Source organism: Anopheles stephensi, chromosome 2 (genome assembly GCF_013141755.1).
Source record: "Anopheles stephensi strain Indian chromosome 2, UCI_ANSTEP_V1.0, whole genome shotgun sequence".
NCBI lineage: Eukaryota > Metazoa > Arthropoda > Insecta > Diptera > Culicidae > Anopheles > Anopheles stephensi.
Window position 1 is genome coordinate 24,353,114 of NC_050202.1, and position 288,358 is coordinate 24,641,471.

Below are 288,358 nucleotides of genomic sequence, written 5' to 3' on the forward strand. Positions count from 1 at the left end.
TTGCTGGACCTACTGGTCGACCAGAACTCGTTGCGTCTACGGTTCGAATTCGATTCCAATAGTTACTAACTCGACCTCGGTTCGAACCATGATACGAACCGTATGACCCATCGCTAATCCTTAGCAGTTTGACCCTGATCCACCTTCACCTGGCATGTGATGTTGGCCATTGTCATTCTTACAAGCCCGGTAAGCTTGGCCGGGATTCCAAAAGAGCTCATTGCGTCGTACAGTTTTACCCTGGCTATGCTGTCATAGGCAGCTTTAAAATCAATCAAGAGATGGTAGGAGTGGAGCTGCTGCTCCGCCATCTTCTCCAAGATTTGCCCCGCATCGTGAAGATCTCTTTAGGGTCCGTGTGTTGATTTTCCGTTTCGGAATACTCTCCTTTTAGCTTCCGACTATCTCTTCAACGAGTGGGACAAGTCGATCTTGTAGGATTAGGGAGAAGATCGGTAAAAGACTCGAGAAGACCCCCCCCTGACAAAATTTGTTAGGCACTGTAGGATTTACGCTTGAATGTATGCAATCCGCAGTACACGTTGCGAAAGCTACACAGTGTGCTTTCAGTGTGGTCAAAAACGGTTGAAAAAGTCGAATGAAATATTGCTTATTATTCGATTAAATCCCGCTCCCTGTATCCTGACCATTTATATTGGCTTACAGGAGCAACTTAATAATTTTTGGTCACGCTGGGAGGGACCAATCAGTACTTACAACATACACGGTGTTCCCGGACTGTAACGGAACATTGGTTCGATGGATTCTTGTTAACGGGCATAGATATTCAGAAAAGGAGGGAAAATAAGAATATCAACATTTCAAATCACTTCTGACAATGTATATTATCATGCTCTACTCGCTGTCCAGTAACAGTATGAAGGAACAATGCACAATGTTTATACCAAACGAGTTATGACCATACAAAAATCCCACTGTGCAATAAAAATGACAGGCCACAGTGCTGCACACAAAAGATTCTAGGGGGGGCCTTCTCGAGTCTTTTACCAGAAGATCTAGTAGGCGGTATTCAACACTGTTACACCACTGTAATTGCTGCACTCTTCCCTATCTCGCTTCTTGTATAAGGGATAGATGATACCAAGATTCCAATCACAAGGCAATCGATACACTATCCCATACCTCAGTAATAATTTGATGAATTTCCTGTTCGAGTGCTACTATTCCGTCGGTGCCTCTGGTGCCTTGTTGTTCTTGAGGCGATGTGACGTGCTATTCGAGTTATTAGGTAGGATGATAGGATGATATCATCTGCCAGTGGAGCCTCTAGCTGTTCGGTGAACTGATCATTTAGCAATTCATCAAAGTACTGAGCCCATCGCGAGAGTTACCTCTGGCTGGTAACTGACCAGATCCCCATCCTTATTCCGACAGCAGGTCACCATAGTTAGGTCTGAAGTAACTTCGGCGACCTGCTACCGCACTCTGATTTCTTGAAAATCCCGCACCCGCTGCTCTTCCCAACTCCGTTCCGTTCCGCTCGGGCAAGAATGTCTTCATTACGCTCATTCAGCCATAGCTAGAGCTTGCCGCATGTATGGGAGCTCTATAGGCTAGCCGATCGATTATGGGAGCAGCAGATATGTGCTTCTGTCTGAAGTGTTCCATAGTCCATAGCTACATAGTTTTACCCAAAAAAAACCCAAACCTCCACTCCCCCCCCCCCCCTTGCAGGCTTCCTCCCCTCCGCCAGATAACTTCCGATAACATCAAGTAGGTACCTGAAATGCAAACAGGTTCACGTTCCGTTCCTTCTGGAAAATGAACCAGTTCCGTTGCGTTCCATTCCTTTTCTTTCAGCAATATTCCAAAGGATTAACAATTTTTTTCATCCATCCGAGGAAAGCGTCCCGCAATCTTATCAAACCAGTATGTACTCTCTGTGAAGATTAAACATCACGGCAGAATGTGTACGTCTTACCTCATTGGAAATTGCTTATTCAAATAGCGGGACCGCGAAGTCCTGGTGCTGAGCAAACCTTGCCGGAACTCTAGATGGACCCCATATGATGCCAAGAGGTATGGTTTCGGATGCATATGTCGCTGTGCCCGGTTAAAAATGACTTCATTTTCGATTCATTTATTTGACTTTTTTTTTTTGCATCGATTTTATATTCTCCAGAGAACAATTGGGGGTTTGCTTTGTTTGTGCAGTGTCATTGCTAGAAAAAAAGCAAACAAATTCATGTAAAACTTGAATCGCGGAGGTGTGTGTGTATGTGTGTGTGCACAGGGCCGTAACGGTCGTATAGCCACAAGAAGGGATTGACAGCCACAAAAACAACAGCGTCCACGAATGATGATCACCCTCCCATCACACGTGGACTGTGGAGAACTGTAAGTTTCACCAAGAACAATGAGACGAAGTTTTCTACTAGAGAGAGAGAGAAAATGCATCTATGGGTGTGTGTGTGTGTGATGGAAAGCCCGGGGCTTGGAGATACGAATCGTCCTAGGTAATATTTCCTGAGGTAATATTGCGCCTTGGAAAAGCTTGAAGCACTCGCATACGCTAGCGTATAGGAAACTGGCTGCTTTACATGACACGACTTGATTGCTTGTAGGTTGTTGTAGTAGTAGTGGTGGTAGTCGCAGTTTTACATATATTGCTTTGTATTATAGTGCAAGAGAGAGAGAGAGAGAGAGAGAGAGAACACAGCTGTAAGCTTCATAATTTACATTCAAATTATCCATTAATTACCGCTCTTTATTCCTCCCCCCCCCCCCCCCCCCCCCCCCCCTGCACTATTCCTGCTGCTGCCGCTCTATCACACGGTGACCTCGGGTCCGCAAAAATTATACACAAATACAAGCGCAACAAAAGGAAAAACCCCCAACAAACATAATATACGTTAAAATACCCCCATCGTTCGCCGTGTGCTGCCGCTGCTGCTGCTGCTGTGAGGTGAGAAGCACAGTTTAAAAAATGCGCCTTCCTTCATTTGACTAATTACGCTTTCTTCTTCCTTTGCTTTCGGTTCTCTTTTTTTTGCACAATTTTTACCTTTTCACTGTTTTGTTATTTGTATGCTACTATTTGCTTACTCTCTCCTCTCTATTGCTAAGTTGTCCTCTGGAGTTTTCTTTTCCTTCTTCTTCTTCTTCTTCTTCTTCTTATTTGCTTTTCGCTTTATGCTTTTTTGTTGTTTTTGTTTTTGTTTGCTAATGTGGTTTCATCGTTTTTTTAAGTTTTCTTCTTCTCCTTCTTCTTCATTTGTTTTCACCACTTCTATGCTATCGACAAGTTTGAATGTATAAGTGTAGGAGGTTTGTATATAGCTGGATAGCAAACACCTTCCCTTACTGTGCTACTACTACTGCACGTTTTCTCTTCTTGTCCTTCCGTTTGCTTTTCTTTTTTGTTTGTTTGTTTGTTTGTTTGTTTTGGTGATGAACCGGAACCGAAATCAAGCACGACCACAGGGTGAGACTGTGTATAAGAACCGCGGGAGAAGTAAACAAAAGTTTCTTCCCGTTTTTACACGTTTGGCCGGTGCTGTTGCTGCTGCTGCTGATTTTGGCCACAGCTCTGGATGAAGTCCTCGTACGCTTCCTGTAGCTCCAGATCTTCGTTCGGATCGACCAGCCCGCACTCATCATCATCGCTATTAGGGATTATAATTATAGATTAGCAGAGTCTTCCTTTTTTGTTTGCTTTGAGCTCCCCCCGGTGGCCACTTACTCGTAATCAAAGTACGCATTCGAGGGCTGTTTGGATGTTACGTTGGTCAACAGGAACGAGTGTTCCTCCTCCGTCAGCACCTTACCGTCGGGCCCATAGAAGACGGGATTGTTTTGGGCCAAGCCCGAACCAACACCACCACCGCCGCCCATCAGCATGGCGTCGGCCGGGTTCGGCATCGCTGAACCGGAGGACGGTTCCTCGGTGCGGCCCCAGGCATTCTTGCGCAGCGCAGACACCGAACGGATCATCGCCTCCGTTGACGACTGGACGTCGGTCTGGTTTTCGAGCTTCGACAGGATTGCATCCACCTTCTCCGGACAGTCTTGTTCCAGTTCGTACCCGCAGAGCTAGCGATTGGAGTGAGTGAGTGAGTGAGTAAATAACTAGTAACTGCTACATTTGCTATGTTCATGTGGATCGTCGTGTGCGAGCAGTTGTTGGGTTGTGCTTTTGACCTGCGCTAACGTTACACAATCGTATACATAGCGCATAGTTGCAAACGCCAAATGAGGCACTAAGACACTGATGGATCATCCTCTGGGAGAGGATAGATAGCCTTGAAGCACTAAGATCCCCGAAGGCTGTTAAGAGTCCGGATTTCCTTACCATCCAAATCCTTGAATTGCTTTTGGCTCAATGTTCGACATGGTGGTGTTCAGGATTTTGCTAATTTGGGTCCTTGGAGCGGTCCGGTGGCCAAGGCGACAGCGGCGCCGGTCTTCACACGGCAGGACCTGGGGCTCAAACCCCATCAGACCGTCTCCCCGTACGTAGGGCGGACTACTACTACGGGTAAAATTAAGTCACAGAAAGCCCCAGAAATGGAAGGCCGAGACCTCTCGAGGTTTGTAGTGCCAAGGAGGTAGAAGAAGAAGAAGGGTCCCTTCTTATTGGGGAATCCCCCGACAATGAGAAAGCCATTGACATTGACTCACTGACCCAAAACAGGCGTCCAACGTCACCACAAGTGTCTCTGAGCGGCCAAATTTCTTGGAGGGCTCTCTGTAGACCGGGCATTCATACGCATGACGTCTCGACTTACACCTGTTTACAGTTACAGTCGAATCGTTCACCGTTTGCTTCGACTCACGAGCTGCCTGCTTCGATTTGCGTGCCATTATCATCGAAAGAGCGACCCTGTGGTCGAATCGCATGCCGTTACTATGGAATCACGTGCCGGTATCTATGGATTTGTGAATGTTAGCACATTTCAAATTCGCCTCTTCTCTCGAAGCAATAGTTTTTTTTTCTTATCGCTTAAACTTACGGATCTTACGCAATGTTACGGAAACTAATAGCTTGATGAACTTTTCTAAATTTTCTTCGCCGTTCGAACCCGTTCATTTCCGCTAGTTTAATGTATCCACTAAACCCGTAATCCACTAAACTCTGAAGAGCTAGTCTTGTGTATCGGCACGTGCTTCCATAGTAACGGCACGCATGGAAACGGCACGCAAATCGAAGCAAGCAGCACATGAGTCGCAGCAAGCGGTGAGCGATTCGACTGTAGCTGTAAACAGGTGACTGCGGTGACGCATTTCACAATGTGGATCATCTTCTATAACCCTGCTGCGTGGTGTTTGAAACCGCCCTCCCTGTTGAGCGCAGTCGAGAGCATCGGCAGATTCGATTATCCTTTGATTCCGCATCGCCATTATCCTTCCAATCCATATACACCATTCTTGTTTTGTGACACGGGTTGGATCCGTTGACGGTGCAATGGCATTCGAGGACCATTTCCATATTGCCGTTAAAAGAAGAGGCAGTGTGCTCCAAGCCAGTCTAGCTTTGCTTCGGGAGTGGTTGGCGAGTTGCTGTGGCGAGATGGAATTCGCCGAACACTTTTGGATTCGTTGATGACGTGGTCAATCATGGACTGCTGGGCTATTCGGAGAACACTGTACTTGCTTTTGTGTTTCAGTCCAGATAGACAACCGGAACGAACTGGGGTTGCCCCACCATCGCCATAGCCACAACAATAGCACCGGAACCGGGGGAAAAAAAACTTCCAAACCCACCATACAACGACAATAGAAACTGGGCAACAACCATCAATTCTCCGTCCAAAACCGAGCTTGCCCGGGATACGGCCAATAGATAAATAAATAGCTAGGTTGCAACCGTGTTCGTATCATACCTTCAAGCATTGGCAGACACATTTCGTGTTTTCCGGTCCTTTCTTGACGAGCAGTATTTCGATCGCGTTTATGATGTGCTCCGAGATCGTTTTGCCGAACGGTTCCTGCAAACAAACAAACAAAATTTAAGAGAAGAATATCCATTAAGCACCTTTGAAATTTGCCACGTAAGCTGCTAGAAGCGTTCGTACCTGCGGATCGCGCAGCTGCATGTACAGCTCGGCCAGGAAGAGTGTAGCGCCCCGCACCTTCACCTGCTCGTTCTTCATGAACTGCGGCAGCTCACCGCTCTGGTCCTGCATCTTGAGCAGCAACAGCTCCCGCAGCACCAGGTTCGGCCCATTGCTCAAACTGTCCAGCAGTTTACACAGACGCGCTCCCATGTAGCGGAAGTTGGATTCCTTGATTGACTGCATTTTGTTTTGTTTTTTTTTTGGAGGACAATTTTAAAACACCTGGTTAGAGATCGGTGCACACCCGCACAGTAGTCATAACAGTGTTCCATGCTAACCTGCTCGAAAATCATCTCGATTGTGCTGCTCAGCACGTAGTGATCCTGGCTCAGATCGCCCAACTTTTTCGGCAGCTTCACCTTCACCGAATCATCAAACAGCCCTGGATTGTCGAACAGTTCCGCAATCACGCTGGTCACGTAGTCCATCGCTTGCGTTTGTCTGTACGATAGCTGTTGGGGAGAAAAAGGGAAACAAACAGAAAAAAGGCGGTGACAAAACACACTCCCAGCGATAGAAAAGGGTTTGCTACAATGAGGACAACAATCGATGTTAGGCTTCGAGAAGCGGCGAAAGCAGTACAGTGTAGAGGATAAAGCAAGAGCGATGAATAGATGGGAAAGAGATCAAAACTGAAAACAAACAAAACGGGGGAAAAACGGAAAAACAATGTGCAAAAAAGGAGGAAACATGCAAACACCAAGTGGCAAGCAAGACGTTAGCTTCACCAAACACAAACTAAATCGTGCATCTATAGGGTTAGTAACATTAAGATTAAGTGTAACAGAAAGGAGTACAAAACATCAAACCGATATGCGCGCTTCAGTATTATATTAATCTCTACCCAAAGTCTACACACTCTGAGTCCAACTGCCATAGACGTCACCGCTTCTTCGGAAATAGTTGACAGGAAGGATTTGGTTTTCGTCGTTTTGCTCCTTAACCCTTCATTTATATTTCCTAAACACGGAAACCATCATTCATCGTTGGTTTGAGGCTCTCCTATGTAGCAGAAGCTTGCCAAAGGATCGAGCGTGCGGCACAAAACCTGATTTACACAAAGGTGATGTACAGATAGGTGACCGTACCTTCGAAGTCGTCCAAAACTTCACTTCTCTGGGATCAAAAGTCATCATCAACTACAACAGTGATGTAGAGTTAGGCGCAACGGTGCTGGCTGCCAACCGGTCCTGCTACAGCCGGAGGGAACTTCTCCACTCAAAGTACCTGAGGCGACAGACGAAGCTGGCATTGTATAGAATATTGATAGTCCCAGTACTCACATACGCCCCTGAGACATGGATTCTGTCCAAAACTGACGAAGGAGGATTGTTGGCCTTCCCCGTATGTGTGGAAGGACAATGGAGGAGCCGCTACAATGACGAGCACTACGAGCTGTACGATGATCTCACCATCCTGCAGCGCATTAGACTCGCCAGGCTCCGGTGGACTGGTCATGTCATGAGAATGACACCGGACGACCCAGCCTGTAAAGTCCATTTAGGCCGTCCAGATTTAACGGATAACGGATTGACAGAGGACGGCGCTAAACCGTGAGCGGTATCAAGGATTGTTGCAGCAGACCAAGACCGCAAAGCGGTTGTAGCGCCTGATAAGTAAGTCAGTAAGTAAACACTGAAGCCATTTGCAGTTTCAGTAATCTAGCAATAAGGCCACGCCGTTCCCCGTGAATTTAAAAAAAAAAATACTATCCATGGTATGCCAACTACACGCACTCTGGAACTCGTCCAGAGTCATCCCAACTCATGATCCCCGATGATGATTATCCTTAGCACATCCGAATTTCCAACCACAGCGCTACTTCTGTTGCCCAAACCCAGAGGCCGGGGGGTGGGTTTGGTTCTCATTTGACCATCTTCGAAATGATCTTTTGAACTGTTTTTCTTCTCGGTCCGGAGAAACGATCACCAAAGATCAGCTAGAAACGAAAAGCAAATTATTAATCGATGGAGAACTAAATATGAACGAAAAAGCTTACACGAAAGTTTCGCGCAACTTCCATTAAGTGTGGTCAATTTTTGCCGACTTAGAGCAGTACACGATTTGAGATGATTTGGCCTGGCTTACTAGACTTCTCCGTACCGCATAGTTGGATAGGCAATCCTCACACTATGGGGGAACCGGTCCGGATGGGATCTGAACCCCAGGCATGTGAAGATCGGCGCCGCTCTCTCAACTACTATCGGCCGCCCCGCCACTACGCCCGATTCACACATTCCTTGAATATGTTTTCCCTTAGGGGTCCACTTCAAAGTACCCGTTGTATAAACGGTAGACACCTCTAATCCAAGCATAATTACCTGCTAGCAGTTACTTTTCCTGGCGCTAACAGTTCGAAATGGCTCTATACAAATTGGACCCAGCGTGTGTTTAGTATGCTTAATATAGGGACATGTGGACATGTTAGTGTACAGCATCAAACATTAACCAAAAAAGAAACAAATGCAGGGGAAAAGGGGGAAGCGAGCAGAAACGACAAGCACATAATTCCAACACGCCAGTCCTTCCTTCCTTAGGGTAAGGAGCTCATCGAGATGAAGGATTCTGCTTAGGTGTTAGCTTGAACGACGCAACAACAACAGCAACATTCATGAAGATGTGGTGGTGGTGATGGTGGTGGTAGGTTGTGAGAAGGTTGGGGGCTGTTGGGTGATGCTTCTTTGCTTTGTTTCGTGGTGGTAGCGTCATCCTACCTGTTCATTGTCTTCCTGAAAGTTGGAATCCCAGTTCGCAGCCATCATACTGTTGTAACCACCGGCCGCCGCCGCAGGCCCTCCACCATCCATATAATCGTGGTGATGATTTCCACCATACGGATGATGCTGCTGCTGCTGCTGTTGCTGGTGATGGTGTTGCTGATGATGGTGCTGCTGCCGGGAGCGATGGTGGTGGTTTTGCTGGTGCTGGTGCTGCCCACCATTGTTGTACTTTCGGTGATCACCTCCGCCCATGCCGCCCTGCTGCGGCCCATGATGGTTGTTCTGGTAGCCGCCGTACGGACCACCACCGTAACCTTGATGCTGCTGCTGATGGTGATGGTGGTAGCCATGATGTTGCTGACCACGGTGCTGCTGATGATGGTGATGGTGCATTGGCTGCTGCTGCTGCTGCTGGTGGTGATGGTGATTGAACTGTTTGCGCACATTCCCGGGTTAAGAGCATTACCAGTCAGTACATATGTACAGCAAGAACGGGTTAAAGAAGAGCCGTGCGAAGGGTGTTGGTTGGGGACAGGTTGTGTATTTCAGACGTGGGTACGTGGGTCGGGAAAGGTAGCGAGGCGGGTCCAGCATTGTGGGGAGGGTGCGCAATTGTACAATGATTGAAAAGAATTTCATATTAGTACAACGTGTATCAATTTTGTACATTCAATAGAAATGTATACAAATATATATAAATAAGGTAAGACAGCAGAGCAGACACACACAAGAGAGAGAGAGAGAGATAGAAATTGCCATTCGACAAGTGCGAATGTGTGTTTGTGTGTGTAGAATTAAATGGTATAAATCCCGTAAATAAATGTGTTAGTAAAAGAACATTAAATAGCACATAAGAAGGAATGAAATCAATAGACACAAAAAGATAGAAAGAAAGGAGAAAGACAGAAAAAAAGATTTAAAAAAAATATAAACAATATAAGATAAAAATGGAGCAATACGGCCAGGCCGTTCTTTATGAAAAAAAAAACAAAAAATAAGATAAAAATGGAAAAGACCAACAGAAACTACAAGAAGAAGAGGAGCAAAAGAAAAGAAAAGAAAAAAGTACAAAACGAAGAAAAAAGTTCCGACGATGGGGGGGAGGAACACATTTACAAACGATGTAAACAATAAAAAAAACACTACAAATACATAAAACAACCAAATGCTAAACCGGATAACCGGACTGCGATAATAATCGCACCCTTTATCTAAACTATTTCGAAGATAACGTTTTGATTTGATTAAAAGACTTAAAAGACCCATGTGGAAAAGGGTTTCCGGGTTCGAATAGCACGTACGACGTCGTTTTGACCTAGAACATAGAATTCGATTGAGCCGAATTTCGAGCCTCCCCACGCTGCAGAGCGCTCCAGCTATGTTTACAGTTCCCCGTTCAGCACTTCAGCACCAAGACCCTCTCCCTCCTGTGACAAACACCGGCTACAACGGAGAGCAAAACCCCTTCCAATGGTGGCACACGGTCAGACACTCACCTCCTTCCCATTATCACCACCGTCCACAAGCTGCATATTGCTTAACCGGTTCTGCAACGACATCCCGGGCCCAGCGGTTCCGTTGGCCATCATTGCCGGTCCGTTACTACTGCTGCCGGCAAGATGATGCGTGGCGTAATCGTATCCGCCGCCGCCGCCGCCGCCGCCGCCACCACCACCACCACTGCCATCACCACCGCCCTGTGCCATTGCAAACCGTTGATGGACGTGTGATGCCGCCGGCGGTTGATGCATTCCCATCTGGGGCTGATACTGTCCACCATCCTGGGGTTGAGTTGGCTGGTACGCCCCGTGCTTAGCCTTCGGTATGAACTCCTCTGCGTCGACAGATAGTATGTGCGCTAAAAAAAAACACAATAAAAGCAATACATAAATCAGTAACGAAACACATTGCCGCTATATACATACTGTGCAAAGGATCGTTCGGATTTGTGGTGGTGGATCTGATATCTAAGGAGGGCACATCCTGTGGGGGGGGGGGGGGGGGGTGCCAGGCAGAGCACCGAACTCATCCCCCCCATGTTTTGGTGATCGTTATTCTTATTTTGGTGTGCGTGGGCACCAAACCAATGGCCAATGACCGTCAAACCCCATTTTCCCGTATCGAACAGGGGGTGTTTGGGGGGGGGGGGGGGGGGGGTGGGGGGGGGGATTGTGAAAAGTGCAATTTCAAGTAGGGCACACATTCACAAACTTCGCTTGCGATAGCGGTAAAATATTGAGGTTTTGAGGAACCGCAAATTGATCAAAACACAATCCAGCAGCAGCAGCAGCAAGTGATCGCCAAAACCACAAAGCATGACTTTCTCCCCGAGCTAATATATACCGGCGTTGCCACCATAAGCGGGGCATAAACAAATCTCTCTTTCTCTCTCTTACTCTGTTTTTCTGATGTCTTCTATTTCAAGCAAATTTTGGCACAGTTGGCGTGTGATGGTGCAGAGTTCTGTTTATGGGCCGGATGACGGCACATCGAGGAAGTACGCGGCTCATTCGTGGCGATGCCGATGAATCACACACCAACTTGCCAACGGTTGAATGAGCGATTAAACAGAACATTCCGTGCACGCTGCACCCCACCACCACACATGCCAGGTAGTTTTAAATGCAAAATTATAAGCATACGAAACGGTGAGTTGGCTTCGTTCTTAGCGGTTATGTTTTCGATGGTAATGAATGGGTCGCCGGCGACGGCGCTAGCTTTGGAATGGTAGTCCTCTATTTCCTAATCGATTAGCGGAAGAGAAAGCTTATTGTTCTGTTTAGAGAAGTGTAGACATTCTCTGCTTACATGCTGATCTAGTTCCATACTGCTAAGTTGACGTGATTAATAACTTGTTTGCATCCATCTGAAAAGGGGTTTTATCATTTAAATTTGGGACTGTATCCATAAAAAAAATATACACATGAACGGCAACAGAGCTATCATCATCTCTAGTACCCAATGGCATAATTGTCGCTGTAGAAGCATTGTATGTATGACCACAACTTGCCGGAACCTTAGCACATGCGAACCCTTAGCGATCAGCTGATCATTCCGTCTTGGACAGTTGTTCGCGATCAGTTGAGATGACAGCATGATGCAGAAAAACTCTCTGATTCAGGTGCGGGTTTATAGTGTAACCATGCGCAGGGCTATGGTTGTAGCACCAAGGAAGAAGAAACGGATGCTTCGAGCTTTCAAGGGGCACCGGTTCATATCGACGGTGGCGTACCTTCCTTTAAGCTGGTGGTGGCAGCGGACATTTACTTTGGTCACAGAATCTGAATCTGCTGCCTGATTTCACGTCGAATCAGATATCGCATAAGATCAGTTTTGTACGCGAGTCCATGTCTCAGAAGCGTAAGAGAATACTGGGTGCTAAGTCATTTTTCTTCCGCTTCTTCCTCTTTGCTTAACAATCTGTTGGGGCATAATCCCGATGGGATGCCCAATCCTATCATTTGAAAGATTGGTTCAGCTTCCGTTTCGGCTACAGAGTTCCTCCGTGGAGCCAGATCGGTTTAAATATTTTGAGAGAAGTAATATCCTCAAACTGTTGCTATTACTGGGTAATAACCGCCAGTTTTTGGAATTTTTTGAAAGATTCAAAATTGAATGCGCACGCGGTGATTCGTATTTGGTGATCTTATCGTAATAGTCGTTTTAATCAACGATCGAGACCGCTCAAACTGGGGGACCGTTTCCTGTTTCAGTGCTGCCCTCCTGTAAACATATAATGCAACGTAATATTTCTTAGCTGCAAGGAGACCAAAAAAATGCATTAGGCTTCTGCTATCGATTAAAGCACATCCTGTTTAAATCCTGCACTACGCCAGCCAACGCAATCTGGAAAGCACATAAGACAGGCAACATTCGGCAGGTAGCCCACGGAAAAAAGGACCTTTCTCTTCTGATTTCACAGTAAGCTTACACACGCTGTTGCCTTGGTATCGCGGGTTCGGGCAGCAAACACACCTGCAACTCCTCTCGACCGAGAAATTCTTCTTTGCGTGGTGTTGTGTATTGTCAACATGGGATTCAGGTTCGACACACACTCTCACACGCACACGCAACATTACCGTACCCAATCTTCATCACATCGCGTTGCACGTATGCAATCCTCCATTTTTCCTGTGGCGACCATCTTTCTTTTCGACGTTCAATGTTTAATGCTCTTTATGCCAGTTTTCTTAGAAGAATGCAGCATTTTCACTACTCACAACAAAAAAACAAGAAACACCACAAAACGTACGAAACGTTTCCTTTTTCGGTGAGACAACGAAAACAAAAAGGAACAATTTTACTCACTTTTCGGGGCACGCATCTCAGGATACTTGTTCTGTTGCGCCATGGCTGTGGCTGAGGATATTTGGTGATGATATTATTCCTTCAGCTTTGCACCACCAACACACTATGAAGCACTTTGCTGCGGAAGCTATTTTTCACCCTTTCACAGCACCACACTTTTTTCACTGTGTAGTTCTGCTTTTACGTCGTTGCTCGCAGGTCATACAGCTTCCGCCTCACACACCGAGGGGGTCAATGGCGTTTGATGAATGCAACGCAAAAACAACAAGACAATCGTGCAGGAACACCGCGAAGATGAGGAAGAAGCGCCGCTCTCACCACCCAACTTGAAGAGCAATTGCTATCACAGCACACATTGGAATTATTCCACTTTTGCAGCAGGAATCTATGATGCACACGCATAAGCCCCTATGTTCTGCAGTAGAGAAAAGGATGTTATTTCGCAAGATTAATTCACACTTTTACGTATTTTTCACTTCAACGCACGGGGGGGGAATGAGCCGTGTGTATGTGCGTGTGTGTGTGCGTTCGAGTATATGCGCTTGTGTGTTGGAACGAGGTGAGTGTTATTTATTCAACCGATCGAATATATTCTCACTTCCGCGTGGACACACTGGCGTATATATTTTTTGATGATTCGTGTGATTCGTTTGCACGCCACCAACGTCACCACCTTCACCTATCTACCCCGCCGATTCACCAACCGTTCGCACGAGCAACGCGAACACCTTTCTAACTACCGCGTGGCGACGAACGCGTGTCGCACCTCGACCGCTCGCTTGGACAAATAATAGACGAGGCAAATCACTGTTTTCTGTGCACGCCGCTCTTTCTGCACCGCACTGCCGTCAAGTATTATTCGTACCGAGCTTCTTTCGCCACACAATTGCACAATTCGGCTTTGCTACCCGTACTGCAGCCGCCTGACGTGCGTGATTGGTATTTTTTTCTTACTTCTCGCCTTCCTCGATAATTTTCTTCGAACCGTTTCCTTCGCTCACGCACACGCCAGTACACACGCAAGCACGCACACGGCCTAAATGTCAAAGGGTGCGGTTTGACAGCTGCCGGTACTGTCAAATGGCGTAGGCGATGTGGGTGCGTTTATAAGGGTGGGTAGAAGACTCTGTTCAAGCGAAATTTATGCCTTCTCGTAGTTTTAAAAAAAAAATACGACCCGAGAAAAGTTAGTAAATTTCAGTGGTGTTACTAGAATTAGTCCTTTCTTTGATGGTATGTGGAGTAATTTATAATTTTCTTGCATTTTTATTTCAGGTTTTTGTAATAAAACCAATTCTTCGCACAAATTTTTCATTCTAAATATAGCCCAACAACCTTGTTTTCACATAATCGACTAATATCCCAAATGCCCTACTAGCGAGAATCGCACTAATTCGGAAGCAGCAAAAGAAAAACGATGGCGCTACAGTTATCAGCTAATAAATAATCTTGCTTTTCGGTTCCATTTTATTCGCCTTTGTATTTTGTTATACTGCACTGTTTGCAACAGCGAAAAAGATACTAATCCAATGTGGTTTCCAGATTCAAAAAAACGCTAGCGGCCCATTTTCATGCCTCTGCCCGTTAGCAATCAAGGAAGCTGATCGCACGCGGAACGGAGACGTGAGAATGGCCTATTCATCAAGTTATGATTTATCTATATCTCTCTCCCTCTCTCTCTCTGGCGCGTTTCACAACTTACAAGGGATTGTAAGGATTTCCCCCGTGGAGGTTAAAAAATTGCTTCGTATCGCTGCTTCTTCTATCATCCCCCATCGCTCAATCTCTCTCGTGTCCATTGCCGGCTTTCAGTCGGCATCAGCAACGGTGCATGTGTGTTTCGTCGGTTGTTTGCTATTCTCACCTGTCCCTTTTGCTAAGCGGTGTAGCTTATCGAAAAAAGAGCCGGGCAGGCAGACAGTACGGAGACATCCTGGGGATGTGTATTTCGCACACATACACGCTTTGCTGATTTGCTTCATCAAACTGGTCTTGATGGTGGTGCTGGTTGGTTGGTAGTGGTTGTGTTATGCTTTCTTTTTTTTACAAATTAAAAGTTAATCGGCTTGCCGAAGCTGGCGGCCGTATGTGCCTCTCGGAGGGCTTCCGCACAGGTCGGGTGAGCGTGGCAAACGCGAGCAACATCCTCCGCCGACGCACCGTATTCCATGGCGAGGACAGACTCGTTGATCAGTTCACCAGCGGCCTGAAGTGAGATTTTAATTAAGCGATCAGTACACAATACACATCACTTGCTTGTTTCAAAGCAACAGCTTACCGGTCCAATGATATGCACACCAAGCACACGATCCGTCTGCTTATCGGCCAACACTTTCACGAACCCATCGGTATCGTTGTTCGTCTTGGCACGCGAGTTTGCCGCGAACGGGAACTTGCCGACGTTATACGCGACACCTTCCGCCTTCAGTTCCTCCTCGTTCTTGCCCACCCAGGCCACCTCCGGATGCGTGTACACCACGCTCGGCACACAGTTGTAGTCGATGTGCAAGTGTCCACCGAGCATACCTTCCACCGCCACAATACCCTCGTCTTCTGCCTTATGCGCCAACATCGGACCATGGATACAATCACCGATCGCGTACACGCTCGGCACGATCGTCTGGAACTGGCTGTTAACCGGCACCCGGCCTCGGTCATCCTTCACAATACCAACGTTCTCCAGCCCAAGTCCCTCCGTGTACGGCCGACGGCCAACACACACCAGCAGCACATCAAACTCCAGATTCTGCTGCGAACCATCCTTTACGTTCTCGACCGTCACGGTAACACCGCTGCCAGCCTTCGACGCACTGATCACCTTCGTGCCGAGCATAAACTTCATGCCCTGCTTGGTGAGAATCTTCTGGAAGTTCTTCGACACCTCCTGATCGATGCCGACACCGCCGATCGTGGTGAGAAATTCGATTGCGGTCACTTCCGCACCGAGCCGGCCCCAAACCGAACCCAGCTCCAGCCCAATGACGCCGGCACCGATGAGGCCCAGTCGTCGTGGCACTTCCTTCAGCTTCAGCGCACCCGTCGAGGACACGATCGTTTCCTCGTCCACTTCAATGCCCGGGAATGGGGTCACTTCCGAGCCGGTTGCGATCAGAATGTTCTTCGTGTTGACGGTTTCCTCACCACCGTCAGCCTTCTTAGCGACCACCGTGTTCGGGCCGGTGATCGTTCCGAAACCGTTGATGTGTGTCACCTTGTTCTTCTTGAAGAGCTGCGCAATGCCGCCGGTAAGCGATTTGACCGCTTTCGACTTCTGGTCCATCAGTTTGCTCAGATCGAGACGCACATTTTCGACGAGAATACCGCGCGAGGCAAGATCGCCCGAGTGGGCCATGTGGTAGTAGTGCGAATTGTTTAGCAGGGCTTTCGAGGGGATGCAGCCCACGTTCAGGCAGGTTCCGCCGAGTGTGTCATTCTTTTCGATGCACACGGTCTAAATGGGGGCAAAGGAAAACAGAGGATCATGTTAAATGTTAATCGCAGTAGGCGGGTCTTTCATTGCTAGTCAATACTATCCGGGAGAGCTTGGCATGCTAGAACCTTCCCTAAAAAACTCGACTTTAGTTCCTAATACGTATCGATCTATCACGCACATTACGTAAATCCTAAACGCATTATTTCCAAAATACGGACCGAACCGGATCACAGCTGACCGTAGAACGGTCGTTTAATTATAGACGCACTATGGGACAATCGGCACCTCGTTCTACCATATGCTGTCCCGAAATCATAGCAACGCGTGTCAGTCCGGTAAGCGGTACTCCCTTCAGGGGACCTATTTATAACCAACCCAGTCATGTGGGCCACCCCACCGTTTGTGACCACTCCACTTTCACTTGTTTGTCCACCGTGCGTGCGTGCTTTCGTGCTTGCTTGCTCTGTGACCTTGGAATCCGCGATCCATGTATTACGCGCGTCATAAACACATCTGACGTTCGGCTCTCTGCAAACGTCCGCAAACAAGCACCGCAGGTCATGCCTCCACTTTATCACAAACGAATAATCACGCGTATCACGTCTTATCAGCTGTCCCTTTGCTGATGCTTCCAACTGCTCATCACCGTCAGCACATTCCGCGCCTCTTCGTACTCACCTTCATACCGAGCTGTGCGGCTTTGATGGAAGCAACATATCCACCCGGTCCGGAACCGATAACCACCAGGTCGGCATCGTGTGTCGTCGAGTAGTATCGGCCGTAGAGCGCTCCCAGCACTGCGCCATGATTTCGAAGGCTTGCGTTGCCCTACAAATAAAGAAAGGAAGCATACAGAGACCCTCCGTTACCGGGATGACGTACAGCACGATCCGAGAAACCGGCGATGCAAGAAGGTGTGATTGTGATGGCGTGTTAGGACGGATTTTCACAACATTGCGAACGGTTTCCCGTACCCGTTCAACCCCCGTCCTGCTGTTTTGACCGCATTTCCATCATCCAGCCACATAACGCCATCAATAATCGCACCCGCAATGATGAGGTGGGGATTGCATAATCGATCCCTTTTCTTCTACCATTTAGCGAGTGGTACGGTACGGGTCGAAGAAAAAAAATCCATCACACCACCCCGTACCCCTCGCTCGCAAGCACGCACGTACTAACCTTGACGGCAACGTTCACCAAAGAGCGAATGTTGGACTGCATGGTGTTGGTAGAATGCTGGTACGGGCAGCTCGCTAGTTAGATCCTTCCGTTTTCCCCACTAGGGTGGCGCACTGGTTGGCGGAATGCTTTTTCAGGTGGTCAGTGTCGCGCGACAATCCGGTTCCTTCGTTCGGCAGAGGTTTCGTGTGCCGCAAAACTGTCCACTTCTCGCTCGCGCAATAGAAACGGCAAGCACTTTTTTTTCAATTCGCGAATTCGCTGACAAACGTCAAACGGGTGACGTTTCGCACTTTTGACGGCACAATGTTTCGTTGAGTTTCGTTCAGTTTTGGGATTGGACAGTGGGAATGTCATTTAAATTGTCGACGAGTTTTTCGTTGTTTTACTCAGCTTTTCTTTAATTTTTCGTACATTTTCAGGCCATATTGTGTTTTTTTACAACATTAATTGACACGATCTGCGTATGAAGAGGTAAGTGAATGAGTTTTTGATCAAATTAACATAAAATAATCGGAATATTTAACGCCCAGGTTTTGTTTACTAATTGCGTACTAATGGTTTTTCAATTTCTTTCTAGAACGCCTGTTTCCTGTATTGTATTCTCATGGCTTGACCGTCAGACAGGGCCGGGTAAGTCTATTTCGCTGCTCAATAGCGAGGTGTTCATAGTATACAGTTCTTTGTGTTGGGCTCTCTTTTGTCCCTCCAAACATACAGGACCTAACATTGAGTCCATGACCTTTCTTGAGTCGATAGGAATCTATGGAGACGCTAGAAAATGCCACAGAAATCAGGTCCACATTTCAGAGGTTGCGATAGGTGTTTTTTGTCGAAGAAGTTTCCTCTGGCTGTAGTAGGCGCAATTCTTAACACCTGCTTTGTAGCCTGTGCTGACTTTTGACCACAGATAGGCGACGTTTAGGACGATCATCTAGCAGTTACGACCTTGTGCATTCGGATAGTTACACCCGAGCGAATCCAATAACCACCAAAGCTTATACGAACATTGTGCTTTATTCTTTATTTTTACATGTTTCTCATCCTTCAATTCTAGTTTTCTAGCCATTGCTTCCATCAGTTTGGCATCAGTTGGACGTGGGGAAGCTTTCTTAGGGAAGGAGAAAGACCGCAAAACAAAAATATGGAGCTGGATTGGGGATATTTAACCTACTCGCTATGGATGAGTATAGAAGCATAACGATGTATTTTTTTGTTGCTCCCCCTGCGGCTGTAATCTTGCTGTAATAATCGTAACTGGTTCATACAACGTGTGTTTTGTCTGCTGCCTATTAGCTAAGAGGAAAAGATAAAACAAAACTACAACTTGTAAAAAAAAAACTGGAGAAAGTATATTGCTTGGAGGGAGGGGGGAGTAGTAGATTCCCACCAAAAAGTGAAGATAAGGAAAAACAAACGAACGAAAAAGAACTTCTACAATCTGTACAACTACACAACTTCATACATTTACACTCTCTCGGCAAAAATGGTGGTACAATCCCACCACTATCGATATTGGAATTAAATTAAAATAGCGTTGAAAGGCAAACATTACATTAAATTAGCTAATCGAAGGGACAGTTGTAGAATATGCCGCGAGAGAGTGGTGCTATGTTTTTGCCAAAAACGCCCATACATCCTGCACTCGTCGGACGCAGGAACGCATGGCGCAGAAGGAGCGTCGTGTATCACGTGACTTACAAAAGAAGGGAAGGAAGGCATGAGTATTTTTCTTTGCATCGAGCTGCAAATGAGCTGGGACACAATATTTACAAGCGCGCGTCACCCCCAGATCCTCCAAAGGAACCTGCCCGTCTACATGAACCGAGGCACGAGCAGTATGTAGCGTTTTCGTCGACGCAATCGTACCCCGCCGGCCAACGATCGTCTGGTTCTGGCACGCTGGCGAGGTACGTCCAGATAGAACGGATCGCTCAGTACGTCACTCTCTTTGTACTCGTCGTACCCTCTGACTGTGGCGGCGGTCGCTTTGGGGCGCGCCGTCGTGCTGGTGACGGCTGGCGGCGTAGCTGTGCTCGAGCCGGAACCACCGCCATTACTTGTGATGGAGTAGTTGATCGTACGACCGTGATTATCGCGGATGGAGGTACTGGTGGTGACGATCACTTTCGGATAGCCGAGCGGTGCCGGCGACACACCAACCCGAGCGGAAGGTTGAACGCGCGGTGGCGAACTACTGCTGTGGCTCTTGTGATGCTCGTTGTTAATGATAAACCTACTAGTGTTGCTGGTGGTGGTGGTGATGGCGGTGCCACCTCCTCCATTCGGGAGTTTCTTAGAGCTACGATCGTTACTACTACTACTGCTGCTGCTGTTGCTACCATTATTACTACTAACTCTATTACTGCTAGAACTATTTGCGCTAGGTTTAGTATTAGTTCTGTCGCCTTCGCTTCTCGTCCCGCTGCTTCTGGCGGGCTCTTTCGGGAAGCGATCGTCTCCGGTCTTGCCGGGCGATGCATTCTTGGCGATAACAAATTCACTATTGGTGTTAGACTTAACGCTATCTAGGCTAGAATTTCCTGGGTCCGAATCGTCCCCCTCGGAACTGTAATCCTCATCGTACTCGTACTCGACCACCGGATCCTGCTGGTCCTGCTCACCACCGTCGGAGTGTGGCTGCTGTCCGCTATCTACCTTCCGCTCGCCGACTACTACCTGTTCCTTGGAACTCGCCTGTCCCGCCTTACCCTGATGGTGAAACGGAGGATCAGACCGCTTCAGCTCCTTGTGCTGTGGAATCTGTGTCAGATCTTCTACGTCCGGGTCGAACTGTAGCGAGATGTCCTTCTGGTTGCGCAGCTGCTGCTCGAAGGGTAGATGCAACGGTACCTGAAAACGAACCGGATACTGTCCGGGGTCAGAAACGGGACGTAAAGGTCGGGCGGATGGTGCAAGAGCGAAGGGTGCGATTAAGCGTTGTCAAAACTCACCTGAGGCGGTGGTTGTCTTCGGTAGCCTTCGAAGCGTTCCTCCTGCTGGTGATGATGATGGTGATGTTGCTGTTGTTGCTGCTGCTGCTGTTGCTGTAGCTGCTGCTGCTGCTGTTGGCGCAATATATCCTGCCGCTGTTGGGGTGACATTTGAGGAGCGACCGATTGCGGTAGCTTGAAACCCTGAGCCCTCAAGCGGAACGGTGTCAGTGGGGAGGCAGGCGAAGGCAATACTAGAGGCGCCGACGAGGCTAGCAGCGGTATTCTCTTTGGTGCTTGTGTTTGCTGTTGTTGCTGCTGCTGCTGCTGTTGCTGCTGTTGCTGACTGGAACCGAATCCACTTGCTCCTGTTCCGGTAGGGAACGGTGAGCGCTGGGTAGGCGTTAGAGCCGCAGACTGAGGTCCATTCTGTTGCTTCTGCTGCTGGCGATTGATCTTCTGCGTGTGGAGTAGTAGCAGTGCCTGATGGTTTTTGATTTCGGCTTCATGCTGCTGAACCTGCTTCTGCTGCTGCTGGAGCGCTTTCTGTTGCTGCTTGACGGCCGCTTCCTGTTGACGTTTCTGCAGCTCCTCGTGCTGCTTGGTGATGGCTTGCTGTTGGAGCAACTGTTCCTGCTGCTGACGACGCTGGTGCTCCAGCTGCTGCTTCTGTTTGTGCGTGAGCGGTGGCTGTGATGGTTGAGATTTGGACTTCGTACCTCCGGCGGGTGGTGTTGCGCCACCAGTACTACCACTACCAGTTGGTCCGCCACTAGCAGCGCCTGTGGTATGGGTGGTCACAGTGACGTGCGAGTTCGTTACAGCTAGCGTACCACCATTCTGGAAGTGTTGCTGCTGGAACGATACGGCTGGCTTCACGCCTCCACCGGCTTTCGTCGGTGGTTCCGTTTTTGGTTGATTGCCCTGCTGCTGCTGCTGCTGCTGCTGGAGTGTAAATTGCTGGGGCGAAAAGTTGCCACCTTCCTCCAGCGCTGGGACTACGACCGAGTCCTGATCGGCCGTCTTTTCGTCCGTGTACTCCTCATCCTCGTACTCGTAGTCTTCCTCCTCGGATGGTGGCTTGCGAGAAGTGCTCGAGAACGCGTGCATTGGGGTCGCGATCGTTGAGGATGAGATGGGCTGTGTGAAGCCCTTGTTACCGTTGTTAAATACGAACCGTCTCGATGGGGTCGTAGTGGCGGGAGGTTTCGGAGTCGTAGTGGTCGTCGTGGTAGTAGTCGTGGATGTCGTACTGGTTGTTGAAGACACTCCTTCACTACCTTCTTCTTCTGAGCTGCCATCTGTAAAGAGCAGGAATAGAAATGAGCGTCTCTTTTCCTCTTCCTCTAGCACAGGTGCAAGTGTTTACCGTCCGGCGAAGGAATGATCGTGTTGCCATAAAGCTCCAAGTTTAGGTAGTAGAACTTTTCCGACTTGGAACAATCAACCTCGTCCACGCGCTCGCACACACGCGTTTCCTGATCGAATACCGTCCCGTTCAGGCAGAGAAACTTAATGTCCATCGGTTCGTCCCCTTGGCCGATCGTGCACACGTGGAACATCTGGCAGGATGCCTCCAGATCGGCATAGTAGCCACCGATCACTTTGCCGGCGCAGGTGAAATTTGTCTCCGGAAGATTATCAAAGTCAAGGTACTGGAGCGTGGGATTGAAGAGGAAGGTAGATAATTAGTAAAACAAACCAAAAATGAGCAAATGTATCTCCAAAGCAACACACATACCCCGGGTTCACCCATACAATCCACGCCGAAGAAAAGCAGCAAAAACGCAATGAACGTCCCTGTGGAGAAGAGAACACACGTTAGCGTGGTTAGGCCTGCCAGAACTATTTCCCCTTGAAGTACACTTACCTTGCGAAAAGGACTGCAGTATCTTTAGAACCTTCATTCTGGATCGTCGCCGCATCTGAAAGACACCAAAAAAAGAGGAAAGGAAAAGCTGAGAATGGAGCAAGAATTTGGAGCAAGAATTAGAATTCCTTCCTTAATTAACATGAAGTGTGTCTTATGAGGAATTCGTACGTCGATTTGTGGTTAAGAAATCAATCCATCAATCGTAATGTGCCATGCAGGTGGCCAAGATTAGAAGGCATTCAGGGGTTTAGAAAGGGCCTGTGGTCTGTGCAGGAAGCGAAAAACTCCATTCAATCGTAGCCGTAGCCACAACGGATGCCAAATCGAATCTCGTTAGGCGTTCTCCTCAGCCCATTAAAAGTATTGCACCTGCTTCACTCGCAATGGGGAAGGTTAAATCCCCCCCACACATCTAGCAGCGAGTTGATGGAGAGTTTGCAAGTGACCGGGAGTCGTTATTTAATTGAAACTCTCGAAGCCTCTCCCCCCGGCCAGGAACGGAACAGAGTACGACTCCACATCGATGCAATTGGCTGCGGTCGGTGGTGTTTTTGGTTTCGCCCGTTTTTCCTTCTGTGGGTTCTCGCCCGGTCCGCTTTACCGTCTGAACCCCCCGCCGAGAACCACCGGCACCTGGGAAAACAAGGGCAAATTTGCGTTTCCCACTGGGTTTCGGTTCGGTCTGGCTTCCTGTTCTGCGGTGGTGGGCTACGATTGTTCAGAGCTGACGGTCGAGGGTTTTTTTCCCATCCGTCGCCGTCGGAGCGGCAACTCCCTCATTGATGACTCCGGACATTGCGGATCGGTCGGCTAAAATAAGTTGTCACTCTGGGAAAGGGACGGAGGTGCGGAGCACCATGGGGACAGCCACCGACCGCGTGAAGGTGTTTGGAGCGTTAATGCGACGGAAACAGCACCAGGTCTTTCGATCTGCATTCATAATCGATTGGATTCTGCGGTTTGTCAGCGCGTTGACTATGATCCGCTTAAGATGCCGGTGCAGATGCCCGGTTGGCTTTTTTTGTGCGTGTGTGCTTCTGTTACGTTTCCGACTCGGAATGTCTGCTTCATTCGGCGCTTCTTACGTGCAAGCTGTACCGGCCATGGTAAGTTCACCGTTTTTGTTTTGGTCCCTTTCCAGTTTCCCTTTTGAAGCTCGCTTCGTACAGACGATACAGGTGACGCTAACCTACCGTAACATCCTGCTGCACCTGACGGTGTGTCGGGGAAGCGCCACGGCCATGGTGTGGCGAAGGCGTGTGAGGGCTCACTGAAGTTCACAAATTCTATGGGACTGGGAAAGTGCGACTTCGTTCGCTGCGAAAGGAAAACCGCGAAAAATTCTGTCCCAACGTAATCGATACCTTGTGAAGCAAGAATGGAAGGCAGGGAAGCCGATCGCCTTTAATGTTCCTTTTGTGTGTGTGTGTGTGCATCGTTTCTTCCATTCCTTTTTGGAGGAGTTCCTTCGGTATCGTGTTTCTTCGCACCACCTTTACGGGTGTGTAGGGCAGAGATTATACTCGCACGATTCGAACCGAAGTTATGAATGAATCTCACCCTTCCTTCTCCGCTTCCTTCCTTCACCACGCAGGTGGAGCAAGTGCAACAGATGACCATGGTGCTGCAGCCGACCGAGGCACACGATCGTACTTTAAATCCTTGTACGCACGGCGGCTTTCTTTCACGCGCAAAAACACATGTTCCGAGCGGACGGGCACCGAGGGTTCTATTGTTCCGCCCAGGCACTGTCTTTATTTGTACTGCTTTCCGTTCCAGAAATATGCAAAGCTCGTGCCGCTATTGTGTCGCCTCGCGTTTGGTGTCCCATCGATGATAAACGATGCTTGGGAGCGGCTGCCTGCAAAAAGCGCAAGCTTTTTTGGTAGCACGTGCCTTGGAAGGCGCCTTTTGCAAACGCCTCGCAGTGCCGCGATCGTTCGGTGCGCTTTCGGTCGCACAATTTATTAACCTTGCGTTTTGGGATAATGGGAGGACACTTTGTGCTTGGGTCGCGCGGTCGCCTAGGTCGATTAGCGGCGGTATACATATAGGCTGTGGCTTAAAAATGCCTTTTTTTTCGTTCTTTTCTTTGCACCTGTTGGCCCAACCGGGGGACGCTATAATTTGTAAACAATTGAATAGGACTGCACATAGTCTGGTCCCCTGGATAGGTAGTCATGGCGCATGGACTACTTCAGAAGGAAAAAAGTGCTATTATACACGGAAGAAACATGTGCATAAGTACGATTGTTGTCGGGGGGTTTTTTTTTTTCTTCAGTTAAACTCCGTGGACCTGCGTCATATGCATAGGACGCGGTTTTTTGCTCAGCAGTAACGGCCTAGCCGTATTGATGCATAGGGCGCTCCTAGGGCGCAGAATTTGGAACTATGAAGTTAAAGTTGCTTTAATGGCTATATTACTGTTTAATTATATGTTTTATACTTCTTGATGCATTAAGAATTTAAATAGTACTGGACACAGGATTGGCTTTACAACTACATGAAAATAACAGGTCTATCTTACCAGAAATGGTAGAACAAGTCTTCCAGATCTAGAAGTGCCAAAGATGAGAAATTATTAGAACTATTTTGTATATAAGTATAGCATGATTATTCTTATTCCTAGGAGTCTATATAATGGAAGGATCTGTATCAAATCCTATCTTGTCCTCTTCTATCCTTTCCTGACAATGCCTTTCCCGCCGGCTAGCAACAACTGTCGAGACTGGCTGGTGTAGATAACCGTTGTGAGCCTTTATATGACCGTTATGATCTAGCAGATCGTTCAGCCATAAAGAATATACCCTAAAGTTTGCTATAATTGAAGATATAGATCTAGATTAGAATCAAATATCATCAAGTGGAAGTATATGGATATGTTTGATAGGTTAGACTAAGATGGCTATAGACAAATCCGTGACTCCATGCACCTAGAAAAGGAAGCTTAATAAGACAGTTTTGCATGCAGTAGAATTTACGTCGGATTCGTGCAATTCTTTCTCATTTTTATACTGTACTCACTACAAGTTGAAGTCGTCCAACAATACAACGTTCGGTTGAATGTGTTTTAGTGCAATTCCTCGTCCACCGGAATTAATCTAACTTCCCATCGAATACTCCCATTTTTTCCCTTGCTATTTATTCACCCGCCTGTTACCTTCAAACGAACTGATCGGCAAGGTCGATAACACGAACATGGTACCATACGGTGGGGGAAAAACGGATCCTGCGCCAGGATATTCTCCTGCAGGACACCAAGCCAACGCGTATATTCGTTACTGGCCTTCTGTTCCTTCTGAGCCATGCGGGAAAAAGGGTAAAAACCGGGCACCCTCCTCAAACGATCACCCCAACTTAGAGGGTGAACATTGAACGACCCTTTGTGCTTACACTTTCTCCCGATCACTTGGCGGGCGTTTGTAACGACAGGTTCTTATGTGCTATCAACCTGTCCCCTCATCAAGCACACAGCCAAAACCCGGCAGACACGGTGTCGCACGCTCGGACTACAATGAAAATGGATCGCGATCATCGTCAGCAAGCACTTTTCCAACTGTTGGACTCTTTCCACCGCTACCCACACAAAAAAAAAACCTACTAACTTCTCGCTCCGTTGCGCGATCAACGGACGGAAACGAGAGGGGTGCGTGTAAACCGTTGCACAAGAAAAAGAAAACCCCCGTCAAGTGGTGGGGGATCAACACGCTTAGCTAACGCTAGCAGAACGCGTCGCTCGGGTGTACAAGAGCTACCGGCGTTCGGCTGCGACCGGTTGCAATAGACAAAATGTAAGATCATTCCTTTCGATTTCGATCGGCTGCTCGTGCGGCCGATCGAATAGAACAATGGAACAAAAATTACATACCAATTTTTTATAAACCTTTCCCAACAGTGAATTAAATTTCCTCGGTGAAAGGGTACAATTGAACAAACAAACCATAAAAAAAACAAAAATCAATCCGAAAAATTAATTTAAAAAACGGTTACTAAAAAGCTGTTAGTGTTTGCAAGGGAAGTGATAACAAAAGTGGTGTAATACATAATGAAAACTAACGAAATGCTGTAATTAAATTCAAGAAGTGTTAATTAGAGTGAAAAGATTTTTAAATTCTCATGTGAGAGCCAATGAAGAAACAATGAATAGAATTTGAGGTTTTTCAAACAAAATCGAATGTTCAACACTAGATTCTTTAATATCGACAAAATTGTGATAGTTGTTGGTGTCGTAACATAAGCTCTTGATTTTTTCGTTCAACAAGATCGGCCCGTCCCTTATGCGGAAATGTTCTTAATAAAGTTTAGTAAATTTAATGCTTAAACTAGAGTTTTCATAAAATCAGGCTCAAAAATTTTTCTTGATTTTGTTCACTCAGTAATTAAATGAACTCTACATAGTTTTTAGAACAAAGATGTTAAACTGATTTCAAAGTAATAAAATGCTCTCTAGCAGGCTCTAGTTTTTAAGGGCTTAAAACAAGTGATTGAAAGGTGTCTATAAAAATGTGTGTCTATCTAGATACAACAATAATATGACTCTCAATGCGCAGATTGCTTTCATTGTTAAAATTGCTCATTGTTTTAATGATTTAATGACACTCTTGAGGACTGAAAGCGCTATAATGAAGCCATTTAATTTCTTTTTGGCAAAAAAACATATTAAACAAATTACGAAAAGGTAAAATGCGTCAAACAATCGAGGAAAATAAAAAAATATCATTATTCTTGATTTAAAAAAGCAAAAATTTCCCTTTAATTTTAATTCTAAAATAATTTGCTGTAACAGTCACTTTATACGATCTATACAAAAAAAAACTAAACTTCTTAGAACTAATAGCAGGAAATGTAAATTGAAAGAATTCGGAACATGATGCTCGTGTTTTGATTCTAGACAATAGAGAATGTACCATTTTTAACTTTGAACAGCTCAACACCAAAAAAAAAAGCAGCCTAATGACACTGGCCTTCATGGATCGCTGCGCTACGTAGCTGATAGCACTTTTTGGCCGGGTGGGAAAAACGCTTTTCAATTGTTTGCAAACCAAATCCAGCCGAGCCGGGCACAGTCGCTTGTCAAGCCTTGTTTGCTCTTTACAGCCGATGCGACAACCAGCCGATATGGTCGGTTTGCTTGGTTCGTGAATCGAAGCGCAACGACAGTTTCACTGCCATGGTTCACCGTTGGGGTCTGGGCTTTGCGTTGAATAAAGGGTGTGTGCTCTTCTTTTCGGTGGGTGGAATGACTGGACCGTGGCCTCCACTATGAATGAAGGGGGTACAACAGCAACAAAAAAGATTTGGTTCCGGTTCTCTGCCTGTCGGTGTACATAGCGTGCGGTCACGCGTGGCGGAAAACTGAATTCAAATTCAACGCTGAACCTCAACACACTCGTTGGCACACATTTGTAAGGTTCTGTCGCAAGTCGGATGGAGGAGGCAAGGCGAAAAAGAGAGGAAAGAATCGAAAAGCAACAGGAGGAGAGTTTTCCAACCGCACTGGGGCGGATGGTAGACACACGCATCGTCAACACTTGCTCGACGATGAGGGTTTGAGAAGGATGAGTGTGAAATGGAAGAAAACAGTCGATCCACCTAGAGGGATTTTAGTACATTTTCGATTAATATTAAATTTTGACCTTCATTCCTTCAAAGGTCGTTTGGACTCAGCAGGAGGATCTGAGAACCAGAAAGTCTCCGCACATCAAAATTTATTTGCCTTCATATATTACAATACTTTTCCCTACCGTAAGTCCTCCACCGAAATGGTAACGCTTCGTCTAGCCAAGCGTATAAACTATTTCCCGGCGTTATTAGTTTGACCTCGCAGCAGCAGGTCATCGGTGGCGCAGGCGGTAGCAGCAGGTGAAAGGCCCGGGACAATGCTGTTCGTCCTGAAAGGAAAGCCTCACCAGAAGCGAATCCTTTAATTGACGATCCCTTCGACCTAGGCGCACCGCTAGAGCGAAGGACTCCAACAAAAAAAAAGGACATTACATAGGACAGATACACGCACTCACATGCGATACGACAATCATCATTATCGCCGCGCTGTCGTTTGTGTGTTCTTTGGTCTCGCGATAGCGGGCTTGTCCTACATAGTACCTTCGGGTTCTATCTCCCCAACAAAACAGCTGCTGGTATGGTAGGTTTTTTTGGTTGCTTTAAGTTGAGACATTCCCTGTACGGTTACAGGCTTTCCGGAAGGAGGTTTATTGCGCCCGACCGTCCGAAGGGATGTTGTGCATCGACTTCCACCCGGAACTAACTTTGTCCGGTGCGATGAGAACCGAAGAAAGAGGGTCGAAAGTGCAACGTACGCACACTCATTAGGAGAAGTCCTGACCGGCCCGGCGGCTTCAGGACATTCGCTTCCCGCGCGAGTCATATGTTGTGCCTGGTCATAGTAACGGGCCGTGTCCCGAGTGTCGTTATTATCCTTGCGCTTGTTCCCGCAGCACAAGCGACTTCGTCGTCGACTGCATAAATTACCAACGTTTATGATCAACGGTATTTAACGTCGGTTTCGCCGTCATCGTCCTCCCTTCGAGCGGACATTCCATTTCGATGGCGGCTCTAGTCTGTTGTTTCTCCTCCTCCCTTTTTTCTTTTACTGACGGTTTTAAGGGTTGTTCCCTTGTTGAGACTTGAGCGCGTGCCGGTGCATTTCACCTGTTGCACACACTTGCTCGTGCAACAGCCGTGTACCGAAGGGTCGATTTAACTCCCGTCTTCGGAGGGAGGGTATTATTTATTTGTTTTTTTATTCATACAGTAAAAGCAGGATGGATAAGGTAGCAATCGAGGGATAAAACGCTCTAGAGCAGATAGTAAAAATTTATTCTATTATATGAGTCCAGTTTTATATGGTCTTATTATAAGAGTTGGTAGGAAATAAGTTTTTTCGTCTAGAATAAAGGACAAAAGACATAAAGGAAGGGGAAATATGCAGTGCGAGCTTTTGAAAACAAACCCCTCCCAAGAACCCAGCCCTCTGCAACATTTGTAAGGTTCCCTTTGTTCGGAAGGTGGAAGCTTTCAGAGGCAAAGCATTGCGGCGAGCTTTGGATAGAGCTTTTAAGCTGAAAGTTACTACTGAGCTAAGCTGATTTGCTCTAATTTACTGGAAGCCGTTTAACTATTATTTTAGTCTTAATAGTTTTTTTTATTGAGTGTAGTTAATTAAATTTTCTATTTGATGAGCGATCTTTTGCCAGGAATACTTTTGATTGTAGTTAGTGTTTCAAATGATCAAATAAGCTTTTTTCAATTCGATTAAAGAAGGTGGCAAATATTTATTTTAAAGAAAAAAAAAATCTAAATTAATAAATTAACTAGCACTATCATCATCACCATCATCCGCACCCGACAAAATAGATAACACGAGCAAAGAAGGAAGGCACGACCGCCCAAAAGCTCATCAACTTAATGAGATAATTCATTGCCGCCCCTGATCGTTAGTCTACAATCAACGGGTTTAGGCGGTCTGCCGCTACCGCTTCTGGAAATGCGCTGGCAGAAGATTAGCGGCCCATTACACGCTCGTACAGACACACACACACACACACACACATGCAGTAGCTTTCGCGTGCTATTACAACATCCCTGCGATCGGTGAAAAGTGGTGTTAATGGACTGACGTTGGAGAAGGTTGAGAAGATGGAAGTGGATATCTTAAATGAAGCAGTTGATGCGTGATGATAAACGAAAGGCAAAAAGGCAAGGTAAATAAAGGGTGTTTTATAAAGAGTTTTGTGAGGATTTTCTCTATTGGATTTGATAGATCCCTTTGAAGCTTTCGTTTCGCATTCGAGAGAGCTTACGTAAAGAGCCTGATCAGGTTACCGAGGTTACTTAGTGTAATGAGCGCAAATTTACGAGCAAGTCACTCTGCTTTAAGTACGTTCCAGTTTGGGCTGGGCATGATCTCCGGTATAAACACTTCCCCGGGCTCCTTGGAACAGTCCGCGTTCCATACCGGCTTATCGTTCTTCGCTTGGACAACTTTCGACCAGCTTGGATCCTTTTTTGGAAACGAGATCAACTATCCACTGCAACAAACAATTAATCCGTTGATCCTTGGACAATATTTTAGCCGCAAGTAAGGCAAGGACACGGATACAGGTTTCTAGTTTATTATTTTGATATTGCTCACACTTTTTGCTTGCAATAAAAAAAGGAATCGTCGTACTCCTCCGGGTAAGATTGAATACGCGTACGCCACTACACCCCAACAATCTCGTCGCAAACGTGCCAGAATAAATGTCTCGCCGCCATGCCGCCACATTCAACGGATGCCAGCGGGCATACATAAATACCTCGACAGAATCTTTAAACTGTTCGCGCACAAGTCCGTTTGGATTGCTATCAAAATAATTGCCCTCGGTACGAAGGGGTACCCGGTGGAAGAAGCTGTACAAGAATTTCCCAACTGCCAGTGGTCTTGCGGTTCCGCTTCTCGTGGACCTTCTAGCCCTTCACCTTCTCCATCTTGGAGGTGTAATCTGAACCCTTCTTGCTGCATGTCGGACATCTTCGTACATACCGTAACCGCACCGCCGTTTGGTGGGGGGGGGGGGGGGAGCCGGTGAAGAATTCTTCGCAAAACGACGTTGGTGTATGCCTTGCGGCGGCACCTTAACCTAGTGCGCGGTGAGGTCCCCGGTTTGAGCTCCTAACGCCGGTGTACGGCGGGAGGTACACACCGAAAACGAGCTTCGGTATTTCTGTAATGAATGCCTAATGATACTTTTCGTCTTTTCGCCCGGACTTACTGCTCTCCGACATACCCGACTTCTGCTTCGAGGTGTGCATTTTTGTGTTTAATTTCATGTTTTTTCTTCTTACGATCCAATGAGATGCTTTCCTCGTGTTGCCACAGGTCCAATCGAACGCGCTTCACTTCGATCGGTGCTGGTGTTGGTGGTGGGCCACCGGCGACGACAACACCAAGCACCGGCACTCTTCTGCCCAGTTTGTGTGGTGCTTGCTTGCGCTGGCAAAGATTTATGTGGGAAGCTGCAGTCGGACTCGAAGCCTGCCGCGGGTCGCGAGTTATCTAAGCCACAGCGCCGTTTGGTTGGTTGGTGACCATTGCGAAAGTACGCCAAACGCTCACCACCTACGACACGGGCTCGCGCTACGACACGGGCAGCAGGATATGGTCATAATGAGATATTCATTGGCCGTCCATCGTCTATTAGGGGGGGAGTTATGGTTTTTAGCGTTCTTAGCCGCACAAGAGCGCCGTGCCGGGGTCGGAGGGAAAGATATTAGTCTTACGGTCACCTTTAACCTTCCACGCGAGATTTTCGTTAGCTTCATCACTCATAATCAAGCGAGCCCGGGCCAGATCGGTACGTTCGTCACCGTGCTTGATCGTGCTAAATGTCAGATGACCCCGATGAGCTGTTTGCTGGGAGCTTCAAGTCCTCTTACAACCGATACCAATCAGGATCCAATCAGGATTTTTGGAAACGGTTTCCTTCGGTGCTCATTAGACCCCGTTACGGATGAGTTTATATGAGGGGGTGCAAACGCATCATTAGCATTTCCTTGAGGAGCGATCCCACGCGTTATCAGCGAATGGAAAAAGGTCAGAAGGGTATTTGTGTTCTTTCCGAAACGCTTACGCAACCCGACCCGTTTGATCCATCTAATGCTCATCAGACCCAAGCACAGCCACCAAATCTCGACATCCGTATCGAATCTTTCTGGCGCTACGCTTCGCTTAAGGGCAGCACAGATTTATGTTAGTCGCCGCGGTCGGGAAGAGCATTCAATTAAATTTATTATTATATCTGTGTTGGTTTCACAATCACTAAACATGCCCGAGTGCAACAATGATGTGCCTGTGGTGACCTTTCTTTTCTCCATTCCTCCAGCAGCGGCATAACTCGACGGAAACTTTAGCTTAGGGATTGCAGTGGATAGAAGCCAATTGACAGAGTAAAAAGGGATCGTGTGTGGGAGAGAGCAAATTCGTATTTTTAACAACCTCGAGGGCGGTACGGCAGGACCGGGATTCAAATCCCATCCACACCGTTCCCCCGTAGTGAGGACTGACTATCCAACTACGTGGTATCATTCTAGACTTAATGAGTCGGATATGAGTAAAAATAAGCCAGAAATGGCGGACATGACCTTAAAAAGTCATTCGGTCAATCCAGCTACAAATAAAATCAAACTAAGAAACTCTGAAATAGAAGGCCAACATCTCCTGAGGTTTTAGTGCAAATGAAGACTTAGACGAAGAAAGTATGTTAGTATCTTCACAGCGTCTTCAAACAAAGATTTAAGATTGACGAATCATTTCTACTTTCTCACATTCTAAGAGAATTTTATGTGGTTCCTGTCTTGGACTGTGCTAACAGGGAACGCTAAAACACTCGCCATTTTCGAGCTAAAGACTCTCTTAGGCAGTGTGTGCGAGCAGGGTTTGTGGAGAAGGAGTATGAACTACGAGCCGACTGAGCTGTTTGGCGGCGCTGATATCCGCACGATGGCCAAACCCGGAAGGATTCCATGGTTGGAGCATATGCTGACAATGCCGGACTCATGCTCCACCAAGAAGATGCTCGTCACAGTGAGCTAGTTGGGTGGATTAGGTGGAGGATAACTTGTCAGGTGGAGGCAAACGATGATCTCACTATCGTGTAGCGCATTAGACTCGCCAGGCTTCGGTGGGCTGGGCACGTCATGAGAATGACACCGGACGACCCAGCCCGTAAAGTCCTTTTAGGCCGTCCACACGGACAGAGGGTGGCGTGGTAGGCTCAAATTGAGATGGAGTGATGGCGTTGATTCGTCCGCCAGAACGGCCGGGATAAAGGATTGGCAGACGACGGCGCTGAACCGTGAGCGGTATCGAGGATTGTTGCAGCAGGCCAAGACCGCACAAAGCGGTTGTAGCGCCTGATAAGTAAGTAAGTAAATAACTTGTCAGAGATTAGAGAATGCCACGGATTGCCGACCTGGTCATATTTTATAGACGAGCTGTTCTACCTTCAGCAAGCCAAGAAGAAGTCTCAATCTACAGATGGGGAAGATTATTTAGTCCTTAGATTCCTTCTTTTTGGCCTGACGATCTCTAAGGTCATGGCCGGCTATTTCTGGCTTAATAGACTTATTGATACCATGACGTAGTTGGATACTAAGTGCTCACTAAGAGGGAACAGTTTGGACGGGATTTGAATACCGATCTTGGCGTGTGAAAACCCCAGTTGGGGCGCCGGGCGTCCCCCTAGGTATTAGCCTTGAACCAGTAGTATGCTGGCCACGTGCTAAGAAAGCCACTGAACAACACAGTAAGAACATATTTTTAAAAACTGCTGTCAATCTTCTAGTAATAGTAACTTAAAAGCTTTACGACCGCAGGATGTGATCGTCAAAAAGCTCGTGCTATATAGCGCCAAACCGTTTAAAACGTCTGCTGAGTGATTGATCATAAATCTATCAGACTTAGTGGTAGCCTTCTCGTCATCAATGTATACACACATGGTACCCTTGAAAATTCCGGTACGTTGTCTATATTTGTTTCCGCGTAACAAAAACGTTCCATGAATCATTGTTGATCGCGTTTCTGTATGCTTTCACCTCGAACATCTGGTACACCGTCGAACGCGCCCGGTGATCCACATTATCAGTAAACTGATCATCTCCCACGATAGCGTCCGCTATCTTTGTCATATCTCAAGCACAGAAAGTTCCGGCCAGAAGCGGATGATTCACGGGCACCGATCATTATCGCTGTCGTATCGAGGGTGGTGTAATGACACGATCACCTCCACCTAATGTAGTTCAAGATGCCAATCAATGTTTTATCGGCGTACAAAAGGACACCGGTGCGGTGATTTACCCGTGTGTTAAAACATGTGAGCTACCACCCTACACGCTCGCCCGACAAAAGCAAGCAAATACTTGTCACAGAAAGTGCAATTTTTTGTCCGCTTGCTCTACTCATCGCACGAGTGTGGGTGCGGGCGCGTGAGTGTGAGATGAATCGTCGCTGTTCAAACATGGTGTGGTTGGGAAATGTTTTCTACGCGAAGAAAACACAACCCGTCTTTTCCCCCAACGAACCCCGTTGGCGAAGATAAGATAAGCGAACGTTGGATATAAACAGTACGGCCCTACCGGTTCAGTACATTCAGTGCTGTGCTTTGCGTACTGTTCGATACGTTTCCATTCTGCTCTACGAGAAAGCTTCAGTTGGGCGAGATGAAATTCGCCACCGTATTTGTTGTGTTGGTAGCTGTGCTGGGAAGTTGCTATCTGGTCACGGCCCAGACGCACAACTATTTCTTCGGAGCACGCGTCCCGTACGATAGCCTCGTCAATCAGACCACCGTGATCCAGTCGAGCTCGTTCCTGCGCGTGAAGTCGCTCAATGTCGACTATCCGATGAAGGGACAGCGGGGCCGCAACATTACCGCCATCTACGTGTACGATCGGCTCGGTGGAGGCCGTGGTGGGTACGCTAGCATCACGAAAGGAGGAATCGGACAGAACTTTACCAGAATCAATCTGAAGACGCAGCGCGGCAATGGCATGAACTTCCAGGTGGAAATCTATGGCCGATAAACGGGAAGGACACTGGATCCGTTCGACAGTATTGTGTGCAAGATGATAAAAGGAAAAGAAATAGATGATATCCGTCGATGACGATTTTAACATCAGCTAACGTGTTGTTGTGTGTGATCAACCGTCTGCCAGTGCCAATCTACGATGGCGTGAGAAACACCTTCTCCGAAACAGAGTGCCTCGATAACAGTCGCCACTCTTATCAGCCACCCTCTTTGATGGGTGGGTGTTTTTCCGCCTCACCTCATAGTTTACCAGTTAATTAAAACAAAACGAAGACGGTCAGAGCTTCAAGCGGCGATGATTTACTTCACCAGATATATACACGGGGACGCCATCGCTCGACTTTGACCGTGACCGCCGACAGGAAGTTTGATAAACTTTACACATTCACTACCTAAGTAGCTGGAACAAATGGCTTTAAAAAAAAAAGAGACGTTGAATAAACATCCCGACGTGATGAATGGATGTGGCGTAAAATATGTCTGCCGGACTTTGCAATGGTTGAACATTTGTGATTTTAAAAGCCAGCGCGCCAGTAGTGGTGGCTACTGGAGAGGTCATCTTCAGTCGGTGGAATTGGATTGTACGCCATCCCAGGGCAAGAAGAGACGCCAGGGTGAGGTGGCTGTGCGCACTAGGAAAAGGTCGCGCGACGAGCTTCCTCGCCTAGCTTTAATTGCTTTTTATGGAAATCACAAACGGCTGCGAAACGATGCTTTGGCGCACGTACTGCCTGCCCGAAAGGATGCAATCAAATGTCAGATCTGCTCTGCTTTACACGTTCTACTGCTGCGCTTCTGCTCGCACCGAGCCACAGACAGATTGAGGCCATTTGTGGTTAGGTTTGGTAGTGTAGCTTGGCCGGGTGCTCTTTCCAGGCAGGAGCGTTCCTTGTAGATGAGATTAGGATCTTTCGATTCCAACGTTACCGAGAGTAATTATAGCGTGTCCATGTGGCTTAACCATATGGTAGTGGAGTACTGGTAATCGTAAGACAATCTGTCTGAAGTTCTCTTTATCTAAATCGACCAGAGACTAGAAGTGAAGAGTACAAGTCAATAGTGTAAAGTTTTCTACGAGGTAGAGTCTACTAAATTAGATCAGTTTTTAGGTGAAGCCAACACGGAACAGGTGTGTTCCCGTACAAACAACCTTAGCCAACCTTAACGACGGTGTGGTATGGTACGATTGCATCACTTTCCACACACGCAACATTGTCCACTGATTGGACGTTTTGGGTAATGTCTAAAACTGTCCGAACAACAAATAGAGAAACACATCGGAGGCCGGAGGATTAGAGTAACCACAGATCGGATTAATTATCCACCTGTCGTCCGATCGTAGGTTGGTTGACGGGCTGTGAAGCATGCTGACCACAACTTACATCCATGTGTGTATGTCTGTTTGTCTACTTTAACCATAAAACGCAAAACCAATCCTGCACGGAAGCACCGTCAAAGTTCCGCGCACCGACGTAAGGTAGCTTCGTGACGGTGAGACGATAATTGAGACGTTGCCGAGAGACGTCACCACCGTGGCTTTAGTACCTGTTTGCGCGTTTTGCGGTCAATTTGTTCAAGACCTTCCACCAGTAAACCACCGTGCGCGTCTGGTAGACATTGTAGCGCCAAAAACTCCGCTCCGCAGATCATTATTGGACGTGAAGTTTTGATTGCCCGTCCCGAAAGCCGTGCGTCGTACACAGGGCGTACAAGCATCAACCGGACATTAAAGGTCGTTCGTAACAGGGTGCTGGCTCTCGACACACACACACAGCTGGCCACAGCTGGTGGTTGGGTGCATCGTGGATCGTGTGGTAGAAAATTTATTAGGATCTTTATGTCCCGCAGAGTTGACCCATGCACGAAGCGAACGCCGCCGTTAGCGAAGGCTCATTTGCAATTCTTCGCGGCTGTTTGTGAGGGTTTTATTGTTGGTGGAAGCTCACTACGAGAGAAAGAGCTCTAAATATCAATTTAGCATGTTTAGGGGTTTTATTTTTGTTTTAAGATCCAATAGCGAGATCTTCAAATGTCAAGTGCCACCTGCACACACAAACACAAAAAAAAACCCAGATGCACATGCACATGGGTCAGTTGCATATGAAAACATGGCCGCGTATTTCGTCTAAGGTACCGTTAACACCCCTATTCCCTCCGCCTGCTGTGCTTCGTTTTAACCGCTGCAAACTTTTCCATCGCTCCGCTGCACCCTAACCCTCTCGTGCACCTTCGTACGCGCGGATACATTTTCGGTGGGTAATTATCATTCGTAACGCTCATTAGACACCTTGGTCGGATCGGTTGGGAATGTAATTGAAAACTAGCCCAGCGGTGTGCAGCAATTTTCAATTATGCGCTTAGCACCTTCGCTGAAGGGCTCAGCCGGTACAAACCAGGCAAATAACATAAATCATCACCTCATGACGGAAACGGGCAGCCGAGACATGGGACGCCGGGGTCGAATTTTCCATGCCCATCATCCCCATAACAGGCAGGGCGGTGCGCTGAAAGGACGCGCGAGGAACGGACCACCATTTCAATCAATCATCGTTAGGATCGCTGCTAGCACCTGATTTAGCGAAGAAGAATGCCTGCGCCACACATAGTTGCGGATTATTGTCATTAGGGTTTAGGGTTTCGTTGCATCATCGCTTCTACCTGGGGGCTGGGGGTGGGGGGGGTGGCCTGGGGGGTTTGAAGCACGCATGCATGCAGAAAGCCTTTAACAACCCGCAATTTGAATTGTATGCAATCGTCTTGATTGATTTATTTGCCGAATCGCTGCAGAAGGACCCCATTAGTCAGCGTTTGCCGAGCCGACCTCAAAATGCCATCAACGGGGACATCTTCCGAACAGACGCCAACCGAAACGTAGCAGCCTTTCAGAAAAAGGGGATCGGTCTGAACCTGACCCACTATTACGCGTCTGTGTGCGTTTCGAGTTCGATGGAAGAGAAAAAAAATCAACTCCATCATTCCTTCCCCGAAGTCGGCAAATGGGCAGGCACCGAAAGAAGGCCTGATAGTTTTGATCGTTCCGCACTCCACTCGCGGCTAGGTCCAAGGTCACACATCAGCCAATAGATTACTGCGGAGCAACACAAGAGAAGCAAAACAACATCCCCCCCCCCCCCCCCCATCAACACAGTGGTCAAAATCCTGATGATGCAAACGCTACCACGCCAACCATCCGACGATCGACAGCACTTTCACGATCAGGCAGAAGAAAAGTGGGTTTGGATGTTTGCTTGTGTAGTATGAGGGGGCCCGTAAAATATCTCACCAGCTGGTTGTAGCTGGGGGGGGGACGCACACTCCCGGGTCCATGACGCACACTTCGGGTCCAGCCTCATTATGTAAAAGTTGATCGAGAAACAGAAAGCTACTAGTCGGGTTAATCACGCGCGCGCTCACAAAGTCGTCCACGCTGCTAGCTAGTGGACGCGAGATGCGGGAGGTGGAGGGATACTTTTAAGGAGGAGAGCAGTCGAAGGCGTGCAACCACAAACCGCAAAATCCGTTTGTCAACCATTTTTTTCATTAAGCTTTATCTCTCCCTCTCTCTCTCTCTCGATCGTACCTTCTGGTTGACCATTTCCTACTCCCGCCTTAAAGAGTCTTCGCACACTTAGCTTGGCGGCGCTAATAGTAGTAGTAGTAGTAGTAGTAGTAGTAGTAGTAGCTGGTTAGCGGCTGCGGTCGCTGTACCGTTTTGTGTGTTTCTCAATTGTAATTACCAATCATTGAACTGGTGGCGTCGGTGTCGGCGTCTGTGACAACATTCCGCGCGGTGCTGTGTTCCTTCCTTTTACTTGCTTTGTTTCACTAGCCCTGACGCAAACCGGTTCAAGCTTTGCATCTGCCCATATAAACACGGGAATCCCGTTGTCAAACGTCAACGGTCAGTAACTGGTGCGCCTATAATGTGTAGCACATATTATCATCATCGTTACTTCATATCAACAACACACTAAACTATCAAATCAAGCTTGTTAGGTAGCGTGTATAAAGCCGCGTTGCGTAAAAAAAAGGTGGGATAATTAAATTGAGCCCAATAATCGTCGACTCCATAAGCCAGGTGCGTGTGGGCGGAACAAACAGATTGTTTGGTAATTTGGCTTCCCGCTTAATTTCTCCGCTTTTCCGAACCTGTCTCGAAACAGATCACTAGATCACTCACCAAATTCGATTGATTCGATGTACAAAAACTGTACGAAAAGCTTTGGAATGCGTGGGGCAACGCTATTAAATAAGTGTTACTAATGTGCTTACCCAGGCGCGTGTACAGCAACAGGTCCATTAGCTTCTCGCCTAATAGAAAGGCGGGAAACGACGAAACACTGGCATCGGGGGCACGTAAACAATCCTGCTACAAATTGTGCACACTACGTCAAATGGTGGCATTTGTTGCGCAACAGCCGCGGGCACAACAGGAATGCTCGCGCCTATGATGAGGTGTTTCAATTTGTAAATAAAATTATAACACATTTTTCAAAACAGCCAACTGTAGGGAAAAATTCCATTCCACTTCCCAAAGCATCCACACCTAACAAGGTCCGTCCCCACATTAGGCGCATGTGGTTCTACTGCTCCGCTTCAGCAGGGCAAACCCTTCGACCTCAATTGCATCGACGTTCTGGCACGATGCGGCAGCATCAGCCCGTGGCACAATTAATTTACCGCACCGGGGGCACTTAAAGGCGCGTCACGTTGACCTCCTCGGCGGTGTGCGAAGGAAGACCGCGCGACGTGCGCTTTGATCTGGTGCGATGATGATCGAGTGTAAGTTCCGCACCGATTCTCGATCGCATCTTGTTTCGATCCTGATGGGGTTGCACGTGACGTGTGGTTGGAGAACAGTTTGCGATGGCCTTTTCCATTCGTGTCAGTGTTTTGCAAAGCACTTAAGCACCACACACACTGTGACGTTTGGCGAAGGACGATCGGAGATAGTGTCATAGATACAGAGGAAGACATTGGCGATCAGATTCGCTCCTATTCGCTTGTTTATGGATCGTTAGATGCAAGAGCACTGGCTCGCGTCGTAGAATGGATCTGTATCAGCTGACAGGAAATGAGTAGGTTAATTCTTGAGGAGCTAATCGATCCAACATCTGATCATAACGTAAAGGAGTACTCAATTATTTGCCATTACTTAGATAATTGTGCTATAAGTTCGACTTTATGGCACCATATTCTAAAGAATTTTGCATGGAGGAATTTTGCACGTATAAAAGAGACTTGTTCAACGTATCCTCCTAATTGTGAAGGAAAATTATCTTGGCACATAAAAAGTGGTTTTAGGCTTGGTTTCTCTCTTCTTGGCCTGAAGACCTCTTACTCTTAGGTCATGCCTGCCATATCTAGCTTATTAGGCTTAAGTCTGCGTCTGATATTCAGTCCTCAACACGGGGAAACAGTCCGGAAAGGATTTTTTCGCCTGTCCTGCCGTGAGAAGATCGGCGCCGGACCTCTGCCACCGTCCCTTGGTTTATACAATTTAAAAATATGCCATAAAAGCCCATATGTTCTTCTTCTTCGATGGTACTACAACCTCGAGAGGTCTTCGGGCTGCCATTTCTGGGTTTCTGTGACTTGATTTTACCTATAGCTAGTTTGTCAGTCCTGCGTACGGTGAGGTGGTCTGGATGGGATTTGAACCCCAGCGCCGCTGTCACCTCGGCCACCGGACCACCTCAAAGCCCATATATATTGCCATACTCCAGATATCAGATCTACCTGACAGAAATTTGGAGAAATTCTATCGAGTTGTAGAATTATTATTTGAATGTTAATCAAGTAAAGAGCAGTGGGAAAGTTACCAAAATATAAATCCTTTCGTTATCCGTCAAACCAGCCTTAAAGTACCATAGAAAACCTCGTCAAACGTAGCCTTCATTCGACTTCAACTATCCCATTTCCTGCACCGACCAGCGGACACGATCGATGACGCACATGCAGATACGTAGTTTCATTCGATCAAAACCTTCCGGTTTCTTCTAATGCATGTTGTTTGCCCACCGTTCGACCGATGCCTCCAATGCTAATGCATCTCATCCATCTTCATCTTCCCGGCACGTGGTACGTACGTGATTGTGTCATATTTCATGCCTTCGAACGGATTAAATCCGTACCACCGTGAAGCCACGGACGCAAGGTGCAGCAGCAACGAGGTGGGGGAAAAAACATTGAACAGGCGGCCGGTTGCACAGCAGGGTGACAATTTCCCAATTTACCCAGGCGGTGTACGGGCGGCCTTCCCCCCCCCCCCCCCCCCCCCCCCGGTACTAATCAGCATCACACCGAACGAAACGAAAGTCGTGCGCGGCTGTTCAGTGAAACGGTGTGAAGCATATGCATCATTTCCGTTGATCGGACTCCCCGCGATCTGCATCCTTCTGGCACGGCGTGTAACGATCGCTTCTTCATACTGCGTACTGTCACGAAACGGAAGTATAGGCACAGGTCCGGTACATCGTGTACTGCACAGCATGACGCCGGGGGGGGGGGGGGCGCGCATCGGGAAAAACGGGTCGAGGACACAACCGAGGCTTTCGGTGTGAAGAATTTATAGCTACTTTCCACTGGAGCGGTTGGGAAAAACACCTCCAGCGCGTTGTGGGGAGGACTAATTGAGCATACAAAATACTGCCAGTGGGATGAAGCGGGGGTTTATGAATATGCGTCATTTGTCCACCCCGCACACATATGCGGAAGAGGAAAGTGGCCGGTTTAGCTTTTCATCTGGCCGTGCAAACAAACAGAGACAATTTATAGCGTTCGATTCATTCGGCCACTATTTTCAGGTTCATTTACACATTCGTTTACTATTATTCACGGTGCGTGACACGGAAATTGGTTGATTATTCAGCTTTCTAAATCTGCCTCTCGGAAAGAATTATAACTGTCAAACTTACATGTTAGATAGCTCTCTTCTTTATATGCTCCCTGTAACCGAGCTGTGTAAAGTGAGACATCAGGCTACCGTATCAGGTTTTCGGTTAATTTAAGCCTCATTTGTGTCAGTCGCTAAGGCGTCGTCATCTAGCGTCATCTTGTAGAGTAGTTACCTGCAACAGAGAGGAGAGAAAGCAGGACAAAATTAGCTTTATTAATCGGTCCATCAATTAGGTGAAGTATTTTATTGCCATTTAATTGATACGAAAAGCGGCTCGTCCATCATCGAAAACAGGGGGAAAAGATCAATGGCCGTAATGGTGCGCCACGTTTAATTACAGGTTGACGCTCATGTTAATAAAATGCAAATAAGGGTTTTCCAATCTCAAGGGGACGGTTTTGGTGTCACCAAAGGTCTTTAGAGTCGAAAAAAAAACAATAAGTCCTGTGGCATTTACCAGTACTTAAGCGGATGCTAATTTATGGATTACAAAGAGAATAAATAGCTGAAAGGATCATTCTGCCCTGCCCAAAAAGTAAAACTCTACCGGGAACCCAGGTGGCAACTAAACGATGTACTCCCTTTTTCCCCTATTGCATAATGTGATATTTCACATATTTCACACAGATAGTTAGTTGGGACATTTCTAGATTGTGTGCGCCAAAGTGCTGGCGCCATCGAGAGCACTTGAAGCGAATGGCATAAATTTGCCACCACTTGCTGACGGTGCAAACAGGAGTACAACGCTGGTTCGTAAAGGTGACCAGCAAACTACCGGGCCGGCGTATCAACAATCACGCGCCTCGTTGGACCATTTCTAGCAAGCACAATAAAACATGGAATATGGAGCTCCGGTTGGAAATACGACCACCACGACCGGAGAGTTCAGAGTTCATACCGAGTCCACCACCAACTGGTGGTGATGAAAGTTTATAGCAGGTAACCTAAAATGTGTATGTGATCGTGGAGTGAACGCTTCAACGCGTGGAAAGGTCGAGGTTATGTTGTGCCCGTCGGCTGACCTTTTTGGCGGCCCGCTGTGAGGGAATTAATTTTTCCATTTTTTTAATTCGAGCGTTTCGCAGCGCCACCACTGTTTATAGCGTAACGGATCGTTTTTAGCTCCAGCTTTAATCACCACCGAACTTTTAGCTTTTTGAACGATGGAAAGGTTTTTAACGGGAAGGATCTTAATCGTAAATAAATGTAAAATTGTGGTCGGTAGGTTATAATTATAGCACACTACATCAATATTATAGCAACACTCTTCACTAGCGTTTATAAGTACGAAACGAGGGGCTAGTTGACAGCTCGTAAATATTATCGGACAATTAAGCAGAATATTAGCTGCGTTTTTCGTTTGAGCTTAAACAAATCAATATCAATTAAAACTAAATTAATTAAAATCATAATTTTTAGCAGCTAAGGTTTAATTTGTGCTGCATTAGAATTCAATTTAATCGCTAGAAGCTATGCTTGGTCGCTTCCGGATATTCATTGCTACCGCAAAAAACGATCCTGACGTAATGTAATTTTTCTTAAATTTTACTGTTTAAATAAAAATGTTAAGTAAATTAAATTCAACCCTAAATTGATAAATTTCGTAAGTCGTTTTCGTTTTGATATTAAAGCTTTGAGGGATCTGTATTGCCATTACTGGCTTCTTGGACTTGATTAACTGGATAAGCTCTAACACGAGGAGCTTTGATAATCAGTCTTGAGAATGAAAACATTTTCATTCATGTTTTGTATTTACAGTAGAATTACAGATATGGACTACGGATCGATCGATTCCTAGTATAACTAACTTGCAATTGATTCCTCTCGCAACAACCTTGAGGATAGTCATTCCTAAAGACCCACGAAAGTTCTACACTCCGCCTGAGTGAACCAGGATGTCACTTGTCCGTGTGTCAAACGACGCAGAATCTTCTCGATCGGATTGACCTTAGTGTTTCAACAAAAAGCAACTACAGCCGCAGCGTCAGCCGTTAGCATAGTACGAGAACAAAGCGATGCATGTGGACTTCCCCAAGGCCAAGGGGAGGTTTGGCACGAACGTGAAAACTCCTTTCGCATCCGTCCGGCACCGGTTCGGGTTCTGCGGGTGGCGAAGCTGTGCCGTGCCGTGCTGCTTCGGCTGGCAGCCCAAGGTGAAATTCCTTCGCGCAATACCGTCCACCGTTCTGTTCGATTTCCAGCCGGCCAAGATCGATCGATCGATCGTGGCGCATCGGCGTTTGGTGATTCAATCGCGGCAGTAGGTCGCTTTGTGCGCGGTTTGGGTGGCGTACAACAACAGCCCAAGCCTCCCTCCCGAATACAATGGTGCTGCTGCGTGTACACGTCGTACACGCCACCAGGTACAACCGTAGGCACGTACCACCCAAATCCCCGGTTTTATCCACCCGGCTACGCCGTATTGGGGCGAGAGAATGCTTCAACCACAAAGTAAACATTCACCTGCAGCGTGCAAACGCGTGCCACCTTTAAGGGTCGTTATTTATTTTATTTCTGGGAGAGCGAAGGGGGAGAGAAGCGGGCGGGAGGGAGTGGTAAATGCGGAATTGGAATGGTAACAAACGCACCGCAAAGCACCAGACCAGCGGCTGAGTTTGGAGCCGTGATTTAGAGTGTGCCTCACCTTCGCACAGACCGATCTCGCACCATCATTAACAGTACGCCAGCAAGTACGCCATCGATTCGATGTCCATTGATGGCAAAACAAACCGTTTCATAATTAAAGTACCGGGCCCGCCAGGTCTAATTGAATCATAACAGGAGATTATTGGCCGAAGGAGGGCGCGGGCGGGGCGCAGGGCCGGCGTCTTGTTTGAGCGCTTGTGGTGCGCAGGTTGGTAGCCCTTCGGTGTCGACCATGCGCCGCATTGCGCCGAAGAATGGGTTGTAACACACAGGTTCAGCGTACTCTCACGCGACCATAGCTAATGAATTTAGTTCTACTCGATCAGGGCGAACGATGAGAAACAAGTGATGCTGTTTGCTTAACGCGGGGCCACTCGAGCACGAGGCTGGTGTGCAGAATAATGGATCGGGCACAATTTTTCGTACCACCGCGTAAGTGCATGTTTGAAATTAAATTAAATTTCAATTTAGCAACACGCAGCACGGCGGGGTACGCATTTGTTTATGCGGTTTTCAAACAATTTGTTACCTTGTCTTGTAATGCGTTCGGAGATGCGATAAATTCAATGCGTTCTCTTAGTACAATGTAGATGGTTAGTGGTTATAGCTTTTTAAAATTTAAACTGCCATAAATGCACGTTAGCATGCTATAAATATTAAGCATATGAATAAAACATACCAGATTGCCTGTCACTGATGTTTTTCTGCTAAATAGTGATGGGTATTACTTGCAAATTTTGTGGCAATTTTGAATAATCCTTTTGCTGCGCCATTAGGCTATTTATTATCAAAAAAAAAAAACGCTGGCTCTATCTTACTTGACTATAAGGACTTTGTTGTGACAGAATGTCAAAACAATTTTTGAGGAAATACTTTCATCTCTAGAGAAGAAAACTGGATTACTTATGGCCCGATACCTATGCTCAAATTTTTCTAAAAGCCAGATGATCTCTTCTAAGTTACAAGACCAAGACAACATGTTTTGGTTCTAGCTTGATTACATTCTATCCTAATATTCCATTTTCAGTATCTTCACGACACGAGCCATCCCCAGCCCAAACCATGAAAATAGTAGACTGTGAAGTCAAATTTGTCGCTTATACATTTTCAGTATCTTAGCCAAATTTTATTCAGAATCTAGCAGAACTCATCAGTTCTTTTTGAACATTAAGTGTTGTTTAGGCTCAACTATTCCTGGATGCTCAGGGAAATATCTGGTATAGTATAAGATGTCCTGTAATATCCGATTCCGATGATCCAGGATTCTCTTGACTAGAGATGAGGAATCCTAAGAAGCAGCACGCTGGAAATAACAATATCCAATATTGAAGATATATTCTTTTGGAATCCCGGCTTACCAGGCTTGTAAAAATGGCAATTTCTAACATCAAATGCCAGGTGAAGTTAGATAGAACACTCTTAGGGCCCTTTGCTATCACCAAGAGCCTGCGCCAGGGAGATGGGCTCGCCTGTCTCCTCTTCAACCTGGTGCTAGAGAGAGCCATCCGTGACTCAGAGGTGGAAACTTCGGGGATCATGACGTAGACATCATTGGTTTGAGGCTCTTCTATGTAGCAGAAGCTTACCAAAGGATCGAGCGTGCGGCACAGAACCTCGGGTTGGAGATTAACGAAGTAAAATCCAAAATGATGGTGGCAACACCAGCGACCCTGCTAAGAAACACTGAGTTACGCAGGGGTGATGTACATATAGGTGACCGCACCTACAAAGTCGTCCAAAACTTCACCTATCTGGGGTCAAAAGTCAGCACCGACAACAACATCGATGTTGAGTTACGCGCAAGGGTGCTGGCTGCCAACCGGTCATACTACAACCTGAGCAAACTTCTCCACTCTAACTACCTGTCGTGACGGACGATGCTGGAACTGTACAGAACATTTATACTCCCAGTACTCACATACGCCTCTGAAACATGGACTCTGTCCAAAACTGACGAAACCCTCTTAGCAGCGTTCGAGAGGAAGATGCTCAGAAGGATTTTTGGGTATGTCTGGAAGAACAATGGTGGAGCCGCTACAATGACGAGCTCTACGAGCTGTACGATGATCTCACCATCGTGCAGCGAATTAGACTCACCAGGCTGCGGTGGACTGGTCATATTACTGATAAAGTTCTTTTAGGTTGTCCACACGGACAGAGGAGGCGTGATAGGTCCAAACTGAGATGGAGTAATGGCGTTATCCCGGCCGTTTTGGCAGACGTATCAATGGCAGACGAAGGCGCTGGACCGTGAGCGGTATCGAGATTGTTGCAGCAAGCGAAGATCGCGATGCGGTTGTAGCGCCTGATAAGTAAGTAAGTAAGTAGTATTGAAGAACGATATGGATAACTGGATTTAGAGATGATAAGATCCGTGGTGCAATATGGTACAATGATAAAAGTACCAGTTTTTATCGTTCAGGACCTGTTTTTAATCCCATCCTGGAATTCTTCCTGTACACAGTATTGACTATCCAGGTATCAAGGCTTTGGTTCCAAAAATAAAGAAGAAATCCATCTCCATCTCCTTTCCAATAGAATTTCAACAGACTAGTAAGATTGTCCATTTTATTCTTCTACTTCCTTGGCACCATAATCTCAAAAGCACTCGGCCTGCCATTTCTGAACTTCCTTGACTTGATTTGAACCGTAGGTGGATAGTCAGTCCTGCGTACGGGGATGCGGTCTGGATGGGATTTGATCTGTGTGACGACCGGCCTCGCTATCGCTTCGTCCTCCAGACTACCGACCCATTGTCCATTTTAGCTCTGGCTATTTTATTTGTTTCCAACTCTTACGAATGCTTTTGAAATTTCTGCTCAAAAAGCCAAACTTATGGTAGATAATCTCATTTATCATCTACACACTGTCCTTGAAATTCCCCCCGTTCCAGCTGCTCCAAAACCAAACACTTACTTTAACTACACGCATTTACTGTAACAAAAAACCACCAACGGTGCTGTACGCAACACAGTTCAAACATTGCCTGCCTTTGCTGCTACTACTGCTGTCACCACACCCTATGACCGTTCGGACACACGTTCGTATCGTTTTAATGATCGGCTTACTTTCAGTTGCCCATATCGTATCACAACCAGCACCGCCAAACCATAATGTACACCTCCACAGCAGTAACGCTTCCAGCGTGCGCGCGCGCGCCCAGCGGAAAAGGTATCCTCGAGGACACCACCAGGCCGCACAACAGCCGATCCTCTGCACTATTTGACCACTCGGGGAGGTGTGTATGTTTGGCGCATGGTAGGCACGCGTAAATTATTGTCTCACAAATGATTATGTTTTGAGATCCGTATGAGTGTGAGTAGCAGGCTATCGGTGTGCAGGAAACACTCGCCCCGTCCGGATCATACGGTCAGTGGGTCATTGGCGCGGTGGTGGTGGAATTGGAATGCTTCTGGGAGCCAGACAAAGCAGAAAAAAGGAACGATTTCTGCAGTCACATTTCCGATGCTGACCTTCGGAATGGGTGGGTGGGTGGACCATTTGAATCTAATGGTCAAGATTGCGATCGCCACACGAATTGCAGATTTTATCTCCTGCTTTCAAGGTAAGTGAGTCAGTGCGATAGGCGATGTGATCTTAATGTTGCTCAAAATGGTGCTCCAGTAAGGGTGTTACCGATAAGAGCTTCCACGCAACGGCTCTAACCACCTCCGCACACAAAAGCCGACTAGCGGCCATCCATTAAATGTTTTTTCTACGCCCAACCGTGCACACGTCCCGGTTGGTCGAATGTCAAGATCTTCCGATTGCAAAAACCACCGCGAACCGTTTTTATTTCGTTTTCTTTACCGGTCTGCTCGCAAACTCCGGATCCGTGATCGCGCCGTAATGGTGACCGCACACCACGACCCGGCGCAACGGCCTCAGCAGAAGACACGCTCACCGAATGCGCGTGCCCAACAATAAGGAAGCCATCAAAAACTGACCGGGAGAGGGCGTCGTCGTTCAGTGTCGCAAAGTGGAGGCACGCGCTCGTCCGCTCGTTGAACCGAATCCGCCGACGAACCTGTCGGTCGAGTCCATCAACTTTTACCTTGACACTAAGCCACAGCCGTTCGAGGAAGAGGCTACCAGTTTTCGCTTACCTCGAGCTGGAGCGCGTTTTTAATTGCATGTTGTGGTGCGGTGCAGAGATGCATCCCGGCAGCGTGGTAGCCGCGTCCTCGGCGCATTATTTGCAGAGGCTCGGCTGTTGCTTCTGGTATTGGGCGGCCCCCAATGCCCTCACAAGTCATCGGTGAACTGTAATTTTTTCAGTCGAATCCGTACCCGGTTAGCTGCCCTGTACACCGGTAAATTGTACGGTTCATTACGCTTTCCTGTCTCGCGACGCAAGCCGGCCACTGTGTGTGTATGTGTGTGTGGTGTCGATGCGGAATTCCGTAATTGAGGCGAGTGCGGTCGCTACTGGACACAGGCAAAATGATCGTTCGTTTAGGTCCATTTAAGATGCAATTTTTGGACATACAAACCGCGGTGGAGCATTGGAGAGTGGTAAAGTTTAATGATTTCCTTTCGATTGCTGGTTAAGTGCTCTTTTAAAGTGGTTTAAATCGTGCTTTTAAATATTTGGACTGAGAACAAGCTACTCATTATCTGTTGAACTATACGACGATATTTGTTTCATGGATCTGACTCAAGCACTTTATTCTTAAATTAATTCCTAAAATTGAAAATAAGAATTCCTGAACACTCCTAGTTACCCAGGCAACGGTTCATCTGTGTAGCTTCAAAATGACAGTTTAACATCTGTCAGCTAAGTTCTGTGTCTAGCTTTAGAGGTAAAATTTCTAGCTCTCGCCCATAGCAATAGCCAAGAACGATTCTTTCAACATCACATCTCCACCGTAGTGATTCATCAAGACCGGCCACACACACACCCAACCCTTTTCACCAAGGTTAAACAAACACGCTGGCAGGCGTGCCTACTTTCGGGGACAACTTATTAGCTTCCATTAACTGTCATCCACCCAGCCGCACTACCGGCGGCCCCATTCGCGGGCTAATTAATATTCTTAATACGTTAAGCCATCGCCAGCTCACACTCCAACAGAACGCGGTTCCCGCGCGAGGCTTTTACGCGTCCAATTTCCGCCCTCGAATATTCAGCACCAGCCCCCGACACCCGACATCCGCCATTGCACAATGGCCACGCTGAACCGGAAAAAGGGCGCGCAGACATATACACATCAACAACTTCATTACGCGGCGGGAAAGGTTTGTGCGGCCACGCTGACAAATACGCGACGAGTTCTTCCGACTTCCGACTGCAAGTGCGGACGGCTTCGCAACATACGCCCGCCGTTGGGATTACAATGTTCGACATACTTTTCGCGCTCGTTCAGCGAACTTTGGCAACACGGGAATCAAGCGCACGGGCGTGCGGCTACGTGACGGCATTCGGTAAAATGGAGGGCGGTTCAGACAAGAGCGACGATATGGATCTGATGCGTGTAAGTTTACAAGGTAAAAGATTCAAGAAGGCCCCCCCTAGAATCTTTTGAGTGCAGCACTGTGGCCTGTCATTTTTATTGCACAGTGGGATTTTTTATGGTCATAACTCGTATTATATGAACATTGTGTATTGTTCCTTAATACTGTTACTGGACAGCGAGTAGAACATAAGTGAGAGATGAGTGAGTAGAACATAAGTAGCGATAATATACATTGTAAGATGTGATTTGAAATGTTATTATTCTTATTTTTCCTCCTTTTCTGAATATCTATGCCCGTTAACAAGTATCCATCGAACCAATGTTCCGTTACAGTCCGGGAACACCGTGTATGTTGTAAGCCTGATTGTTCCCTCCCAGCGTGACCAAAAATTATTACGTAGCTCCTGTAATCCAATATAAATGGTCAGGATAAAGGGAGGGGGATTTAATCGAATAATAAGCAATATTTCATTCGACTTTATTCAACCATTTTTGACCACACTGAAAGCACATGGTGAAGCTTTCGCAACGTGTACTGCGGATTGCATACATTTAGACGTAAAACGTATAGTGACGAACAAATTTTGTCAGGGGGGGCCTTCTCGAGTCTTTTACCGTTTACAAATTGGCATATTAGGTTGATTTAAGCGGTAGAAGTTGGTTCAGATATTTGAAGGTTCACGGGTAAATGTTCTATCTTAGAGGTAGGAATCTTAAATCCCGTAGATCACCCCGAACATCATACGCAAGAAACACACCTACTGTGTCAGTGATTCATTCACAGCTCGCCAAGTCATCGTTGTAGTCACCGGATCGGATCTTTACCTCCTTCACATTCACCCTTCACGTCACGTCATAAATAACACACGCATGCAGTAAAGACCCGACGGGAATGCTAATTGCTGCCACGCAATCCGCGCCAACACTCGCTTTACAAAACCCGCTACAAGTGCATCTCCTCCCAGTTCGATCGCACCGCACCACCTTTCAACGCCCGCTGTCTTTTACTGTTATTACGCGCGAATCCTCCGGGGGCTTCGTCGAGTCTCGAATTAGAATTCCACTCAGCTTAAACACACACACAGCACACTGGATCGATCACATCTCTTAGATATAGTCCGGTTCGTGCACCGGCCACGGTACAACTCACGCAACCGAAACCACCGTCGGGATTCGGGACCGCACGGTGACTGAAAACAGCTGATCTACAAGTGCGCACGTTAACCGCGCCCACCGAATCCTGTTCCGTTCCGTCGAAGATCGCCACCGTAGAAGTGAATGGTGCGAGCGCACTAAGCGTGGACTTAGTGGGAGGGATATCTGAATCGAAAGGATCACAGCAGGGTGGACAGTTAGCTGGGGGGGCGGGGTAGATTACAAATTTCCCTACAAAGAAGTTGGGGAGTCTAATCGAATCATGTTGGCTTAGATACGTCAAACGCCTAGAGCCGGAGAAGGGTGCTTAGAGATCTTGCAGTTCCTTAAACGGACGGGTCGTTTATGTGAGCGCGTCGTGTGGAAACCTTCACCCTTCAAAGGTGCGAATTAGGTGCGCAAAAATGAGAGTTCCGGAGTGTAACATGACCGTGGCATACCGATCGTTCCCTCAGATCGGTTTTTTGGTCCCTCGTACATTCTAAATGCATGCAGTTCGAAATCATGCTGTCTGTGTGTGAAGTGCGATCATGATGGTGATGATGGTGATTACCTTCATAATCGTATTAACACAATCGTCCAGTCGCAGCTGGACTTCGGAATGGGCTGTGAAGGAGTAAACGGGGTAGTCGTCTCGCTGGTATGCACTTCTAACAGTGACCACTCCCGGACTCCGGACATGAAGGTGAAAATTAGCTCTATTTACTGGGTGGCCCCTTGTTCGCTCCCTCTCGCATGACATGGCGTTATGTTACGAAAATGGAATCAATTCATCTTACCCCTCTAGGACACTCGTAGCGTCGTTGGATATCTAGAATATCCTTGAAGAATGCATGCGGCCCCCATCATTTCGGGGGTGGCCGCTCACTCTTCAACCAGAGTACCCCCCATATATTAGGTGGTTGCCGATTTCAGGGTTTTTCGAGTGTACTTCAACCAAGCTCGAAACGGTGGGCCGTGTGTGTATATCGTTAGCTCTTGAACAAATATGCATACCGCCACCACCACACGCGAATGCCTTCCCTTTAAGCGACCCTAGAGCGACATACAATCATTACCACCGCTTCGAAATGACACCGATCTCGCAGCAAAAGAAACAACGAGCCTGTTTAGCTTCCCTACCTCTCCCAAAGCGCTCGCCAGAAAATCTCGGGACAGCTAACAAGACAAATATTAAACTGACATTTTACATCTTAATTTCTCAGAAAGACCTTCTCGTCGGAAAGGGAATGCGTGTGCGTGCGTGAGCTGTGCGCGTGCGTTGATCGAGCCCGGTGATTGAACGGTGGCAAACGGACCAGTGACGGTGTGAAATATTGGAAACCTTTAAATCTGCAGCCGATGGAGAATGTCCTTCCATTCGTGGCAGGACTGATCGTATCGGAAAAAAGGGACAGCGGTCATAAATCCTTGACCCGCTCTCCAGCTGAGCGCGTTGACAGAACAATTTTATTTTTTGGGGTGGTGTCACTCCCACAAGAATGTCTCTATTTCAAGCGAGATCCTAATCTTGCGTTGTAATCGGCTCGTTAAAGAAAATCCATCAAATTTTAACACGAGTCTAGGAGCGAGTCTGGATTCAAAAGATCCGACGCGAAGATTAAGACTTATTCCGTCCGTGTAAAAGTGATTGAAGTAATGCGGTGCTCTCGAATTGCATCAATGACGTTCGATGACGATAGACCTCCATCGATGTTTCGCTAATAAAACCGCAGCACCAGGAACTGCCGCCTACCAGCTCAAGGACGGCCCATGACGACGATTATGAGACGTAAACGACAGTAATTCTGCATCGCTTGCACATGCACCTCAAATTGTGCAGCCAGGGCATTATCTGCCCACGCGCGTACAGCAAAAGGCCACCGAACCACCCGGCCTAAGGATTGAACCCGGGTGGTAGCCTCATTTGAAACATTGGCTAATGTAGCTGATCTCACCAGGTTCGGTTGGCTGGTGCAATGGTGCGGCCCCTATTTTTCCATAATGATGCTTAAACCGACAATTTCCGTCTTTTTGTGAGGTGGCGGCCCTCTTTTTTATGTACTGACATTTGGTTTAACAAAAAAAAAAAAACGAAACACTGAGCCCTGCGCTCAGGGGATGTTTCGCAAGAACAATGCACAAACTTCCTCGAACTTTGGTGCATATCGCGCTACATCTTGACGGTAGCAGCTCAGGCGTTTTTTTTTCTTTCGTTCCTCTGTTTCTAAACCCATCTAACTAACTCACCCATACACAGGGGGATGTAGCAGCGACCCATAACCTCGCGCAAAATCATCGACATTATCGATTCGATTTGCATGCTTACAGAACTAACTTCCAGTAGTGGCTTGGGCCAGGGAGGTCGGACTCGTTTGCGGGGCACGGAGGTTAATTCGAGGTGTCGGTATTTAGGTAACGAGGGTTGAAGGGTTGCTCCGAACCGAACCGAGCGGGTAAATGATAGCCGCGAGAGAATTGTTGCCACACATCCATCGAGTACGCGATCGGAAACAAGGAACGATGTGTCGCAATCGGGCGATGGCGCCGCATTGTTCGTTTGATTCGAACGGTTGGTTTGTGTTTTAATTCGATATGATTAAAGGTGGACCGGCTGGGTAGGAAGTATGTGTGTGGGCAAGGGCTCCGGGTGTGAAGGTTGCTAAATTGCTATCTAGACGAGGACATGGCAAGTGCCTTGCAGGAGAGCGATTGAAATGCGAAAGGAGGCTTACTATGATAGCATTTGTTATCAATAGTTTGTGAGGTGTTTAAACATGAAAGGAAGCAGGTCTTTGGTGTTCTAAGTTCTTATTCATTTTACAGGATGAATTGAAGAAAAACGTCGTAAATTAAAAATATTTTAATAGTTTTAAGTTTAGAATCTACAACTGTTCTACCAAATATTATACCAATATTATACTTCTTTGGACTCGAAAGGTCTAGTCCTGCCCGTTAACCTCGAGAAGACCAGCGCCATTATCGCCTCAGCCACCAGACCTCCCCTATTGCATTGTAGTTACTCTATTAAATTTAATGATGAATCACATTTATTGGCAAATCTTAGGACTGCTTTCATAATCTTAATCAGCTTTTAGCTTTAACGAGCTCAGGGTTATAGTCTCTCTGCGATTCTGGCTTTGCAGGACTTCCACCTTGAAAACAGAAAACTCTTCTCACTAGTTCTTACAGGAAGAACATGATGGTTCTTACAAGACTCTTTTCTTTGGCATTCCAACCTCGAAAGGTGTCGGCCAGCCATTTCTGTCTTTCTGGACTTGATTTTAGCTGAAGTAAGGTAGTCAGCCCTGCATACGGGACAAGACTTTCTAGCCCAGGTAAAATATAACGTCAAGGTATCTTCTTGTTTTTCTTCAGTTTCTTAGGTCATGCCCGCCATTTTTTGGCTTACTAGACTTTATGATACCACGTAGTTGGATAGTCAGTTCTCACTACGGGGAAACGGTCTGGGTGGGATTTGAACCCCGGCCCTGCCATATGAAGACCGGTGCCGTTGTCGCCTCTACCACCGGGTCAAAAACTTCAAGATATATAAAAATAGTAATCCACATCATCCACCAGGGTCTTGCTATTATAAATTGACAGTTTATAGCAAGGAGTAATAAAATTCCTCAGCCAAACCGGGCCAAAAACTGCTCGAGGCTGCCATAGGCACCATATACGAGGTACAAGATCGCGAACAAATATTTTTATAGCCCAATCTTACCAAACGCTATTACCAAGACTAACACCCTAACATGCTTAACTGTCACTCGGTTTATTAATCTGCCATTTAAAACCCCATTTCCTTTCGTGTCCAATTTAGTTTTCACTACCAATACAAGTACCACGGGCAGCAATGTAAAACAGCCCCGTTTCCTTTATCAGAGCACACTTTGGCTCTACTTTGTCAACCGGTGGGCTGTCATAACTGGCTGGCAACACCGTGCACTTCTAACGCAATCGTCTAATGCTAAACCGAACACGCTCCCGGGCACTCACACACCAGACCACCCGGTACCGGATCAGTGTCAGTTAATCTGACCGCACACAGGCGCGCTCACCGTGCGGATCTCGTTGCACTTTTCCCATCGTTTTGGGCAACGCAAGGGGCAATAACAATAATAAAACACATGTACCGTAATAGCGTATTTATGTAATGAGTGCTCTCACGTGTGTTCTCCCGGTTTTTTTTTTTTGCCGGGGAGTGGTCCCTTTTGCCGAGGGAGACCAAGTGAAGTTACATTTAAACGACTTTTTGTCTCTGACTGTTGTCAGCGTGGAGTTGAAGCTTTGCAACATATAAATAATACAAAACGTGATTATTCCCCATGATTCGATTGAGGCCGCGATGTTTGGAATGGTGCCCGTGGGGCTGCCTAGTGGTCACAGGTCCCTTAGGAGTATCCTGGTCGCAACGCTAGCCTTCTTACTTAGTATTCCTTAAATGTGGGATCTACCAAACCGATCCAATCATGTGTCTTTTCCTTCCATCAGGCACTACCTTTTTGTTACACATTTTACACGTTTCTTTTCTATTGCTCTGGTTTGCTGCTTTTCCCCATTGGCGATTGTACTGCAAACGGGCTCAGGACACACACACACACATAGGTTTGCCCTTTTTGCTTGATCCATTACCATGCGCACTTGGTGAGCACTATTTTTTGTTGTTGCCTTCTCTATTTTTATAGCAAGTCGGCGAAGTGGACCTAGAGGTAGTGGCGCCATCTGGCGGGTGGATACAGACGGGTATGTTGATTTTTTCGGTTTCCTTTACCAACTGGTGGTGGAATGGACAGTGAAGTGTGCACACATGATTTTCCACCCCTCAAACCCCCCCCCCCCCTCAGGTCCCTCCTTTCGTTTCATCTATCAACAGTGGTGAACGTGACAAACGGGGCCATACACGACGCTGAGCTATATCGTATCGATAGCGGAGAGGGGGCCGGGTAGGGAGGGGACTGGTGTGGTGGCCACCATTCGATCGGGCACGATATTTGCAATCGCGGACCAGTTTTGTCAGTGCGGTCGGTGTCCTGCTTTCAATACTTTTTCGACGCACCGAGCGACCATGGCCAGCCTCAATACGGGTGGAGTGAATGAAGCCCTCTACAGTGGCCACCTCCCTCGAGTCCATAGAGCGCGCAGAGGGAGGAGGAAGACAGCCATTTCGTTAGATAATAGCAGTGGCAAGGCTGCAAAAACCGACAAATCTGATCTCATTGTTCAAAAGTAAATTACTTCCTCGTTGGTCTCTATTTGTTTAAACAAGATTAGGTCAGTTTCGGTAATTGTAGACCCATTTATTTGCAGTAGTTGCGGAATAATAATTGAATTCTAGTTAATTTATAAACAGCATTTGGAGAAATATTTACTCTTGTGCTATTCAGAACAAAAAGGAATTGAGCGAAATTTAAAATTATAGTTAAGTGACCAATCACTACCTCAGCAGGCCTTATAACGTAAAATGAACCAATGAATGAACTTCAAACGAACACTCTTGTAAGTACAGTCGAATAAAACAGACAGATGAATAGGCCTGACAATTGGATAAATGAAATATTATACCCACTATTAGTCCTAGCTTTATATCCATATCATCATTATTCACCATGAAGAATTGATCTTTAAAAAGCGCAAACGACACACGACCGCTGAAATTAACTTCATCAGGGACACTAGGCATAATAAACAAATTCGCACATTCCCGAATCCACAAATCACTGCCAATAATTGTCTCCACTTCGCCAGAGGAGCTCGAAGGACGGTAGTTAACCTTTTTTGATCAATATCCGTGCTTCAGCGTGAGAGCAGCAGGTTGGTCAGATAGAACGATCGGCACCGACAAGGCATCGACCGAGAAAAGCGATAAAGTGAAAATGAGCCATCAAATAAATGGTTGAAATAAAATGGTATATTTAATAGCGCAGCGGTCGGTGCATGAAGGTGAGCTTCGGATTATTTTACATTAATTTATACCACCAGCCAACTGTTGAGCATTAACTAAAGCACTTCAATATCCGGAGTAAAGATTACCAGTCCCGATCTAGAGCAAGCTAAGTTGCGTTCTAAATGGCGCTATGAAAATGCTATAAAATTAAAGAAAAGGACAGCTCGTTTGCAAAATGTCATCACAAATGAGAATCGAGGCACCAGTTTCTGCTTTCATCCCATCACCGGAAAAGGTCTGCCAGAACTCCTTCGAGCGTCCGTCCGAGCGGCGATACTGCACACACAGTCGACTGCAATTTTTGCACACTTTCACATTCGATTGCTGATCTTCACGGTACCAAAACTCGATCATAAAGTGAAATGAAAAAGTGCGATCACAATCTATTACGAGCACCTGATCGTATTCGAGTATATCCTCACGCCAAACCTTCCACCGACGGGAGATGGATGAATTGATTGTAGCTTTTGTTTATCTTTTTCTGTATTTCCCTGCACAGAAAACGCACAAAAAGATCGTGCTGCTTCGGTGCGTAGCGTGGAGTTGAGTTCCTGCTGCTCTGCTAATCAAACAGTGGGCAGCGGCTCGGTTGGTTCGGTTGGAAAATTTTTGGCAAAACTCTCACGTTTACCAGTAGACAACAACAAAAAATGTCGGTAAAATGTAGCACTCTTTTTGGTTTTGTTTTTTACACCATCGTACAAAGCCCACCCCGACCGACCGGCTTGCCGATTGTTTGATCTTCGATGAACGATTGTTATTATTGGTGTGATGATTTGCTTGCTCATTCATTGCACCCGTTCGGCAAAGGCCCGTCGTCGTGTGCGGTGAAAGTGAAAGTGATGCCACCTGAAGCAATGGTGAGGTGGCAGGAAGGCAAAGGAAGGAACAAAAAGTGAGTGAAATACATTGATTGCAAACCATTACTCGTAAAATGGCACCCATAAACAGATAATGTGCGTATCAAAGCATGGTAATGGATGCATTTTATTAACCGTCCCGCAGATGATTCATTTTATTTGGGATTTTTCATATATTTTTTGAAAATAATTGTACATCAAATATTGAAAGATGTGGATAGAGAGAATGTTATAAGATACAGAAGTTCAAAAATAGGAAATTAAAAGAAGTTTCCTAATCTGTCAGTGGCTTTAACTGTTCTACGTAGAAGAGTGATCTCGCGATCCAGAAAATAATCTATGTGAAAAATTCATTGGGTTTTGTCCTCAAAATTCGTTTTTCTGCTAGGTTATTTAGATTAATCGGAAAAGTGTTTAGGAATGCTTGTCCCTACCTCATCACACTACCTTGGATCCAACCGTTGGTATAACAGTATACCAGTTGTTCTACAGTCATTAGCAACCGTTTACCCCAAGGCGCCTCAATTAACTATAAACTATCGCCTCGAGCACATAGTACCCTAGGCAAATAGTGTTGAAACACTCGTGTGGCAGTAAACAAAAATTGGACCAAAGAACCGACTTCTGTTACAGAACGTTGCCAACGCTCAATTAGTCCCACTGACAGGGAGCTGATGTTCACATTTTCGCACTAACCCCATCAACACCTCCCACTAATTAGGTACTTTCCGTTAACAGCACCAGCCCTGTCCAGTCCCAAAAAACCAACCCCCAAACCGTCTACGTGGGTAAATGGTTTAATTTGCTTTCGGTCAGTCTTCTTTCCCTGACACTCGACTGGGTGGCGATCGACCCTTCATCTCAATCAGGTCGCCCAACCAAAAACCGCCGCCGCATCAATCACGTAGCCGCGGCGATTTGAACGCGATTGAACGCTCAATTGCTCGAGGGCGCTAAAATTGACTTCCAATTCGTGCAGTTCCACCTTTGACCTAGTGCGCGACCGACTGCTACTACCACCATGCGGCGGTTCGTTGCCAATCGGGTGGATGAATACTATTTACTTTACCACGGTACGGTGCAAACCGCTCCGTTAGCTGTCTGTCAACCGTCCGGCTGACCCAATGCCTTCGAAACGTCAGTGGACGGTTGCGCCTGCGCTAAGAAATCAAGACATCAGCAACATGTGCTGTGCCGGAGTTTAATTACCCACTGTGGAAGTTCGTGTACAGGGGTATAGCAATAGGACTACCGGATTTGCGCGAGGTCACTTGTGCCACTCGCATCTGTAAGTGTTCCCTTTCGATACTTGGTGCAGTTGTGCGGTACAAGATTAATCCAATTTCAGGCAAACGATCGAAACGGGGCGGGTGTGGTACTACTTAAGAAACAAATCCTCAGGTTTAAACACCTCTTAAGGAAGCGAGCGGCACACGTTGAAGTAGTGCAACCGGTAGTGTAAACCGTGTGTGAGGCTGTCGATCGTGGATCGGAGTTTTAGAATCCGAGACCACACGGTTCCCTTCCTTTCGGTGGTTCGATTGCATAAGCTCATTTGAATGATACAAGGCGTGAACACCAGGTATCAAGGCAGGTCCGTGGGTATTTCTTAAGCCAAAGAAGTTTCCGCCTGCTCGGCATGACGTATGTTCTGCCCCCTTTTTTTTTCGGTGCGGCTAGTTCAAATAGAAGTAATTGGAACGGAGTTTCGAGCCCTCGGAAATTACAATGAAAGCGAGTTGCACGTGTGTGGACACCACATTAATTGACACGATACCACCTTTCCGCACCGTGGCCCGAGGACCTGTAGACACCTTCACACATTTGCTAAAGACCTTTTTCCTGCCGTTTTGACTGTGGACTATTTCCGTACCAGTCTAGCAAGTGACGTCCAACCACTCTAAACAGAACCGATCTGAAGCAACATGCAGCACCGACCATGGGCTAATTCGTAACCTCCCGCGTTACTATGTACACACCGTGCACACCCTCCGCCTAGCTGGAATTGGGCGTTGGACATAAGGCACGAATTTCTAGCCTCCCTTTTCCCGCCTCACATCATCGACCAACAGCTGGTTCAGCTTGTTGCAGGGAAGACTTTCACTAATCTTGTACACCACTTGACGGGTTCGTGGGGGTATTCGTGTTTGCCAGCCAACGGGCTGCGGTCGTTTAGTCGCCGCTCGACTTTCAGTGGTCAGTGGCCAATTAGAAGTGGTTGCTTGATCGGCCGAAAACCGTTCAGCGCTATGATACGATAATTACAACGATGAATTTGAGCAACTGCAAACAACCGGCCCGACAACGAGGCCATTTTATCGCCCTCGAGCGCGGTATGGAGGAAGACGGCGGCGGAACAGCACACACCCTTGTGCAAACGGTTGGGTGACCATCGACGAGAATGCAGTTCGGAAAATGGAGTTTTGTGGTATAGACGGGGCGGGAAAGAAAGAAGAAAAAATAAACACGTCTATCTAAACTACAACCAAAATGCCAAACGCTGGTCCACGCTGGACAACGCGTCACGACACTGGCAGCGCGAGAGATATATCGGCCGCTCGACCGAAAAACGTTATTATATCATCAAAAAAAAACTGTGCGACGCTGAAAAATTGCCCGCAAAACATTGTACAATTCAATTAGCAATATATTTCAATCTACGTATCGCTCGGAGGCGGACGATAGGGAATAGCGGAATAGCGGTGGTGGCTTACCTATGCGCCAAAGGGATGAAGATTTATTGGCCACGATTAGAGTCATTGTGTGTGTTTATTGGGTGAAGTGGAGCAGGGAAGGTAACTGCCCCGGGGAGTACCACGAATGATCGATAGGTTCGTGTACTGGAGAGCAGCCAAAGCTAGAGCCCATAGAGTGATCTATAGACGTTTGTGTCGCATGCGGCTTTTCTTTTCCTAGTCTCTCGCCGCCACAACTCGCGTGCTTTATGCGGAGGAAAATTTTATTCTTGCCAGGTGAAATATGCGAATCACCCCCTTTTTCTTGGTGGGGTGTAATAATATACGTACTCCCCAAGCGGCGGGATAATTGGAGCACCGGAGATAAATGGTTTGTGATCGGATTCTACTGGCCCCGGCAATCATCATTGTGGCTGATATGGTATTTATTTGCTGTAGCGAGCTACAGGGGTTTGTTTCCTTCCAACGTTCGCCTGGCTTGGTAGGCAACCTTTCCAATGCTCTTTCACGTGCTGCAAGGCAGTTAGATAATGGGAGATTCTTATCATTTTGAGGAGAATGTACTCTAGAGGCCTGGGTTTAAAGGTCTCGTTTTTGAGGTGAATCGAAGGGACTATGTTACCCTACATGCAGGCACATTTTTATGAGCAACAATTTTGTTTTGCGTGGTAAGTTTAAGAGCGTCCATATTTGTTTCTTCCAGGAAGTCATTATGGCTGAAATCTGTTATGAGCCTGATTCAGGACTACAGGACGCTAACAGTGCTCCGTTTCCATTTTACAAGTTTTTATAGCATCTATTTGACAGCAATCGCCTAAGTCGACATGCATTTACAATAGCGCAGTGAATAACTTAAGTAGCGATCACGGAAAATGACTGGAATCCGGCCAATAAGTCAATATTTTAAGTACAATATGACAACAATTATAACAAGTGCAACATGAGCACATGTGTGCCCCACAATCTCTCTGCATGGCTCGGTGGCAGAGTATGTGGGACACAGATGAGCTTGGGAGGTTTTTATATTCGATCACTTCCCAAGTCAGCTTGAAGCCCTGGTTCCAAGGCATCTCAGGAGATCGTGCGTTCATTCGAATGATGTCTAGGCTTAGGTCTAACCATTTCGCATTGGGTGCGCATCTCCAGCGTATAGGACGGGCTGGCTCCAAAACATGTGGCTGCGGCCTCGGATACCATGACATAGATCATATTCTATGGTCTTGTCTGGAGTACGAGGCAGCACGACCCTTATTGAACGCAGTTCGGGACATCGGCAGAAAGCCCAATGTTCCAATTCGAGATCTGCTAGGGGGCGGGGATGATGCCTACCAGAGGGCTATTTTTGAGTTCTGCCGAGCGAATGGTATTGTAGTCTAGTACCCAACCTTCTTTCCTTCCACTCCTACTGTTTGTCTGTTATATGTGTTGTATCTCGCTGGTGTGTATGATGATGAATGACTAATTGAATGAATGAATGTATGAATGAGTGCGATGATAGAGGGGCTTGGTATGGCATAGGCGGAATATCCTGGATGATCCAGGACCAAAAGCTACACCGTTGCAATGGCGTGTTGCAACGGTCAATCAATGCTGGCAAGGCAGAGGAATGGAAGAACGCTGGATCTCGACACGCAGAAAACTGACAATGGCATTTCCCAAAACAAACGGGATGAGATGATCACTTACGATACCGACCCTCACAACCAACACTACCACGACTACTGGATGACGGATATATTATTAACGGATCAACCGAGCTCACCCGGGATAAGGTGCGCTTTCACGGTTTGGAGAAGGAAATGTCTCCAAACCTTCGTGAATTGTACTAATATTTGTAATTTAGCTTTAAGCAATACGGCCAGGCCGTTCTTTATGAATAAAAAAAAAAAACAAGTGCAACATGCTCCATGTCAAATTAAATTTTCAACACTTTAATGGCTTTGTGTGTGACCAATATGACCAGGCTATCTTCCATGAATATAGCAATAATGTCTTTGTTTATGCGAAACGGTTCGCTAGAATTTTAAGCGTTGCAATCCTGTTGGATTGCCTGACAAGAGCAATCTCTAGGATGACAAACTTGCTATGGCTTGGCTTAGCTTAAAGAGAGTGATAGAGATAGGGCAACCAGCTGAACGTTGATGGTAGAAGCGGTAACCTTGTTTGGCTTCAATCGGCAGAACTGGGGCTAAATTCCGTTTAGACCGCTTCCCTACACAGAACTGACTATAAGGGTAAAATCAAGTCACAGGGAGCCAGAAATGGAAGGCCTAGACCTCTCGAGAAAGCAATGCCAAAGAGGAAGAAGAACGATCTGAAATAGCATTCACTGAAAAGCTCGGAAAACGCATCTTGTATTCAAATCGTTCAGCGGATTAGGATTAGGATTGCGAAACAATCATCATTTTTTCGGAAAAACTGTAATGTGTAACCAATGGTCGTCCCGAGAATTTTTTAGTGAAATAAACTAGCACCCTTCAACTTATTAGAATTGGTGTAGATCAGCAGACGATTGCATCAATGTGTGGTGCTCTAGCCCACATAAATGTTCAGAGTATTGTCTAATATTATACTATTTGTGGAGGATTTAAAATATCAGTCCATTATAAAAAATAGCTATACCAATCCTAAGTCGTGAAAGCCTCGTAAAGTTGAAAGCATAGAAAAGGAAATTCATTACCTAAAAAGCAGTCAACGTATAACTGATTCTGGTGTTTCAATATTATAATATTTGTCGATTCCACAGTCAATAACAACGAACACAATTGAACACGAAAAGCATGTACCAAACACTAAACACCCCAATTTTTCATTTCCAGTAAGCCACTGTTCATATGGCACCCAAACCCAGGTGAGCTTTGCTTGCCTGTTTGCATCACAGCAAACGCCTTCACTCACGAAGTGTGCCGCCCTTAGGGCCACACTAAGGCAGTACCCAACACCACCCCAACATCGATCCCGGTGCGTCCGATCGAATTGGCGTCACATTTCCTCATAAAATCGTGTGACCCAGCAATGCCCAGCAGCAGCATACAAAGGTCCGGCTGTCGGGAGGCTCTCCAGCAGCACTGCTAGCAAAAGGGACGGCCTTGATTGTATTTGCCTACATCGCAGCCAGGCTCAAACATTCAAACAACCAACCCAACAGACAGAACGAAGAAAAAAAAAACGGATCGCCTTGAACCACGCCAAACAAGCGCGCGTTGCTAAGCGTTCGCACGTTTCGATCCGGGCGCGAACCACGTTAATTCCTGTTCTTAATCTCAAACCGGGAGGAACGGGCCCGTCTCTTGGTCGAGGTTAACTACGGGTTGACGCGCAAACAAAAAAAAAGTAAAAGTAATTCACTACCCCGCTCATATAAATACACAAATACATAGCGTACCCATTTGCTTGGCACGTTCGTGACGCCGAAAGGCGGTGGCTCTGGCTTGGGCGCAAAAGGTGTGCGCAAAAAGCCCCTCCCCCCCCCCCGTTAGGCCGCGTGAGATCGCAAAAATCTACCGCGGGTTTGCAGGCTGGACTAAAGGTGTAGATGAAACTAATGAGAATCTTTTTTTTTTGGGTTCCTTTGAAGCTTGAAATTCGGTGAAGGGAAACGGACTTGCTGGACAGAACGATCGAGAGCAGAAGAGACTGCGGTACTGAAGGACAACGCTAACTAACTGCGTTCTGCTGACATTGGGCAGGGTCACAACCAGGAAGTGGAATGGTTGACTTTTGGGGTAAAATGCAAAGAATTGCGTAACTAGGCAGATTGGAGGAAATCGTTGGGATATAGAACCAGGCATGTCCAATTATTAGCATTTGAATCCAATTTAGATTATCTTGACATGAATGCTGCCAATGAGATCGAAATGATAGGTTTAGTAAGGGATGTGGGAATTTAAGCTGCCTGCTGTTAATCAATCAAGCTGTAATCGAGCAGGGAATGAATATTAAGAGCGATCTTCTGGGAGCAAAAAATTGAAACTTTAGGGTCATTTGTCCTGAAATCAGCATGCACAACATGCTCCAATTATTTTCGCAAGCAGCAAAACGGAAGGTTGATCTAACAATGTCCTAACACTGTGGAATATTTAATGGGGCTATAAAATGGAGCTTGGCAGCAACAACCCAAACCACACCAAGTACGGAGACAACAAACGTATCCAATCCTGCCCAGCTGTGGTCATTATTCCACGAAATGAATTCCAAACGGGAGCCAATTTTTAATGATGCAAAACCACCCGGCTTACCGCCCGGCCCCAGCGGCAGTCTGTGATGGGGCGGCCCGTCTCTGACCTCCCATACCCCGGCCGTATGCAAACAATGCGAACAGACAAAAATGGAAAGTAATTTCACTTCTTGCACTTGAACATTACAAACGCAACCCGCCCAGGCTCGATCATTCACGGCGGCGTCTGGGCTGATCGCGTTTGAAACCGATCATACACAACAAAAAAACGCCCATATCATAAAACAAGACATGAGTGTGTTGTATGTTCCCCAGTAGCCAAAAAAAGGGGAAATATGGATTTAATCCTCTGTAACATAACCCACACACACACACACACACACACTCATACGCGCTTAAGCGTATTCAAAACAGCTCGCTTTCGGACACGGTTTGTGGCGTGTCGTTTCACGGTTCAATGGTGAAATTCGCAATGCAAAATAGCAATAATAATAACGAGTGTGTGTCGAGTTCACCGATTCACTGGCTGCCTTCTTACACCTTAGATGTCGTTTTTCTTCCTTTACTCGCCACGGTGATACACGCCAGTTTAATATTAAAAGTGAATATTTTGAACGTAGCGTAGGGGTTCGTCGCTTGCCCGTCCAAAGCCGCTCGTTGAAGTCTTTCGTTGCTTTCGGTGCAGGCGCTTCCAAATGCACTCCCGAAACCGTGCAGAAACTTCACAAGTGGTGTGTGTGTGTGTGTGTGTGTGTGTGTGTGTGTGATGGTAGCTACCGAAATCAATTCATTTGCCATTTTGATGCGCCCATTCATTATCCGGCCGGACAGGTACAGGTACGCGAAGGAAACACAACGGCACATTCGTTACGATTGACTTTTGTGCGCTAGCGAAATATAATGCATGTTGACTTTGAAACAAGTAAAAACTGCTAAACTGTGCGCCCGAAAACCTTCCTGCGTTGTACGTTGTCACAACCCTAAGTCTGCTGGCGGGCCGCGGGCAATTGGTGTTTGCAATGCGATGCGATGGAACAAGAAACACTATTCGTTCCACGGCGAGCTTTTGTTACGGTGTGGTAGGAAATTGTTAACGCCTTAGTTGTTTTTGTTTTCCGTCGGTCATAAAGTGAGCCCTGCCTGGTCGGTCAGTTGTTCACGGATCTAGCCAACAAGAAGGGAGGAAAAAACAACATAAAAACCCACCCTTATCCTTAGCCAGAACACTTCGTCTTGTTAGCAATCGAATCGATCGATCGATCGATCGGTTTAAAGTTATCATGTGGGCTTGGGTTTCCTTATTGTCGTTCACTTGCTATACAGGTGCAGGTAGGAAAAGCCAAGAACACACTTCACACACACACACACACACACACCTTACACAACACCCGAAAGGTGGCAAAGGTGAGGCGTTACATGTTATCGCGTCGGAAAGCTACCAGTGCCCAGTGTAAGCTCGCTAACAGCAAACACATTTATAAACAGTCTATTTATGTTCCCGTCTCGCTGTTTGATAGTAAAATCACATAAAAAAACCCCTACCAAACCCAGGTGGGTAGCATTGGGTTTGCAGTTCCCTTTTCTGCGCATAGTCTAGACTCGCGGTGCACGATCGATTCCAGTGTACCGATTTTAATTGATGTTTTTAATCGCACCGTGCCGAACCGAACTGGCGATGATGTACTGGGAATATGATATGAAGAGGCGTTACACGAGACTTCGCACTGTGCATTGTGTAACAGGAAATCTAGGAGTCTGGCACCGTTTGTATTAGGCGCGAGGATTGTGCTGTTTGATTCTTTTTTTGCTTTAGCAGATCACGCGCGTGTGTCTCTGCGAGAGCACGTAATAGTACACCGGCAAACGGTGATGATTGGAAGGAAATGAGATTCAATTAACTGATTCGATAGCGATTCGGTGTAATGGCGAGTGTGTTCGGCTTGCATAAAAATCAGTGAACACCAATGGGTGATAGAAGGACAGGAAATGGTGCACATTTGTTATCTGTTATGAGAATGTCGAAACGTTTAAGCAGGAAACCGTGAACTGGCTTTCAATGTTTAATTTTTCCACAAGAACTTGGTTAAATAATATTAAGTTTTTTTTAACAAAAATCCCGCTTTTCCTGTTTCAAGGATAATTCATGAGTAAAGCATATCTCTAATCTTCTTTGATGTACAAGCATTACTGTTAACACTTATTCGCTTATGTTAGCGCCATCTGACGGGATTAAGTAATACTGCCCCTCAAATCTACTTTAAAGCGTAAAAGATAAACATTTAATCACGTGATAAATAATTGAGAATTTAAAAAAGAAAAGGGTTTCTAAAATAAAATTAAAAAATTTTATTAAAAAAACACATAAGAAAACGTGTTCTATTTATTAAATTGAGAAATTGCATGAAAATTAAAAACGAAGGCTAATAAGTCGAATTGACAAAACGGCGACACGAGCTTTGAGAAGATAAGGGGCAGGAGGGGGGGGGTGGTTTAGAGGGAGTGTGGTGGGGGGAGGAGATGCAGAAGTGGCCCAGGTCTTCACACGACAGGACCGACATTCAAAGCTGATCAGGACCGTTCCCCTACAGTGAGGACTGATTATCCAACTATGCGTTATCAATAAGTCTAGTAAGCCACAAATGGCAGGCATAACCTTAAGAGTTCGGTAGGCCAACAAAGAAGAAGATTTATAATAAGTAATGTTAGTACTTTCAAACCATGAAACCTCTCACCAAACATTTTAGTGAGAGGTTGAAATTTTGCTATTTGATGATGCGGTTCAACCGCTACAAGCCACGATAAGCTCTACACATTACAATGACTATCAGCAATTGTCTAGCACACAATTGAAAATTAGGATTCGTATAACTTAATTGCTGTTTTATAATGGTCTAGCTGATGTCTTCGTAGACTCCAGTGTGATGTATAAAATTTAATTTAGAAATTATTTAAAACACAGCTATGAGCTTGTCCATATTACTAAATGGAATAACAAAAATGGAAAACCGCTTAATCCTTACATATCTGTACCTAAATTCCCTTAGCTATTATTAGCGCCCTCTGACGGGATTCATGTACACTGAGAAAACAGAGATGATCAGCTTAATTTGACAGTAAGCCTTAAGTAAACTTTGAAGCATGGTTATGATTTTGGTCATCAGCTATTATTTAAAACCCTGCGCTAGATGGTTGGAATATCTCATAAATTGCACTGTGTAATCCGAAAGCATGAGAAAATTATGTGACACTGAAATGGTAGACTCAGTAGAACAAGAATTTTCAGACAGGCTAGGTTATAGCGATCCACTTTGTTTAGCAAATCTACTACGTCAATGTCCTTCAATATTCTCTTAAACATTTTCCATAATGTTTCCAATTTACAATACTTCTTTGAAACATATTTTCTCTTAACACATTCACGCTTATTTTCTATCATCATAACGAAAACATCTTGCAATCAAACGTGACAGTGTTAAGTACCGATTCTTCTTCAAACACTTCACTTACCTTGCAAGAACAAAACAAACAACCACAAACACACAAGCACACACACACACACACACCCACACACCGACTCCGTTATCCTGCCACAAAAACACGTTCGACACACGTCGCACCAGAACAAAGAATATTCTTGTGCACGAAAGCGAATCTCCGAAGAACCACCCCCAGGACCGCAGGAGGACGCGAGTGAGTGAAAGAACCGGAGCGTTAAGAACCGATACCTTTGCATCTCTTCCGAGGCTACGACCGAGCAGCAAAGTCGGCGACCTTCCTCCCGGGTGTTCTGTATACCTTCGCGCCCCCCATCAACCCCCCCACACCAACGTTCTATCCTCTCAAATGTCAACCACATTTTTGTGACCGCGCGTCCAGGATCCCTCGGGACGGGTTCTCTATCTCTGGAGGTCCCGATGCTTGCAAGGGAAGGAAACGGTATTCGTATCCAGGCAAAGGAAGAGAAGCAAAGTGAAAGGTTTCTTTTTTTTTCTCTCTCTCTCTCTCTGCTTCAACTAGCTCCCTCTATTTAGTCGCAGAGACGTAGCAGAATGACGCAGCAAGAAAAGTCGCTTAAACTTACGCAAGCTTAAGAGACAGACCGAGGCGTACATTTGTATATTGGTTGGAGAGACTTTTCGGGGCCCCCCTCCCCTGGCAAAGAGATGCGCATCTATCGGACGGTTTGGCCGCACCGGGTCGTCTTGCCACTTCCCCTTGCTCCTGCCAAATCGTCCAGCATCTCCTCCCCCAACGTTCGACGTGTGGCGCTGATTTGTGGTTGATTTGGGCTTCATAAAACGATGATAAAAGATGGGCACGATTGGGATTGGACATTGGATGGTGCGCTTCTCGCGCAGGAGATGAGAAGCGTCCGAAAAGGCGAGACAACCAGAAGAAAAAAAAAACACCTTCCAAAGAGAAGCGGATCGTGAGCTGGTAATAACGTTACGTAACACGTGGCATCACGAGGTATCATCGGAGGCATTAGTTGCCCCGGTGTGGATGGAGGTCGCCATCGGTAGTAGGGCTCACACCGCCGATACAACCGAGCTCGTATTTCATCCTGCCCGCAGTACGCCACAACTCGGTCAGTGTGGTGTCCGGGGGTCCGGTCCTAAGTCCGTCCTAAATCGTGTCCAGACCTCCATCCAGAGCTGGCCCTCCGTTGGCCATGGTCACGCATCGATCGGACGACCCGATGGGAACTGGAAGCTGGGGGTTGGTGCACTCGATTGCATAAAGCTCATCCCAAAACTCCCATCGCACGTCCGAAGTTTGTCCGACCGCCGTTTCTTGGACGATCTTGGACACCATCCACATCCACGCTTGGAGCGGAATTGAATTTGGAATTCAACGCAAAACGGAAAAGGTCAGCCGAACGGATCGATGGCTACAGAGCACCACACTTAAACCGGCACTCATCCGGGGCAACCCTAAATCCGGGGTAAGTACGGGTGCGAATTTCGCTCTTGCGCAAGCGAACCAGCCGTCACCGGTGGATCTGAACTTCAATTAGTCGTTAGCCGTGCTGGGTTGCTGGGTCGGATTTTCGGATGGCCAGCGTCATCCTGTACGCAGTCGGATATCGATCTGCCTACCATCATAATCGTGCACCAAAGAAACAGCACCAAAGACCGCCGACACGATCGAAACCAGCAAATGATGGTTTTTGCATTTGCTCCGTTTTTCCGTTTCGTTCTCTCGGGGGAGGCATACAGGAAATAATCATCCTTCCTGCAGCAGGGTTGCAATCATTGACATTTATATTAACGCCCCGCTCGATCTTTAGCGCACTAGATCCGTCCCGGCGGGGTTGGATGAGGGGTAGAATCGACAGGCTCGCAAAAAAAAACACAAAACTCCCAGCAAAAGGTCAGCGAACCGGCGCCAAATGAGATCAAGTAGAATGGCAGGAAGGAAGGAAAGACGACTACGCCACCGGCGGGCACCGGGCCGGGCGTCTTGAAGTGAACTTTTTCCTTCGCTTTTAATCTTTGCAGTCTCGCTGCGAATAATCTGGATGGAGAGTGGTTTACCAATGACTTCTCCGGTCGTTCTGCCCTCACCAACGCCACAGTGTCCATAGCGGTTTGTGCTCCCCCCGCCCCGAGTGCCTGAAACCGGTTCAGTGCTATGCGTTACGGACAACCGGTCAGCGGCTTCAGAGGGTGCCTAGAAAGAACGCACGAGATCCCGGATGTGGGCAGAATTCTGGTTCGGTTCACTTACTTTCGGGAGTCCAGGGTTTTACTTGTCTCGCTTTTGTTGTGCTACGAACGAGGCGAACCGAACGATTTGGTCAACTTTGCAAATGTCAATTCGTTGAATGTTTGACATTAATTTAGATGAACAAATACGGTTTCGGCACTGGTTCGATAGGTCACTGTTGCGAGGAAGAATATTTGGAGATGGTAAAAAGCGTAATGTTTGCTGCAAGACATTAAGAAAGGAATTCATTTGATAGATTGGTTAAAATAGCTCAATTTCATCCATATCCGATACCCTACAAATATGTTTATTGGCATTGTCAGCCAACTCCGCCAAATATCTTCCGACGTATATCACCTCCAAAATGGTGTTAAAAATATTGAAGAACAGACAATAAAAGATTTTAGTTGTTAAAGCTCATTAACTAGAACCTTAATAAGCTCATGAAAATCAAGAAATGCATTTTAAAATATTCACTTCCCTTTCCAAATGCAAATTAGAACCGCCCAGAGAGCCAAGTATCATGCCCAGTCATGCTGATTCTAGAGATCCTCAAGGTTCTTTTTCCCGTCGGTCATCGGCAAAGGTTACGGCGCTTGGCAGACGATGGTGGCACGCGATGCCATTATCTGTGATCTGGTTTAAGGCAAACCAACACGTCGTCGCCGAGACGCATAAAATTTGTACCGAAACGCTAATGAATTCCATCCGATTTCCTTTCCATTTCTAGCTCGGACGGTAGGCAGCTGATCTTTACGAGCCCAAAACCCCACGGCAAAGGTTAGGTATGTGACTTTTCCCACTGCCGATTGCATTTGCAAAATGGTTCCCCCTGCCCGAAGTGAGGATTCTCTGAGATACTGAGCATAGCTTACCTTTCTGCATAAGTTGGCCATGAAGGCACGCTGCGCTGGTCCGGTCCGGGGGCTCAGAACGTCGCTTCCCACCAAAAGGCCGGGATGGATGGTACGGTTTGGCAGCGCTAGAGCGCTCGGTTCCCTCCGGGACGTCCCGGGGGTTTTCGTGCTGGACACGCTCGATCCGGCTCACTTCCGGCTGTACGCGGTGGCTTTATTCCGATCGAACACTCGACCATTTGCCTGTTTCATGGTCGTCCCGGTTGTTTACCGCGTTGCTGTCACTCGTCGGCGGGTCACACAATTTTGCAAAAATCAGACTCAAACACACGCACCCTGCCAACCGGTGCCTGAAATGATCCGATAGGCACGACGATCACGGCTGGAACTTGCACGATTACGCAAAATTCACTCAAAAAATTATGGACGATTTTTTATCTCCTTCTCTCACACACACGTCACACGTCACACGCTCACTTATTCACTCACTGCTGACGCCGTACTTGCTTCGGGGAAAGGTATTGATCACGGCGATTGATGACGATCATGTAACAATGATGTCGCCTCTCGGTGTGTTTCTCACTGTGTGGTTGCACTTATTTCGCAAATTTCGTTGTTGGCGATTAATAAACGTCGCCGACTGTCGCTGAAATGCTGCTGGAAGACCACTAAAAATGACAACCATTATTTTCACTTTCTCATCATAACCACGCGCGAGTTTTCACTCGCCAGGTAATGATTCATAAAACAAAAAGTAACGACAAGTTCTTATGGACGATTAAGTTCACTGTCATTCGCTTCTGTTTCACTTTCATTCTCTTCCTTTACTGCTCGGTTTGCCGTTTCGTTAGCTTGTTTTATTTTTGTGTTCGTTTTAACTTTTTTTTACCAGATAAGATATGCACGTTTTATAGGGTTTTTCGTTGTATCTTTGTCTCCTTATTTAACTCTTTCTTTCCATCAAACACTATCGTACAGTTCTTTTCAATTTCGTTTGCGATAAAAAATCCCCGCTTTTCGTTAACTTTCTGTTTCTTGTCCTTTTTTCATTCTTTTTCTACTTCATTTTTCTCTTCACTGTTCTCATGTTTCTGCTGCTCGTATCAGTAAGCAAATGCAGTCTGTTTTGTTTTGTTGTTGATTCTTTTCTTTCACCTTCGATTTTACTGGGTTAGTGGATCGGTCTGGTTTCGGCAGCATGGCCGCAGCTGACAGGTCACACCGTACCGTGCCAGACGGCGCATATTACCCCGCACGAGCGGAGTGTTTCTCAACGTTCAATATGGTGACGCTAGGTGGTGGTGCATAATGTGGTAGACACATTTTTTGATAACATGTGCGTACAGCGGCCGCGTAACATGTGCCACTCGGTAGAAATAATCGCTGCACCGATTATGGGTTTCGGGCATGTGCCGAGGTTTGAAGTGATAGAGTGAGAAAAAAAAGGAGCAAGCAAAACACCGGTATAGCAAGGCCTTTTCATGGGGTTCAAAATGGGTCGAGGTCGATAATGTTCCGCGGCGTGCCAGATTGGGTGGTAGTGGACGGAAAATTGAAAACACATCGTGCAGGGAGTGCAACGTTTACGAAGAAATTTATGCACGATTCAATTTACATAATTGTAGCCGAGAGAAACCCGCCTGATTTATGCTGATGCTGCCCGTTAACGTGTCCTTGCAAGGGAAAGTTATATCGCGTTCTAAAACGCCCCTTGTTTACTGTAATTGTACCGTTTCAGAAGTAATAATCAGGAAAGTCCGGTTTACTATGATTGCTTGTAGCTTTGTGTAGCGTATAAATCAAAACAATTCGTTTACTCGGGCACAAAATAAACGGGTGTCGTTTTATCCGTGTTACTTGGGATTGACAGATCTGGCATTTTCAAATTGACTGTTTGATTGTCATCCCTTCTGTATGTGAAATAAACAATGTTATTTCAGTAATTACCAATCAGTTGAGTTTTGGTAAGCTATTTGGCAAAAAATTTCTTAAATAACTAAATCATAATAGACTAATAGCCATGTAATTTGAATTCGTTAAGTTGGGCTAGTTTTGAGTTGTTCCAAGCATTATTTTCTTGAAATTCTTCAAGGAAATAAAATTGGTGTCATTTTTTAACAAATAACCTGAGCTAATAAAAGAGAAAAATTATCTGTATTAATCTTCTTTTAAAAATCTTTATTAATTGAAGTATTCATCTTTCGAAAATGAACAAAACATTTGCTGTAAAATGTGTCTGTTATTTCTCACTTTAAATTAATCAGTTTGCAGATAATTGCTTGTAATGTAGCGGAAACTTATAAATTCATTATTGGCCAATCAATTCAACACCGTCACGCTGTAACGAGATCAATTAAATCCAACAACGTATTTCCCCACCAATTCTAACGATCGCAAATATTTCGCCAATAAATAGCAAACTTCACCATGTGGCCACGAATGGTCGCTCACGTCCGCCACCACGAAAGCCACGCATGCAAATGATTGTGTGCCTAAGGTGCTCCTCACAGCACTTGACCGAGCTCTGGCTCATCATCAATTCCAAACGATCGGTTTTGGGCTGGTTAGGAAGCGCATACACCAGAGGGTAACGGGCGCAATGGGACGCGTTCCATAAGGCACGCTCGAAGGCAACCTGCTGGCGAACGGCGGTCCGGATAATTGCACCTTACCGAGCCGTACCGAACCGAAACCGTGTGCCAATGACAAACCAGCGGCGGCGGCGGCGGCGACCAACCAAATTGGTGATTCAATTGAACCGTTAATTGCTTTGACATTAATACCTTGTTCCAGTCGCGTTTTGCGGACGCAAAGAATGCGTTCTACTGCCGGTTGTCCCTGTGCGCTTTAAGGTCAGTCTAGAGCCGGGTGAGCCCGTGGAATCGATCGGCCGAACGCGAACGAACGATCGATCGCCCCTGGTGACAGCTCGATGACATAAGAGCGAATGCAAATGCGAACTTGTGGGAGGCGATCGGTCGGAATTATAACGGTTCCTGTCACCGATTGCGTAAGTTTGCAGGTTTTGTGGTGGTTTTTTTTCTCGCGTGTTCGTTTTTTGTGTGCTACAAACTCTATCTTTCTTCGTTTTGCGTTACGCTCGTGGCGTTGATGCGGCGCTGATGGAAATGGGTGCGCAGTGTTTGTATTTGCTCGCATTTTATTTTTTGTGGCGAGAACTTGCCAAAACCGTGTGGCTGTGCTTCCTGTTGGGTGCAACAGTTTGGAGGACAAAACATCGGCATCGTTCGGTATGCGGAAATTACGAAAAACCCGAACCCGATGATCAATCAATGCACAAACGTGTCTCCGGCGGTGGTGGCAAACTGAGGACGGCCGGTTGACGATGATGATGAGCGTGTTGACCGGTTTTACCCATGGGGATGGTAATTTATGCCCGCCCAGTGTATACTCGAGCTCATGGCTCGGTGCAGATGATCCATTCCTCGTGGATCTGTTGCTGGACAATGTTAATGGGCAGGTTGCAACAGTGGGGAATGGTTTGGTAGATGTGATTGTCGAGTATCAAGTGCTGTTGTTGTTCACAAACGCGCTCTCGGTTACGGATCAAGTGCATTCCGACGTACCTTCAAGGGTATGTCTTTTAAGTGATAGATGTATTGACGCATTGAGATCAATAAATGCCTTGAACTTTCTTACAGCGTTCAGTAACAAGGTTAGCAGTTTTGGTTTTGTTTAAGATTTGGATAGCCTACTCCAAGTGGATCTGAAGAAGAGTTTAGGATGCCAGTGTCCTATCTATTTTGAGTGTAAATGATTTCATCAAATATTCAAATATACAAACTGGTTTAAATTTGATACAAAACTTAGCAATATTAATTTTTTTTTTATTCATGAAGAACGGCCTGGCCGTATTGCTAGCAATATTAGTTATTTTAAAATAATTGATACTAATATCATTATGGTGAAGGTGGATGGAAAACTTTCAGGACAACCCTATGTTACCACGAAGGGTTCACGCCAGGGAGATGGGCTTGCCTGACTCCTTTTCCATCTGGCGCTAAAGAGAGCTATCCGCGACTCGGTGGTGAAAACTCCAGGGATCATGACATAGACATCATTGGTTTGAGGCTCTTCTACGTAGCAGAAGCTTATCAAAGGATCGATCGAGTGCCACAGAACCTCGGCTTGAAGATTAACGAGGCAAAAACCAAAATGATGGTGGCATCACCAGCGTCCCTGCTAACAAACACTGATTTACGCAGGGGTGATGTACAGATAGGTGACCGCACCTTCGAATTCGTCCAAAACTTCACCTATCTGGGGTCAAGAGTCAGCACCGACAACAAAATTGATGTTGAGTTACGCGCACGGGTGCTGGCTGCCAACCGGTCATACAACAGCCTGAGGAAACTTCTCCACTCTAAATACCCGTCGCGTCGGACAAAGCTGGGACTGTACATAACATTTATAGTCCCAGTACGCACATACGCCTCTGAGACATGGACTCTTCCCAAAACTGACGAAGGAGGATTGTTAGCCCCATATGTGTGGAAGCGCAATGGAGGAGCCGCTACAATGACCAGCTCTACGAGCAACGAATTAGCCTCGCCAGGCTCCGGTGGACTGGTCACGTCATGAGAATGACACCGGACGACTCAGCCCGTAAAGTCCTTTTAGGCCGTCCACACGGACAGAGGAGGCGTGGTAGGTCTAAACTGAGATGGCGTGATGGCGTTATCCCGGCCGTTTTGGCGGACTATCAATGGCAGACGAAGGCGCTGGACCGTGAGCGGTGTCGAGAATTGTTGCAGCAGGCTAAGACCGCGAAGCGGTTGTAGCACAGGATAAGTAAAAAAGTATCATTATGGGCCTTGTAAAGTTTTGAAACATTGCAATTGAAAATCGAAACTGAGGATATTACGAAAACATAATCGTAAAAAAGTTATCCTATAACATCACGTCGATCAAGGTCGTGATCTGAATGGACCACGTGAAGCAACGCAAATGATCAATAACGTAAAAAGGTTTATGATTTAGGTTTGAAATCTACAAGCAAAACAAATTGCGGATACCTTTGCTTTTTTTGTTCTTAAAAACTGAATATAAAACATGAAGAGGGTTGTATTTGCGAAAAGGTCCTAAAAACATGGTTTAAATTATGCATTATACTCAACATCCACCCAACAAAACATCCTGCTTATTGAGATTGTACTCCCGCAAAAATACGAGTTCACGATGAGTTACTTCATCCCCTAATCAAGATCAAAATGATCAAATTCTGCGAAGGATCCAATCGGTCCACACACACCTTGGGTGGCATTGGAACATACGGTCCACACCCGGGGGGGGGTGCGATATAAACCGCGCTTGAAGGTTCTGACATTTGCACATCACAATGCCCATGTGCCATCACCATCTGCCGTGCCGCGACGGCTTTTGGACGACGACGCGTGCCACGGGAAAAACGGCTCCAACATTAAGAGGATCTGCTCACCACTAATGGAGCTAATGACAGCTCAATTCTCCCCTGCTGAGCGAGGCGAGGACCTCCGTGGTGTGGTTTCGCTCAAAACAATCGCTGCGGAATGCCATCGGGTAAGGCTGAAAATAGAAGCAAAAAAAAAAGACACAAAACCAAGATAAGTAATGGTGCTTTGTCGGGGATGGAAAAGAGGAAGAAAAAAAAATCACACTAAACTCTACCGTCCACCAAAACCCCAACCGCAGGCGCAAAGGTCAAACGTTGGCAAATTGCATCAATATCAATATTTGGCATATTTGGACGTTCCGAAGGCGGATGCTCTGCCCGGTGGTACGAAAAGTGTAGTAAGGTGCACACAAAAGGTCCTCCTTCTATAGTTGAATGTTACGCGGCGACCGGGAGATGTTTGCCCTGCCTTGATGTTGTTTCGATATGATGATGATGATGATGCTGTTTGTAGTGTTAAATAGTGGCAAAATAATGCGCAAATCTTCCTTTGAAGGTCTCCATAATCTTCGTGTGCACTTGCTATTCTGAAGGCGGAACGAAGCTAGAAAATGAGCATCACCGGGCGCAAACCTTATGCCAAGCTGCTTGATGTCATTGCTTGATGACCGCACGATGAGACTATAAAAATCAATCGTTTTGCAACATCTCCCCTATAAAGATCCCGCTGGTGCAGGATTGTTTTGCATACTCTGTGCAAACGTTCGCGATGCAAAAACGTTCGCGCCTTTCTTCACCCGTAAAGCAGAACGGATGACATTTCCTTGTTCGGTGAACGCTTGACACTGTATGCCGGCCAGCAGGGGCAAAACATGTTACAGAGCTGCACCTTCCAGAGTCACATTCCGGACGAACAAAGTCACACCGATGAAACCCCTTGGACGGCCTGTGAGCAGGTGCTGGATCGCCGTTTGCGTTTATCAACTTGTAAGGTTCGTCCCGAGAAGCGCAACCCGATGACAGAGATGAATGGACCAGTACTGTGTCCATAGTGCGATAATAGTTTTCTAATGACTCTGAAGGCTAGTATGCGCCGCATCCGCCGCTCGCAACCCAACGTGGCGCTTTGTTCTATTTATGGTAATGTGTTTTTTTTTTGTTTGTTGGTCAAACAAAGCTTGGATGGAGATGGATGTTTGTGCTCCTGCTTACAAAAGAAAATACACACACACACACACTCTCAAGAATAAATAACCCGAAACCGTTGAGCCGGGTATGAATTTTGACACCTTGCGTTTTATGTCACAACAACAGCGCACAAATCATACGCCGTGCGTATGAATTGGGCAGATAATTATCATAATTAAGCTAAAAGGTCTTCGCCATTGCTCAGTGATCAGTTCACCAGGTTCCGTATATGAAAAAAACGATCATCAATAGCAATTTGTTATCTTGAACGGTGTTTGTTTGGGCGCCAAATGTCATGTCTGACTTCGATTCAAGCTGTCAAAAAACATGCCTCTCACACGCCGCATGCTCCACGTTTGCTTTGCTAAATCGAGTTAGCGGTGCAATTAAACATGGCGCCCAATTGCAGTCTCGTTTCATCAAATGGGAGCCAATTTTTTTATTTCTCTCCGATTGCTACACCCCGTCTTCAGGTATCAGCGAGGTCTGCAAAAAGTGTGGTTAAAGCTAAATACCATCCCACAACGTGCTGTACCCTCATTTCCATGGGTGGTTTCTATAGACACATTCAAACTCTTATCATACAGCTTCTCCCCCCGAACGAGCGATTGCTCAACGATGCTCCAAACATGCGCTTGCATGTAGCTCGGCAAAAAAGGTAAATTGAAATGAAACTCTACACGAGATGCCAAAGTATCTCGCGCAAGTAATGCACAGCATACACAGGGGGAGCCAACCCATTATCATCATCACTGAGCCACCACCTCCTCCACACCAACAGCTACCGTGTGTGGGTACGTGCAAAGTGTCATAATTTCGCTCCACATACACTCCACACCCAGCACCGTGAGCGCTTTCCTCACCGTCTTTATCGGCAGCTGTTGGGCCTGAAGAAATGGCGTACTTCGTGACCCGAACTCTTTTACACCCCTTGTTGGGAGAGTAGGTCAATCTCTTGCACCCTTGCTTTGGCTGCACATGCGAGTGGGTGGTGTGGCCGGGGCACATAATCGATTTGAAACCATTCCAATAAGTCTCACACATGATAATAGGGGGAGCATGCCGTTTGTTGTGAGCCGTTTTTTTTCTGTCTTCCAAATTCTTCCCAATTACACCCGGCTGATGTAATATTTGAAGCCAGCGCAAGCGCTGATAGAGTGATTAGCCTTTGGACGAGCAAAAGCGCCATGATAAATAATCGCCCAATAAACATCAGATGGTTCACCGGGTGGGTTGCAATCTCCCGTGCAAGATTGCTGCTACCGCACCACGTTGGGAGATTCCCAGCAGGTTCCGAAGACGGTGACGAATGGGGCGGGGGCAAAGGGCACCCATTTAGGAGGGGTAAGTTCCCACGGGGTACCAAACAGTTGCAGCGCGGGCACTTGGGCAAGACTCCCGGTACAATGATCATAATTAATTCAAACCACCCAACAAAACACGGAGTCGGCGCTCGCACGTGATTGTGGTGTTAGAATTGCCGCCCGAGCGTTTGTGTGGTCCCGTGTCTTGCGATCTGGTCTAGAATAGCCACCATAGCGTGTGCTGTGCGCAGTTGCGGTTGCAGTTGCTGTTATTGCACTGGAACGCCTTTGTGTGGTGTGGCGCTTGCCTGACTTGCGTTGCATTGCACATGAATCGGTATACCGTCGGGGCCAGAAGGGAATAGAGCCACCTAGCCTTTGTCGAATGGTGTGGGACAAGATCGAAACCTTTCTACGCCACGATGTGACCCTCGGAACCAAAACTTTGTGCAACGAAAACTGAACCCAAGAGTTGGGAGTGTTCAATAGAGGTAGCTCGGTGCTCTAGAAGATTACGATAAGGAGGCGGGAGTTCTAGAGGCTTAAAATATTTCAAAGTTTTCTGATAAGAGAGCACTTTAAAAATTTACATAAATATACCGGGATATTGATATCTCCTGTTTGCGTCGCATGATAACCTACTCAGATCTTTTTGCCGAACGAAAAGACTTGAGGGCCAAATTGACTGGAGGTGTTCTAGTGACATGGCAAATCTACCATAGCTCATCGAAGTCACTGCAAAATATTGCGGATATAAGACTGAACACGTCGTCGTTATAACAGTCATACCACTATCTTTCAACATCTACCGAATCCAAAACTCTACTGATGTTGAACTTAAAGGACTCTACTTATTCAGTCCCTAGTCTCAATAATGTCCATCGACATCTCCCCACAAATCCAGACAAAATATTGCCAAAAACTGTTCTAACGAGGCACAAGATATCAATTGAACTGACAGTAATCCGTTCATGGGTCAATATTGAATGAGATGCATCTAGTGCTGACATTCTAACTTATATCTGATAGCACCAAACACCTAATATTTGCTTAGCATCTACAGACTCCATTGAAACCTAAAACATATAACTTCTGGCGTCTCCCACATTGAGATCATTCTCACAAAACAACGTTCGCGAAACACGAAACGCCACCAAGCTTTGATTTAGCTAATTTGTGTCACTCGCCTCGCAGTGAATGTCAATACAGCCTTGGACTTCTGCGTCTGCTAAAACCGTTCACAGGGTTCAGCCCCCCGCGTTGACATGTTCGCCCCCGTTTTGCTTATCTTGGCGCAAAAACCCCCGTCTCGCGGTCGGGGGTCGGGACCTCGTGTCGAAGGTGTTAAGTACGAGTCGTGCGATCAGATTTCGTTCTTGGCGTACGCGTATCCTAACCTTACATAAAGCACGTGGTGGAGTGCCGTCCATTAAGCACGTATTACTTTCTGGAATAGGAGACCTCTCCGACACGTACGTGTGTGCGAAAATAGAGAACCTTCACCGTGGTCCCAGCTGACCTTTTGGCACACTGCCACGGGCAATCGCCAAACGGATGGTCAGAATAGCCTCCGGCCAGGTTCGAAAATATCGAACAGCGCTCATCCTCACCAGGTCAGAGGCAGATCGTGCCCGGGCCGCTATTAATAGTGCCAGCTTCGTACGTTATTTCTCACGCTGCCAAAGGGTTACACACACACACATGGACGACGGTTTACATTTTCGGCGCTCCACACGTTGTGTGGCGACGGCGGCGACATCAACGCGCTCGTAAGAGACGAACCGCAGCGAACGAAACGAAATCGAAAGTATTCACTCCCGCAACTGATGAGCGCGCCGCAAGAGAGCGCCATGTGTCGATGCGGCTTTGCTCTCCCTTTTTCCCGTGATCTTTGGCTAAATGTTAACCGGTTTTCCCTTCCAAACGGTTGATCATCTTCAGCTCCTACGTCGCCGCATGCCAAGACGCATCTCGTCGGCTAATCGACCAAACGAACGCACACTAACGGTCACGATGGCAGGTGGACTGAGGCATGAGGCATATAATGGGGAATGGATCAGAGCAAAGCGTCCTCTGTAGTCGGCTCAGCAAGATGTGTGTAAATGACACATGCACGACAAGCAGGAAGTCGACGCAGTATTGAAGCGGCTCCGGTCGCGAAGGCTACCGACGAACGTAAACAGCAGGCAACATCCTCCCGATACACGCTCGAACCTGTTTTCTGTCGATCGAAATCGAAACCAATCTTCATGCAGTTATTTGTGCGCGAGATTGAGCCGCGGACAAAGACGGGCGACAAAGCAAACCAGTATCATACGCGTTTAGTCAGCTGTTTGGTATGCTGCGGAATGTGGACGGCGACAGACAAATAGAAAATTGTGAAGCATTTTTGCTAAGCAGTAGCTTTATAGTGTTTTGCTCTCAGAAAAAGAGATTCTCCTATAAAAAACTACAGCTTCAACATTAACGGGTTCAAAGGGTCGACCTGGTTATTTTTGTTGATTGTGGCCTTTCGGGTGGCCTTTCTATTTTCATCCCAAATTCACCCGTCGCTTCGCATGTGCCGGAGGATGCCAATTTGAAGATGCCATCGGCGGCTGTCTGCTCGACGATGATGATGCTGATGATGGTGGGTGAGCAGCAAGGTGCAAGATGGAATGTTGCCCATCGCTTCGTCAACGTTCGCCTTGGGTACCTATATACGCGTGATGTAAGCCGATACTGTCTAGCCAAACAAAAATGCGTACAAGCACGGCAAGAATGCACTGGTGATGGAAGTAATATTGCATTGCCAACAGCCTGTTTTGTTTATAAAAAAAGGTTTAGTAATTTTCAATATTGTTTCAAGAAGACGTTTCAACGCTAAATTAGACGTAGACATTTGCATGTTAGTAGTGCCTCTATGATAGATCTACCATGTATAGCCTAAGCTCCGAATGTCGACTATGTCGACTACAACGACTGTTCAAGATGGGATTAACCAAAATCGAAAGAATGACTTGATGCATTTTGTAGCTTTCATCCAAACAAGGACTTTAGCAGATGGAGCGAGTGGGACGGTCCAGTGGTAGAGGCAACAACGACACCGGTCTTCATAAGGCAGGACGGGGGTTCAAATCCCATCCAGACCGCTACCCTGTACTTGGGACTGACTACACAACTCATGTGGTATCATTAAGTATAGTAAACCAGAAACGCATGACCTAAGAGGTCGTTGGGCCAAGAGGAGAGAGATAGAGAGAGAGAGAGAGAGAAAGAGAGGGAGGCAGGAAGAGAGAGAGTGAGAGAGAGTCGATGAGTTAGCAAATTTGACAGATAAACAAAACATAGTAAAAAAAAAGGATACGATAGAGCCGTGCCTCAAGCCAGATTTTTACGAATCCTGGTCACAGCACCATGAACAGCTAACAGTTTATATCTTTGAGCCCTCAATTGGTTATTGAAATTGAATATTTTTGTAAGATCTCAGTGTTGTAAAAGTAATGCCTAAATATTGGATGAAGTCCTGAACTGCCAATCAATTTCCGTATTTGCAAGGCATGATATTCAAGATTCTTCTTCTGCTTCTTACTCGGCACTACAACCTTGAAAGGTCTCGGTCTGACATGCTCGGTCTGACTAGCTGTGACTTGATTTTACCCATAGCAAAGTAGTCAGCCCTGCGTACAGGGAGACGGTGTAGATGAGATTTGAACCCCGGTCCTACCGTGTGAAGACTGGCACCGCTGTTGCCTCAGCCACCAGAATATTGAGTATTTAAAAAAAATCGATAGCGTTGCTTAGACTATAAGTAATTTAAATCAACGAAGCCGAAAATTGCAGATCAAGACCTCGTGAGTTCTTAAGTGACACCAAAGAAGAATAACTGCTCCGACCGATTAAAATGCTGTCTCATTTTTAGTAGAAGTCAACAACCATAGTCAGACAGGAATGAATAAATTCTAGCGCATAATTACAATGTGTATCAACACAACTTAAACCACTCAATACCCATTTAAATTCCTCTCAAGTACACTGAAAGTAGCAACGGTTGCATTTCAATTGCGCTCAAAAGATTCACCGAACAGTGATTCTGTGCGACGCGCCAACAAAAAAAAATCTGTTCACTTTGATTTATGAGGTGCTGGGCCAGTGCAAAACCCACGCGTTCCGCAGCAGTAGCGTCGTTAACGTCGAAAGGAAACCCCAAACTAACACAGCACCAGATAACCATTCTCTTTTAATCTACCAAACGTGGGATGCACACGAACGTACCATTCGCGGCCCAATCCATCGCATAAATTTCGCCAACCAGCGCTACCACCACCACCACCGAAGGTTAGCGCAGTGCTGTTTGTTTTTTGGGGAGTTCAACCATGTCAACCGCCCCAAAATGTCACCGAGAATCATCTGCTCAAAACGGCACACGCAAAACGGCCGTTGCGGTTTGAAGTGAGTGCTCGTTTGAGAACCATTTGCCAATTTATTGTTGCTGATGCCGGTCGGTTAACCGAAATGTTTTGGGGATGTCATAAAACAGGATGGGTCGCGCGAGTCTCAAGTTGAGGTTACCCCACGCGGTGGCATTTTCCTGACCGACCGGGCGGTCATAAAGTACGCGTGCGATTTGAACCACTAAGCGCGGGAGACGAAGTGAAAGGAATGCTGGACAAAACGAGCAAATGGCTCGGCAGGCACACACTCTGGGAGCCCTGAGAATTGGCGCTCCGGGGAAACAACACGTGTTTCGGGCGGGTCAAAAATTTTGAACATAAACACGCAACGAATTGAAACGGAAATCGACAACGAGATATACCCTTGTTTGCACAAACATCGCCTTAAGAGATTAATCTTGCGTTCGTGTTTCCCAGCGGCACTCGATTAGGCCGAAAGCCGATTGAAGTTGCTGGTGATGGTTGTCATACATCGCCATTCTGCGATCGTTATTCCCACCGGGTTCACAACAATCGGGCGTCGCTCTCTCTCTCACGGTGCGGCGACATGCTCATCATCCGCTTGACATCATGCTAACTGTTTGCTGTTTAACCTGGGGGCCGATTTAATATTTATTACCAAACACACTCTCACAGCAGCAACTTGCAGCTAATCAGCTTGCTGCTGCTGATGATATTTCGCCGCGCATTTGAATGGTGTGTTGCACCATTGGCAATCCCTGCTGCTAGTTTGAAAAGGATGCAACGAATGTATCGTACGAGCAATTATCGTTAATTCCCGACGTACCATCTATCCGGTAAGGGCAAACAGCTCGTCCAGTTATTCTCGTTGGAACCAGCAAACCGCTGAGAGCCCTTTAATGCACCCGATTAGCTACAAGCAGGGAGATGCATTGCGAATTAAAAGGGACTCATCGTTTGGTGGAGAAGATGTGCACATAATCACCCATCACCAACCGGGGAAGATGGAGAAATAGCTTCGTCTACGATAGACGGCCCACACAGACCACACTCGTCAGCTGATTGCGCGGTGGTTTGCAGTCTATCAAGTAAACGACTCTTCTATGCGGCAGCCCTTTACCGATCCCGCAGGGAAGATGAAGTTACGCAACCGAAGGTCATCCAGCCCTGATAACCTGACACGTTCTGGTGCGCGTTCGCGGTAACTCCTTTCACTATATTTCACGGTAATACTACTTTCACACGAAATTGCACGTCAGACAGCCAGGACTTAGCAGAGCAATGCTCGATCCCAACTGCAACTACACCCCATAACCCGTAACAAGGTCAGTAAGTTCGGGACATTTGTAAGACACTTGCAGGGGCCGAAGCCGAAAGTCACTTTTTACCTCAATTACTGAAGGTAAGCAAGCTTTTAGGATGCGTACGTCCATGAGAACTGGTTCTTATCCGGTTCCAATTTTAGACACCCAAGCCGATGTGGATGGATTTATTGCCAGTTCTGTCCACTCGGTATCCGCAAACCCCGCTCCAGAGAGAGTATTCACTTCAGACGGTACTTGTCTAATATGGCGCCCCGATAGCTTTCGTTGACGATGACGTCTGGACAGAGCGTTTCACTCCCCCCGCCCCCCCCCCCCTGCTCGGTACAGGTCACCACACTGTCTAACGCATGCAATCTTATGCAATATTTCTCTATCTTTTCGTGTTTTCTTCCCTCGGTTCGGGATTCAAGCGCTACCTCGCGTTATCTTCAGGGTGTGCGGGACGGTACCGCTGAAAGGGTTTCCCTTCAGACGACCAAGCGTCATCCGCGTGACGTTTGCTGAGCTATGAAGCTTTGTGTAGAAAGACCGGTACATGCAACTAATACTACTACCACGGCCATCAGCTTAGCTGACTTCTGGTGCTGCTACTAACACTGATATCTCCGTGGTGAGCGCTACCATGAAGGTTTTGGCTGAAGGAACAAACCACTTTGCCCATTAACAAGCTCGCAGCGTCTGCAGCGTGTGTTGCAGCAGCTTTCACTCTTTTTCACACTCTTTTTCGCTCCTTGTCACCCTCGACGCGAGCAATCGAGCTTGAGCACACTTGGTTTCGCTTTCGTACAGACTTGCTAGTGGCTTGTGCACCTGCTCTCATTTTGATTTGATCCGATTCGGGTAAAACTGCAATGCACCTACACAACCCCAACCCCGTTGCTCCCTCAACAGCAAGCTCAGATACAGAAGAGAAGAAAAAAACCGATATCGACTGTTACTACATCGCGCCGATCCAGTATCGGCCCGAACCTACCCTACGCGTTAATGTGACAGAACGAAACCAGCTCCGGTCGGCGGTGACAAAAAAAAGTAACCATATTTTTATGTGATTTTCATTATGATCGTTCGGGTGTGTGTGTGTTTGTTTGTGAAGTTATGCTTCAAACTACCTTGTGATAAGCGATAAGTGGCTGTGTGGTTTGTGAAAGAAGTGCACCACGAAGACTCTGGTCCTGCTGGTAACCTGTTTGTTGGTAACCGATTTCGGAACCAACCAGTCCTGGTGGCGGCTGCTCAGTTTTTTTTTCTGCAGTAGGACTGTAGGGCACCGTACGCACAAGGCCCGTCAGAGACACTTTCATTGAAAACGTGCAGTATAGCGAAGCCCACCTAATTATTACCTTTTACACGATCAAAACCAAGCGATGTGATGTTAATGCAATTTGCCGATTAAAACTGGACCTGGCCTATCGTTGCTGCCAAATGGGGGTTTTACTTGGAGTTGTTTGATTAGGTCCTCCATTTCTCTCCTATTTTCAATTTTAAATTTCCAGATTAATACCCGATGAAAAGACAAACCAGCATCTCCTATTCCTATCTTCACAGACATGATGCAGACGACTACCGTCCTCCCATTTCGGTGCTGCGAAAGACAACGTTAAGGTAGGCGCAACATTGACCCCAAAAACGAGTCGATTTTAATCGTACGGTAGCTTACAATGTGGTGGATTGTGTGCCATCTCCATCTCCGGGGAGGACGCTCCATCATCAACATTTTTCTATGTTTAATATTTCCCCCCAACAGCTCCGCATCGGCTCTCTCCCTCTCAAGCTGCCTCTCTTTCTCTCTGTGCCAAGTTATCGTGGTTTATTCGTTCGAACGCCGAATGTGTTTAGGTGCAGCAGCATTCATTCGGTACCCTTCGGTACGCTATGTGTCTGCAGGCAAGACAAGGCAATTACGGTCAGTTGAGATGAGCTACCGCCGTCATAAAGGTGACAGGTTGTAAAGCGAATGATGTTTCTTTTTCGGCGTAGTTTTGCAAGCAATGATGATGATCAAACAATTTAAAAGCAGCTTAAGAAGAACAAAAAAAAACATACACATCCTCAGCCAACAAGTTGCGTCCATTTTCATGTGGGTAAATCAAGATTCTTTGCGCAACATCAACAAAATAGATAAATAAAACACCTCAAACAAATAGCTCCCGGTCGTTTCTGAAGCGTGGCAAATTCGACACGGCTCACCGGTTAGAACATGCTAATTGTACCAGCAGCACCCAGTCAAGATGGGTAGCTCAGAGCCTCAGGGGTGGAAGGTGCCATTTTGACAAACAGTCCGGGCGAATTAAGTTGTCGTACCCATTAAAAATGTGACACGCTCGTTCCGGATTCACTTTGCTGCCCTTGGCATGGGATCTGCGCCCCGTGAACCATTGGGAAGATACGGAGCAGCGCATCGGACCCAACCCCACAACCAGCAGCTGTAATGCGTGGCGTGAAGTGAAGAAGCACCGCGCCAATTAGCAATTCATAATGGAGCGAGTGACTTTATAGCGCGTGTGAGACAACCACAGCCCGAGGTTACACTGCTCTGTTCCGAATGAATGCGTTTCACATTTTTTAAGATGTATTTTTGATTTTGTTTTGCTGAAGAAAAATGTATGTACATTCTTTGGGGTTAAATTTAAAAACTTGCGGTTGGAATGCGGAACAAAAATGTTGACATCGATTGTTGCAAAGTCACTGATATAAAAAGCATGATTACTTATTAATCATTTATACAAAAAGGAAGCATTTGTGGTTAGAATGCGAATTACATTGCTGATGTTTACAAATTTTCAAGAAATGAATGTAATTTTTTTTAAGTAAACAAAACAATAAATCTTCTACGTATAAAGTCATCCTGAAAGTAGCCTTGGATTTTAATTGTTCTTTTATGATATTTTTTTAAAAATACGTATAATTTAAAAAATTTCGAATGTTGTAAGTAAATTATCAATAGATTTTTTTTACCCAAACTTAATTTATTTTATTCATTTTATTTATTAATTGATGATTACGGTCAGACGCCGTATTGTCATCACCGCGCCTGATGACTGCGAATCATAAATTCACAAAAAAAAACAATTAAAGAAAATTAACAAGGCATTTCCTCCATGTTATTTGCCATATCCCGAGCATGCTCGGTTGTGCAGGGAGCAAACTTAATTTAGTTCATTGAAAAAAATCTTGGCGGCGGTCCTGTGGCTGAGGCAATAACGGCACCGATCTTCACACGTCAGGACCGGGGCTCACATCCCATCTGAAATTACCTCCCCGTACAAAAAACTGACTACTTTTTCTACGGGTAAAATCAAATCACAGAAAGCTAGACACTTTCACTTGCAATCAAGCACTTTAGTTGTTTGCAGTAGAGATCTGAATACGCAGCTTGATGGTTTGTTCTAGTTCATAGTACATAATGTCTTTCCAGTTCCACCAAACGTTCAATATATTCTTGCTAGCATTTAATCCACGTTGAAAGATTCTTTGTACTTCAACCATCTCCGTTTTCGTATCTGTTTTTAAGTTGTCAAAACCAGGCAGGTTTCTTGATGGATCCTGCTCCACAAAGCTCATTTTAGGTGAATATCGTCGCAGGATCTCATAGTATTGACTTTTGTTGTTTTAAACGCTTGGAGAGTCTATGAACCCAAAGGTATTCCTTAGTCTATAGTTTCAAGAGCTGAACTGGTAGAATTATTCTATTTTCTCGAGTGTTAAGCACAAACTCCTGGATATATTTTTATATAAATGGACATATTTGTTTCCTTATGCCGTCAACTCTGACATAAAATCAGTAACTTTGAGTTTAAACTTAACTTAGCCTTAACTGACATCTCTTTAACAAGAGAAGAGCTGCATTTTAAAAATCTGTTGCAAAATTACATAGGAAAACCCATTAAAACAAATCGAAGTTAAAATACGTGGACACTTTCTTGATGACCTAATATGCAGAACACACTTCCCACGAATACACCCACACCTCGGTTAAGAGTTCTTGTTGATGGACAAAAAATCATCTTCTAATTGTCACATGTGCCTGCACGTTTTCCTTAGCAACGGGGTAAGCAAAGCAGTTCAAGTGCGTCACGCTTGCTGGCACGCTACTTCAAACCGGCATTGTACCGTCCAAAACCAAAAAAAAAAACGAAGACGAATGTTTCATCCATGCCCTTCCCGCTATGTCAACACAACTCGAACGGTACCGGGTACAACATAGCACCCACCAACAAAAAAAGAAGAACTCATACACGAAACACGCCGTAAAGTAGACTCATTGCAAAAGGAACTCTTGAAGCTCCGCACATGTTTACAAACAAAATGCGTTGATAGGGTAGCCGCGGAAAAGGTGCAAACGATGCTGCTCCACCAAAATCGCTAAGTGTGAGAATGCGGGCATCACAACTACACACGCTCGCGTACGCACTCAGACAGTGGTTGTGTGTTGTTATCAAGCGATAAGGAGGTAAACACCAAGGCAATGTGCGTACCAGATAGCAATGGGCAGCAGACTGCAACTACTGTCAGTCGTTCGGTAGACGTATAGTACGATGAGCGTGATTAGTGCGCGAGCTAGAATTGGGTGACTTACTTTCGCTTTTTCTCCCGTGCTCCCTTTTACAAGGAATGATTTTCGACACCACCGAGACACCATCTACTCCGTTCCGATGGGAGAGTGCGTTAAGTCGTGTTGTTATTGCTGCGCAACGTGCTACAATACACCGATCTGCTGTGTCGGAAGGTAGGACAGATGGCCCTTAGTGTAGTGGATTAATGTAATGCTAATCATCTCTCTCTCTCTCTCTCTCTCTCTCTCTCTCTTTCGCTCTCTTTGCAGCTTGTGCTGTCTGCTAATACCACTGCTCGGTTTGCTAATCATTCTGTGTGGGCTAGTGTTTGGGATGATCGTAGGGCTAGCCTGGCTGGCCCAAAACCATTCCGAGCCGGAAACTGTCGGCCGTATGCTTGCGCTTCTGAGAAATAGTTCCGCCAGTGAGACTTTCACCACGGACGGCCATGCTGTTGTGGAGTAGGACAGAAAGCTGGGCTGCGGTACGATGGACGTCGGTGTGCAGGTTCTTATCGTTCCATTATTGCCTTCGCCGATCAGAGCAGTACACGGTCCACACAAAACAAACACACATGCTGAAGGTGGTAGTAGATGTGTTTGCACGATTGTATGTAGCTACAAAGTGGACGCCTTTTGAGTTGATAGACTGATGTGTTTCGAGTGCCAAAACACAAAAGATGCATTATATTAAGTGCAAGGTGGAGAATTTCATCCATCTGTTGGAGAGGAATTTCGCATGCCATCCACGTGCAGGTAGCACCCCTTAAGACGGCTGGTAAACCTTCGTTCCATGTTGCAGCAAATAAAACATGCGTAACGGTGTAAAGGTCACCACGGTTGAAACCCCATTTCTCACCACTCATCTCTACCCCTTTTGCAGATGGTCGGATGGTCAAGGAAAAATGTCGGCGTACACCGCCGACACAACGCATAGCGTCGTTACGGCAGATGCCACCTTCAAGATTAGATTTCCCGAGATATCCCCCGACCAGTAACCGCCATCCACCAGTAGCAACCGAGAACCACGCATAGGATATAGGTCAGCAGGTTGAAGAACGTAAAGGGGTTAGCGTAATTAGCATGCAGATTGCGAATACGATCGATGCGGGTCACCTCCGAAAAATGGGCGCGAGTGAGAGAGAGGAAGAGGGAGATTGATGATGAAGCTTTAGCAACTGTGCCGTGACGGACGGACGGAGGGGTAGCGTGTGAGAAACTAGTCATACTTATCAGCTTTATCGAAGATAGTGTAAAGATAGTGCCAGTATGCAAGCAAAGCAGGTACCAATCTTACGAAACGGCCACGGGGTACAACAAAATCTAACCCGCACTTCCCCAATGACCGATCGGTCGGTTTAATTCGATCGTACGGCAGTAAATCCTACGCTCCAATTAGCAGCTGCGCCGGCGATGCACTTGCGAGCAGCATAAACCGGCAGCATAATCGAACCCATGAGCATGACTCTATGTGTGTGTGTGTGTGTGCAATAATTTCGCCACCGCAGTCCACGCCACCGCCACACTGCACCATCACTGTCACTTTCACATGACGGGTGAATATACTGAGTGCTGCCGCGGATTTGTTTGCATCCACACGGCTCGACTCGGCACGTTACATAAAACCGACACCGTGCCGTTGCAACGCCAAATGCACCACATAAAATGGTACGACCGCGGCAAACACAGCCAAACAATTCAAACCCCATGGTTGGTCCAATTTCAACCCACCTTGCGGTGCGGGGTTGGTAGCACGGGAGAGCATAGAACAGCGGAGCGGTGCCGGGATAGGGAAAACCCGACAGGAAGAAATGGCCAGCACCTACAGCTTGAAACCCCCGGTTGGATAGAGCTTGCCGGATTTTGGTGTCGTTTTATGATTTTTTAATTTAAATTTTCATTCGGCTGCGAATCGGAATACGTTGCTGGTGCCCTCCAAAAAGAAGTCAGGGTTTTCACACAACGCAACATGGAGGAGCAACCCGTACTGGATGCTGTAGATGCCCATTAATGTGTACGCATAATATTTACGCAAATTGGTGCTTTCTTCCGAGCAGGAGCCGCTGGGTCTGGTCGGGTCACGGGGATTGACATGATTGATTGGTGGAAAGTGGATGAGGGATATCAAGGCTGGTGCTTGGATTTGGGTGTGGTTAGGGAGAAAAAATGTAAATCTTAAAAATACCCCCAATTTAAAGCAGTTACCCAAAGTGAAGGAGATAAGTGAGAGTTTTATGGAGCAATTCCCACAGGGGCTGGTTATGTTAACGAATTTACTAAGTATAGGTTATAGTGCAGGATAAAGGCGAGCGGTTTAGAACCTTCGAACAGCTTACAAAGAACGATCTATAATCATACAGGTAGCAACAGATAGTACACTCGCACTCAATTAAAGGTGATATACTTTAGCAGCATTTCTTTTTCTTAAGACTAGCCTAGCATCCATCACGAGGATAACGAGGATAGCGAATCGGACTCGGAAAGGACAAGCGATAAATATAAATAATTCACCACCGGCAAGTGATTTTAGTCCATAAAATTCATTCAGTTTCAGTCGTGCTATGATGAAATTGAAAAAAAAAACATCGTTAAAGCCTTCCTGCCAATGGCCATTATCCACGCAGACGAAGGAAACATATTCATTACAACGTGCCACCTGGAGCTGCATACCTCTGTTTGTATGCATATTGTAAGTGCGTATCGACTTACACGTCAATTACCTCATGCAGCAGATTGGGGTCTCGTGGTGAGTCACAACGCGGATCCCAACGGACCAAGCTGGTGCTGAAGTTGACCTCACACTGTGCTGCTAAAACCCATGTGGCACGTAAAAGATCAACGATGTCTTAAATCACGGGGAGATCTTCGACGTATTAAGTGCGGAGGAGAGAGTTTTTTTTTTTTAACGCCCGTTGGCCATCGCACGGTGGGCATGGTTGAACAAAATGGATAAAAAAGGATACTTGTTGCAAGGTAGATTCAGCGATTTTATATGAGTAAATAAATGAGTTTCTGAACAATATTCCCAAAAGACGGCATTTATTTTTTGTATTACTTTACCACTCAAATTTATCGTTATTTCTTGAAGTAGCTCAGTTAGACAGAGGCTGGCTAAGATTATCTATGGTAAAATTTGTCTTTTAATTCAACATCAAAATTCATTTATTTGGTTAAATAATTTTTATCTTGATCATTTTAATCGTTTTCATAATGAGAACTATCTCCAAACTGCCATACATGTTTAAAAATGTTAGAGAATAAAGAGTGGATAAAATGATCCACTTAGAAAAGCGTTGCTTCACGATGGAGACGCCTAGTATATGATGGTCGCCTGTTGATGCACCAAAAGTTAAATAACTTAAGGAGTTCCGCAAATAAGTGCAATGTTTCTTGAGTAAATATTAAAACAGACATAAGACTCTAATAAGGCAGGCATGGAACCACGATATTTTGCGGTAATTGAATTTAATTTAATGGCATGCCGAGATCTCTCGAGATTGTAGCGCCAAGGAAGAGAAGAAGAAGAAGGAGTAAATTTTGACTTTTTAAACATTTTTTTCAATAGGAGTATAATATGAATATTTTTTTAGTTCGAATTAATTAAATTTAGCTAATTCAGTCAATTTTATCCAACCTTTCATTCTACACTCCCACCGTGCATCTACATTACGCTAAATGCGTCATAAAGAATGCAGTTGCAATATGCGGACAAGACTATAAGGAAAAACGCACTTTAAGACGCTTCATGCAGCCCAGAAGGAAATCGTGTGCTGTACTTTTATTTTCCCCGGTACACTGTAATTTGTCGTCAATTTTATTGCACGCTCGTAAACGTTTAATATTAAATCAAACGATTCCCCATACACTCTTGCACTTTGGCTGCGTGGCCAGATAAGTTTGCATTCCCATCCATAAAACCGGAGCATGTTCAACTCCCGCACGTTCGTCGCTATAAATGCAACGTAAAAGATTGCGTAAAGCTGTGCGGTGTGCGACTACAACCCCATTCCGAGTTGGGTTCCCTGAACAGTGGTCCCCATTCGCCCAAAAACCGTGAGCCACTTCCTAGAACTCCGGTGTCAACTGCCGGTGGGAATTATTGCTCCCCGTTCGAAATTGCATCGAACTACCCCCGGTTGCGTTATGTGATCTTCTCCAGCTTGGTGGCTCTCTTCATGGACTGGAAAGTGTTTTCTGCTCGAGCCCACCACCCTACACCGCAACAGCCCAATTGCCCTAAAACAAAACGGTTTCAAAATGGTGCTCCCGGCTGAAGCCCACCAGGAAAGGCAGAAGCTTCCCAGACCCGCCATCCCGTCAGCATCCATCGTTAACACCGGCGACATGACACTAAACAACGCTCCCGCGGGTCTCGCACGGGGAGACGCGCAGCCTGAAAGGAATACATGCCCACAAACAAAATTGGCCCGCATTATTGCTCCGGCTCGGTTGTTTCGCCGCTGTACTCCGGGGAAATGTTCGAAACGACGACGACGACAAAAAAGGGCCCACACACTATCCCCGGCGTACCAACGGAGGCAGGTTTGATGGGAAAAGTATAAACTCATCCGAAAAAACAGCAACAACATCGACCAAAAAAAAACATTCACACACACACACACCACTCCACAACCGGGACACGACGGATGACGGAATGATGGCGGGGAAGTTTTGCTCACTGCAGGCTTTACTGCCCCGTTCAACGCGATGCAATCGCATGCAGGAAAAGTGCAATGAAATGTGCACTGTAAAGTGAAAGACACCACCGCACTCCGGTGACTCGTCGTCTTGCTCTTGCGGTTCAAAGGCTGCAACAAAAAGGTAAAATCTCGGCGCGTTGTATAACATCCTGGAACGGCGTCAAACGGTAGCGTGACGCCACCACCGTAGTACCTTCCCGCTTGCCGCGGACCGTATTTCTCCCGTACGAAAAATGGGCCACTTCGGTGCGGCCGAATGGGTTCAGCGCTGTCACGCAATAATGGCCGCTTGAAGGTCGTTGCGACCCTCCTGGTCGGGGGGAGGGTGCAGGTCGGGTGCAGGCTTGCAAATCATCATGGGTCGATAGTGGTGTGCAGCCCGGGGTTTTGTTTGTTACGGATTGGTTTGTGTGCGGTCGCATCCACGCTCAGGGTTAAAACGGTGATATCAATTTCACGATATTTCTGTGACCTCGCGTTCGAGAAACACTTTAAACAGCAAGCTTTACCACCGGGATTGTACTAGAAACTGAATTGCTGGTCACTTGTGTTGTGATTCGTGTAGCAAAACAGGATTTGACAGCTCTCCTGGTGCAGCTGTCAAACTTGTCAAGCGCGTTCTGACAGCTGCTGTCATAGGAATACTACCAAAAATAATATTCAATATCAAGCCTTTTATTATTAATTCGTATAATTAAACTCTTTTTCTAGCATAAAGATCGCTTCTACCACTGCACTGTAAGATGCAGCCCATCAATACTAAATCGATACCAGCCAGATTTATGTAAATGTGAGTAATCACAAACCTGCAGGTTATGCGCCCCCCTTGGCGCGGTTTAATCGTATTAGTGTGGGGTTCGAGAATCATCCAACTAGGTAGATGCCCGTCTGTCGATAGGTGCCAATGCCTTCGTCGCGCTCATCGATCGGTTCGACTCGCAGCGAAGAGAACCTGCAATGCCGCTTCGAGAGGGAAAACCTCGCCGATCCGACCCCAATAAGAGCCTGACGGTGGTGTACGGCGTCGTGATCTTCTTAACCGTACCCCGCTCAGATAGATGGATGGACGATGCCTCTCTGGGTGCGATTTCTACTCTACGTCCTCCCAATCTCTATCGCGCGCGCGTGTGTGTTATGCGCCAAATGCCAAATGTTGCGCATCTTCACCGAACGCATACTCTGCGGCGCGGCTAGTGGCGATGGCACATGATGTACGCGCACGAAACTTGCCGGGCAGGTTTCATCCCCCACGGGTTTTTTTTTTGGTTTCAGTAGTGTACCTGTGAAGAAACTGGCTTTACCGGATGGCTTTACTACTACTCAGCATTGAGTTTCAATCCATCTCCATCGAGGAGCGCATATCACCACTACCTTAAGCTGATGCTGTGTAGTGAAAACCGTCGATCAAGATTTTACCTTCTATTTATGTGATGCTCTTGGGTGTTGTCTTTTGGCCCGAAATCATCAGCAGCTATTTTTAGCCTCGAATTTATATTCCGGTTATCAAAAATTATAATCTCTCTTTCCGTTAAGGCAACACTGACGATCGTTGAGGATCGCTTTTCTTCATTTTCTTGTCTCGCTATCATCACAAGGTCATCCGGAGCGGATTGATACGAAGCTCGTGCAAACACAGCCGATGACTCAGCCAACTTCGATTAACACACCGGCGTGACTTACCGATCGGGCACCGGGCAAACCGGTCCGGCAAGCAAATATAAATTCCTCAAGAAGATGTTTTTTTTCCGCCCGGGTTTCCTAGAATTCTGACAAACTTCTTCGTAGTGTGCCCAGTTGTTTACTTCAGTAACCCCCTGGCACATACACGTGAAGAAATGTAACCATTTGCCTCATCGTTTTACTAACCTAATTCACACATTAGGCAATTACGCAATCGGACTGAGACTGGCGGAGGCTCTTTCCAATTTTTTTGTTGCTTATTTCTATTTTGACTCATGTTCAATGAACGGCTTGCGATATTCGCTCTCGTTACGCAGAAATACACTGCCTCAGCTGTTGCGATTTACCAGAGGAACCCCGATCGCTCCCCGATCGCACAGCATGTCTGTTGGCGTGATCTTCACTGATCACGACATCATCATCTCCTGCTTGCTGCTGCTGTGCGCCAAAAGGGTTGTTGCGAAGGGAAAACACGCTGCACACGCAAGGTCCCGCCAGAGCAAAAGCCGGCACGGAATGGATTAATGCTCGTGGTCGCGCTTGAAGATGGTGAAGATCATCGGGCAAACGATCGAACCGTGTACAAGAGGTAAGCGTGTGTGTGTGAGTGTCTGTGTTGATGTCGAAAATCAAGCTGTACTAACATTCGTTTACTAACCGAGCACGCTGCTTCGCCACTAATCGCTCGTGCTCAGTGGAACTGGATTTAAATGTGCGCGACACGAACTTACACGCACACACAGCCATCCACCACGAAGCATCTTCTTCATCTTCAGCTAGTTGGGTAGTATAACGAAACCATTTCCAACACGCTCGAACACGATGGGCCCGCGGAAAGATCAAGTACACCGTTGACCCTCAGGGGTGTTCCAAAAATGAGCTCACAAGCTAACAGGCTCGTCTACTAAAAAAATATCTCCCGATCGACGAATGGAAGCGATTGCAATCACCCTCCGCATCATCATCATCATTGGGGATACTTTATTTAATATTACTACTATTGTCGTACACAGGGATGATGATGCAAAGTGTATGTCCCCGCACACGCACAAAGCAAACCCCAAATCTACTAAATTAGCTCCAGGCGGCCTCCGGCAGATCTTTCGCAACATCATCAATTGAAAACGATCAGTAGCGAAAGGCGTTTTTTTGATGCAATCTCTTCAACCAGCTCAGATGCAGGTGAGTTCCCTTCAAAGGCGAAACTTCAAGAAACAGATCCTCAAGAAGTCTTCAGATTGCAAAAGCGAGCGATGAGTAAGATTTTGGGATCTTGAAACAGGGGACCCTTTTCGGAGGCTCCATATTTGAAGCAGCAAATGGCTTTGGTAGGTCTTCTTTGTGTTCTGTACACGTTTAAAATATTAGGGACAAACTCGATTCGCCTTCCCCGTGAGACAGAGTACCAACATCAGGTTGGGCAAATATTATCTTTTACCTGCTGCAAACCTCCTGCTTTCTGTGACACTTCTTGCACTTCTTCTGCTTTCTTAACCTTGGCGTTTGGTAGCATTCAAATGAATCCCTCATGCACTCCACACACACCACACTCTTCCTGCGCTCCGTCTGCAAATGTAGATTATATCATCGGTTCAGAGCTCTCTTCTTTCCAGCGGGTCCCCTTTCTAAAGCGAGTCCGCATACATTTATGCAGCAAGCCCACCACACAAGCATCATCATCGCCCTCATCCTCTGCCTCCAAAAAAAAAAAAAAACGCACACCCCATTCGCACACTTCAAAGCATAGCCGAGCTTACCGAAAGTAACTATCAGCTTTGTGCACGGCACTTCTTTGGCCAACTTCTCCCAGCGAAGACGAAGAGTAGCAAGAGGGAAAGAGGGTACCGAGTGAGATAGATTCCCACGATACAAATATGGCTGAATGTGCTCCTGTCAGCGGGGCAAAAATTTGCAATCGTTCCCCAGACTCACTCGCCCAGCCTTTCCCGTCTTTCTCCCCTCTGGGTAGGTAGGTGGACATTAGACCATTGTCCAACCGTCGGCTGCCCAAGTTTTATTTGCTCGAGTTTGCGTGTGTGTGTGTGAGGGACGCATTTTTCTCCTCTTTCACATGGGAAACCTCACCCAGGGCTTGGGGGCTACGTATTTATGCACACAATACGGTTCCATCCCGATCGCAACCCGAACAAACAAACGACTTCTACGACCGGGCAGGCGACGAACCCCCGTGCTTCTCAGCAAGGTTGAAGTTCTTCTTCGATCGAAAGCTCGACTTTAACCTGTTTCGAGCACAGTATTTTTGCACGGCCTTAATTATGCATGACAGCACTGGACAGCACCGAGTGCCGGGTGGGAGAGCCTGTTGGTTAATTATATCATTCAGCTTCGCATCGCTTTCCGGAATCGGGGCCGGATATGCTGAACTGTTTCTTTTTTTTTTTTGTCGCGACTGCACGTCCGGAAAAGCCGGACCGAAGATCTCCAGACACGAAACCGCATTTAGTTCGTTCGTCCGCATCCTGCGCACACGATTTGGGTGGGTGAAAATGGGCTCTTTTTTTCCAGCTCGGTGATGGACGATTTCTGACATTTTCCTTTTTGGTTCAGGCGGATTGCATCATTCGAAACGTAACCGATTCCAATGGGGGAATCCGGGAGGCCGGGTTGTCTAGTTTTGAAGTGCCCATTTTCTTCATCACCTGCAGTGGTGGTGATATGGAAAGCGTTTTCTGCTGCAGCATTGATCGTGAAAGGAGGATCAACGCTGAATGATCTTTCATGTGCCGACGCTAGCTAGCTAGCTCACCGTCTTTACAATGTGTGCATTCCGGACCGATTGGCACGTTTCCGACGCTCGCCATACCATTTCTCTTCGATCTTGCGATCGAGCAAACGGCAACTGCAAGCGGAACGGAAGAAGGCACACCGAAACCAGCCGTATGGCATTCCTGTGCGACCACAAAATTGCAACAAGGCGCTTTCGTTTGGAGCATTTGTGCGAGGGACTGATGATGATGATAAATTCCTTAGCCGGAGAAACAAAAGTGTCACTCAGCTCAGATTCTATGTTAATGTAAAGTTTTAAATGATACTATCAAATTTAGTAATATTAGTTCGTGGTGTCTAGCTTGTAAGGCTTTTATTTTAACTTAAAAAATGCGCCTCATTCCCACAGACGCCTTGTAAACTACATTTCAGCTATCAATCCGCAATGATAAAGATGTTTACTGTCTTTGCCCTGCGTTTTTTTTTTTTCGCACATTTCCATCTGTCGAAGTCGGTGGTGAAATTTAATTAACCAAAGCCAAACGCCAATCATAACAAACACACTTTAAACAGATAATAGCACCCCCCCACAAAACGATCCATCCTCGTTTACACTTACCCATCGGCGAACCTTCACCCAGCGTCGGAGAAGCGCATTAACGCCCTTTCCTAGTACACCAGCCAGCTACCCCCAACAGCGGCTCCGTGCGTTATGCTCTCCTAAGCAAACTCCTCGCAAACATCCTCCCCGATCAGCTTTGCATTCCACGGTCGGGGCATTTTTTTGTTGTTGTTTCGTTGTTGCTTGCTCGCTTTTGTTTCTCCTTCCAAACACTCTTAGACGCACACACAAACATTCACGTACACACACACAGAAACACGGCTCGCCCCACAATGGGAAAACGCCTCGGAAAAACGCTAATTGGTGCAGGTGAAAAGCACTTTTCCTTCGCGCGTTATGCACTGGGTGTAACAATAACAGTAACACTGACCATACCACCGCTGTTGCCGCTCGCCCATTTCCCACCAGCGCAGTCTACACTGCCCACCGGTCAACGGCGATGAGGAGGAACTCTCCCCCCCCCCCCCCCCCAAAACCATTCACACACGCGCACTCACATGCACACACATATGAACACGTTTTTCCACCGAACGTTGGCGGGTCTGCACCGGTCCACCATAAGGCCGGATTCGGAGAAAGGAAACCGAAGCGCCTTCCGAAACCGGAAGATGTCTGAAACGGATACAAGATTGGAGGAAAAAGATACCCCCGAAGACACAGCCACACACACACACTCACACGTAAACGACCGGAGATAGCTAAAACAACAACCACTTCGAAACCTTAGCATTAGTTACAGCGTACAGTGTGCAGGATTTGTGAGTTGCAAATCGGGAAGTTGGCGTAGAAGTTATGTAAAGTAGTGCTGTTAGTATTTTGGTGGAGATCAGCTTGACTCCGGAGATCATTTTATGAACCGCAATTAAAGTTTGAAATTCATGCTGAAGAACTTGCACTCGTAGACTATCAACAATTTTTTCCAAGCTCTTCATGGCTTAAAATCCATAAATAATTGTGCTATAAATATCAAATTTATGGCAAATATAAGCTATATAGTATAAGCTATCGATATAAGCTATATCGATTAGTACTCTATACGATGACATTCTGATTGAGATTTGCATGGAAGGCTTGGCGGCTGTGCTGACAATGATATACCATCTTTGTATATTATAGTTGCAAATACTAACATCTAGAACGATTATAAATGTTGATTTTCATTATACCAAGCTAATAAAAACTTCTTATGGGGATGTGTTTAAAATGTACTCTATTATCAACATTTTTTGTCTCTATTGTATACCCTAAACATTCTTAGTGTCTATGTGACTCATAGCTATTGTGTTCTAGTATAAAAATTTAAAATGTCTCGTATGGATTATATTATCTTTTGACAAAGCCTTGCAAAATTTGCTCTCTAAAATTTGCATACTCAAAGTAGACATAGTATTTATTAAACTAAATACTTATGAAATACACACGATTCAGGCGTTGAATGAGACGTTAGTATACGGACTGCCTATGGAGATTATTATTTTGCTCTACAGCCAAAGCAATTAGTAATAATAAAAGCAGATAATAATTTCATACTAAGGAGTTGCTTTTTTATAGCACGCTCAAAGTAAAAATAATCCTTCATTAACTTTTTCGTAAATAGTTCAAACACCAACGGCTAGAACCTCACTTGTAACGTTTGTGGTCAGTATAACGACTCATGAACTCATACGACATGCCTTTGTCTTCCTTTTAAAAAAAATTCTAGAAAGGAATATATTTCGTTTCCTCTGCGCAATAGTTAGTTTAAAATTATTGTTTATGGCACTAATTATTTTGCTCTATTTAATAAAAGTTTGATGACCAGTATTAAACTTACGTCACATGAAGATGAGCATTTTGCTAAGCAAACAATTTAAAGTCGAGTGTTAAAATTGTGCAATCTTCCAAACAGAATCTTCCTGTGCTATAATTAGTTTAAGGTATAAATTATGTCTGTGTTACTAATTTTATGACGTTTAAAAATACTAACGTTTAGAGCATCAAGTTTAACACTTGAGATATCTATAAACTTTCTTAAAGAAGGTTTTTTTCGTTGTTATAGTTAAGCAAATCTTTCAACAGTAGATTGCTCCCCTTTTTATTTGCTAGCAAAAGCAGGCTGCGACTTTAGGGAAGCAAACACAAAGAGACAGTTGACAGCTGACAACAAACATCACCCGTACGCACACCCACTTGGGAGGCAAAGTTTGTTATTGCCTGTTTGTGTGTGTGTGTGTGTGTGTGTGTATGTCTTTCCTTCTTCTCCACCGATTTTAGCGGTAAACACATTTTGTGACGGTACTGCAGCCAGTACAGTACTGGGCAAGTGCTTCTACAACCTGCCATCGAATATGCCTGGGGAAAACACATTCACGAACACACGTGCAGATAAAACAGGTCGCACGAAACGGAACGATTAACGTAACGATTTGTCCACCGAAGAGCAAGAAGAGGGCGAAGAGAAAAACAAATACGCGCGGCTTCGGGTGGGATTTTTGTCACCACACGACACGGAGGACAGTCACCGAAACGGTAAGGTCTATGTAAAGCAGAGCTCCAAACACTAAATTATGCTATGAACCACTTGTTGGGTTTGGCGAGTTGAAGATATCAATTTTCCTTACAAACCCACCGCCTACCGAGGTACACTTTAAGACACTGTTCGAGGGCGGCTTGCATGCCCGTTTTTGCATAGACCAGCTCCTCTCATAACTTTCTTCGCTTTTCACACTCTGCACAACCACCACAACCGATTCCAGCTTCTCTGTGATGAGAGGTCCACTTTTGTTTTTTTTTGCAGTGTGTATTTGTACAGTGAAGGGAATTGAAATGTTTTGCCCGGTTTTTGCCTCCTTCATTTATTTCTGTCACCGGATTTTGCCTTTTATTTTGGGTTCGACACTACTTTTTTCGTCTCGCTCACCGGAAGTGAGAGCTTCCGTTTGGAAGTGCTGCCTGCCACTGCCACTGCTGCTAAGAATACTCGCCCAACCAGCAATCGTTTACACTCAACACGGGTTTTTGTTTGTTTGTTTGTGGCATTGGCACAGGTGGGTAGATAAGAAGGGCAAAAAAAAGGCAACAACCGCTCTCCCTTTTAACGGGGCTGATATACGTACGGGAAAGACTTGCACGAACGCGACCGCGACGAACTCGCGAGAAAAAGTGAAAAAAAACCTCAACCGAGCGCGAACAGACGGACGACCACCTCTGCGCGCACGGACTGTGTTGCGTACACTGATCACGGGGGCAAGATCGCGCACGAACCGTACCGACGGGTTCGCGTGCTTGAAGCGTGTTGGCTGGGTGGTGGGGATGCTGGACACCCCGTACATCCCTCACCCCTGCTCAACGCCGGGATTGGCCGGGGATCCGTTCCGATCAGCCGTTCCGAAGGGCGTCGCAAGAGAGTGAGCCGACGAGAAAGACTCAAAGACACGAAACCCGAAGCTCAGCGAACAACTCGGACGCCGAGGTAGGTGGTGAATGTTTTGCTCGGGTTTGGCAGTGGGAGTGTGGGGAAGGAAAGGTTGGATTCTCGATCGTGTAGGTAGGTGGTTGGCATCAGCCTGTCTGCGTGTGTACGCAAAAGCCCCGTTTCAAGGGCGGGGGGGGGGGGGGGGGATGGGAGTCGTGTGGCACGATGGTCGTCGGCGTGTGATAGGCGATAGACGTGCGGTTCAAGTGGTTGCATATACATACGGGCGATTTGGTACGTTGCCACACGCGGTCAGGATGATAGAGAGGTGCATCGTTAAGTGCATTCGAGTGGCATGTGAAGTTGGATGGGTGGATTTTATTTAAAAAATATTAAATTTCAATTGACGTAAGGGTGCTAGTTAAGGCATAAAATATTTGAATGAACACTAAGATGTTAGTTGCTATAATTCATCTTGCTATATGGTATAATGAATAAGAATTTGAATATATTACCAGATCTCAAAGTTGATCTGAAAATCAAGAGTTTTAATTAACACTTAAATATTAATTTTTACAGTTTGTCTCATAATAAAGATCTTTGGATACATTAAACTATTTCGTAGCAAAGTTCATTAGTAGATCGATTTTTAATCTGTAACAAGATGTAAATTTTCATAGTACTTCTTAAAACAGTATATTTTTCACAGCGCATCTAAGCACGATCAAGTTTAAGATACACTTTGAGGCTAATCTTCAGAGTTTAGCTCAATAAAAGGAACTTAGCTTTTATCAATTTACACTTAAATGATTTTTGGATAAGTAGTTAAAATAGATAAGTTTTACTCGTTATATTAAGCTCTAAGAAATTTTACTAATAGAATGGACATTTCATTATTACTCGAGGTAGTAATTCCAACAAAGAAGAAGAATAACATCTTAAGTGCTGAGTTCTGCTTGCTATAATGGCTTTTAGTATACGCTATAATGTAAGATTTTATAGCAGCTGTTCGTACATGTTGTTGAGTGTACATTCAAGAAAAACTCAGGTTTTTTAAAGTTTATCATACTTTTTCATTTTTTATAAATACAAAGAAGTTAATTTTATTAGTTTTTTTTTTAAGCTAATTTGTATAAATCGGCTAAATAACTCATAATATTTTTTATCCAGTATAGTGTTTATAAAAAAATATTGTAGCACTTATATCTACATTTTATTTCAATATCATTGTTTATTCTCACGTTGTTTACTAGCATAAATTATTTTTAAGCAGTTGATAGGGGGATTGAATTGGAGTATGATACAGCTTATTTTAAATTTTAATTTTCATTCAATTTTCTATTGTAAGTGTCTACTAAGCTACTGAAGGAAACTTTTCACTGCACCCTTCAATATCATCAGCTGAGCATGTGATATCGTGTCATTCGCTGTGTCCTACACAGTACGCATACATCCAATCGAGCTTACGAGCGCCCAGGTGGGAGTCAGCGATGAGCTATTGTACAAGCAAAAACACAGCCGAGCATTACCCATTCACCACGGACAACCAGGAGTCGTCCGAAAGAGAGCGAGAGATGCACACTCCATCAAGTGAGCTTTCTTCCTGAGAATCCTGCGCTCTTAATGCATAAATCCGCTCTTGCTCTTCGATCGCACGCAGATGATCGCATCTCAACACAAGACTCCCGTGGCGGATGCTGACACCAAGAGTATGCTGATCGGAGGCACCCTCACAGATCGCACTTGCATCGCCGTTTGATTCCCTGCTGTGCGAAGAGCCATCGAGGAGCGTAGTAGTGCCCTCTGGCAAAGTGTGGGCAAATAAAGTGCAAGAGAAATATTTATCTAGCCGTGTGTATTGCCTTCCAGATAGGGCAACAATGTTGTGCTCGGGCCAGTGCTGTGATTGTACGTGGTACAGAATATGCACAACCGATGACTTTGAAACGAAACAAGAAGATTCGATGCGCGATTCATGTAGTGTGCTGGTGTGTTAGTAACATGCTTCTTGCTACATAACCTTTAAAGCAATTGTTGTAAAGATGTCATTTCTTACGGTGCATACATAAACATCGCTAACGATCAATTCATCTCCTTGCCCTGGTGTTTCGATCGCTGAACAAATAGATACACCTTCGGCTGTAGTCTTTCTTTGCAGACCTCCAACACACAGACATACACGCCAACAAAACTGCCCACGAATAATTGGAAAAATTTGCAACAATGTTGCAGTACCGCCGGACTGGAAGGGATATTGTGATGAGTCGATAAGTCTTGGCGGGCCGGTAGATAGGCCGTTGGTGGACGGGAAGTGATAAATATACTCCGTGCCGTGAGAAGAATGCCGACAGTGGGGCAGTATTAGGAAAGGCGGCTTTGTAGGCTCCGGAGTTTTGTGTAGGTTCTAAGGGATGTTAAACAATCAGGCGCACACAACAAGAGGGTTAGCAAATCATGTTCTTATTAAATTAACGTCAAAAAGGGATTTGTGTGATTTAAATTAAGTACAATTCTTCAGAACACAAAAAAATGTGTCAAACGAAATATGAATCTTTTAAAAATTTGTAAATGAACGTGAGGTAAATGAGTATCTAAATTTTATAGTAAGATTTAAAATTAAATGTTTAAAATTGAAATTCTATATTTCTTATTTGAGCAGCTGTTTTTTTATATTTGAAATATTACGACATGACGTCGTTTTGTCGTTTGTGCATTTTATATTATCCATAATGTTTTTAAGAGAGTTTGAATATTTAATTTAAAAAGAGTATTAAATTTTCCCGGAATTATAATATGTGAACTATAAAATGTATGCTATAAAATATTTAACTCCTATAAGACTTGCTGAAGTCTTCCATGAAAAAAATATTCAATATAAAGAATTTTGTAAAAGCGTTAAACTCTGAATATTTTACAAGGAAAGTATAAAAATAGTATATGACTGTCTCTAACATTACTACTTGTTGCAAGCATAAAGAAATTAAGTCCATATTAAAGCCAGGCTACATGATGCGAGATGCCAAAAAGATTTCGCTAGAGAGGGGGGGATTTGCGAAATTTTTCCGTCAAAATCATCTCGGTTCATCTACCCGCGTTGTTTGAAGCACCTCATGCTATCTCTCTCTTCAACTGAAAACTACTATGGCAACGCATAGCAATTGACAGAGAGGGCTAGAGAGAAGCGAAATCTTTCCGAGATTTCAGCTCAAGTAGGCGAAATCTTTTTGATGGATAGATTTCGCAAAACCCCTCTTTTTGAGCGAAATCTTTTTGGCATCTTGCATCATGTAACCTGGCTTTGAAAGTGAATAAAGTATTAGAAATAATCATAAAGCTTTCTATATTTTCTATTTTATGTCACATGCGTCAAAAAAAAAGCTGTTCGAAATTATATTATACCTATTTTTATATTGTTTACTATTATAACTCATAATATTATTATTTTATTCAGCGAAACTATCAAGCCAATTTTTTCGGCTGTGCCGTAATTGAACTAGCCTTGAAAAATATGCAGGAAGTTTAAAATAACCTTTTTTGATACTTTTTTACCATTTTTAATTGATTTTTGTTATTTAATTTTTGAGGTTTACGACTTGCAGCTGTTGAGTGTCACTGTGTTTGATACGGTGGTTCAGAATTGTAGAAATTTGAAGCTTAACTCAAGTTAAAAATATATAAATAGTCAGAAAAAGAAGCTATGCTTGAAAAACATAAAGAAGAGGTTTGTTTCAATACACAACAATAGCTTTCAAGTACGAATAGAACCAAAATACACTTTCCCTATTCACTATATGAAGCAAGAATTTGGACCTTCAATTTGTTACATTTAACGTCCCGACTTTAATTATCATTATCAAAAAGTATTTTTCAATCGTGCAAAAATTTAAATTTAATTTAATTTGAGATCAATTTGTCTATTCTCTTAGAAATATTTTTTGTAAATTGTTTTTTATAAAAAATCGCTTCAACATTATAGCAGATACTTCGCCTTGCTTGTTGAAGATACTATCATAAAACAGGAATATTTCGGATCGGATCTTCAAGGGCCTTAAAACTGTTCTACATCTTGATATGCTGTTGTCCAATGTTTTGCTGCGGATAGGTACTAATTGACAGATACTCTGACCAAGATTATAGCACGTTTGATTATTTACTATTTGCCTAAAATAGTGCCATCTATCGTAAAACTAGAGAACACCTTATCCAAGGTGTTCACGAAGACACCGCCACAACGCCTCTAAATTTAATAAAATAATTTTATAAAAAAATGGACTGTAAACCAAATTTCGAAATTCTCCATTTCACAAGTTTTGATATTCGCCCTTCAAGACACAAATCATAAACAAAGGCGATTGCTAATCATTTATATGTCAATAGGTTTACGTCGACTGTTTACAAAAGGTACTAAACACTGTTCACACTAACCTGATGCCCTTAATTCATATTAAACAGCCAAATTTCATCACCAACTAATGCAATCAAATTATGAGCCATAAAATGTTTATCGCCCCCATACGGTGGTCAGGTTCTAGCACAATTCGCCCGTTCGCTCGTACGCTCAATTGGCACAGCATTTTTATTCTGCGCACAACCATTCACACCGAGCATTCTACACGGGGAAGAATACACCGTCCCGGTTGAGTCAGTTATATTTTTTTACGATCATTTTTGAGTCCTCCGTGAGAGTTGGGTTACTTGGGTCGACAATCACTTATACGTTTGTTTTCGAGAATCGCTATGGAATGGACGCGAGCTTTCCTGTGCACACCCCCTGTTACACTCTCCCGCAAGGTCTAATCCGGCCCCGTTGGATATGGATATGTTAGCCCCAGCTCCCCTCCCTTGGTTCGCATATGACAACGATGCTCATTAACCGTTAACAATGAACGCATCCGTCCGAAAATGTCGCCAGCCCTAACTGCGTTTCCCGGCTGTGTCGTGGTGAGAGTGGCAAACCCCTTTCCCGGCCAACTCATCGCCGACTGAAGATGTCAAGGTCGACGGTTTTGCTGGAACCGAGCGAGCGCGCGAGAGAGGCAGAGAAGGAAGCCGTTTTCCTTGACGCTATGGAAATTGATGCCTGGTGCTGCTGCTGCTGCTGCTGCTACTAGCGAAAGTCCAGCTGCTTCGTCCGTGTCTAATGTCTGATGATCTAACCTCCACTCCCTGTGCGAACCTGACACCCGGGACACCAAACGGATCTAATCCGGTCAACGGTGTAGAATGTGTAGAATGTGAGCTAGAGCTAGAGTCGCACACGCGCACACCCGTTCGCTCCACTCTAAATGGCCGTATCCGTCGCACAAAGCGCACCGACGGTCCATTACCCGCGTCCGGACCATTCGGTACCATTTCCTTGATATTTCAATCACCCCCCTCCTCCTCGCTTGGACGATCGTTAGAAGCGAGGCTACAAGCGTGTCGTGTGCCCACCGACTGGAAGAGCACGCCGGAGACGATACTTACCGTATTTCAGTGGATGACCTTTCCGACCGGGTAACTTCAATTCGCACCAAGTGATGAACCTTCTCCATTTTCGGTGATGTGTGGTGCATCCACTGGATCCACCTTATTGTGGCGAGTTGTGAAATGAAAGGGATAAATAATGTATTGGCAGCGTGGCCCGTAGTACCCTTGGGAGACGACAGTGTTGCGTAAAAATCAACGCACCCCGCTTGAAATAGTTACTTATTAATCATTTCCAGACAAATTATCATAAACAATCCAAACCAAAGCTCCTGCTTTCGATCATATAATCAAGTTTAAAATCAATCCGATCAAGCCCCAATTTGCTGCCATAAAATAATTCACCCGCAGCATGATCGTGTCCGTTTTGCTGCGATCCAAAACTTGTACTTTTCCGTACAATAATCGGACATAAATAAGCCGCCAGTAACATAACTCAGCGCACATACATTATGAGATCATTGTGTGGAAATGAGCCAAACAGGAATGTGAGCTGAAATCGCACGAATCGCTTCGCTTACAATTAAACTGTTCGTTCACAACTCAATATCAAAACTGTATCTGATAGGTTTAAATCAAAACACCCGCCGGTAACATGCGCCGTCTAGAATGTGAGGCTTCCCGGATGTCTAATATACATTCTTTGCAAGGTGTGACTTTTGTATTAAAAACCTGAAGACAACAAAAAACAAGCGTTCCGCCATGCTGAGCGTTGTTCACGCAAAACATCGCACGCACGCGGCCAAGAATCGATCACGCTTGAACGGTGTCTATGTTGGTCGGGTCGGTCGTATAACACTGCAATTAAAACTAATCCGCAAGTGCACAGTTCCTGTCATTCTCTGTCGTTGGCTAGCTCCGGGTGTGCGCCATTGGGCGTCATTTGCAATTAGTATCACATCTGTCAACTGTACAGCAAAAAAACGAAAACCAACGACGCCGGACAATGCGTCAGGTTGAAGGTTATCTTAATCGAGGTCTTTTAATTTAATTTCTAACTACGATCAAACGATCCGAGAAGGTTATCTTGATCGGGCGGAGTATGCTAACGAGGCACCGGTAAAACGTAACCGCCAACAGTCAACCTCAAGAAAACACAATTAAATCTGCATGGCTAGTGTAGCAATCTTAGATTTGGATCTATATTTGGTTGTGTTTTAGTATATTTCTAACCTCAAATTCTGCAGGAAGTACACCCCAAAAGTTCTCATTTGGGGACCAGGCGCACAATCGATGTTCAACATAGCAAAATGGTTCAAGCATCAGAATAAAGTGTATTTTTTTGTCCTTTCAGTAAAAACTGAAAAAATGGTAAACGGTTCAAGGCGACATCCACCCATCAGTTTCCGTGACTTCTGTGGTCTTTGTTTTTTAAGGCAAGTTCCTGGTCAAAAGCTTTATGTGGTTACAGGGATACGATGATATAGACCAATTTGCTTTGCAAATGTTGATTTCGCAAGCCTTGTCCAGCTATTTTGGAATCAAAATACGGATTTTAATCGCAAACCAGGCATACATACAGAAAAGTGTCTTGAGCACGACGTTTTGCCTTTTATTAAGATTCTCAGCGGTTCACAGCTGACCAGATTGCGTAAGTTGTCAGGGAACATTCAAAAGGTATACTTACTTACTTATCAGCCGCTACAACCGCTTTGCAGTCTTGGCCTGTTGCAACAATCCTCGATACCGCTCACGGTTCAGCGCCATCGTCTGCCAATCCATTATCAACGCCATCGCTCCATCTCAGTTTGGGCCTACCACGCCACCCTCTGTCCGTGTGGACGGCCTAGAAGGAATTTACGGGCTGGGTCGTCCAGTGTCATTCTCATGACGTGACCAGCCCTCCGGAGCCTAGTGAGTTTAATGCACTGCTCGTAGAGCTCGTCATTGTAGCGGCTCCTCCATTGCGCTTCCACACATACGGGGCCAACAATCCTCCTTCGTCAGTTTTGGACAGAGTCCATGTCTCACAGGCGTATGTGAGTACTGGGACTATAAATGTTCTGTACAGTCCCAGCTTCGTCTGTCACGACAGGAATTTAGAGTGGAGAAGTTTCCTCAGGCTGCAGTATGACCGGTTGGCAGCCAGCGCCCTTGCGCGTAACTCAACATCAATGTTGTTGACGGTGCTGACTTTTGAGTCCAGATAGGTGAAGTTTTGGACGACTTCGAAGGTGCGGTCACCTATCTGTATATCAGCCCTGCGTAAATCAGTGTTAGCAGGGCCGCTGCTGGTGCCACCATCATTTTGGTTTTCGCCTCGTTAATCTCCAACCCGAGGTTCTGTGCCGCACGCTCGATCCTTTGATAAGCTTCTGCTACATAGAAGAGCCTCAAACCAATGATGTCTATGTCATGATCTCCGAAGTTTCCACCTCCGAGTCTCGGATGGCGGCTCTCTCTAGCGCCAGATTGAAGAGGAGACAGGCAAGCCAATCTCCCTGGCGACTCTTGGTGGAAGTAAAGGAGAGCCCTAAGAGTTTTCCTTCCACCTTCACCTGGCATGTGATGTTGGCCATTGCCATTCTTACAAGCCTGGTAAGCTTGGCCGGGATACCAAAAGAGCTCATCGATCATATCGATCTAATAAAACTGTCCAGAATTACAACCAGTTTAAAATTATTGGGTCAAGTACAAATTAAATGTCTGAATGCTTTGAATTTTCACGAACATCCTAAAGAACTGCATAAATAAATTGTTCACAATTGAAAAATAAAAAATGGCTGCTGAACTCGATACGGCTTTAGTCCTATCGCTTCTTCTGCTTTAGCCTAACGACCTGTTAGGTCATGATGCCTGCCATTTTTGGCTTACTAGACTTATTGATGCCGCAAGGTTGGATTGTCAGTCCTCACAACGGCGGGGAAACGGTTCGGATGCGATTTGAACCCCAGTCCTGCCGTAAGAGGACCGGCGCCGTTGTCTCCTCTTCCATCGGGCCCCTCTCAATCCTCTCAAATCATTTAATTTTATACCTTATTTTTTTTAATTTTATACTTTAGATAAAAAAATCTTCAATCAAATGTTATAGCCATTTATTAACGGTAAGAATTGCCCGTGTTAAAATAAAATCATATCAAATAAATCAAAATCAGTCAAAATGTAAGCGAAGTAAACTAACTAGTGTAAGGCGGCCCCGTGGTAGAGGCGATAACAGTCGCCTGAAGCGTACACCGATCTTCAAACGGCAGGACCGAGGTTCAAATCCCATCTGAACCATTCTCCCATAGTGACTTTCCAATTGCGTGGTAATTAAATCTAGTAAGCCAGAAATGGAAGACATGAACTTAAACAGGTCGTTATGCCAAGAAGAAAGATAGAGAGTATAGTAATCATGAAGATTTAACTGTCAATTGAGTTGATCATTTGAGGTTATGATTTTAGAACTCCAACTTAAGAAGAAATCTAAATAAAAGGCTAAAAAGCGATCTCCCTTCCCAGATTGCCAGCCGTACGAACGATGCTGTGGCACAAACCGCCCAAAAAACCCTTCCCCTCCACCCTCGCGGTCCACATCCCCACACCCACTCCTAGCAGGAAAGGGTAGTTTAAGCTCATTTATCTTGCTGTTTGTTTGTTTGGTTGGTGCTTGTCGTTATTTTTTTGTGCTCAAAGTTTCGCTATTTACCATTTGTTTTCGTGCCGGTTTCCTCCATCCAAAGCTCGTTTTACTCGATTACCATTCTCTGTTTCAGTTTTGTTCCCTTGTTTTTTACACTCTCTGTGATGTGTTTTTTTTATATATATTTTTTTTATAGTGATTTAACTTGTTGTTCTCCAAGTTCAACGCTAACTTTTATGACTTTTGCCGCCCGGTGATACTTGTTGTTTACTGGGATTTATTATTTATAAAAAAGTATATTGCCTCCCTTTTTTTTTGTCTTGAAGCAGTTTCGTCTAGCAGCTATTCGAATGTGTGCTACAGTTACGGTTCGGGTGCTGTTGAAAGGGAAAATAAAGAACACACAAAATGCGCGGTCGGTTTGGCAAGGTTGAATTTTCATTTCGTTTGCCTTTTTTCTGCCGTCTCTTACCCAGAGCCCTGAACGTATTGCGTGTGTCCCTTCCACAGACCGGGAAAAGCGGAGCGGATCGTAAAATTAGTCAAAAACATATGCAAACACTCGTCGGCTCGGCAAGGTTGAAGCGGTGCGATTTTGTGTGCGCTGCCCTAATTTACGTTTGTAGCACCCCAAACTTGGGCGCCTTGCCCCGTGTACCCATTAAATGCGATCAATTAGTCAATGTCGTTGGGCGGCTGTGTGCGCAGAATGTACTACCAGCCTTGCTTTGTTGCCAAGGAGGGTAAGATTAAGGAAGCAGACAAGGATTGAGAAGACTTACTCCGTCGATCAATCGTTTTTTGGTAAGGCGTGGTGGTTGAACCTTGAAGGGCTTAGTAATGAGTAAAATGATTTAAATTCCTCATTCACGACTGAATTGAGTCACAAATGAAGTTTGATAAGGTGTGAAATTTGTTCAAGTTGAGAAAGTGACGTGACGTAAAGTATCGCAAAACAAAAATACGCCCAGAAGAATGCATTTAACGCTACAATCAAATATACTAATCAGCTCCTAACAAGCCTCTTTTATCTCGGGCAATAATGATCCCGCCCGGCTCCAAAAACAAACTAAAAGGCACGTAACAAATGGAGCCCGTGAATACGTGAAAGTGCGTCCGAAAAACTGACCAAGCGAAGGGTCTGTTCCGTTTCGTTTCGTTTGCCGTATATATCGCACATCGAGTGGTGCGTTAATTGCCTGGTTCGGCAAAACCATTTCCCTCGATGGGACCTCAATCGGACCTCGGCTGTCTGACTTGGCCCGGCGCGGAAATGGTTCGTTTTCAATCAGCTCTCCCAGCGCACACAGCTTCCGAGCGCGGTGTGAGATTCAAATATGATAAATTCGTTCCACCTCGCGCTGTGGAATGCAATGAACTTCCCAACGGCGTACAAAAAAAAAAACGGTGACACAAAAATGGACTGAACTTGTGGAGAAAAAGAAAAGGCAAATCACCAACCTTGTGTGACAGGTGAGCAATTATAACGTAACCGAAATTGTATAATAAACAAAGAAACCGTAAATAATTATGGAAGCTGTTTCTGTGTGCGTAGAATGCAAATGCTAATAAAGCCATAACATTCTGTCAAAAGCAGCACACAAAAAAGGAATTTGGAAAATATTTTGTCATCCGCGCGATTGTGGTAGTCATGTGGCACAGATTCGATTAGTGGCTCGTAGTTGACAGATCGTAGTAAACGTCATTTACATTGTTTATTTAGTTCAATGGCATTATTAAGGATAACATCCTGAATCTATCCTTATTTGTTTGTTTTTTATTCACTGAAGAACAACTTGCCTTCAATGGGGCAAGTCCTGGTGTCCGAGGCGATAATGGCGCCGGTCTTCATACGGCAGGACCGGAGTTCAAATCCCATCCGGACCATTCCTCCATAGTGAGGACTGACCATCCAACTATGTCGTATCAATAAGTCTAGTAAGCCAGTAGCCAGTAGTCTAGTAGGCCAAGAGGAGCGACAGAGAAAATAATTGTTTTAAACTTATTTTGATCAGTTTTTTCTGTATATTTTCCCAATCTTGGCCAAATCCAGGATTATATATTTCCTACGATTTGGCTCAATCTAAAGAAAATGATGTTCATCATATTTACTCATTAATTTTTCATAAACGGCATGTATTTATAGCAGCAAAAATATTTAAATGTAGACTGAATAAACATACTTAAAATTACTAAAAGTTTCCTCAGTACGCATGATTGATTGAAGGAATGACCAACAAAAAGTCGTGGAAGCCAGAAATGGCAGATTAATTCATCATTAGATTGTTGCATCAATAAGAATCATGAGTAACTTTCAATAGTTTGTAATTAAAGCTTCTGTTGTTTTCTAGAACGACCTGGCCTGGCTTGGCATTGCTGTAATTGTAGTATTTAATACTAATAACTCTTTTAAACTTTTTTTTGAGTTTATATTGAAAGAAAAAAGTAGAATATAAACATTACATCGAAATGGTAAACCTCTGCATCGTCATCCATGCTACTTTTACTTATATCATAGCGCATGCGCTACTAATACATCCTTTTTGACAGCTCGATAAATAAATGTCATTCATGGCATCAACTAGATAGTATACCGTACTAGCTTAGCAAACAATGTCGAAGATTTGACGCTGAGTTTATTGAATTTTATTGACTAGTAATTCTTCTTCTTCCTTGGCACTACAACCTCGAGCGGTCTCGGCCTGTCATATCTGGCTTTCTGTGACTTGGTTTTACCCTTAGCAAAGTAGTCAGCCCTGCGTACGAGGAGACGGTCTGCATGGGATTTGAACCCCGATCCGGAAGTGTGAAGACCGGCGCCGCTATCACCTTGACGACCGAACCGCCTGGCACCGATCATGTTTGATCTGAATCAATTTAAATTTTTCTTAGCCAATCCCCATTACCAAACAGACATCCAAAAAATGTTCGAAAAATGTTCCGGGGCGTTGGCTTGCTGATGGGAAATTACTAAGCATTTGACTCGCTTCACCTTTGCAACACATCACAACCGCAATGCGATCACATCCCCGTACCAAACCGTCGGAGAAAACAATTATCACCGAACATATTAATTTATGGCAACGATGATGCGCGGAATCTTCACGGCTCCATTAATTGCCCACCCACCCGAAGGAATTGTGTGATTGATGCAAAGACGCACCGAACGATGAAAACGGTTTGACCGGGTAGAAACCGAATTGTTTGTCCGTTTTATCCGTCCACCCGGTCGGATACGGTTCCCATGAGGAGGGCGATATAGGCCCGTTCAGCGATAGTAGGGAGGCTTATAACTCTCGTAGATCAAACACTCGCCGGGCTAATGAGCCAACACGGGGGAGCTGGAGCCCCGAAAAAATAGTTTCCATCGGAGTAGAGCAGCGACAGAGGAGAGAGAGAGAGAGAGAGAGAGAGAGAAAGAAGGAAAAAACGACCCAAGAAACAAATAGTTGGAAATAGTGTCCGCCGGTTGTTTTTTTTTTCGAGGGTTTTGGTCCACCGCATGTCCACCGCACGGAAACAAAGAAAAGAAGGGCACTTGCTCGCTGATCAAGCTCAGCACCGAAATCATAGATCGTGATCGCTGCGTTTGTTATCTAATGATTCGATGCCTTTTTTTGTCTTCTGTTTTTTGACGATGTTGTCGGTGGTGGTCCCGTATGGTGGAAATTCATTTTCGTACTGTCCATCAACAATCAACGGGGCATTTTTTTTTTGGGGTTTGCTTTCTTCATTTTCTGCCTCATTGCCAGCAACCAATAAGGGCCCCGCGTTTGGTGTGGTATAACTCGCGCACGCACACCAGTCCCATAAAGCTCTCGGGAATGTCTGAATGGCTGGACAGTTTTTTTTTTTTTGGCTAAGCAACTAATGGCAAACCATGCGATCATCGGGATTTGGTGGTCAGAGATTCCAATTGCGCGAGATGCCCCGAAATGATCGCCGCGCACATTATCTAACCGGGTTTTTGACAACAAGAAGGCTGCCCAATGCTTCGATGGATCGATTCTGGCGGTGGTGAAGTAATTGCAAACCTCCAAAAACAATATTCCACCCGAGTGCGTGCCACAGTTTCGTCACACCTGCACCCAAACAATGCACAAAATTGAATCTGTTTGAGTCACAATTGGGTGACGCGCAATTAGGTGGCCCTCGCGATGGCGAAGAAGATGATGATGGTGAAGCATGATTTAACTTTCAGCCCCGAATTGTTGTTTCGTCAGTATTGGCATGCGAGTGTACGTGTCACAGGTGTGAGAAATCAATTAGACAATTTTGCACCTGTCCGCCCGAACATCAACGATGACAAGCTTTTTCGCGTGCGGTGCGCATTACGCACCAATCCCCGGCCATGGCTGGGTTGATGTATATCCTGACAAGACTGAAGGGCCGCGTATGATTGGATCAGACGAATTTTCAGTTGATGGTGATAAACTCAAGTTAATACAAGAGTTGTTGAGCCTTGGCTTGGCACTGCAACCTCGAAAGGTCTCCTGGCCTGCCATTTCTGGCTTTCTGTGACTTGATTTTACCCGTAGCAAGAGATTCAAGACTTACAGTAGTCTAGATGTGTTTTTTGAACCACGGTCCTGCCTTATGAAGACCTCATTGCTGAGCATAGTTATCCATATTTGACAATAAATTATTCTGGAAAATCCTTCACCGTCAATTTACAGAATAGTAGCTATATCCCATAATTATACATCCAGATTTCAGTCATCAAGGTGTGAGCGTCCTGGACTATGCGGCTGAGCAGACGCCTGTAGTACTGAAGCCATCTCCTAGGAGCGGAATGAGTGAAAATTTTATGTCAATAGATTCAGAACCTCCAGTTGGTTGAGCATCCAGTAAAGTTGATCCTGTCGGAGATCACAGTCCGACTGCGAGAATATTAACCAGTTCATCTATCCCTACACTGAATAGGATTGGCTCAGGTAGCATTCGATCCTTGATAGTCAATATTTTCTTCCTCTATGGTACTACAACCTTGAAAGCTCTCGGCCTGCCATTTCTGGCCATCTCTGATTAAATTTTCACCCAGCGCAAAGTAATCAACTTGAACCCTTGAACCATTATTGCACATTGAAATCTCGCGCAAAATCTTGCAAGTACTTCTATTTCAACTAAGCATAGAGACTTTACAAATAGGAGGCACAATTTAACAATAGTTTGGTTTGATTTCATATCTTACCTTTGGGCCAGGATGCCGTGTTGGACGATTCAGGCACAGCTCAATCTGAATTTAACTGGTCACTCACCCAACTCACTCAAACTCACTCAAACACCCAACCTAATGATCTACTGTTAATGATGTGTATACTAAACGGCCCCGAATCCCCAGCTGTACCATCAAACCCCTGCTCATAACGCCTCGGGGAAGGTTAGGTAGCTACACTGACAAAAACAAAATCAAACTCTAAATGAACTGTGTTTGGGTAGCTCGGGATCATTTAGTCTCAAAAAAAGGGGCATAAACACTACTTCATCCATAAAGTGCAGAAGAAAGAAAAAGTGCCCCTCGACTACACCTTAACCTCAACTTTGCTCATGTTAACTGCTTGTAAAACAGTTAATGTTATGTTTCATTCGCCGCTTTCCAGCTCTCCCCAGTACGAATCGCGTTACCCACAGCAACAACAAAAAAACTCCCCTAAATCCTTTAAGAAGCCATTCTTTTGGCGATTAAAAAGCGATCACTTTCAATGTCGGCAACACCATGTACGGGGGATACAAGCAAATTTCTCCCACCGTATCGTGCGTACCAAATCACAGCACACAAAGCGGACACATGTACACGGCGGGGCAGCAAAATTGAAAAGATTGAAATATTAAATCGCACATTAAATCATGCGCCGGTAAGCTGTTTGTGTCTCGCCCTGCCGGCGTCTCAAAATCGGCCGACAGTGGGAAAGATATTTCTCGGAAGTTCTCTGCAGCGACTCCCCACCGATCCCACGGGGACATTATTGTTCGGACGAATAGTTACGGTAGCCCAACCTCCAAAAAAATAAAACGAGGCGTATGCCTTTCTGTTCGAACGGCCAACGCAACAAACGGAGAGAAATATGCATGTTCCCGCATGCTGGATTTGTGTCCTTGCTCCAGTTAACCCGAGCGAGGGCACATATCGTTGGGCAGGTAGGCACAACGGACACACGGCGGGCTTAATTTATCGGTGTGCAAAATTGTTTTCGATACAATAACGAAAAAAAACAACATAACATTGCACACAGCAATCACATGGACACTTTCACACACGCGTTTCCGTACAGTAACCACACCTTACGGACAGCGTTCTGACCAAGCCAGCGTCGACATTCCCCAGTATCAACGACAGGGACTGGGATCAATTGCATAATTTCAGTGCCACACCGACCAACGCCCGCTACACTGAACGTGCCGAGGTCGGTCTTAATTCCCCACACACCGTCCGTCCATTGGGTTTTGTGAGCCGTCCTTTGGGTTTCACTTAATTTCACATTATGGATCATGTTAAATGGGTAAAATTGCGCTACACATCTGTTGCCAACTGCAGCGCAGAACCAGAAGAGAGGCGAAAGATAATCGAAATCGAGATCCTTGAAGAAAATCAATCTAGATCGTGGAGGGTTGGGGTTTTACACAGCACGTGTTTTGTGAGGGCGAAAAAATGCATCCAAAGGGAACCCTCCAGGAGCAGGGCCAATAAATTGTATCGGGCGGCTTTTGATTGGTGGAATGACATTTTTTATCTTGTAACAATATTATTAACGTTCGGTTGTTCTTTCACTCAGGGCTTTTTATGGTCTTTTTTATGGTTTTACATTTAACGTTCTTCGTGAAATTGATGTTTTGCTAATGAATTGAATCGTTTCATAGTGTTTAATCATTTTTTAATTATGGCAACTAGCTAAGTAACGCTTGATAACACCAGCTATCACTAACTACTAATAGAATAAGGTTCGTGTCTTAGCTAAAATAATTCATTATATTTTCCGTATTAAGGTTTGATGCCAAATTATAATGTGACTATTATTTTTAATTAATAAATTATCTATATCCGTTGCCAGGAATTATAGTTAAATTCCTATTAATGTAAACTTAAACTGCTGGGGGATTTGTATGGCCGGCCCTATTTGCATTAAAAGCATGTAAGGGTATAATCTAAATTATTGATAATAAAATAAAAAATCATCATATATCAAAGTTTTCCTACTTCTGGGGTGATAAAACATCCATGAATATGTTGAATTTATTTTTTAAATATTATTTATTTTAGCAATAGCAGTAGCGTGGAATTAAAAACAAGCCTTTACTTCTTGCTCCGGGATCTCTTCAAATTAAAAAAATACAGGTTTACGAAAACATCTGATTATTTAAACATACTTTTCAAAAAAGAGATTGAAAAATGAAGTATGGAAATACAACTTTTTTAACATGAGGTCTTATAAATGATGTGGCAGAAAGCATGATCCAATTCCATTTCGGCTATCTAGTTTATAGCACAATCAAGATCGTTTGGACTGCTTTTATGACCATTAATTGTACTTTCTTAGGTTTGTAGACATTTTTGCGCACCAGTAGATGGATGAAGATTTTTTTAAATAATTTTAAAATTGTTTTAAATTTAATATCTATCTAAGTAACGTTCTGGAACCTCTGCTAGCGTTATTTTTTTATTCGCTAAGAGGATCAGGTTTTTTAAATAAGTGATTATGGCGTTTTTTGGGGCGGTCCGGTGGCCGAGGCGATAACTGCCCCGGTCTTCACACGGCAGGACCGGGATTCAAATCCCATCCAGACCGCCTCCCCGTACGTAGGGCTGACTACTTTACTACGGGTAAAATTAAGTCACAGAAAGCCAGCAATGGCAGGCCGAGTCCTCTCGAGGTTGTAGTGCCAAGGAAGAAGAAGAAGAAGAAGATTATGATGTTACTGTTTTTTAAAGCATGTTTTTGAGGCAGTTTATACTTGGGATGATTCAATTATTTGTTTTAAACTTAATTTGTTAATAAATTTTTTAAACAGGATTTATACTTAGAACATATTGATTTATCAGATTTTTTCTGGAAAATTCGATATTTTTTATAGTACACTAATTATTAGCCAAGAAATCTAATGCTTGTCTATTTATCAGTTGTTGTTACTATTTGATTTTTTTCATTAAATCGGTAGCAAACTAATGTTATATTCCTTTATATTTTAAGCATATGAAATTTAAAAAATTTATCCAAGTAATGCTTTATAAATTCTGCTACCATTATGCACTAATAATTTAGGCTAGTGTCTCCGTTGAAATAAGTAATGTAACTGCTAGTCTTTTATGGCTTGCTTAAATTAATTTCAAAAATACAATTTTTGTACAGTAGGAACGGCCTGGTCTGGAAATGCTTGCCTCAATAAAGCATTTACAATTAGAGCTTTATCCAAATAAGGTCGATTAAGTTCACCAGTGCCACTTGAGCTATTCCACATCATACACCATACACGCATATCACGCGTGAAAATCGACCTAGCCCTTCAACATTTTTGCTACACATTATGTACCTGTGCAAAAATATAACTCTTCGCAACACCGGTCCGATCATCCTAATAGATAAGCGGACAGGCAGACAAGACATAAATCATTCTTCACTTCGCATAACTACCATTTCGCACTTTGTTTGTTTTGTGCGCCTGTTTTGTCGCATGCGAACAAACAAACAAACAACGAAGCCATTTTAACCGACACTTACAACCCCAGGGAGGGACATTACACCATCCATCTTTCCATCCATCCATCATCCACCCGCACTGTAAGGGTTAATTGTGTGGTGTAAGCGCTGCATGTGCAGCAGTGTTTGCAACAACAACAAAAAAGGCAAAAATAGCTCAAAGAAAGAAAGAGAAAAAACCAACCCATATCTCGAGAACGAGCGACCCCCGATCGATTGCAACGGCCCGAGATCGAGATCCGTGATGCCAACGCCTGACAGTGACCTCATAAATCACGAACTGGCTCCATCCCCCGGATCCGTCTGTACCGTGGCACGCCAAAACTATATGGGGCACCTTCTGGGAGTCGGTTGGGTAATGGAGAAAATGCGTTCATCTAAACATTATGCCAACCCGCATAACGTGGTGCTACAGTGGCGCGACCGGACGTCACGACGAGACTGAGAGAGAGTGGGGGGGAGGGGAATTGTCTTATTGCCTATTTTCCCTGACCAAACCCAATTTCACCCACTGTAAAGGTGGGCCCGCACACGCCCGCAACGGATCGGGCTGTGAGCCGAGCTGGCTACGAGACCATTTTAATTCGATTACATATTAAGTTATCAAATAGTAATACGCAGCGCCCATCCTCATGCACGGGGCGACGTAATCGACCAATTTTTTGGCTCTTTTCGCACACCCAACACTCACTTCAGATCCCAATTTAACGATCCCAATCTGCAAAGTAGATCTCGTTCAGCAGATCAATCGAACGATCGGCTAATGAACGAAGATGATTTAACCACCACCATAAGCGCTACTAATCCGACCAAAGTGATCCAACCAACGATCCAACTCGAGAGCCCTTCAAATCCACACGGCTTATAAGTGGCTGCGTTAACTGAGCGAAAACTCCCGTTGAAAGTGACAGCGGGAAAGTAATTAATTAACAGCTATAACCGCTTCTGACGTTACGCTATCACACTTACGCATCACAGTAGACATTGTTTGTTTTTCGATATTTTGAAACATCACTCTAGAACACACATTACCGGTCTCCATCAGAAAATGGCCAATTATGGCACAAATCTCGGACCGTTTGTCCTCTCTGACGGTGGAACCATTTTTCGCACGACCTCAACATACGCACACGCACTCGCGCAGTGCCACGCCTCGGACATTACGCAGCATTGCCCTTCACTCTTGGGGTAACCGACAGCAACAAACCAAAAAAATGAACCCACGGAACCACACCTCACCTTACCGACTTTCGATGGGATTGAAATGACGCTCGTTTGTATAGCCCAAAACCGGCACCTGCGCCGTGCGTGGTTCGGATTGCAATACGTTCGATTTGCCCAGGGACACTAACCTCCGCCGCTAATAGGACACAGCCCGGGCCAGCTCACGCGCCGGGATCGAAAATTGCAATCGATTTGATCTAATGAAAACATAAATCAAAACCTACCCGAACCAAACGCGGGTGCTCGTACCGTGTCTGTCACATGATGGCTAATGAGAGGTGCGTGTGGGGCCCGACCGCTGCCGTTCAGCAAGATCTTTCCAATGGCAATTGATCCGAGTTTTTTGACCATACCCGACCGTCCGTCCTGCGGTGTTCACTTTCACACTGGCTGGCTGGCCGTAAACACGTGGTGGAGCAGCACCAGGTCACCTAGCTGATAGAGCTGATTTACACCGTTTATCCGGCCGGCTGGATTATTTTAATCTCATTTATGGTCTGGGATTTGTTCTGTTGGAAAGGAGTTTTTTTTCCCACGTTCACCTTGAAAAGGATAATCTGAATCATTCTTCTCTTTTCCCTTGTTTTATATGAGTTTTGATGCAAATATAAATATTGACGAAAATATTACTTTTTACATTTCTCTTCAGGAAGTGAGCAAACATTGTATGATTCGTATCTTGTTATTATCGTATCGTATTATTGTTACGATATCTTGTTATCGTATCTTGTTATTCGAAAAACAGATTCAGAATACTACACATATTACTAGAGAACAAATCAAGGTTAGAAAAATTAAAGTCGATTGTACTGATGGCAGAATTATGGCATGCTTTAGTAGATTTATAGCAACACTGACAAGACGTACAGTTCGCGTGTCCCTGCTTTACATCTTAAGCAAGAGAGGACGCTAATAATTGAAGAATTAAATAGTACGCGCGATCCTTACGGAAACTAATGAAAGCACACGATAGAATACAGGTTTTCTATAATTATAAGAAAGAAAGGATGCAAAAGCACGAGATTATTTATATTTTGTGGATTCCTTCGGCAACAAGAAAACGAATTGCAAGCCCCAGGTTTTTATTGGAGTACAAAGTGTCAAGTATTTCTTTAGCACCTATTGATTTTTTTTATCTAATCAAATAAAATTAGAAACTCTTTTTAAGGACCAACTATCTCCGACTATCATTTCCGTTTTACCAATCAGACAGTTTAGATAGTACATGGGATAGGATGGTAACTATTTTCAAATGCAGTTAAATTATCATCATGTTAATGACCAAAACGCTCTCATACTTTAAGCAGAACAGGTGCTTTAATTATTTATCTCTAATGACTATAATTATTTCCTTTCTATCTGTTTTTCCTAGCATTTCCCCAATCGTGTAGGGTGACGCAGTCATTACCTGTGCTAAGAGTTTATTTACTCAGAAATTGTGGGATTTTTTTTGTTATGGCAGTGTGTATGAGGCGGTCCGGAGGTCGAGGCGATAACGGCGCAGATCTTCACACGGCAGGGCCGGGGTTCAAATTCCATCTGGACCGCCACCCCGTACGTAAGGCTGACTACTTCACTACGGCTAAAACTAAGTCACAGTAAACCAGAAATAGCAGTTCGAGACCTCTCGAGGTTGTAGTACCAATTAATAAGAAGAAGTGTATATTATAGTGTACGTATGGTTTAGGTAAGAAGTGTATGTATAGTAGTGATGAACAGCCATTTGTAACCACGGGTCGAAACCATTCGTAAGCAACCCGGAATCGTTTGGGTCGAATAACTAATTCCAACGAGTTCTGGTCGTCCCGTAAGTACAGCAAACCATACGCGAGTTCGACCCGTAGGTTGGGACCCACATGTCGACCCAAACTCGCTGCACCCTGGATGGAGTTCCCTTCGCTGGAACTCGATTCTTACAGAAACGAACTCAACTCCGGGTCGATCCGTGAGAAGAGTCGTATGACTCATCTGGAAGGACAATGAACAAAGTGCTATGATGACGAGTTTTCAAAATCGAAATAATGTTCTTGTTCCTCGGAGCAGTTTGGTGGCCACCGGTCATCACACGGCAGGATCGAGGTTCAAATCCCATCCGAGCCACACCTCCTGATACGCAGGACTGATTATCCAGATACGGGTTAAAATCAAGTCACAGAAACAGGCAGAACAGGCAGGCCGTGCCATTTGACGTTGTAGTTAGTGCCAAACAAGAAAAAGATCTTGTTGTTTCATCGCCCCGAGATAGGCTGGCATCTTTCTAGTGGGTTAGGTATATCATGCGAATGACACCAGACAATCCAGATGGCAAAATCTGTCTGAATCGTCGATTTGAATTGATAAGGCATGAACAGGTCGGAGCCAACTTTTAAGGTTCAGATTGAAAGATTTAAGCATAAGAAAGGCCTTAGAATTTTGCAGCAAATGTTATCAGCTACTAAAATAAGCGGTGAAGAAGAAAAGTGATAACAAACTTGTCTCAAGATATAATTGTCCCAAGATAGCAAAAGCCTCTGAAGCTATAATATTTATTAAAATTGCAATTCATTCAATTATTTTAAGTGCCAGATAAACTTCCTACGTCCAAATTGAATTGCTACAGTTTTTTTTTTTCAACATCTTCAACGCAGACACCTCCACCATTCCCATTAATCGGTTAGCTGTTTTAAAATAGTGAAGTAGCTGTACGAGGCTCGTAGAATCTAAACCAAATAAATTTAAACAATTTTAGCTTTTTTAACAACTATTTAAAAAAAACGAAGCTTCCCACTTACCGCCAAGAACGTGTCGAGCGACATGGAAATAAAGAAGGCTTGCATTTTCAGCGGCCGGTTGCTGTACAGGATAAATATCTGCAGCATGCGGTTGGTGCCACGATCGTACCGATACCAGTCACTTTTGTACGCCGACATCGACAGCTGATTGGCCTAAAAGTGTCGAAAGAGAAACGGGCTGGTAAGGTTTGGCACATATTTGGTCAGAAAGAACTGGCGCCAGAACCACCACTCACGCAAGCATGTATCTCGTTCGCGTGCCAGTAGTAGAGAAACAGAATGGTCGTCATCGTGGTAATGTAGCAAACGTCGATAAACACCTGCACCCCGGAAGTGGTCATGGAGGCTTCGAACAGTAGCGCACACAGCAGTACGGAAAATACGACAAAGTCCAAAAAAACGGCCGCCCGTGTTAGTTGCTCCAGTTCCCGCGTGAACGCAACCAGGTTCGCTTGCCGTTTAATGCAATCGATTATAAGCGTACGACGTTCGGTGTTGTCGACAGAATCGGGCCCGCTTGGTTTCGGTGTGTTCTGGCCCAACTTATGGTAACGGTCGAGAAAGCAGAGCCGATGATTTAGCACGCTACACTCGGTCCGACCGTAAATCATCAGGGTAACCATAAACATGTGCCACGAGGGCACGATCAACTGTCCCACGTACATGATGTACAGCTGGATCAGGTAAATCTCGAGGAAATGGTTAGCCTTTCCATCGGCTGCAGGATACCAGGAGCGTAGAATCGGTGTTGGATACTGTTGCAGCACCGAGGTGCTGTACGACACGGTCGAGTTTCGCTGCCCTTCCACCGGACCGTCGTACATCAGATACAGCACCAGCGAGTAAATGCACATCATGTTGGCCGTTACCAGCGCACAGCTCCAAAACACAACCGCAAGTCTGCTCAGATAGCGCACATTGCTCGTCACTATGTCCTTCTCATCGTCCCAACCGTCACCGAGGATTCGCTCGATTCCGGTATGAGCGACCTTAATAATGTCGTTGAACCCTAAAACGAGGAAATTGAAGGTCAGTCTTTCAATACACAGCGACTTACTTGCACGATGAAGGTAGAAGAAGATAATCCGAAAGATGGTCGTGGTGAAGAGCAGGGTGGTGGCCGCGTTTGCCGTCATATCCGATACCGATCCCCACACCTGCCACAGATCGACGTACTGCGTGCAGTTGAACAGTATCATCGACACGGTAAACACCATACCCCGCAGACAGTGGGCTTTCTTGAGCGGTTGCGACTGGCCCAGCAACAGGCCGTAGTATCTGAGCCCTAGCAGGGTACGCTTGAGTAGCGGACTTTCGTACACCGCGTCCGGTAGGATCCATTCCTCCTTTAGCTCCATCTGAATGGTATTTGGCCTTAAAAGCCATCTCTCTTGCGCTTTTATAAGAAGGGCACGCGTCACGATTGTTTGTTTGTACGCTCGGTAATTAGCTCTCGATAATCGTGGCATAATTAAGCACGATGCTTAAGCAATTATAACGTTCGGTTGCGTCTCCGTGTCTATGCATAATGGATGTAAGAAGGATGGCAGATGTTTGGAAGGAAACACTCACAGGGAAAGCAAGCGAGCAGGATCTTTCTTTGAACTCGATGCATGCTACTATCGGTACTTCTTTGAAGCTTGGAAGAGTCTTCTACAAGTCAGGGAATATCCTTGAATGGTAAAGGCATCATTGGTTTGAGGCTCTTTTATGTAGCAGAGGGAAATCCCTTATAGAGAACATATTTTTCCTCAGCACATAGACATTCGAAGTTCTCCTTAACTTCAACGAGGAACGCGAATAAGCTTTACAAAGCTTCAGAGTGTTGTTCATGCCATGAGAATAGCACCGTACAACGCTTTTAAAGGACTTTTAAGGCCGTCTACATGCACAGAGCGAAGGCAGAACAGACGAACAAAGGTGTCCGGCCACTGTCCAAACCAAAGACTTCTTCAATAGACCCCGAAGGTGGTTAGCGCCTTATACGAAGGTAACTTTAGAAGCCGATATAAACCAGGCAGAAAATTGTTTTCATTCTTATTACTATTATTATTATTTATTTTAAACTGGTTGCTGGCGTAGTCCAAGATAGGACGGACCCAGCAGCAATACAACGCCCCCAAGCACAACGGATCACGAACCTCAGACGCCATTCGGGTGATGAGGCCCAATAATTTGTATAGGCTCGCTGGAGGACTGAGGTGATATGTGGCTCAAAAGACAGTTTGTCATCGAGCCACACACCAAGGTCCTTTACCAGAGTGACTCGTTCGGAGTGGTGAGCCACCGAGCTGGTAGCCATGTAGCTGCTTGTTGTGAGAGCGACCGAACGAGATTACGCAGCATTTTTCTACACAAAGGATGAGCCCGTTAGATGAACACCAATCCGAAAATGCATCGGCGTAGCTTTGAAGGCAAAGGAAGTCTTGAGACGAGGACACAGGAAGATAGAACTTAACATCGTCAGCATACAACAGACATCCTTTGGTAGGGAGCGACTTGATGCAGTCCGAGATGAAAAGCGAAAACAGTAAAGGACTTAAGACGCTGCCCTGAGGAACCCCTGACTGGCCTACGAAAGGACCGGAGAGCACACCGCCGACCCTTGCCCTGTAAGTACGGTCCTTCAGAAAGGAACAGAGCCAGGGAAGAAGTGAACCACCGAACCCTAAGCGTTCCAGCTTATCCAAAAGCAGCCTATAAGGCAAGCAATCGAATGCAGCTTTGAAGTCCGTGTAAATGACGTCAACCTGTCTACCAGCATTTAAGTGCGGAAACCGGTCAAGCATCAGAGACATAAGATTCGACAGGGTGAAGCGTCTAGGCATGAAACCATGATGGGATAAGTAGGTGGACGATAGGAAGGATTAAAGAGTGGATAACAGACTCGAGGACTTTAGATGCAGCACATAGGATAGAGATGCCTCGGTGTTTGAATGGGAAAGTGCGACATCCTTTCTTGAAGATCGGAATCACGAAGGCTGATTTCCAAAGCGAGGGAAAAACTTCCATACTAACCGACCTCGCTCGTGTCCTGCGCCTAAGAAGCATTAAAAAAAACACTACATTGACGGAGGTCTTCCGGGAGGCTGCAAGCTGGCAATGTTTTGCTTTGGCTGGCGTACGAATAAATCTTGGCACGTCCTGTTGTATAGCATCGGTCCTCAGCTGCGCCACCCTATTGGTCTTCCAATATAGCCTTCTGAAGGGAGTTGGTAGTCTCCTAAATCACCACGAAGAGTTATTTCAACTCGCTTATGATTAAACTCACCGTGCCGACTAATATACTTTTTAACCAACTCACAATGTATTAATTCATTCACTTCGATTTTACTCACTCATTTGTTTTAACCTTCTCACTTCATTTTAACTCACTCACTCACTCACTATATTTTAACTCACTCATTAAATTTTACTCATGCATGAGTTAAACATCGCCTTCACAAATTAAAACACGATGACGAAGATGATTTCAGTAAATACAATAAAAAATAGAGATAAAAATAGTGTAATACGATATTAAACTCACGGGTGAATTAAAACATACTGAGTGAGTGAAAACGAATAAGTGAGTGAAAACGCTGTGAGTGAGTTAATACGATGTGAGTAAGTTAAGTAGTGAGTGAGTGCGAGATTTAACTCACTATTCTAGCTCATTCACTCTGGTATAATTCAAACGCTGTCGGATAAAACAAGGGAACTACAAAGCAATAAGGATTTTCTCATCAATTTCTGGTATATTTTAGGATCTAACAAGAATTCAGGGTCGTCATTTAGGTTCTCACGAGGCCAGGTTCCAACATCTGTCAACAACAATCTTCAAAGATACGATACCACAAACGTTGAACAGCTGTGTGAAGTGCTTCATCGCTTGAAAAATTCTTAGCTTTAGTTTAGTTCTGTACTAATACGTTACCACCGTGCTAAAGGATGCGATTGAATAGTTATTTAATTAATGCGGCAATTACGAATTGATACATATTTAAATTTTTCTTTTGGAAAACATCCAACCGTACGAGGGTGTATGTGAAAGAGTGCATGAAAGAGATGATGGAAAAATACAATGAAGATGATCCTTTTTAACAGCTTGCTACATTGAAGAAATCGCATTTCCCCATCGTACAGCTCCAACAATTAAACCCTTTTCCATTCAAGCAAGTGTTCAATCTTTCGATTTCTTCTTCTCCTCTGCCTCTTTGCTCTTCGCCTTCTTTTCCTTTGCATCGGGACAATCGTCATCGTCACCATCCGGACACTGGACATCGATTAGCACCTTGCCGGTGCACTGTTTTTGCTGCACAAACTCAATCGCTTGCTGAATTTTAGCGAGCGGGAACGTTTTGCTTATGTGTCCCGCAATCATACCCTCCGACCGCATCTCGATCGTGTCGGAAATCATCTGCCGGTAAGTGTCCAAATCCGGATACTCGTACAAATCGAAGTGACGCACGTCTTGGATCAGTTTTGCTTTCGCTTCCGCTTCCGCCGGCTTTTCATCCTTTTCCTTTCGCTTGGGTCGATCAAACTCTGGCACTTCCGTTGGGAACTTGGATGCGTTGTAAAATGGGTCCACCGAGATGAGCTTGCCGTTGGCAGGATCGACACTGTGTTGAGAGAAAATTTACTTTAAATAGCAAGCTCTCGATAGAAAGGTGCTGCAAACTTACAAATCAGCCAGCAGATGCAGCAGCCCCTTCCCTACCGCATCGTACGCCACCTTTGCCTTCTTGCCATCCATCGCGTCCTGTACATTTTTGTACAGCTTGGTGAAGTTGTTCTTCGTCATGCTTAGCACCTTGTGGGCACCCTTTTCCCGCACCAGATCGGTACTGCTTTCCGTGTCGCACACCGCAATCACCTTCGCTTTGTACACGCTGACGGCCAAATCGATCGCAGCCAGCCCCATACCGGCCGGTCCCGCCGTTATCAGTATCAAATCGTTTTCCTTCAAATTACAGTGCAAAGCAAACGCTAGCAGGGCGGTTCCGTGCCCGTACGGTAGGACGGCCATTTCACGCAGCGGCACCGTTTGTGGCACCGGCCATACGTCCCGATTTTTTACGACCGCCTCCGTTATGAGCCCCCCGTTCGGATCTTGCAGATCGTTCATAACGACCACCCGGTCGCCCCGGTTGAAAAAGTGCGGATTTTCCTTCCCGATCTCAACGATTTCACCGGAAAATTCATGCCCGGGAATGAAGGGTAGCGGGACGTTAAGTTCGGCATGCTTGCCGGTAATGATTTTGACGTCGGTCGAATTGAGACTGCAGTAGTGTACCTTTATTCGCACCTGCAAGAAAGACATTGGCAATTTGCTAATTAGTGTGAGCTGTGAAGGTATAGAAGGAAATATCGCCCATGATTACCTCATCGCTTTTAAGTTTTTCCACCTTTTTAACGGTTTCCAGAACGACCGGTTTGCCGGCCTCCCGTAGCACAGCAGCCCGGTGAGCATATCGCAGTGCACAAAGATAGCTGTATTTGCTGTGCTTCAACGAACTATCGAATATCACACTCACAATTTTCGGTTTTACCAAGCGGAACATTATGCGGCCTAGTAATATTTACACGGCCATGCATCGATCGTTGCTTGTTGACAAAAACAAACCGGAATGACAGCTGTGATGACAGTTCATTTCAAGCCGGCTTCAAATTGGCTCAAGCATCGATTGAATAGGGGTGAGTTTATAGCACTTCCTGTTGGAGTGTCTTTTTTCTAATTTGAAAGTAGAGAAACATTTTTTTAAACAATTTTAACCAAATATCAGCTATTTTACTCCATGAGAATGTTTTTGCAAAACTGGCAACCTTTCTGCAGAAGCTTCACACTTAAATCAAAACAACCAGGCGCCCGCTTTCACCAATCCAAGCAACACGCATGAAGCATAACTTCCCCTCCGCGAATCGCATAAACGTTCGATGTGTGCGTGCGAATGGGGGAGGTTTGTTTTGATGCGGTAATCACCCACCATCAGCATCAGTTCCAAATAATATTACTGTAAGAATTAGCTCCAAACAAATTTTTCGGCTTATTCATCGCCCCCCCAACGACAGCCTCACACTGCCACATGACCAAAATTCAAATGACACAATAAACCCTCGCCCAACCAGAATTTTCTTCTACACCCCGCCACAGCAGATAAGCGTGCAAGATTGGCAAATTATTATCATTTTTTTTCTTGTTTTTGAATACTTGCCCCACTGGTTTTGTTGTGCGTGTGTAGCTGCCGCGACAGTTTGGAAAGTCACTCGCGACGATGATCGCCAACATTGCTGTACGCGCTGGTGGTGCCAGTACTCGGCTGTCAACCAACTTCGTCACTGCCATTGGAAGCAAGTGTTCCGGCTGGAATTCCGCACAGAACGTTTCCTCCAGAAGGTAATAACGTTTTAGAATCATTGTGCCACAGTTCAAAATTAATACGCATTTATGATCCATCTTTCAGATTCATCTCGCAATCCACCGCTAAAGCAATGCGCTTCGTACAGTATCGTTCGGCGGCTAAGGGTGACAGGCAGCGGCTCGGTGTGTTATCGGAAGACGGTACGCAGGTGTCCGACATTTCTGACCGATATGAAGGTGACCTGATAACGCTCATCCGCTCGGGCGTTTCGCTCGATGAGGTGAAAGCGTCCGTCGCGAAGGCGAGTCCGGTGAAGGTGGACAGTGTTGAGCTGCTGGCACCGGTCACGAACCCACAGAAGATTCTGTGCGTTGGGCTCAACTATAGTGGCCACTGCGAGGAGCAGAACAAACCGATTCCGAAGGAACCGATGTTCTTCAGCAAATATGCGACGACCATCGTTGGTCCGTACGACAACGTTATCGCACACCGCATATCGGACGTAAGGGCGAGAATGGCTCGAGTTGCTTATGTCTGTGGAGAAATACTTTTGAAATCTTTCTCCCAAATTGCAGCAAATCGATTGGGAGGTTGAGCTGGCTGTCATCATCGGCAAGAGGGCCAAAAGCGTCAGTAAAGCGAACGCAATGGATTATGTGTTCGGGTACACGGTGGCTCAAGATATTTCGGCGCGCGATTGGCAGAAGCTGCGCAACGGTGGCCAGTTCCTGATCGGTAAGTCGATGGATACCTTCTGTCCGCTTGGGCCGGCTGCCGTGCACAAGTCGCTGGTGAAGGATCCTCACCAGCTGTCGATCAAGTGTAGCGTGAATGGGGTGGAAAAGCAGAACGGAAGCACGAGCGAGCTGATTTTCCGCATTGACGACATCATCGAGCGCGTGACACAGTGAGTCTGACGGGTGTTCGGGGTTGCGATGGTGAGCTTTAAATCGTTCCGTCCGTGTTACAGGTCCATTACGCTACTGCCGGGCGACGTTATTCTGACGGGAACGCCGGCCGGTGTCGGTATGCATCGTAAGCCGGCCGAATTTCTTAAACCGGGTGATGTGATCGATAGCGAGATCGAGGGACTTGGCAAAATTAAGAACAAGGTCGTTGCTGACGCGTAAGACGATCCCAGAAGCTGCCATGCTACCACGTTACGGGTCGTGATTGACGAAATGACGGAATAATAAAATATTTACAATTCATGTTTTAAATCCGGTTAACACATTTCTTCGGATGCTAAGCTTCCACATTGTTCCCGGTTCTTGATACACGCTGTTGTAATAGTTTCATTTTTTTTTTTTTTTGCAACTACAATTCCACCCAGCACACTCTACCTGCGCTCACTTCAGTGCCTTTCTTCTGGTGTACACAAACTCCTCCCTGGTGTGGTACGGTGCGTACGGATCGTTAATGTAGTACCGCGGACGCTTCCAGTACTTCGTAACCATCTTATCCAGCAGCGTAGCTTGCGCCCCGTTCACGAGAACGTGCTGCCGTAGACGCCGCTTACGGTTTCCTTTCTTGCGCCACATTTTCTTATGCCGGCCAGAGATGGTTCGTATCCAACCACCCCAATCCAGACGCTTAAATCGCTTCACCACCGCTTTTACCGTCTTCCTCTTGCCTTTGCGGAGCGAAAACTTAATCACTGTCCGGTTCGGTTGCGTTTGTAGCACCGGAGATACGGCTACTGCGTCCAGCAGCCTGCTCGATGTGGATGGTTCCATGAGACATGTTTTGTTCGATGGTGCTGCGATCGTGGTGCGAACAGGCGAAATAATTGCATTGGATCGTAAAAATGTGGAAAAGTTACGTCCAGCGGGGGTTGCAAACGCGGAAGCAACCGGCGCAATCCGACCGACGAAGGGCCTTGTTTGTACCGCTTGGCGTAAAGCTAAAAAGAAAGAACAGTAAAATGAATACATTAAACCATTTCGCAAATGTAATGGACATGCCGCAGAACACTCACCCAAAGCAGCTAAACTCCGGATCATGTTCCTGTGAAGTTTTCTGCAGTTCTTTCTGGTAAAAGTGCCCACAAAACCCTCTTCAAAACATTACGAGCACCTCACGTAAGAACCGGACTGGCGTATTTCACGTCCTTTTCATCGGCTCGTTTGACAGCTGTCAAAAGCAGTTCGGCGCCGCATGCTTGCTGTTTGTTTTGATTTTGGGATATTTTCCACACAAACGGCGTATTTTCATTTCGTGCACGACGCAAAATGGCTCAGGGAAAGTTGAAAGTAAAATCGAAAGCACCACCAAACCTAAAGAAGGGCCAGGGAAACAAGAAAAAGGGAACCGCATTTAGCAAGCGAAAAAGTAAGTGTTTTTCTATCCCGGTGTGAAGCACAACCTTTGACGATTGGGCCTGGCCACACTTTTTTTCTCCGCAGATGCACCAATTCAGTCGAAGAAACACAAATTCGAAGAGGCACACAAACTGAAGCAGGTCATTACGAAAACAGTGAACAAGAAGAACGAGGACGATATACGGAAGGTTGCGTACGAAGGACAGAAGAACCTCAGCCAAGCGCAATTGGCCGTGCAGGAACATCATCGCAAACAGGGCCAGAATGATGAGGCGGGTTCTTCGAAATAGTTCTTCGCTAGAGACGGTCGATATTTCATGTGAATGAAATGTAATATTGAGGGGAAACAAATATAAAGTTGGTGGGAATAAAAGATGTTTATTGAACGGTAACGTTGAATATTATCTAAAATGAGGAACGGAATAAGTAATACCACAGTAATCTAATACGTACTTTGGCTGATGTCAAGGACCTCCCCTTCATCGTTTTGGAGGACATTTCATTTTAAAGAAAAGTAAATCACACTCAGAACATCTTCCACCACCGAAGGTTTGTAAAATACGACGCTCAACTCCTCGATACAAGCGGCTTTCTACGAGGTTTGAATCCGTTGATCGGTTACTCCTGAATCATTATCCTTCCTGTAAGTAGAGAAAGTTAAGGCCTACCATCCCCAGCACAGCACATTTCATCCCACGGGAACAGGAGTAAATGGACAAAAAAAAACACCTTCGACATGTTCAGTTCCAAATACTAAGCAATCACCAAACCGACAATACCATGATATAGCGGAAGTGCAATGCTTAATGCCATGGTTTATTGCAATCAGTTCAGTAATGTTCAATTGTACATTATCAAATTTACCTGTGGCTCCATCGACACTCCGATGATCCACGGGTGATAAGAACCGGCTGCCTATTCCCCTCCACAGTTCGGGACAAAAGCGCACGCTTACTTCTTCGCAAACGATATCTTCATCGCGTGCGTCGGTGTAATCTTGAATCCTTGCAGTGCTTCTCGCGCCGCGCCACTCTGCAGCTCGGTCGCAAACTCCACGAACGCAATGTCGTGCCGGTTCGGTACCAGGCGCACCTCCTTGAAGCCCGGGAACTGGTTGAACAACATCGACAGCATCATCTCGTTCGTTTCCTCCGGCAGGTTCGTGAGGAACAGAATTTGGTTCGGTGGCTGTTCCGCCGTGGCCGAATTGTTTGTCGCACCGACCTCGCCGGCGTTTTTCAATTTCTTCGCCTTCTTGTCCTCCGTCTGTACCGGTTTCGGTTGCTTCACGCGCTTCGGCCGCTCCTGGAACGTGCCCTTCAGCTTCGCGATCATATCACTGTCGGTTTTGGAGTAGTTGATGCGCATCGGTTTGTCGTAGAACGGGAAGCCTTGCATCGTGCGCATCGCGTTCGTTGCGCTGGAGATTTCTTTGAAGATGATAAATGCCTGGCCACGCATTTTCAGCGTTTTGTACGCGACGATATCGAGGATCTGACCGAACTGGGAGAAGATAGCGTACAGGGACTTTTTCAGCTCCTCCTTGTTGATTTTCTCGTTCAGATTGTTGATGTAAATGGTGTGATTTGGTCGGATATCCATCTTGCCAGCTTTTCTGCACTAAGTCGATGTGAAAATACAGTAATTTTTCTGTAAATTTCCGCTTCGCAGCAAAAATATGCGGCTTTCCCGATAAAAAGGACGCTAAAATGTTTTTTTCCTCTTCGGATGCGAGCTGTCACATTTGACAACTGCACAGCCAAACACATTCGGTTTACGTTTATAGTGTCGCGTTGAACGGTTCCAAGTACGAAGCGAGCTATAAACAGACAACGACCGTTTCGAAAAACCAATAAAATAAATTAGAATACAAACAATTGCTTTTTAAATGTAATTTGTAGTGCTTTATTTGGCTCGTTCTCGTTTTCACATTATTTTGCCACTGTTTGCCACGACCGTATCATACCGTCGTGCTAGTTCCCCATTTGTTTATACATCTACACAGAAATACGGTTCGTAATGCGTGACGATAAAGACATCTGCTTTGCGATAAAACGCTTCTTTTTTTGAATTCTTATAGTCTGGCCATTGAAGATTGCTGATGTGCGCTACTACGACTGGTACGCCGCATTTAAATACATGCACGACGGACGCTCTCAGCGCACTTTATAGCTTTATTACGCACAGTACTACTACGATACAAGGATCTACTAGTCCGTCTTTTCATTCGCATTCATTTCATTTTCTTTTCATAACACATTAGCATGATGATAGTTCTCACACACATGTTAGGTTAATAATTTTGATACGCAGCTAAAGGAAAAGGAAGGTGGTCAAGCTACAACTATAGTTCTCCATGACGGACTTGTTTAAATGTGTCGAATAAATTAGCGTTCCGCGGTGCACTGCAAACGTTCTGTTACACGTTATATTAACACACGTTTTGCAAACACCTTTCTCTCCTAGTACATCTAGCTTATATAAAAGAAACAAGTTAAATCATTTTGCATTGAAAAACGAATCTACCGGCTACACAGATTCCACAGCAATTATGAAAAATTCAAATATTGTGTCAGCCGCCCCCTATGCACTACCAATCGGTGTCCAATGTAAAACAAACATATCTGTAACTTAAATCTGTGGCTGTTGGTTTTCCATGTAAATGATTAAGCGAAATGCGTATCTTGATCGATATTGTATGTATCACACAACACTACCAAATGAAGTTGTTCCTCCCTTCATCTCTTTTGTAGAAAAAAACGAGTGCAGAAATACAGTGTTTCCCTTACCAGTTCCGTCGTGGCACATATTTATCCTCAACTTTCAAGATTCCATATTCCCTATGTTACACACGCACACATGGTGCCATATATATGTGTTGTAAAAAAAAAATAAAAGGTGAAAATTGCTCGTTGAATGATTGGTAATGAAAATGTACGCCCAACTGCTTAATAATATGCTTAAATGTTGCCACTGTAACAAAGAAGCAGAATAGTATATGTGTGTCTGTGTTGTCCTCTTTATAAAGGCGAATAAAGGTGAGTGAAAGTATCTAAGTAATGGTAGTAGTTAACCTGCCTAATAGCGCACACGAACGATACAGTACTCAAAGTGTCTAAAAGTAACATTTTGCATGGATTCTTGTAATACACACGCCAGACCGCCAACGCCCGTACTAATATACGCGTCCTCCTGTACAGTCAAACATACTACAGTTATATCATTTGCTTGTATCTGTGTGTCTGTATGTATGTGTGCGGGGTTTAAGTTGAACATCAACTTTGCTTTTAAGCTTAGTAAGAAAAATAGGTCAATGTGTACAGAAGCTACTGCTGCTGCTGCTGCTACTCCTTCTAGCGCTAGTCGTAAGGTAAGGGTAAGAGGTCCACCCATGTTAAGGTATGAACGCAAAGGTATGAGACGACGGCTCCATGGGACCGCCCGTTACAAAACAACACGCCATTAACCACTGCAAACTTCCGAATGATCATCCCAAGCATTTACCTAAAGTGGGAGAGAAATAGGGAAAAGTTAGTACATAAAGTACGACGATCGGACAATGGATGTCGCTCCGTCCACTTACCTGACACGCTCGGCTACAGTACCACTGGTTGCCACAGCCTGCACACACAAACTTAGCCTCCTGCTTCTTGCAGCCCTGACACTGTGGCACTTCGTTCTCGTTTATCTCCGCTCCACGCCGTTTGCCACCGTGCAGGACATTCGAGTCCCGTTGGCCCCCCATATCGTCTCCTTCGTCGATCACCAACCGATCGGCACTATCGTCTGCTTCATCGTCCTGCAAGAGTACATCCTCTTATTAGTTAGTGTTAAATCTTATTCCAGCTTATTCCACATACCAGATTGTACAGCTGCTGCTCGCGTAGCCTCTGCAGCGTCTGTTGCTGCTGTTGCTGTGCAAGAAACGTTTGCTGATAGTTCGACCCAACGACGGGCGTGATCGATATTTCATTGATGTTCTTCGATAGGTTTAAACCGCCCGCGATACTGTTGGTCTGCAGGTTTGCGAGCGCACCCGACGTAACGGTCGACGATGACTGCGTATTCATCCGCTCCGGTACGGTCAACAGTCGGGCTAGCGTTGGCGAGAAGCTGTTAAAGTTCCCGACAGCAGCTGCTGCTGCTGCTGCCGCAGCCGCTGCTTGACCACCCGGCCGGGACGCGGATTTGGTAAGAATTCCATGCAGCAGTGAGTTGGTGCTGCTGTTAGCCCCACTCATGTTTCCCCCGGAAAATGAACCATTACCGTGGGACCCACCGCCACCCAGCGCGTCCGAATGTGCGGTAGAGTTCATCACCGGATGAAGCGTTACCTCCGGCAGGGAAGCCTTCGACAGTAGCGATGACTGCTGCTGCTGCTGATGAAGACTGCCGACCGTGTGGTGTTGATTCTGGTGGTGCTGCTGCTGGGGTGACTGCTGCGGAGACGAGACGGTGTTGTTGTTAGTGGCACTCGTGGTGCTGGCATTACTGGACAGTAGCTGCAGGTTCGCCAGCAAGCTCTGCTCGTTCTGGCTCATCTTGGCAAACTGGGCAAGCATATCCTTTAGAAACTGCTGATTGCTTTGGGCCATCGCACCGGAGGCGGACAGCAGCGACGTGAGCAGGTTCGAGCTGCTCTGGCTCGAATCATTGCTGGAGGGGCGCGATGTCTGTACGGGCGAAAATCGCGTTGAAATAAAAAAAACGGGGAGGCATGGTTTAAGAGCCACAGGGAGAAAATGGTGCGGTTGGCAAAAGCAATGAGTAGGATGAGAGAATGGGTAACAAAAACATTAGGACCGTGCAACGATGAACTGAAATGATGTGCATTCGTACAATGGCAATCGGGAGCGCACTGAAAGCATTAGGAATAAGCGGTTGGTGCTCTTGAAGATATTTTAGAAAAAACAGCAATGTTTGATCAACAGTTTGAAGAGTTCTTCGTACGTTCAATTTTAATCCTGAGAGAAGCCAGCGGACATCTTGATGCACTTCCCGTTATAGTCAGTTCTAATTCTACAACATCCGGAGAAAGTTAGACCGATGGAGACCAAGTTTCAGGTCTGTTCGACATATCAGTAACATACGTAAGAAAAAAATGGGTTTGAAACCCGTAATCTCCGAGATCCTTCTTCTTCTTCTTCTTCCTCGGCTCCTCGAGCCTCGGGGCTCCTCGAGAACCTCGAGAGGTCTCGGCCTGCCATTTCTGGCTTTCTGCGACTTGATTATACCCGTAGCAAAGTAGTCAGCCTTACGTACGGGGAGGCGGTCTGGATGGGATTTGAGCCCCGGTCCTGCCGTGTGAAGACTGGCGCCGTTATCGCCTCGACCACCGGACCGCCCCGAGATCCTAGTTTCTCCAATATTCCGAATACATGGATTCATACATCAGAGGAAAAAGATGGTAAAATAGTATACAAGATGAGCTCTTTTGTGTGAGAGCATCAGTGAAGGCCTTCAATATCTTAGGAATAGAAAATCACTTATAAAGAGCTGGTAAATGATGGAAGACGACACCTATTTTCTATATGGACTTAGATTCAACAGATTAATTCTGCTCAATGTACGAAGACCCTACAGCTCCAGATGTGCGACGACCCTAATGTAGAGAAGTTAGAATGAATGGACTCTCAAGATCGAACCTCAATTCCCGGTACAATGCGATGCGTCGTTGTGAGTGAATGAGTGCGTCCAGGATTAGTAGTTACTGCCCGGTCCACATGTATTAGACGTGCTTGTATAATACACCAGTTTGCCAAAAGATGAGTCAGAATGGTGCACTGTGTGCGCTGTAGATTACCCCCACACATTTTACCCCCTTTTAAAATCCTTCCACCCATTATGAGCTTAACGTAAAGCACAGAAACACGGTACATACCTCGGCCGCAGCCAGCAGTTCCGATATACGGTTCGCTACACTGTCCGTCGAGTTGGGGCGCACGTTTGCCGGTGATTTGCCACCGGACGACAGTGCGGTCAAACTAATGGCACCACCTTCGCCGAACGTACCGATACCATTGCCACCGGATGTTCCGTTGTTGTTGGCACTGTTGCTGCTGCTACCACCGCCACCAGCACCACCGACATTCTTCAACCGGCGACCACGCCTCGGCACATTCTCCGGATGCTTCTGCCGATAGTCCGCGATAATACTGCTCACGTCTTTGCGCATGCCCTGCCGGCCGATCTGGAGCTGGTGCTGTTGGTTCGCCGTCAGTGTGCCCGACCCGTGATGACCGTTCAGCAGTGCCTGCGATGTAATACCGGCAAGTAGGTTAGTATTAGCAAACAGTGCAGCAGCCTGCAGCTGCGCTTGAAGCGTTGCCTCTAAACTGCCACCTACCGAATTGCTGGAGCCGTTGTTCGATCCGCTGTTGGTGCTGCTGGACGTACCGGACTGCCCCGTCAAACCGGCCGACATTGCTAGATTGTTCAGTATCTGCTGGTGGTTGCTGAGGATCGGTTTGGAAAGTATCTGGCGCTGGATCTGTACTGCGGCCGACTTTTCCTTCGCCACCTCGACCGTATTCATGCTGGCCCGCGCATTCAGTATCATCGAGGTCGTGTTTGGCAGTGGCACCATCGTGACGGCATTGTTGCTGCTGTTGAACTGGGACACGAAGCTGTTGGTGTCCTTGTTGCGCGACGCTTTGCTGGAGCTGTTTGCACTAGCCGGTTGGACGCTGTTACTGCTGCTGCGTCGGTTAGAGATCAGTGAGTTGCCGAAGTGGCTGCTGCTCGCTTTGTCACCGCCGTTGCTAGCGGTGGTGGTTCCCGCACCACCACTGTTCGACGCATTAAAACCATAGTGCATGGAGTTGGTAACGGAGGCGGGCCGTATTTCGACCTCGGGCGGTGGCGTTGGCGGACGTGGGCCAACGGACGACGAGCGGCCACTCTGCTGGTGATGATGCTGACTGCTCAGGTTCGACGAATCCAGATGGCTGTACACCGATACCTCACCGAGCTGTGTGTCCATAATACCGATCACGTGTTTGCGGCGGTTAAGCCGCAACAAAATCTCCTCCTTTACCTTCTTCAGATGCAGCAGATTGTTCCATTTCGTTTCCGTCTCGCGGATCATATCGTTCAGCTCCTGTATTTCCTTAACCAGTGCATCGGTGTGGCTCTGTATCTCGCTTACCGAGGTGTTTTGCGTCGTTTCAATATATTCGCTCACCACGCAATCGTGCAGTTGATAGTTGGCCTCCACTTCTAGCTTTAGCTTTTTCGCCGGTTCGATTGATTCTTCCGCGTCTTGGTCGGCTCTGCCCGAGCTCGACTGTCGGTCTTCCTCGGTCGTAACGGAGCGTCTTCGCTTTCGACTGACTGTCGGCTGTTGCGGTGCCTTTTCCGGCTGCACTTCTTTCTGCGTATCGCGAGGACCGGAAGATTTCTGTTTGGACAGATTTTGAGCTTCATTCACATCCGGTTCTTCCTCGTGCTCCTGCTTAACCTCCAACGAGGGTAAGGACGGAGCCGCCTCTTGCTCTCGGTCGGAACGCGTTTGCTGCCCTTTCTTCTGATTGGTAACGGGTGTGGACGTGACAACGGTTTTTTCGTGCAGATCCAGATTGCCTTCCTTTGCGGAACTCACAGCCACCGACGTGGAGGACGCTCTTGGTTCTTTTTCACTATCAGCTAGAGGCGTTTCAGAGGACGCTGACTCCTTTGGCTTCTGGGGCTTCGACGCTGACTGTTCGCTGACGGCTGTTAAGTCAATGGCACGCTCTTCTTTTTTTGTACGATCGCCGACCGGTGGATCAACGTCCATCTGGAATGTTAGATCATCGTTGAACTCTTGCTGTTTATCTTCCGCATCGTCTTCACTGCCATTGTGGTCCATAAAATCATCGATCCCCGCCATCACATCATCTGCCGTAGGTTCGGCAAGTCCTGCAGGCGACGGATTGGTTTGCTTCTTTTCGCTCGGAACATTTGCTTCTCCTTTTTGGCTAGTGGTGGAGTTGCTTTCCTGCTTGCTTAGTTCATCCTGCAAGCTAGTAGCGGTAGAACTCTCCTTAGCAGACGGCACTTCTCTATCAGCATCACTAACTTTGGACGACGCATCGGTTGTGCCCGTTTGCTCTGACGCGCTTGTCTTCTGCTCTACAGCTTCCGTGCTGGCGGAACTGTTTACTGTGGGCGTGATGGCCGTGACGGATTTCTTGGTCGACGTGGAAGATGATAGCACCGAAACGGCATCATCACTCGAATCGGCAATCCTCTCCGACACCTCGACCGCTGTCGCTGTTGGCATTTTGTCGTCCGGATTGGATGATGCGGGCGTACTGGAGATAGTGTTGGAAGATTTCTCTGCAGCTCCTTCTGTCAATTTTGGCGACCCCACCGGATGTTGTTTGTCACCGCCAGCAGTAGTAATTCCGGTATCTTTGGTTTCGTCGTTTTGGCTGTCGCTCGATGTGATTGAGGCGGAACCGTAAATTTCTTGACGCAGTATAGTCGCCTGCCCTGGACTCTTTGCGGGTGCGAACACGGAATTTGGATCGGTCGTGCGTGGGGTTTTGATTACTTTACAATCCGAAGACAGCGCTTGCGCATCGTCATTGTGGTCCATAACGTGCATGCTGTGCCTGTTTAATCTAAAAGCAGAGAAAGGAAAGCGAATTTTACGTTAGTTTCAGTTATTTGTGGAGTTTGGGGCAACTCAGGTGGCCATTTGCCCTCGTTTAGAGATTATGTAAATGATAAAAAGTGCAGGAAGTTCTGGTCAAGGAGCATTATTCGCAGCAATTAACCGAAGCAATCGAAAGAAATGTGTTTTTAAATCTAACTGTGTCTGGATATGATTAATAGGTCGATTTTGAATGCCCATAACACACGTCTATTATAGTCCGATTATTGAAGACGAGAAGCTCATGTGTTGCTTTTGGTGGGACTATCTAAATATAGTTTACTATGAGCTGCTATGGTACCATCTATCCCATATACAAGAAGGGAGCAAATACAGGGGTATTACGGTGTTGAATACCGCTTACAAGATCTTCTCTCTAATCTTACAAGATCGAATTGACCCATTCGTCGAAGAGATAGTCGGAAACTATCAGAGAGGATTCTGAAACGGAAAATCAACCGCTGACCGCATTTTCACGATGCGACAAATCTTGGAGAAGATGGCTGTGCAGCAGCGGCTCACTCCTACCATCGCTTCATTGATTTTAAAGCCGCATATGACAGCATAGCCTGGGTAAAACTGTACGACGCTCTTTTGGAATCCCGGCCAAGCTTACCAGGCTTGTAAGAATGACAATGGCCAACATCACATGCCAAGTGAAGGTGGATGGAACACTCTCAGGGCCCCTTGCTACCACCAACGACCTGCGCCAGGGAGATGGGCTTGCCTGTCTCCGCTTCAATCTGGCGCTAGAGAGAGCCATCCGCGAAGCGGAGGTGGAAACTTCGGGGACCATCTTCTACAAGTCAATCCAGATCCTGGCATACGATGATGACATAGACATCATTGGTTTGAGGCTCTCCTATGTAGCAGAAGCTTATCAAAGGATAGAGCGTGCGGCACAGAACCTCGGGTTGGAGATTAACGAGGCGAAAACCAAAATGATGGTGGCACCACCAGCGGCCCTGCTAACAAACACTTATTTAAGCAGGGGTAATGTGCAGATAGGTGACCGCACTTTCGAAGTCGTCCAAAACTTAACCTATCTGGGGTCAAAAGTCAGCACCGACAACAACATTGATGTTGAGTTATGCGCACGGGTGCTGGCTGCCATCCGGTCATAATACAGCCTGAGGAAACTTCTCCACCTTAAATACCTGTCGCGACGGGCGAAGCTGGGATTGTACAGAACATTTATAGTCCCAGTACTCACATACGCCTCTGAGGCATGGACTCTGGCCCAAACTGACGAAAACCTCTTAGCCACGTTTGAGAGGAAGATGCTCAGAAGGATTTTTGGCCCCGTATGTGTGGAAGGAAAATGGAGGAGGCGCAACAATGATGAGCTTTACGAACAGTACGATAATCGTGCAGCAAATTAGACTCGCCAGGCTCCGGTGGGCTGGTCATTTCATGAAAATGACACCGGACGACCCAGTCCGTAAAGTTCTTTTTTGGCCGTCCACACGGCCAGAGGAGGCATGGTAGACCCAAATTGAGATGGAGTGTGTATGAGTATGAGCTGCTATGGGTTGTGTAATACAATAAATGCAGTGGTTTGCCGGTGAGAATTATATCGCAGTATTAATCAATATTAGGTTGAATTAAGCGCAGTATTGATTATTTCGATTATCATTTCCTTCAATCAATACACGCAGCATTCTTTGGACACCATTTTGAAAATACTCTGGATAAATATAGCTTTTACTTCAAAATATACTAGTCCACACCCTTATTTTATACTTAAACGCTCTGATAATTTCAGAAATTGTGGAAATAAAATTCCCCCATGCACTCTGCAAATTACAGCATCATCTTTATAGAGCACGTTAACCCTGTGACATTAATCAATTGCAGCACTGCACCGGCTGACAAGACCGGTGCGTCGTTGCAGATATGCATACACATCACACAACCAGGCCGCCCCCCTTTGTACATCTCCCCGAAGGGTTTTTCGATTAGCTATTCCCTGCAATGAAAACCAATCATCACCAGCAGGCGGTGCTACGTTCCTTTGATCTTCACTCGCTCTAGCATACTTGCTTCCCGATCAAGCAGATCCTCCTCGAAGGCAAAAACACCACCGCCAGCCAGTATCGTAGCTGACATGGATTGAGTTGATTAGATTGCGGTGTGACGGTGTTCAGCCATCAACTGCACCACAGAAATGCTACGCAAGGACATTTTGATTAACATAAAAACGCACCGCACACTGTGCCGTCGATCGTCGTAAACAGCGGTAGAAATCAGCCGTAAGCAAATGTTGGAATGTATCCGTTGTTCTCGGGCGAAACCAGAAGCGCGATGCAGTGATTTGAATATTTGAGCGCGAAGCGTTAAACCGCACCGTTCGCCAGAGCATCCGCGTGGGAAAAACTAGCAATCTCGAAGGTCTTAGGCTCCGCGAAGAACATGCACGGCAGCTTACATCACCTTCACACCGGCAGGCGCCGGCGGTTCAACTGAGGTGTACTGACCTTCGGGTGTATAGCTCACTTGCAACACTTCAGCGGAGAGTAAATGCTATGTTTCGTAGAACACCCCCGAAAGCCGAAAGACCCGAGCGATAGGGCTTATGGGGCAGCTCCACGCTGACACACTTTCTGGAACACACGGATCGTGTTCGGTTCAACTTTACGACCTACAGACAGCGCCACCACCGTCTGCCGGTCGTCGACCAATAAACCATTCCTGTCCCCCTGACCTCGTTGTTCTCGGTGGCGCGCTATGGGAGCATTCTTGAAGAGATCTTGGAGTCTTGGAGCGTGCTTTTCGTGCTACATTCTAAACCTATGCGGCATGTGCAGTCAATCGCGGGGCTGCTATATGTGCTCTCCAAAGCAGAGTTCTTTAAAGAGAGTGCTAATGTATGCGGTTTACCTGGAACTGACAGGCCAACTCAATCCCGTGTGTGGTGGTTTCGACGAGGTCACGTGGTTGTACTACTGCGTTCACCACCTTCCAATTGTCGAGCCGTTTCGCTTACTACCACTGCATCGGTTCAACCTTGGGAAGCACTCTTTTTTTTTGTGTTGGCCTCTCCTCTAAATCCGTTCCCCGCTTACAGGTTAGAGGGAACAGAAAATGTAGCAAGACAGCACGAACATCGCTTGGGTAACAACACTCTTCAGCAGAGCATACGCGCCCCGGAGAAACGGGCAAACATTGTCGACACATATTCTCTCTGTCCATCATAACATGATTCGTTGAACGCGCGGCTAATTCTAGCTCACTTGCATGCTGCTGCTGCTGCAGGCACTGCACCCTACCTGGCTCCCTTCACCACACCGACGTCTCGACCGAAGGTCCCCGGTACGCTTCAAGGGCCACCGCGCCAATTGAAGCGAGACTCCCAAGAACGGGCATTCGATTAGACAGGTTGTTGGCGCGGCGTTGAAGGCGATCGTATTACCAACCGTGGCCGCCGTCGTCCCTGGAAACTGAGCGCACACGGTCCACCAATGCTAGAGTGCGGGCCGTCGCATGCCCATAATCTCCGTGCCTCTTCTCCTCTCCCCCCCCCCCCCACCATGCTTCGTCCCTATTCCACACAGGGAGGTTCCACAAAGGAAGATGCAGGCCGCCACCGACCGCCACCACTGCACTGCAAAAGACAACTTCCGATGCGATGAAGTCATGCGTCGACAGATTTTCACCGCCCGATGACAGTTACGGAGCGCAGCAGGCTGGTGGCGCCGCCACAAGTCCGTGGCATTTGACGATCGTGTGGCCCGCGCTGCACACCGACGAGGGAGAGGGAGAGAGATTGTACTTGGTTGTACACACAGAAATGCCCCGGTAGCCTCGACATAGAGCGCAATCTAAGTACCACGGCGAAGGTTATCGAGTAGCGCACAGAAGGTTTGCACGATGGGAAATGGGCAAGGCGGTGGAGAGCTCCCCCGCGGGTGGGAAGGTGGTATGGGATTGGTGATCGGTTAGTGCGGTTTGTTCGACAGCAGCACCGGTAATTGTTATTGCCAGCCCGATCATGTCTCGAGATGAAGAGTGTAATTGGTGTGGCCTTTACACGGTGTAGCCTAATGCCAGCGGGCCAAACACCAGCGCGAGCCCCACAAAACAAGTGGCGGTGGAAGTGCTTCTAGATAGGGGAAAGTTTCATCAAGAATTTTTACTCCTTTGCGGCGACGAGTGACATCCGGTTTTCCCTTTTGGCACGCACCGGGACGTGTGAGCGCACGGAGGAGAGTGCGACCACGTTCGTTCGCGCGTACGTCGCGCCAGAAGCACCACTGATAAGAAAGGTTTGTGCTTACATTGCGGAGCTTCTGTGTGGACAAAATGGTGGAGTGGTTTATGTTTAGATCAGGGAAAAGGGGACAAACAAAGACATTTCTTCATTCACATCGTACGTTTGACTGGGCATGCTCTCTCTCTGGGGAGCGGTTCTAATGTCTGGCAAGAGTGTTTGTGGTCGTTGGGGGTTTGCTGGGAGCACGTAGCCCACACTAATGGTGAAGAACGACCACGATACGGCACGCATTTCACCTCCAATAGGTGCCAAATGCGATATTGTAGAATGTGATAGGAAGCGACATTCCGGAACCCTTTGCCACAGTTGCCCCAGTATGAAGTCTGAATGCGAATCTGCAGCGACATAACAATAGCAAGCACGTTCTTCGTGCCTGAACGTATCATCATCATCATTATCCACCGGCTGACCTCAATGAGTCATGAATGCAAAGCCGCGAAAGTTACGCATTGATGCCACGGTTTGACGCGGCTCATCTTCCGGCCGATGGACAGAATATAATGCGGTGGCCGAGCCGAGTACGATGTGCGTGTATGTCAGCAGAAAGCCCGATCCCCGTTCCGGGGGCTGTGTCAAGGTTAGGTACATAAAACGCTAACCTCCAACCATCGGCGACGGTTCTCAATGCGTATTGTCGCACACCATTGTCGTCAGCTCGGTACTTGATCTTGTACAAATATCTATCGCGTGATCGTGGCAAACGATCGGCACTGTTACACTGATCGATTATGGGTTGGAAAAGACGGGTGAAGGGGACACACGATGCAGATAAATATCAGGGACACAATGCGAGGCATCGAAAAAGAGCGAACCTTCCTCTTCTGTTTACAGTTGAAATTCATAACAACACATTTCCATTCTGACAGCTGTCAGACCGTACCGAAACGCAAGCGAAACTATAGCAACTCGAGTGTAACGCTATGTAACGCTCTTAAAACCTCTTTCACTCCAAAGACAAAACAAACCAGACAGAAATATTTAATATTTCACACATATTGCGAACAGTTTATCAAGCGCTGAGTTAAAGAAAAAAGCTTGTCTTTATTTGCCTGAAAATACTAACACTTTTTAATGGTTGACATTAACAAAAAAAAATCCTCCCGGCCACAATTAACACACACATTAATATTAAGATCACGTTATTGGATAGGTCTTCTTGAGCGTAAAAAGATTGAAATGAAGTTGTAAATCCGAGGTAGGAAATAAAATATTGTCATCATCTCGTTGAACAAAAACGAGCGACAAGTAACGCCCAGCAAACAACATTGCCATAATGCACCGAGCGACACTGATCCGTTGTTTGCGTGGGACAACCCTGTCACCGCCGCAGACACACATCTTCTTCTTCTTCGGTAAACAAAAACACACAGAAGGCCATCCAATGCAGTGCCACTCTTTTGCAAGTAAACCCGGTAGAAAGTGCCGTAAGCAGCAACGATATTCGTAACGATGATCCGCGGGAAGGAAGATCACGCCGCTTTCCGTCAAGGAGACACCCTTGAGAATTGGCTCAACGCACGTACGGAGGAAGCTCGGTCTCAAGGATGAGCCGGAGAGCCTATGCAGCAGTGGCCTACTTTAAGCGATTGGTGCACGCTTGAAGGACTAGAGTAGACCTTAGAAGTGGCGCAGCGGCAACGAACCACCAGCAGCAGTTCGTCCACAGAGGTGGAGAGGTCAGGTGGCGGGCACCACTGTTTAAACCTCTTGAAAGCTCGCCAGCCATGGTGCCCTTCTGAGAGCGATCTCAATGGCGGTTCTCTCCATTAGAACAATCACCCAATAAGCGTGTGTGTGTGTGTGTGTGTGGGTGGACGCGTTGACCTCATCGATCATCAATAAGTTGCGCTGGCTTTGTTGCTGGTCCGCTGCTGTCCATCGTAGAAGCCACTGTGCTGCAGCACACAGAAGCGCACCCACACATTAGGTCGGGCCCTTCTTGCAGCAACCTCCACTGGGCCCAAGTGGTTCATTGAACGTCACGGCGTTCAGCGGCAGCTGTCCGTCCGTCAGGCGAGTTCGCATGCAGACACACTCGTTCGCACCGTTGCAACTGCATATGCAAAGAGAGCGAGAAAGAAGGGCGGTGGTGGATTGGTTGGAGGTTGTTGGCGGTTGGCCTTAATTTGGCTTTGATTGGTAGAAGGTCGTCACTTTCCGGCTAACCGGTTGGCCGGCCTCTTGCCGGTGCTGCTGTTGCTGGGTCAGTCGGCAAACCGGACGGGGTCACGGGTCTGTTCGCTTTCGCAGGGGGTCGGAGAACGGGTCGGAGAACACAAGCACACTGCACTTGCACTACATCGGCGTGTGTTCGTGTGGTGGAAGTGCAACACTCCCCGGCTAGTATCGCCTCCGACCGGGAGCATGAAGAAAAAAAAATGGGAAAGAATCGGCAAAACCCGACAATTGTGTCACACCACCGAACGGGGTTGATCTATTTCCAACGCGCGAGGTCTAGCGTTCTTCTTCCTCAACTTTTAGCCAGGAAAAAGGCTGCCTTTTCTATTTCCGGCAGCGAGCCGGGGTTCGGCACTCGAGTTACTTTCCGCAAAACTGGGCCAAAAGTTTACGGGAGCAAATTCGATTCGATCGATTTCGGTTCCCCCCGTGTTCGTGTCCCGAAAATTATTCATCCCCAAAAAATAAAGCTTAAAACCTCCGATTCTGGAAACGGATTGTCTATATCGTGTAGTCGTTGTGGCGGTAGCTGGACCTTCATTGGAAATTAAGATTAGCTGACGGAGTCTTTCGAGAACAGCGGACCACACCCCACAGATGTATATTCTAATGCCATTCCAAACATCTGCCCGGCCATCAGTAACTGGCACAATGGACTCCAGTTGAACTTTCCAGTCAGGCGTGGCAAATGGGTGACAAGCGGTGTGATGATCTATTTATGTGACCAATACGGTGGACAAGGGCGAGCGAAGTGCAACTTCATTATGCAATTTGAGAGGACCGCGGGATCAGCGTCTTGATTGCATCAGTGTGTTCGCTAGGGGAAATTTATTAATTAAAGGTGCAAGTACAGACATGGGACGGTCCGGTGGCCGAGGCGATAGCGGTGCCGATTTTCACACGGCAGGACTGACTATCCTGCTACGGGAAAAACTTAGACAAAGAAAGCCAGCAATGGCAGGTCAAGACCTTTCGAGGATGACGTGCCAAGGAAGTCAGAAGAAGTACAGACATCCACAAAGCCACATAAAAACAAGAGGAAATAATTTGAATTGACCGTACGAAGTACGAATATTCTCTATCTGTTAGTTAATGGGATTGCTACGCTTGACCAGGTTATAATTTTGCTTGCTAAAGTACGTAATACGAACATTCTGTAAATACTTGTAGAGATGGATGAGCTAGTCAGGTATAAGGCTACTGACACCCGAAATAAAACTGCTTCTTGCAACTTATCTAGACAGGTTTTGCAGTTCATGGAAATTGCTCTAGATCAGTTGTGCCATATTTCTAGATGTTTGAAGAACATTGGTTCCAGCAATGACGGGAGTAAAATTTTCCTGCTCAGTTCTATCTGGATATTGTCCACTTAATATAAACCGATACTGCTACGGTCGCGATAGTGGATTCTATCAGCAAATTGTCCACTTTATCAAGAACAAAGACCTTCAATGGAGCAATGACCATTACTAGTTCATCTCGGATGTCCTGTTAGAACAATCCTTCTTGGGAGGTTAAGTTTAAAGAGAAATATCCACCTAATATTATTCCCTAACGCTCACAACAAGAGATAAAAACAAAAGAGATAAACAGGTACGTTCTCTGTACCACCTCTCCTCACTCGCAGCATTGATTGCAGCTTGGGGGGATTTTTTTCGACCAACTTCACCAACTGGAACGAATGCGTACCACACCGTTTAATCAATTATTTATGATTTACCATGCCGCGGCGGCTCTTCACCATTCTTCCCATTCCCGTTCGACCCCGTTCGACAGCAAGTTAATGCCATTCCACCGCAACGGATGCACATGCACTTGCAGAGACCACATACGGAAGCACACACACGGCGCATTCGACCACAGAGAGCGCGTCGTGTGGAGGTAATTAAAATTTATACCTTTTCGACAACTGGTTCCAGATGGAATGTATTCCCCTTGCGGCTGACCGACATGCACATCGTCTTTGAACCATCCAGGCGACAGTTTAAAATCTTTGCAATCGTTCATACCGACCATACTCCTACACCGTGTCGTGTGTGCACAAACACAAAGCCACCATGCGTCTCCACCGAAACCGGATATGGCTCGAGGTTTCGCACGTGCATGTGTACAGGGCCACTCTTGCCCGGTGGTGGTGGTTGCTGTTGTTGTTGTTGTTGTGCACCGGCTCAAGCCGATCGTGTCCCCAGGAGGGCTTTTGTCAATTCCACTACCGACGGCGATGCAGCACCAAACGTAGTCGGTGACTTGCTTCCTAACCTTGAAAGCAATACACATCTTCCTTAACCTATGCGCGCCACCTGTTGCACGCGTATCGGTGTAAAGGGTTTCAGAGCGTTACGCTTTCAGCACTTGTGGAAGAAAAGTGCATTCGTGTCCATTACGCATTATTGTTGTTAATTTGAAAGAACTGTAGCCTTAAGGTCGTAGTAACGTATGACAAAAACTAACGCTGCTATACTAACGCTTTTCTGTGGTTGAGATAGTAAGTTTTTTTTTGTACTTTCTGCCAGTAAAAATTAAATTAAATATAAAATCGTGCTGGCTGAAAGGGGTTTAATAATTTAATCGAAAAAGGTCTTTTAAAACGAGTGTCTATAAACAAAGCGTTACGAAGCGTTACTTTTAAAAGTGACATTAAATTTTAGTAACACTATTCCCAGTTCTTCAACAAAGTTCTTATTAAATTCTATCGGCAGACTAAACCTTCATGTTACTTTGTTGCATTTTTTTTCTGCAACTTGCAGTGCCGTAACCATTTCCGGGGGATTTCTTCCCATCGTTTTTCTGCGTACTTAACCTTGCGTGATAGAAAAAATCTCGCTCAACTTGGCTAGCACCGATGGTCAGCACCTTAGAGACACTGGTAGTGAACTAACCACCCTGTTGGTACCACCACCACTACTACTATTACTATCAGCAACGTTCCTCACCAGGGGAGATGCCTCGCATAGTTCGAACCGGACACACCACGTGAGATGAGCGGCGAGAACAGGGGCGGCGACCAAGGGGACGATAGAGAACTCGTTCTAACCATTTGTAATGACGATAATGCATTCTTCAAGAGGAAAGAACACGTTCCTCACCCTAGGGCTCATCTTGTGAGAATAGTGTACGCTCCCCCTCTAGGTCTCCCACCGCTAACCCTCCCGCGTCGCTTTCCGCCAAAGGCACACACACGGTGGTACCAACGGTGTGGTGGCCTCGAGTTGCGGTCGTGTTGAGAAATGCACAGGAAAAACCTCCCTTTCGCTTGCTGCTGCTGCTGCCATTGTGTTCGTACGAAGCCGGGTCCATGTAGCACTTTTTTTTTCTCCGCGCGATGATATCGAGTTAAGATAACCGCATGCAAACACACCTCCCCCCCCTATTTAAGTTTAGTTTCATGGGAAAGAGCAACGAAAAACAAAAAATCGGATCTAATCCCGGCTGCAAGTTGTGCCCGGGTGATGATCACACTGTCGATGGGGAAGAGGCTTAAGATTTACCCGCCATCGAACGGGGAAGCTGACTGCTGATCGTGCCACGATCGCACAGAAATGCCGGGTTGACCGAAGGTCAGTACTCATTTCGTGCAATCTAACATGGTTTATGGACATTGCGGAAGGGTTTTCCTAATACTTAGCTTGCGCTCGCGCTATGGTCAGGTGATAGAGCCCAACGGGGTGTTATGTTACATAAAATTGCGAGGGCCACGACACGGAACTCGACCCCTTCGAGATGAAGCTCTGCTGCCGAAGGCTACACGCTCGAAGCTAGTGTTGGTGTGTGATGCACTCACGGTACAATAACACTTTGCGGTCAATAAATATAGAAGAAGCAACAACAAAAAAAAACTGGAGAACTGGAAAGGCAATCGCGAAAGAGAGCAACGTTTGCCGAGTTTAGTGCTACCAGTCATTTGCTGCATATAAGCACCGTAACCAAGGGTACGCATTAGAATAAGGTTATGGCCCGTTCGCTGGAGGGTAGAAGATCGGGCAAGTCGATCGAAATTACCCATCGATCGATCCCCAGTGTCCACCTTTTTCTCTTCCAAGGCACGTGCCCTTTAAAGGTGTTGAATAATGCATATACGGTAACCGCCGAGACGTGGTAGGTAAATGGCATCTTCTAATTCTGGACGAGGAACAAAGCCACAAGCACATCGACACACACACACACACACATAGCAAAAAGGCGATAAGAAGTGGATTCTGTCGTCTCGCATTCTCAACGATTGCCCTTAGTAGGTGCCGCGTTTTTTCGAAGAATTCGCTGCCCTATAATTGTATCCCTACGGTTTCTCCCCGCTGGGGACCCGAGTTCCCACAAAAAGATGTTCCCGTACGCTTGAAGTTTGCCGAGTTCGGAATATTAGTAGAGGCACGCGCACACTCACTCTCTTAGTGGCCATTGTTTTCGCGTGCAAATCCCTTATCAATATCAGCAGATCAGGCACAATCTCGTTCGAACGTGGCACAGATTGGGTGTGTGTGTGTGAGTGTGTTTAGCGGTGCGCATTGTAGAGAGCAGTTGGTTGAATGGTGGCTAATCGTCTTGTTCGGACGCCGTGTAATTGACGCCATCTTGCCATTGAACTTCCAAGCCGTACAACAAGTAGTCTGTGGGAGAAAATGTAGACCCTGCCCGATGCTGTGTGAAAATTCCGGGTAAGAGCTGACTGCCTTTACGAGGAACTAACTTGTAAAACTCAAAACACCTAGAAGGTGCCGGAGGTGAAAAGGTACAGCATGATAGGGAAATCATTTACGAACTATACAGATACAGATAGGCTGTGGTCAATAGCTCAGCTAGCAATCAAGATTGCGTAAAATCTTAGATACAGCAAGTGAAAGGAAGATCCACAGCCAGGCGAACTTCCAGCCTATCGCCATCTCCACCCTTGTCCGTGAGGTGATCTTTCCGAAGATGAAAGCTCAAAGATCGATCGTTTGTGGACCAATCAGCGCAGCAATTACCGATGCAGGGTGCAGTAGTTAAAGCTTGAAGATAGCTTATCTAAGCATGCAAACCGTTCACTCAAATTAAGATATACGACCATCGAGCGCTGCCACCATTATCGGGTACCATCTTTATACCCTCTTGGCTACATCGGCTATAAAGCTGACCGCGTAAAGCTTGCCTCCATTATCCCAGCAGGAATATTACTGTCGCAGTAGCGCAGTTGCCATGCGATCCCTCCCCCGTGCAAGTAAGACGCAAAACACCTATTCCCGTCCATGTTTTACGATCCCTGCGACCCAACACACCATCATCGAGTCGTCTATTTTATTGGAGAGTTGGGTGCAGAAGTAGTTACGCGAAACCGATAAAATGGCCCCTTCCAACTACGGTGCACACACACACACACACACACCCATCGATCACGCCATCGGGATCAGGCTCTTGCATGAGGGGGGTGTGCCTTCTCGCTATTCGGGACCCATGGTGCGCTCACACCATTCGCAATGCGAATTTGCAACGCCCGTTCTTTTGCACTGTTTTAAGCGATGACTCAAGCGGAATGAACTAAGCATCCCGAGTGCGATAAATAGCTCCATAGCGCCCGAGCAGCAACGTAACACGGGGTTCGGAGTTCGATGCTCTCTAAACCGCTCTCGAACGCAAATGCCATTCTCTACGGCACAGGGCTGGCACATCACAGATTTAGATAAGCGCTTTGGAACCGAACTTGCGGGGTGGGTGTGGGATGGATTTGAAGAGATGTTGCGAACTCGAGCGTGCGCCCAACAACACGTACACACACACACATGGCAACAACTCGGTCCCGATCGCATAAACAAAACGGCCTGGGACACGAGCGACCACCAGAAAAAGGGCTTGCGTTGATGAACACACACACACACAGAGCTGGTGGGCAGCAAGGCAGTGTTCATTTGCCCCACTTAAAACTCATTGAAAACGTGGTGTGCTGCTGCTGCTGCTGCTGGTGGCGTGGTACTCTGAAGACCCAAAGACCTACAGAATATATCGGTGGCACGTACGACGGTTTCCCCGACGGGACGGAATGAATTGGTCTTATTCATTCGCCAGCGACGTCGCCGTTCGATCATAACTCAGCCGGCGGCGCGTATGACTCCATATTGCGAACCGAATTGAGGTTAGTCGAGTACAGTCGAGTACCGGGAGGAAGAGGATGAAGATTGCATGCGCAAAAATGAAACACATATGTGAGGATCCGAACGATCGTACATCCAATTGTGAGAATGTGGTATGCAGGGGGGAGGGCCAACGTCAAAAGAATGAAGAAATGTAACAAGTATGACATAAAGTTATAAATTTATGGAGATCTTCATTTAAGCTTTGGGCGAGAGGCAGTTGGGATAAAAAGAAAACCTTCAGATATTACTGTACGAGTTATTGCCAAGAGTTTTACAAGTCCACCACAAGGGAGCATTTATAACAATTGCTGAGTCCAGTTTCTTTGTTCGGAACCTGCCTACAACAACAAAAAATTTTTGTATCTCCTTTAAAGGATGTACAAACGCTTGCTGTTAGTTGAATAACTAACAGAGAGAACTTCTGGTTCTCTCCATCAGAGGGGATTATTTAGTACCAAGTTTTTTTTTTTTTTTTTTTTATTCATGAAGAACGGCCTGGCCGTATTGCTAGTACCAAGTTTACTAAGGTCGAATTCCTTCCAACTAGCTATGCTATGAACAAAAAGGTTCATTAAACCAAATCTTACAATTCTAATAACTGTGTACCAAGTGACGACAAACGTCAGTAAGGTTCTCAATCCCTACACTTATCATTAATAAATTATCAGATTTTCTAAGCCTATTTAAGATTCAAACGTAGATTTATTACAGGGGTTTTAACGTTACCAAACGCAAAACAATTGGGCAGGAACTTTTCTAAACAATATTAGAAGCTCCATGATCAGAATATATTCTGAACTATCAATTTCTTAGCTCTTATACTTAGAAGCTTATTTTGCAAATATTTATAAAAAAAAAACTGCAAGAGCTTGTTGTAGCTATATTAACCTAAACCAAACATTGTGTGTGTGTTTAAAGATACTTCTTTACTTCTCAATGACAAGAGGTGTTATCAAAACAGGTTAACAATCCCACCACCAGAGCACGCATTAATAACAATCAATTACTGCAGTTGGACTCTTCCAACCAATTATGATCCACCCTATAATTAGTGAACTACCGGGCATCACAATAAACAAAATAACCTCCTCATGAGCTCGCTGAATGTGGCCAGTAACAGAATGAAATGCAAAAAAGAACCCCGGCGACTACTGTGCGTGCCGTGCTCCGCGCCGTGAACCCACCAATCGAAGCTCAGCACGGCATGCAAAATACAAGCGGAGAAGACCCGATCTTCCGATCGTCGTCGTGATATTGCGACTCATGCGAGCGTGCGCACAAACAGGCTGCCCCCGTCAAGATTTCGTAATGCAACTCTTGCACAAACACCCGCGAGATCGCAGTTCTAGCAGCACACCTACCGCTTGCTTCTCCAGAGATTATTGGAATGCTTTGTCTATTCTTGCTGGTTCTGTCTAACTTCCACTACAGAACGTCTACTCCAGCTGCAAACATATGGAAACGGCGTTAGTTGCAAATAAACCCATGTACCATGGTGCTTTCCTTACCCAGCACAACTCAAACCACCCACACTTACTGCAGCATCGGAAATAGGTCAGTCTTGTGGGGTTACTGCTGGATTGGTCCCCCCTTCTCCCGGCGTTACGTTCTGCAGTCTCGATCAACCTCCCCGGGGTACAACAGGGACCAGTACACCCCGTGACCGGCGGCTTTGACTAATGACAGGTAACAACAAACGACGACAGACTTGGACACTGGACCTAAACCGTTCCTCGTTCCCTCTCCCTCCCTCCCCCCTCCCCTTAAAACTTCAAGGTTTTATTTTTCCTCCCATTCCCGCAACGCTCCAGGTCTCTTCTCTCCAGGCCCGCTTAGCAAACGTTCAGCTCAAGGTCGCTGCACAAGTACTTACGTAATGCAATGTGCGGCGGCGGCATCATGAACTAAACCACCAGGCAGGCACACCGCCGGGGGACCTTCGTCGCGATGGTCACGAGGCCTCCAGTGGTGATGGTGTTTGAGCGTGTCAAGCTCTCTCGGGCCAATAGAGCGCCGCCACCACACAAATCTCAATCTCCCGCACCCATCTTCCAACCAGCAAAATACATTCATTTTCTGTCGGTCAAGCGGTTTGTCGTCCCAAACACCCCCATCTGATGCTCATTTTATATGGGCCGAAATCAAGTTCTAACCGGGTGGCACCCGGAAGGTGCTGCAAAACACGGGAGGTGACGACGAGTTACTGTGAAACACAAAAAAAGAAAACAATTGCTCACAAACAAAACAAGAAACGCAATAAAACCGATTCATCGAATGCAGTTGGTGATGACTGCCGCTGCCATAGGAAAACTCCAAAGAATCCAAATTCTATGCTTTATGCGTCGGGGTGGTTTTCAAATGGGAATTCGAATGAGATTCATAGCCCTCGGCACGTCCTGGTCGTGGTGCATCGTTTTATTGCGCCTGCTTCCAGCCGACTATTCTCGGAGCTGTCACCCAATAGTGCGCTGCGATACGATAGTAGTGTCGTCGCCGATGGACGTGTGCGTGGACATAGGGCAGCTTCCTTTTTTGCAACTCTTCTGCTCACGTTGCACTGGTGTGGGTAGACGAGGCAGCTGCACGATCAAGTGCCATTCGCACTTCAGCTCACCTTCAGAGTCATTCTTTCGAGTGATTCTAGCTCTAGCTACACAGTCGCCCCCCCAGCCGGCTCGCTCGTTCTCTCTCTCTCTGTCTCTCGTCTCCTGTCTAACGTCGGCTCCAATCGAAGGTGAAGTCAAATCGTGCCCTCGAGCAAATCGTCGTGTTCCGGTATGCGAAGAGTGAAGAAAGCCAGTGTATTTGTTGACCACTACTACTAGCACTAAAACACCATCGCCAACAGGCGAGCGATAAGCGAAAAACTAAGCACTAACAGCGAACGGTCATTCTCGCTCTCGAGTACGTGCGACCGGTACCGACACAGAGTGCCGGCAGGAAGAACCTCCACCTACCCCCCCTTTTTTCCGGGACGGAGCTGTACTTTTATGATTATTCTTTGTCAAGGTAGCGTAATTGCCCTTTTTATCCCGCGTACCGCATGGGAGACGGTGATCGTGATGGTGCAAAAAAAAAAAACCCATCCCTCAATTTCCCAACTGAAATCGAGACCCATCCGCACCGACACCGTAGGTTCGAGGGAAGGTCAACGCCGGTGTGTGAATCGCGGAAAGTAAAAGATCGGAGGAAAACCATCTACCATTTCCGCGTATCATGGCGGCCCTTCACACTATTTGCAATGTTCATCGCAGCACGATGCAGATTCATCTAAAACAAGATGGCGAACGCGTGCGCCAGCCCGGCCCAGTCGTGAAGAGAGGAGCACGCCAACAGCAAACGCCGGAGGACTACCGTTCCGTGCAATGCTTTTAATTAGAAGATAATCAAGATCGATGCTGTTGTGCATCTCGCTCAATTGCTCATTATGCATCAATCAAGAGCAGGGAGGAGGGTTTCGAACTTCCAATCTAAAACCTCTCCCCCGGAAACAGAAATCTGCAGTCGGTATTAATTAATTAAGAAGCGTGTAAAAGCTTTAAGCTACTGGTTTGGAGCATGTAAGACGCTTCTGTACAAGATTTATACAGGAATAAAAGAATTCCTCGATGATGACCAATCTTTCTTCTGGAACTTTCATGTCGCCAACACAATAGCGCGTACGGAATGGAGCGGTCGGGTGATGATTAATCATCCTTCAATAATTATTTGTGTCCCAGCTCTCCCACACTCCAAAAGGGCCACTGCTACTACCCAACTGCAGTGGCGGTTTGGTCACCGATCGGTGCAGTTTGCTGTAGCCTGCTTAAGGCGCAAAAACCCATAAAAATTGCAATCTTTTACGGTGGTTCTAAGAATAGCTGCAGCTTCAAATGCCTCTTTACAATGCTTACGGTTGAAATGTGCGGTTGGGTAGAAGAAAATTAGATGTTCCGACGTTGAAGTCGATTGTTTCAAGCACTATGTTCAAAATGATTAGCACTCTGTAAGCTCAACTATTACCTAACTAAATTGTCTGCTTTAAAATCAATAAATGAACCAATTGTTATTGATTTCAAAGCGAAATGGAGACGCTTGGTGTTTCAGGAAATGATACATCAACAGTCCATGTTATCCATTGACCTCTGTCCAGGTCATGATATAAAATGATTTTTTCTTCTATTTTTTTAAATGTTCTAATAGACAGCAATTATTGACCTTACTTAGAGGTGAGTTACTTCTCCCAATTCTTCTTCTTCTTCTTTATCTTTGGCGCTAAAATCACGAGAGGTTTTGACCTGCTATCAATGGCTTGCATGACTTGATGTTATCCGTAGATTACAGTAATACCAATGGCGAGTTCGACTAAGATGTTGAGTGATACCCGTCCCTTTGTATTATCAACTGGGGCCATTACTTACTCAACCATCCAAGCTGAGTTTAATTTTACATAAAGATCTATAATAGTTCATTGAATCCGTAAAAGTTCGAGAAGTGCAGTGAAATCACATTAAATCATCGTGAAAGAATTTCTAACGCCATGAAATAATGGAGGACACTCGGTTTTTAAACCTTCATTGCTCTAAACAGAATATGATTAATCTTATCACAAGTCCATAATTTATTGAATAAAACCCGAAAATGAACGACAGTAAAGATAAAGGGGAGAGTTTTTCTTGCACGGGACGGCATCCTTTACTTTATATTTAAACGTACCGGAATGAGAGGATATCCAAAAGTTGAGTATTAAATTTGGAAAATAGGGTTTGGAACCGGTCTTGCCGTAGGAAAGATCGCTTTCACACTGATCTTAAGCTGGATATTAATCATTATAAATTCACTGCTTCCATGGCTAGAACGACCTAGTTCTTAGCATTGGATGCGACTGGCTCAGAATTCAAACTGCAGAATCCATTCAAGCTTAGAAACAGACTTCTTCTTCTTCTTCTTCTTTGGCACTACAACCTCGAGAGGTCTCGGCCTGCCACCATTTCTGGCTTTCTGTGACTCAATTTTACCCGTAGAAAAGTAGTCAGCCTTAAGTACGGGGAGGCGGTCTTGGATGGGATTTGAACCCCGGCCCTGCCGTGTGAAGACCGGCGCCGCTGTCGCCTCGGCTACCGGACCGCCCTAACAGACTTCAGGTATGAACTATTCAAATTGTGTTCTTATGTTCAAATAATTTATAGAGCTCAAATATTTATTCCAACTGTATCCGATGGCAACGCAGAAAACCATCTAAATAAGGAAGCAAATGATGATCATTAACGGGAATGAAACAACTACGTACAAAACTCAAAACATAAAAGTTCCACGTTTCTCGTTAACAGCATTTCCAACGTTTTATCAATTGTGTCGGTAAAACTCTCATTTCATTTGCCAGTTGTGCATCGATGGACGCATTTTCTGCTGCTTTTGCAACGCCCATAGCAACCTTTCTCTACACAGTGAAATTAAAACAACTATAATGAATATTCCACCCATATCATGCTACCAGGAAAAAAATAGCACCGATAGCAAGCTGTGATGGGTTTGGTTTCATTCGGTACACGCTTTCCCAATACACGATGGAGCAGCCTGGTACTTTACGGGAAAAGGCGCGCATGTCCCACCGATTCCTGGATCAGCGATGCAGCTCTCAGGTGGAGTTTTGCAAACATTCCAGGTATAGCAAACATTTTTAACGAAATATATTGTTTGCTACTAGGAAGATAATGAACAGGGAAATGCATTTTTTCCAGCAGGGAATAATTTACAAAATGGATTCCAAAAAAAAAATCATTAACAAAAGAAAACCTGTTTTTTTATAGACGCTAACATGGAAGCGTTTCATTATCAACACAGCAAGATGGGATTAAATAAATAAATTAAATTAAATTGGTAGAAATAAATAAACAAAAACCCCGTACTATCACATAGACGTACTCTAGCTACCTTTCGGTTCGTGGTTTCTTTTTCTGCCTCCTGATATGTGTGAGCTGCTGCTACTGTAACTGGGATCTACTGTAGCATACGGTACGTGTTGGCACGCTACCGCTACTGTTGGCCATCGGTGCAGTAAAGGTTCGTTTTCCACCTCGAAATGCTCGGCTTGCAAGCGAATTGCATATTCTGCTGGTCAGGCTTGCGCCGCGCAAGAAGATTATTTCGTCCGGCGCTTCTATTTCGAGTTGAGTGAGAGTTAATTTCTATGACCTTCTTTTCTTCTTCGTTCGCTTCCTTGGGTCGACCAACAGCACTGGTGGCCACACACCACAACAACAAACACCCGTTTTCTCGGTGGTGAATATTTTCCAATATTTGTGGCAGGAGCTTGTGGTCTGTGTTTTGCGCTTTAGAACGCCGACACGGATTGCGCTAATTATTTGGCCACTGGCCAGCAGAATGTGGGGCTTAGGCGGTGCGGTGCAAAACTTGATGCAACTTTCGTTTGAACGTTGGGTTTATAAGCTGGGAGCACAATTTTTAACCTTTCTGTAACACTTTTAAATTCAAATCAAATTTTTAAGCACTTGATTTAAATTTTTAGGAATGTTTACAAGCAATAAAATCACTCTAACAAATAATTTGTTCAAGCCCCGCTCATCTTAAGAGATCGCTCACAACACAATTTCTCTTAGCATAGATTTTTTGTTGTTGCTAAAACTGGGTGAAAAACTGCACCACTACACCATCACTGCACTTCAAAACTTCTGCACAGATTCGTTTGGACCAGAACTGCCAAATATTGAATGCCCGCTACACTCTCCACATTCGAACACGGTGACGCACTTGCGCGAACTAACCACACCTCAACACAAAGCCACAACAACAGCACACACGTCAATAATCATTCATCAGCAAAAAAAAAAAAGTGCAGCAGCAATTGGCACTCGTTCTTATCTATGCTTTTGCTCCTATTTTATGTACACGTCACTATATAGCACGCACAACCCACAAGAACTTCAGCCACAATCAACTACAGGAATGTGTTTGTGTGTAATATTAGTCTCGCCTTCCGTTGTTTGGTTTTCCAATTTATCAAACTTCAACAACACACACACACTCAGGCCTCAAGGCGCCAACATGAACTGCATTTGCAAATTATTACACCCCAAAACGCCACTTTACATCCTCACACACAGCCCCACACAGCGTTCAATCGCGATGATGTTCCGTGTTCCGGCGTTATTTTTGATGCTGTTTTGTTTTGCTCCCACCGTTCGCTTCCACCCCTCTTTTGACTGAGCAACCCACGGAGTGGGGCAGCCGGAAGGAAAGGGGGGGGGGGGAAGTAGGGAGAGGGGCGTCAAGAAGAAACGATCGCAACAACGGCTGAGATGGGCCGCGAGACACACGACTCGCCTAGTGGTTTTGTCCGCAGACGCTGACGGTTGCACAGTGACTGAGACACTGGGCACTACTGCGGTGCTGCTGAGAGCTGCCATCGCGCGGCGGTGGCCCCGACCTGCGAAAACTCGCGAGTTCGACGAGCCGGTTGGCAAAGGTTAGATTCAACCCCCCCGCACAGAGCGAGAGATCACCGGATCAGCGCTGCAAACAATGTGCGCGCGAGAACGGGACCGCCGCAACGGAGCGAGCGCCGAGGTACAACAACCAACTATGCTGCTGCTGCTGCTGCTGGGGTTTCTCTCGTGTGTATGAACATTTCTGTGCAGGCAAGAGAGCAATCTAACAGTGTTTGCTCTCTCACGGCGGTGGTATTGCAGCGGGCAGAAAATGCAACAAACCTCACCCCGCCCCGCCCTGCCTGTGAAGAGGAAACGGGTGCGCGCGCCTTAGTGCACTGCACCCTTAGTATCCGTCCGGCCGGCCGGAGACGCGGTGTTCTTGACACTGTACACCGGCTGTTAGGGGGGTGGTGGTGGGTTCGCTTCGGTTCAAGCCGAACTTTGTCATCGGGTTGGTTTGCTGCTGCCCCAGAAGACTGCTGCCTGGGCAGTGGGATAGTGTAGTTGCATCCCTTATGGTTACGCATACGGAGAGTCACACGCACACAGTGACGAGTTGGTGCAACAGTTGATATGTGACGTATCGTAGTGAGGCTATTTTTTACATATATTGCTCTATTCGTAAGACAATTTTTAAATATTGTCTTAAGACCAAGCTAACACAATATTCTGCTTCGAATTCCTGAATTATTTTGATTTTAGACAAAAATATTCTAGTACATCCGGAGGCAGTCCGGTGACTGAAGCGATAGCGGAACCATTCTTCACAAGAAAGGTCCGGCGTTCAAATGCCATTCAGACCGCCTCCTCGTACTCATGGACAAACTATTCAGCTATGGGTAAAATCTCTTTCTCAAGGAAAATCAAAAGTGGCAGGCCTTTTGAGGTTGTAGTTCCAAAGAAGCAGACACTTCTAGTAAATTGCCTGGCCATTTTATTTCTATCGATTTTAAGAAGAGTAAATCTGATTTCTCTAAATCGTAGCTGCTGAACAAAACCGTCATAGCTGATAAACATATAGGAGCATTTGGAACTGACAACTAGCCTGAACCAAAAACTAATACCGCAAAGACCTCAGAAAACCTGTATCTCAGAAAACCTGCCTGAACTGTTAGATGTTCATTTTTACTTCGATCTTTTGCCAATAAATGTCTCTACTGGTGTGTACTAAATTCTATAAATCTTTTACTAAGAGCTTTGACAGCCGTCAAAATAGCTTTTTTTTTGTTAATATCTATTTTCATTGTAAATCTATCTTCAACAAAATGAAATAGTTAGTTTTTGCGTCAAAAAGTGCTTGTTTGGGAAAAGCATGCGCAACGCATAAATTCTAGCAAATGGAAAAAGTGAATCCATTAGGCTAATCAGATCAGCTTCCACATGAAATCAATAATCGGATCAGCTCAGAAAAACCCCGGGAAAGCTCGGTATGGAACTGGTGATGTATTCTGATTCTTTGTGAGTACACTCTGGACTCTGGACTGAAGTAGTAAGAAAAACAAGGCATAATAAAATAATTCACATAAAAATTGCTATATCCAGGATTTTTTAAAGCAAAGACATATTCCAGTTATTCAGTTCAGTCTACCAGTAAAGGATTAAAAAGGTTTAAAAGAAGGCGAAAAAGTCTTAATATTGCAGTAATTTTTAGGATGATCTAATGATGAATATTATCACTTTTATTTGAGCCCAGACAATAAAGCATTTCAACAAAATCTTATTCACAACAAATGAAATTGAGTGTCGTTTGGTGCTGCAGTTCCAAAGCTTAGGGTGCTGTGGTACAGAATTTTAACAAGGACGTTGGACATATTGCTGTACCTGGGCACTTATAGGAAGTACTGTATTGGTGACGGTCATGTCTAGATCGCCGTTTCGTCGAGATGCTTATGTCAGCCTTTATCCACTATGCAATTGGTACGATAAAGGTAAGAGATTCTAAAACGCATATTTAAGAGTTAACAAGACTTAATAAAGCGTAAGGCTAAATTTGATATTTTGAATTTGATGTGTTAAATAAAATGCGACGTTAACATGTTTCTTCAACTTGATTTCCTTTCGTTAGATCCAATATTGGATATGAACGTAACAAAAAAAAACACCATCTTCAACACTCGCTGAATAATGAAGTGTGAAAACATAAACGTTTAACCTTCTTCAAAGCACCCTCTTCATCATCGGGCTGTCGTCCAGCCAGAAGCAAAGAAGTGGTACACGACAAACCCACCCCCCTAGCAGTAGAGAAGTGACTGTGTTTTTTTATGCTGCCAACCGAACGCACAATAAAAAAGCGCCCGAAAGGGCACAAAGTCAATGTGACACAAACATCATCCACGATCCACAGTTGGTGAACGTAAGCGCAGAGCAGATTTTTATCCGTCACCTCATTCACAATCGGTTGCAGATATCCTAAAATCGCGCAACCGGTACCGCCAGGCCAGTGTTACCACGGCTGAGAAGTGTATTTGACCGCCGAGCATCTGCTTCTGCACCAAAATCCGTCTCACACACGGAGTCGCACGGAGGAGTAGGAGGTCACCTTGAATAATATGCGAAAGGGAAGGTAAAGTGTCTTGAGCCCATGACGTCTGCTCGCGTGTTCCTCTAAAATATGACACCCAGCGGGAGGAGCTGTGATGATGACGGAAGGGTTGACCTCTTTTACTGGTACGCCCACCACCACCATCAACCAACACACGTCCTACACCGTCACGGAGTGCGGAGGTGTTTTACAGACCGAGCCCAACAGAACGGGAGGGCTCGCCCGCCAAGGGCATCAGTAGAGTGTACACACCAGGCAAAGCTGATTAGAGGATTGGGCGCCGTTTGCGAGGTTCGTTCCTTCGGTCGCCATATTCCATTGTGCGCGCTGCTGCTGCTTCAGTGCCTCAGTGCCTCCGTGCCAATGTCCAATGTCGTCCCCAAGAACGTGAACCAAACAACTTGAGGTGCAACTTGGAGAAGTATGCACTAGGATCTACTGTTAGCATTAATGCGTTCGTCCGCTCTGGCACTGAACGCTGCAACGTGGTGTGTTTGACTAAGCACACTAAGCGGGCCTACTGTCAAGGTCTAGAATTTGTTGACTTACTCTTGTACACAACACTCTAGCGCACCATGCGCAGCGGCCGTAGTAGTGGGGATCGGACGGCAACTATCAATTCTCACCCAAAGCCAACCCGCTCTATGCTCCCAGCGAAGGTAAGACCACGGTCGAGGACGTCGAGCTTTTGAAGAACGGCGGGGTATGAGATTCAAAATGGTGAATTCGGAGAGAGAGAGATCGAGAGGAAAAAGAAAACTTTGGAGCCACCACCCCCGGGGGGAGACCCCCTTCACGGTCAGCCTAATCCACACGGAAAAAAAAGAGAACGGAAAACGGACGTCGGTATGTGCGGGATGAGGTTTATGCCGGGTGGCATTGAATGCAAATGCAAATGCTGGGGCTATAATGGTTACATCCGTTTGGCAGACGATCGATCTCCCGAAGAGTCTCGCCATACACCCATCACTTCACGATCGTGTTTGAGCAGTGCACTAGAGATGGCCGACCCGCGCACAGCAACTGCTCAAGGTTGCGAAGCTACTGATCAATTGCAACGCTATCGGGCAACTGCCAGTACCCGCGTGTGATCAGCACAAGGATCAGCAGGTGGTGAATGGTGCGCGCTTAGAGCCACAACAAAAGAACCAACCCCTTGATTATGATCCGCATCGAGTCATGAATGGCACCAGCCAGCAGCAGCTGCAAAAAAAAAAGTCTTGCGCGCATGTCATCTGAAAGTCATACCGTCACAATTTGGCCATCAAACAATGTCATCGCGCCTGCCCAAAAACCGCGTCCAATCCACAAGAACGCGCCAATACGCGGCTCCGTTGTCGAAATGCGACACCTATTCCTTCCAAAAGGAAGGCTCGTTAGAAGACGAAGGTGCTTGTGTTTTTACGTAAACTGTCCATTTTTTATCCACATCAGCTTCTCCACCAAAATAAAATAAAAAATCGTCGTCCCGGAGCTAGAGACAGCTAGAAGAGTTGCCAATGGCAAGCGCGTCAGCGTGAAGGCCAAATTTGAACGAGGTTCACTGAACTCAAAACGCACATTCGCCGATCCCCCCGAAAAACAAAAAGTCCACCACCTTCAAACCAGCAAAGGTCTGCAAAATCCTCGGCGAACGTTTAAGCTCAAAAACAAACGGTGGCACGGCGCCGACCACGGGGTGAAGGGGAGCGATCGTGTGGCGGGACACGCAAAAAAAAGGAGGTCAACTCTGCATTCACTCTCAGCTTGTTGGTGATGGCTGGGAGATTTTTCCTTACACACGTTGACAGGCGAGTGTGCGAAAAACAAAGAAGCGCATCTCTCGGGTGGACACAGCGATTCCACCGAACCGATGATGATCATAATATGTGTATGCGTTTGGCAGCCCCACGGCGGAGAGGGGACGATTTTTGTTTATCTTTCGGTTTATCGTGGTCGTCAAGGGATTCGGGTGGGGATATGGTCGGCAGGAGTGGTATGGATGGGAACCGAGAGTTGGAGAGGATGTTCGTGCGGTCGAGGTGATGCTTTTCGAGGTCGTTTTGAAGATGTGCAGTTGCATTATAAATGATGATAGGATGGCAAATAGGAGAATTCGTCAGAATTGATGATAAATTTGAGAAGCAATACTTTAAAATTTAGAGTAAAAAAGTATTAGAAGGGTACCGCACTGATAAAACAACTGTCCAATCAGCAAAATATTCAGTAAACTCCCTGTAATGCTCTTCTCAGTCAATGCTTTCTCCAAAAAGAATAATTAACTCGTCGCTGTCAGCATAATTTCTGCAGCGAAAAATCTACAGTGTGTGCGATAAAAGTAATGCGCATTTTTCGTTTTAAAATTTTTGAATTAAAATAAATTCAGGGAGTAGATTTTATAAATATAGTTTAAAGCATTTTTTTCATCTAAAATCTGACTAAATAAATTAATGAATAGCTGTAGATATGAGCGATTTAGTAAGGAATAAGATCGAAACCACGATCCATGGTGCATTTAGCTGATTCGTCTTCTTCTACCCTCTGTTTAAACCTGTATTATACATCGTACTAGGGTTTTTTTGGGAGTAATTTCGAAGCTTTTAAAAATTGTTAAATAATGAATAGGAACTTTTGTCTGTTGAGGTGGCTGAGGATGCGAGAAACAGAAAATAAATCCATCGTAATGTTATTATAAAATATAATTATAGTATCTGGCTGATAGAACAATCTCTCAGCGTATAGCTAGTTTTCTGATCAATAAAATAAATAAAATAATATATCTATCTTTTCTTGACCTGCCATTTCTAGCATACTAGACTTGGATAGTCAGTCCTCACTATGGCGAAACGGTCCGGAAAGGATTTGAACTCCAGTCCAACCGTATGAAGATCGGCGCCGTTGATGCCTCTACCACCATGTCGCCTCGCTATTATTGTATATTTTTATATGATTTTTTTTTTTGAATTAGTTTATTTACTTTACATGTAAAATACTTTATATTTTCAATTGTTCAGCTCAAAAGGATAATTAATTCTTCCCACCCATCCCCTTACTTCGGTGGCACACACTGTACAAAACCATTCCAATTATAATTATCTAACCATTCTCTCGCTCCCGAGAAAGGAAACTTCTTCGCGACAAACTTGCCAACAGCCAAGAGCACTCATTTTCGCTTACATAAGGAGTAAGCGAGTCGCCCTGCGCCCATCCAAACCGTGTGACCTTTTCGCTGATGCTCCCAGTGCTTGGTTCAAGTCAAGAGCCAGCAAAGTATACGGTACTCCACTCCCTTGTCCGCTTCCCCGCACGCACAATGTCACCTTGACAATCGATGACAGCGAGCGTGTACATAAAAGTGTGCTAGAAGCGTAGACCGATTTCTAGACACAACATAGCCCCTAAGGCTTTTCAAAGGAACTTTTACTTTGCCAGACAATGTGTTATGCTGTGCTACCGAAAGATATACCGTGATGGAACGTTAACATATCAGCAGTTTGAGGCGTGCAGGATGGCATATGTTTGCTCAAAAATAGAATTTCAAATTTTGGTTGGAGAAATGTACGGTAGAAGTAGAATTCAGATCTTATGTACTATGCTCTACCAGTTGCAAAATGTCAACCATCTTAAGATTAATAACGATGTAGCGAGCCACACAACTTCGAAACCTACCGCTAATCAACTCTCAAACCGTTCCCTACAGATAACGCTCATCCAGCCAGACTCTCGTCCACTCCCAGCTCTTTGCAACATTTTAGACAATTTCTTGCTCAAGAGCTACATACATAGACTCCTCCAGCACTCAGCTGCACTAAAGATACGCGCGCCGCCGCCAGGTTTCTAGGCGAATAGTACACTACACCCGAGCCGATGGTCGCCAAATACCGTACCGAAAGAGTCGGTTCTCCTTGAACTGACAGTTCGCTATATTAGTTTGGACGCGAGCAGTGCGACCGCATTGGAGCTGCACTTGAGCGGACAGCCTGCGTTTTGTAAATATAATCACGTGTTCGGTGTGCTCGGCGCTAGCTGACTAGATGATGACGCTGGCATCTAGCAAAAACCTTCGGCGGCCGGTGTGTCGTCTTCTGCAAATCACACACACACAGACGAACTACGCAGTCTCCACTACTGCTTGGCGGACGAATGCAGTCCAAGGGCACGGATAGGAACTGATACGCACCGGGACGGATGCCGGGCAGATGGGGACTCCTCCATCATGTGCGGATGATAAGTATAAACAAATGTGTGCGATCAACAGCGGCGCTGCACTCGTTAGATGCACTCTTCCCCGTGGACAACCGAAGCGCTGTGTGTTATGTAAAGATCGATTCTTGATAGTATTATGGCAACGCGTGTTCAGCTGTATCATCTTCCTCTTCCAAGGTTACCACTTGTCACCGTAACCTTGGGCAGCGAAGACAGAGTAGTTCGATGACACAGTTTCATCTAGTTTTTTTTTTTTTAGGAGAGGTCTCCCAGTCTAATGATGGCACTATCTGTGTCACTATCCCCCGCCGAACGAAGCTAAACAACTCCACGGTGACACGGAGCAACCTTCACACGTTTACCGACGGAATCACGTCTGATTCCTGCGATAAGATGGGGCCTGGGCACCAGGCTGAAGTTTATCTGCCCGGGGTCCGGACTGCAACTAGCCCTGATGAACGCGCGCCGCTCAAGGTAAGATAAACCGTCCATTTTCATGGGAACGGAATAGTTGATAACGATCGTTAAATGCGTACACCTCACCACAAACCACCGTGTCCAAACGATCGGGATGGGGAGGGTTTGTGTTGTGATCCAACTGAACATGATGATCGTGAATCAATCTCAATCTAGACGCTAATTCAATTTCCAGCACTACTCGACGTTCGCAGCAAATCGGCGGTCAGCAGCACGTCCGCCCCGACATCACCCGGCCCGGTTGTCAAATAAACTAGAGCTCATGATCATTCATCCATCAGCTCTTTCAGGAGTTGCGATATTTTTGTACGCCCGCGCGCTTTGCAAATTCTTCTCCACTCTTGTACGGATTCCTCCCTGCGCTCAAGGCAAAATCGGTATCCTTCAGTGTTTTGTGTGTGTTATGCACGGCATTGAAATGGTGGAAGGCACGCCTGTGCCCTTTACATTGTGCACACCGTGGTGGTAAACACATTGGTCCAATGACGTCGTGACCGGGGTAAAGCATTAGAGAGAGAGAGAGAGAGAGAGAGGGAGAAGAAGTCAATCAATCCCCGTGAGATTTCTATGCTGTGTATTTCTGGTTCGGAAAGCTGAGTTTGCGAAAATTGAAAGTGAATTTGAAAACCTTGAAGGTAGCTTAAAGTTAAGGATGGGTCTCGTCTCGGCGCTTTGACGTCGCTCCAAATATTCGCCAAGGACGTTCAATAATATTTGGAGCTCTCTATATACTTCACAGCTAATAAAAAGGGAATACCTATAGTTCCAAGAAACTGGCAGGGATCTTAAGGACCAATCTGCTTGCAGACCAATTTCCTTTCTTTCATATGCGTCAATCGATTGCATTGCCAATGATCACGCCGGGCTGGAAAATTCTACTTCGAATTTCACGCTATGATGACGCGGACATTTATGTAACAATCGTAATCGCTCTTTGTTCCGTTTTTCGAGGTGGATGGTTTTATGCAACGGTATGTTCGCACCCCCAATTCATCGAACACGTTTCAATGACCTTCCTTACAGACACACACACACAGACACCTGTTGATATTACGGCCACAACCCGTGTCAGTGACCGTCTTTAGGTTGTGGCTGAAGGTTAAATTAGTCTGAAGGACGATGATGGTATTTCTTTTGCGTGTCAAAACGGAAAATCCCGTGGAAAATTCGTAACGGAAAACCCGAACCCAACAAGGGCGATTCAGTGTACGGAATCCGAACCTATTGCCATGCTTATGAGTGGGAAAGCAACAATAACGTGTTCCTTTCCTGTGCACTTTTGCTTCCTGAAATACACTGCGCCAGCTTTTGAACACAAAAAAAAATGGTCCTAATCGTTATGAAGTCACCATGACTATATTCACCTCTTCCCATCCACCTTCCCTTCAGTCCCGCCCAAAATGACAACCTTCGGACAGGGCGAGTGATACGTCGGTGAGCTTATGGCTTTGCTGTTGTTGCACACGAATCACCACCGAACCAACGTCACTAAAATATGGTCTCATCAGTTAATCATGCTGGAAAGGTGCTTTAGTGCGGTTGCGAAATAGACGACGGCGGGCAGGTCAAAGGCCTAGGCAGGGACCAACAAACCCGGGATTCGCTAAGGTTCACCGACTCGCAAGTGCAAAGATTCACTGGTGCAATATTTGAGCGCTGTTTTTGTGCTGTTGCGAATTTTATGCCAACCGGTGAGGATGAAGCATTTTGAATGAAGTGATTTTTTTTTAATTTAATTGCTGGTGGAAAATGGCTACGTGGTTGTTAGATTGTCCTAAGGATGAGATAAATCCTAGATGCACACACACAAACGTTTGCCCGGTAGAAGATGGAGAAAAAATGGAGGAAGATTAATTAGAAGATGACATTAATATTTAGCCTAGTTATAGCCAACCGCAGCATGCCATTATGGTTGAGGAGTCAAGAGATCAAGGCTTAATTTGCCCTTCAAATTGCAGACTAACGAAAATATTCATCTATTGGTAAATTATAATAAATAAGTCACAGATCTGAGATTCGTATGGTATGGCAGACCAAGTTAATTTAAAAAAAATAGAAGGAACTCATCAAGACATGACTGATTATTCGGCTGTTAGTGAAGCGGTAAAGACACATTCGACAGATTCTGACATTTTATTTTTGCCCTGTTGTCCGGTCTAATCGAACTTCCTTGGAGACCTTGTAGAAAGGATCGGTTATATGTAGTGAAGATAGATATTCGTGTACATAGGACATACTCTTCAGTTACGGATAAAATCAAGACAACCTCAAGATAAAATCAAGCTTGTAGGGTCCATGGAGTCTTCGAGATAGTGCCAAACAAGATGACGTATTGACAATTATTACTAACTGAGTTTAATTTAGCGAGGATGAAGAATAGTTGTTTGTAAGTCTGTTTAATCTTCCACATACCAAACACAGTTGCACCGATTGAAGCACGACAAGTCAGCATGAAGAGACCAGGACGTCATACCTAGAGCATCAAGCTTCGATCCAACGAACATGGATCATGTTTAAGACCCTCGCTACGGCTCTCATCGCTCATGGACTATGAGCCCACTAACAAAGAAGCGTCTGAGAGCACCTAGGATAAGGTGTCTTCCCACGATAAGGACCCTTGCTATAAACAGGGCTTTCCCCTTGGGCGACGGAACACCTCGCCACGAAACACCCATATTAAGGCGCCCTTTCACTCAAAAAGAGTTTTTAATCCCCACAGAGATGTCATCGAACAAAGATGGCTCTGTTCAGCCTTCTTCAAATCACTGGAACGAGTTCATCTCCATGAATTACTGATAATGGCGTTGTTCACTCTTCGATCGTTATCAAGATCTACAACCTCACGAGATCTCAGCCTGCCATTTCTGGCTTCCTGTGACATGGCTTTATCCGTTACTGGATAGTTAGTCTGCGTACGTGGATGCGATTTGAACCCCGGTCCTGACGTATGAAAACACTGTTATCGCGTCAGCAATAGCTTTTAGATAAAATTATAGACTGTCCTTCCTTCCTGCCTTCTTTCCTAATCCATCCTTAAAGAATATAGAGCTAAAATGTATCCTGTTTTCGTTACGTCTCCCGTTACTCTCAGTGAATTTTAATGCTCACTAGAATCGTTGTCCATTGCGGAACAGATTTTTCTTGTCCGGCTAGCATTAACTTTTGGATTCAGTGTTCAAAACAGACCGACAAAGACTAAAGTTTGATGTACAAATAGAAAAACAAGAATAATTCATGGAAACACCTTTCCTTGCTAAAGCTCAACATATGTACCACCGACAAATCTGCTACCAGAAACGCAACGATCGTGCTGACGATAAAGCAACAAAATTGCACCTCCAATAAAACGTTGTCTTCTCGTACCTCTTCTCTTCCACTTCTCGTCCTTCTTCTCGCGATTGAAGCTATTCATAATGCAAATTATAAACCAGCGCGTTACCCGTTCACTGCCCTCTTTTGCCGGTACGATTTGCCCGTACTGGAGCGGAAGTGGCGCCTTTTTCCTTTACTATTCCTCCACCCTCTCTCTCTCTCGTCTTCACCTCACCTCCCACAAGCAATCAAACGTGCGAATGTGTTAGGTATGTTATATTACATTTTGTTGTACAAAAAAGGTAGCTACTGGTGCAACTGCTGCTACTACCACTACTGCTGCTGGCGCTAAAAGGCAACCGCCAGAACCGCGTTTTATCGTTTTATTATGACGTGCGCGCGGGTGGTGCAATGAGCTCTGCCCGAGTGCGCGCACAGCAATTGCAACCCCAGGGCGCGGGTAAATCCGTGCGACACTTGCATTTTTACACCCGTGTTTCGGCGGTGTGTGTGACTTCATATGTCAATGCCATGTTTGGCTGCTTCCATAGCCATTTTAAATGGTTGAAAATCAGCAACAAAAAAAAAAGGATCCTCCGTAACTGGTGGATCCCCTTCGGACAGAAATTCATGCATTCTAACCATCTTTAGAGACCAACCAAAACAGATGTTTGACTGTTCCAAATTTTACCCAAACCCCACCAATTGTTTGCCTATTAAGCTGTACGGTGGGAGGATCACCCGTAAAACCATTTTATTGCAGATGCTTTTTTTTGTTCTCCCTTCCCTCGCTGCACTATTGTTCTTGTGCGTTAAACAGATCAGATCAGGGGCGACGTACTTCAGCGAGCGAACGATATTAAACTGATTGCGGTAGGTTCATTGAATGGGCCAACAGCTTCCTCCTACACGTAGGAACATCATTTATCGCGGATTAAGGAGGCAGAAGGAAGGTATACACACACACACACACTCACAGTAGGTAATATTTATACCCTTCTTCCGCACTCCCGATTCATCCCTCGGCTCGTCTTATCTCGCATAGCAGCGTCAAAGAAGTGCATGTGCAGTGCTACGGCGAACGAGTACTGTGTGTTGCTTTCGGTCCGTGCCAAAACGATGATGCGCTCACTAAATTCAATGACCGATTCACGTCGGAGGGATGGTGTGGTGGCGTGGTTCGTATTCGGTTGCGGTGGCGATCAGTTGCCATCTCGTCTAAAGTTCATTGACCTGTCCTTCCTCCCCGACAGATCGTGTGTATTTGCGGTACATTCGTACGTATATGCGCGGATCGCTTACTTTTGCTTTCTTTTTCGTTCTTATTGGAAGGTTGTTTTTTTTTTTCGCATCGTCTGCACCAAACCCCACAGTGTGCCAAACAGTTTCCCGACCGTTTTGCGCGATCGGATGCAATTTCGGTCATGTTCAGCTCGCAGCTCGTATACAGTGATCCACTGTTGCTTGGTTGCAGTATATCCCTAATAGCCTCTCGTGCCATATTGTTCATCAGCGTGCATCATTAAAACAATGTTTTAGGCTAAAAATATATTTTATAGGAGAAAATTATTAAACAAAAATAACTTAAGCGCATTTTAAAATAAAATTTTATTATTTAAGAAATTTTAAATGCTTACTGGATTGTGTCACGCACTGTGTGCCTGAGCTCGTCACGATCAAATGGTTGTTTGCTGTCAGCTACTGTTAATAAATTCGATCGTGCTGAGCTAATAAGACTGTACAAGAGAGACCAGTGATTGAAATGCATGGAGCACCCATAATCGAATCGGAAGGTTTTCAAATGACAGTCAGTCGCATTTAAACTCATTCCATCATACGTCGTCTACCAACCCACACAGCTGGTCGAAGATGTAGTGCACAGATTTTATTTGTAAGCGATTCGCACGGCTTTGATTACTTAAAAATGAAGCAGCGTATCAATTAAGCAATTAACTCCAGCTAATGAGACCTTAAGGACATTCACCGGATGTAGTTTATTGTCCTCGTTGATTTCTTGCAGCGGAAATCCACCCACCTATGCTTACGCCTTACCTTTTCTCTCTCTTTTGTACCAACAAATGGGAAAAAAGGCCAATGAAAGTCGTGTAACGTGATGTGAGCACAAGGAAAAGGAAAACTTCCTTTTCGCTTCACTTTGCTTTCTCGCGGAGTTAGATTCCGTTAACGTAATAGGGACGCCCACCCCACGCGTTCAAGTTCGACGAACTTCTTGCTGTACTCTTTCGATAAAAGACGCGAAAAACACTGAAGGGAAAACAAGAGCTTCATTTTTGTGCTCCTGCTGATGATCAACGCCGGCTAACAGCCAGCCATGTCAGTTAATCAAGTGCATTGCTGCAAGCGATTCAGAGAGTGTGTGTGTGTGTGTATGGATGTGCATTGACAGCATCGGTGCAACTAACGATAAGCGGTAGAGCGCGAAAACAGTTGTCCTACACGTGACCTTTCGGTTGTGTGTGGTAACTGTGACTTCGATCGGTGAGATTAGATGCTACAAGAAGGACAGAGAAGAAAGCTTTTAAATTAATTCGCTTTTTTGAATATTTTCAAAATAATTTCATTAAAAAGGCTACACTCGACCGAGCCGACTTTTGTTCCCAAATTTGTAACCCAAAAATTGCTTGCGCCTGCCTCTGTGTCCCCGCTCGTTCGTGTTGCAGTCGTCCGGGTAATCATGGAGTCTCCCCGTAACAAACTGCTGCTTGTTTCGCTGGCTTCGTGTCGCGGAACTCTTTCGTGGCCCCGCGTTCGTGGCGTTTAATTTGAGGTTAAACCACTCACAGTCGAAGGACGGAAGGTCATTCTCGTGCCTTCTGCAAAACGGGGTAACAGCAGCAGCAGCAACAACAACAGCAATATTCATAAAAAACCGTACACCCCCCTCCCCCTTATAGCACACATTCTGAATGCCGATGCACCCGATGAACAACAGAGAAAATGGAAATGAACCATCGCACGTACCAACACACGCGAGAGAACCAATTCTCCACCGTTGGGAGTTTTGGTAAATTTTAATGTAGAAAGAAAGAAAACACAATTTTTTTTTTTGTGGAACGGGGTCACCGTACCCGTGACTTGGCCCGCCACAAAATGCATCCCACCCATTTTCGATGCTTCGATAACCTTCGCTTAACCACGGCAACTGTAGGGAGGTGAATCGTTTCAATATGACGTGTCCTTGCAGTAACCTCCTTCCTCCTCGCTCGTCGCTTCCCGAAGGACATCCTCCCCATGTTCAAGAAGAAGGTGGAAGCGGTTGTATTTGCTTAACGTCAGACGACATGCAAAAATATGAGCATCCGCAGACAACCCCGCCAAAGGCTCACAAGGACGGGCGGGCGGTCGGTCGGCCTCATCTCTTTCGGCAAACCTTCACGTGATTGACTTCAATGAACGACGGCGGCAGCAGTGTGGTCGTGGTGCGGACGTGAGAACAAACGTGAAGTGAGTATGCAATGCAAATATGTGAAACCCCCAAACGATATATGACACATCCTTGTGAGGGAAGAATGGACGCAGTAAGCAGAAAGGGATCGAAATAAATTTCTTTATTTGATAGCAATATGAAAAAAAGACTTATTTATTTATTTATTTATTATTACGGACTGCTGCCGTATTGTCAAAAAAAAAAAAAAAAAAAAAAAGACTTTTTTATATAATTTTTTTTATGCTGAACGATAATGTTAGACTATTTTTAAAATACTCTTAAAAGATCTGCTCTTTTCGTCTTCTCTTAGATCTCTCCAAATGACCTTTCGGAGGCTCTAGGTACTGTACATTGCATACATTTAGGCGAAAGCGTTCCCAAAGGCGAAAATAAATATGCGATTTAGAAGGTTTCTTATTTAATTGTAGGCAAATTTCACAAAAAATAAATATTCTTCGACTTGATTGCACACCCAATCGAAACAATCATCCGGTTTTCAATATTTATTCTAGATGCTAAAAATGTCAAGCCGTGCGTGATCAATGCTGCGACTCTATTGTTGCCCAACTGTCTGAAAACATTGTTTGGACAGCTTCACCCGCAGACAGTGCGTGTGTGTGTGTGTGTGTGAGGACCACTGACTGTATTTTTGGGATGTAAGACAAACCCGCCCCGAAGATAACACTCTTAGTAACAATATCCCCCCGAACTGGGCAATGACCGTTGAAGCTAATATGTGTCCAAGGCCTGTAACCTGCACGTTGCACTTCCCCAGAGGGGGAGGGAAAATCAAAAGGGAACTGAGACACCTTTGGAACACTTCGGGACAGTTCCGATCATCGACCCCGGTTCAGTTCGCGAATCGATCGCATGCGATGCAAGTTTGCTTCCCTTGCCCGATAGGGTACGTGTCAATTTTTATTGATTAGTAAGTGATCGTTAAAATGCACGGCCTACTAGTAGGTTTAGTAGCTGTGAAGCTTCTTTTAAGGGCAACTCCCGTTTCCATCCACTGGGAGGGGGAGGAGGGGGGGGGGGGTTCTGGTTATAGAAGTGCATTCAATCACTTACGATGGCAAAGAACCCGATGCACCAATGCTAATGGGCAATGCAAACGGTTCTGACTCTGGTGACAACACCTTCACGCTCTGTTTCCGAGGCTGGTGTTTGTTTCGTTGAGGGTTTCATTAGGGACACGATAATTGTAATAAAACAAATATTTTTACCAAAAAAAAAAACAATGATTTGATTGTAAATTTTCATCCGTTACTTTTGATGTTGCATCACCAACTGAGTGAGCTAATATGTTAAAAAAATTGCCAAATAAACGATATATAATTTAAAAAAAAACAAGAACGTACCACTTGGAAATCTTACGAAGTAGATGATAAGGATAAAATGTTTTAAAAGCTATATTAAATACAAAAAAACGCAAAAAAGAAATGGGAAATATTAAAAGCTCAATATATACACCCTTAGATCGTCTAATAAGTCGAACTGGTAAGCAAAAATCGTGACATTGATCGTGACGCATTTATACTACAACAATGAAGTGATAAGTTAATTACTGATCTTAAGTTACTCATTTAGAAAATCCGTATGGGCTAGATGTCGCGTAATCCTTAAGACGAAATGTGTTATTCTAGTCTTATAAATTGTTTATTCTGTTGTTTGTAAAAACTTTGAAGAAGGTTGTAACCCGCGAAGAAAATTATAATGATACAGGGATTATCAGTTGATAAGACAATAGCATAAGCACCTCTCTCCCTCAGGTGTGACTACTAACCACAAAACTAAAAACTACTATCCATGAAAAAAACAACCTAAAAAAGCTCAGTTGATGATCTCAAAGTCAATGAGCTGATACCATTCCCGCTGAACGTTACCAGCGCAGTTGTGCATGTGAAGCAATAATCATTCGTCAAAAGAAACAGCTCCCGACGAACGGAAGCCATTCCCTTCGTTTGTATAATTACCATCCAATAGCTCCTTAAAATTATGATTACGCTCCAGTACGCCCTTAAGGGCTTCACACCTGAAACCAACCACCAGCCACTGTGCACCATCATATCGTTTCGAGTCATCGTACTTCGAATGATGGAAATCTTACAAGCGCATCCTTGTGTCCAGAGCGGACGGAGTAGGACACTGCATAGATCCGATCTACTCCACCTTTGGGTGGTTGCATTTTGTTTATTACTTTCACTAACCAATTTGATGCACCGCTGGGGCGAAATAATGAAAAAAAAAAACGTCCAAAAGGACCACAAAAGGAACTATCACAAAACAGAAGACACTCCCAGGCGAAGGTCACCCACAAGGAGAAATGAAACGGGAGGGACCAATGAAGCCAACAGTTGCCAATGAGTTCACAAGCAGCGTCAGGTCCGGTGCAAATGCATCTCCCCGTTCTCGCAAGGATAATGCAAGGATACGACCGGCGGGGTTACTAACCAGCCAACCACCAGCTCAACCCGGTCAACAGCCTTTTCATCGCCGTACAACCGTATTTCTACACTCCCACCTAACCCATGCAGCGGCGCCGGTTGATCCGCAGCATTATCGCCTTCGTAAGATTGCAAAGTTATGAGCGTTTGCACTTTTCTTCTCCACCGATCAGATGCAATCACGTTGCAGTAGTCAAACTTTGGGAGCTTTCACTGCATGCACGCACACCATGAGACTTTTTTTTTCGAGTTTTGTTTGAAGGGTTTAGGAAAATAGTTACCACAAGTGTAAAGAGCGCAAAATGGAGCATTTTCCATTAAAAATGGGAAGCTTTTCTTACCGAGAAGAATATATTAACTTTACACTTTAACCGGAATCAAGATGTACGAATTTTAAATTAATAACCCTTTTCTATTTCGTAGAACAAAAATTGAAATTAAGCAAAATTTTATAATTAAATTCATCTCAAATTCAAACGAAATTTTAAACCTCCAACTTTTCATATTAAATATCCGCCACCAGCACCATCACCATATTCAAGGAAAATTGTAATATGCCACTCAAACTCACCGGAAAACAACGCGTTCCCATCAATCAAATGGGGAGGAGACCCATCGTTAAATTTCATTTCGTTTTCAGCGAAATACAATTATCAATGGTACACCCACAGTGTGTGTGTGGTATTTGGGCAAAAAAAAGTTTGGTTTTTTGTCATTCCTCTCGCTATGTGTGACGCAAATACACCACACTCACACACACATCACACATCACAATCAAATTTCCGTAACCAATATCAATCTCAGTGTGGATGTGGACAGTCGGTGTGTTCTGCGCCAGGAAGCGAATGTAAAATCAATATTCATAATTAACGCTACGGATGTGGGTTTTCCATCCATGGATTGCACCGGATTGATGCGTGCGTCGAGAGAGTAACATGGATGGCACATAACCAATAACCCAAATTTAATACATCGAAAATCAATTGGAACGTTCATTAAAGCGCCCACGAACAAGCAGGGTGCGATTATTGCGCGCAGTTTTGAAGTTTTGGAACACATTCTTGGCGAGTGTCATAGATAGTGCACACTGCAGGGAGGTGTAAAAGTGTTGACCCGTTCTTAATTAGGAACGTACTTAATGAGGATCCAATTTTAGTTGGTGGTGGTTTCGGTTCGTTTCTAGCAAAATGGAGCTTTAATATAAATATCCCGATGATGGTTTGAAACTTCCTACGAAATTTTGTTATTAAATTGCTGATATTGTGGTGTTTCTAGGGTATAAATGCAATCCCAGCTTTCAATTTCAGAGAAAGGTTTAATTGAATGAATACCACAGTCCTACATGTTCGGGAGGATACAGTCACATAAACAGGTCGTTTTCAATGGAAGTAACCACGCATCCTGTGTGTGGCGAGTTGTTGAAAGGATATTTTAACTTAACTAGAGCACAGTATTCTGGAGCACCAAGGAAATAAGGTGGTTCTTTCGAAAGGAATCAAAAAGACTTCTTCATTTGTTAATATAATTCCTTTAATGGAAGCGCATGTGATGGAAGAAGTGTCTCTGGTCTCAAGGATCTTTGTTATTGCAAAGTGCCCGTAGCTGGGGTAAACACCAAATTGTTGCCGATGAAAGCTCCGAAGACCATCTAGCATACCGGTTCTGATCACCATTGATTAACCAAAAATGTATTGACCGAATAAAACATTTCTTTGAAGTTGTCCTATGTAGTAGATTTAAAACAGTGTGCATACGCATCAAGGATAGAATATAGGAATATGCTTAGGAATATGTTGTATGGGTATCTTTAGTAGGTTGTTCATGTCATTAGCATGATACCGGATCACCAAAAGAATGTAATGTCTAAAGATAATTTTGGACATCAGCGCAATTAAAGGACCTGTTGGATTGGTAACTGAGCTGACCCTTCACACTACAGAACTCGGAATTGAATCTCATCCCAAACGTCCTTCGGTACACAGGATTACTGCCACTTTGATTTTCAAGACAAGGTGCGGAGAGCTGGTGCCATGGAGCGTTGGAGCGAAGCAGATATAAACCGAGTTCATTGAAGGACTCCATTATTGCTAAAGTGGCGTCTGGATGAAGATCCAGGTTATAATTATTATTAATCAAGACAAGGGAGCAATACGGCCCTGGCCGTTCTGTTGGAATAAAAAAGGACAAGGATCCCAGAAATAGTAGGCATAGAGAACTAGATACTAAAGAAATTTAACAAGTGATGGTTGAAAGAACTGTTGTGACGGTGCGATATTGATCACAAGTTGTTGTAGAGTGTCAGTAAACAGATGAAGTTTTGATTAGCTCCTTAGCGGCCCATTCCGAGTTCAAAATCTCCACAAAATCTGCTTATTTCTTTGACACTACACCAAGCTATGTAGGTCTTGGTCTGTACTTGTTGGTTTCCTTTACTCCATATTTCTCCAATAGCTAGGAATAGTAAAGGTTATGGAGCAACGATTCACGCAGGATATAAGACTCGCTTTTATCCACTAGCAATCCACTAGCTACTACGGGTCGCTTATTTAGTCTTGAGCAACTCGAGATGCAGTATTTAGGACAATCAGTTTCAGATCGGCAACTGTTCGGTTCGTTAAATGTTACAAAAACCTATAGTCGAATATTTCATGCTCATGGTCACATGCTTCAAGCATAAACAATAATAAGTGGACAGAAGTAAATAAATTTCTTTGTGTTTGTTGTCTTAAGCTGATGACTAGGAATTAAATTATAATCTTATTTTCTTCTTCCTTGGGGTTGTAGCGCCAAGGAGGTGTCAAGAGGTCTCGGCCTGCCTTTACTGGCTTTCTGTGATTTGATTTTACCCGTAGTAAAATAGTCAGCCCTTCGCACGGGGAGGCGGTCTGGATGGTATTTGAACCCCGGTCCTGCCGTGTGAAGACCGGCTCCGATAATTTTATCAGGGCCACAATTTAAATTATAACCTCGTTAATAAAATCGTTTAGCCTAAGTTGAGCAAAGTTTATCCCATGATTGCCTCAACTTAGGAAGAAAAAAAAGGTTTTCATTGAATTTTTGAAACATTATTCACTAATTGAGCGAAATACCTCCAAAAAATATTTGAAACCGTTATAATAAACTTATGTGCTTCACTAGCAACTAATCGTTCTAGTTTCCTCCAGTAGAAACCAGCCCGGTGAAATACGGACCGGGGGCGCGACCGGCCGATGGATTAGATTGAGAAGAGCTGTGTCCTATAAACAAATGAACCGTGGCAAGAGCGCGCAAGCTGGGGCCAAAGCATTAAAAGGTCAATTGAATCAAATTGAAGCATCCACCACGTTTAGTGGCAGCTGCTGCTGCTGCTGCTGCAGCCGAAGAAGCATCAAACGGGTCGCTCGGTTCCAACAACTATCATCGCCTTCTGCAGAGCGACTCGCTACTCCTAGCACCGGTTGGAGTAGCTTTGGTTACCTTGGCATGATTTTTGACTTTTCTGCCCTTTTGCTTACGCTTCCACCGGTGGTGGTAACATGATGCATGCCAGGTTCCTCCTCCCCACCATTAACCTATTATCTTACTGCTAACAGCAACAAGCGACCGTTTGGAAGGAAGAAGCAAACCATTGGGAGTCACTGGCTCGGGGACGGGTTTGGGCGGGTTTGGTGAATTGGCAAAATCGCGCACGCGGGAAACGGCAGCAGCATCGTGGTGCACGACCCCCACACATTGCAGCAACGCAAACGTCAAAGCACTGCAAATCGTTTCCTTCGCCAAGGACACACTGCACACGCACGCCATAGAGAGCGAGCGAGAGAGCGAGCGGAGGTCGTTTCCGTTGGGGTGATGTGTGTTTTCAAACTTTACGGTCCTGTCGAGCGATTGCAAGCCTTTAGTTAGTAGCAAATAAATATCAAATTTGTCGAGGAAAAGAAAACTCCTTATTAATAGTTTAAAACGAGCAACATTAATATGTAACGTTCATCGTTAGCACATTATCGTATGCAGCAAATGAGCCACACAAAAAAAAGATTTAATTTTATCCTCGAACCCCTTTGCGCCGCCAAAGACTCAAAACCAAACGTCAGAAAGGGGGCGGAAAGGCACAGATGGAATGGTGGCACCCCACTCTGCCTGACCACCTCGGAATGCCATCATGTAAAGGCGCGTCACTTCCCAGCCTCCACGGTTTTAGTACAGTTTGGCGCATGTGCAGCAACACCAACAGCCGTGTGTCTGATGGTGTCGCCGAAATGGGAAACCGTCATGTACCGTCCAGAGTGGTTGATGATGGTGATGATGATGCTGGTGCGCGTCATCTCATCCCACCAACAAGCGCCACACAACGAAGACAACTGCTGGGGTGTAAATGAGTATCGAAAGTATTTGCGACAAAAAAAAAAAACAAACTTCACCACATTGCCATCTGCTGCATCGGGTGGTAACTATGGAGATGATAAAAATGGGTGGCTTAAATCGTAGTAGCTGCCTGCTGATGGCAATTACATCGAATTTCATACACTTACTGCAACGCTTGTTCGTGATAGGCAGTGCACAGATTGCACAGATGCAGTTCATAAAGACCCGGAATCGATTTAGAAAACGTGTGAAAACGTGGCACCAATATTCAGGCTCTTGGTTTTAAAAGGAATAGAACACTCTCTTACGGTGCTACCCAGGTTCAGGCAGGAAAACAGCCGAGCATATGTTTAAAAATTTGCAAAATTCGAGGATACCACAAGGACGAAGAGCCGTAGATTGTTGGCTCGCATTATTTTAAGCATGTGGACAATTGTTTTATGGCATGCGAACACACTGCGAACTACTTCGTGCTTGTGTCTGGATCAATTTAAAACTTTTCTCAACCCGATCGTAAATGGCTAAAACGAAAAGGAAGAAAGCCTATTGTTTTGCTTCTCTCCAAATTAGGCTGTTAGCACATCATAATAGACCTCATTGAAATGTGATAAAAATGTTTAGGATAAATGCAAATCTAAGACCTAAAATAGGAACAAAATCACTACCATTGAACTGTTGCTTTAAAACAATAGTTTGCCCTCGGGAATTAGACTAAGGTTAAGATGTAGAAACAATGATAAGATGTAACAATAGATAAAAGAAACATGATTCTACTCACATTCGAATAGTCCGCTTCCGTATGCTGGCCACCTGTTTCTGCTTTAAGCTGCGATACTTCACATGCGTTATCGGGAATCTGGCGAAACCTCTACGGTGGCCACCGGAACCCGATTTCGCCTTCGCACCGGAATGCACTTTCCGTTTCCCGTGCTCCTCCTCGCTCTCGTCCCGCACACTATCCTCATCATTGTCTTCATTCTCCTCGGAATCTTCACCGTCCTCTTCAATTACCTCGTCGTACGATATGATCTGTACATCGTCATCGTCCTCGTCATCTTCCTGCTCTTGTTCATCATTCTCCTCGTCATCGTCATCGTCGTCGTCGTCGTCTTCGTCCTCCTCCTCTTCGTCATCTTCCTGTTCCGGATCCGAGGGTGATTTCCGTCTCGGGGTGGAAGCAGATTTCGCACCCATCTTTTCGGGCGACTGTTCCGCTTCCACGTCCTCGTCCGTGTATTCGTCTGTGCTGAGATCTAGCTTGGACCCATCGTCATCCATGGAGTTGTGCGGATTGGCCGATTCCTTCTCCTCCACGTACACCTCATAATCTTCATCCATGTCCTCGTAGTCGTCCTCTTCATCCACCGCTTCCTCTTCCTCGTGCTCTTCCTCCTCGTTCTGCTCTTCCTCGTCGTCGATCGAGAACACTTCCAGCTCGGGACTTTTCAGCGACTCTTCTTTGGTTTTGCTCAGCGCTGGCATCTTTTCCGGTGAACTGTCCAGCTCTATCACCGGCTCGTCTAGTTGATCTGCCTCTTCGTCGGTGGATTGAGTTGGCTGGAAAACGGGAACGGAGACCGAATTAGCAATGCGATCGATTTTTACACGCTAACCTTCATCCGTACATACCTTTACTGCTGCGGCCGTTTCGCTTCCCCGAGAGACAGCACTTTCCTGCTCTTTGTCCTTCCCTCCGGACGCATTCGTTACGTCCGTCGCATCCTTCCGGCTGTCAGTACATCCCGTTGACGCAACAGTTTCAACCGCAGCAGCGGAGCTTTCCACATCCGGCTGCGAATATGTTTCCTTTTCTTCCGGCTGCTGTTCTTCTCCTACCGGGACCGCATCCATTCTAGCGAACTTACTGTTTACCGCACTTTTTCGCGTGGCAAAAATCCACACCGCAGGGCCTCGTACTGCCCACCCCCGTCCCCGTCTGAAATGCCTTATCAATCAAAATCGCCCTTCGCGGTGCTGGTTGCGATGGCTAGCGCGTAACCTCACTTGCGCATGTATGCGGCTAGAAAAGCGACGATGCAGCAGGCTGTAGCAATGCTTCCGACGCACGTACGCGGAACTGCCTAGCTAGGCATAAATGTGTTGTCACCTAAACGCTGCAAAATTGGCCGCCTGTTTCGCAAACCCCTTTTACGATAAACCGATAAACCCTTTGGCACACTCACACACAAACACAACACACACCATTCTCATCGGGGAGGAATAAAATCGCCAATCAATGAGGAAACACAGAACTTTGGGATTTTAGGAATCAAACAACACTGAAACTTGTTTTGCCGCCCCAAACACAGTACCGGTAGGAAGTTTGGAAACAAAGCGAAACTTTTAGGTAAAGCAAAAACCCCGATAGGTTATCGCAAATTGCCCATCGCACTGCAAGACAGCTAAAAACCCGATCGTAACAATTCCGGTACGAAATTATTTCCCTTTCCGCGTGCCCGGTGGCTTGGCCTGTGCTTGAAACGGAACCGGGGGAAAACCGAGCACTAAAAACACCGTAAACATGAAGTCGTAAAACCTTAAAACACCCGGCAAAAGTTGATTCCACGGAATTGTACCATTCACGCTCGCGCACGGACGTTTTCTTCTACTTGTGCTTTTGTTTTGTGCAGCTTTTTTTTGTCCTTTTGTCAATACCGAACTCGGGCCGAGTGCACGAAACTGAAGCTGGCTTGAAATGAATTAAAGGAGTTCAAAAAGTGGAAAAACAGTACAAGGAAATTAATTTTCAAATACAAATTGAGGCAAGTTAATACTTAAAACCAATTCTACGTAATTGAGTGATCAAAAAGGAAAAAAAACGGTAAAAAGGTAAAATAGAGTCCCAAACAAAGATTTGACAGTTCGAAAATGGTCAGGTCTATTGCACACGCGAATCGTGTTTTGTCAATCGGATGGGGGATGTTTGTTTACATTTTGCATTTGGATTGTTATTGTGCAGAAAAGTGATCGTTTATTTTCCTCGACCTTTTTTAAGATTTGTCACTAATTATGCGCCTATATTGGTTGCTGTTTTAAATTGTTTCAGGTTTATTCTACGATACGTTAATGATACGTCGCATACATTTAGTGAAAACGTGTTTGGGCTGCGCGTGGACACTTTGCTGCTTTGCTGTGGACCGGTTCAACTCCCGGTCGGATGTTTGTTACCAGAGGATGCAGAGGTGGCTGATTATAGCAACAGTGGCCGCACCGTAACCAGCGCTAGCATCTATGACGATGCGCCTTAACAGCCGGCAATTCTATCAGTATGCGTTTCATACTGGTGTACTGGTGGTACAATGTGCAACCGAATTCTTTCCACCGCCGGAAACAGCAGCATCCCGTTGGATGTTTGCTGCCGGATTATGGAGCAGAGTAGGTTAGCTCCTAGATGTTGCTAACCTTTGGCTAAACCGAAGAGCCCCTGTTCTTTATTAAAAGGAATCGGTGTGCAGCCAGCATGTGCACCATATGACACCAATGTATGATTGTGCACTTGCATGCAGACAAAATATGTGTGTATAAAACCGGTGATAAATTATGTGTGATTAATCAGTAATAAAAGATGTGATCGTACACCTAAGGCGATCGTGTTTTAAAAATCTTTTAGTGTGACACATGCGAAACCGTTTATCGTATTTTACTGGTATTTAAAGTTTAGTAAGTATTTCACAGGATTCACATTTGCGATTAAATAATTTCTACTCCGTTTTTGTGTAAACTGTATTGCGATTGCTGTACGTACCTATACAGTATTGTGGTTGAATACAGCGCTCTTTAACTTTAACTGTATTCTTTAACTTTTTAACGGATGTAACGTTATGCAATCACCGGAAAGGATCGGCGGAAGGCTATCATACAGAAAATTACGTATGATATTCATATATCTGTCCTGCTTTACAAGCCGTCTACCATGCTGATCGATTTCCTTGCAAGCTGGGCAGGTCATTCTATTTTAATATTACAGGATCGCAGTCTAACACATGGCGGTAGGTACCGGCTGCGTTAAGGTAAAAGGTTCGCGCCTTCGTCTCTGATTCTACTGGAATTTCGAACCGTTGAGCAGTTCGTACGTTAATTAAACGGACTGGCTAGCTTACTGGCTCAACAACTAGCACCTAACAGTGGACCTTGTGCTTGCTGAACAGTAGCTCATAGTTGAATAAGACGAACAGCCTGTCTTTATACATCAGACTCGTAATCATTTCTTTCCATCCATCTGAAGAAAAAGTAAAATTTTTATCAAAAATTGAATATAGAAGTCGTTTCTGAACATTCCAAAATATTTTTTTCATGCTCACCTTCCTGATCTAGTAACCAACTTCCGTACCTAGGCACCACCTCTTGGAATAAAGACAAACGATGCCACTTCATACGTTTATCAGATTTTTTCAATATCCACCAATGCAGTGTAGTCATGAAAACTGTTGAGACTATAATGAAATGAAATGATAAAATAAGGTTTTATTCGAACACATAAGTGTTAGCAAACTGAAATGAAACTTTGGATTGGTCTATTGAATTGAACTTTGGTTTTTCTAGTTCTCGATTTAAAAAAGAAGCAAACAATTGAACTTCTTATTCAACTATGGAATGTAGACGTGTAACATTAAATAGAAGCGCATAAATGATCCCTGCTGTATTTCTTTTATTTTTCGAACCTCACTAGAATTTATTCCCAATCTGCTCGTTTAAGGATATTGCTACACGTACCGGCTTCTATTAAATTCCGGCACTATGTTAAATCATTCAATGCTTTTTTTTGGTTTATTGCACAAAAAACTACTCGAGTGCTCAATACATTAACATTATTCCAATGCGTGGACGTAATACATATATATGCCAACTGTTGTTCATAGTGTCAAGAACAGCACCTGTTTTGTAAAATAAATTGTAAGATATTTAAATAACAAAACTTGTTATTTTAATTCATGTAGAACGGCCTGGCCGTATTGCTACAAAACGTTAATCATATCTAGTAAAAATAAAATTAGCAAAACTTCACTGGCAACTCATGGTTTCATAATATAGCATAGGTTAATTATGTCAAATCCGATGTTTGTTTAATTTTTGTTTTACAGATACAATATCTTTATTAATTAATTTATCCTGATTTAGAACCAGAGTCACAATAGAGGGCTCATGCTGTTCCTAAGTTACATCAACGCTCTCACCATCATTCTACCAATGGGATGTACAGCCGAAAGTGACGCCAGTTGTGTCCGACCAAAAACCAAGTTATAATTTTTTATTAAAGCATGAAACTTCGTCCTGAATAACTAACATTACGTTTCAAAAAAGTATAAAGCAAAAGAAAAACTATTCCAAGTAATTTTTGTTCCTGGCTTGATCGAGCTCGGGCTATCACTGCTGGGCAGATTGAGGTCCACTGTTCACAGGCAAATGTTTGTGCTGTCACAATTGTTGTTTTCCTTCTGTTTTGTTTCAGTCCAGATCCGTTACACGGAAGGATGGAGTCCCGTGTGTACACATCTCAACCACCAACACACTCTACACAGCAATAGACCCGGACCAACAATAGAACTGGACAAACTCACCACAACCTCCACACATCTACAACCGAGCACGCCCGGGATAAGGCGAAATATCAGGGAGGAAATGCCTTGGTAATTTTTTGTATCATTGAATTTTGTACTTCGTCAGCACATGCGGTACTGACCATACGGCGTCAAGCCGTCATAATCGAAAATAAATAAATAATTTTTGTTCCATTTTTTGCGAAACCAAATCAACACATATTATTATTCATTAACAAATCCTAGTTTTTCTAACATTTACTGCTAGGTGTGTTGTAGCTCTGTTATTCTAAATCCGACTCTATGGTTGGCACCGATAAGTTGGTGGCATTTCGTAATGGGAATCGAGGTTGTTCATTAAAGACTATGTTTTCAGCAAGTATTAAGGAATTCAGTCAGTAATTTAAAATTTATACTGTCGAAGTGTCTATTTCAAAATTCCTCGATAATAGTTCTACCGATTTCAATTTAATTTAAAGTACACCTATGGTAAGAATGAGAATAATGTTTGCTGTATTTATTATGCCGCTAAATGATCCGTATGTTTGCTGTGCTTCTATATGTACCATATTACTAGACGAGATACTGGGGAACTTTTTTTTTGCATTCTATACATGATTCTCAGGGTAAGAAGGAGACACAAGTGTTCTCATTACGGCAGAAACATTGATATTCTTCTTGTATATGTATTTGAGATTTTTCTGTATTGTCTCTTATTTTTTGAGAAATGCATTCATCCCTCTCCATAAGCTATTATTTCTTAGCGTATATACAAATGCTTGTTATAATTACATGGACGCAGAAAGGCAATGGAGTGGTTAATACTACCATGCAAATACCAAAAAACCCTCGAGTTCATTATTATTTAGGCATTCGGTCAGGTTGTAGTATCCATCTCTAAATATTTAAATATTATTTACATGAACTGGTAAGTGGTTGAATACATGGTTTCAACCTCGAACATATGCCTTGAAAATGAAATAGAAATTATAATAAATTTTGATGTAAGTTATGCCTCTTTCAAATGTCAACTGATTATTTACTGACTGGTTTTTCACAGAATCATTCACAAAATGTCGTACCATACACGCGAAGCTTGTCTTTACGGGTTGTTGTAATTATAAATATTGAATTCTATCTAGTAAATTCTATCCATCTAGTAAATTAATTTTTAAATAGAGCTCATGTCTACGATACGTTTCATCTAACTAATCAAACTAAACAAGCATCTGATTTTGGGAATAAAACAAAAGCTTGATGTGATAGCTAAATGTAATAATGACGTATCGTGCTTTTTTGGCATGCTATTATGCTATTGGTGCGGTCCGGGGGTGTGCAAGACTATCATCCAGTTACCGGTAACAAAAATCATAGAAAGCTATAGCAGGCCAAATAGACGAGTTAGAAATTGTGAATTTGGGTTTAAGTTTTTACGATCGACGATTTCTTTTTTTTTAATTTATAATATTACATTAATTTTTATTCAACATTCATTCCATTTTTTTATAAGGCCTTCCTTATATATTTTCAAAATTGGATGTGGCATGGAAGATGCTCAAAAAGTTGGAAAAATATGGAATAATTTATTAAATTATCTTATCAATATATTTCGGGGGTGAGTCGCGGAGAAATCTAAGAATAATGTATTAAGAGGTGTTGTAAGAAACTTGTGCACTGCTTGATTGTTCGTTTTTGAGGGATCTTTATTCCTATTCTAGACCCATAGCATGCATTCCATTAATTCATTCGATCGTGACCGCCTTCGGGAATGGCATGCGGGTTGCCTATAAGGCGCAAATAATCGGTTTACATGAATAGCTCAAATCAAGATTCTAGTGTGAAAATAACACAATACACTTTTATAGTCTTCTTCTTTGGCACTACAACCTCGAGAGGTCTCGGCCTACCATTTCTGGTTTTCTGTGACTTAATTTTACCCGTAGAAAAGGTAGTCAGCCTTATGTACGGGAGACTTTTATAGAAATACTTAAAAATAATTTATTTATTTATTTATTTATAATTCCAGTATTACGGCATGACGCCGTATTGTCAACACCGCATGTGTTGACGATTACAAATTCACAAATATTAACAAGGCATTTCCTCCCTGTTATTCTGCCTTATCCCGGGCATGCTCGGTTGTCGGTATGTGGAGATTGCAGTGTGGTTGTTCATGTCTATTGTGGAGGTTGTGTTGATGGTTTGGTCCGGGTTTATTGCTTTCTGTTACTGTGTTGGTGGTAGTGTGGTGTGTGGAACGGAACATCCGGATGTTCCGTAGCGGATCTAGACTGTTACAAAACAAAAAGAAAACAGTAATCGGGACATTACAAACATTTGCCTGCGTACAGTGTTCCTCAAACTGCCCAGCAGTGATAGCCCAAGCTCGATCAAGCCAGCACCGAACTCAAAAGCTATCGGCGAGTTCCATCCCGTAACAGCAGGGTCTCTGCTTATTACGGGGTTGAACCCGCCGACCACCTCCGAACCCAACGCCAGCAAGGCCGAGCTCGCCCCATCAAGGCTAGACAGAGATGAAGAACACTGTTACAGAAAATTCTGCCTCCCTTTTTACGACAGTGCCGACTTTGACCCCGGATGCTGTTGCTTTTTCAACGGATCACCCGTGGCACTACAAAAACAAAAAAAAACGGATAATGGGGATGCGGAATCAAAGGATAAGGCCGTTGTCTCTGGCGAATTGGAAGATGAGCCTCATGTATGCGAGGTCTCTGGTCGCCAGCACTTCTCTAATTTCTATGCCCGGTCGTCTGCCGATGCTCTCGACTGCGCCCAACAAGGAGGGTCTTGCGGTTTCAAACTCCACGCAGGACCACTTAAAAATAATATACTGATTAAAATAGAGCAAAATAATCAGTCAATCAAAGCGAGCTAGGCACTTCACTCCTTCAATATTTGAGTCTTTTCTAGAAGCAAAACAAAAAACCCTTAAGCTCGTGTAAGTTAGTTGTGTTTTAAAAACTGTTAATTTTGATGAATTCCTGAAACTTTATTGCTGTATTATACTTTACTTTCTATAGGTTTAGCTTTCTGAAAATTGTTTTTGCTCTTATATGGTAGGTTTCCGATTCCGAAAGGTACTCGTGGAAATCTATATTTTAAAAATGTCAAATGATCTCTACGCTTATGTATTCATCAAAAAAAAAATCTTTGGTTTCCATCAATTTTAGATTGGATAAATTTTAATAGTGCAAAAAAGGAATAATTAAACTGTGTGTAGAATTGTGACGTAAGTATAACAGGTGTATTTAAAAATAAAATGTTTTATGATTTTTCAAAACTAATTATTGATTTATTTTAGAACAAACAGGTGTTAGTATAACTCTAGTGAGACCATATCTGAACCACTTATCTGTCCTTTGTAAATAATATTTACATGTTTGGAGATGAATACTACAACCGAAATAATAACCTAACACATAATTGTGTATTTGCATGGTAATTTAACCACCCCATTGTCTTTCTCATCTCAAGCGTGTATAACTTATATTTGTACACAGACAAATAAATAAAAGCTTCTCATGCATAAAAAAATAAATAATAGCTTATGAAGATGGTTGAAAGCGTTTCTCAAAAAAAAAAAATGAGACAAATTCAAAACTGGTGCACACAGATATGCTTGATGAATATCAACTTTTCTGCTGCATTCAAGAAATTTTTGTCTCCTTGATGACCTGAAGTACATGATTACCAAATGAAAAAAATGCATTTTAATTTTTCAAAATTGTATCGATTCAACTTAAATTGTTAGTAAAATAAATATTTCAAATAACCTTACGTGTGTGTTTTATTTATTTTTTTTTCATTTGATTGTAATATAGTCTTCAATAGCGGAGCATAAGGTAGCACAGTATGATCCGACTTATAGATCACCTATCGGCATAAAAACTACTATAAATATTATTCTCATACCTACCATATACGCAGAAAAATTTAAATTCAAATCGGTACAATGGTTTTGGCAAAGTGTAGCAATAAACAATGCGAGAGTATTGATTTTGAATTAAATTTATTGTTTCTTTAAAAAGATTTACATTTTATAGAGACTCATTTAAAAAATTCGTCTCATAGCCATAATGAATTGCAACCAAGCTATACCCAAGAATTAAGAATAACAGAGCTACAACACACCTAGCAGTAAATGTTTGAAAAAGTAGAATTTGTTAATGAATATCTTTCACATCACCCGGAAGCGCCTTTTGCCGCAAGAAGAAAAGGTTGGATTAGCCATTAACATTTAGTATTAAAATTCTTTCAGAAAATTCTCAGTAAACACGTGGCTGAATGATACGCGACGAATAAACACGACTGAGAAGGCTTTGGATAAAAATCTTTCAGGACATTTCATATGTTAGAAACATCAGACCATTCGCATTCCACTTTTTGGAGCGTACATATGTGTTGATTTGGTTTCACAAAAATTGGAACAAAAATTACTTGGAATAGTTTTTCTTTTGCTTTAAACATTTATGAAACATAATGTTTCATAAAATGTAAATGATTTAGTTATTCAGGCCGAAGTTTCATGCTTTAATAAAAAATTATAACTTGGTTTTTGGTCGGACACAACTGGCGTCACTTTCGGCTGTACATCCCATTGGTAGAATGATGGTGAGAGCGTTGATGTAACTTAGGAACAGCATGAGCCCTCTATTGTGACTCTGGTTCTAAATCAGGATAAATTAATTAATAAAGATATTGTATCTGTAAAACAAAAATTAAACAAACATCGGATTTGACATAATTAACCTATGCTATATTATGAAACCATGAGTTGCCAGTGAAGTTTTGCTAATTTTATTTTTACTAGATATGATTAACGTTTTGTAGCAATACGGCCAGGCCGTTCTACATGAATTAAAATAACAAGTTTTGTTATTTAAATATCTTACAATTTATTTTACAAAACAGGTGCTGTTCTTGACACTATGAACAACAGTTGGCATATATATGTATTACGTCCACGCATTGGAATAATGTTAATGTATTGAGCACTCGAGTAGTTTTTTGTGCAATAAACCAAAAAAAAGCATTGAATGATTTAACATAGTGCCGGAATTTAATAGAAGCCGGTACGTGTAGCAATATCCTTAAACGAGCAGATTGGGAATAAATTCTAGTGAGGTTCGAAAAATAAAAGAAATACAGCAGGGATCATTTATGCGCTTCTATTTAATGTTACACGTCTACATTCCATAGTTGAATAAGAAGTTCAATTGTTTGCTTCTTTTTTAAATCGAGAACTAGAAAAACCAAAGTTCAATTCAATAGACCAATCCAAAGTTTCATTTCAGTTTGCTAACACTTATGTGTTCGAATAAAACCTTATTTTATCATTTCATTTCATTATAGTCTCAACAGTTTTCATGACTACACTGCATTGGTGGATATTGAAAAAATCTGATAAACGTATGAAGTGGCATCGTTTGTCTTTATTCCAAGAGGTGGTGCCTAGGTACGGAAGTTGGTTACTAGATCAGGAAGGTGAGCATGAAAAAAATATTTTGGAATGTTCAGAAACGACTTCTATATTCAATTTTTGATAAAAATTTTACTTTTTCTTCAGATGGATGGAAAGAAATGATTACGAGTCTGATGTATAAAGACAGGCTGTTCGTCTTATTCAACTATGAGCTACTGTTCAGCAAGCACAAGGTCCACTGTTAGGTGCTAGTTGTTGAGCCAGTAAGCTAGCCAGTCCGTTTAATTAACGTACGAACTGCTCAACGGTTCGAAATTCCAGTAGAATCAGAGACGAAGGCGCGAACCTTTTACCTTAACGCAGCCGGTACCTACCGCCATGTGTTAGACTGCGATCCTGTAATATTAAAATAGAATGACCTGCCCAGCTTGCAAGGAAATCGATCAGCATGGTAGACGGCTTGTAAAGCAGGACAGATATATGAATATCATACGTAATTTTCTGTATGATAGCCTTCCGCCGATCCTTTCCGGTGATTGCATAACGTTACATCCGTTAAAAAGTTAAAGAATACAGTTAAAGTTAAAGAGCGCTGTATTCAACCACAATACTGTATAGGTACGTACAGCAATCGCAATACAGTTTACACAAAAACGGAGTAGAAATTATTTAATCGCAAATGTGAATCCTGTGAAATACTTACTAAACTTTAAATACCAGTAAAATACGATAAACGGTTTCGCATGTGTCACACTAAAAGATTTTTAAAACACGATCGCCTTAGGTGTACGATCACATCTTTTATTACTGATTAATCACACATAATTTATCACCGGTTTTATACACACATATTTTGTCTGCATGCAAGTGCACAATCATACATTGGTGTCATATGGTGCACATGCTGGCTGCACACCGATTCCTTTTAATAAAGAACAGGGGCTCTTCGGTTTAGCCAAAGGTTAGCAACATCTAGGAGCTAACCTACTCTGCTCCATAATCCGGCAGCAAACATCCAACGGGATGCTGCTGTTTCCGGCGGTGGAAAGAATTCGGTTGCACATTGTACCACCAGTACACCAGTATGAAACGCATACTGATAGAATTGCCGGCTGTTAAGGCGCATCGTCATAGATGCTAGCGCTGGTTACGGTGCGGCCACTGTTGCTATAATCAGCCACCTCTGCATCCTCTGGTAACAAACATCCGACCGGGAGTTGAACCGGTCCACAGCAAAGCAGCAAAGTGTCCACGCGCAGCCCAAACACGTTTTCACTAAATGTATGCGACGTATCATTAACGTATCGTAGAATAAACCTGAAACAATTTAAAACAGCAACCAATATAGGCGCATAATTAGTGACAAATCTTAAAAAAGGTCGAGGAAAATAAACGATCACTTTTCTGCACAATAACAATCCAAATGCAAAATGTAAACAAACATCCCCCATCCGATTGACAAAACACGATTCGCGTGTGCAATAGACCTGACCATTTTCGAACTGTCAAATCTTTGTTTGGGACTCTATTTTACCTTTTTACCAAAAAAACTTCTATTAAAACGAATTAAATGAAGCTACATGCAAAGTTCAAGCTTGATCAGGTGCTACGTAAACAGACAGCACTTTATTTTGACAGCACCAGTGTCAACTTTTCCGCGCTTGTTTTGTTTACGGCTGTTCGCATTCGAAAAGTTCCCATCGATTGTTCTGCGAAAAGGTACGTGCGTGTGATGAGGAGCTAGTTCTCAGCTTCACACATAGGTGGCGCTATTACCGTACATGATGGAGTCGAACCTCTTTTTGAAATTATCGTTACAAATTCATGTGAAATTTTTAGAAATGTTGCCCTCAAACGTATTGTTTATTACCAAAACTTGTTACATTTAAAAATGTGTTACGAAAAGTGAATCTATTTTTATAAAATAGATAAATTTACTAAATTAAATTCCACCATGATAGAAAAAGCTCTTCTACCGTCCCCTTCCGTCGGTAATGTGCAGCTGTTGTGAAAACTGTTAGTGCTCTTAGCGTCACATTATTAATGAAGCACACATTCTAAATGGCTTTCCAAGGTTGCGACGGTTCAGTCTGAACTAAAACCCTTTCGCCTGCCTGCGTCATCGGCGGATGGTTGGGGGGGGTGAACGACCTGTCGTGCATTTCGGTAACGATGGCCTTCATCACGCGGGGCATACCAACACACTTAAAGTGACACAGTTTCCACAAGGCGTACGCATGTCGTACCCCGTCAATGACGGATTAATTGATCCGATTAAACCACAATCGACTAATTGTAACGAAGAATCCAATAAATGCTTCGATGTTGAGACAGTTAGGGAAGGTTTCTAAATAAACACGTGGAAGAAAGCGTTGGAAAAAGTTTTTCGGTATGATTAAATAAAATTAAACACACACTCGCTGCATATATTATTTTCGTTCCATTTTTTTATTCGAAAGAACTATATTTTACTCTCTGTGTGTTTTTGTTTTGTTTTGTTTAATGTAGTTTTATTCTCCCCTTCTCTAGCTACTTGCTTCCTGTAGGCATTGGAGCCCTTATGATTTTCCCTTTTATTTCTAGACAGTGGCCACTAGCTTCATTTCCTCATTTCTGTGTGTGGCAAATAGCAAATGTAATGGCCTAATATGGTAATAAATCACCATCCTCATAATATGATACCTGTTTTGTGTTGTTTCTTTAGTTTTGTGTTTTCCTGTCTCGCTCTTCGCTTCTGAGTTATGTGTTATGTTATTTTCTTCTCTGAAATGATGTTATGCTTCGTTATTTACTCCTCTTTTACACTAGGTTCGGTTTTCTAAGAGTGATTTGGGATAATGTTTTCTTTGTTCTAGTTTTTTTTTAATTTAGTTTCACCTCCTCTCAAAAGACTCTTACACGTCTTAGCAGCTGCTGCGCGCCAGGTATTTTATTTGCTTTTGATTTGTTCTAATAGTGATGGTTTTTCGGTAGCTTCGCTTAATAAGATGCTTTTGTTGGGTTGATTTCGATATTGTTCTTCTTACTAGGCATCCTTCCTATCCGATCCTGTGTGTGTGTAATGTTTTAACTTTTATACATCCTGATAGACATTTTCATCCTTTTGCTTCAAAACATATTTGGTCTCGGTTTTCTTCCCCTTTCTGTTCTGTACTGTTTGGTTGTTTTTTTTTTTTCGCACCATTCCAAATAAGAGCACAACTGTTTTAAATTAAACCCTATAAAGCATAGTCAACTTCATCCATCAGACAGAAACAAAAATGGAAATCATTATACCACCTATTTGAGGTACACCACAGCTAGGTTCGTCAATATAAGGAGGAAGCGGGACTTTTCTCTATTGTCTCATCGTAGGTGCCCCAAATTTGTTCCTTCAATTCCACATCAACTGTTGGAGCACTAAACACGCTGCAACCAAGGACGGGCGGACTCTGACCGACTGACCTGCGCTGCTGTCGGTTAGTAAGCGCAGCGACTTTCTTCTCAACTTCAGAGCAATACAGATTCCAGCTGCAGTTGTATGTTCAGTGTGTTGGTTTATTTCGTTCTAAACTGCCATTATACGGTACTTGATTTTGTTTCGTTCCAGCAGCCGCAAGGAAGCTGCGCGACCACTGCCGGGAAGTATTACACCGTTACAACTATACACATTGGGGGATTATTTATTCATATCTTCAGGAAGGTGTATGCGGGAGCTTTTTTTATGTGTGTGTGTGTGTGTGCTTGTCTGGTTTGTTTTTTCCCCCTCTTTTGGCCTGCACAGGACGAGTTTCTTGTTGCGGTTTTTTCCGTTTTCACTATATTAGCTTTACATTACACATGTTACATAGGACACACCCTGCAGCATGCTACTTTCCTCTTGCTGGTTCGATCACCAGTTCCATATTTATGCTCAGGTTTCTATTTTTATATTCCAGCGTATTTTTCTTGCAGGATCCTTTTATAAAGAGACAATTCCGTTTGCACACCGTTCCACAAGCGAGGGATCGATCACCTCCGATCGACACAGTATTACACACACACACACACACACACACACACACACACATAAATTTCCGTCTTTTTCTTTTCTTCAACACGCGGGCTGTCCCGTATCCTTTTGCTGGGTTTCAAAGCTCCTGCCTAATTGGGCCCGGGGCTGTTCGAAGAGCGCAAGTATTAGAGGCGCAGGCGCCCTAGTATAGTGTTGTTAGTGCGCCGTCGTGTAGTTGTATTTAAATATAAATAAATATGTTTTTTACATCACAGTTCGTTAAAATTAAAAACAAATTGTTATACTTATTCGACTCGTAACGTGCACACACACACACACCCAGTTGGTTGTGGTGTGTCCTTTATATCCAACCTCTACTAGGCTTTAGTCCGCCCGGTTCGTGAAACTTTGTATTGGGCTGACTTTTCTTTTCACATATTTCTTTTTTTTGGTAGTCCTTACTACACACACGCACACACATACATACATTCATACATACACTACAACACATACATACACATACGTACACCTGCACCTAGAGCAGGGGCATTACACAGCAACCACCACTTGTTGGTAGAAAGTTTCAAAGTTCAAAGAGCAGCTTTCGCGCTCTTTCTTTGAAAAGGAATGGTGTGCGCGTCTATGTGTGTGTGTGTGTGTGCTTGTCTTTGTATTGTGTCCTTAGTGTCCGACAAATTCACCCTATTTGCATTGAGAGATGGTAGGGTAGGCTTTTCGTTTGTTTAAAATTTCACTTTAACTACGGCTAATTTCACTAGAAACAGATTTAGATTTAATCTTTTTGTTTTTCCTCCCCTTTTGAGGATCGTCCGACGGATCGCGTACGTCCGGCGGTTTTTTCTTCTTCTTCGTTTTCCTTGCAGAAGTAGCAGTTACGAATAAATTATTATACCACCCTACCGATCTCTGTCTCTTGTTTTCTCACTCTCTCTCTCTCTCTCTCTCTCTCTCTCTCTCTCTCTCTCTCGATGGCTCAACACACACCACACCCGGGGTTTTCAGTCTAAGGAAAAATTGGTATAACAAGCTTCCGGTAAGCGTACGACGGGAAATGATCAATTGGAAATCTATACGACCAACGGCGGCTCGCGATCACGGCAAAAGGAGGATGCGCGCCTAGGATTCCGGCGTTTTTTCCCCTTCAACCTTTATTATACTGGTAAACTATACATATATATTATTGTATTTTTGAGTTGAAAAACGGAACCGTAACGATTTCAGAATTTTTAACAGAGCACGGAAAGCCATTTAAAGGAAGCTAAAGTGGATACTGATAACATAGGATAAGGAGAAGTAGGGAATAACTTAGATAACTTCACGCGTTCCACGTTCGGCTCACTGTACTTAGAAGAAAGGCCTGCGGGGATGAGCTTACACGCCATCCCTTATTTACACATTACTATTTGGTCTATCGGGCTCGATTCGCTTACTTTCCGTTCAGTAAGTACTTCATCCAGGGGGGCCTTTCTTTCTTGTCTGTCTGATCTGTTTGGCTGGGTCGGCAATCAAGTAGTGCTCGCTCTGTCGGTTTCTAGGATACAAACAACACATCGAGACATGTTCGAGCAGCATACTATTCGTGTGTGTGTGTCTTTTTGGTAATCTACTATCCTCTCGCTACTTTGCCGTTTGTCTTGGACAAATTCAAATATTTCCGTTGTTTGCTTCCATTTCCTGTTTGTTTGTTTCTTTTTTTTTGCTAACTCTTAGATAGAGGATACTCCCGCTATCTTGCTATTCCGAATGGGTATGAGCTTCTTTAGTGTTTTTGTATGTTTTTGTTTTTCTTTTTCACATGTAAATTTGACCTAAAACTTTCATCTAACATATTGTTTGTGGTATCGTATTTGTTTATTACGTTTTGTTTGTTTTACTTTCGAATCTGTGGAAGAGCTACGGTTCAAAAACGTAGCGTAGTTTTCACTTTTACTTTTCTTCGATCATTTTTTTTACATTGCTGGTAATGGTGCTGCTATTTGAATGCGCGTCGGTGTACACCTGCTGATACATGTATACTCTGGTCGCATTCCATTGTTTAATGTTTAGGTTTTCTTCTCTTCCATCCTTTTTGTTTTGCTTGTTGTATTCGACCGTTTCGATGCTATTTACACCACACACAGGCACACACAACACCGTATGTACACACATATTAACACAAATAGGACTTTTTTTCTTCTTGTATTTCACGAGGAGTTCGGTCGATGCTTTCAAGTGTGCCATAAACGTGTAAAACGTTCAGCATTTTGTTGCTTACACACACTTTTTTTTGCCTAATTTTGATTTTTTTTCTTCCTTTTTCTCTCTTTTCAGCTCTCCACACATTTGACTGTTTCTGATTGTTTTTTTGTCGGTATACTTGTTGCTTTTGTTTTCCTTCTTTTTTTGGTATTTTATTTACGCATTTTGATACGCACAGCTAACACATCAGTAGTAACAGCATCAGTTTGGTCAGCAAAAAACTGCCAATTGGACAGCAATTAATGCACCATCCTCAATTAACGGTTCCCGGGGCGTTGTTTACAGGGTGTCCTCTCTTCTGATGGCGTAGTTTTCGCTGCTCGAGGGGTTTTGCTGATAATTCGGCAGCAAAACTCAACTCCAATTCCGGCGTGCTATTTTACTATGGGGGAGAGGGGATGATGCTGATGGATGTTCTTTGTATGGGACACATCTGAAACGAAACGAACAAACCGGTTATCGTTAATGGATCATACAAAGGGCAAGTAAGTGTGCAACAAATGGAAATAAATTGTAGAATACAGACGCCATTTTATTTTTGAGCAGTTTCGTTAATATTGGAGCTGGCATGAGTTTGAGGGAGCAAGCTGATGCCATTTATTGATCCACAACCCCGTGTGTGTTGGCACAAACTAAAAGGGTCTTCGCTTGCCTTTAGTGAGAAATGGCTTCCCCGAATTGACCAAAACAATGCGCGGTCCTTACTTTATGAAACATTCCCAGAAACAATGGGACAACCGGTGGGGGGGAAACCATTATGCGCGATGCGAGAGGAGCAGCGCGCACATTCATAAAGCGTCCAATTTTAGCGTCGGACCGCCCGTACATCGAACGCTTCATTCATCTATCTGATTACATTGCGTTCCTGGAAGTGGACATAATTAATGTCTGAGCAGGACTTTCCGCAAACGCATTACAACGGTACAATACGGCTGCACCGAGATTGACAGATTGGAGATCCGGGAAAAAGGGTACAATTTTAGACCATCGAGGGGCATTGGTTTTAAAAAGCAACCTACAAAAGCTCAACTCGAGTGAAATTAAATTAGCTCATCTCCTTCCCAGAATGGAGAAGAACCGACAATGCACGTTTTCTCTGTTGGTGAGAATTAGATTTGTAGAATTTATGTAAGACTCGGTCCTGGCTCTTCTCACTGTCAATCAACAGTAACACTTCGCTAAGGGTAAACAAAAGGACACTTGTCGCTTCTGGTCGGCCCACCAGGTCCGCTCCCGCTACTCCTACATTCAAAACGGGGAACAGCGAAAAAGGACCCGAAAGCTCGCGCCGAGAACTTCGCTGATTGGATGGGTCTCGTCGGATATTCCGACCCCGATTCTCAGGTGCGTTTTACTGACGATGATGGTTGTGTGTGGTGATGTTGGTGCGATGTAGCTATTCCTTCCACCTTACCCAGAGGATCCCTCCCTCCCCCACCCCTGTGCATCTTGCGCGCTTGTGGGGCTTCGGCTTCTCCGAGATCTTTCCACTACTTCCGGCAATAATACCGGGCGAAGATGGGGCGCGCATGCGTGTATCCACAGTACCGAAAGTTTCACCACCAGAGGGGATCTTCTTTTCCGCGTTCTTGTGAAAGTTTTTTCCACACACACACACACACAAAAACGAATCCACCCTCGAATGGACATGACCTCACGCATCCGTGAGGGTTTAGCGTGTCTTGTATGTTGGCGGGTTTTTTTCCGGACCGACACCGGAACTGGAGCAGTGCGGATGGCGAATTTGGAGCTTTGGATTTTAATTTCCACTGAACATAAAAAGGGGGGGGGGGGGGATCGAAACATTTTTGGGGCTCTAATTTAGAAGAAGAATAATCCTCCAAAAATGAGACCCCGTCACTGCACTATGACTCAATGGGAAGCTCCTGTTGGAGATGGCGTTCCTTTTGTCCGTATCGTGTGTCCTTGCTAGAATTTCCCTACTTCTCACCAAAACACAACGGCAGGCTTTTAAAAGGCTTTGGTGTGCTGTTTGGACCAAAAATTGATGACAGGCGGCCTAACAAAGCGCGACAAGAGTTGGGAGGGCGCGCGCGTGTGATGGAGTGCAGCTTCACCAGTTCGTCTGCCTTGTTTGTTTAGCTGCTGATGGTTTGATGGAATGATGCATACCGTCGCCCCCAGCACTTCCACTAGACCCAGCACTGTTCGTCGGGTTATTTGAAACCAGTGAGTAGTGCTCGGCCCTCCCACTCAACAACTTCACCGTTTCTCCAGCTAACAAGCGACAACACAACACAACCAGCAGTACGATGGAGAGCTGCTCCAAAATCTAAAACTCCATCACCACCACCAACCGATCGTTGCTGATGCCAAAGATGACTATTGCACGGTTTGCTTCCTGAGGTCCCGCATCCCCCCCCCCCCCCACATCACTTGTCGGATGCGTCCCGCTTTTCTAGACGCTCACCCTGTATAATATATTGGTTATCAAAAACATATATCAGACCGATGGCAGTAGGATGGTAGTGGCGGACGTGGTGCACAGTTTGATTGCATATCGAGCGCGAAGGGAGGGAGAGAGAGAGAGTGAGCCTGGATGATGCATGATGGTGTGCACACCAACATAAAGGGAAAATGGATATATTTCCGCTCTTGCACACACACACACACACGCTTGCCCAGGACACCCGGACACAATGATTCCCTCCTATTGCTCACTGCCACCTTTCAGTCTCACTGCTTCTGGAACGCTTGTACATTAAGACGACCTGACCGCGGAAAAGCAAGTCCCCACCAATAGTTCCTCCTCCTCCTGCCATCCAAAGTCCCAGCGTTATAGTGGAGCAGCGTGGATGGATATGTTTTGCTCCGCACGATGGTGTGTGATGTGCATCAAGTGCACCACCGATGCAATTTTCGATTTGCGGAAGCAAACACACACACACACACACGTTCGCGCATACACGCATGTTGGTTGATACAAAATCGAAGATCGAAGCACGCAGCGGCAACGGGCTGGTTGGTCGGTGGTTGGGGCAACTGGAGTGAGTTTCAATTTCGACACTAACGACAACGACGTCGACAACAACAACCGGCTCTCCGACTTGATTCTAGAAAGGCTTCTCCTCCTATTCTCCTAGATATGTACATGGTCGTGTGTGTGTGCGTGCATCTGTTTATCCCTTCTTCCGATGCAACGGCTCATACATCGGCAGGAGGCAGGCGACGGATGCTTCGGGCGCGAGGAAACTACTGTTAGGCCGTGCACAGTTTTTCGGGGGGCATCGTATGCAATTTCTAGGAATTGTTTGTCGCTCGAAACACAGTGCCTTTGCACTGTGTGCACTGATGCACCTTACAGTGTTGTGTTGTGCTGCGTAAATACGTCCTTATCGGGGGGGTTTTTGTACAGTACAGACGTGCTGTAAAAATAAAAGCATGCTGCTGCTGGTAGAAGCGCACGGAGCGACGGTAGGGTTTCCAATCCAATCAAATTGAACGTCATTGAAGGGAATTGGTGCGGGCGATGCATTAGAAGCTGCTCAACAACTACTGCTACTGCTACTACTTGTTACATCCGGCACGCAACGTTCCTTCTATGCTGAATTCAATGTGAAAATTAGGAACTAGTTCGAGAAATTCGCTCTGAATTGAAATCGTCATCAAAAAGGAAATTCTTTCCTTGAATATTTAGGAAACAATCTACAGTTTGGCACACCAAGATATGAGTGGAGAAAACCAACGATCTTTCAGAATGTTTTAAATCTAGGCAAGCCGTGACTGGTGTTGAATTTATTCCTTTCCATGAAACCATCACTTATTGTATCAATTTATTGGAATAAATGGACAAACCTAGACAATTTCTCAAACTATTTCTAACTTCATTACTCAAACGTGAATCAACGAGCTGGGGTAAGTTTTATCTAGACAACAATTCTGGTTCAGGGAGAGCTGCACCAGTCATCCACGAGACAGTTCCGGAATTATTGAATCGAACAATAAGTTTACTAACTTGGTATAGAGCCGATATGACCAAGTCGGATGAGTTTAAATGCTCTCCAATCATTATGTGCGCATTTTAAAAACCGTGATCTTGCTGATTACTTTGCTACGGGAAGAATCAAGTCCTAGTAAGCCAGAAATTCGAGTTTTTAGCGCCAAAGGAAGGATCTTGCAACTAAACAGGATTGTTGCGGATACGGCCACAAACTCCTGAGAACCAGACGACTCCTACAACGCACGAAATGCGCCATATATCGCTTATTGATACGGTCGGTAGTCCTCTACGGCCTATCTTTGGCGGAGTATGCGAGCAGAGCGTGTGGAGAAGGCGTATGAACCACAAGCTAGCTGAACTGCTTGCCTGGTGATGCACACATCCTGACGGTTGCCTAAGCCGGAAGGATACGCTTTCTTGGACACGTGATGAGGATACCGGACTCGTGTCCTACTAGGAAGGTGCTCGTCAACAACCCGTCTGGCACGAGGGGTAGCGAAGCACGGAGGAGCTGAGGGAGGTCGGATACAGCCAGGGGGTGAAGGGGTGCAGCCATGGACCGTGTTTCCTGGAAACGGATTAGACACCAGACCATGTCTTTTAACCGTGCTCCATAGGCCAAGCAAGAAGAAGAGAGAAGATCTAGCGGCCACTAAAATCTGTCACTATGATCCTCCTGATCTTCAGCAAAAACAATAATATTAAGAATTATGATTTTATAAAGGCAAATAATTACCCAACAGCAGTGCTACAAGAATTTTACTATCCTCTGTCTATTCTATCCGGGCATTTCGACCAGAAATTAGACATTACTGACTATCATCATGTGAGCTTTTGAGTCTGGTGGCTTTTTACGATAATGCTAACGATACTTTGACAATACTGTTTGAGATTTCTAGGCGACAGGTGCATAGTGATCATGAACAACAAGAGTATAAAACGAGAGTAAAAATAATTCAATTGATCAAGCCAGAATTGCAGTAGCGTACAGTTTCGAAATAATAAGAGCAGCAATAATTCATTTACTTCGAAATAAGCAAGGGTAAACTTTAACAGGATTCCAAGGATTCTGGTTTTGGCTGAGCCTTCTTATTTATTTAATGTTTTCCGAACCCCGTTCCGAACGATGTGTGAAACCGGCCAGAAGCAATGCTTAACTTTTTCGAAAGGTCACCCGAGACCCCTGAGGTGCGGCGGTCTTATAATAATCATTACTTCCGACCAAAACTGTGCGGACACGGACGGTGTCGGTAACGGATTTGTTGGTATCCTTTCATTTTGATACCCAAGAATTGGAACAGGAAGCAACACGTACACACACAGCAATTCTTGCCGAGCCTAAAGCTGGACGACCCGATTCTAGGCGACCCATTCCGCAGATGTAACTGGTACCGGCACTCGGGAGGGAAAGGATGAGGCAAAAAGGCTAATTGTGGTACACATTCCGTGCGCGACGAAACTCCAGCCATCGTCGAGTATCCGTATTTTTGGAGAAGTCTGTGTATGCCCCGTGAGGGAAGAGAGTGGGTGTGCGCGCGCGCGCGCCCGAATGCCACAAATTGTTGGAAGGTTTGCGCCCTTGAACGCTTGCCGATCTCTACACACACACTAGAGCACAACTAACCACTAACAGCCACAAAACTCCGAAAACTTTATCCGATTCGTGTTGTCGGATAAACGGACGGAATGGGGTTTGGAGTGTGGGGATGGAACCCAATTAAAGGCGGGCGAAAAAACAAGGGTTTGCAGTTGGCAAGAAGGAGTACACATTTTGCGGACTGTCAGAGGTTTGGGAACTGTGGGAATATTCATCCCAATCGCAAAGCAATGGCGCGCTTACGCTTGTTGATAATCTTCCAGCAAATACCGTACTGGGTTTCCGATTCGCAACCATTCGCATTCGCATTTTCTTGTAGTGCCACCCTTCACAAAACTCAACCGAAGAAGAAGAAGAAAAAAACGGCTTAATCGGTATAATGGTTGAGGTGGTGCCTGCCGCCGCCGTCGTGGACGGAAGTGCTTTTATCGATTCCCGCCGATGATGCTCTTCAACTTTCCGTACTCACATATATTTATTTACAATTTCCAATCGATCACGTGTCACGCGCACAGCCAGCCAGGCTCCCAGACATTCATTTTTATCGGTTTTGGATTTCCGTTTTCTGGAGCTTTTACCAGCACCAGCTTTCTTGGTGAGTAAATGGTCCGGTGTTAAAGTACTGGGGCAAGTATGTTGGAGTTTTCTTTTGCAATCGATCGAAAGGAAAAGAAAGAAAAACCCCCATTTTAATAATTCACAGTCCATTTTAAAATTCGTAAAAAAAAATCGAAAACGAATACAGTGAAGATTGGTGTTTTAGTACAACTTTTAGTACAGAGATAGAGCTCTTCTAGAACGATTATAAATATCGCACACAAAAAAACCATGCGGACCTTAATTATCTTCAAACAAAGATTCTTCCAAACCCAAGCACTATCTTCTTAAAGCTGAATAGCAAACAAGATTACCAGCGATCCCTCCCTAAAGCTAACGATACTACGCCCGGAAGATGATGCATTGACTGGAGGATGCATACAGCGGCTGGGTGCCTGCACCTTCTCTTCGTTGCTTCAGCTCAGTCATATCGCTAGCCGTGTAGTGGTTTGGTGGAGGTTGGAACAATTTATGATTGAACATGGAATGATTAATTACGCTGCTATTTATTTTCATTAGAGTAATCAAATACACTCGGCTGGGCTTTGTTTCGCGCGCTGTACGCTTTTTCTTCGGCAAACGAGGAGGAAAGAAAAAAGAGTTGCTGGCTCGCTAGGAAGAATTTATTGGTTAATTCTTTCGCATTGAAAGAAGGAATTTAAATGGGAATGAGATGAAAAATTATTCAAACATGCCAAAACCAATTTGATTGATATGGGAGCCTTTGGAAAAAACATTATTACCGGACATTACTATAGTGAGAATAGAAGCTGAGAAATTCGATCCCTTTTCGAAACGGAAAATGTGCATTTCTATGATATCGTAAAATGCACAATTTTAAGCCATTTTTTTACGATTTCAATAGCGCAATAGTGCAGCGTGCAAATAATACTTCTGGATATGAAAAAACAACCCGTTCAATCCATCCGAAATAACAACCCGTTCAATGATGATGGATCACTTTCCGATACTTTTTGCTGCCAGTTTCATCTTTCCCATGCTTTTTTTTTTGTGTTTGTGTCTTTTTTTACAAAAATGTTATCTACACATTACACACTACACACCTATTCCAACCAATTCCCCCCCCCCCCCCCCATTTCCCCCAACGGTTCTGTCCATTTATTGACGTAAAGCTAGAGTAACGAAATCGATAGCCAGAAAAATGCCATTCCCTCGCCCGGTGGCATTTTAACGTCAGTTTGACGTTGAGTTTTGGGCAAGTTCCTCTTACCCAATCCCGCCCAACACACACACACACACACACACACACACACACACCGATCTCAATCCTTCCGGTTCCGCAAATCGATCCTCGAGCGCTCGGCAGTATATATATATGCAGCACACACATTTATCATTATTGAAAAGTGCAGATGAGAAAGATTAATCGCTTACAGGGCACCGTGTGGTGATGGAGGTGGCAGAGCGAAGAAATTGAGCATGGTGGTGAGATGGAGCACGAACAGAAAAAAAAATCACCAAGCTGGAGCAATGTAAACCACCGTCGTAGTTACACCATTAGTACTACAGCGCTCCACACGCCACCAGTCCGTCTAAGACTCTCTTGCGCTACTTCGTCTTAGCTTCACACGATCCAGAGTAAACCTCCAGCGGAGTAGGAAAAAAACGAGGATCTCCCCAACCAGGACGTTGGGTGTCGTCCAAATGGCGACCTGCCTGCCTGCCTGTCTCTTGGGAGAGTGTCGTTGAAGGATTGCAAGAAATTATTATTCTAGCCTTGGCGAACGTTGGGGGGGAGGGGGGGGGGGGCGTGGACAATGTCGAAGTGCACTGATCCCTCAAGTAAGCTAATGCGGGGTGTGTACTACATGCAGCACCCCCCCTCCCCCCCACTCTTACCGGTATAACGACACAAACATGATTTACCCATTTTCCAGCGTCACACATCCATTCCGTGCCCGTCATCCGTGGATCACGGCGAGCTTTGCGAGGCAGCAAAACAAAACTTTTCTGCCAAGTCATTTTTCAAACCCAAAGCCGGGTAATTACTTTAGGCTGCAGAGTCTCGCGTTACGCTTCAGCAACAACCGCCACCCCCACAGCTGGGGTGTAGAGAGAGAGAGAGAGCGGGAGGAGAAAGAGGTGGAGCGAAGATCAGCTAATGCTTTCGTTTATCACTACTGGAACCTCTAGCGCTGACGAACTGTAACGCTTTATTTCGTTACAATAATATAAATTCTAAAATAGAGTTTTTGATAGCAAAGACTTGCAATATTATCACTCGTTTCAAGCCACTCAAGAGATATCCAAAAATGAATCAATTTGTGGCCTTTCATTCAAGAATTTTAGGGTAAAATAACTGGCGACATAGCAACTTCAACTGTTAAGATAGGTCTAAAGCGACTGGATCGGCTAAGTTGTCTGGTGTCTTTCTCCTACCATGATCGGGGCAGTTCTGGAAGTCTTAGGAAGCCTCACTACTTTTGAAGATCAGCGGCTTTTTAGAGTTCTCGTAAGTTAAGAGTTATAATTCATGACAATTGAGGTTCTTGATGACCTCACAGGAGCTAACACTGGTAAACTCCACTCCTCAACAACATCTTGTCTTGTCTTTTTTTTTTAAAGATATTTCTTTATATTGCACGGCGTCCACGCATATTCCAAGAGGCTTTCTGTGGTAGGATTTATTGCATTGGTCGAAGATAGTGCCCTCTACAGGCAGCCTCTTCGCGATAACCTTGGTGATCGCTAAAAGCATTCAGAAGACCTTCTGTGGGAAGTTGGACAGAACTCATGACATCCGTATATTTTCAACGGACTACATGATCACGTTGAATTATTCCTGCTTAACGATCTTAATTGAACTGATCTTCATTTTGTTAGCATCGGCGTAGTAGAACTCCCCTCTTCTTCGTCTTATCAAGTCAGTAGTATGTGTATTCAGCAAATCGACAATGCAAATATAAAGTAAAAACCCGCGAACAAAACCCTTCCCTTCAGTTTGTTTCGCCAATTTCGCGACTTTTTCGGCAACGTCCGTCCAGCTCAGCACACCACGCTCAAGGTTACAGGCGAGTTGTGCGATCAGACAAAACAAGACACAAGACACATTGCGAGCACTGTTAACGAGCTGTTTATGGGCCGTTTTTTTTCTCTCCCCTTACTTCAAAGTGGCGATGTAAAGACGCAAAAGCAAAGCAACTCCACAACAGAAGGGCTATGACCTCCCTGGTTAAGCCAAATGCGACTATTGCACATACCCGCGACGACGACAACGGTTCAGAACATTGTACGTACACCTCAGAAATGGCCGCATTGGTGAGAAACGTAAATGACGCGACGCGTCTAAGACCTGAAAAAATAAAAAAAAAACGTCTGGAACGAGTGCACGACCAGTGGATGGATGATGATGTTGATGATGATGATGGCGTACATACAACTGGCAAATCAAACACGATTACAGTTCCACAGACGTGTTGCTTCTGCTGGTTAAAAAAACAACCGCTCCACGGTCGTAGAAATAAACAAATGAGAAATTTTGCACACGGTTTTGTCAAAAAGGCGATCATGTATCAAAGGTACTGCCAGGTACGTTTACGATCGAGAACAATCGCCGTAATGAACACGTGTTCTGAAGCTGTGGAGCAAGATCAAAGGGAAATAAAACATCTTGCTATAATGCGGCTACAATGATTGGTGGTGATCACTCTACGAGAATTGTTTGCTCTCTAGTCTAGTCATAACCTAACTCTTGTCTAGACATTACCACCCATATTGATCTTGTTTTTATTTCGCTCGATCAACCTCGAGAGGTCTTGGCCTGTCGTTGCTGGCCCTGCGTGACTTGGTTTTACCCGTGTCTGGATAGTTAGTCCCGCGTACTAGGAGTCGGATGGTCCACTATCGCCTTGGCCACCGGACACTATGTTCAAGACTGATTATTTGATCATGATAAGAAAGGTATGCGAATATTAGAAACAATCATGTTGATAATGGTCACCAGTAATACTGAGACTTCAACTTCTAGCGAATATTTCTTGCTCTTTCCGAAAAACGACAGTTGCAATGTTCATCCAGAATAGTTCTCTAAACGTATATTTGGCCAAACTCTTCCTATTCCGACCTATTCGGACCATATGATTTAGTTCTAACATCGCAAATCGTTCACCGTTCGGTTAAAATAAAAGTGTCCCAAATACTTCTTGCAACCAGCCTGGGCGAGACTCACGAGCAGCAGTAGGGCGCGACCGTCCGCAAACAAAACCAAAAAGCAAAACATTCCACTTTCGACCGCATTCAAAAAACCACTCCCATCTGCAAGTACCACCCCACGTATTTTTTTTGTTTTTTTGCAGTAATCATCATCCGCACTTGCACTCGCTTCGTACACACAGGGGGCGATGACGACTATTTATAGAACCGAATATAGCACAATTTGCAGACGTATCATACCGCTTCTGCTGGCTGTTTTTGTTGTTTGGTTTGGCTTGCTTAACGGTGGTACGATCATACCAGTAAATGTCGAACGGAACGACCACGACGAGACCAAAAGTCGTGGCCTGGTGAAGCAACATTTGGCCAGAAGATTGTGCAAGACACAGAACACTGGGCGTTCGCGCTCTAGTTACCGTAATCCATAAAGTAACGTCACGCATCTACGATTATTATTACTAGCCATCTTAGGCTAATGAAACAGAACAATCACATCGGTTGCAAAAGTTGGAAAGAATCTTGAATGCTTTACGCCACGGGACAAAAAATTAAGAGACATTAGGACAACCGTTTTTTTTTTGTTTGGTTTGAATGTAAAATGTCAAGATCGAATGATCGTGGTTGAAATGGCTTTTTAATGCACTTTGCTAGGGGTTAATGAGTTCAGAATTAAGGAAGCATCAGTTAATATGTCAAGCAATTCACAGACATTTTAGAAAAACAGCGAAAAATAATGGATATTTAATTGCTATCGTACAATAGATCATAACTGGATAGGCCAAAAACAAGCCATAAATCACCAACAATAATGATAGTTTTAAGATTGATAGCTTAGTCAGGCTAGGTCATGGGTGTTCTTAAAGAATAAAAAAACATGAAAGATTATTAAACTTTTGACCATTTTTGTTATCTCATACCGTTCATTTTAAGGTCATTTTAATATTATCTATCTAAAGTGATCAACAAAATGTGAGCCTTAATGCTGATAATATCAGAATGTTTATTATTACTATTATTTGGATCTTATACGGCTTTACAGCAGTTCTTTATTCATTGAGAGCATTGCAATATGGAACGAATATTTCGAATATTTGAACCTTCCAATTTTAAAAACATAGAAATTAGGATGTTTAACATATTTGCTGTACAAGAGCTCTGACAACTACGACAGAGTTTCATTGCTGTTTGAAAAATGAATAGCACCCAACGGATCTTTGAAGCTGATTAATCGGCACACCGTACTTTAGTAGACATTCACAGCCTAGCTTATCAGAATGCTGTGCAAGGTACTTGGTCACTTTATTTATTCAAACTCGCTCTCTGTTAAATAAAAGCATAAGTGAAGTACTAACTGCCTCACGGTACTAAAGCTGCTTAAGAGTGGTTATAAATTTGCAGGAATCTGCTGGCTGTTAATTTACTCCAAAAAAGATACTCAATTCAGTGAGGCTCATCACAAATTAATAGCTTAAGATTCATTTATTTTTTAATAAATAAATTAGATAAGTTTTTCGAACATCATTTTCATATTCGTTAACTACTGTATTCCAATAATAATCTAATACGGCCAGCCCTTTCTACCAGAATTAAGAAATTAAGAACAAGAATTAATTAAGAAAACTATTGTATTTCAATAAAACAATAACAATAAAATACAAAATAAACTTAAGTAACTTACTGAGTAACTGAGTAAGTAACTTATTAATAAAAATAAATCTTTAGCTGTAGTATAAATTTTGCGTAACTAAAAGCAAGCAAAGACTATACACATTTTCTTAAAAGATAAAAGAAGAGAAGTAAATAGAATCACAAAAATAAAGAGAAAAATTTGCCAGACGAATCCGCACAAAGCCGAGATGAAGTTAAGAGAATTAGTTACATAAAGTGATATAATTGAGCTGCAATTCTTTTTCGATTGGTGGCACTACAACCTGGAGAGGTCTCGGCCTGCCATTGCTGGCTTTCTGTGACTTGCTTTCACCCTTTAGCAAATTAGTCAACTCGGTGCCATCAAATTCCCGAAGTTCAACATCCTAAAGGCTGCTTCCCGTCCACGTCACGACAACGACGATGTTCCCGAATCCCGCACGACCAACAGAACCTTTTTCCCCCCACCGAGTTCACCCGGGATAAGGTGCATTTCAATGGCAGAAGCAGGAAATGTCTCTCACCCAAATAGCATATAAGATCCATGATTTTGTTGTTGTTAGTATTACGTATAGTCGATGAGATATACGGCCTGGCCGTCACTAGATGAAATAAAAAAAAGTAGTCAGCTCTGTGTACGGGGAGGCGGTCCAGGTGGGATTTGAACCCCGGTCCTGCCGTGTGACAACACAAAAAAATAATATAAAGAAGGATGCAAAAATGCAGCAAAACTAAGAACATCTGCTCTTGAACAGAGCTCATAAAACTGCTAATGATTGATCGTTTCTAAACATGAACGTGGAAATTTGTCCATTTCAACCCAAGTGAAGCAATCAGACAAAGGTTGCCTCAAACAACGGCATAACGCACCCGTGTGTTTGGGAGGGTATGTTGTGTAACGATCTTTTACACAATCTATCAAAAATCTACCCATACAAGCACAAGCACACACACAAGCACACACACATACACCGGGGGCAGTTTTGGTTTGCCATTAATTCGCTTTTAATGACAACAAAGTAAACCGGTGCGCGGATGCGAAATACACTTCAACCTCCCCCATCCCCTTTCACGAGGAGATTTCGATGGCCATTGGCAAACAGTTTGTGAACACACACACACGTTTGGTTTGGTTGGGTCATTCGCACAAAAGGTCGTCGTGAGTTATTTTTCTCACGCTTCTTCGTTTTTTTTCTTCCTTTGGCTGGCCGTGCGTTGGTTAGGTTAAATATTAACATGGTGTCGTACATGAGCCAACGCGGCCAAAATGAGTGCGTTTGTGTGTATGGAACATAATTTTGAACCTTACACTGCGGTAAAAGATCCACCACCGCAAACTTCCTACCCTGCACATATCTGCATGTAATCAACGTGCTGCTACCGGACACTGGACTGGTGCTGAATGTATGTAATTTAGAAAAGCCTTTATCGTACGGTGGCATTTTTCGGCCTAAAGACCGCTATAGCCCCGTTAGCATATATATTTATTGGAGTCCACCAGAGCACACACACACGCATACCATCGCAAAAAATCGCAACACACCGGCACCAAATTCCCAACAGAGGCGTGCTGCTTCCAATCAAGGCACATACAGAATTTCATTACGAACATTCCCAAAAATCTCCCTCTCTAGGGGGAATTACACGCACGAACATACGCATTTCGATACAAAAACACAACCAAAGTGTGTGTGCACACTCCCCCCCCTAGTCATCGCAAAAACCCCTTTCGTTGAATTGGGTGGTCAATCTTCTTCGGCCGAGATTAAGCGATGGAAGGATTATCTGGACCGAACAGGAGGGAAAAAGTACACAACGGAGCGCGAGTGCGGAGATGATGCCTGCTGCAACAAGACACTTGAAAACGTGTTAGGAGTAGGAAAGCTGTGTCCCCTTTTTTTCCCTCTAGATCTCAGCAGTCCATTTCACAGCAGGAAACACCGTGGGAAAACAAACGCGACCAAAGGGCGAACTGGTGGAGTACCCAATCGCCCCCTTATACAAAACTTGGTTCTGGAAGATCCTTCTGTTATCCTTTCGGAGGAGATTTTTTTGTGCGTGTGTGTGTGTATCTCCCCCATTCAAAATACCAATTTTGTACCACCTGTCAACGGTATCCACACACACACACACACGCATAGGAGATGATGGACCACAGGGAAATATTTCCCATAATACATAAAGGATTCAGGGTGGAATTCGTTCAAGTCGTCGTCGTCGTCGTCACTGTCACACCGCCGCGTTCGGTGGTGTTCGCTCTTCCGGAATTATTGATTTTCTGTCATATGACTTTAATGGTCCGCAACGAAGTGCGGCTGGAGCTGCTGCAGCATTGTCCCCCTGCTTGGCCAAGGGCTTCCAATAAAATTTCGCTTATCATTCCATCTCGCTCCCACTCGCTCGGGAGGGGGTTCAGAGGCAAAGGGCAATTTACCGTAAGGGAGCCAGCCAGCAGGCAAGGCAACATTCCAACGGATCTTTTCATCCCCCGCTGAGAAAAAAAAATACCCCAACTTCCCTCTCTCTCTCTCTCCCTCTCTGCTGATAGTTCCGACATTCGGAGCAAGCAATGTGGGAAAAGAGAGGGAGCAAGACAGCAGATAAGATTGGGGGTGCCAAGTTTATCATCAAAAGTTGTTTTGTGTGTGCGTGTGTGTGGAGTATTGTGTTTGCATTATTGGAATGTTTTCCACAAAGAAAACTAAGCGCATATAATCGAAAAGCTTCGCGAAAAACGGGTCTTTCCCACAGCCATTTTTACTGCGTACAAAAAGCGGAAGTGTAATAACAATAAGAAAAATAACCTTCTTCTCTTCAAACACACACACACAAAGGCACGCGAGAACCAACCAAAAAATAAGAGCCACGGCCTGGTTTCGAAAGTTCAACTTCCACACACCATTATACCTCTCGAAAGCTTCATTTTCTTTTTTTTTTTTTTTGAGCTGGAAAGGAGGATGGAGCATCGCGCTCCAAAGTTTTGGTGTTGGTCGCGAGTTTTCGCTCTGCTGGAGAATTCGCTTTCCGGGGTTGAAAAAGGAGGAAGTGTGTGTGTGTGTGTGTGTTTCCACCACACAAAGACCACGAATCTCAGACACACATACATACAGCCACACCGACCAAACCAAACGGACGTGGAAGTCGCGTGCCGTGAAGTTCGTCGACGTCGTCGTCGTTGTTCGGTATCCCGTTTTTTTTGTTTGGAGTGTTTGTGCGCGCGCGCGCGCATAAGGATCCCGAACCATTTTCCTTTCCTTCTTCCGGTTGTGGCCGAGGTGCGTACACGAACATTAACGGTACACAGCACATCTACACGCACCTCGCACCGTTGCGAGTAGGAGCGGGACAGAATCGTGAGGACTTCGTGTAGACAAGAACCTAGCCAGGGAAATCTGGAAGAAACCGGGACGTGGCGGGATGCGTGCGTGGATCGTCTGTATGTATGGCCGCCACCATACCATCACCAGAGTAGTGCAGCATACTGGAGTATACGCGTGTGTGTGTGTGTGTGCGTGCGTTCGTATGTGGAATGAGAACCACCTACCATCATCAAACACAACCAGCGCTAACTCCAAACAGACCCCACCATATTCCCCAGTACTGTTTATGTTCCATCTAAAGGCGCGAAACAGGAAAACCAATCGTAGCTGCACACGACGCGTACCATCCAAAAAGGGATCCTCACCACCGAGAACGAGAAGAGAGGTGGAAATGGGTGGTTGGGTTGGATTTTGTCCGAAAATTTTCCTCACTGGGCATTTTAGTATTTTGATTCGGGGGTTTTCCTACCTTTATCCTCGACCCTGCTTTCCGAACTGCAAAAACAAATTCAATATGCGTACGTGTGTGCGGTTTCGAGAAGCTTTTTCGGAAAGGAACACTACCAAGAACCACGACGGGAGGGAGAGAGAGAGAGAGAGATAGGCAGATCCGAACGGTGCGTTCTCTTTGGTCATGCAAATGTAAATTCCCTCTTTTTTATTTCGTGGCTGGTTTAGGGAACGATGGGGAGCTGTTCGATCCAATCGCTTCATCTCCACCTTGAAGGGGAGCGGGATGTCCACGGATCGAACGTTTGGTCCTTCGAAACCGGATCATTCCCGGTATATTGCTGATATTGCTGATGTGGGTACGAGCTCGGAAGGAAGGGGCTCAGGTGTATAGGCAGTGCCCCCCCGTACACCACCCGCACGCACACGCAATAAAAGGTGAGAAAAGGAGAGAAAACGGCGGTGCAAGCATCGTTAGAAATTGAACTACGCACAAGGACTCTACGCAATATCTCTCGCCCGCCTGATGCCCTTCCTGCACCTTCCCTGGAGAAGTTCGACGGTGGTTGTTGTGCAATGGCGTATCGTTCGTTTTAGGTGCACGTTGATGCTTGGGCCGACCTAGGCATTAATTGTGCTGCCTCGGCCATATCGGCTGTGGCTATTGACCACAATGCAACGCACGGGTGGATTGGGAGTGTAGTTGGCGAGGTCAATCTGCACCCCGGCCTTCGTTCCACATCCCGGCAATAGCCTCACACGCATCTCCACACTGAGCTTCAAAATAATGGCAACGAATGCTAACGGGCGCAGAGAAGCGCAGCACACGGGGCTCGGCGCATCTCGTCTTCTTCCAGGAGTTCCTGGGTGGGAAGCACAGCCCTGAGTTGCCAAGGGACACCACGAACTAGCTAGAGCTAGGTAGCTACGCTAGGCCGGACGGACGAACCTCGCCTCCCCCCCCTCCCCCATTTGGTCGGTTGCCGTGTGTGACGGTTTTAATGGTAAACATAATATATTGCAAGTAAATATGGCTCTCCGTGCTGTCGGAGAGTTCCGAGGCACCCGTAATGGGAAAGGATGCAACAAACAGCATCCAGCGGCACTGGCACTCGAACCGTCCACGTACCATGCTAGATTTTCGTCAGGGAAAAGGTGCAATGCGCGTGCAAACACACGCACGCACACACGCAGCTTGCAGTTGGGGTGGCACGGTGGTGTATCCGTTTTGCGACCAGGACCAGGGGAAGGGGGGGGGGGGGGGTCCATAGCCACCACACACGCCCCACGATCCCCAGGACGCGTATCGGATCGATTGAAGGTTGTACGGTGCGCGCTTGCATTTCGGTTTTCTCCCCGGGTATAGGTTAGGCTCGCATAAACCTCAAACCACAGAACCCGCCCCGACATTCCTCGCTCTCTCCCCCCCCCCCCCTCACTCTCTCTCTCTCTCTGCCGGTCGGATATGCTGACGATGGCACCATCCGAAGGCACCGTGTGAGGATGGTGAGAGGATCTTGCAAAATCAACCGCCAAGTATTAACTGCCATAGAATGTCCCGGGGACCGATGGAGCTGATGATGGTGCTGATGATGATGATGATGCAAAATGCAAATACGAAATTTCCATTCGGTCAGGTAATGGCCACACGATACAGCATCGCTTGCATCTCTTCGTGCCATTCCCCCGCGCGAGAAACATATTTCTGGGCAATTCTTCTACAATGATTTCTCCCCGGGGAGAGTCTTCGAAGAATAGGAGCGAACGCACCGAAAACAATGCCAGTATGCAGCGTGAGCGCGTGTGTGCATTACGTTATCAAAACGGCTGCTGCCATTTCTATATTCTTGCCGATGATCGTACGCGGAAAATTAATACGAACGCTTTGGCATGTAATTTAGATTGGGAAATACTGACCGAAACCTCATCACGTCATCCCGGCGGCATCCCCGGTTCGTCGTCTAATCGCCAACACACCAACAAACCAAGCGCACCGAGTACACACAAATCAAGCCCGGGCGGATAATTAATTCAAATTTGCTGTTACTGTAAACGCGTCCCCGGGTCCAGCTCTGTGAAGCTAGAAGACACCGCAAGTGGAGAGGAGGGCGTGAAAGAGGCCGTGGCGCGCTCGCGCGGTTTCTAATCAGCAACCCGCATATTATTTGACTGGAATGTGGTCGTCTCTAATTGAAGCCAGGCCGGGGTGAAAGTAGGAGCAGAAGACGAACTAGAAGAGACGGCCTGATATATGTATGTGTAGGGCTAGGGGCGAGCAGCAAGAACGCGACACGCGGGCAGTCGAGAAAAAGAGTCTATAATTGCATCCACACACTCTCGTATGTCCACAAATCAGACCCGTTGTTGTGCGTCCGCCCGAAACAGAGACGCATGTCTTTCTCATACAGTAGCCGAGAACCGAGAACTCAGGGACAGGGAAGTGTGGCCGGGACAGGAAGGTCCAGCAGGTGAGCGGACTATAAATGACAAAAAACGGCACACGCACACACACACACAGATGACCTGACCGCGCCTCGGTGCACAAAAACATGTCGCATCGTCATCATCATGGCGACCGAAATTACGCGGGTCATTCCCAAAATGGCTGACGGTGTCTCGGTGGCCGCGTGGCAACAGCGCAGAGCACAGGGAGAGCGAGAAAAAAAAGAAATGATGACAGCATCTAAATGAATTTTCCACCGTGGTGGTGTACGGTGTTGTTCGTGCTGCGCGAGATTAAAACTTAAGCTCGCCGGACGGTTGTGTCATTTAATGTGGCTCCGATGCTCTTAAACTTCCCAGTAAAGCAGAACCGCGGGAGATGTTGATAAATTCTGACCGAAAACACCCATTCGCTTTGGGCCTGTCTGCATTCTACACATCACCTTCCATATTTTGTTCTAGGGCCTACGGTACCAACCTGGGCGCAGATGTGAACGGCACGTACGGGATGCATGTGCAGTAGCCGCAGGAGCCGCTTTCCGTGAGGCTCTCGCTAAGTGCGCTTCCCTATTTAGCGCGTCGCCGTGCTGGTTTGCTGAACGGGGCACCCGGTTTAGTAGTTGCTTTGGAAGTGATTGAAATCAAATCCGAACGGGTTGCGCTGCGACATCATGGCGGCACTTTGGGCCGCCGTTAGGCTGTGGTGATGTCCACCACCGGTGCTGAGCACCTGCTGCTGATGTTGGTGCTGCTGCTGCTGTTGCTGCTGCTGCTGCAGCTGCTGTTGCTGCAGTTGATGGTGCTGCTGTTGCTGGTGGTGATGTAGATGCTGTTGCTGTTGCTGTTGCTGCTGCTGCTGTTGCTGCATCAGCGCGGCACTGTTCATCATGGCCGACTGCTGGTGGTGGTTTTGCTGCTGCTGTTGCAGGTGGTGTTGCTGCTGGTTGTGCAGCTGTTGCTGCTGTTGCTGCTGCAAAAGGTGCTGCTGTTGTTGCTGCTGTTGCTGGTTTTGCTGTTGCTGCAGAAGATTGCCAAGGTTGTTGCCGAACGGCGAGCCCTGAAACGAGCTCATCGCGTCCAGTCCGAGGCTGGACGCGTTCGCGTTCGAGGCACCACCGCCATTATTGTTATTACTGCCAACGTTGCTACTGTTGCTGTTGTTGTTGTTGTTGTTGTTGTTGGTGTTGTTGCTATTATTGTTGCTGTTGCTATTGGTACTGGAAGTGTTGTTGCTGTGGTGCTGTTGATTCAGTGGAACCGTTTGTGATTGTGGTCCAGCAACAGCGGGCTCTTTACGAGCCCCATAATGTCATTCGCCCGTCGCAGTAATCGTAGTCCATTGCCATGGACTGTGATAGCTACTAGCACCTCCACCACCTGCACCTGCACCTCCGCCTCCTCCGCCGCCGCTGCCCACACCACCACCAGCGCTGCCACTGCCTCCTGCGCCGCTGTTGCCACCCGAGGCCGTGGTGCCGCTACCGGAAGAACCACTTCCAGTTAGGGCCGACAGGTTGCCAACGTTGGTACCGGTTGGCGTGACACCAACACCCGCCGCAAGACCTTTTTGAGCACTGCAAGAAGGAATAAAAAAGAAGCGAAAATAAGGGCATTAATATCTGAGCTATGTATATTCATACAGCTATGCTTTTCAAGTTTTTGTTGAAGCAGTGGGACATTCTGAGGAGCTAGCATTAGTTCAATTTCAATTCTTAATTTTCTTTTTAATATTGCAAAAGTGATGTTGCTAGTTTGATAGAAAAGTAAACGTTTTTTTTTTTCAAGACAGATCATTTGGTGATGTAGGAATGGGGGGAATGGTCGACGATCAGGTTAAACCATGAAGATTGTGGAGTAGCGACATTGGCAGTCAAAATCTTCGAAACCCTCACATCATTATCATGTGGTTTCGGTGAGCATCCAACGAATCAGTTGCGATGGGGTTTTAGTTTCTCCTAGGTAGCTTCTAGACTAAAATATGCTTAAGCCTTCGTATTGAGATATTAGATATCAGAACTAATGTTTCATAGCTGTTATCTTTTAATCAGTAAAATAGTATTTTTAGAGTTGGCCTAGAGCTACTTGTCAAGTCCAAAATATTCATATTAAACGAAGTGCCTGGCACGTAATGTTCAATCTATCGATATATTATATAGCCCTTCAATAAGTACTTTAAGATTACATTCAATTCCCGGGTACAACATAAAGTAGGCCGAGAGTTATGCCACAAGAATCGAATAAAAATCACATCAAATTGCTGTTAGAAGACTAGGAGCAACGCTTCCGATTCTTCTCCAACAAAATTCATTTACCAGAGCAATTCCCAGTTCTACAATTCCGCACTTGATAAAAGACATTTGAAGGAGATTTGAAGGACAACTGCATGCCTCGCACGTCCGTTACACATTCTCCCCCCCGGCCTGGTGTACCAAAATGCTGTTCGACAGCAGCTATGGTAACCTCCTTTACAAGGCTCTACTTGTTCGTAAGCCAATTTCGATCTCAACCCGTCAATCTGTGTGTGTGTGTATGTTTGTGTGACAGAGACCACCGAGATAATGTCAGAATGCGAGGTGGTGCTGCGCACTGCTACACTTTGCACCTTGGTGTCGTCCCGTATCGATACGAACCAGCAAACCAGCCAGCCGAACATGGAAAATTCATGTTAAAGTAATTAACGAATTCACTTTACAACATCAACATTCGGGCGCTGGCGGTGATGGTTTCGCAAAACGGCTACGGACATTTGAAAGGGTTCGTTGCACAGAACGCGCCCCGTCCAATGCATTATGTAGCGCTGTAGAGAACACATCAAGGAGCAATCGTTTGCCGATCCCGGGATTGCGGGATATTAGGTTCGCTGTTTTAATTGTTAATTCAAACTGTATCGGAGCTCTGGCGAGCTGACTTTCAATACTCGCTCTCTCACTCTCTCTGCACAGCTTTTGTGAAGGTACGTTTATGGGTCTCTACAGACCCTACAGACCCTACAGAAAGACAGACCACCGGGACCACATTGATGTGGATCGATTGAACGCGATCGCCATCATCATTCTGCGGGACCCATCATCAACATCCTCAAACACAAATGAAAGGGGCAATAAGGGTTGTAGAATGTTTTGAAAATAATAAAAAACACACACTCACATATACACAGTTTCCCGGAATGAACCTATCGACAACTTCAACCCGTATTCCCGTAAGGGTGGCGATGCAAGTTGTACACTTGATGGGTTACCATGTGCACCGATATCGTCGAACCCGTCGAAACACACACACACACGGGACGGCTATCGCGGCCGGGCTGTTCTCGCGGGCAGAGAGAACTCCACATCACATCATCGAGAGGCCGCGCCGCGATACTAATTGAATTAAAAACCCACTCGACTAAGAAGAAGCAAACAAACAACAGAAAAGTATAAACCAAACCAGGGGGGAGGAAACAAATGGCAATATACATTCTCGCACTGGTGGAGTACGCACATGGGGAGGCCTCGCGAACTGTTTCACGTTCCCGCTGATAAGATGCCCGCGGTCGTTGGAGATACGCATAGTGGCACAGGCTCTAACGCTGTCCGTGTATCTCGATCCGGCGCAGGCACAGCGAGTGATGAATTAGATTGATTTTCTTCGATGAAAGCTAATGAAATTAAACCCATCCCCCTGTTGGTTCAACCCGCGCAGCGCACTCTGCAATATGGAAACTAGACGAACCATCATAAAGTTCGCTCCTGATGGGAGTGGTTCCGAACCGAAATGACGGGAAAAAAACGCATAACCCTTTTCTAAAATCCTATTTGGCACTCTAAATTTGGAAATTGGACTCAGATTCGATCTGGCCCGTTTCGATATTGGAGTAGAGAGTTCATTTGGGAGGCGAGATTGGACCAACTTTCCAACTTCCTTTAGCTTTCAGATAGTGTGCTTTAAAAGGGCAGAATATTCATTTTTCCTGCTTCAAAGGCGAGACGTTTGATAGATGAGTTGGATTAAAATTGTCGAAACTTATTTATAGGGTTTACCAGGCTTATCATGACAGTGATGTCCATTTCAATTAAACAATTTCCACCTCTTTGATGCAGCACATATCACTTGTTCATTAGGTACAGATTTAACAGAAAATCCACGGGATATGGCATGCGTTGTTTTATTCATGTGGACAGACAGACAATGTGGGCGCACTTGGCTTTGTCCTGGCAAAACCCTGCAAGCCCCCACACGTGGTGCTCAGACATTCGCCCCGACCGTACCATGGCCATTGATTGAAATACATTACACCACGCTTTATTTCGATTTAATAGAGATAGATGGTCAAAGCCATTCTGTTTATGGGTGGCTGGGAAAACTTTCGCCACCCGTCCGGACAACAGCTGCATTTTAAAGCGGCATAAGAGAGCAGCAACAAAACCCAGAGCGTGGTGTGTTTTAGTGTCGTCGTCTTGCATTATGTGCTCCATCGCTAACCGTTCAAGGGCGCGCGCACACACAAAACACTCCCGGGTGTGTGTGTATATGGCGTTTCTAGCGTCGCAACACATCCGGGGATCGTTACACAGTTTGGAGCTTTCTTCAAGAGCGTCCGATGAGGTTGTAAAGGATGCACACACACACACACACATCAACCACTTTCGGTCTCCCTTGGCAACTCCCTATCCCGCAGCATCCCGCAGCAGGGTCTATAGCTTACCAACAAAACTGGGGTGATGATGGAAAAACAATAAACCAGCATTAAATGCATCCAGCAACGATGGAGCAGCGCGGGAGGGTTGTAAATAACCCCCACAAACATACATAAACTTTAGCAGGCTTTAGCTTTGGACGCGACCATCAAACGTCAAACGGCTGTGCCGGCGGTGGTTCATCTTCATACCCGGAGAGAGTCCCCGATACCGAACCCGGTGATGGAACAGTATATAACGCAGCGTACATGGGAACAGACGAAGAGGTTTTGCCGAGGCTAAAAGTTAAGGGAATTGCAAAGATCCGCCCGAGACTTCCCCCCCCTTCCTCCTCAGCCTTGCGGGATGGTCTGTAAGGGGGGGAGGCGACGGGTGGTATGAAATTGGAAACACAAAGGAAAACTGTCAAAGAGATTGATCTGCAACCGCACCCAACTATATTATATCTCGAACACGCTGCTGTAACCTGCAACACTACTATCGCGCAGCACAGTTTACAAAACCCAGACCATGCCTCAAAGCACTGTACCGGGTACAAACAGTGCTGAACAAACGTTTGGCAGCAGGCGGGATTTGATTTTAATGGATTTAAATTTTGCTTGAAGTTCTACAGATGAACGATGCTTTTATTGAATTTCCAGTATTACACCAAGTCTAACTTTAACATAAGTTCGTAGGTTATTCTTTGATATACTTTGATATTCTATATACTCCTATACATACTACTTTCATATACTCCAAAGGCTACTAAGATACTAAGCTCCAAAGGCTTTCATTCTACCGTTTTTATTTAAAGCAAATTGCATTGAAGCTTTCAAATGTCAAACCGAGTACAAAAACAGCGGCTTAAAATTTGAAAGGCTCTGTATGACATTTAAAGTCGCTGTTTTTGTACTCGGTTTGACATTTGGAAGCTTCAATGCAATTTGCTTTGCCTAAAAATTGACGGGCGATAAAGGCGCCGGTTTTCACCCAGCAAGACCGGGGTTCAAATCCCATCCAGACCGCCTCCCCGTACACAGGGCTCTGACAACCTTGCTACCTTGGTTAAAATGAAGTCTCAGAAAGCCAGAAATGGTGAGGTTGCAGTGCCAAAGAAGAAGAAGGACTCTGGATCCACAGTATATCATCAACCGTATCGTACTGCAAGGAGTTCTTCGATCTTACGCACCCGAAAACAGCTCGATTATTTGACAGAGGTTGACCTAAGCGTTATAGCTTAAGACACCATTGACCTCAACCTCAGAAGGAGCTGAAGATGCGTCTCATTTCAAAACTTCTTGTTGGGAACCGTTCGAACAGTAAAGTCGCTATAAGCTCGACTCTTCTGACGGGTTCTGTCCAAGTTCAAATCATCTACACAGTCTCCGTCTTCAGTTAGAATCTTGTGTATTCTGCGCATTATAGTATTTACAGTATTACAGTAAGGAGCAGCCCGGTGGTAGATGCGCTATTAACGAAGTCGGTCTTCAAATGGCAGGGCCGGGGTTCAAATCCTATCTGAGCCGTTCCCCCATAGTGAGGAGGACTGACTATCCAACTATAGCCAGAAGAAAAATGGCTGGCTTGACCTTAAGAGGTCGTTAGGCCAAGAAAGCAGAAGAAGAAGAAAGTACTTAAAATGCATTTTAATGATAAGCATTGCGCAGACATTGCTGAAAACAATTTACAGCTCAGCAGATAATGCTAAGAAATAATATTAAAATTTTTAAAATTGCTTCGAGGTTTTAAAACAAATAAAGATGAAACACACTTTCATTACATGAGCAATATCTGGGGCCAGCTTTCGGTCACAAAACAACCGCACATAGTTGTACGCTTACGGGAGGCCGGGGGCCACCTTCAGGGCGGTGGCATTTTTGAAGCATTCCGCTCACGCAGAGAGATAACCTTATACACCACAATATATACTTTGCATGGTACTACCTCTCCACTACCCGATGCGGGCTTCGGGTTCCGGGGCAAACAAAGCACCAAATAAGCGCAACAAGAACAAGATAAGTTTGGGCCCGGGGGGGGGGGGAAGTTCCGCAAAACTTTTCCCGACCCGCGTTGCTTTTCCCTCGAGGGAAGGCGGCGTGCGAACCCGGAGAGGTTCGGTTGGTTGTTCGTTCCCGGTTGGAGAGTCCTCGGGGGGGTGGGGAGTTTCTTTTCGAATTTTCGTGCTAGAAAACCAAGACGACACCGGCGGGATGGTGTTCTGTGCCTGATGGTCTTCTGCACTTAATGCATATGTAAATGGACGTTACATGCGTCCGCCGCGGCAGAATATGCCGGAACGGCGGTGAGATGTTGTACCGAACAAAGCAAACCGCCGACGAAGCCACACAGACACACAAACGTATCATGAGAGATGCATATGATGAGCCGGTATTCGTTCGTTCTGTCGGTGCTTATCGGAACTTTCTACACGGTTCCGTTTCGGCCACTCTATGTCATATTCGTTTGCCTGCATGTTGTTTCCAATAAGTCACATTATGCGCGCCCGCGGAACACACGCAAACAGACACAGATAGGGAGGGAAAAAGTATGTAATTTTCTCTCATTCAAATCACTCTGTCAAACGGTCTGTCATCCGCGTCTCGTGTGGCAGCCCTACTACCGGCAGGGTTACAGAAACGAATCACAAACAAAAACACAACAATCTCTGGAATGCGGGAGACAGCGGGGCGCATTCCACTGTGGAGGATAGTGGTATGTAGCTACCTAATTTAAAACAACACCGTAGCCACCCTCACACACCCCCGGAACCTAACCGGCAGACACCGATTGAGGATCCAGGCGGACGCACACAACCTCAGACACAATCATCTCCAACTCCAACTCCAAGGTCCAAGACGTGCGACAAAGGAATTCGCTTCGCTGCATATTACACAGCCTAAAGGAATCGATGTTCGCGCTGCTGTCTATCGTTGCTGCTGCTGCTGCTGCTGCTGCCGACTGGCTCTGGCCATGAATCAGTAATCAGCTTTGGCGGAGAGGTTTCTTTTTTTCCATTCACTTCCGGCTTTGTGTCTACTTCCGTCTCCCTAGGTTTCGCCTTTTTTTTACTGTTGTTATTTCTAAAACCGGTTCTGGAAGTTTGTTGGGATGAGTTTCTGGAAGTAAGGAACGGGACCACACAACAGGTCTTCCCCGTTTTTCCTATTACCTATTACCGGACCAGCGGAACCCTTTTTGCAGTGTAATGTTTTGTTGCGATAGTGAGCTCCACCTTAGCTCCGGTGTGCTAGGGAATTAATATTAATGCTCTGTATCGTATTGCTTTTTTTTTCTCGAACGCTATGGAAACAAGCTACCATAGCACTGGGTTGCAATCACGAAGCTAACGATCGGTCGGCATGGTCGATGATGTCAACAAATAAGTCAAAGTTCATAAGTCAGTCAGCAGGAAAACGGTGGAACCGTTTGAGGGTTTGAATGGTATTTTGTTTTCCAATTCCACTGCGAAGAAGTTACAAAGTCATCACTATGCGTACTTTACATGTACAGACACACACACACACACGCACCGACACCGATACGTGGTGTGTCACGATAATGGATCCGTAATAAATCACATTTTACGACCAAAAGTTGATCTTTTGAAGAGAGACCCAAACAACGTGGCCATGGGGTTTTACAGAAATCCCAACGCACAACGCTACTACTATCGGGACTTGATCTCAGCTAAGACCCTTAGCGATTGGATAAGTGTGCAGCACGTTTTGGATGTTAAAAACGTCAGCAGAACTAATCGCAAATGAAGGAATGGCACGGAAAAGCACAATCAGTAGGAACTGATGCGAATCGGTGACGGTTGGTTTAACCCTTGACATCATTCAATGTACAAAAAAGGAAATACAAAGGAATGAAACATAGACTAGTAGATACACACAATACTGGAACTAAATATTTAAAATTTCTGTCTAAAAGCTGGTCTAGACCAAGCACAACTCGCAGCGTAAACTAGATATTGCGAAGAAATTCTGTCGGGTTTTTGACAGATCTGTATACAAAACTCACAGGATTTTTTCACAAAATCCTCGTTGCGCTTCGTCTAGACCGGCTTTAAAATAAGCCTTACTAGTGAAGGATCTCCGGAAGATCCTCAGAGAATATGGAAGATCTCTGGAGAAGATAGAATATCAGTGTCTCCTGTTCCAAGTCGGGTCCGTCCATCCCAGTGTCCTAAAGACACACTATTCTTGCTCTTATCTATCTCTTCTTGATCTAACGACCTCTTGGCTTGGCTTCTCTTCTTTCTTGGCTTACCGATCTCATAGGTCATGGCTGTCATTTCTGGTTTTGCTAGAGTTATTGATACCGCATAGTTGGATAGTCAGTCCTCAACTATGGGGGGACGCCCCAGATGAGATTTGAACACCGATCCAGCCGTGTGTAGAGGACCTGTGCCGCTGTCACATCTACCACCGGGCCGCCCTGACCACTTGGCTTACTATACTCAATGGAACCACGCAGTTGAATAGTCAGTCCTTCTATACGGGGGGACGGTCCGAATGGGATATGAACCCTGGTGTTGTCGTATGAGCGACCAGTGCCATTGACGCCTCTTCCACCGGGCCATTCCAAATCTTTGGCAAACCTGCAAACCTGAGTCAAAATACTTGAGTCTTCTTGGACTTTGACTAAAGCTGTCGAATCCTCTCTAGATCTTGTTTGAAAAAAAGATTTCCCAAGGTCTCATTAACATTGGATAACAATGGACAAACGACTTCTATGTCAAGTTTTACAAACTAATAGGTGATGAATTAACCAGAACATTCTGTCATTAGAATAACGTCGGACAGTAAAGTATTTTTAGCCCGCTCATATGGACAGAAAAGGCTCAACATGAGATAAAGAAGTAGTGCTAATACGTCATCCGAGTTGAGATAAACGAACGGCACTGCTAGTGATTGATCTGTTCAGTATTTCATACCATTCTTCCAGTAATTTAATGTCTCTTCTCTTTACCATATTGCGATCCTTATTCCTTAACTTCTCATATTTTATCTTAATATATTCCACGTTCAAAAGTTCCATGATCCAAGCCTAGTTCATCCATCTATTTACACCATGAAACCCGGTACTGTAAAGCGTCAAAGCGTTCTGGCATAGCAACAGTTAATAATGTATGTTGCAGACGGGCAATGACCCAAAACATCGAGACACGGTCGGTGGAAGTAGCACAAGGGTAGCACCACTAAAGCGATTGATACGCTTCAAAACACGTTTAAAGCATGTCTCACCAATACCAATAGCAATGAAAAACAAACCACGAACAAGAAACTGAAGGGGTGAGAGATTGTGTGTGAATATGCCTTATGAGTTATGAATTAGAGACTTTGTGCCTGTTTTGTTTTTTTGGTGTACAAATATAGAATACAATCGTCAATTAATTATTTTCGATACAGTTCTTCTGGTAGCGAAATGTTGTAAGAACGGCTGTCAATTTACTGAGCTCTACAGACTTAGCATAATAAAAACAAGCATTAACAACAACTATTACAATATCGCCGACCAAGCCGTATAAGGGTTAGCAACCCCGAAAAAACAGCTACGGCCATTTTGTTTTCGTCTGCAGCGTAACCAACAGGGTCGGTACTAAATTTTGCACACTCACACGACCATTTTGTGTGTTGCGTATCGCGCATTGACCCCTCACTGCTATCCTCGCGCTGGCACGAGTCCCATCCCGCCGCAACCCGGACCGGATTTAAATTGGCAGGAGTGTGGCAAATAATTAGTTCACTCCGGCGCAGCAGCACAGCGCTCATTATGGCGCAGCAAAAGTAGTGTTGTGTTGGCAGAGTGACGCAATCGTCGCCGGCAACACTCACTCTTTTTCGCTCGCACTGGACGAGATTAATGTGCGCTAGTGTGTTTATGCGCATTATTTGCTCGAAAATACGTCAACCCGAGTCGATGATGATGATGCTGGCACGCGGTTTTGGAGTGAATTTAGTGGAACTCCAAAAAGAAAAAAAACGGGGAATAAAAAGATCGAAATGGCGGCAAATAACCTCCGAAAAAAACAGTGAAGCCTTTGTTTTGTGGATAATGAGGTTATGAGGTGTCTTCACGTCTGGAATGAAGTTAAGGGTAAAATTTGACTATTGAAGAGCTCGTATAGAGTGTCAAAAGATATAAGCTTAAGGTCAATAATATCGACAACTGCGATCAATAGTGTGAAGAGCGATGTTGAAAGTTTTCGTTTCAGATTTCTCGCAATATTCGCCTGTAACGACTTCTATGAGGAATGAACGAACTTAGGTTTCTATTCTAGAAAGGAATCTGAAGCCATATTAGCCTTCCCTCGCACTATCACACGACCCCACAATCTCGTTAATGAGACCCGATTAATTAATTGTATTTTCTCCCAATTATTTCTGTTTCATTTCCTTCTTTATTAAAAAAGAAAAAAAATCCAGCCATCTATGCACGCAGCAACAGTCGGCAACTAATGCTTTCCTCCTCATTAGCTCGGCCACAAACAAACTTATTTGTAGCGGTTTGATGGCAGCGTCCCCACGACCATTATCTCGTGGTGCGTTCGTTCGTTTCTCGATCCTACACAAATCGATACACACCCCCCCCCCCTCTACAATTTTCAACTGCGCTGGCCCACGATCGGTGACCGCAGCAACGAGACGCTGCAACTGTCGCGGGAGACGGAACAAGCGCAATGGTGGTGGCGGGCGAACAAAATGAGGTCGCACACCCATTTGCCTCGCCGTCGTCGACAGCGAGAGCGAAACGCCACCAAGACTTTGACCGCCGATCAGAGCAAGCTGAACCAACAAAACGCATGATCCAGCAGCAATTGGAGAACAACCACCACCAAGACGATGCAAACTACTCCAAAAGGAGTTCGGTTCGTTCGCATGCTGTGGAAGTCGATCTTGCTAGCGTGCGATCGCTAGAACAGGGTATGGAATAGGAAACAGGGAAAATGAAGCAAGAACCGCAACACACCGTACAGTGTCATTGACATTTCGCGTTCCTCTAGTTTACCTACTACCTTCGCAAGTTGGGCTGGCTGGTTGCTAGCCGCTTGGTGTCACAAAACCTTCACTACCGTTTGACCTCTTCTTGGTATAGTTTCTGTGCTTGTGCTTTTTTTTAACATAAACTTCTAAGTGCCTCGTTGATCACGTTTGTCGCATTGTAGAACCATTTCCGATCGCTATACGCACGTAGTACGTGTGTGAGTGTTCTCTTGCTCAGTTTAGGAAATTAACATTTCCGCTTAGCGTTTTCAAACGCAACAACGATTTCATTCGCACCCGAACGCGAGGGGTGAAGTTTGACGGAAAGGGGTTTGTCTACTCTTTTTCCGCTCCGATTATTCCGACTGGATGTGAGTGTTTATGCTTGTTTTTTTCTGTTCTCAATCCGATTAAATTTCTCATAAACTCCATACACACATTGAACGATCGTGGCAATGTGGAAAGGGCAACCGCTACCGGACGAAAGCAACAACAAAAAAAAAAACCTGCCGTTTTTATGTGGCATTAATTTGTCCTTTCCTGTGTTTTTTGCGGTTGTGTTTGTTATTTTAAAACGCGAATAAACAAATGGATTTCAAAAGAAACTAGAGCTAGAGGTTGTAATTTGTTTGGGTATAACTAAGGAACAAACGCTGAGAAAGCGAAACAAATAGCTTTGTTTGAATTTAAAACTTAGAATTTGTAAGTAGAGCATGGTTTGGTCGTAAAGAAAAATGAATAAAATTAGAAACACTCAAACTAAGCTGAATAAACCGTAACGAGGGAAATAAATAAATAAATAAAAGTAAAACAAAACAAATGAAATAGAAAATAAGTAACAAACTAAAAACTGCATTTAAAATACATAAAACTAAATTACTATAAAAATGTAAATTTGATAAATAAAATTTTAAACCAAAACAGATACAAAAAATATTCAAAAGCATTATGCAATACAAAAAGCAAGATAAAATATATAAATGAATAAAAATTTAAGAATCGCTCAAAATGTCACAATCTAACACAAAAACAAGCTTTTTATGCATAAAAAATATCATCAAAATGATTGTTTTTCCTGTAGACTACAAACCAAACAAATAGTCTTTTTGGCAAAAAGAAGAAAAAACAGCAATTAAATAAATAGTCAAATAAAACCAAACAATCACACAAGTCAAAAGAAATAAAAAAAGATTTGGAGATAGAATAGAAAAGGGAGGAAAATAATCGAAAAATTTAGAAATGACAAAAACTATAAAAAGCTTAACTTAATCGAAAAATTAAACAAGTAAAAACATAAGTAAAAACACAAAAAATAAGTGAAGTGAAGTAAGTGTACTTTATATACTAAGTAAGTAGATAGAGTAATAGGATAGAAAACAACAATACAAAAATAAAAAATACAAGAAAAAATATAATAAAACACTATGCTACGAAAATTCAACGGAAAAAAATGAGTGAACAAAACTGCACTACACAAGACTCAAAATAAAAAGATAAAATAGATTTAAAGAAAATTTGAAGAAAATAAAACACATGAATATTCTGTCTATTTTGCTTTGGACCTAGCAATTAACGATTGTAAATTAAGAACAAAGAATGAGATAACCCACCGAAGATCAACTTTCAATCCTTTGCCAACAACAGAAAGCAGCAAAAGCACACCAAACAACGCACAAGGGACATTGAAAGCTGCATTTTCTACTTTTTTTTCTTGACTGATGCTTACTCTGATTCTGTCTTCTAATCTGTACTCGTCAATCTGATTTTTCCACTCCATATAAAGATGGATGGCGGTGAGTACCGTACGACTGTACCCTCTTGTTCCTCCCCCCTTCCCTTTCCTCCTGATTTCGAGCGCTTTCCCACCAAAAACTCAGCCCCCCCCCCCTTCTTTGCACATCGCGAAGAGAAGAAAGCAATGGATCGCTCAACAGGAACGGGTTTTTGGTTTGGCGCACAAACTCACCTCCATTTTGTCCTAGTCTTATTCACCCTTTTCCCCCACCCAAATCCCTCCCCCCGCCCCTCCCTGGCGTGATCATAATCTTCTACCACCTCACCATTCACCCTCCCCCCCGAATGGTGCATACTTATTGGATCTTTTTCTGCCCCATCGTTCCTTTGCAAGCATGGTGTGTGTTTCGCTTGCTTTTCACTCTGCGATTGAACGCAAAGTCCAATTGCAACTAATGATCGTCGTATGTTTCACCTTTCTAGAGAAAAAGCAACGTTCGGTTCTGGTGGCGGAAAAGACAAGAATCAGAACCGCATAAACACACACACACCAAGAGCGAACGATGCTTCCAACAACCGCCGGTAGAAGCCATCGGTTGCCACGGACAGGGGAGCCCGGATTAACGGAACACACAGTTGCGATCGTCGTGTTACGATTTATTACATTATTTCCACTTAATTACGATCGGGCTTTTGTTCCATTTCGACGCAGCGGCAGCACACAGCTATAAGTTCGTGGTGGTAAGTTCCCTGCCACCACCCTGGAGAATGGATGCAATTTACGGTGTTCTTCCCGTATGATTTGAATGAAAGGCGTGTGCATGTAGTTATTAGCGCATTAAGGCGAATATGGATGGAAAGATTAATTTGCGAAATTATTACTAATGCCCCATATTTCATGTGCTATAAATAAAACATTCCGACAGCGGGTCTGACTGATTACTAAGGGAGAAAGCTTGCTGTTATAAGGAGCCTTGAATTGAGCATTTAGTTTGGAGGAACGTCGACGTATGAAGTATAAGGTTGTAAGCAATAGAATTTTATAACAAACGAAAGTAATGTATAATCTATAGTTTTTGGAGAGCAATTCCTGTAGCTTCCAGTACATTGATTCCAAGGTTAATAATGCTCTAAAACTTTCTGATATTTTTTAATATTAAAAATATGCTCTCAGTCATAAAAAAGCCCCTGGGATGTGGATTCTAACCAACATACATAGATTCTTCTTAGTAACGTTCGAAAGCAAGCTACTCAGACGGAATTTTGGCCTCAGAAGGTCAGGCCAATCGTGGAGCAACTGCACGCTCGACGAGCTCTATGATCTACCCACCTCCGGTCATGTCAAGAGAAGGACACCGAACGACTCAGCCCATGACGTTTTTTGAGCTTCTGCATCGACAGAGGAAAAATAGAAGGTCCTAATAAGAATGAAGTGATCTCGCTAATGCGTCCATTTGCAAATGCCAGGATTTCTAGCTAAATTGAAGTGCGTTTGTCAGGTGCCGGTCGACCGAATCGGGACAACTTGAAGGACGCGCAGTGGCAGTGAGATGGAAAATTTGCGACGGAGATTTTGAGATAGTTTTGAGCAAGAAGAACACTCGAAAGCAAGAAGAAAAACCTCACCCAACTCCTCAGAGCCGCTACTCCTCTTACAGGGTTCTCAGGGTATATTATGTCAGCAGCATAAAACGCTAATCCGACATCGACAACTCGACAAAGGTTGACCTAGTTGACAGCTTGTTCATACTGCATGGTTCAATGCTATAATCTTTAATATTCAAATTTTCAACCATAAACTCAATTATTTCATATAATTTTGATTTTAAAACTTCAATAAACTTTTCAACATAATTTTGTTGTTGATGTTCAGATATTTTGATGATTATCTAATTTAGCAATTTTCTTCTTCTTTGGCATCACAACCACGAATGGTCTCGGCCTGCCATTTCGGGCCCCTTTCTTGACTTGATTTTACCCCGGGGCTGGATAGTCAGGCCAGGGTATGGGGAGGCGGTCTGGATGGGATTTGAACCACGGGTACTGCCGTGTGAAGACCAGTGTCGCTGTCGACTCGGCCACCGGGCCGTCCTTTACTCTTCTTCTTCTTCTTCCTTGGCACTACAACCTCGAGAGGTCTTGGCCTGTCATTTCCTGGCCTGGCTTTCTGTGACTTGTTTTTACCCGTAGCAAAGTAGTCAGCCTTACGTAAGGGGAGACGGTCTGGATGGGATTTAAACCCCAGTCCTGTCGTGTGAAGACCGGCGCCGTTATCGCCTCGGCCACCGGACCGTCCCTTACTCATACTATAGCTAATTTTTAAAAACAATTCTTATCGTCATTATTTATAACAAAAAATTAAAGATAATTTCGCCAAATTTTGGTTTTGCTAGAACTACCCGAGCATACAAATAAATGAGAGTCAAAATTCAAGGTGAGTAATTCCTGCCACAAAGCATAAACAAAACAAAAAAGTCAACCATAAATTATACAAAATTGCACCGCATTCATAATAACCCGCTTCGTCAAGAGATAAAAAGATAAATTTTGTATTTAATTGTGTAATAAATAGCACCGCAGATAATGCGGTGCTCACGCGTTGTGCTGGGTAATGACACGTGAAACAAATTCTGCCCATCCACCACTGCCGCTTCTCTCTCTTTACCCATCAGCTCATCCACAACCCGCCAGCAGCAGGGTAAGCTTACTCGGAATTAAACTTTCATAATTTGTAGCATCACTCGTCCCGGCCGACGCTTTTCCCTTTTGACAACGAATTTCTTTCTTTTCTGCCCTTTGCAGTACGCCGTACCATCTCTCTGCTGGTCAAAACTATTCGCAAATGATTATTATTGCTTTCACCAGCTCACCCCCTCACACACACAAACACCGAGCAAGAGAGGGTTGGTTGCCCGTTTGCTGGGGTTTGCTTAATTATTTTTAATTTCGTTACCCTTAATTTGCCCCGCGCAAAATCTCAAGGTGCAATCGGTTGTTCCAGTTTTTTTTCCAACCCATCGGGTTTTGGGGGGTGCATCAACGAGACTGACGTGACCGCTAAATGCACTCTTTATTTTACACCTCGGTTGCGGTTGTTTGGTGCTGCTACTAGCTTCGGGTGCTAGTGCCGCATGATAACTTCAACCCTGAGCCCTCCATCCCCCCTAAGGAGCCTCCGTTGCCGTGTTAAAAAAGCGGCTTGTTGCCGCACCGGATGGACATTCAAATCCAAATCGTAAAGGTGATAGTGGCTGGTGTAATCGTGACGACGACGACGATGCACTTTCACAAACGGCATGCACGGTGTAAATGACCGATTTCTGGCACATGAACTGGTTTCGCGCCGTTATCAAACGATTAATGGTGAGCCGCTGCCATGCGCATTCCGTGGGCTAAATACATAGAAATAAATTATCGCCCGCAGGGTGAATAAAGCCATGACGACGGAAGGTGAGCAATAGGGATCGAGAAATAGAGCAAACGTTAAGTTATGGTTTTCGAGCCAGCTATTTTAATGTTTAACTATACGAAAGAGACGAAGGATTGCATATTGAAGAGATTATCTCCAAACATCGACGAACGCCAGGAAAGGAAAGAAAATTTAAACCTCTATTTTATTTACATCAAACTTAATCACGTAATCATCGCCGGAGAGCGTCTTAAGGTAAGCTGAAGTTGACAAGAGCTCCCAAGACTCCACAACAATCTCAATCGAACCATGGAGCCAGTATGCCGAACAGCCTTGAGCAAATTTATGCAACGTTCGCTTGGTGCAACGGTTATAATTAGGGTGAAATAAATCTAGAACAGGATCGCCTCAGGCTACAAAAACGAAAACATGAGGCACGAAGTAATAAACATTTTAAACCATGAAATCCTTTGAAACGCACTGCTTGAAAGGACAAGCAAAGGTAATAAGCACAATGCAAAAGACTACAAAAGTAATGGAAAATTTAAATGTAAAACCCTTTCTTCTTAAAATGCATGAGTTTGTAAATTACACTTGAAAAAATCCGTCCAAAAATCAACGGCCAAAGAATTTTAATGGTTGAAAAAATAAAAGTGCAACATAAAATCGGTAATAATAAACTTTGTCTCAGAAAATACATCTCGTCGCTGATTGCCACAAGACAAGCAAGAACGCATTGTTGTGTTCGTTAAAATTACTGACACAGGACGCAGGAAGTAATATAAACCAACCATCGCCAAAAAGCAGCAGACGCGAGAACAAAATCAATGATTGGCGCCTCAAGGCAACACTGTGTTTGGGAATGGTTCGTCAAACTAAGAAACCATTAAAAAATCGCAAGATGTACGAAAGAAAACTTTTAGTTTTGCCGTTCACGGGTTCCAATTCCTGGTACCACAGTTTTATTGCTGCAAAATGTTGGCGATGTTCAGTTTACCCAGGCTTATTTTTCATTTTGCGTTGTGGAGCGTGAGTAAGAGCTTGAATGTAGCAGAAGAGCAGTGTGGACATTAAATATAGTCGTTAAACGCTAAACTTGGTCCACTTTTTTGGCTTTGGAACATCATAGTGCTTATTTCTGATTTCTGAGTGGAAGAAATAATGTCGAAGAAAAGCAACAGAACGGTTCATTCCAGGAAGCTTTAGGAAGAATATTACAATAACTTTTTGTAACAATCTTAATAAACTAGCACTCTGTTTTCTCCACGCTCACGACTCTATTCCTTTTTGTTTATGTTGTACATCTTCGAGTACAATTACCGCACAATTACTGGCTTTCATAACTTTAGGATAAATCTAGCTGGACAGTAGGTCCCGCGTAGGAGGTGCACAAAGGGATCCGATACCCAGTTCTGTCGTATGAAAACCGACACCGCTAAACGGTTCGGCAATCGGTTTCTTCTTCCTTACCACTTCTTCTTCTTTTTCTTTGAGCTAACAACCTTTTAAAGGTCATGCCTGCCATTTCTGGCTTTACTAGACTTATATGATAATACCCCGTAGTTGGACAGTCAGTCCTCACTACGGGGGGACGGTCCGGATGGGATTTGAACCGCGGTCCTGTCGTATGAAAACCGGTGCCGTTATGCCCTCCGGATATAAACCGCTATATGAAACCGGCGCCGTTAGCCCCCCAAGGATATATACTGGATGTAAAAACTGTGATGACCTATTGTTTCCTGATGCTCACCGAGAAGGTCAAGTCTTGATTATCACTTGGTATTATATTCAGAAGCAAATTATTTTCCTTAAATATTCATATAATTTTTATTATAACTTATTTAAACTTTTATATTCACATCTTCAAGTTGATTCTCTTTGAAGTTTTATTAATCATTTTTATTATTTCATCCACCGATTAAAATAGTTTATATAAAAATCCTTTACTTTTTATCTGATAACATTTAATGGAGTAGAATTTTTGGAACTTTTCTTCAGCTTAGAATTAAGTCGTTAATTAATATTTCAGTATTGTCCTTGATGTAAGCGATGTTCTTAATTATTTGAAAAATTAGACAGAGCTATGTGTAAATTGCATTGCTCATCTTGAGTGGTGAGACATGGTCCAGCATCCAGGTACAACATCAATAAGATGTAAGGGTTGTTGTACCAAAATCTCACATTGTTATCAACATGAACACACTGGTTGGAAGGACTGCATTAAACTGAAAAAAGTAATGCTTGAAGTCGTACAAAACTGCCTCTATCTGGGGTCAACAATGTCTCAACTTAAGAAACCTGTCGCGTTGGACGAAGCTGGGGCGATATAAAATATTAATAGTCTCGGTATTCACATACGCTTGTGAGTCTATTGTGAACTCTGTATAGACTCGATCCATATCTGACAAACTCCTCAAACAACCAGGATCTAAAGCAAAATGCTACAATGATGAGCTCTACGAGATATACTGTGAGCTCACCATCATGCTGCGAACAAGACTTCTAAAGTTCTGATGGGCTAGCCACGTAATGAGAATGACACCGGACGGCCAAACCTTTAAGTCTTTTTAGCCCGTCAAAATGGCCAGAAAATACATCTCGTCGCTGATTGCCACAAGACAAGCAAGAACGCATTGTTGTGTTCGTTAAAATTACTGACACAGGACGCAGGAAGTAATATAAACCAACCATCGCCAAAAAGCAGCAGACGCGAGAACAAAATCAATGATAGGCATAGCGAGCAAATACAAAAAGGAAATGAAAGCTACAAAGCTGCTAACTGAACCTGAAAAGGGCCAACACGACCGATTCTGCACATCGATGCACAATAATGCACACACCTCACCTACCACCACCACCTTAACACACACACAAAAAACACAAATAAACCCCCAAACTGTCCCCAAAAACGGTACAAGAAACAAAAAAAAAAGGAAAAAAAAACCCCCCGAAAAGAAATAAAGGGATGAAAAGGTCAACAAATTGAGGGCAGAAAGAAAAGAGGGGACAAAGCGCAAAGGAAGCAAAGAAGGGTTGATTGATGGAAAATTGTTTCATTGTGTTGCGTTTAATTGTGCTCTGCATTTGTTTTGCCGTTGCAATTCTGCTGCACAAAATGCCGTCAACAAACTGAATGCCCTGTTTTTTGAGAACTGATTTAAAGAAGAAGAGTTCGCTCGCTCAAAAAAATAAAGATTTAAAGAAACCGAGAATGATCGAATTGTACGTTTTTGTTTTACACCCAATTTTCTCCAGTTACTGTGGGGGAGACATGATTTGGTTGCTTCTCCTATTGCAATCTCACTCGCCCACAGAGACTAGCAGGACGACAATCACCACTGTTCTTCTACTCTTCTTTGGTGAAGTGAAGTGAAAAAAAAAATCCCAAGCGAGACAAAAAACTGCGAACAAGCTGACATTGTGTTTGGGTGCCGACCAACACCTTCCCCCCTCCAATGCTTTATGATGTGGTGATGTTTGAACGGATTTCGGCGAAACACCGTTTTGTTGGCCACGCGATGCAACAAAATAATGTGGTTAAAGAACCAACACATGGGCCGCGAAGTAGTGGGGGGGGGGGGAGATAATTTTCCGGGTGGAAAAAAAGCCCAACGAACCGCAAACGGGAATGAACCGAGTCTGATGATAAAGGTTCGCACACAGGAGGTGGCCGCCCGGACACCCAGAATCACACATTGTATGAAGCCTTCACACACATACACCCCCAAAGAAAGGCAGGATCAACGGGAGGATGATGATGATCGGAGATTTTTTTTTTGTTTCTGTTGTTTGTTTGTGGTGGTGAAAAACGAACCATCAAGTTCGTTGTGCTTTTGCCATCGCCGAAACGGATTTAATCGATGGGTGGTGGTGGTGGTAACCTCATGTTTGCTCTTTTTCCGGGCAAGTTTTTGCAGATTTTTTTGTTTTTTTTTGGGTTCTCCCCGTCGTGGGCTTCATCATGCTGGTGTGTGAATTTTGGCAAATGGATGTTATTTTCTGTATTGTTTCACAAAAGGGAGCTGTGGGAGCTACACACAGTCATTTCCTGTGCTCGGGATAGAAATCGGGGTTTTAAAGCGTAAATGAAAATCGGTCGTTTCGGCGAAGCGGACCAATTGCTTGTTCATCGGCATTTAACACTATTTGTACTGCAAAAGTGAGCTTTTCCACTGATCATTTTAGCTATTTTTTGTGTTATTAAGCTAGCCAGAACAATTAAAAATTCTATTTTTATGAGTTCCAACCACAGTGAAGTGAAATGAACAGCTTGAACTGGAGATTGAAGCTAAAAATGTCAAAAAGGATTTTTTTAAAATAAATTTTGTTCTTGCTCATAAAAACTGCTCCAAACTTGTAAGATTATTAAACTACTCTATTATTCATCCTGATATTTATAGTGGCATGCATCGGTCTGATACTTATACACCCCGCACTAAATCATTAAGCAAAGCAGTACCGTCCGCCTCGTTCTTCGTTCGCACTACTCACACGCGCGACCTTCGTCATGAAACGATTTTAATCCTAAATGAGAAGCAATAACAAAATCTTCCTCCCCCTCTTTTACACGCTTTTCACAACCCACACAGTAAATTGTTGGCCACCTACGAGGGCCAAGGCAAAAATATCTCAAGGTTAGAAAAGCCGGAGAGCCGGTAAGCCGGTCCCGGTCCATGCATATCGATCACTTTCGTTGATCGAACCGGGGAAGATTTATAGCCCCGACGGATCTGAATAAGGCACAGCGCTATCGCCATGCTAGACTGGAGGGACCTTGGAGTTGCATGGTGATCTAGTGATATAAACTGAACGCCAAGGTTTAACTTCCTAGAACCAGTTAAGATAATTCATAACTAGAGGCCATTTTTAAAGTACTGCAACGGCTTAACTTTAATTTTTGAAGTTACCGAGATACATAAATAAGAAAGTGCTAGTTGGAAAAGTTTTGGTAACGTTTTTGCAGCAAATCTGCAGCCTCTTCAAATTATAACGGATAGCGGGTCAAATAGCTATGCCATTAAGGGCAAGACTTGTACCACAACCAGCTCTGGGCTCAAATCTTAACGGGAGCAATGCCTTCCTTAAGCTGATTTGAATTTAAGAGGATTTACGTTAAGTATGGATGGCAAATAAAGGTAAGCTAGCGACTACAAGGACAAAAAACCACCAAAAGAAGCGTTCTTCTTCTTCCTTGGCACTAGAACCTCAGGAGGCCTCGGCCTGCCATTCCTGGCTTTCGGTGACTTGATTTTACCCGTAGCAAAGTAGTCAGCCCTGCGTACGGGGAGGCGGTCTGGATGGGATTTGAGCCCCGGTCCTGTCGTGTGAAGACCGACGCCGCTGTCGCCACGGCCACCGGACCGCCGCCAAGCATTCACACCTGAATTTTTAAACATACTAGGTCTTGCGCCGTTTCCTGACTCTAAGGAAAACGGTATCAAATCGGTTATATGGGTCTTCGAACCGTACTCAGGATTATTTAGTAATGGCTGTAAAAACCTTCTACAATGACTTTAAAAACCTTGAGAACCAATCATTTCGGAAAATTTGTACATGTTTCCTTGAACAAATGAAGAGAGAGAAATATATTTCTGGCAGTTGTGTTTTGCATTTGTACACAATCAATTCCAACAATCTTTTGGAAAGCAACACATCTCAGACAAACTCCACCAAAAATATATTTAATTAGAACAACTCACAAATAAATCTACCACGATTGTTGTGATTGATGTAATAGCGACTCATTCGCTACATGCAACAGGCTACATCCATCCCTGGGTAGGTGTATCAAACTGCCCCCTATTCGCATACTACCCTCAATGCGGCATACTCTCAACGGTTCGTGTTTGGCTGCCGTTTATCAGATCTAATGCTAGCCCCAAAAATAAAATCGCTCCTTATTTGTGTTGCCACCGTTGCTTACTGCCGCTGATGAATCATTCCCGAATCATCATCATCATCATCGCAAAAACTATCATCGGTAAGCACAGTCCACTGTGCGAGGAGGTCACACTCCTTCCAGTCAATCCTCTCTGCTATTTCCCCCGGTTCGGCACACTACAAACCGTCGACCATGACACCAATTTCTGGATTTCTTTCACCTTTTCTCCGTACACTCAGGGCGGGCACGACGAGCGTTTTTTTTTGCTTTTGGCTCGCAGGCACACACCTCGAGATCTGTGGGCAACAAGTCAGTTGCACCCACAGACCATCCACCCCCTTACGAGGGAAGCGCAACGCAAGAGAAAGGCGAACGTCCGGTCTATTCCCCCATTCACTGTGTTTTCTGTGCTCTGTGCTTCCACCCCATCCACCACGCATGACCTAGAAGCTTTCTCACGGTGTCCTTGCCTTTCTTTTTGCCCTTTGCCTAGTCCCCCTCCTGCTGCAGTGTTCAGGAACAAAAAGCACTGTGCATGCAAACCAAAATCGGTAGCCACACCACACCAGCATTGGCGGCCATACCACCAGACGACCAGTGTGACATCTTCTCGGCATGAAGCTCCTGGCGTTTTTTTTTTTTTCTTACTGAACCTTTCTGTCCCCCACGAATGTTCTCAATTCATTCGAGAGAGAGAGTTATCGTCTTCTTCGTTCGTCCTTCTTGCACCACCGGTAGTAAAGCTACTTTCGTCCATTCGTTCCGTATTCGGTGGCCCATTTCATCGGGGTTTTTTTTTGCGTCTCTCGCCTTCATTCATCGAAATCGGAAAAACGACGACTTCCCCTCTAATGCCAGCCAGCGAGTGCGAACCCCGAGGAAGCACAACACTACCTCCAGAAGTGGCCAAAGTCCAATGCCACTGTCACAGCGTTCGGCAGAGGCAAGCAGGGAGAAAACCATTGGACCTTGGCACTTGGCGGACGACGATTTCGATGGCTTTAACCTTGGTGAAAGCAAAATCGTCTACTAGCAGCACACGAGAGTAGACGAGGTGGGATTGGAGACCTGAACTTCTCCATTCATTTTTAGCCGATATAGTACCGGTCACTCCGTTTCTAGGACACAACGGTGCCGGCTGGTCGAGACTCGGGCGAAACTAAAACTCGGCAAAATTTGTCCTCCGAATCGGACACGTCCATGAGAGGGGGATTCGGTGGAATAGCGCTGGCGGAAAACTGTTGATTCTCCTTTAAGCTAGCGTGTTCCAGTTTTATTGGAGTTGCACAGGAAGCCCTCCCAGCACCGATTCTGGCTCATTCCACCGTTCCAACGTCTATTCTACTGCCGTGCGATATCTGTGCGAGGGCATATCCAAACATTACGCTTTAAGCTCGCAGAAGGTTCCCAGGGCTCAGGGATTGAGGGATCTCGATAGAGCTTGCTGGGTTACTACCAAGCACACATCAGAACGTGCGCCACTATCCGAGTTCGACAGAAGGATGAAGTCGGAGGCACAGCAAGCAGAAGTAGCAGTAGTAGCAGTTGCAACAAGTCGGATACACCATTGTTCACTCTCCTCCTCCTGGTTGCATTCCATCACTTTTGGACCTTAATTATGCATGGCGCAGCAGTGCGCGCTACCGCACCGGATACACCCGGCGCCGCGTCCGGCGGTGGTCCCTGGATGCATTTTGTCCGGGGGTGAAGCAAGCATCCAGATTCCAAGCGCGCCGGGGCCAGCGTGCAAAAGTGCTGACCTGCTTCAACAACAAACCCGCTCGAAGCTAGGCGTTCTAGCTGAACTTTCAGAGCTGCCAACCGGTTTTTGTAGGACCGGGCGCGCGCACAAAGGGAAGCCAAGAGATCCCTTTTCTTACTGCGGCTCTCGCAATCTCCTGAGCTCCGATTTTGCAGATTATTTTATCGCTCGTTACGCTCGTTCGGGCACAGACTTGTTTAACAACAGTATGCAGCACATGGAACCGATATGAGGGCCAGATATTTTGCTGCCAGATAAGTCTGGCACTCCAGTTGTCGGTTTCTAGAATTTACAAGACTTTTTACACACGTACGAAATAAAACTCGCTACACAGGTCAAAGAAGGAGTTGTTCGTCTTCCCAACAGAAAACATTAAACAATTGTAAGACAAGGTATCGGATGTACACACGTACGTTTCATATTTACACATTTCATTAGCAACCAACTCAATTAAATGGCTTCTTGGAAAACAGAGACAAGCACAACACAGCTGAGCAGAACAGTGGCCCGGCAGGAAGTTCCGCAACATCATTTTCCTGGCCATTATTAATTTCGTTAATGAATATTTCGTCAGAAACCGGGCGCACACGGGTTGGATAAATCGCTTCGATTTCATGATGAAGTTTTTTGCCTCCTTCACCATCATATCAATTAAACCCGTAACAGGACCTTATGACCAACGGCACTGCGTTCATTCAAACAAACAAACAAAAAAAGCACTCCATTCTCGGGAACGCTTCTCATCCTTATTGTAATTTGGGTCCACTTTGAGAAGGACACCTCGTGCAGTTTTTACTCGCAAGCATTAAACAAATGCTTAATCCCCCGATATATTCTACCTCTCTCTCTCTCCCTCTTATCTGCACAGACAGAAAGATAGCAGCAGAGGGAACGCCATTTGGATGAATATATTGTGCAACACGCTTTTTAATTAATGAAACGTGATGCTTTGCGCAAAAGTTTGTGCCCCAGCAAGCGAAACCTTCCTTCATTATACATGCATTCTATTTTGCTCGTCGTTCCATGAAGTTTATCCTTTCACTCACATATGCATTTGTGAATGATTTTATGATTGGTATCGTAGCTAGTTGAAGGGTGCGTTTTTTAAGGGATGGATGCCTTTTTCTTCGCGAACTCCAAACTGCAAGGTTTTTTGAGAGAGTCGGAAAAATATTCCTACCCAAACAAAGAAGACAGTTGAGTGAGTGCCTTCTATCGCTGTATGCACATTTTGTTAAAGTTGTACAGAGGTAACATAACCGGACCAGACCAGAATGCAAGACGCAGATCGTTTGCAGCCCATTTGCTGCTCGCTCTGCCCCAACCAGTCTTCTCATCATTAGCGAGCATGAAGTTGTACCTTCTTCTTGTACACACTCTCATACGCTAGCTTAAAGTTTCCAAGGGCGCCCATCCCAACCAGACACATAAACACACACACGGACAGATTCTTCCAGTTCGGCGCTAAAGGAAAACCAGTCTCGGTTTAGGTACAGTTTCCACACATACATAAAATTATGAGCGCGAACGGCAAGCAGGGCGGCGACAGAAAACACGTTTTTCCGAATTTTCCCACGGGAGTACTTTTCGCTACGGGGTGACGCCTGCAGCACGTCAGAGATCAATTCCAATCGGGCGGTGCGCGGCAAGAGCGCTTCCCAGAGTGCGGTGCCACCAGAAGAAGGAAGAGATGGAAAGGTTCTGCCGAGAGAACAAGGAAAAGCCACAAAACGCGGCGTTTTTTTTGGGTAAGAAAACATCTGCGGCAATGAACCCGCGAGGTGCTGGCGTGAAGGAAACATGAGTAGCCACAGAACAGCAGACCATGGCGACCGATGTTCCCATGCTGCCATGGCATGGCGTTGGCAGGAGATGGTCCGCTGAACCTTTGGTGGTCCGGCTACAAGCAAACGGGTGTTAAGGGCGGTCGTTCGTTCGTTCTTGTTCATCATTGATTTTCTGCCGGTTTCTTCTGTTTCTATTTCAACCGGGGTGAGAAGCGATGTTTCCCTGATGGGGCGGATTCGTATGTCTATCGACGAACGAGAGTTGGTGAGATCTCACGATCGAACGATCGTATGAAGATGAGGAAATGAATGATGCAATTATAAACGCTTCATCAAAAACAGTATGGGTGTTGCTTACTACAGACATGACTTAAGCTTGTCAGGATTATAAACTTAAATTCTATAGGGGAAAAAGAAACAAAGGCTATCCCTCGATGTTTGTACAGCGAAACTCAATCTTAATGCTGAACAGGGTTATGTAGAAAGTTTGCAAGTGCTGTAACGCATCTTCCTCATCGTTTTAGCTTATTAAAAAATATGGCTGGAAGGTTAGTTGGAGCCTCAAAAGAGCGTGCCACTAGACGCAACACCATTGTGAATGATTGATCGAGCATTGAGAGAACACCACGGCAGCCTCAAGTACCGATAAGAAGATTGGAAAGTTTTTAAAACACTAGCCTCACACTTCCTTTCTCTTGCGAAATTCATAAGCAACGGAGAAAATTTGAAAGATGCTGATTTGTTGATAAGTAAATGCGTTTGTTGCGAGAAAAGCAACGAATCACAAACGAACAACGCGCGTCACGTGTTGAGCGGTATTTAGGTTAAACGATTAGGAATGCTAATTTGTGATGGAAATGATTGGGACTTATGGATCCCAATCTCACTCGTTAAGTTTTGTTTATGGCAATTTGATTGCCAAACATCAACAATTTGTAGCGTAGACTAAACCAGAAACATAATTCAAAATTTAATTAACAACATGACCGAATCCGAAATGGTGTAAGCATGATTCATTTTAGCTTTGAGATAAATTTCGAGTGATTGTTGGCTCTAGCAGAAGCGGACAGGCACAGGATCTTAACTGCGCAATATTGCAAGAGCTAATTCGTCTATTTTGTTCGTGATTGTCAAACATACTAATAACCCGTTCATCATCAAAAGGTAATGTTCACCATTAATTATTTGCAACTTTTCGTGCGCACTCCACCGTACAATGCACATTACCAGTTGATTTAAACCATGGGCTAATATGTGGTCAAAAAGGACAGGCCACAAAACCAAAATAGTTTGTGAACCTTACAGAAAATTGGACAGATGTATGTAGATTGAAATAATGGGTCATTTTTGGAGGCAAAATTTCAGTTTTAAAAATTTTAAATATATCATGGCTATGCTCAAACATCAAATTAAAAGAACAGTAAAGCCCTGCCTGTAATTTAAAAGTTCAGATCACATAGCTCAAAATAAACTCATCTCTCACCTTTCTAAGAAGCTCCCTAAAATGCTGCCTTTTTTTAAATAATTATTCTAGGCTTCAACTCACCTGCCGAACAGCGGATGCCACAGCGGCGATGACAGATCGGTCGTATCGTCCAGCCCGTTCGTGGTGCTGCCCACCTCTGCCAGCTCGTCCGTATTCAGCAACCGTCTCTGTACGGCGGCCGGATCGAGCAGGTGCAGCCCGGGTTTCACCTTCAGCTTGGCCTGCTGATGCATGCCACCACTGCCACCACTACCAACATTCCCCGACTGCATTAGGTGATGCTGCTGCTGCTGTTGTTGCTGAAGGAAGTTGTGCTGTTGCTGCTGCTGCTGCTGCTGCTGCTGCTGTAGGAACATTTGTTGCTGTAGCTGTTCGTGCTGTTGCGCCGTGTACAGATCCATCCCTGGGATGGCCATTAGGTTGGCGAGCTTGCTGGAAGCACTGGCGGCACCACCGGAACCACTGTTTGCACCACCGCCCGCCGAACCGGAATGTTTGTGCAGTTGCTGTTGCTTTTCCGGTTGTAGCAGATTCATCAACGATTTGCACGTGACGCGCGGCTTTTGTTCTTCCTGATGATGGTGGTGCTGTTGCATCTGTTGCTGGAGAAGCTGTTGGTGTTGCTGCTGCTGAAGTTGCAGTTGCTGCAGTTGGGAGTGCTGCTGTTGCTGCTGCTGCTGCTGTTGTTGGTGGTGATGGTGATGTTGCTGCTGATGCTGCTGCTGCTGGTGAAGCTGCTCTTTTTGAAGCTTCCGAGCGAGCTGCTGTTGCTGCTCGTGGAACTCTTGGAAGTTGGTGGGAAGGTTGAAGAACGAGTTGGCCGCCGCCGAACCGAACATGCCCGCCGCACCCATGTTCGCTTGGTGCTGAAGCTGTTGCTGCTGCTGCTGCTGTTGCTGGTGGTGTTGCTGTTGTTGCTGCAGTTTCGCTTTCTGCATAGCGGTCAGCTGCTGACGATGGGAACCTGCACCGGAAGAGTGTTGCTGTCGTCCGCCGGAAGCTGCGGCAGCTGCTGCCGCTTGGTTCATCAGGTTGGCCATATTCTTGAACCCACTCGGACTGAACGATTGCTGCTTTTGTTGCTGTAGCTGCTGCTGGTGCTGTTGCTGCTGCTGTGCCAGCATGGACTGGGCGGATGCTCGAGTGCTGCCTCCACCGGCACTGGCAGTGCCGCCACCGTACCGATTACTGCTACCGTGCGACATGGTGGGCGGTGTCATGAACTGAGGTATCGAGAGTGGATTGATCATACCGGCTGCTGCAGCGGCTGCTGCGGCTGCGGCCGCCTTCTTCTGCTGGTTCTGGAACATGTTAGCTGCTGCAGTAACGGCAGCTACGGAACGTTGCTGCTCGAGGGTTTTCGGACCGATCACAGGTTTACGGTCGACGTGGGCCGCTGCTGCGGCGGCGGCTGCTGCTGCAGCAGCTGCCTTTTTTTGTGCCGCTTCCTGTTGCTTTCTTTGCTGCAGATTGGCGGTAGTCATCGCTTCCTGCAGCACTGCTAGCTCTAGCTGTCGCTTGTAGTCGAGTGGACTGGTCGCGCTCGCCGGTGGCAACCCACAGAAGTCCTGGAACCGGGGACCCATGAACGGTAACATATCGGCAAGACTGGTGCCACCGGCAGTGGCACCGCCAACAGCAGCTGCCGCTGCAGCTACCGTCGCCGCCGATGCCGTGTTTGGAAGATTCATCATCGCCTTCAGCAGATCTGGCGCAAACTGTCCCATCTGGCCGAGGTACGGCAACCACAGCATCTGATTGAACGCAGCCGTCGTAGCCGCATCAATATCTCCCGCAAGACCGGATGCAAGCAGCGAGCTCATCATCGGATTCTGTTTAGCCGCCTGTGCTGATAGCGTCTGCTTTAGCGTCTCCAGTGGGCTGGGTGGCGTCGGTGTGGCAGCAGGTGCGTGCGGCTTTTTGCTGACTGCGGCTGCGGCCGCTGCTGCAGCCGCCATTGCCACCGGTGTGGTGGGCGGTGTGGCCACCGCTGACGTTGCATCCAGGGTGGACTTCGATTTAAACTTCACCAGCTCTTCCTGCGTTTGCAGGATCGTTTCCAGCTGCTGCAGCGAGATCACCAGAATGTCCGGATCTTGCAGAATGCTGGGGAAAGCGAACGCTTCCGGTAGCCGTAGCTCGGGACGGGTCGTTAGAAGTAGCGGGATTTCACGTGCCGGCGATGCCAGCACCGCGTTTAACCGATCCTTTGGCACTAGTAGCGGGTCGGGAACCTTCCACGCCGGATTGCCGACGAGCAGCCGGAGCTGGGTAAGCGGATCCGGATCGTTGCCCGACGTAAGCATCTCCACCAGGCGGGCTGAGTCGTTCAGGTTGGTGTAAGCAGCGGCGGCCGCTGCCGCAGCAGCCGCCGCAGTCTGCGTGGACGAAGGAGTTACCGATGACGCACTGCCGCCTGCAGCCATTGCATTTATGAGCGAAGCAACGCTGGGACCGCTTGTGCTGGATGTCGTTGCAGACGCCATACTCGTCGACGTCATATTTCGAGTGTCAGAAGAAAGCGCTTTACCTGTACCACTGGTTGGCCGCTGCTGTTGCTGCTGCTGTTCGGGGTCTGTTTTGATGCGTTTCGCTTTCGGCTCACTAGTGTCATCGTGAGCATTAAGATTGCCGCCACTACTGCACAAAGAGGACGCAGTTGAGGAGGATGATGATAGCCGTTTCGCTTCCTCGGAACAACTCACCGTAGGGCTGGCCGATTTTCGACACTTTCCAAGATCGAGTGGTTCCTTCTGCTGCAGTGTGTTGCCCGACTTGGTGGTGGTAGTCGTGGCTACCGCACTACTGCTGGTGCTAGTGGCCGTGCTGGTGGTTGTATTCGAACTTCCTCCTCCAACCGCTCCACTCCCCGAAGAAGGTCGACCATTCTTCGATGCACCTACTACAGCTGCCGCTGCCTGAGACATTAGCGCCTCTATTACGCTGGAAGTCGTGGAACTGCTGCTCGAGCTGGATGCTGAGATGGATTTAGGTTGCAGGAAGAGGTCCGGCGATGGTGGTACCGCCGGCAGTCCACTCGGCTGGGGAGATTGTATCGCATCGGAACTGTGAGAGACGGGCCGCGGGGAAGGTGACAGACTACGCTTACGACAACTGAGATCCTTGGGTAGTTCCTCCTGGCACGAGTCAGGTGATATCACAATCGGTGCCTCCGCCGGCAGTTCCTTCGCGGAGGTACTCACAGAAGAGGACGATTCACTATTGCCACTTGCTGTCCTATCACCTTCAACCGCTTCCTTACCAACGGCCGTGGTCTCCACCACCCGGTTGGCCGCGGATGCGAAATAGGAACTCGCGTGCTCACTCGCCTCCGTTAGATCCTTTATCGTTATGGACAGCTCGTCCTCCAGCGTGGTTGTGGAGGAGGACGCTGCCGATGAGGTGGTCGTTGTTGTTGTTGTGGTTGCACCATCGTTCCCGCCACTCGTGCCACTACTACTACTGCTGCTGCTGCTCGTCATCGACACAAGCTCCACCGAGCCGGACTGCTGTTGCAACTGTTTCTGCTGCTGCTGCTGCTGCTGCTGCTGTGAGGTCCCGGAAGATGCCGTTGGCTGCGGTGCGAACGGATTCGGCAACAGATCATCATCATCACCAACAACACCACCATCGATTCCACCGCCACTGCCACCCCCACTACCGCCCCCACTTCCGAACAGATCGCCCGTAAGGCCTTCGATTTCACCGGCCTCATTAAACGACAAACACTTGGGCGAGGTGCTGAGCGATTCACCTAACCGGGAGATGATATCCGCGACCGGTTCCGGCTCCAGCAGCACATCATCATCATCGTCGTCGTTGTAATCGTCCGCGATCGTGTAGATCGGGTTGGAGTTTTTGCCCACGGATAGGGCGGCGGTGGTCGTTACTCCCATGCCGCCGCTGTCGGCGCGGCGCTGTTGCTCCACCAGCGAGTCGAGCAGTTCGGCGGCCCCGGTCATCGTGGTGTCGCCGCAGCTTGCTGCCGCCGCTGCTGCAGCCGCATTCAGCAGGTCGTCCGCCTCTGACCCGGTGGGTGCCGTGCCTCCCGCTGCTGCCACTCCTGCTCCACCACCGCTACCTGCCCCGCCTGCCGCCTGCAGCTCGCCGATGCCTTCGATCAGTTCACCAAACTCCGCGCTCAGATGATGATGGTGATGATGCAGGTGATGATGATGATGGTGCAAATGGTGGTGTTCTTGTTGGTGCTGCTGCTGCTGCTGCTGCTGTTGCTCCTGAAGATCCGAGTTCTGCTGTCGCAGCGCGTGCTTCGGATCGTCATCGTCGAGCTCACTATCACTACTGATGGTGATGTGCGGTGGATGATGCACTTCCGCGTTGTTCTCGATGCAAGTCGATTTCGTCTTGCCCGCGTCACATCCCGCCCCCGCCGCCATCGCGCCAGAGGTGGAGGAGGCGGTGGTGCAGGACGACGACGCGGATGTCGTCGTAGTGGTTGTTCTTGCGAACGCCGTCCCTACACAATCCGGGCCGATGATGGCGTTCATCGTCGTCGTCGTCGTCGTCGTCGTCGCAGCCGTGGAAGTCGTGGTACCATCGTCGTTAGTCAGTCGTGCTCTTTTCGCACGGTCCTGATGCTGCTCGAGCGGTCCTTGCGCTGCTGGTGTTGGTGTTGGCCGTTTCTCCTGCTCGAGAACGCACACTTCGTCGTCGTCTATCTCCACGACGGTGGTGGTGGAGCTGCCAGTGCTCGTCGCTGCTAGTGGTGCATCGGCTGCAGCTGCAGCGGCTGCTGCTGCCGCCACCGCTGCCGCTATCGCCGCCGCCAGTGCACTACCACCATCGGCATCGTCCGGATGGTGGTGTTGGTGGTGGTGGTGGTGGTGGTTGTTGTTGTTGATGCTACTACTGGTGCCATCGTCGTCGTGCTCGTGCGGTCGTCGTCGTCGTCGTTCCCCAGCTTCCTTTCCGGCACTAATACTACCAGCGTGACTGTCGGCAGCCACCAGCTCGATCTCGTCTCCCTGCGAAGGTCTTACTGCCGAGTCGAAGTGTTGTAGTGCATGGTGCAGGTGCATACCGTGGTGGTGGTGATGTTGGTCTACGCCGAAGTCCGACCGACCACCTTCCACGCCGAGCAGTTGCACATCGTCGTCGTCGTCGTCGTCGTCGTCGGCTCCGTCGTCTACAATGTTGTGGTGTTGGTGCTGCTGCTGCTGCTGATGATGATGATGATTAAGCCCAAGTTCATCCAGTGCAAGCAGCCCTCTGGCCGCGGTCCCATCGTCGTCCTCATCCTCATCGTCCACGCTCAGGACCAAACTGCCGAGCGGACCTCCGTGTGACGCATGCGCTCCAATCTCGCTGCACCGATGCTGCTGTTGCACCGGGATGACGTTTGTTGGTATCTGTGACTCGAGGCTCGCTCGGCGAGCTTTCATCTCCGACGATTTCTTCGCCAGCGCAATCGGCCACTCCCGATCGGCTGTCCGTGCTAGTGCTGCCAGCGTGGAACCATGCACATCATCGTCGTGCACTTCGTAGTCATCGAGCATGGTTACCTTGCCGTCCCCAACTCCTCCGCCAGCGCCATCATCACCCTCATCATCGTCGTCCAGCTCCAGTAGCTCCAACTTGTGGGATAACTCGGGCTGCCGTTTATGGCTATTGCTTGTGTTCTCGAGCGTTCGTCCTTCTCCGCCATTGCTGTTACTACTACCACTACGAATAGTGTTGTTGATATTACCACTACCATTACCGCTATTGTTGTTACTGCTAGTGCTATTAGTATTATTGCTACTATTGCTCCCCAGCAACAGCCTCGGGTAGAAGCCGGTTCCACCGTCCTCTTCCGCCTTCACCTCCAACTCTCCACCGCTGGAGCTGCCATTAACGCTAGAATGATTACCGTTGCTAATAATGTTGTTGATGTTGTTCGACGAACTGGTTTCGCTAAAACTATTGATATTATGGTGTCCGCCGCTTGCACTGCCACCACCACCACCACCACCTGCTCCTGCCAGCTCACTTCTCCTGCTAGCCTGCAGCTTCTCCTGCAGCTCCTGCAGCTGTCTTCGCTGCTGCTCGTGATAGTTCCGGATCAGTTCCGCTATCGTTTCTTCGCGTTCGCGTTCCTCCGCTGCCGCTGCCGCTGCTGCCTCCTGCTCTGCCGCCCGTATCCTTTCGTGGTCATGGTACACCTCCGGCGTTCCATCATCGGTGGCCCCTGTGGCGGCGGCGGCCGCCGTTTCGCTCTTCTCCTGCTTAACTCCAACGCTAAACGTAACCTTCCGCTGTCCGGTCGCCACCAGCCTGCTGATGGTGCTGCAACTAGTACTGCTCCGACTGCCCCCACCCATTTCCTCCTCCGTCTCCTCTTCCCTTACCCCCTCGGAAGTTCCTTCCGAGGCGTGGCGCTTCTTTTTCTTCTTGCTCTTTTTATGCTTATGATGGTGCTGTCTGTGCGCTGTGGATTTCGTGGAAAGTTTGTACTTTGGTGACAGGGGTGCCGATGCCGCCGATACGGCGGACGTACGCCCACCGCAGCAACTATCGCTGGCCGTTTCCTCCTCGCAGCCACTCTCGGACCGGGGCGGCAGCAGGGAAAACATTACGGAGGAGCTGGTATCGGTGCGTGGTATCGCCCGCCAGCTACCCGGCCCGGTACGGGTCAATCGTATACGGTTGCGCTTATCGTAGTCTTCGCACCTGACCTCCACGATGCGTGTATCTTCCTGCTTCACGAACAGAAAGATAGGATTTACCCTAGGAACTGTGGTGGACGTGGAGGTGGTGTTGGAGTTGGAGGTCGTGCAAGGAACGCTCGGTGATCGTTCCAGCGTAATACCACCGCCCCCGCTCTGTGATGCCGCCGATGAGGACCTGCCCGAGGAGCACATCTCCAGCCCTCCGTTTAACATGGCGGACGAGGACCGCAGCTGGCCTTCCGCTGCTAGCTGCTGCGATGATGACTTTGGTGGTCGTTTAACCGTTAGGGCAGGGATGGCACGTTTCTTCACTCCAGCGCCGGCACCACTCGTCGTGCCCGGCATCTTACTCGCTTTACCCGACAGCTTCGGCTTGGGCTTCGGACGTACACGTGCGTTGAAGAAGATTTCCGGCAGGCAGAGCGTGTCAATGATCCGATCGGTAAACTGTCTCCGCCGGTTCGACTTTCGGTGCTCTTTCGGTTCCAGCGGCAGGGGAAGCGGATCATCCTTGTATCCCGATCGTTTCGGCGGATGACCGACGGGACGTGGTGGTGGAACTGCTCCCGGTTCCATCAACTCCTGCTTCACCATGACCATTGTCGAGGGTTTGGCCACCGGTTCCGTTGACTGCTGCTCACTGGCCTCCTTCTTAACGATGGATGCCGGGTGGTTTGACGTCATCGTTTCGCCGGAACTTGTCGCCTCCGTTGCTTTTGGTGGCTGCTCACTTCCGCTGCTGCTGCTGCCACCACCACCACCACCGGGTGACGTCGACGTGACGTTCCGTCGTCTCAGTATCAGCTTCGTGTCCTTCGATTCACTGCACTCCCCTGCAACAACGTGTGCAACATAGTGCTGTCCCTGTCGGTCGCGTTCGGCTTCGGTGCGATGTTTCTCGGATGTCACGCAACCATCCACTTCCGGTTTCTCCCAACCAATCGTGGTCGTGTCTAGCGATGGCGTTTCAAATCCGGAATCACGATCCGTGTTCGATTCGGTAACCGTCCCAATTTCGATCTCCGCACCTCCTCCCCCACCCGACTCACCCATCTCCCCGTCACCCCGCTCATCCTGTGCGATACCATCCAGCGGTGTGCCCAGCGCTAGATCGCACCCGAACTCGTCCGCACATCCGTCATCCTTTTCGGGTGGGCCCACCGGCACCAGTGGGCCACTGCTGGCCACGTTGATTATGTTGTTGTTGTGATTGATGTGTTTCTCGCCGGGCGACCCGTTCGTGGGTTCGGGCTTGGCGGCAGCTGGAGGGGATCCACCAATCGGTATGAGATCAGGAAGAAGCGTTGTCGCTGCCACCGTAGCGGTAACCGTACCACCGCCATTGCTCAGGGCAGCCGATGTCGATACGGCGGCCGCAGCATGTGATTGGGGTGGCGGTCCGCAACCGTCGGATGTTGAACCGTTGAATCCGAGCGATCGCCATTGGGGTGCACTAACCTCGGCACTCATATCCGCGACCGGTGACCATTTCCCGTGTTTCCCTCGAACCAACAATACACCTTCCGCATAGGGAATTCAAAATAAACCGAACCCAAAACCAATAGAAGACGAGACCAAAACACGACGTACACTCACACACACTCACACACGCAAACACAGCGAGCGCACTGTTTTCTCCCACACTACGAGCGCACCGATATGGGACACACTTTGGCGCGCCTACACACACTGCGATGCGGATCTAGCCGTTGCTCACACACACCACCACAGGCTTGCCGCCACACGACGAAGCGCACGCACACACGGACCGTAATGCTTGTTTGCAGAATCAGCGAGAGCATCGCAATTCAATTTTCACGCTTAATTTTACCATCATTCACACTTCACTGGCACCGCACCGCACTCAAATGCATTTGGCTTCGAAATACCGCTTGGATTTGAACGACGACAGAAAAAAAAAACACAGGTTTCACACTTTTACCACACACCCCTCAACACGAATGGCACGAATTTTCCGACCGTGACATACTATTCTCGACAATTCTAGGCATTTCTTGGGGCACCTGTGTACCGCCACAGCAAACAATTCCGCTCACGCACGCCTCTCACTTGCACAACTCATTGTGTGTTTCGTTTTTTTTTTTGCTTCTTTTCCACCTTTTTTCCTAATTTCCACAACACTATTTTTTCCAGGATACTGGAATTCCACCTTTTTTTTGAGGAAATTTGGGGATACACACTGCTGCTTTTTCGCTGCTCACCCCCCCAACAACAACACTGATCTGTCAAACGAATAGAGAGAAAAAAATATCACTCACACAACCTTTCAGGATTTTTAATCGCCTCTTCTTGCTCTTCTTCTCCCGCATATGCTCCGTCTCAGGAAGGCCAGCTTTTCACGAAATCGATCGGCCCCCGTGTAAGTACGCTTCTGGCAAGGAGGAATGCTTCGAAATATTAGCACCCAAACACGATTATCACGCACTGGTACGCAATTCGCTGCAATTAATAAACCGAAATCACCACCTCCCGTAGCACACGCGTCCACTTTATTGCGTGAATGATGTTTTGATTTTTCACTGGGCTCGACGTCGAATTCCGTGTCACTCGAGCCACAAATCATGAAAAGCCTCCCCGAGAGAGCTGTCAAAATCGTATTTCGATTTTTTTGCTCACCAACACCAACCAGCCACCGCGGTACATTGCACACACACCACCACCGGTGGCGACCACATTTCTCTCATTTTTTAATCTTTTGCTTCGTGCTCTAACGCTCCCTCTCTCGCACGCGTATGGCACGCACACCAGCGCACACCAGTTTTAAATCTCGCGTGGCGGCGGGAGAATTATTTCAGCCATCCTCAGCAATTCCACGTTCGTGTGACAGCTCGCGGTGCAGAAGAGACTTGATTGGATTGATTTGGAATTGTCGGTACTGCACGAAAAGAGCAGCAGCAAAAAAAAAAAACTCAAACTTCAACAAGCCACGCACAACAAAACTACGGAATGTACGCACGCATTAATCCATACACACATACACCACGGTTATGATGGCCGACGGTATAATAAATCACTTTACGCGCGACCCGTATTCAGAAAACACCCACTTCTTGTCGCAAGTCGCTTACTGCTGTTGCTGCTGCTGCTTCCACTGGACGCAGCGCGTTTTCACCTTACGTGACACTGTTTTGTCAGATTTTCTTGGATGTATCTTGTGTGTGTGTGTTTTTCTTTAAAGCCTATAAATCGGAAGGTGTTAAGAAGAATAACATTAGGTATGACGATTGTGCCGGAGGAGAAGCATTCCCGTGCTGTCGCTGCTCTGCCCAGAGCTCCGGCCCTAATGGCACCGTTCCACCGGGTCATTAGAAAGAACCACAGCGTATGAATTATTGCCTCATTAGAACGACCTAACCATGGACCGCACGCGGCATCCATAATCGGAAAGCATACTACGAGACACGAGACGTAATTTATAATGGCGTATTTATAAGGTTTTTTTTATGGGCCGCCATTTTGACAATTTTTAATTGTACTCTGGATGTACTAAATAGACGACCAGAGGGAACACTCGCAATCTCACATTTGTTCGCTTTCCACCCAACAATGCAATAATTAATTTACGGGATAGGGATAAAACTTTGAATGCCTCTTTAATGGGACATTTATTTTTGACAGGCAGTAAATGTCACGCAGAAGCGTCTCCTATCGTCCAGATCGAGCGACCGGGTAGTAGCTTTCGAATGTTCTTCTGTTTCTTTGGGAACTCTTGATTCCCGGTCTGCCATTTCGGGCAGTTCCTTGACTTAATTTCTCCCCCTGTGCTGAATAATCAGTCCCGTGTCTTCCGGCTCTCGAATGTAGTAAACAATAAACCACAGGCAAGAATTCGTAATGGCGGCACAGTTTTGTTTTAAATGCCTGGTTTAAAAGCCGAGTTTGTGATCGTGTGCCGGTATTTATCGCGTTCGTACATTCCAAAGCCGTGTACTGGTCAAAATCGATACTCCCAGCAAGAAGAAGACATTAAGGACGGCTAAGATGAAGAATACTATCATGGCGCTGTTTCCTGCCTTGGAAGGTGGTTGAAGTCGATCGTACTACGAATTTCCACGAAAACGGTATGCACTATGCGTTGATTACTACTACGCTTTGACATACACGCACGTATATCACTCCATCTCCCGCTTTTCTATGCTACGGGTAGCGTGTTTTTCTTCTTCGATATCAATAAATAGTACACACACGCACACAAGCTAGTGTGTGTGTGTGTGTGTGTGTGTGATTCTTTTTTTCTTGTTGTTTTGCTGCGTTTTTTGTTCACGTTTCTCATGCTTCTCGCTCCCTTTCTTACTTCTCTGCGCACACTCTCTCTTTCTTAAGATTTTAAGGCAAGGTTTGAACACTCACTCACGTTCGCTCTCATGCTCATCCGATGCACTGTGCCGTAGAAATCGTTCTACATCGCCAAACAAATCATTAGCGGACAATCATGCTACACCGTCGACCAAAACCTATGTTGTTAAATTACAGCCGAGATAATCGTATCACTGTAACACTCTACTATTATAAAGATAACAACAATTTCACAACATGTAACTATTTCGCTCGATTCAACCCCACTTAACGATGCAACCTTAAACAATTGCATTTGTGCCATGGTTTAGCAGAATTTTAATTCACGCAATGCAAACCTTTTCCACTGTATCACCACTCTATCGCACCCGCCGTGTATTTGTTGTTTTGCTCTACGCAATTTCGAAAACGCACACACGCGCACCTGCTTGCTATGTGTGTGGTGCGTACACACGGTACTTCCGTCCGGAGGTTGCTGCGATGCGACCACGCGGGATTTCAAGTTTCAAATGTTTGTGGTTGGTTTTTCTGTGAACAGCGCAGGGGGTTCATGTTTTCCGCCGTGTTTCACGATTGCAGGGTTTTTCGTTGCATGTTTTGGTGATCATGTTTGCGTTAACTAAAAGAAGAAAACATGGTTGCTAATAGAAACTGTACAAGATTTTTTTTTTGGAAATTGGAAATATCATTTATCCAATTTATCCATCCCCGTAGATGCGATTAAAAAAAGAATAAAAATAAATTACGCTCTTTGCGAATAGCCTTATTATTGAAAATGCTAAAACAGATCTTATATTACCTAGAATTGTTCAGTTAAGTTTTTCAGAAGGAGCCGCTTCAATGTTGAGCTCTGCGAGCTGCACGGTGATCCAACCATCTTGCAACGAATCAGACTAGCCAGGCGCCATGGCCATGTGACGAGATGAGCACATAAAGTACTTATAAAGACGAAAAGCAGGAATAGCATGGTAGGTCCAAGGTGATGTGTAGTGAAGGCATTGATGCGTCCGCTGAAAAAGCTCGGTCATTGAATTGGCATATGACGGCGCTAGACCGCGAAGTGGTGGAAGCAAATAAGTAAATATGTCTGTAAGTTAAACTGGGGCTTTCATGATACACCGAGAGAATATTTATTAATAAACCCTTCCAATAGGCTTAATTTGATTAATTGAATCGAAGCTCAAATTATGCATTGCGATACGCAACCGAGCATAACATAATACTAGACGAACCCTGCACTTGAGAGCCGACTGCATTCTCTCGCCAGCATGGAAAGAGATGCAGTTCGGTTCAACGTCCAGTGCAAGAAAGAGAACCACACCGCTTCTTCTCTTTCGTGGCGCGTGCGTTTCGTTTCGGATGTGGAAGTATGTGTGTGTAAAACAATAGAATCGTTCAAATCTGCATCGCACGCACATTCCTGCAATTGCCGTTTCTAAAGAGAGCGAGAGAGAGAGAGTGAGACATCGCGGTAAACGAGCAAGAGAGTAAAGAAGTGATTGAGAGAGCGAGAAAGTTTATTTCCCTTTTTTTAGTGTGTGTGTTTCGTACTTGTTTTTATTATTTTTATTCGAATATGCTCGGAATTGCATCAATTTCCAGTTGTGAACTCAAAACTAAAATTGCGTGCCCAACTTCAAAGCATATCGGCTAGATGAAGTTTTTCGTCTTCATATTTTAATGTTTGCTTCGTTTTGTTGATTGAATTAATAATGAAATTTAATTTTGAAGTGTTTTTTTGTGGTTTTCTTTTTATTGATGGATTGGTTATTTTATTTCTTCTACATTATTCAAATACCAAAATTTTCCATTTTAATCCCAAACCAGAAATAAAGCCAAACGCAGTAAATGTAATTAAGCAAAATTTTAGAAAAAACATTCCATCACACCTCTCCATTAGCTGCTATTTTTGTTTGTTTCCTATTTTGTTCCACTATATTTTTTCTCTCTACTTTCCATGAAAAAGTGTGTTCGTTTTCCCGTGTTTTTGCATGCCCTATTTTGATTTTTCCTCAGAATTCTACTAATTCAATTTTGTTTATCATTTGCATCACTCTTACCGGTGCTTTTCCATGTTTTTTTTTCGCCGTGGTTTTTCACCATGTTTTATGTATCCGATGTGCTCTTCACACTTGCATGTAAACATTCACTCGCCCTCTCTTTCGTTCTTGCTCTTCCAAACTTTCGCTGCGTATTATGGCACGGTGCGTGAGAGCATTTAGTGCGTACCTTTCTCCATAACTTCCCTTCCCAACCCCAAAACCCCATTCTCCCATCCGGTTTCAAACACACGTGTCAGTTTAGGCCTGCCTCTCCCACCCAAAAGTGCGCTGGCGTGACCTTGACTCGGTCATTCTTCGGATGTTCACCGATTAAAGTGTGATCAATTTTCTTTCCTTCTTGGCTTTGAGCGGGTCACTTTCTTCCCCCAAACAGATCACTTACAGCATCAATTTTCCGGACGGTGTCGCCGAGGGATTTCGAAGATTTGTCGCAGAATTGAAAAGAATGGAATTAGTTTACAAAAGATTATAGGAATCGCCGTGTAATTGGGCACAAGAGCCCATACACAGCATTCTCCTTCTTCTTTCTTGACATAAGGACCTCTTAGTTCCTGTCTGCTATTTCTAGCTTAGTAGACTTATGGATACCGCAGATGTTGGATGGCCAGTCCTCATAATGGGGAAACGGCCCAGATGAGACTTGAACCCCGGTCATGCCGTGTGAAGACCGACGCCGCTGTTGCATTTACCATCGGGCCGCTTACATGTTTGTCAATTGACAGTGATTTGTGTAGATACTTCACTTATGGACTGCAAAACACTGTCAAAGAGAAAATCGTAACTTTTCCTTTGACCCTGTTTTGCTCGTGTGCTGGACGTGTGCCACTTTCCATCGTAAAAGTTGGGTTCCGTTTTTTTTTTGCGTTGTATTCTAATGCCACGGGCTAGCAGAGGCTGTTTCCCCCCTCATTGCTTCCGGGCATTGCCTACCGGAACATAAAAGGGAGCATTTTTCCGAATATATATATGAAAATACGATACCCTCATACGGCCTCATGTGGAATCAACTGCACTACTGGTGCACAAAAACTGCAATTGCTGCACCGATGTAGGTCACACGAGAAAGCAATACATGCACACACACATACACAAGCAAGATACCCCTTGTCGGAAGGTTTGCTTCTCCCCTGGTTTTGGGGACGCAGTGCATTAGACAGTTGCAGCCTCCATCGGTGTGCATTTTTTTTTGCTTCCATCACTACTTCTATTCGAAGGCCATTGCAACGGAGCGTGCGATCGAGGTGCCCAGCTTTAAACTGACCGTCCAGGTGCAATGGATGCAATGGAGAGAGAAAAAAAGGAGAGCAAATAGCAACAAAACAGGCGAACGAAAGAAGAAACGAAAATAAATTACATTTTAATCTTGCCCATCTCATCCGTCATGAGGTGACCACACGTGCGCGGGGTAGGTGCCCATACCGGTTGGGATGATGAGGTGGGTAAAGGTAATATAAAAATAGCAATAAAACAAAAATGGCGGATGCTTACAGTGCCCCAGTGTATCGACGGGGCTATATTTATACGAGCAAACGTGTATGGGCTAGTGTTCCGTTTGTAGATAACGACGATCAATATTAACGGCGGTTTTATTGTGAAATACATAACATTATTGGGAGGTGGTGGTTTTGCTGTGCGCTTCATCTAAACACATACTATAGAAGCACGGGGAATAATAGTGCATGTTGGGTTGAACAAACAGGTGAAGCAATGAAACACGCAGACAGATGGCTAATATTACTTGTGTAATTCAAGGAAATGCACAAAGCCATAGAGGATATGGCTTCAGCCTAGGCATAGAGAGGATGTTGGCTACAACGATGGCTTCTGAATTTATCAGAAAATATGATCATCCTCTCTTCTATCATCGTACCACTTCATTGGTCGATTAATTAGCGTTACAAATACCAAATCTCACTACTATGTCCTGTTGTTACATATTAGCAGGAAATGCTCATAAATGGAAGCCCAAAAATAACAAATCATTCTAACGGTATTAAAAGCGAGATTTTTGCTCATGATTCAATAAAAGATTAGAAGTTCTGTCTGATAAATCGAGGTTCAAGGTTCGAACCATATCTCGTAATTGGTCTATACCTGTTTCTTCTTGGCTTATTCAATTCTTTGGTTAAACCTGCCTTACCTGGCTTACTAGACTTATTGATAACAAGTAGTTGGATAGTTAGTCCTCACTACAAGGGGAGGGGGGGGGGGGTCGGCCCTGATGAGATTTGATTCCTCAGTCCTCGCCCAAATTCGCCTTAACCAATCGGCCGCCCCCAAGATCTCCGTACCAAGCAGTTATTCGACTATGGCGGAGAGAAGACTACGAATGATTATAAGGGAGATATGATCCCGTACGTAAGGCTGACTACTTTGCTGCGGGTAAAATTAATTCACAGAAAGCCAGAAATGGCAGGCCGAGACCTCTCGAGGTTGTAGTGCCAAGGAAGAAGAAGAAGATCTAGATCGTTTTATGACTGTATGAATGACTGTATGAATTGTATGAATGAGTGCGCAGATAGTACAAGATCCAGTACAACGACACACCAGGGAACAGAGAAAGCAAAGTGCTGGAGGTTTACTGGAGCTCTACTAAGCGCTCCAAGAACGGACGGAATGGGATGTCCACTGACATGCATGATACAGACATGACTACGAATTTGGAAGCCGGAACTACAATCAACTGATCGTCCGAGCTCATCAGAAAAAAAGGAAATATCTCCAAACCAACGTGAATTGTAACTAAGTTTGTAACTCTATGTTGTAACCTAGTCTAAAACAATTAAAAAAGAGAATAAAAGGCCGTCTGTTCTTATTAAATAAAAAAGGAAAGACTTCTTGAGAATTGAGGATAAAAAAATCAATTCACTCAAACGCAACGAATTGGTTTATCCAAATTTTTGAAGGCCCATGGCAAATGGATATTTACTTATTTCTCGGTTGTGCTTGGAGACGTTGTGGGATCTAGACGTATTCGAAGCCCTATTTGGTCTATGTTCGTCGATAGAATGATAAAAGATAACTTCATACTGCAATAGAAACTTTCACTCTAGATGGCTCTTGATTGGTAAGGCTAGTAAGTGGATGGGAATTTACTTGGATGAAGTCCCTTTGAATGAGCCGCCTTTTTTGCCCCGCGTGAAGCAGGTCACTGACCTTAGGTTTAAGAACGATTTATAAAAAATCTCGCAATTGATCTTCGCAAATAGCTGGCACCTCAGATAAGGATGTTTCTTTTTCTACTTTTTGTCTTTATAGGATAGCTGATCTTTCTTTTTATTTACACTTCTTTTTATTCCTTGGCACTACAATCTCGAAAGGTCTCGGTCTGCCATTTCTGGCTTTCTGTGACTTAATTTTACCCGTATTAAAGTAGTCAGCCTTGTGTACGGGGAAGCGGTCTGGAAGGGATTTGAACCCCGACCCTGCCGTGTGAAGACACAGGTCACAGCTGTCGCCTCGGCCACCGGACCGCCACCTACATATATACAGAATTGCAGTTTGACTGAAATCTTCGATTTTCAGTCGCTACTAAGAGTCCATATTCTCCAATATTCTCTAGGCTGAAAGTAGTGATCTCAGGCCTCAGATCTCAGACCTTGCTCCGTAGTACTACTTTATACAGGTTTTCCGGGAGACAATACTTATGGGTCTCCAAAGAATACCTGGGTTTGAACCAATCGAGGTTCTGATCAAACGAAAGCTACAGGAATAAAAGAAAGGTATTGCGTCCTGATAAACAAAAGGCTCACTTGTTCAGATCTTTGATTCAGAATTCAGCTTCCCTACAGACATTTGAGTTGAGCCTGTTCGTAGGGGCGGCCCTACGTACCCCCGTGGCTACAGCGCCGCAGGTTTTCATCCGGACCCGGGCTCAAATCCCTTCCCGACTGTCTCCCTGTACGCTGGACTAGCTATTCAGCTGCGGGTAAAACATAGTCACAGAAAGCCAGAAATGGCAGGCCGATATTCTTTAAGCTTGTGCCAAGGAAAAAGGAGAATTCAATAGAGTTTTCATAATTTTTTATTGCAAAATTTCCTCCAGAACCTTCAGGATGATACCAAATACTTCTTCTTCCTCTTTGGCCTAACGACTTCTGCTGTCATGCCTGCCATTTCTGGCCTACTAGACTAAATGATGCCACGTAGCTGGGTGGTCAGTCCTCCAATAACAAATTAAATGTACTAAATCAGTACCAGTGCATACTGATATAAAGATATCAGCCAGAGTCCATTTTTCGAGAATCTACATGTTTATAACCTGAATGTTTGAATGTCCTCAGCGACAGCAATGGAACAGCAAAAACAAGGCGAACGAACCAAACACTGAATCATTTATCACTACACAAAACCACTTTCCCGAAGCGCTCCCAATCATCCGCTCCGACCGATTTTCTTTGATTTTCCATTTCAAAACTCATCTACACGTGCTACACGTTCGCTAGAGCAAACCAACAACGGGCGGAGAAAACCGTGGATGAATAAAGAAAATATTTGCATAAATTCAAACCCAGCTCAGACCACATTCGTCGATCCCGGAACAGCGTCGCTCATGACGTGCTGTACGTTGTAGCCGGTAGTCCTGCTCTCGGAACGATCGGTTTCGCCCACTACACCGTGTTTCATCGTTCATCGGACACTGTTTTAGAGGAACAAAAGGAGCAGCGAAAACAAAAAAGGAACCGCTACCCATTCCAACGATCCCAAGCGAATCGTTCGCTCAAAATCGGACAAATTTCACTTTATAGTCGGGTAGTATACTTCCCCAGGGAAAACTGGTCCACGTGGATACAAAAAAAAAAAAAGAAACAAACCCAAGGGGACGGAGTGTAGAATCGGTTCTCTCGCTCTCATGCTAGCTGGATTTGAGTTTAAAATGAATGGGAAAATGCGGCAAAATGAGCATATTTCATCTTTCGGAGGAACCTCGAGATGGCTTCACACTTGGATCTGTTTCGCTGACGATTCTCGAAGTTATTACGAGCTGCGTGTCACTCCAGCGTGTTCGAGGGGGGAATGGAAAGAAAGGGGCAAGGAAGGAAGTGTTTTCCCTCCACCGATCTACAATCCGTTGCTTTTGCGTGCCGTGTTGCCATTTTGGATTGGGGCGAATCCAACGTACGTCCAAGTTTCACCTACACACAACGTATCTCCCAGCGTGTGTGAAGATTGATAGCAATCTGCTTGCTGTTGGATGTTGATGATAGCATTGTACCGGAAGGAATATTTATTAAATGCCTTCACGCACCTGACGACAGATAAGAGATTCCCTTCCCAAAAGTGTGGATAACATAAATAATAAATTTACCATATTATCTGCAAAACCACTTAGCAAGAATAAAACAATCAGGCGGATGTTTCGACCGATTCTCACACGATCCAATGTCCACTCATCTCAGGCTGTCCATCAAACGCTTGACATGACGCTTGTTGGACATAATCCCATCAACGGAACATAATTCACCCGGTATCGATCGGCTTTCTCGGTTCCCTTCAATCGCTTTCCCCCGGATAGTTTTTTTTTTCTCTCTCCACGCCTTCCTGTGGCACACCGGAAATTCAACCATTTCCGATCGTTGTGCCAACGGGAACAAACACCGGGAACGTGTTCCTTCACTCATCAATCGAACAGAATGGACGATTCCTCCAAAATGAGTCCGAGTAAAACAGTCGACTTTTGATGAAGTGCGCCATTTGCCTGCCGTGTGGAGTGGAGTGATTCGACCGGGCGGCCATTTTGTTCACTGCTAGGTGAACTTGGACCTTCTACAAGCTCCAAGTCCAACGGACGGATACGAGGTGAGTAGTGTGTGTGTGTGAGTGTCATTTGGCCTTCGGTGGGGACAAAAAAGGTACGAAATCCGAAAAGATGTGACGATGATTAATGCTCCTAAGAGTAGAAAGTGTTGGGCGAGAAGTATCGCGTCCAGAAGTGGGAGCAGGTATTACCCGGGTGCGGTGAGGTGCTTCAAATTCGTTCAGGGGGTTTTGGCATGCATAACCCCTCTTGCCTAAGTCCTAAGATTTATTTTTGTTCTGTTATTCTGTACAATCAAACTGTTAACAACTGTGAAGACATTGCATTTCGGGCAACTCGATAAGATTGGAACAACACATGCCCGCACCCGAAGCACGGGGTTACGGCTGATGGCTCTTTTTGTGATGGCCATCGTACGTCAGCGGTGCGTTACCATCGTCAGCAGTTTTTGAACTTTATCCCCAAAGTGCGGCACCAAGTTTTACAGTTTCGTCAAACTTCCCACTTGGAACGGGCAGTGTGTGTGTGTGTGTGTGGTCCCGAAGCTGTCTGTACGTATAATGTATAACGCGGTTCTGCTGGAAGTGCTGTGGCTGCAAAATTAATTAACATCCAGCCAAGAGAGTGTTGCTTGGTGGGTTTTGTTTTATTTTAAACCATGAACCAGTAAACAACAGAAGTACTTGTGTTTGGGAGTGAGATATCTGTATAGAAGTATTTAAAGTAATTTGAGAAGGTAATAGAGAAGGTCTGTTGGGCGGTCCGATGGTAGAGGCGACAACGGCACCGGTCTTCATACGGCAGAACCGGGGTTCAAATCTTATGTGGACCAGAGACAGTAAGCCAGAAATGACATGCATCACCTGAGAGGTCGTTAGGCCAAAGAGGAAGAGGAAATAGAAGAGAAGGTCTGTCTTGAAATGAGTAGAATTGGGAGAAATTCGAAATTCATTGGTACTACGAGAGCTGTGAGATATTCTCTTCTAAGCAGAAGATCTATTAGATTCAGCTACTAACTTTCTCTCAACATTCTTATACATGTTGAAGCAATATAAGCCAAAGCACTTCAAAGATTAGTTCTCGGCGTACTATTTCTGGCTTTCCGTGACTTGATTTTACCCGCAGCTGGAAAGTTAGTCCTGCGTACAGAGAGGTAGTCTGGACCATTTTGGATAGGATTCGATACCCGGTCCTGCCGTGTGAAGACCTGCGCTGCTATCGTCTTGGCCACCGGACCGGCCTTCTATCAGTTTGAGATTAACAGCTCCAATAAGAATAGTATTTAGGCTATACTAAAAACGGAATCTAATCACTCTAAACGTCAAGTCTACTTCAAAGCTCCCAAAAAAAATTGAAGCAAAATAATCAAAGATCTAGTTCATATGGAGCTCCCGGGTGGATTTGTTCTCCCAAATGTAGTGACCTTTTGCAGAACCTTCTAATATCTTCTTGGGGAGCACTCTCGCTCTCTCTCTCTCTCTCTCTCTCTCTCTTTCTCTCTGTTTCCTTTCCCGAGCAAGAGCACAACGAGATGAATACGTAATTATGAGGTTAATTTATGCAAAGAATAAATGCACTTATTCCTGCCATAGCTGGTTCCACGTTCGTTCCACGTTCCATTCTTTTCACCACCCAAAACAGACAAGGCGTACCATTTTGTTCTCTTGCTCCCATTTCTCGGTCGTGTCGGTTGTGCACGTCTGTGTGTGGCATATTTGAATTTTTTATGAACACTTTCAATACAGGCGTACCACACATTTACGTACAATGCAAACGATCTCTATTGCTTCTCCCTTTGCACGAGCAGGAGTGATATAGAACGGGGTAAAGAAATCGGCCATTAAAAAAGCAAACCCCAAAAACGTGGTCGTGAGTGGCTCGTTCTTGGAAGAAAAAACAATTGACAAACGTCTTGAAGATGTCCAAATGATGTTGTGTTTGCAAGCGCGCGCTTAACGGGTTCATTGTCCCTCGTCATCAAGGAAGGCTGTTTTAGAGCAACCATGCTCGCTTAGAACCGCCATAGAACCGGAGTCTGAAGCGGCTGAGGCCCTACCTTCCCGAAACCCGAATCGTTCGTTGGCAGCTGTCACCCTTACCGACCAATAATTGCACAATCCTACCGATCGTGCCCGTCGTGGTTAGGTTAGGTGATCGGTGATCGATGGTGATTGTAATTGTCGACCGAAACTCTGGTGTGCGAGCCGGTGCGCCTGCGTGAAGGAATGTGCACGATACCGTTGGGACAGAGAGAAGGGAGGAATCGGTTGCAATATCGCGCTGCAGTTGCATCATGACGTTTGATGGCGTTGTTCGGTGAAAGGTTTTTGTTTTTTTCGTTTGGTTTTTTCTCAAAGCTTGATTTCATTCTTTTTTTTTTTTGTTTGGTGATGATGATGGCCGGTGCCGGCAGTGTGTTGGCAGATGCTGTTCCGTTTCGATTTTGCGCTTTGCTTAAGCCGCATTTTCTCAAGCACTTTGGCGGCTCGGGGTGAGATTTATTGCGTTAAATAAATAAGCACGGCATGGAACCTGAGCGGTGTGTTCTTTACAGGATGGAAGGCTTTCGGCATGCCGCAATCGCATTCCATTTTTTAATTGCTATTCGGTTTTGTGAGGTCATGGGTTATAATGGTCAGTTGCGAATTTCTGAAGTTAATGAAGAGTGTAAAATTTTATAGTCCTTTGAAGAATTTCAAACAAAGAATTATTCGCAAGATGACTCACGCAGAACGAAACGGCCACTCATTTTTACATGCGGGGAAAAGAATTCAAATGGACGGTAATATTGGGTCCATCGAAAAGTGTAAAGGGCTTGTTTTGACCCAAATTTTAAGCTAGATTAGGATTGAACGGTTTCGTAGTTTTGATTGAAATGATTTTTCAACTTATTAATTAGATTGTTGAAGGATCATGAACCAAAACAATACTCTTCATTTGAATCCAGAAATATCTCAGGAACTCAGAGCATGATATTAATGATTTAACACCATCACTTGATTTAAAATTTTTAAATCTACAAATCTTCTTCGATTCGATGCTATGAATGTCTCTGGAATGCTGTAAATTCGTCTTGCTGGCTAAACATCCTCTAAGGTCATGCCTGCCATTTCCTGCTAGCTAGACGTATTGATATCACGTAGTTCTACATGAATATCAGTCTGTGCGCACTACGGTGGAACGGCTCGGATGAGGAGTTTGTGGAACTCCATTGCCACGGAGATCTTCGGTTTGTAATAGAAGCTTTCAGAAGTATCGATCTATTTGAACCAAAACAAATCTCAAGTAAGTTAAAGCTAGAAGAGAGAAGCTAGAAACACCAAGTTTTGTTTGTGTCATTTGGTAAGACAAAAAAAAAACAATTGATTCAATTGATGGCATAGGAAGTCACACTTCTGAATTTGTTGGAATTATTGTTTCAAAATAATAAGTCCAAGATGCTTAAAAATGCCTCTCGAGGTACGCTATTACCCTCCAAGCAATACTAAAACTTTAAAGACTTACCTGTATACCCAACGGCAGCAAGCTGCTTTCAAGTTCTAAAGTCCATCAACTGGTATCGATTGCCCGACAGTGACATTTCGTATTCTCACTGTCCGTCCGATATTATTATATGCATGGGGTACAACGGTTGTGCTTCTTCCCTCTGTCCAGGGGAAAGATAAGTTACTTTTACAATTACCATGAGTCAGCAGCCAGTCCCATTCCGAACCACTCCGAACCACTCCATCCACCCGTCTGGTAGTGTTCTTTGTCGTCTAGGCGACGGATTTCTTTCTTGAAGTGGTCGTTTCCTGCACGCATCATAAAAACTACCCAGTCCTTTATACTCTAAAATGAAAGAAACTATTGTGGATGCTGAGGAGAGTGAGTGAATAAAATGAGGACTTTATTTGTGGACAAAAAAAAAACGGAATGAGATCAGAAATTGAGAACGAGCAAGTGAGACTTGAAAGAGTTTACCTAGAGTTGGATGCTCGCTAGTGGAAGATCCGTTGGAGTGGGAGTACTGAGTGACATTAATTAAGCAAAGAAGATGGAATTAGCGGTTCGATCGTTTCTCTGCCTGCGGGGTTTGGGATAGGTGTCCTTCGTCGATCGATCGAACGATGTCACGCACCCTCACTGTTTGAATTTCTGAGGCTTCTTCCCCAATAAGTCCGACAAAAGGATGTGGGTGACATTCGAATTTCTAGCGGCCCAAAAAGTAATTCTACGCACAGCGGTAGCTGGTGGCGTTAGGGCTAAATTAGCCCCCTCCCTCCTTACCGTGGGGACTGGATATTGGTTGCGTCATCAAACTCATTAACGCCAAGACAGGGTAGGGTGTTCAGTGACCCATCTGGGGGTTTTTCTTTTCGAATTCGAAGCAACAAAATAATGAACGTGTGATAGTGACGCTTCCCGGCTCCGGCCAAAGGTTCATTGAACCAAGGCCACTCGAACGGCCCTTTTGAAACGCATTAAAATGTAGCACCCCAACTAGGTCACGGCTCGGGTCGGTGCCGGTTCTACCCAACCCGTCGTCCACCGTTTGACTCGCCAGCACGATTCGAATCGAGCTAGAGTTTTAAAACTCTCCGTACTCGCTCGCTCACTCGCCCGTGCTCTTGTGGTGTCCTATTTTATTTTTATTTTATATTTTCTTCGAACAGAAGGATCTTTGCTGGTGAATGCGAACAAAATGGCGGTTTGCTGTTGAAGAAGGCAAACCTGGTGATATACATTGCAGAAATTGCTTTCCGGAATCGGCAGGAAATCCACAGCTGGACCGTCGGTAAAGGAATGGTGCGAACGAAGTTATCATTAGTCACACTTCTATTTCCTTCAATTTCCTTCAACCTCCACCGGAAGGTACGTAACACCACCGAGCATCCTACAATATCGTGTCCATCTTTGCTGGTTCACAAGCAAAAGACACTTCAAGCCGTCAGCTACATCCCCGTTATTACCAACCCAAAATATCACATCCCCTAGACCGAGCTTAGCGTTATACGTTTTATTGTAGTCGCTCGCGCCAATTCGGCCCACTCCATTAAAAAAGTGACTTTGAGAAGCCGTTCCCGTGCTCACCCCAACACTACTTTAATTCACCCGAAAGGGCAGCCCGGTCACGCTAATGAGATGCAGTGCGTCGTTCACTTGGTGGGTTTAGGTTTCGATGTGTGTCTGTGTGTTTGTGTGCGATAGAGAAGAACACATCGGTCCCATTCGCCCCGTATGTGTACGCATGTTGCATGTTTGTTCTAATGGATTTATTTATTTATCTGCAAACACTTGTCGTTCGTAGCGGAGAACGGGGGTTTACCGGGAAGGTTTGCGGTTAGCGGCGCGAAGGGTTGCTTTTTTATTTGCGAAGAAAACGTGTTAGTTTTCCGCTTCTCCAGTTGCCGGGTCTGTTTATTGATGCAAAACAAAACATCCCACTTCCCGCAATAAACCGTTACTTTATGGTTGCGGTTGCATTAGAGCGGCAGCGAACAGAGCACATTGAAACGAATTTGCTGCCAGTATGATAAGTGCTTTTTGCGCACGTTTAATAAAATAAGTCTAGAACTAAACCTTAGTGCACGTTTATATGACGCGATGTGATACTCAGAAACCTTCCAGTTCAATTGCTCATCTTAGGTATAGTTTTATGGCACGGTAATAAGTACTAAAAATCTTAGAGCTTTAAAAATAGCTCCACCAATGATTTAGTAAGTATGGTGCGGTTCGGTGGCAGAGGTGACAGCGACGCCGGTCTTCACACGGGAGGATCGGAGTTGAAATCCCATCCAGATCGCCTCCCCGTACTGAGAGCTCCGACTACGGCAAAAAGAGCAGTTAAAGCAAATCAAAGCCAGAAATGGCAGGCTCTCAGACCTTTCAAAGTTGTAGTGCCGCAGAAGAAGAATATTTAGCAAGTGAATTAAAAACCCTTGAAAAAACAACTGAATTATGTACATTTTTATTTGCTTTAAAATGAAAACAAAACTTTGCTATAAAAAATGGAAAAGGATTAAAAAAACTGCCTGCAAATAAACATAAACAGGCAGTTTAACGACTCTGATGGCTCCAGAGATAACATGTTTGCGAGATGTTATCAACAATAATTAAAAAAAATATTTGTAGTTATTTTAATGATCGCTTCAGAAAAAAATAATTAAACTGCCATAAACCAAAGAGATTTTTTTAAATATTTTTTCCCATAAAATTTTTCCTTTTTTTGTTAGGCTTAAAAATATATTAAAGCCGTTTTGTTAGGCTTAAAATAATATTTTAAGTGGCAAGCATTTTAAAGCTTCTTTGTACTAAAAATGCCTTTGCTATGAAAATAAGTTTATGTTTTTGAAATAAAATTGCCATAACAATTAGGTAGAATGATTCTACTCATAAATTCGTGCCTCCTTTTTTCAATAAGCACAGTGTGGTTGTATTGTTAATTCTATTCAGTTGTTTGTTAACAATCATAAACACTTTTCAGAAAGGGCTCGGCTTGCTATTTTTGGCTTGTCTTGAATTGATTTTACCCGATCCAGTCCTACGCGATCTGGATGGAATATGATCTCCGGTCCGATGCCGCTAGAGGCCTCGAACCGCGCAGACACAGAATAAGTAATTTTCTTAGTATGCTAAAGCATACTTTATAGCATCAATGTACTAAGCATACGACTGCTATAATATGACTTTTTTAGCAATAGGGTCATGGATGATTCCAATAAACAAAATCTTTTAATAAAAATAGCTCTTTTGGTATAAACAAGATGAATGGCAGAAAACAATGTTTCCAAATTAAGATAAGCCTAAACAGTTGCACTCATACCACAACGAATACTTCAGAGATATGGTATCGTATAGCTCTTGTGAATAGATATGTGCGACACTCTTATATTTAATTATAAATTCACTCTATATCATTCCCCTCGAATAGCTCATTAAGGGAGCCGGAGCCGGAGCTCTTGGTAACTGGCGCATGGGTAGAAAGGGCATTTATAATTATTCCAACGCTGTCTTCTTCGTCGCAGATAAGAAAGAAGTACACATACTTACAGCAACACACACGTGTGCGAGTGTGTGTTGCCGTAAACTGTGTAAACTTCAGTACCACGTTTCGTTCTCGCCCATTCCGAGGGCGATAAGCGCTTATCAACCCTCGATCGGTTAATTTAATTATTCATCCAACGATTCTGAGCACCGATTACGAATCGCTTCCACCGACTGGTGCGAGGATCGTTATCTAATGAGCTGGCTCGACGAGGTGAAGTTTTTGTGCCTTTAATTGCTTTACCGGCTACAAAACTTTCAAACAAGGAAAAAAACTAGTGAAGCACTTCAAGCGACACTTTAAAGTCTTCTGGAGTAAGAGAAATTGAAGGCACAGATCGAAATAGATGTATCTCTCTTTACCCTTTGAAGAATCGGGGTCTTTTTGTATCATTTGCAATTTTATATCACCAGCCAAGCGAAAAGAACATCACCCAACTCTTTGTACAACAGATTTCCAATTCCGCTTCAACCCCCTTACCGATTCGGAATCGGTATTTCTCACCTGTCGCATGTTGGCCGTCACTCACCGTACCATTTATCAAAGCCATTTTAGGAGACACACTCGGGACACATAAGTACTGTAGCACAATCCGCGCTCAAAAACACCGACCCGAACCGCAAAACCCCGTCCGTGGTTGACACAAGCGTTTTGGGGGGAGCGGATTCGCTGCCGGTGGAAGGTCGATGTCAATTAGAAAACTCGAACCTGGTGGCCGTTTGGGGCGGGGACTTTATCATCATCACCAGCAAAGCACGGTGCTCACCGGTACGCGAAATAATCCTTCATCAAGCAACAAAATTCCGATTGTTCCATCTGCTGCTTTAGGGGATGTTTAGGGATGTTTTAAGGGTGATTGAGGTTTTGGTTTGCTTTTAAAAAGTCTCCTTATTTTCACTTTTCAGTCAGTTAATATCACATGTGTTTGTGTGTGGGGACATGTGTTTGTAGTACTCGTTATCTGTCTGTGCCCTTTTTGTTTCAGTTTTAATTTTGTGGCGATTGTTTCAGACAACAGGATGACGTTTCATACATCCTTTTTGATCTTTTTTGTGGAACGAAGGTGAGGTTGCAAAGCTCGAGTGACTGTCATAAGCCAGCTGTTTGTTTGTAAATAAAATTTGCCAGTTACGAAGTCTAATGCTACACACACTTTTGAATGTCCAATTTTTTGGGGTTTTACCCAACAACTTAATCTCTCGCCTAATTGGCCGACAACTTCATCATCTTTAACATTGGCCGGCAAAAGCATCCCATCACCTCACGAAAGTGCGAATGCGGTCAATAAAGGTCCGATTTTGGTGCACGGAAAGGTGCAAGATCCGTGATCCGTTCATTAAAAACCAACGCAGCCTCGGTCCAATCCAATCCTGTACCGGTGTCCGGTGTTTGCAGCTTGATAATCAGATAGCGCGTTGCACCACGAACTGCCGGTGCATCACGCGTATCATGATCGGAGGCGTGTGCAGTTGCGAAAAAAAAGGTGACGTGGCAATAAAATGCAGACATATTATTTGCCATTTCTCTTCTTTCCGCTTGGTTTTGGGGCTTTGCATTCGTGAAGCGTTCACCGCTTTTGGGTTGGTGCTCTCACGGTACGGGTTTATAGTTCCGTAAGGGATGGTTTTATTAAATTTAATGATTTTCTTTTACGAGCGCTAAATTTTGATTTTTAGTTTCGTGTAGCACAGCGTTTTATGGCGTTTTTAAGGTTTTTTTGTTGATTATTTTATTTACGATTGATGAATTAATTAAAATGGAATTTCAATTTAAAATTTTTTCCAAATCCAAATATTGTGACTCTTAACTTGAGTAGTACCAATTTTTTGCCACGAGCTGTAACCTTTTTTTTTTCAAACCAAACCACCAGCTTCGATCACGTGTTTATCCCATTTGCAAACTAATGTGCAAGCGTCGCTAACCATCGTGGCTTAGATATCTCATTTGTGCACACACTGCTGACCATTTGTCTGCCCAGAGAGTGGCAAGAGCGAAACCTAAACCACCGAGACCAACACCCTGCGACGTTGCGATTTGCAACGAATGTGGATTAGAAATTAAAATCAAAACGTCCGATTTGATGCCGTTTGCTCGGAGCCGGTGAGGTGAGGTGTACGCGTCGGTGTACGGGCCACCGTACACAGCAGATTGATGGACAGAAATCATGTGTCACGGCCACGTGTCTTTTCCGCTGCTTGCATTTCATCTCTAATAAGTGGCTGTGTTTGTGTGTAGCGGTGTGGCGGTATGCTTGTGGAAGATTTATTATCTAGCTCATTACGCGGTTTGTTACTATTGCGTCTCTGTGTAGATTTTGAACGGCACAACGAAAAAGAAAGCATAAAGACCGTATAATTTGATAGATGATTATTAGTGATCGTACGAGTTGCCTAACTTGACTTTTAAATGTTTTTTGTCGTTATTACATCTACAGTTGTATTGCTAAGTGAAGTAGTGTGGAGAATTACGTTTCCTGTGTGAAATCAATCAAGCCGCTACGAACGCTTCAGCTTGAGGAGACAAACAAGTGTTCTGTATTTATTTTGCTATAAAACACCGAGGTTCCTCATTTATTCTAAAAGCCTATTCTTCAAATATCAATACCAAAAACTAGATTCCAGTCGTGCAGTATCTAGTCATTGGTCGAGTCATCTAATCATTGAGGTTGTACGACAAAACCTTAACACAAAATGTTGAGGTGAACTGAAATCTTCATACGGTAGGACCCCGCGGTTCAAATCCCATCTGGACTTGTTTCCCCATAGTGAGGACTGACTATTCAACTACGTGGTATCATTAAGTTTAGTACACCAGAAAATGGCAGGCATGACCTAGGAAGGTCGTTAGTCCAAGAAGAGAGGGAACATGAGGATCAACTTAATTCAAACTCATCTTATCTTTGGCATACTTCATACTGCTTCTAGGTATAACGATCTACGAGGCAATGTCGGTCATATAATGGCTCACTACAATTATTAGTCTAGTGTCAGTCAGCCAATTCCACGGGGAGAAGGTCCGAGTGGGACTCGATACGAGGTCCTGCGGAAGACCGACGCCTATACTGCATCAACCAACGGATCATCTGCATGCAGTTTTTTGAAGACCCAAGTTTTAAAACTGCTAACAAACTTTTATTTTTCTTCTTTCTAGGCCTACTCCTATGGAGCACGTCTTAAAGACATGGACTGGTGTCCAACACGTTTCCAGGTAACCCGGTCCGAGGCTGCACTTCGGCACTCTCAGCTGCATCCGACTTCCCTCAGCTCTTTCCTGAACCAACACCTTCCTGGATGGGCATGAGTCCGGCATCCTCATCTCGTGTCCTAACCATTGTATCCTTCCGGCTTTGGCAAACGCCAGGATGCCTGCACCACCAGACAACAGCGTTCTCCTTCGTGCGTTGTAGGAGTCTTCTGGATCTCAGGATTTCGCTGCTTACGTTGTTGTCCGAAGTAACGATCGTGCTAAGGTAACAGAACTCCACTACTACCTCAAGATCGTCGGGGTCAACCAATACTCTGCCTCCGAGTCGTGCTCTATCAAGGTTAGAGCGGTCCATAAGTAGATGCGATAGCGGCGCCGGTCTTCAAACGATAGGGACTTCATACGAGAGGGTTTTAAATCTCATCTGAGCCACTCCCTCATAGCGAAGATTGACTATCCAACTATGTGGATGGTAGGCATTGCCTCAGAAGTCGTAAGGCCAAGAAAGAAGAAGCCGCGAAGCCAAGGAATTGGAGAGACCGGGTGAAAATCGTGCCCCTATTGTCGAAGCCCAAAATCGTTTGGATTACATTTTTATTCCAATAACCGATGTTTGACAGCTCATCTATATCATAAGTCTTGATCTAAGGAGTTTTTGATGATTTTAGTTGTTGTTACAACGTAATTCGATCAACGCAGAATCTACCTAATATCCAGAGACTTTTCTTCACCTTATGACATCTAAGGTGGTCTTGAGTCTTTCTATTAGAGTTTTCTGTTCAATGAACAAAAATGTGTACTACTCGCAAAATACTCATCGCCTGGAAACGAAGTTTATCGTCAAAAACTATAATTTGATTTTCCCAGCATCTAATGATCGGACAAATGAATATTTCAATGAAGAGATTAGCTCTGTTCTCCGCCTTGCATTACTTGCCTTTAATGTGTGTCTTAACTCTTTCTTAAATAAATCAAACCTAATTGACAAACTTCCACCCCTGCATGGTTACTGTCCAATCCTGAGCAAAATATTGACTCCCTAAGTATGATAGAGCTATCAATCACCTTGTAATATAGACGAAACGTCGCCATCCACGCACGCACCGTGTGATACAAAAATAGATGCCTTCCATGTGTGGTCCAAAGGCTCCAATGATCCAGTAACGGCGGCACGTTTGCCTTAACTCGTCACGATTTCTAATGCAATTAGGGAGCTGTTTGACGGGTTGGAAACAAATGTCAATTTTAATACGAACACAATATCGAATATCGCCGATGACGAAAGCGACAGCTGTCAATCAGTACGGTCAGATTTTGGATTTCCACCGGATGAGCCAGAGCGGGTTTGCTTGTTTTTGTTCGGTTCGCTCACTCGCATACGCACTTCCGCGCGAAGCTCATTCAAACCTTTACTATCGGTTTACTTCAGCGCTGCTCGGGAGATCTTTTTGTGTCTTCCCGTTTTTTTTTTGCGTAAAACTTTTTGTAACATCATTTCCGGCATTCGAGGAAAACTTTTAGAACCTTCCCTCCCTCTATTTTTGCAAACGAAGAAGCGAGATCCACAAGAAGCGATGCAAAGGGTTGTGGTTGTTTTGAAGCAAATTTATCACTCCCTTTTCGAAAGGACCCAACTGACTGATTGCGAGACGCTAGTTTTATGTGTGTAGCTGTCGCGTCGGGACATAAATCTGGAACGCATTGAAATGTCTGGGCAGCGCGTGTTAAGGAGCGTATTGAGTAGTTTGAAAACAATTTTTGCACGAGATTTGTAACGGATTGATCGTTCTAGTAGAGAGATGCAAATGCTTGAAGTTTACTGCCACGTGATTTTACGACTAAGACTTTATTGTGGGTTTTGTAGACTAATCCGACTGTCGCACAATAAGTTGAGGATGCTATTCTTTCCATGTTGAGCAGTAAAAGTTGTTTTGAATAATATCTCCGAAAAAGCTGCAAGGTCCAGCTTCAGAGTCTTCAGGGTTTTGGCAGCGGATCAACGAGACAGTCCTTAAAAAATTGTCCTCAACGCGGGTGTACCAGCTCCACCATTAACAGAAAAAAGGCCATTTCAACTACACAACCTAATGGTAATACCATTAGCACTGGCTGCCCGGCAGATGGTCCCTGGCCATATTTCTTGGCTGTCATCGATCGATTTTCTCGCCGGCAAACATCCGATTTAGGCGTTCGATTGCGCTGTGTTGCCTGTTTTCCTTTTCCTTTTCCTGATGATGAAGCAAGCAATGTGTGTATGGGAGAGATAGAGAGAAAGGCTGTCGCTGGAGTTAGCCGCTGCCCACCTCAACCTCTGCCCTACGATATCTACCTACGATATCCATCCATCGGCTGGTGATAGGTAGCGCGCGCTACAAACGGTTCAACTCCTTCAATAAATCCAATTAACGTCGATTCCGGTGACTTCATCTGTGAGTAATTGACGCGATGAGCTGTGGCAAAAGGATGGGAAAGGATGGGTCAAATCATTCAAACAAGCACACAAAGCGAAATGGAAGTTAGAAAAGCATCGGTTATTTGTTTCACTAGTTTCGTGCACACCTTCGGAAGAAAGTAACACACAAGCCTTGACGACGATAGCGCAGAAAGCCAGAAGTCATACACCAGCCTGATGCTATAGAGATGAAAACAAAAGGAGAAAACGCGGTAAAAGGACTTGCGTAATGATGTAGAAAGAAAGCAGTCGTATAGAAAGCTGGGTGGATTGGGAGGGGGAGGGAAACACATAATTTTATCTCACATACTACGACATAAAATGATTCTTTGAGCATGGTTTTATAGCACAGGAAATGACAGATACGGAGTGATGTTATAGTTTCTGTTATTTTATTGTGTGGTTCTGTGGTGTTTTTGTGGTGTGAGAGTTTTGGTACGTTTCGGGTCAGTAATTTTAATGCATGTGCACGAGCACTCGTGATGCCGTGTGCGTGACTACGTTTTATATGGTATTGTGTTTTGCTCCATACTTTAGAAGATGATGTCTATTGCGGTTTGTTGTTATTTTCTAGTTTTGGTTATCTTAAATGATGAAAAAAAATTTAGAAGTGGCACGAATCTTACTAAAGTATATTCCTTACGTCTTCCATCATTGGAAGACCTATTAGGGATATTTAGGATTATATCAGTTTTTCTGTCGGTTTGAAGTTGCTGTTCATGGTGGCGCCATATACTTATAGCATTAAAGTGTCTGGTGGAAAAGACTCTTAAAAAATTAGTTCAGTTTAATGGCAACCAGTAAAGTACGTCAACACTACTTGTCGATTCCAACCATTAAACCAAAGAATAGTTCAAATGAAGTCCAGAATAGTCCGATGTCTAGTATGACAAAGGGGAACTATTATGGGCGCTTAACGAGAATAATAAACTCGTTCTTTATACATGGAATTTCGTATGAATCATGTTATACCCTTTGGGTGTCTCTGCAGTGTCTGCCGGAAGAATTGTTGCAACTATAGACATTGGAGCGGGAGATTAGTGATGGGTCATACGACTCATATCACGGATCGATTCGGTGTAGAGTTTGTTCCGATAGGAATCGAGTTCGACCCGTGCGTGCAATGAGTTCGAGTCGGTCCGTAACGATTAGACCGAAATTGTTGTACTCACAGGTCGACCTGGACTCGTTGGAACTAGGTAGGCGACTAGAACGACTCCGTGTCGCGAACCCGGTAGGTTCGGGTCGACCAGCCCATCACTACGGCAGACACTGCCGAGACACCGAATGGGTGTCTTCTAACCTGGATGTTTCGTTTTGCAGTATTAAATACAGCAATGCTAATTCGGAGTTGTCTGGCAGGTGCCTAGTTTTTAAAAGACTTTGAAAAAACCTGTTATTTTCGAATTCTTCATAAAAAGCGACTTAAAAGTAAGAGTTTTATGGAGAGGCGACAACGGCTTCATCTTCATTCGCTGGACCGGTCCCCTGTAGTTAGGGCTGACTATCCAACGGCGTGGTATCATTAAATCTAGTTAGCCAAAAATGGCAGGCATGGTCTAAGAGGTCGTTAGGCCATATAAGAAGAAGATAAGGCTTCCAGGATAGCGTATGGATGAATACCAATTTATTTAATTTCTCTTGGCTTGAGAGAGTTTCGGCTGCCAGTTTCTGACTCGATATACCGGAAGCAGGATATAGACAGGATAGGAGACTATTTATACGGCAGAACCGGGGTTCAAATCCCATCCAGCACGCCTTTCCCTTTCGCAGGACTGATTATCGAGCTATGGGTAAAATCAACTCTCATAAAGCCAGACATGGCAGCCGAGACCTCTAGACCTGTTAAGCAGTGCTAAACAATTATTATGTTTAGAAGAAGAAACTATAGAATGAAGGTTCCTTTAAAGATAGCATGGAGGATAGCATCCTTTGAGCATGGAGGATAGCAAAAACAATCAGTTCACTACTACTACTACGTAATGGATTCTGCGCTTTCGAAGCCATAACGATCGTCTTGGGCTTAGAATGATAGACAAAGATGAGCTAATTGGGATAAGCACAACAAATTCTAATGGATTAGTACTGACAGATATACAACCTGAGGGGTTTTCTAATCCTTAGTAATAGGCGGCCATTATTGGGGATTTTGTGTGCCGTTAAGGTTCTTGCCCAGAATATTCTTCACAATTTGAACAGATCTTCGCAGTCTTGTCCAAGATCCTTTTCAAAGTAAAGAATCAAGTTCTGACTTCTAAGCTGTATCTGGGGAACGATAAAACCATCTCGATCGTGGTTATTCCTTATTAGTTTCTGCTTTTGCAGGTAGGCCAGGATATTGCCTTGATTTGATGGTCTCGTTTATCTCCAGAGATTTAGTTAAATCTGAATTTACTACGGTGATGCATAATTCTTTAAAATCGGTCTTTTGCATCTTATTTCAATGCTCACCACTCGCAGTTTTTCCAAATGCTCCAATCATCGATTCCACGTGCTCCATACTTAGAAGAGTCGTAGGATGCAACCATTCTCCATTCCTGTATTTCAACCTCTTGCCGATTTGAGCTACCCACAAAAAAACATATTTCACCCCGAGCCGCACATCAATAAAATCCTGCAATATGTTTGCAGCACTAGTTTGCGAAATGCGTTGTTTACTGAGCAACGAATATCAACCGAATCGCATACACAGTCATCACAATTTCTCTTCCGCCATATGGTGAACGGAACGGCCCCAAAACGCTCTTTTTGTGTCGTTTGTACGGTCGTTGTTTATTTTACCCATTGACAGCCTCCGAATCGACGCGATTGTTTATGTTCATCGTTGCCATTCCGCCATTAAAAAGCAAGCACTTGTTGGCGGGCCGGGGGCTGTACAGCCTGTAGCCTGTACTTTTGGCACACGAACCGCGTCCCGTCTACTTGGAGCGAAATTATTGGTCCACTTGCGTTTGTTTCGTTTTGTAGCAATAAAAATCAAAAAAGGTTCTGACGCGGTTGAAGTGACCAGGACGCGAACGAATGGCGCCAGCCGGAGACAAAACGAAGAAGAACTGCACGTCTCAAGGTAACGGACGGTAACGTGCGGCTGCTCTAGGCGTTAATAGAGTGTGATATAGTGGCGCTGGCAAATGTGTCTATCCCCGGGTCCAGACAGTGACATTTTGTACCTATAACATCGGCTCCGGTCCGGTACACGGTAGGGCGTTGCACACTGTATCAACCGTAATGGATTCGCACACCTTCGTCTGTACGCTTCGGCTGCGATGCATTGGCGAGAGTCGTGTACTAGCGCATATGATTACCAGATGTTTCGTGGCGTCGCAGTTTCAGCGCACAGGCGTCTCTAATGAAAGCATTAACCGTATATTTGTGCCCTAGCCCTTCCGTTTCATTACGGTCCGGGGGAACGATAAACTTCACCATCCGTCGCGATAGACCTCGAAACATTTGGCAACGGTTGCCCACGAACAGTGCCGTGCGCGAATTGCGCACCAAAACTAAACTGAGCTGAATGCAAAATTTAGACGCTGAATCAGTAAGCGCCAGCAAAACCCGTTCCCCTGTGTTCCGTTCCGAAAGCGGGCGTGGATGCTATAAATTTTTATAAAAAGTCGTAAAAACCGGAGCGCGCCTGTGGAGCGCGTGGTGGACCTCCAATTTTGTTTTCGAACCGAAAGAGATATCGATTAAGTTTGCTTGCGTCGTTGGATGAGGGCCTATTAAAAAGATGCCCGTTGGACTAAGTCGTAGATAAGGCGTTCTGGGGGAAAAGGGCTTTCCCTCGTTTGCCAAACACCCTGTTAGCCATTGATACACACACAGGCCCACACACTCAAACGTGAGAATCGTGGACACCACCCCCTCACACTTGCTTGTTGGTCATCCTCCCCGATTACGTAAGCTAATCACTCGAGTGAAAACGCATTAACGAGTCGAGTTTTCCCTCCGGTTTTTCTTTCCCGGCTTTCTCGGCTCTGCCATCCTCGTTCGTGGTTGTCGCGAAGTGTTTTGTGAGCCTGCTATCTAGACCGGAAATGGGAAGGAAAAACTGCCCACACGGATAGTTGTGCCGGATGTGTGTGTGTGTGTGCTATTGTGTGTATGTTTGGGGGGACGTTTAGTGTTTGTGTGAGTCGAATGCTTTTCCAAAGAAATTCATAGCTTCATTCCGCTGGAAAATGGTTTTGTGGCGGAGTTGATGGCGGTGAATTTTGAGTTCGAAGAATTTGTGGACGTGTATTTTGGTCGCCATGTTGAATTGGAAAAATGATATTCGGACATGACTATTAATTTTGCAGGTAAATGGTCTGAATTTGAAGGCACACGATTGCCATAGCATATTAAGTGGAATGCTCAATAAAATGTTCAAAGCTTAACGGAGTTTTGAGGTTAGAATTGATCAGGTCACGAATAATTTTATCCTTAAAATTTAACATTCATTTTCGATTTCAAAAATTTGCTTCATTTAAATTCAAATCTCTCCCTCGGTGTCATGACCAGGATAGGCTGTGCAATAATTTTTCTCTTCAACAATCGGAATGATTCATGTTTCGGTGAGAACCACTAGGAAATCAATCGTGAGCCGGAATAAACCTGTGCCATAAATTGAAAATCTTCTCATCAACCTTTCTGCACCCGTGAGCCCGCCGACTCTGCCCGGGTTTTCGCCCCGCTGTACACCGGAAGGCTATACCAGCGTTCGCTTGTTCCCGGTTTTTGCAAGATGAAAGTGAGCACTGAAGCGTACGATGAAGCGAATCTTTCTTCCTATTTGCTTCTTGGTCTTGCTCGCGCGCGTTCGCTTCCCGTTCTCTAGTGCCGTACGAGATGAAATCGATAATTTTAATGTATTTCTCGTATCAGATTGCAAAACTTTCGATGGCTGACCGAGGGGAAACGCGATCGGTCATTCGGGCTTCAGCTTTTGCGTGTTGTGTGTGCGTGTGTTTGTACTTTACACCTAGGGGACGCTGGGGACCATTGCAGCTCTTATCAATCTCTGATGTCATGGCCTCCCGTCAAGGAATGTCCGGCACTGGGAACTCTCTAAGAGATGGTAATTCTGGGATGGGTTGAAGTTCGTTCAAGTGTGTACACAGTGGTGTCGTGCGAGAAGGGTAAGAGGCGATGAAGAAGCATCGGAATCTAATTAGATTGGCCCGGTTAAGAGCTGGTGTGATGCTGAACCATCGGCCAGCGAAGTAGGGTTTCGCTAATTTTCGCTCGATTTTGCAAACTCACGAACTGCGTGCGTGTGCGTGTGTGTGTGTGTTTGGGTGACCATTTTGGATCGCATAAAATGGAGAGGTTCGGCAATAAATAAGCAAAGACGAACGGACGAAAAAAAAAACCTACACTAGCGATGAAAACGATTCTACTCGATCTTGCGTCCATCGAAATGACATTTAACCAAGTGATGAGTAGAATGAGACGGAAATGGGCAACAAAGAGAAAAAGGAAAGCAAGATGGGAAGCGAAAGAAAAAAACCGTTTCAGATAGGAAGGTCAATAACTCAAACCACAGCAGTAGAAGGCACAGTGCCACGGGGCCAATGTCATCGCAATGACGAACGAAAATAAATGAACGGTCACAAAACGGACTGCTATCACACACAGCTTGGGGTGTTAGCAACTTTTCGAGGCCGAGACACCTTGTGTCACCTCTTTCCTGCCACATTCCGACCATCTGCAAACCCCTCTCTCGTAATGCTACCCTCCCCCCCCCCATCAGAACCACCCGTTCGACATCCGACGCTGCTACGCATACTGAGTCGTCGTGGTTCCTCCATTTTTTTTTGGTCTTTAGTTTTCGTAACGCCAAATTGCAGTTGACGTGTACCAATGCCGTCCTGTGTACCGACTGTGGGTGGGTGGGCGGGTTGGTGGGAGAGAAGCGCAATGCCACCCATCCTTGAAAATCGATATCCAATTAGATCAATTATCAATTCATGAGTCGGTTGTGAGAGATTAAACAATATCGTGGTGCAGGGGGCGGCTTATTGCCAAATAAGTACTGCGCAGGGAGGGTTGATGGTTGAGAACGCTTTGGTGCAAAAGAGGTTCGGCCAAAGAAGTTGGTGAACTAATTGTCACAATCGGTAATGCGTTTGTTGTGCTCTAATTCTTGTGTTTTATTAATACGCCACAATACTTTGACAGGTGTTTGCGTGCTATGTAGTCGTTTTTGAGGGAGCAATTCAAATTGAGGTTAATATGGCGGAACAGTGTCTGAAACTAAGGTTAAAGGCATTGTTTACCATTGCTTTAGCATTGTCAGGTAGTAATATCGACCTGTCAGTGTATAGCTGTCAAAGCAATACTTGACATTATTATTGAATAAGACAGATGCCTGCGGAAAACGTGATGTAATGAGCATAAACCAGGAGAGATCAAAGGTTTTGTGTTTCAGACCTCGATCTAATTATTCAAAAGTTGTCCATCTATACTTGTTTCGATTCGGTCGACGTATGGGCGTCGACTGTTGATAAATAGACTGTCGACTGTCGACTGAGAGTCCTAACTGTTTGTTTAGTCAAAGTTGTTCAAATCATATTGGAATAGTCCTCACAGAGGTACCTAGATGGTCAAAGGCAATCTAGATATACAGTGACTGCCAATAGAATAAGACCACTTGTATATTTGGCTAAACTTGGACTTGGACTTTGGACTTTAGCCCAAATCATTTAGTAAGAATAATTTCTTCTTCTGGGACAAACGACCTCTTCGGTCATGTCTGTCATTTCTGGCATACTAGAGTTATTTATACCACGTAGTTGGATAGTCCGTCCTACGTACAGGGAGGAGACTCGAAAGGGATTTGAATCCCGGTACTGCCGTGTGCAGACAAGCGCCGCTATTGCCTCTAACTACGGCTCGCCCCTAGTAAGAATTAAAAGACGTAAATGAGGTTATAAATGTTAGTGAAGAAATGAAATATAACATTTTATAACAAACCAGAAGTGTTTTAAAGTTGAAGAATGTAAAGAGATGGTGTCCAAAATGATAACAACAACTTTGTTTGAATTTGGTCTAGAAGTTTTGGTTTATTGCTAAGCCCTGGTGTCATTGCTCGGTCGCATGAGACTTTGTTCGTGCGGGTGTCATTGCTGCGAGTGGGTGTCATTGCTCGGTCGCGTAACTTTATCGGTTTGACGTTTGTATATAATCAAACATAGAAGGAAAAAAGGAAGGAAAAATGATTTTTTGCCATTGCTGAGTAGCTGTTTGTAGATAAATTATGTGTTTACAAATAATTTGTTTATTAATAATTTGTTACAAATTAATCTGTTTTGTATTGTAATCCGTCAGTTCAGGAAAATAAGGAAATTTTTGAGTTTATACCAGCGAGTTCATTTGGTCGCATGAGACCGTGCGACCAAAATCTTTTTCTTTTAAATTTTAGTCATGCAACCAAAGCTCAGCTGTCTAAGCAGATGAGGTTTGGTCCCACGCAACCTTATCTGTCAAATCCCATACAAATCCTGTGCGACTAGTCGCAAACGACCGAGCAATGACAAAAAGATACTCTGTATGGAATCGCCGAATGATTCAATGTAGGGATCGTTTTTAAAACATCCAGTGCTAAATTTTAATAGAAAAACAAAGTCTATTTATCAAAATCGGCATCATTTCTTCAATTGTACGATTTAAAAAAATTAGGTGGTCCTCTTTTATTGTCCATCACTGTATGATTGAGATTTTGAATCCGGTGCTGAGTGCATTTTAAATGACGAAGCTTTACGTAGCCAAAATGGAACTTAATTACTTAATGCGAAATAGTTTCATTGGACAGCAGATTTCCCGGAAAGGTTGAGGTTTTTCTTTAGCCAAGCACATACACTAATGAATAAAACCCTCCATCAGAACATTCTGTTTAAATTCATTGCAATCCAACAGATTATAGGTTAGAGGGCAAAACCTTACAATAACGGCGCGATATGTCACACACACACACTTAATTTGATTTCAAAAACGAACATTTTACCGACACATTACACTCTTCTCGCAAAAGTGCAAAAGTAAAATAATAATCGAATCAATTCATGCATCGATAAACGAAATCTGATTAACAACATGGTGGCGATCAATTATTAAAAATTGCATTCTTCCACACGCTTCAACTCTTTCAAATTAAGTTTCAATTTCTCGCTTTATACAGCAACTGCTACGGGGGTTTATAGAAAGAAAAAAAAAACAAATCACACACACGTAGTCACACAAAAATCACTCAACTCATTGGCGAAGGAATGTGAAAACCATGCCAAGGGCTACTGTGGCCTCGTGTGTGTGTGTGTGTGTGTGTGTGTGTGTGTGTTCGCGCACTAGCTTGATGTAATTATACCTCATATGCCTAGCGTTAGTGGGTGATGATGCTGTTTTTTTCGTGCTCACTGTGTGCAATCGTTGCCAGTCGCTGTAAATAAGTCGATAATCGATTAAAATCAAATGGCCCATATTGGGCCAACGTTTGCGTCGTTTAGTTGCAAATTGGAAGTTGGTGAAGCAGAGCAGAAATGTGTCAATAATCAGTCGCACGTGTGTGAAATTCTAGGCCTGGTCCCTATTTGCAAATGCTGCTTTTTATTTAGTACCACAACAACAAAAAATGCCCAAATGAAGATTGACGTGTAGTGTGTCAGTTAGAAAGTCCAAATAATACTATTATTCATCTCTAAAGACGAAGCAATCTCGCTTCAGAATTTGTAACTGCAATGAGTGTTCTGATCACTAGACATCTACCCCTCCGGAGAATACTGACACCAATCGGCTCCAATTCCGTATGGTTCGCGTATGTGCATCCCAGCCCGTGCACCAAAACTTTGTCGAAACCCGGGGTCGTACGAGATGTGTATCTATGCGCTATTATTTGGCATTGATCCACATTTTACGCCACCGACCGCAATAGAAAAGACATCCCAAGTGCAGTATCGCTCGGTGCAGTGGTAACAGCTGCATGCGCATACGGTACCGTACCGTCCCCCAATCTAGCATACCCACCCCTATCCGCGGTAGTAAAGCCCTCCAACCCCCCCTTCAAACGTACGAGCGGCGCTGTGTGGCGGTGGTGACAGCTGATGACAGGCGCGAGGTACAGCACGCCACGGTCGCTTCCTGTTTTGCGTGCGATTAGCTTCCACCGGAGAGGACCTTCGACGTTAGACGGTGTCTAGTCTGCGTCATAGGTCATCCCCCGGCGCCCTGATAGAGGTGCGAGGCTCGTGTGCGTTTTGTTTAGAGCGTGTGAAACTAATCTCCCTTTCCGGACGACCCAGCCAACTGTGGAGCAACTTGTGGCGCTGCGTGTGTGTGTGTGTGTACATCGTCTGGGCGTTAGTTAATTAAATTTGCAGAATCTCTCAAGGAAGGAAAGGCGAGGGCAAGCGACGGCAAAGATGGCGACGATGATGTGTGTGTGTGTCTCTGTTCAGTGTCATCGAAGCGCCATCTTGCCATTTTGGTGAGTGAGTTATGGACTGCTTCACGCGTCATTTATTAGACGCGGAGTTTTCGAGCACGGCCAGCAATGGGCGCTCGGTGACAAATGCAGCGATGTCTGGCCGAATTCGTGGTTTTCAGATGCTGTAAGCGTTGTATGACATCACAGGGCCATTTGAAAGACGCGTCATTTGATTGATCGATTGGGGGAATATGTCGTTCGAGCACCTTGGTCCTTGGTGGACATGCAAAACACTTAAAGAGTACGTTTCCAGCGCAGGACACCGAAACGATAAATTTGCAAACGAATGCTAATTTAGTTGTACCCTCGTTTGTATGTGAGTACCTTTTGCGTCCCTATGGAGAAGTCCGTGCAAAGGTCAAACGATTGGCTGGAAAGCAATACACAGTGGATTCGTTTGATAAATCACACCGACTAAGTAATTGGTCGCAGGTAGATGGCAATGGTGAAGGTTACACAATGCAAGTTTATGCTATCGTTAAAGCAGTTTAAAGTGCTCGTACTGGAAGCATTATTTAGAAGGCACCTTTATCGTGATCCGAAAGAAGCAATATTGCACCTGACTGCTAAACCCTTAACAGATCAATGCGAGCAGCAATGTCGTGGCTGATCTGGGCCCGTCAACTGGTCTTCTGGGTGGATAGATGGCTCAATTGCACAAGCTAGATCACCCTGCGGATAATACTTTGTGGTTCAATCGATTAGAGGGTAACGATGGAAAGCAATTAACCTTGATACGCCTCTCAAAGACGACACACCTTCTGTTTGTAGACAGTCACGATGCGAGGCACGGTCTAGTCAAATATGTAAATCCTTAACTCAGGTATTGCTCAGGTATATTCACTAACTGTTGACTAATGCGTCGCAGACAAAAAAATGCGTTAAAAATACTTTCGTAAGCACCAGACCTTAGCTTATAATTGGCGATAAGAGCTGACACCTTGGTCATCAAGTATTTGACGAGTACTTATTTACTTATCCGGCGCTACAACCGCTGCGCGATCGTGGCCTGCTGCAACAATCCTCGATACCGCTCACGGTTTAGCGCCGTCGTCTGCCAATCCGTTATCCCGGACGTTTTGGCGGACGCATCAATGTCACCGCTCAAGCTCAATTTGAGCCTACCACGTCTTCTCTGTCCGGTCGTCCGGTGTCATTCTCATGCCGTGACCAGCCCACCGGAGCCTGGCGAGTCTAATTCGCTGCACGATGGTGAGATCATCGTACAGCTCGTAGAGCTTGTCCTTCCACACATACGGGGCCAAAAATCCTTCTGAGCATCTTCCTCTCGAACGCGGCTAAGAGGGCTTCGTCAGTTTTCAGAGTCTATGTCTCACAGGCGAATGTGAGTACCGGGACTATGAATGTTCTCTACAGTCCCAGTGTTGTCCGTTACGACAGGTGTTTAGAGTGGAGTAGTTGCCGACTGACTTTTGCTGAATTTTGACTGAATTTTTTGGTGAAGTTTTGGTCGACTTCGAAGGTGCGGTCACCTATCTGTTCATCACTCCTATGGTAAGCACTGTTTGTTAGCAGAATCCCTTGTAATAACACCATCGTTATGGTTTAGTGCCGCTCGCTCGATCCTTTGATAAGCTTCTGCTACATAGGAGAGCCTCATACTACCGAGATAGTTACCATAATTATAGGATAAATCATAACACATCAAACACCAACAGAGGCTTCGAACTCGGTGCAACGGACAAGCTCGACCGCTTTCCCATTTGACTCTCGTGTGGTATGCATCTCCAGCTAGAGTTAATTAAAATTAGGA

The 288,358-nt window shown here is 45.2% G+C and overlaps 12 protein-coding genes and 1 long non-coding RNA gene across 34 annotated transcripts; 4 read left to right on the top strand and 9 right to left on the bottom strand.

The window, feature by feature from the left end:
- Positions 1 to 3,004: 3,004 nt before the first annotated feature.
- On the bottom strand, positions 3,005 to 14,154 carry LOC118504751 (polyadenylate-binding protein-interacting protein 1). 4 transcript variants are annotated; one of them, XM_036039668.1, is made up of 9 exons: positions 13,971 to 14,100; positions 13,106 to 13,520; positions 10,294 to 10,655; positions 8,792 to 9,229; positions 6,356 to 6,529; positions 6,036 to 6,254; positions 5,844 to 5,948; positions 3,704 to 4,053; positions 3,005 to 3,626 (listed from the first exon to the last, which is right to left on the bottom strand). In XM_036039668.1, exons 2-9 carry the CDS (start codon positions 13,146 to 13,148, stop codon positions 3,500 to 3,502), a joined length of 1,818 nt encoding a protein of 605 aa, XP_035895561.1. In that variant the 5' UTR covers positions 13,149 to 13,520; positions 13,971 to 14,100; the 3' UTR covers positions 3,005 to 3,499. The 4 variants fall into 4 exon arrangements, with proteins under 4 accessions (XP_035895561.1, XP_035895564.1, XP_035895563.1 ...); XM_036039671.1 differs by having other exon boundaries at positions 3,384 to 3,626; positions 14,060 to 14,154; XM_036039670.1 differs by having other exon boundaries at positions 3,384 to 3,626; positions 13,810 to 14,057.
- Positions 14,155 to 14,534: 380 nt separating this feature from the next.
- Positions 14,535 to 17,975, bottom strand: LOC118504752 (dihydrolipoyl dehydrogenase, mitochondrial). Its single transcript, XM_036039672.1, has 4 exons — positions 17,721 to 17,975; positions 17,217 to 17,366; positions 15,384 to 16,556; positions 14,535 to 15,311 (listed from the first exon to the last, which is right to left on the bottom strand). Exons 1-4 carry the CDS (start codon positions 17,760 to 17,762, stop codon positions 15,156 to 15,158), a joined length of 1,521 nt encoding a protein of 506 aa, XP_035895565.1. The 5' UTR covers positions 17,763 to 17,975; the 3' UTR covers positions 14,535 to 15,155.
- A 743-nt stretch (positions 17,976 to 18,718) lies between these two features.
- Positions 18,719 to 102,608, bottom strand: LOC118504750 (transcription factor SPT20 homolog). 9 transcript variants are annotated; one of them, XM_036039665.1, is made up of 8 exons: positions 102,473 to 102,608; positions 71,512 to 72,161; positions 42,028 to 42,180; positions 22,524 to 22,578; positions 22,395 to 22,453; positions 22,023 to 22,308; positions 20,675 to 21,954; positions 18,719 to 20,591 (listed from the first exon to the last, which is right to left on the bottom strand). In XM_036039665.1, exons 4-8 carry the CDS (start codon positions 22,576 to 22,578, stop codon positions 19,536 to 19,538), a joined length of 2,736 nt encoding a protein of 911 aa, XP_035895558.1. In that variant the 5' UTR covers positions 42,028 to 42,180; positions 71,512 to 72,161; positions 102,473 to 102,608; the 3' UTR covers positions 18,719 to 19,535. The 9 variants fall into 9 exon arrangements, with proteins under 9 accessions (XP_035895558.1, XP_035895554.1, XP_035895557.1 ...); XM_036039661.1 differs by lacking the exon at positions 42,028 to 42,180 and adding an exon at positions 101,935 to 101,936 and having other exon boundaries at positions 102,473 to 102,598; XM_036039664.1 differs by lacking the exon at positions 42,028 to 42,180 and having other exon boundaries at positions 18,719 to 20,573.
- LOC118504753 (probable salivary secreted peptide) lies at positions 34,595 to 35,200 on the top strand. Its single transcript, XM_036039673.1, has one exon. It carries the CDS (start codon positions 34,743 to 34,745, stop codon positions 35,103 to 35,105), a length of 363 nt encoding a protein of 120 aa, XP_035895566.1. The 5' UTR covers positions 34,595 to 34,742; the 3' UTR covers positions 35,106 to 35,200.
- On the top strand, positions 89,587 to 92,589 carry LOC118504754. Its single transcript, XR_004905341.1, has 3 exons — positions 89,587 to 89,822; positions 89,919 to 90,426; positions 90,532 to 92,589. It is a non-coding gene; the product is annotated as an uncharacterized LOC118504754 (long non-coding RNA).
- Positions 102,609 to 124,293: 21,685 nt separating the features above from the next.
- On the bottom strand, positions 124,294 to 125,845 carry LOC118506200 (odorant receptor 56a-like). Its single transcript, XM_036043008.1, has 4 exons — positions 125,545 to 125,845; positions 124,724 to 125,496; positions 124,488 to 124,640; positions 124,294 to 124,415 (listed from the first exon to the last, which is right to left on the bottom strand). Exons 1-4 carry the CDS (start codon positions 125,843 to 125,845, stop codon positions 124,362 to 124,364), a joined length of 1,281 nt encoding a protein of 426 aa, XP_035898901.1. The 3' UTR covers positions 124,294 to 124,361.
- Positions 125,846 to 128,198: 2,353 nt separating this feature from the next.
- Positions 128,199 to 130,117, bottom strand: LOC118506201 (quinone oxidoreductase-like protein 2 homolog). The gene is made up of 3 exons (XM_036043009.1): positions 129,854 to 130,117; positions 129,155 to 129,777; positions 128,199 to 129,091 (listed from the first exon to the last, which is right to left on the bottom strand). Exons 1-3 carry the CDS (start codon positions 130,031 to 130,033, stop codon positions 128,650 to 128,652), a joined length of 1,245 nt encoding a protein of 414 aa, XP_035898902.1. The 5' UTR covers positions 130,034 to 130,117; the 3' UTR covers positions 128,199 to 128,649.
- A 285-nt stretch (positions 130,118 to 130,402) lies between these two features.
- Positions 130,403 to 132,051, top strand: LOC118506202 (fumarylacetoacetate hydrolase domain-containing protein 2-like). The gene is made up of 5 exons (XM_036043010.1): positions 130,403 to 130,485; positions 130,712 to 130,866; positions 130,934 to 131,333; positions 131,407 to 131,738; positions 131,802 to 132,051. The coding sequence occupies exons 2-5, from the start codon at positions 130,745 to 130,747 to the stop codon at positions 131,959 to 131,961; spliced, it is 1,014 nt and encodes a 337-aa protein (XP_035898903.1). The 5' UTR covers positions 130,403 to 130,485; positions 130,712 to 130,744; the 3' UTR covers positions 131,962 to 132,051.
- A 62-nt stretch (positions 132,052 to 132,113) lies between these two features.
- LOC118506204 (39S ribosomal protein L35, mitochondrial) lies at positions 132,114 to 132,963 on the bottom strand. Its single transcript, XM_036043012.1, has 2 exons — positions 132,810 to 132,963; positions 132,114 to 132,734 (listed from the first exon to the last, which is right to left on the bottom strand). Exons 1-2 carry the CDS (start codon positions 132,832 to 132,834, stop codon positions 132,181 to 132,183), a joined length of 579 nt encoding a protein of 192 aa, XP_035898905.1. The 5' UTR covers positions 132,835 to 132,963; the 3' UTR covers positions 132,114 to 132,180.
- Positions 132,964 to 132,973: 10 nt separating this feature from the next.
- Positions 132,974 to 133,548, top strand: LOC118506205. The gene is made up of 2 exons (XM_036043013.1): positions 132,974 to 133,162; positions 133,237 to 133,548. Exons 1-2 carry the CDS (start codon positions 133,063 to 133,065, stop codon positions 133,440 to 133,442), a joined length of 306 nt encoding a protein of 101 aa, XP_035898906.1. The 5' UTR covers positions 132,974 to 133,062; the 3' UTR covers positions 133,443 to 133,548.
- Positions 133,549 to 133,891: 343 nt separating this feature from the next.
- On the bottom strand, positions 133,892 to 134,866 carry LOC118506203 (U1 small nuclear ribonucleoprotein A). Its single transcript, XM_036043011.1, has one exon. The coding sequence runs from the start codon at positions 134,752 to 134,754 to the stop codon at positions 134,104 to 134,106; it is 651 nt and encodes a 216-aa protein (XP_035898904.1). The 5' UTR covers positions 134,755 to 134,866; the 3' UTR covers positions 133,892 to 134,103.
- A 163-nt stretch (positions 134,867 to 135,029) lies between these two features.
- On the bottom strand, positions 135,030 to 185,156 carry LOC118505867 (dentin sialophosphoprotein-like). 3 transcript variants are annotated; one of them, XM_036042284.1, is made up of 7 exons: positions 184,157 to 185,156; positions 183,306 to 184,084; positions 139,499 to 141,758; positions 139,034 to 139,405; positions 137,013 to 137,588; positions 136,736 to 136,951; positions 135,030 to 136,656 (listed from the first exon to the last, which is right to left on the bottom strand). In XM_036042284.1, exons 1-7 carry the CDS (start codon positions 184,376 to 184,378, stop codon positions 136,615 to 136,617), a joined length of 4,467 nt encoding a protein of 1,488 aa, XP_035898177.1. In that variant the 5' UTR covers positions 184,379 to 185,156; the 3' UTR covers positions 135,030 to 136,614. The 3 variants fall into 3 exon arrangements, with proteins under 3 accessions (XP_035898177.1, XP_035898176.1, XP_035898175.1); XM_036042283.1 differs by having other exon boundaries at positions 137,013 to 137,591; XM_036042282.1 differs by having other exon boundaries at positions 137,013 to 137,825.
- Positions 185,157 to 196,206: 11,050 nt separating this feature from the next.
- LOC118505394 (serine-rich adhesin for platelets) lies at positions 196,207 to 257,138 on the bottom strand. Of its 9 annotated transcripts, none has more exons than XM_036041113.1 (5): positions 256,959 to 257,138; positions 255,393 to 255,503; positions 245,696 to 254,546; positions 218,405 to 219,500; positions 196,207 to 200,172 (listed from the first exon to the last, which is right to left on the bottom strand). In XM_036041113.1, the coding sequence occupies exons 3-4, from the start codon at positions 253,771 to 253,773 to the stop codon at positions 219,236 to 219,238; spliced, it is 8,343 nt and encodes a 2,780-aa protein (XP_035897006.1). In that variant the 5' UTR covers positions 253,774 to 254,546; positions 255,393 to 255,503; positions 256,959 to 257,138; the 3' UTR covers positions 196,207 to 200,172; positions 218,405 to 219,235. The 9 variants fall into 9 exon arrangements, with proteins under 9 accessions (XP_035897006.1, XP_035897005.1, XP_035897008.1 ...); XM_036041112.1 differs by having other exon boundaries at positions 255,372 to 255,503; XM_036041115.1 differs by having other exon boundaries at positions 257,045 to 257,130.
- Positions 257,139 to 288,358: the final 31,220 nt, after the last annotated feature.

Excerpts from the sequence above, each read along its gene's own strand:
- LOC118504751 (XM_036039668.1), bottom strand. The coding sequence starts at position 13,148 with ATGGCGCAACAGAACAAGTATCCTGAGATGCGTGCCCCGAAAA. Across the intron at positions 9,230-10,293 it reads GTGGTGATAATGGGAAGGAG|TTCAATCACCATCACCACCA; the intron begins GTGAGTGTCTGA and ends GTGCGCAAACAG. Across the intron at positions 6,530-8,791 it reads TTCAGGAAGACAATGAACAG|CTATCGTACAGACAAACGCA; the intron begins GTAGGATGACGC and ends TCTCCCCAACAG.
- LOC118504752 (XM_036039672.1), bottom strand. The coding sequence starts at position 17,762 with ATGCAGTCCAACATTCGCTCTTTGGTGAACGTTGCCGTCAAG. Across the intron at positions 16,557-17,216 it reads CCGCACAGCTCGGTATGAAG|ACCGTGTGCATCGAAAAGAA; the intron begins GTGAGTACGAAG and ends GCCCCCATTTAG. Across the intron at positions 15,312-15,383 it reads GTGTGCATATCATTGGACCG|GCCGCTGGTGAACTGATCAA; the intron begins GTAAGCTGTTGC and ends ATCTCACTTCAG.
- LOC118504753 (XM_036039673.1), top strand. The coding sequence starts at position 34,743 with ATGAAATTCGCCACCGTATTTGTTGTGTTGGTAGCTGTGCTGGGAAGT.
- LOC118504750 (XM_036039657.1), bottom strand. The coding sequence starts at position 71,532 with ATGGCCAACTTATGCAGAAAG. Across the intron at positions 22,579-71,511 it reads TGGCCAACTTATGCAGAAAG|ATGCGGCGACGATCCAGAAT; the intron begins GTAAGCTATGCT and ends GGTGTCTTTCAG. Across the intron at positions 20,592-20,674 it reads GAAGACAACCACCGCCTCAG|TATCCGGTTCGTTTTCAGGT; the intron begins GTGAGTTTTGAC and ends GACCCCGGACAG.
- LOC118506200 (XM_036043008.1), bottom strand. The coding sequence starts at position 125,845 with ATGGAGCTAAAGGAGGAATGGATCCTACCGGACGCGGTGTACGAAAGT. Across the intron at positions 124,641-124,723 it reads CGAACGAGATACATGCTTGC|GCCAATCAGCTGTCGATGTC; the intron begins GTGAGTGGTGGT and ends CGACACTTTTAG. Across the intron at positions 124,416-124,487 it reads CGCTCGACACGTTCTTGGCG|ATTCTACGAGCCTCGTACAG; the intron begins GTAAGTGGGAAG and ends TATTTGGTTTAG.
- LOC118506201 (XM_036043009.1), bottom strand. The coding sequence starts at position 130,033 with ATGTTCCGCTTGGTAAAACCGAAAATTGTGAGTGTGATATTCGATAGT. Across the intron at positions 129,778-129,853 it reads AAAAACTTAAAAGCGATGAG|GTGCGAATAAAGGTACACTA; the intron begins GTAATCATGGGC and ends TCTTTCTTGCAG. Across the intron at positions 129,092-129,154 it reads CTGCATCTGCTGGCTGATTT|TGTCGATCCTGCCAACGGCA; the intron begins GTAAGTTTGCAG and ends CTCTCAACACAG.
- LOC118506202 (XM_036043010.1), top strand. The coding sequence starts at position 130,745 with ATGATCGCCAACATTGCTGTACGCGCTGGTGGTGCCAGTACTCGGCTG. Across the intron at positions 131,334-131,406 it reads TCGCACACCGCATATCGGAC|CAAATCGATTGGGAGGTTGA; the intron begins GTAAGGGCGAGA and ends CCCAAATTGCAG. Across the intron at positions 131,739-131,801 it reads ATCATCGAGCGCGTGACACA|GTCCATTACGCTACTGCCGG; the intron begins GTGAGTCTGACG and ends TCCGTGTTACAG.
- LOC118506204 (XM_036043012.1), bottom strand. The coding sequence starts at position 132,834 with ATGATCCGGAGTTTAGCTGCTTTGG. Across the intron at positions 132,735-132,809 it reads CCGGAGTTTAGCTGCTTTGG|CTTTACGCCAAGCGGTACAA; the intron begins GTGAGTGTTCTG and ends CTTTCTTTTTAG.
- LOC118506205 (XM_036043013.1), top strand. The coding sequence starts at position 133,063 with ATGGCTCAGGGAAAGTTGAAAGTAAAATCGAAAGCACCACCAAACCTA. Across the intron at positions 133,163-133,236 it reads CGCATTTAGCAAGCGAAAAA|ATGCACCAATTCAGTCGAAG; the intron begins GTAAGTGTTTTT and ends TTTTCTCCGCAG.
- LOC118506203 (XM_036043011.1), bottom strand. The coding sequence starts at position 134,754 with ATGGATATCCGACCAAATCACACCATTTACATCAACAATCTGAACGAG.
- LOC118505867 (XM_036042282.1), bottom strand. The coding sequence starts at position 184,378 with ATGGATGCGGTCCCGGTAGGAGAAGAACAGCAGCCGGAAGAAAAGGAA. Across the intron at positions 137,826-139,033 it reads AACTGCTGGCTGCGGCCGAG|ACATCGCGCCCCTCCAGCAA; the intron begins GTATGTACCGTG and ends TCGCCCGTACAG. Across the intron at positions 136,952-137,012 it reads AGCAGCAGCTGTACAATCTG|GACGATGAAGCAGACGATAG; the intron begins GTATGTGGAATA and ends GTACTCTTGCAG.
- LOC118505394 (XM_036041111.1), bottom strand. The coding sequence starts at position 253,773 with ATGAGTGCCGAGGTTAGTGCACCCCAATGGCGATCGCTCGGATTCAAC. Across the intron at positions 219,501-245,695 it reads TGGCATCCGCTGTTCGGCAG|TGCTCAAAAAGGTCTTGCGG; the intron begins GTGAGTTGAAGC and ends TCCTTCTTGCAG.